General features: G+C 40.5%; 7 protein-coding genes and 1 long non-coding RNA gene across 20 annotated transcripts; 6 read left to right on the forward strand and 2 right to left on the reverse strand.

The window, feature by feature from the left end:
* Positions 1-14,307: 14,307 nt before the first annotated feature.
* On the forward strand, positions 14,308-19,162 carry LOC139609120 (glutamic acid-rich protein). Its single transcript, XM_071463371.1, has 6 exons — positions 14,308-16,722; positions 16,907-17,083; positions 18,296-18,360; positions 18,477-18,540; positions 18,888-18,997; positions 19,084-19,162. The coding sequence occupies exons 1-6, from the start codon at positions 14,308-14,310 to the stop codon at positions 19,160-19,162; spliced, it is 2,910 nt and encodes a 969-aa protein (XP_071319472.1).
* Positions 19,163-21,095: 1,933 nt separating this feature from the next.
* Positions 21,096-56,734, forward strand: LOC139608828 (unconventional myosin-XV-like). 3 transcript variants are annotated; one of them, XM_071462924.1, is made up of 18 exons: positions 21,096-21,783; positions 21,919-22,022; positions 22,153-22,216; positions 23,692-23,805; positions 23,917-24,078; positions 24,152-24,265; positions 24,339-24,397; positions 25,926-26,049; positions 26,127-26,222; positions 27,336-27,467; positions 27,910-28,035; positions 28,117-28,194; positions 28,774-28,922; positions 29,305-29,350; positions 29,455-29,579; positions 30,958-31,072; positions 31,175-31,350; positions 56,294-56,734. In XM_071462924.1, exons 1-18 carry the CDS (start codon positions 21,622-21,624, stop codon positions 56,463-56,465), a joined length of 2,118 nt encoding a protein of 705 aa, XP_071319025.1. In that variant the 5' UTR covers positions 21,096-21,621; the 3' UTR covers positions 56,466-56,734. The 3 variants fall into 3 exon arrangements, with proteins under 3 accessions (XP_071319025.1, XP_071319026.1, XP_071319027.1); XM_071462925.1 differs by having other exon boundaries at positions 21,919-22,216; positions 23,692-23,737; positions 56,294-56,733; XM_071462926.1 differs by lacking the exon at positions 21,096-21,783 and having other exon boundaries at positions 22,007-22,022; positions 23,692-23,737; positions 56,294-56,733.
* A 163-nt stretch (positions 56,735-56,897) lies between these two features.
* On the forward strand, positions 56,898-85,929 carry LOC139608827 (unconventional myosin-XVB-like). 3 transcript variants are annotated; one of them, XM_071462923.1, is made up of 44 exons: positions 56,944-56,990; positions 59,522-59,584; positions 59,704-59,761; positions 59,877-60,001; positions 61,024-61,119; positions 61,207-61,439; positions 62,972-63,141; positions 63,248-63,320; positions 63,426-63,605; positions 63,690-63,799; positions 64,582-64,649; positions 64,907-64,991; positions 65,548-65,580; positions 65,728-65,808; positions 65,964-66,064; positions 66,166-66,459; positions 67,349-67,427; positions 67,606-67,737; positions 67,919-68,072; positions 68,370-68,460; positions 69,446-69,704; positions 69,838-69,953; positions 71,781-71,840; positions 71,990-72,065; positions 72,148-72,266; positions 73,283-73,398; positions 74,153-74,294; positions 74,422-74,533; positions 75,546-75,891; positions 76,006-76,069; positions 76,977-77,049; positions 77,144-77,220; positions 77,327-77,403; positions 78,262-78,392; positions 78,491-78,585; positions 78,688-78,765; positions 78,874-78,970; positions 80,539-80,687; positions 80,799-80,929; positions 81,840-81,973; positions 82,078-82,211; positions 82,824-82,964; positions 84,361-84,457; positions 84,516-85,929. In XM_071462923.1, exons 2-43 carry the CDS (start codon positions 59,582-59,584, stop codon positions 84,439-84,441), a joined length of 4,974 nt encoding a protein of 1,657 aa, XP_071319024.1. In that variant the 5' UTR covers positions 56,944-56,990; positions 59,522-59,581; the 3' UTR covers positions 84,442-84,457; positions 84,516-85,929. The 3 variants fall into 3 exon arrangements, with proteins under 3 accessions (XP_071319022.1, XP_071319024.1, XP_071319023.1); XM_071462921.1 differs by having other exon boundaries at positions 56,898-56,990; positions 84,361-85,929; XM_071462922.1 differs by lacking the exon at positions 56,944-56,990 and adding an exon at positions 59,287-59,415 and having other exon boundaries at positions 84,361-85,929.
* A 3,508-nt stretch (positions 85,930-89,437) lies between these two features.
* Positions 89,438-124,115, forward strand: tmem94 (transmembrane protein 94). 4 transcript variants are annotated; one of them, XM_071462323.1, is made up of 32 exons: positions 89,438-89,562; positions 90,756-91,159; positions 97,823-97,939; positions 98,312-98,439; positions 99,279-99,415; positions 100,134-100,339; positions 101,194-101,345; positions 102,297-102,399; positions 102,515-102,601; positions 102,808-102,924; positions 104,735-104,791; positions 109,161-109,265; positions 110,204-110,377; positions 110,580-110,801; positions 110,918-111,230; positions 111,339-111,512; positions 111,712-111,814; positions 111,979-112,187; positions 112,287-112,468; positions 113,108-113,240; positions 114,401-114,516; positions 114,831-114,930; positions 116,388-116,496; positions 116,895-117,084; positions 117,167-117,244; positions 117,419-117,504; positions 117,608-117,689; positions 118,151-118,311; positions 118,519-118,613; positions 118,717-118,810; positions 119,389-119,559; positions 119,846-124,115. In XM_071462323.1, the coding sequence occupies exons 2-32, from the start codon at positions 91,136-91,138 to the stop codon at positions 119,916-119,918; spliced, it is 4,098 nt and encodes a 1,365-aa protein (XP_071318424.1). In that variant the 5' UTR covers positions 89,438-89,562; positions 90,756-91,135; the 3' UTR covers positions 119,919-124,115. The 4 variants fall into 4 exon arrangements, with proteins under 4 accessions (XP_071318424.1, XP_071318426.1, XP_071318423.1 ...); XM_071462325.1 differs by having other exon boundaries at positions 89,451-89,562; positions 90,766-91,159; XM_071462322.1 differs by lacking the exons at positions 89,438-89,562; positions 90,756-91,159 and adding an exon at positions 95,292-95,613.
* An 869-nt stretch (positions 124,116-124,984) lies between these two features.
* tdrkh (tudor and KH domain containing) lies at positions 124,985-141,755 on the forward strand. 5 transcript variants are annotated; one of them, XM_071462503.1, is made up of 15 exons: positions 124,985-125,211; positions 126,221-126,365; positions 129,687-129,847; positions 129,945-130,036; positions 131,097-131,295; positions 132,283-132,422; positions 133,021-133,357; positions 133,438-133,604; positions 133,693-133,868; positions 135,935-135,999; positions 136,118-136,269; positions 136,373-136,483; positions 139,606-139,660; positions 140,815-140,896; positions 140,999-141,755. In XM_071462503.1, the coding sequence occupies exons 2-14, from the start codon at positions 126,301-126,303 to the stop codon at positions 140,868-140,870; spliced, it is 1,776 nt and encodes a 591-aa protein (XP_071318604.1). In that variant the 5' UTR covers positions 124,985-125,211; positions 126,221-126,300; the 3' UTR covers positions 140,871-140,896; positions 140,999-141,755. The 5 variants fall into 5 exon arrangements, with proteins under 5 accessions (XP_071318604.1, XP_071318605.1, XP_071318608.1 ...); XM_071462504.1 differs by lacking the exon at positions 139,606-139,660; XM_071462505.1 differs by lacking the exon at positions 126,221-126,365 and having other exon boundaries at positions 124,987-125,211.
* Positions 141,756-142,247: 492 nt separating this feature from the next.
* On the forward strand, positions 142,248-155,025 carry mbtd1 (mbt domain containing 1). Of its 2 annotated transcripts, XM_071462501.1 has the most exons (17): positions 142,248-142,414; positions 143,607-143,811; positions 143,953-144,086; positions 144,209-144,323; positions 144,419-144,501; positions 144,584-144,701; positions 145,463-145,597; positions 145,696-145,784; positions 145,887-146,121; positions 147,768-147,823; positions 148,663-148,767; positions 148,892-149,039; positions 149,152-149,234; positions 149,355-149,589; positions 151,115-151,186; positions 152,853-153,008; positions 153,512-155,025. In XM_071462501.1, exons 1-17 carry the CDS (start codon positions 142,394-142,396, stop codon positions 153,628-153,630), a joined length of 2,109 nt encoding a protein of 702 aa, XP_071318602.1. In that variant the 5' UTR covers positions 142,248-142,393; the 3' UTR covers positions 153,631-155,025. The 2 variants fall into 2 exon arrangements, with proteins under 2 accessions (XP_071318602.1, XP_071318603.1); XM_071462502.1 differs by lacking the exon at positions 152,853-153,008.
* A 7,027-nt stretch (positions 155,026-162,052) lies between these two features.
* On the reverse strand, positions 162,053-166,622 carry LOC139608765 (nucleoside diphosphate kinase B-like). The gene is made up of 5 exons (XM_071462827.1): positions 166,510-166,622; positions 164,226-164,358; positions 162,910-163,011; positions 162,619-162,731; positions 162,053-162,498 (listed from the first exon to the last, which is right to left on the reverse strand). The coding sequence occupies exons 2-5, from the start codon at positions 164,352-164,354 to the stop codon at positions 162,384-162,386; spliced, it is 459 nt and encodes a 152-aa protein (XP_071318928.1). The 5' UTR covers positions 164,355-164,358; positions 166,510-166,622; the 3' UTR covers positions 162,053-162,383.
* A 48,551-nt stretch (positions 166,623-215,173) lies between these two features.
* LOC139609188 (uncharacterized) lies at positions 215,174-228,570 on the reverse strand. The gene is made up of 3 exons (XR_011685174.1): positions 218,583-228,570; positions 218,418-218,467; positions 215,174-217,496 (listed from the first exon to the last, which is right to left on the reverse strand). It is a non-coding gene; the product is annotated as an uncharacterized lncRNA (long non-coding RNA).
* Positions 228,571-288,358: the final 59,788 nt, after the last annotated feature.

The raw sequence follows: 288,358 nt of genomic DNA on the forward strand, positions 1-288,358 counted from the left end.
GAGAACTGCTGACAATGAAATTCAGGAACAAGAGAATGCGTTTGAGGAGGCGTTCATGGAGACTAAAATCAGTTTAACTGCACAGTTTCAGAAACTTCAAGACCCTGAATCCAGGCTCGGTTTTTATCACGCTTTTTTCAGCAGAAAATAACTTTTCACAGATATGTTGCTCCTGACCAGAAGGACTTCTGCTGGGTGTTGGAGAATGTAGGTCTGTTTAAAGACCATGAAAGGAATTAACACATGCAGGAGGTCAAAGAAATGTGTTCACAGTTCGACACTGCTTTCTCCATTGTTCGGCATGTGCTCTGAGATTTGTCCACACAGGTGAATTTTTTGACAGCAACTCAAGAATCTGGTGGTGGACACCAGTGATGAGGGATTCCTTGATGTTCAAGATAAAGCTCTTTCAGGCAAGGTTTGTCGAGAGCTGCAATGAATCAGGTATCTGCAGACCACAAGAACTGTAGCTCCTGTGGTCACAGAGGCAGGCTGTGCAGCGGTGGATGAGTTCAAGGAGACCATGAACAGGTTCTTGTGAACCATCAGGAGGAAAGAATGACTGCAGCTCGCAGTAGGAGGAGCTCAAGGATGAATGCCATTTTCAATGCGGCTGTAGACATTGGCAGGTGTTGTTAAAATTTGATCGAACAAAAAAATCCACCATGGATGAGGATGTGCTGGAGGGCTCAGAGGAAGTTTTGCCTTCTTGTCCTGCAGAGGTCACTGAGGTAGTGCACAGCAGTAAGGCAACACAAGTGCCTTGCAACCACCCCCATGTAACAGCCACTTACCTTAGAAACCACCCCAAACACTGTAGAGAACCCGAGCAACCAATCAGAAACCTTTGCTTTTTCAGTGTCCACACATAAAATATTTAAAGTGACATTAGGTCAATTTCCTGAGACACAGGAAGTAGTCTGTTCTTTCCTGACTACATTTTTGGAGAGAGCACTGAGTACAATAATTTCACATTCCCCCTATAAGATATATTCATTACCAGAATGAAGCAACCACCTGACAATGCTTTGACAACCACTTGAATCCCTTCTAGATAAATGAGACAACTGAAAGATGCCTTTTGGCTCTGTCAATTATGAACATTTAAATTTCTTCAGGACTTTCTTTGGGACCAGACCTGTCTCTATATTTGCAAGTATTAGTAGTAGTAATAATATAAGTTGCAGTTGAGATTAGTACAGATACAGACTGATGTAGAGTTGTTGTTGATATGAGTAGATATAAGATAGCAGGCTAACCCCATTAGACTGAATCTGTGGGTCACATGTGCACATTTCTTTCACTTGCAGTTACTGCCAGTTTCTCATCCTTAGAATATTTTGTAAACATTTCAAGATTCATCAGTCTACTGTTCAGTTTCAGGTCTGACCACTTCAATCTTACTTTCAGGAGGGGAGGAGGGGCATCGGGCCCTGAAAGTGAATAAGAGGTCAGTGTTAGGGAGCCAGTCCCAGGTATCAAACATGCACCACTCAAAGACAAGGCACACCACAGCCTCCTCAAAAACTGACAACTCTGCTCTTTATTTGAACTATTCCCATCAGGTCTTGAGTTCTTGTGTAAGACCATGAGAAGCTGTGTTGCACAGTGTGCCTGCCCACAGTGGCAACAGGCCAAGTACTCGTGGCTGTGCCTGCCTTAGGTCGTCCCGAGATTCTGCAGGGGGGATCTTACCCGTCATAGGCGAACCAGTCTTCCATACTTGCCTAGTTTTCTTTGTTTCTCTACTTCTTTAGCCAAATTTCCATCTTCTGTCACCACCATGTCTTGTGGCAACCAGGCCAAGTAATTGTGGCTGTGCCTGCCTTAGGTCGTCCCAAGGTTTTGCAGGGGGATCTTACCCGTCATAGGCGAACCAGTCTTCCATACTTGCCTGTTTTTCTTTAATTTGTTTCTCTAATAAATTTCATCCCCTGTTACACCATATCCTGTGTTCCTGCACATTGTGCAAAAACACAAGTCAAGTCGGCTCACTGTGCATGCTCACAGCGGCATTCAGGTCAAGTATTCGTGGCTGTACCTGTTTTAGGTTGTCCCGAGGTTTTGCAGGGGGATCTTACCCAGTTTTCATTAGTGATGTCACTCTATTTGATTTTTTTCAACTGAGATAAAAGCAAGTCCAGTTTTAAGGAGAACCTGAATGCATCTCACCTGATTTGTGCAGAGTCAACACCTGTGGGACTTTTTTCTCCCTAACTGCCTCATTCATGTTCATGTTCATTTAAACATTTACTATCATACTATGACATTATGTCATGCTGCAACATTACATTAGGTTTTTTTTTTGCTGAGGGGCACTTTAATGTGTCCGACAGCAGCAGAGTAGACTGGGGTCAAACCACTTTTATGATGGTAATGATAAAACATAACAATTTCCAGGTCATGTAACTGCAACAAATTATTTTCAAAGGCGACCAGCTGGAGGGCATCTACTGCCGGCAGCTGTGGTAACTCCAGTATGGTTCTCTAGCAGGATCATCGTTTGATCTTTGGATCTGGATGATGATCTGCTGCAATGTGTTCCAGTTATGTTCGGCAGTCACTGGTTCAATTGTATTATGCACCACCCACTTAGGTTAGGCTAGGTAAGGTTACTATATGTCTGGTTAGGGGTTAGGGTAGGCTATACCATATACACCATTTGACTACCAAGTGGTTGTTTAGTTATTTCTAGGTGGTTGCAATTCTCTTTCTAAAATTTTACTCAGCTTTGTCAGATTTGAAATGTTAAACCATCTCCCTCAGTTATCTGGTCCCTTTTTCTAAGTGCTCTCTGTCTCATTTATTGCGTGACACTTACATTGTTGGTCCCCTGGTGAACACTGGTGACTGTGGGAGGGTTCGCAGTGTGTCCTACCTCAGTGACTCTGTCTGCTCTGGACTTATCTTTTTCCTTCCTCTGTCTCTGAAGTCTTTGCCTCTCCTCTTCATGCACCTTCTGCTGCTCTGTTGCTGTGACGTCAGCAACTGCCTCTTGTCTCCATCTCAGTCTGTTGTAATTAACAATGTCACTGATAATCTGTTTTTTTTAAAAATGTAACCATAACTGACATGTTACATATCTAAACTCATAACCCAGCAGTGTAGCAACAAGTACAGTTAATACAACAGATGCTGGTTTATGACAATTAATCACAAGTAACTCAAAAGAAGCTTTTCCTGTGGCATGAAAAATCTTGTTTTTGTGACAAAAAACTGCACACAGGAATTAAAAAAACATGCAGTCACATCTAGTAAAATACTTATTAAATAATCTTTATTTTTCATGTTATTGGTCAAAGAAACTGCAGAAAGTCACAAATGCAACAATTTCAAACTTTTAATGTAAAATTTCTTTCAGAGGAAGTAAATCTGAACAGTTTTCCACACATGCAACTTAGACAACAAGTGAAGTTTCCTACTTAAAGCTGTGTTGTACAAGAGAAAAAGTACATTGGCATCTCCTGATTACAAACAGAGATGCACATCTTAATATAATGCCTGTTGGATTGTAACTAATGAAAAAAGTGACTCACTTCACAGGAACCCAAGAAAAGTAAATTCTCCTTTTCCACGACATTAAACAGTTTGACCAAAGAGAAATAAGAGAGTGAAAGAAGGAGGTCTTACCTGTCCACAGGCCAAATGTACATAGGACTGTAAAATTCTACTCTCCTGCAGCTGATATGCAAATGAGCCTCTATGATGTCAGAGGACATCACAACATGAGCATTCTATTCCAGCTGTCAGTTCTATTTCCATGAATTCCAGTCATATTATATAGTGAAATGATGTACAGCACATTTCTTAACAAAAGTACAGGTGAAATAAAGTTAAATAAAATATATAACTCAATTTATAACTTATATATAACTATTTACTATATTTTTTAGGGTTTAGTTTATTCAGCATTGTGTTTTCGTTAAACATGACCTTGGAGAGGACATTAGGTTGTGACATTTCTATATGCCACAAACACACTAAAATAATAGAACTGAAAAGTAATCAAAAAGTAGTCAAATGTGATTTTACATTACTTTGATGAAGTCATTAAAACAGTGATATTAAATATTACATTTTTAACAATTACTTATTACCTCTAAAGTAACCCTCCCAACACTGATAATCACATCTAAATACTCACAATATGAAGGGTTGATACGTCCATTATTGTTGTGTTCATTATTAGCAGTATCTATAGAAGACACAATAGCAGTTGCTGCAATAACAATACTGATGATTAATTAGCAGTGTCAAAAAAAAAAAAAAATCTATCAGGAAGGAGAAATGGTTAATGCCACACAGTCATACAAGTATCTGAAGATTTATTAACAAATATTTTAACCTTATGCTCACCACAATAAACTTATGCTACATATGCTACTGACGAGATGACAAAAATTATCTCAAAATAAAACAAAACATCACACGTTCTTAAGTTAAAAAAAAACAAAAAACAGACGCATAAACACATAAAAAGAGACACAAAACGTCACCATCACAACAACTATATACATTATTCTTCATGAAACAACAGACTCATTACTGATGGGCTAGGACAGACTTGTTGTCACAGAGTTACAGTGCATTCAGACCCCTTCCACTTTTCCACATTTTGTTATGTTACAGGTGTGCACTTTTCCACATTTTGTCAATCAGCTGAATTTACCAAAGACTGACTCCAGTCAAGGTGTAGAAACATCTCAAAGATGATGATGGGAAATGGAACCTGAGCTAAAGTTTAACTGTCACAGCAAAGTGTCTGAATACTTGTGTAAATGTGATATTTCAATTTTTCCTTTTTAATGCATCTCCAAAAAAAAAAACATGAAAAATTCTGTTTACTTTATCATGATTGAATTTAGATTGATGAGGGAAAAAATGAATGTAAATGACCAGTGGTGATTCTACAGTTTGATGGGGCCCTCCGCAAAAAAATGCCAGATGACGCTTCCAATCAGCAGTCATCATTTATCACCATTATGTAATAAATACATAATCAATAATCAATACATAAAGCCCTTTTAAGGAGGTTTCCTACCGGGTGACGTTGGCAATTTAGCAATTTTCTAACTAGATTTGGCAACTTTTAAATGAAATGCAAATAAATTCCAGTACTCTATTCATAACACTAATACTTCAGTTACACAGACTGTGCAACAGTCTGCGTGAAACAGTGTTTAATATTAATAATATTTATTGATATTAGAGTTGCATTTAGATGCACATTGAGGGGCTGCTTGACAAAAATAGCTAATTATATAGGTAATTACAGTCAGTTTAGTTTAATTTAATTATCTTTAGATACAAAAATTTTATAATCTTGTATGTATGTGCAGGCTTTACTGAAAATAGTTGGCAACACTGCTCCTAAGATGTCATTGGAAATCATACAGGAAGTGACATGGGGCCCCTTTGTGGAGGTTTTCTACTGAGATGGTCATTTCAAATCGTCCACTAGTGGTTTAAAGGGGATGGAGCCACATTTTGAGACAGCGCTGTGGAGTTAAGTTTGTCAGCCCTCCAGAGCCCCCCTAATAGCCTGGAGCCCCAAGCACTTTCCTGCCTTACCTGTTCACAAGCTGCATCTCTGGCTGCAATGTAATGATGTGAAAAACTGACGGGGGCTCACCACTTTCTGAATGCACTGTATATTGAGAGGTGACTGTTGTGTCAGTGTGAACTAAGATATCTTGTCTCTCAAGATTTAATGCTGTCATGCTCAGGTGTGAGTCTCTTAGCACTGACCCAAAAGTGTTGTGTGTTTTTACTAAATAGTTAACATTGGTCCAAATGAAGTCTTCTTTTTGTTGGAGGTGATGGTGTTGATTTGTCGCATTCTTGATTTTTCTCAGGAGCTCTCCATTGTCTGATCGGGTTGTTCTTCTGTGTGACTTAAGGTATTTGTGTCCTGGAAATAAAAAAAAAAATATATATATTTCAGTTTCATTCAAAGTGTTTATTTACCCAATATTATGTTTAGTCAATATTATGTTATCAGTTTATTCTGAACAGTTTATGAGCAAGTTAGGCAAGTTGGAAGGTGTCAAATCTGACAACATAAAACCAAGTGAATACAGATAAATTAATTTTACGAGTGAACAAGTGAGGAATGACAGTATAATGAGTGTCTTACGTGTCGGTGTCATCGTCTGTAGTTTGAGGCGTCTGACTTATCTGAAGATTGAGTCAGGAGGGAAGGATTTAACAACAGTTATAGGTGGACAAACATTTATTAACTCTTATAGAATCAGACACAGGTATCAAAACAACACAGAGACTGGTTTAAAGAAATACCTTGTCTTATGTTGTTTAATCAAGGGAATGATGACTGCAGCAACACAACCATCAAGGCCACTAACACAATCTAAGTCCAGGCTTTAAGAAAAAGAAAAGAAATTGATGATATGATTCACTCGACAACTATAAAGCAATAACAGATCAAATGAGAACACTGGCCTGAGAACATCTGAGTATGAATATTAACTCCCTGAAGTTTCTATTATCAGATCCAGACCACTCATCAAACCCCGGAAAAGAGACTCACATCAGAATCATAAAATCCTTATCAGTCTATGAATCTTTGGAAGTGTCACTCAGCATCAGCAGACACTTGTTTGAGCCCAGGAATCATGGGAAACACCTCTTTCTGAACAGAGAGCACTCGCGCTGCACATCTAACCTGTGTGCTGTTGTCACAGAAACCTGACAGCACGGTTGTAGTGGTGACAGTGACTGTATGGTTGGTGTTGATGACACTGACAGTGTTGTACTGTGAGAAGGAGAGTTGTGGTTGTGTGACATGCAGTGTTACTGCTGGAGCAGGTCGACCTGTGGCTGAGCAGGACACCACAGTAGAGTCTGTTTCTGTAACATGTTGAGTGGCTTCATGCAGCTCTGCAGAGATATTTAACAAATACCAGTTACTTTGTACAAAAATATGCACTTATTTCTCATTTAAACAGGTTCCACTTGTAATGCAGTCAGATCTCACCATAGATTTGGAGGCAGGTTGTAACACTGAGATCACTGTCAGGGTTGGTTTGAAACAAACAGCGAGAGCAGCCTTCATCCTGCTCCATCACATTCCTGAAAACTATGGAGCAGTTCTGCACTCCATCATCTTTAAACTCCACTTTATCTCTAAAATCAGGACTGACACTGAGACCAAGCTGTTTGTGGTTGGTGGCAATATTCTTCTCCCCGTTGGATAAAACTTTCTCCAACGTGACTTGACTAACATCTCCAGATTTCATGTTTGGGCAGTTGAAACTAGCCTCCTCTCCCACTGCTGCCGCCACAGTCTGCTGTGTTTGTATCACAGCTGTTGGACCTGCATGGAGGGAGTGAAAATACAGTTCAGTTTAAGATCTGAGCTTCTAGCTGTGTGTAAGCAAAAGTATCACTGCACAGCATTGATTTGTAGAAACTACAATTTGATGAAATCTGTCATCACATGGCATCAAGGCCACGTTTTATTACACTGAGCACTCAAAATTAAATTTAAAAAAAATTAAAATTCCATGAAATCTGGACTGGACCTGTATTCTGACCTTCATGATGACTGCATTAAAAACACATGCAGCTTTAACTATTTCATTCTGTTGTTTTTCTCACGATCCAAAGACAAGTGTTGCAGTATTCAAGTCTTACTTGAAGAGAGCCTATGAAATCCTAATTGTGCTCCATCACACCACATACAATTCAATTTATGAAGTTGTGTTGGACATGGTGAGTTAGGGCGACCATTCACATGTGACTCTGGTATCAGAGAAATATATACAAGGTTTAACTGAATTGTAATAGAGGAACTATGAAAGATCACCTGTGGCCCTTTTAAATGAAAAATTTGAGGGAAATGACTTCATTGTTTGGGTGGCTGGAAAAAACATAAATAAAAGAAATAATTCCTGATAATACTGAATGCAGTGTAGTTTGTCCCACATTTGCACCTACAAGTAGCAGCTTATATCTAAATATATGTAAAACAAATGCTTCACCTTCAGTCTTTATTATGTCAGAGTTATCCTGAACTCAAATGTATTTGAGAAAATTTATTTTGTTTTTCCAGCAACTTAAAATCAAAGAATTTATTTGCAAGGGGAAAATGGGTAAAATGATTTCTGTGTGTCTTTGTTATTAATATAATGTATTTCAATTTATCTCCATATGCATATTTTCTGTTGACACCGTGTGTTGGTGTTCTCATGTAACATTTGATGGCCGCTCAAACTGAAGCACTTGTCTTTGGAAAGTGAGACAAATCATGTACTAAAGTCATCACAACAGCTCACCACTTACAAGTTTCTCAATTTGCTTGTATCATAAACCACACAAATACTACCACCAGCTGACTGTCTGAAATGATAACTTTGTCTTCCATCTATTTATCACCTTATTTCTCTCATTTAAACTCTTATGTCTTATGTCATACCACTGTTTGTGGATTTCCCTGTTAACAGGACACCCCTGTGAAAAAATGCTTGCTGTCAAAACAGTTAAAAGCCTTCATATCTTTACAGGTATTTATAGACCTTTGCGTAGCTGTAGGATTATCAACAGTTTCTGGCTCAGGCTACACAGTCATGACCACTAAATGACAAAAGAGGATTTTGTTTTGGGTCCAGTTTGTCATTTATCTTCAGGTTTACATGATGTAACCAGGCAAAGCAATGTCCAACAAACAGATATGAATGAATATCTGCATCTTATGCCCACAGATGAAAGAACATGATCAATACGTTTTCATTTAGGTCCATTGTTAAAAAATACTTCTAATATGTCAGCAAAACATCACCATCAAAACCATACTGTGTGCATTGCTCTTTATGAAACACTGGAATCACTGTCCACTGTAACGTAGTTACACTAACTCTTAGTTTGTTTTTATTTTGGTTTCATGTCACTTCACTAACTCTCCTGTCATTTCAGATCCTGCCTTCCTTCCCTGCCATACAATTTCCCTCACCTGGGTTTCCCCGCCCATCTCCTCCTCACCTGCAGTCCATTTGCTCATTAGTTCCTCAGTATATATACCAGTCCATTTTCATTTGTTCCCTGCCAGATTGTCTTGTGTTCTACATTGCCAAGCTTTCCAGCATTTCCTAGTACTGCCTTCCTGCTCTGACCCCGTTTTGCCTTTCTTGGACTACGGATACCTGCCTGCTCCTTGTCGGATTTGTTTGCCTGATTCTGATCTCCTGGTTTTGACTCTGCCTGTTTTCTTGGACTAGTGAACTGATGTTCCCTTGCTACTCGCCTGCCTCTTTGTCGTGCTTCTGGGTTCTCCTTTGTCGGCTCCAGTGACCGTGACAGTCCACGAACCAGGACAGACTTCTTGTTATTTCCTACAGCACCACCTAGTGAATTGGTTAGGGGGCAGTGTTGTTGTACGCATGTGTTTAGAACAAAATGGGTTTCAGGCTACAGCGGCGGTGTCATGAAAACCTTGGTTGCTAGAAATACAGTCCTGAAAGTCCTGAGACTGCAGCCTTCAGGCCTGCAGAAACATGCACTCCCATTGCACTGCCATTCCCCATCCAACCAGCAGATGCCCTCAGACCAGATAATCCCCCCCCCCTCAGTACTGAAACCAGCCATTTCCACCAGCTTCCTGCCAGATTCATGCCTTTGCTGCCCAGCTTCACCTGCTACCTGATCCTGGGACCCACTGCTTCCTGTTTCCTGTTTCTGCTTGTGCCTGTTACCTGACTCTCTTCCTGGGGTTTTGAGCTTTTGGCCTGTTTACAACCAGCCAATCAGCCTTGTTCACGTAGACTCAGTTGCCTTGACTATCTGAACGCCTGTTCACTCTGTGTTCATTAAAGGCTCCTTCTGGATCTGCCTGCCTGACAGTCTGCCATCTTTTACGGTGTGGTCTGCTGAGGCAGCAGCATCTCCACTGCTGACAGGAGGAGACTGAACAGGCTGATCAGGAAGGTCAGCTCTGTTCTGGGATGCCCCCTGGACTCAGTGGAGGTAGTGGGCGACAGGAGAATGGTGGCGAAGCTATCATCCCTGTTAGAGAACACCTCCCACCCCATGCAGGACACTCTGACAGCACTGAGCAGCTCCTTCAGTGACAGGCTGCTGCACCCACGGTGTGTGAAGGAGAGATACCGCAAGTCTTTCCTTCCAGCTGCTGTCAGACTTTACAACAAACACTGTGCTCAGTAACCACACACACACCAGAAACGGACAACTCACTCCCCACCGTAACAACCTCATGCATTAGCTACTGTTGTTGCAAATATGTAATTTCTTTGTATCAATATATTTAGTACATTATTATATTGTTATTATTTATCGTTCTAAATATTTGTTATTGCAGTTTCTGCAGCTTTCCTGTTCTCTGCCTTGCCACTTTGCTGCTGTAACACTGAATTTCCCCACTGTGGGACTAATAAAGGTGATCTTATCTTAAATTTTTCCATAAGTCATGATCTTTACCTAGTGATATTGTAAGTTAAAAGTTATATTTCTACTCCAGACACAAATGTTTTACTTAGTTTCTCATAATTTGGTGTTACATTATCAAGTCATCTCTAAGTTTGATCCAGCATCATAAATTATTGTTTTACATTAACAGCTTATTACTTAGTACCACTATAATTTTGACTATTTAAATCTCATACTTCACCAAGTTTAACGCATTACTTTAATTATAATTTTGACTCAAATGACTTTTACCTAGTATCTCATAATTGTAAATATAATTTTTAAGGATCAAAATTTTGACTAAATGAGCTTTTTTTTTTTTTTTTTTTTTTTTTTTTTTTTGCAGAAATACTATACTTCTATACTTTTCAGATAAAAGGTCAAGGGAAGACGTTTGTAATGATACCGCAGAAGAGGAAGGGAAAAAAAAAGATGTTCTTTTATGTATGTTGAATCACACTGTTATTTGTTTTTTTATTATTATTTTTTAAGTCATAATTTATTAAATTAGCAATAGCATTATTGTATTGCACCACTGTATACTGCTCACACAGGCCTCTCCCCTCCCATCCATTTTTATTACATGATAAAATAACTGGCCATAGGTACTGTGCTGTACTTTTTTTTTTTTTTTCTTTTAATTATTTTTATGTAAACCATTTCTTTATGCCAGCAATGAATAATGTAATTTAGGAATGTAATTACAAGCTATTGTGGTGAAATATTTTTAATATATACAGTATATATGTGTCCACTGTACCTGTGGGCCAGTTATAACTGTGGTTGGCTGCTATTTAGATCATAAAAGGAAATATTTTGGTACTGTGTCTCAGAATGTTGGGTATTTTAGCAACAGCCTACAATATATTTTTGTAGCGACTCGATTAAGAATCCAATTTTGTTTTTTTGTTTTTTTTTCTTTGTAACTTCACACTACAGTTCCATGTGGATAATTATTACACGTTTTTCCCCTAGAATGAATGTGTCCGTTTGTATTTTCTTAATACACTCACACGTCTTTACTCTGTAACTGATATTTTTCATCATCATGCATCTACAAACAAAAGTGAATGAATGAGTTCAACATTTAGACTTCCAGCCCATCATTTGGCTTGTTTGATTATATTCTAAAACTCAGTGCTGTATTTCAGTTTCTATTTTTTCTGTTTTTTTTTCTTTCTCTAAAAGCTGAACTATAATCTTTGTGTCGTTGTGAACTGCAGCAGCCAGGCCACCTCTGATGAAGTGGATAAAGGAGGGATCAGTTGTCATACATGCACAGCCAAGAGTTTTGATCATCCATTATGGAATGAGGTGCTTTGTCCACTAATTGCCTTGAGCCACGGTCGTGGCTTCACTGCAACCTGAGCTCTCTAAGGAACCTGGCCGAGGCTGGGCCGGCTAACAGAAGCGGCTCTCTCTCAGGAAGACCCTGCAAGATGAGTCATCATCATTTGCAACATGAAGAAGTTAAATGAGCTATAAAACGGTGGCTGGGTTCCCAGGCCTATATAGCTTTTCTGGAGTTTTTGTTTTTATCTAAGGTTACAGCTTCATAACTTAAGAGTCCAGAAAGTTGTGTTGAAGTTATGTAGAAAATTGCCACCAGATACATTCAGTCTGTATTTGTGTATTTGTTGATAATGTATTGATAGCTGATAAAGGCCTAACCTTGAGGAAACTGTAGGAAAAAGATTATAAGTTGAGACTCAGCAGTCAGAAAGTAGCAGCAGGAGTAGTGTCGTCTCTGAATTGGAAGAGAAAACAATGATTACAAAGTGCTGACTTGCTTTTCAGTGTGAGGTGTGATGTGTTCACATGCACATCAGATGAACGGTGTACACAGATGTGATGAGAAGAGGACAATTGGACAAACAAACCTCTTACTTAATGAATATAAAGTTAGATTAAATATTTAATTTCCAGTGCTCTAATCTAAGTAAATTTAGCAAACATATAGTTTTAAGGTACTGTTGGCATACCTGTTTCATGTTTATACTTCTACTTGAAGTATGACATTGTACTTTAGTGCACCATATTTATTTAATACCTGTAGTTTCTTTGCAGATTAACATTTTTCCTTAAAGTATTATATAATGCATTGACCACCCAGCATTGCATTAAGTGTATATTTCTACAAAAAATAAATGCTATAGGACTATGGCATGAAAGACATTTAGGTTAGATACAACTGTTGTGTCAGCTGCATTTCAATCCCTGTATTCTAATATGAAAAAGGTCTTAAATGTACATTGAAATATATTAATTGAAATTCAGTTTTATGGACTGAAACAACACATATGTAGTCTAGAGACTATAGCACAATCACTGCAATGACCAGCTGATGTTTTCAGATCTTTCTGCCTGCACATGGTCATTTTATGCATTTATATTATAAACACTATTACATTGTCCCAACACATTATTGGAACTCTCATATATGAGCCTAAAACATTCAGTATTCATTGTGCTGTACCAGAAATTAAATTAGTCTACAAAATCAACCAAAAGTGGCCACTTAAACAATTCACCTGAAGATTACATTTGGTCCTCCAGAGTAGGTTACATATACATGCTACATATACAAAGGAACATGCTTCAAACACTGTTGATCTGAAGTGGATGTAAGGAGCCTGGAAGTAAAGCTGAAAGACAGCACTTGCACCTCATAGTCGCTGCGTTGTTTCAAATTCTTACTCCTCAAGTGCAGAGCCAAAACAAGAACAAAGGTGTCCCTGTCCACATACTTATGGCCTGCTCTGATACACTGACAATGTAGAAGTGAGGCCAGCCCAGCATTCCAGCACACACTGACAGAATGAGTCTCTCTCCCTCTCTCTCCTCCATCAGCAACTATTGTTGATCACTCCAAGCAGCGCCTCTCACCTTTCCTTCCAGGCATTCACCAGCTGCCCGTACAAACAGCAGCAGAGCTCTATGACCTCCCAGATAAAGCTGAATAATTCAAATGGCACTTTTGTGTTTGTGTGTGCATGCTGGTGCATGCCAGCTCAGCCTTGTCAATGGGTTCAGTGTGTATGCATAAACCACACACAAAACTTTTGTTGGGTCTGTATTGCATTTGTGGCTTCCTGTATGAAGCAGGTGGGTGTGATATGGGTGTGTAACTGCCCCTCAGTTCTCCTCCTGAGCATGTGTGCATGTTTGTATCAGTGACACCAGCTCTTGAGGACAAGCCGGAGCACTTTGCAGCCCCCCCAGCCATGCCAGAGTTCACCTGAGAAGCCTGGTAAGGTATATTACACTGAAATGAGCTCTCACTGCTTTTCCCCCCAGGGCGCACAACTACATTTACGCAGATCTAAAGATAGCCTTTCACTGCCATTTAGATTCAGCCTGTAGATAAAAGCTACCATTTGTTTGTTGCAAAAGGAGAAGGAAAGTCATTTTTATCCAGAGTGGAAAAGATTAACAGCCGCTTTGCATGAATTTTGCTTCCTTGATCTTTTTCGTTGTTTCAATATGTTCATTTATTGTACAGTTTTTCTTGGTGGAGATTCAGCACAGCCTAGCAATGACTGTTAGAAAATAAGATAAACTGTGGCTAAGCTAGGTCTAAAATCAGGGACTTACAGTGTGAAACCTGGTCTAAATGCTGATGGATTGAGCCAGGGACCTGGTTTCAATGAGTTTGACAGACGTGTTAGCTAACCTATAGCCCTTAATTGATTATTTTATTGAGTGGCTAACTTATCTATCAATGTGTGTTGCTGATAGATTTACATTTTATAATGCTTGATGACTAAAATCTGTACAATGTGTTTATATTTTTTGTGTTTCAAGGGGTAAAAAATTGTTAATATGTTTTGTTCATCTGTAGGTAATTTAACCTCTGACGAATTAACCATTATGTCACCGGTCAAGTCCCAAGGTAGAACAAGTGCTACAAAGCAGAGGGCAGAGGCAGTCAAAAAAGGAAATCAACAGAAAAATGTGAGACAGAATGGTTCCAAGGCATCTCAGCCTTGCTCTGAAGTGTCCAATGGGAAACAAAAAGGAAGAGGTGAAGTGAAGAATAATAAAAGGAAAGAAGGAAGCGGCATTTCACAACTGCAATATGAGAAAAATAGTAAGGGGGATGTAAACAAGACCACCAAACTCAAATGTCAACCAAAATCCCCTGCTACAAAACCAGGGAGACTCAGCAACAAGCCCCCAACCAAGCCTAAAAGCAAGAGACATGATAAAGAGACAGAAAGTGAGGAGGAGGAGGAGGAGGAGGAGGAGGAGGAGGAGGAATTGGAGAGTGCTGCAGGAGGTTCAGAGGATGCAACTGAAGAGGAAACTAGTAACAATGAGAATGAGGAGGACTGGGGCAGTTATGAAGAGCCGGCTGAGACACAGGGGAGTACGCAGAGCAGTGAGGAGGAGGCTGAGGCATCAGATACTCAAGGAGATACACAACATACAGCAACCGAGGAATCAGACAAAGAGTCTTCTGGGGAAGCCAAATCCAGAAGTGACTCTGAGGTTGAACCAGTTACATCCATTGCAGAAGAAGAGGAAACTGATAAGGAAGTTGATGAATCTGAGGATGTCATGAGTGAAGGGGATGAAGACAATGAGTTAACCCAGAAGGATAAATCGGAAAAGCCAACAGCTGATAGAGCTTGCAGAGGACACAGACTGACTCCAAGTCCTTCAAAGCCTGCACAAGCGGGAAAACACAAGATGTTTAAAAAGACAAAGGCAGATAAGCAGGCTGAGAAGGCAGAAAAACAGAGGGCCAAAGCGGAAAAGAAAAGGTTAGAAAAGGAAGCCAAACAAAAAGCCAAGGATGAAAAAAAGAACAAAAAGAAGCAACAGAAAGAGGACAAACCTGGTTCTGCAACAGAAGAGATTCAATCACTAAAAGGTCTTTCCCTCAACAAGGCTGACACAGCAAAAGCCAAGACAAAGTCAGAGAACAAAATTAAAAATATCAACAAGACAGATGTTCCTGTAGAAGCTGATCCTGAAGAGGGAGAAGAAGAGGATGAACCAACACTATCCAAAGCCATCAAAGGCCAAAACCGAATAATGCCTCTCAAAGCCAAAGGTAAAGACCTCAAAGCCATTCTGGAGCCTGAAGAGGAGAGGGATGACGGAAGTGTTGTGAAAGGGCAGCCACAGAGTTTGCTTTTGGGGAAGGTCAAGGTTGCATCTCTCCGAAACAAAGCTACAAAGCAAAATAAGATGTTAGCAAAGCCTGAGGAGGAAACATCAGCGAGTGAAGGCATTGATGGCAGGTCCAGCAAACCTAAGGAAGGTTTCACAGCACAAAGAAAAGGTATGGGAACTCTTAACCGAGTGTCTGGTTGGATACAGAAGAAAAAACCGAGGGGGTTAAACTTCAGAAAGAAGCTTTCTGCTTGGACTAAAGCCATTGGCGTCTCCCGCTGGCTCTCTCTTAGGGCCATAAAACAGAAACAAGGCACAAGAAAATCCAAAGGCAATATTCTCAAACACAGGATGGCCATGAGAGTTGCCAGTAAAACCAGCCTGGCCAGTAGGAAAAAAGAAAGCTCTTCTGAGGACAAGATGGCTAAAGAGAAAGTCAGCCTCCAGGAAGAGTCAGGGGAGGGAGGAGAAGAAGCGGGGGAGAAAGAGGTAGAGGCCAAATATGCTGTGGTACTTCCCAGGATGAGCAAACTGGGCAAGGCAAAAACAGTCACAGCATCCCCAGCAGCTCCTGGACCTTCCACTCCAAGTACCACTGAATCACCAGGAGAGCCCACTCCCTCAGAGCCCAAACCCCCAAAACCAGGTGCCAGGCTTGTACTTCCTGTTAAGCCAGATCTCAGCCTCCTGAAGTCCATCAAGAAGCCCTTGCCAGGAGGGTTAACATCAGGCGGGGATGTAGCAGAGAGGGTCCCTGGGTCCAGTGGTACACCGGAAGGATCATTGAACCCTGAGGATAGAGACAGGAGAGCTGCCCTTGACAATAAAAATGGAGTCAGAGTGCTACAAGCTGCAAAAGGGAAACTAGACCCCTCCAAGATCAAACTGACCAAGATGTCCTTGTCAGGAGGAACGATAGGTGGAGGAGTGACGCAGGCCAAAGGACCAGAGACAGAGAGAGAGGTGGCAGTTGGGATACCTGGGTCTACCACTCAGCCCTTTCCAAATGGAGAGGCAAATGCAGTGATGCCAGGTGTTTGGTCCTTGTATGAAGAAGAAGCAGATAGGGAAGTGGCCCAGCTGATGGGTATGGGCGGTATATATACTACCACTCAACCAGAGGTGCACTGGGCTGGGAACCAACGGATGAGTGGAGACCCTCAGGTATGTAAACACTTCATTAAAAATACAAAATACAAGGTATGAAGTGCCTTTCTGTAAGTTATACAAGAAGAGTAACAACAAAGGGAGTCCCTCTGGTGTTTCTAGCTGTGACAAAAAAATATTAAATCAGGGGTCTGCTGATTCTTTTAAAGCCACTCATCTGTCTTTGCTGTGTGTGGGTCAGGACTGGCTGCGTGCTGAGAACTTGTTGCCCCACCAGACGGTGGAGAAGCTAAGCAAATGGACAGTCTATAATAATGGGAGCCAGGTTAGGACTGTTTCTGCCAACAATGGAAAGGGTCCATGGGAATCAGAGGACCCCACCCAGGAGATGTTGGAGAGCCGACTTGTCAGCACACAGGTATTAATACTGCATTATGACAGTCCTGTGAACTCCCTTGTCCTAGACAGTGGAAGACACAACAGACTGACCATATTTATTCACCACAAACAACCAAAGTATTGACAACAGAGACATAATCTTTAGTCAGCTACCAATGCATACACTGACTACTGGGAATTCTGGTTCTTTATTTTCCTCCATATCCCTCTGTTTTTAGTTCTTCGACATTCATGAATTGGAGCCTTAAAGCTTTTGATTATTTGCAAATCTTTGGTGTAAATTGAGATGTTTTCAACTCAAGCACACATCACCTGGACCAAATACGCATCTATTCACATTCACTCACATTTACATTCAACTGCACGGCTTTGTGTTCACATGAACCACTAACAATGATAAAGATGTGACTTTACCCACACTAACAGACTTCAAAGGAGGTTTAATGAGGTCAAAAAAGTGGAAATGGGTAGACAGGTTCTTTAAAGTATTAGTTGTCCAGATAGATACGGATACAGTGTAAAATGGTAGTTACTGTATTTCATCTTAGTCTCACCTCCAAACACCTTGGCCTACTCTAAAAAGTGGACCAATGTGTTTGAAGAGGAGAGATCTTGCGGTACTTCTAAAAATCACCATCTTTATTAATAATTATATATTGAATTTCTTAGCAATTTGCCCAATACTCACCCAGAAAACTTGCTCTGAACCAAAATGACTGACCACCACACACTTTAATCCCAACCCTCAATTCAGAACAGTGAGACTATGGTTGTCTAATGTCTAGGAGCTGGAGTCGGTTCTGCTTCATCACTTACAGCTACTGTGCACACAAAACAATGAGCCATAAAAGACTTCCTGTTGGTTTATTCATCTACTGGGCTGTGCAGATACAATAGAACCTACAACAAGCTGCAGCGTGCTGCTATGAGATTGCAGTATATCGACTATCAGACTGCGCCATCGTTGCAAGTAGATTAGTTACCTGCTGTGGAAAGTTTATGGATAGAGTGGAACATTAGAGAAGTGTAGAAACAAAACACATAATGGGCTCTCGATCAGGTTTTGAGAATCTAATGATATATGCAGTGTTCGCCAGACTAGAAGATGGCTGTAGAGAGAAGGTGAGGGCTGAGGTGTATGAAGGTCTTGGTCCTGAGGAGCGTGGTGGTGGTGGACTTCTTATTTTGACTCGTGTCTCCGGATCTGCTCATGTTACTGCCTTTTTTTTAGGTGGTGATGCCAGGCAGCAAAAGAGCTGTAGAGGTGGATGAGGTGGAAGATCTGTCCCAACTGGAGTGAGTTCACACACACACACACACACACACACACACACACACACACACACACACACACACACACACAGAGAGCACCTACAGTATAATTAACCTGTTTGCCTACTGTATGTTCTCAGAGAAGTATGCGAGAGCTCTGTGCTTCTGAATCTGAAGAAGAGGTTCCACCGTGACTGTATCTATGTAAGTTTCATTACTGACCTCACACATCTGAAGTATTTTAAATTAGGTAACTTAGGTACTCTCCTCTGCTTCACCTCTCCAGTAGCTGGCATCTTTGTTAAAATTGACAAAAAAATTACATATAGCTGGGTATATGCAAAAAAAAATCATACCATGCATGTAGGGTAAGGACAATTTAAAGGTACTTCAAAAAATGAATGCATAGATAACTGGCTAAAATTTACCAAAACAATTCTGGACCCCCAATATCTACAGCACTATCCTTCCCAAATTAGTTTTTTAGATTAGTTTTTTCTTGTCCATAAATAATAATTTTCATTGAATGGCTGTGTCATTTTTTTCCCCAGACTTACATTGGAAACATGCTACTGTCCATTAACCCCTTCAAGCCTCTTAACATCTATAAAGATGAGCTGAGACAGAAATACCAGGGCAAACAGCAGCAGAGAAACCCACCGTGAGCAAACACTTCACTCGCTTCAAAACATCTGTCCCCTTTAAGTGTCCACAGTATGTTTGACTTTCTCTTTTTCTCTGCTTCAGCCATGTATATGCCATAGCTGACACCGCCTTCAACCAGTCTCAGGCCTCCACACAGGAGCAGTGCATCATCATAAGGTAATGACAGGAACACCATTTTATAATATAACTATTATATAACTATAATTTGTCTTCCCTGCGTGCTCTCATTCTCTAGTCTGCTCTGTTCCATCACCTAAACACATATATATTTTAAAGGATAAAGCTTAATAATATACCATATTTTTTATTGCCAACAAATCCTGCAAACAGACTGAAACCAATAATGATATATCTTATTCCTCTGTGCCGTAGTAATAGAAAAACTATAAAAAAAAGCATCAGTGAGCCACACTGTTGGACTGGGTGACATGTTCCTTCATCACCCTGAACACACACACATTTATTATTTTGACTTAATCTCACACAAATACTGTCCAGCTGCCAGAAATATTCACCCTACAAATGTGGATTCATCTGCTGCTGAAAAAAGTGCCCAAAAATGCACAATTTCCTCCAGATTCAGTGATGTCTGATAGAAACTACAGTGATCATCTGTTTTCAGAAATTACTGAGCATTTTTAAAGTTTTATGTTTTCTGAACAAACCAGTGGTCTTGGAGATCAGGTCAGAAAGTACTGACAAATGGTCTGACAAATTGTCACCTTTGGCATTTTAATCTGATTTATTTACAGTAAGAAAAATAAAGGATAACACTTTTATCCTTTAAACCATATGTGCTAAAGACAATATTTGACTTTGTCCAGTAATTTGGTTTATGATCAAATACCTGCAAAACTAATGAAAGTCATATCAGCCTCAGCTATACTGTGTGTGTATGGACCAAATCTGGCCCATATGTAGCATGGTTGTCAGATGCTACTTCCACATCTGGACCAATTCTAGCACACACACTGAAAACAGCAGAGAACAATACCATAATTTGCCCAGATGTGGGAGTATATTGGATTGGATTGGATTGGCTTTATTGTCACTGTAACAGTACAAGTACAATTGCAGCGAAATTACAACAATAAACCCAAACTATACTCCGGGGGGGGGGTACAGTGTGGATTTGATAAAAAAAAACCTCGGCAACATAAGCATATATAAGCACATTTTACAACATATCGACGCAAACAACTTGCTCCAGGGGAGGGGGGAGGGGGGGAGGAGGTGGTTCCAGTACAGACAGGCAGCCAGCCTTAGCTGCTGCCATTGAGGCGCAGCCATCGGACCCCGCCCGCTGCACTGGATGGGAAGAAGCGGCGAAGGCGTGGGATGGGGTTGGGGGTTGGGGTGTGTGTTGCATATGTACATGTGAGGAGTGCCGTGAATGTGTGTGTGTGCATAGGCCTGGAGAGCCGCTTCGTCTAGTTCACAATCAGTGCCTCAGTTCGCAGGGTGTCATCGCGATAACACAGCAAGTTGCCATGGAGACATCCTTGATCGGTTCCTGGACGGAGTCAACAATCCACAGGTGTCCGTGGAGGAAAGGAGGGAGGGGGGGTGTAGAAGCGTCTCACTGCAGCGATCTCGTGGGGGAGTTGTTCCAGCACCGGCCTTGGCCAAGGCGGGGGCCGGAACGCAGATTAGATTATGATTGTTTGGGTTAGGGCGAGCAGTCGTATTTCAATAGACACGGCTTACTCTGTTTGTCCATTCTGGTCATCTCCTCCAAGCTTCTCCAAGATGTGACCCATATTGCGATTTATGACCACAGTCTGAGCGTTAACAGCTCTGTCTATTGCCACAGACAGGGTGTTGACAGCTCCTTCCAAGGTGTTTCCAAGTTGTGGTTCACAATCACAGTCTGAGTGCTTACAGCTTTACTCACTCCATCAATTATGTCGGGCAGCGTGGGGATTTGGACTCCTGTCACCGTCTTCCGAATTTTCAGATACACCAGGGCAATGCCTAATCCAATCAGCAGAAAGCCTGATATCACAGTTCCGAATATATAGAGATCTTCGATGTCCTCAACGGAAAGACTCGCCAGGCACACGACCCTCCACTGCTCCCAGGAGTCCCTCATGTAGCCAGCGGCGTACGTTCCACCAGGGCAGACAGGTTCCCCCGAGCCCGGGCTTCTCGTCGAGAAGATCCTGTCAATTGCGTTGAGAGACCAGTTGACCAATTCCATGATTTTAGATTTAGAGAGCAGTGCGGAGAGAGGCTTCCAAGGTTTAGACAAGACAGGACGAGACGTGAGATGCAAGGCAGGGAAAAAAAGGGAGAGGAGAGAGGGGGAAGATGCGTCCGCCTTTGTTGAGAGCCGGAAGAAGAAGGTTGAGAGCCGGAAGAAGAAGATATGGACCAGACTCAGGCCAAGGAACCAGGCAGTAGCTCAAATGTACACTTTATTTTATTTATTTATAACCCTAGTTATATTTTCTGATAAAAAATCTGTGTCATGGGGCGGTTTGGAGGACTTGGGGTTAAGGTGCCAACCATGGGCCTCAGTATCCCCGGTTAATGATGAGAACAAGATGAGGACATTTCTTGTGAATCATCTCTCTCTCCGCATTTACCTGTCATCGTCCCACTAAACTAAATAAAGGCATGAAATGTCCAGAAAATAATTTGAAAAGGTTTTGTCATGTCTCAGGTAATTTGTATTTCTTGTGTAGTGGCCAGAGTGGTTCAGGAAAGACTGAGGCGACCAAGCTGATCGTTCACTACCTCAGCTCCATGTATGAGGGCAGAAACAACAACCTGCGACAGGTAATTCTCTGTGGCAAAGAAACACCATTATGAAACATCCTTATTAATGTGTTTTATCGCTCCAACACTGCAGGGCATTAGCAGGTGTAAACTGTAGTCCTCCAACCATTTTCTTTCTTTCTGTTACTTGACCAGCCCATGGAGGTCTTTCCCATCCTGGAGAGTTTTGGGAATGCCAAGACCATCCTCAACAACAACTCCAGCCGCTTTGGCAAGTACCTCCACATCCACATTCTCCAGTGAGTCCACTAATGGTACCCTCTGTAGAAATATCTCTTGATGTTTCACCCCCTGGTCCTTTGTTGCTTCCCCTGATGAGACTGGTTTCAGCTGTTTTGTTTGCTGACTCTGTCTTATCTTGGTTGACAGTGGGGTCGTTGTAGGAACCTCATTGTCCAGGTATCTCCTTGAGAAGTCCAGAGTTGTATTTCAGGTGAGAACATTGAGTGAGGTGTGCTGTGTGTTCAAAATAGGCGGAGTCCATATGTTACATTTACTGGAAAAGCAAATTTCATCAGGTTCAAACAGATTACAAGAAACACTTACACCACATTGGCTTTGGTGCCTACATTGTGAATAGGGCTGTTGGGTAATTTGTCACTGTGTAAATTAGCTGTGTGATCAGCTTTTCATGTAATATACCACAGGACTTGGCTTGGAATAAAATGTCTCAAGTTCCTTTTTTGGTTGATTGCTTTTGCTTCTTGGAAAATGAATGGTTTGGAGGCTCAGCTTTCTCAGCTTGATAAAGGACACCTCCACCTATAAAACTGATTAAATGGCTTTCTGTCCTCAGTTTTTAGCCATGCTAACAGAATTACTTGGGGAAGCATTGGGAAATATCTTGGCAAATGTTAAATGGATTGCTGTGACAGTTTGTACAAACATTCATGATGGCTTTAGTGAGCAATTTTTCAATGATCATGTTTGCTACAGATGTTCAAGATCCCCAGAGAATGGATCCTAAAGGCACTGATAATCTCCTGACTTTCAGCCTAGCACCACAGACAGGTCAAATTTTTCAGTCAGCTAATGAAATATCTCTAAATCTACCACATGGATTGGCACAAAATGCAGTACTATCATTTTCTTTTGGTCTCAAGTACAACATAGATTGCCATGACATTTGGCACAGACAGTTTCTCATTGGATCAATTGTGATAACTTTAATGACCACCTCACTTTTCAACTTGTCCAATTCTTTGATTTATGACCTGCAAAAATAATGACATTCTCATCAGCTTCAGTTGTCAAGTTGTCAAGCTTCACTGTTATGTATGCTACGGTGCTAGCTAGCATGCAATTTCCTCCTATTATTATTAATATATTACAGGCTACAGTGTCAGGCACCTTTGTCTACACATCATTTTTTATTTATTTTTAATTTTATTTAGTTGCCTGTGAGCAAACAATGACATGTTATTAATTAATCAGTTCATCAATTTCTCCTCCACTGTGCTTGGGAACATATATTTGATGGGAACAAAACTTTACATGGCTGTGTTCACTACAGTTCTCTAGAGTGTAGCACTTATATATTGCATTTGGTTGTTGCCAAACCACATCATAGCTCATTACTATAAAATTGCCTTCACTAAAATTTTTTCTGACACCCACACCACACATGGCCAAACGGGAAGCGACTGCTCACCCCAAGAGGCGCTGGCTGACATAGAAAATGTATGACTTCTAGTCACTTTGATGTTGTCTCTACTTTCATTCTGATTGTAAAGTCAGTCCTTTAGTTCATTTCTTCATACTCTTTGACTGACATGTGTAAGTAAGAGAACAACACATGGCCACTAATTTGTGCTTCATTAAGTGTGTTTTGTTTGTTTTAGTTTTCATTTCAGAATTTATGAACTGCATTGATGCCTCTGTCTGGTTCTTGTCTCATTTGCTTTGTAGGCCAATGAGGAGAGGAACTACCATGTGTTTTATGAGCTGCTGGCAGGTATGAACGACTGGGACAAACGGGAGCTCTACCTGCAGGGAGCTGAGACCTATTACTACCTAAACCAAGTACATCACACATCAGTGAACACAGAATTGTTTTCATCTCTGGTTTTCACTGAGTTTCTCTCTCACTCATTAGACATTTTACACATTTATTTTCTCTCTGTCCTCCTGTAGGGTGGCGCCTGTGAGTTGAACGGGAAGCAGGACAAAGAGGATTTCCAGCTTTTGGTTCAGTGCTTTGACACCATTGGCCTCCATGCTGACCAGGTCTCCACCGTCTGGGCCATCCTGTCCTCCATTCTGCAGCTTGGCAATATCTGCTTCAGCTCATATGAGGTGTGTGTGTGTTGGAGAGAGAGCATTAGTCATATCAAACACTGGTATCATGCATCCGGTGGTGTTGTTTCAGAGTGAATCCTTTGAGGTGTCCCGCATCTTCAGCGAGACTGAGGCCAGGAGGGTTGGCTCCCTGCTGCAGATTTCCTCTGAGGCCCTGCAGACGGTCATCACTCACAGAGTCACAGTCAGTAGCCTCTCATGCACCAGTCATGCCTTATTGTTCAAATGTTTACACTGATCAGCTCTGTCATCCACAGGAGACGACGTACGACAGGATCTACTGCCCTCTGTCTGTGGAAAGTGCCATAGAATCCAGGTAGGAACATTTCAGGCTGCATGTAAGCACAAACATTACACACATCTCTTCTCTGACTCTTGCTTCCTGCTATCCATTCATTCATCAATCCATTCCCTGCCATTTTTTCTGGGTGTGGTTGTAGTGGGAGCAGGCCATAGGTCCTTCTTCCATGCTATGTACTGTAGCTCTTCCTGGGTGACCCCCAAGGCTTTCCCAGGCTAAATGATAGATCTAATCACTTGAGGGTGTTCTGGGTCTGCCCTATTTTTCTCCTTCCAGCTGGGTGTACCTTAACTATTTCCACAAGGAGGAATTTTGGAGGCATCTCAATCAGATGCTTGAACCACCCCAACTAGTTCCTTTCAAAACAAGTGGTTCTACTCTCTACTCTAAGCTCCTTCCAGATGTCTGAGCTGCTCTGCTTCTTGATTGGCAAACTACCATGACCCCTGCATTACCCCTTCACTGTTCCACTGTTCTGTGTTGCTCCTCCAGCAAGCTTGCATTGTGGCAGCATCATTGGCCTTGTTCAGACTGCCAGCCAAAATCCGATTTTTAGCCCATCCAGATTGGAACTGGATGGCTCTTTTGAAGTCTGAACAGTCACAAATCACATGAAATCCGATTTTTGGAAACCAGATCAAAACCACCTTCGGGAGGTAGTTTCAGATCACATTTGGACAGATGCGTCTCAGTCTGAACAGCTCCAAACACTCAGATCGGTTTTGACTGTCCGTGACGTCACTCTATGCGTTGCTGCACAGAAACTCCGGCAGTGAATGCAGCACGAAGCATTGTTGTGTATAATCCTACCAGCCTCCTGCGGCATTGCAAATGTCTAGTGCGTCTGAGATGTTCTGCACCTCTACTGGACAGTGATAAGGCCAATATACTGAGATGACCTGCCTCCATCATGTTTTTTGTTGTTGTTGTCGCTGTCGCAATTATATGACATCAGATGCTCCGTTACTACAACAACCTGTCAGATCAGTCAATAATGTGGCACAGTCTGAACAGAGCCATATCCGATTTGGACACTTGCTAAAAACAGTGTGGACAGTCAGCCCTAAAAATCGGATTTGAGTAGGAATCTGATTTGAATCAGATTCGCCTGCAGTCTGAACGCGGCCATTAAGTTGTGGCACTTCTGGTGTCACCTATAGCTACCACTGAGCTTCCACAGCAGCTTTCGCTGATTAAGGCATCTGCTAGTGAGAAATTGAAGTGACAGAAGTATATTACATGACTTTTAATCCTTTGTAATGTCTTTTCATTCCATTCACTCCTCCTGACTAGTAAATGCCTGCACATCTAGTTTGCAACATTCTGTTAAATGTCAGGTTTTCCTGATGATATCACACTAAGATTATCAGGGTTAAGACATCATACAACTGTTTTCACAGGTTGAGTAGTCGTACCATAACAACTGAATCAGTGTTGATGTGTAAAATTGTGTTGTGAAAAAGTGTTCTTGAAAGGATCCTGAAACAAATTGTTTTAACTTAAAGGTACGTGTGCCTCCTCTCCTCCTTTCCCTCTCTTGTAGAGATGCCATAGCTAAAGCCTTGTACTCAGTGTTGTTTGACTGGTTGTTGGAGCAGATCAACGACTGGCTGAGTCCCACAGAGATGGACAGCACAGTGGGGATAGTGGACATCTACGGGTTTGAGGTTGGTATCTGGCTTCCTGGATCATCTTATGATGCTGGTTGGATGTGACATCACAGGTCCTCTGTGTCCCTCTGCAGGACCTGGGAGTGAACAGCTTCGAGCAGCTGTGTATCAACTTTGCCAATGAGCAGCTGCAGCACTTTGTCAACAAGGCCGTGATCTCTCAGGAGCAGGTCAGTGGGTTGTAGGTCAGATCCTTGATCAGCTGAACTTCTGGGTGCCACTTTCTAACGAGTCACCCCTTGTAAATGGTTTATAAGTGGTAATTAATGGCTTTATCATCAGTTTTTACAATTACAGCTACAGACTTGATGTAACAATTACAGCTACAGACTTGATTTATTAATGTAATAACCACATCCTGACTCCAGCCCCATAAGACACAGACATAATATCAATTAAAAAGTGAAACTTGTAACTGCAGAACTGATGGGTTATTAATACATTAATTATTAATGACCTCTTAACATTTATAACAGTTGATGGTTCATTGGAAAGTGAGAAGCTCATTTCCCCTAAAAGTAGATGTAACAAGCAGTGACTTGATTTATGACTAACCTTTATTAATCACTTGACTTTTAATGACTCAGCAGCCAAAGCGATTATTCACAAACTGGCAACCCAAAAGCTATCCTTATTAAAGTGATAGTTAGGGTGGGAGCACGCTGAACTGAATCTACTGCAGGTAATACACTGACTATAAATAAGTACCTCACCCAACTCCACGTCAGATAACCTGCACTATCACTTTAAGGACTTATAACTGATCTACAAGGCATTAATAAACTGTTTATTAACAACTACTGAGACTATTAGTTAACACTTTTGAACCCTTTATTGACTGTTAAAAAGTGGTACCATGTTCATAGCTGTGTATTTCTTACGAACAGTCACAATCACAGTGAAACCGAAGTTTCAAGACACATGTCAAGCAAAATAATTCAAAACAAATCATGAATGATTTAGTGAAAATAGCATGAAAACCAAATATTAAAAATCACAGTTTAACATATTGTCGTTTGTTTGTTGATTAAACTCCCCATCAACTCAGCTCCATAGCCCTTGGTCTACACTGAGTATGTCGTATAAACTTAACACTTCAGTGAAAACAGAACGTGCATGTCTTTAATATCAGTGACAGTTTAATATGTTAGCATGCAGTTTTGAAGCCAGTGGTTTTGGTGTCTGTGTTCTCATCACCTCATAGGAAATCTGGCTAAAATAATTCATGCTTTTACACACTATTACTGTGCGTGTGTGTGTGTGTGTGTGTGTGTGTCTTACAGGAGGAGTACAGTGCAGAACAGATCCAGTGGCACGCGATGCCAGTCAAGAACTTCCACTCCTGCTTGGAGCTGATCTCCTCCAGGCCACACGGCATTCTCCGCATACTGGACGACCAGACTTCTCTCCCCCAGGTACACACACAAACACACACAAACACACATCCTTGTACAACCTTGTACACCATCTTTGTGGAGTAATGCATTCTCTAACCTTAACTGTCACATGTGAATGTCTGACCCTAACCTAAACCTAATTCTACACCAAACTCTAAAACCAAGTCTCAACCCTCAAACAGCCATTTAATCTTGTGGGGTCCCCACAAAGCTGTCGGACCCACATGTATAGTGGGCTCCTGGTTTTCAGACCTTTCCCAGGGTATGGGGATCACAGTTTGTAAACACAACACAGTTTATTATTTTTACATTTTGACAACCTCTGTTAAGACGTTGCTAAGCACAGGAAATGCCCCTTGGTTTATATGAGACCATGTTATGATTATTCACTTTGGAAAATACATTTGGTGAAGACAAGGAACTACAAGCAGAGACTTCACATAATTCTGTGTTTTTTCAGGCCACCGACCACACCTTCCTCCAGAAGTGCCACTACCACCACGGGAACAGCCCCCACTATGCCAAGCCCAAGAACCCACTTCCAGTCTTCACTATTTATCACTATGCTGGAGCCGTCACCTATCAGGTATCAGCACAGTAAACCTGTGAAACAGCAACTGGTGCAGGGAAGATGTTTGTATTTGAATAAAACTCTGTATTTTTTCAGGTCCATAATTTCCTGAATAAGAACCACGACCAGTTCAGGACAGAGGTGGTGGAACTTTTTGCCAGGAGTCGCTTAAAGGTGAAACAACTGGAAACCCACACAGGCTGCTGAGGAGGGCTGTTTGCCTCCTGCCTGAATTGTTTCTAACAAGAGATTTTAATCACACGATTACACAAGTTTTGAATCAGCCATTCAAATGTTATAACACCTTTCATGTTAGTGTTTTACAGGCAACCATCAAGCTAATAGAAATAAGGCAGTAAGAAGTGAGAAAGTGATGGTATCAGATATTTACTGTTTTATAAGATAATTTCTTGTAATTAGTACAAACAATTATTTCACAGCTCATGATTAGGGGATAAAAAAAGTTAAAATTAATGAGGTGTGTCTTAGTTTATTTTCTTTTTTTTAATGTATTTATTTCTTTGCTTTGGTGAATGCAGAATCCTTTCATACTCTTTGCCTTGTACAATAAAAATGATTAACAAGCAGCAGAAAATGAAGCATAACAGTGAGAATGATTTATCACTGGTATCATTATTAGTAGAAGGGAAATACCGAATACATATACATATATAAATATGAGATATCAGTTGCTCCAGAAATGTATCTGTGGCTTTCAAAGACACGTTTCCTTCATGTTTGCATGTTCTGTAGATGGTGTCCGAGCTGTTCAGGAAGGTCCAGGACGGTTATATTCAGCAGAGGGAGTTGGGCTGGAGAGGGAAGGGCCTCCGCCAGCAGCCCTCCACTGCTGCCTCACACTTCCTCCAGTCCCTGACTGAGCTCACCACCCGCCTGGAGAGGTACCAACATGCTGACCAGACTGGCCGACACAAAGCAGTTTGGCTCCAGCTGAGTGTCAGTTTCACTGCGTCTGTTTAAAGTCACACAGCTGTGGTTTTGTGGAGATCATGGGTTTAATAAATGAAATGAAACTTCACAAAAGACTTCACAAGCTGAGACACATCATATATGGGTGAATGGCTCAGATGAAGATGTTTCATGGATATGTGGACACTTGTTGGTGTCCACATATCCATACTCACAGCAGACACCTTAAACTTGTAGTGTTTCTAAAGATAATTCAGTTAAATTCACATGCTGCTCAGCTTTTCTTCAGTTTCAGGCAGGTCTAAAGATAAACCTGTTTCCTAATAAGTAACATGTCTGTGTGTTTTTTTCCAGATGCAAAACCACATTTATCCATTGTCTGAAGCCAAACTATGTCAAGGTAACTTCAGTTATTTCTATTTAAATGTCATCTAGTATAATAACACCAGATACCTATTTTAGATTTTCGTTTCCACACACTGCCTCTCTCATGTCTTCTGGCAGCTTCCCGGGATCTTTGATGTGGACTATGTGTCAGCACAGCTGAGGCATGCTGGGACGCTTGAGACCATCCACATCAGGAAAGAGGGTTTTCCCATACGGATTCAATACTCCTACTTCATTGAGAGGTGCTGTACATATACAAAAAATCCCTGCATCATCAATATATTACTTTAGTGTTTAGTGTAATGTTTTTTAAGATGTTCAGCACTGAGTTATGACAATAACTTGATCCAGTGCAAAAAACCTTCTCAATCCAAATTCAGCCCTTGTACTTCACCTTTGTTTGTTTGCATCTTCGCATGGAGAGTTTGTCAGTGAGGGTGACCTTAAACATACACTGATACTTTATCATGGATTTCGATAAAATCATATAGTAGTGAGGTAAAAATGTTAAGGTAAAACTTTTTTTGTCCTATTGTCCATGATCTTTTAGTCAATTTAACTAGATCAAGCTATTAGCACTGTCAGGTCTGTACTGGCAATGTTATAATGCTGAAGTTTAGGAGGCGATGTCCATCATGTAGCCTTGCAAACTAAAATTTTCAAATTACTACGAAATACAAAGTACAGTTGAGTTTAGTGTGAATATATTGGATATATTATGTATTGGACAAATTGAAATGTTGACCTAATGATGGTGCCAGACAGAAAGGTCAGAGGATCATCCAAAGCAAACGTCTGAACCCCATTTTGTGGCAAAACCATCTAAGAGTTACCGTTCAAAACTGAAAATATGAACCACATGATGATGCCTGATAGAAATGTCAGAGAATCGCCAAATTTATTTGGATGCACCATCTGGGCGGCAAGAATGAGACAGCAAAATTTTGTCCCCACCCATGTTGTAGAGTTTGAGATACAGTATGTCACTGGATAAACTTGGATGTGCTGGTGGTCACAATCTGATGGTGGTTCTACAAAGAGTCGCCTAGAGACCAGAAGATCTGGTCTCACAACAGACCATTTATTTCTTGTTGAGATATTTCAACCATATTTCAACCAGCTGACACTGTCATCCCCAGAAGTAGCTAAAGAACAAGTATGGAAAAAAAGAATAATTTTAACATCTGTTGTAACACATTCACATTGTGGGAGTGAGAGACCTGAGTGACATGTTTGATGACTAGCTGTGTCTCTCTCTGTCCATGTTTCATGCATCTCCTGGTCATGCTGCTTTATATAATACAATATCTGAAAACTCAGGCCTAATAGATGTAGTACTTAGTACTTACACCAAAGTCTTCTACTGTGCTGAATGTTACTCATTTGTAAGTCACTTTGGATAAAACTGTGAAATCAGTAAATGCAAATGTAGTAGGTTGAACATGTGCAAGGAAACAGCAGAGTGTGTCCCACAGTTGACTTGAAATTTTATACCTTAATGAAGATTTCCCGCCACAAAAAAAGGAATGACCTGTATCTTGATCCATGCACCAGTTCATTTGTTTTTGGATTTAGGAGCTTCTGTGATGAGTTGTATCTTATTGTGTTGCTGTTTCACAGGTATGGGGTTCTGTTGACCCAGAGGCTGAGTGAGGTGTCGGACAGAGAGCAGACGGTGGCTCTGCTGGACACGGTCGGTGCAGAGGAGGGACACTACCAGCTGGGCCTCACCAAGGTACCTGACCGAACCCATTCATGACACTGATGGGAAGTTTTTATTTTACATGTCAACATGTTTAGATGTGTGTGTGTGTGTGTGTGTGTGTGTGTGTGTTAGGTGTTCCTCAAGGAGCTTCTGTATCAGCAGCTGGAGGAGAAGTGGAGCAGCACTCAGACCTGGGCCGCCATCACCATCCAGAGGAACATCAGGGGCTTCCTGTGTCGCAGGAACTTTAGGTTTTTCAAACAGAAAGCCATCATCATCCAGAGCCACATCCGAGGACATCAGGCCAGGTACAGAGAGCAGGGATCACAACTTACATATGTAAACAAAAGGTATACCCGCAGTAAAATCCACTGAAGTGTCTAAGGTAAAAAAAAAAAAAAAAAAAGTAAAAGATGTGTAGAGCTCAGCTTAGTAAAAACCCAGGAATTGTGGATTTTTTCAGTTTGAGTTGAAGAAAGAAATGGAAAAAGGAAGAAAGAAAATGAAAAAGAGTGGATGACAATGAGAGAAGTGATGAAACAAGGAAAGAAAGATAAGGAGGACAGGATAGAAGGAAAAGACAGAAGGAAAGTATGGAGAAAAGGAGGAACTACACAAGGACAAAAGTAAGATAAGGAAAAAATAAAAAACAGAATGAAGGAAAATAAAGACAGATAAGGACAAGAAGAAAAAAAGAACTCTTAAAACAAAAGGAGAGCAATCTCAAAATGAAGATAGAAATCTTGTTTAAACTCACTGAAGTATCACAGTAGCCGCTTCTGTCTCACTCAGCCTCTGTCTCCATCAGACCATTATGTTTCTGCAGTGACAGGCTGCTGTTTCAGGACTTTCAGGAAGGCAGTGTTAAGACCACATTTCTAGGACCCAGGTTTTTAGCTACAGCACCACCTAGTGGTGAGCATTGATCTTCACACATGTTGAGAACAACATGGCTGCAGACACTGGGCCTGCTGCTTATTTCATCACATTTGTTGGGAATAATTAGCACGTTGGGGATTTACATTTAAATTACAACATAAATGTATTCTGTTAGAAATAGTAATAAAATTACAGATACTAATCAAAATGTTGGAGATTACAAAGGGTTTACATCTGAATATATTCTTCTGGTAAAACAAGATTAGGTCAAAGCCGAGTATATGTCTGGACCATCTATGGTCAAATCCTGATTTTATAACCACAACATCATCTGACAAAATCACCAAACACATCAGTTAAAGACCTGATGCAACAACCAAGTACCTCCTGCTTGCTGTGGTATAATTCGAATACCCTCAAATTCTTATTTTTGTTTAAGGTTACAAGTAAAAAAGTCTTAATCAAGTGTCATATTTTCATTTTATTTACATATTTTAAGTAGAACCTTAATTTGTAAAGTAGCGGGAAACCAGAGCTATCAGATAAATGTGATGGAGTAAAAGCTGAAAGAAACATGGTGTAGAAATACTGAAGTCAAGCAGTAAAGTCTCTGAACTACAGGATCCTACAGGTTGAGACTCCAGTGTTTCATCTGGTGAGTCTCAGCTGAGTGGAGATTTGCACAGTGTGATTGACATATTTTTCAAACTCATAAAAGCATTCATGAAACCTACATGTCCTGCATTGAAGCATCCCCACTAATTATGAATTATTCAAGTATTTCCTTAATTTGTCTACATGCATCAGTTCAAATCTTCTTACATGACAGAACATGAATACAGTTCACATTCATGAATATAAATAATTGCAGTGAAACAATCATCTTGTTTGTGCTTTTTATTTATTTTTATCAACACTGTCACTCATCACAAAGCATCAGTACTAAAGATAACAGGGGCTTGTCTGCTGGAGGGGAGGAGGGTGTCAAGAAACAGGGCTTTTGATGTGAGTTTTTGACCACAGTGGAGGTCCTGGTCCAGGAGATTTGGATACTCAGATGCCAGTCTGATCCGATCAACATGCTGCAGCCTGCAGACTTGATCACAGCACTAGAATACCTGCTTTTCCAGACTTATGAGACAAAGTTAGCAGCTTAAAATAAACAAATAACAATTACAATCTTTGAAAAAATTAAAGTTTAGTTTGGTCAATTCATAAAAAATGAAAAAACGAAGAAAATAGTTCTCAGCGGATTTTTTTTCCTAGAGTAAAGTAATTAGGGGAGAAGAACGACTGACCCTTGAGTTTTGCAATGAGAGGAGGCATTTGAGCAAGCTTACATCAAATAAAATACACAATATCAGAAACATTAGGACCCTGAGTCAGAGCATTTTCCAGGCTGATGTTAGCAGCACTGGAGAGACAAAGTTATAAACATGTTATTACAAATACATGAAGAATGAATAAGAGGAAGGTAGCAGATTTTCTAGCCAGGGGTCAGTGGGGGAGGAGAACTACTGACACTTTAGTTTTGCAATGAGAGGAGGCATTTGAGGAGGCATTTGAGGAGGCGTTTTAGGAGGCTTTTGAGGAGGCATATTAGGAGGCGTTAGAGGAGTCTAACAACAATTAAAATAAACAATATCAGAAAAGTTAGGACCCTGAGTCAGAGCATTTTCCAGGCTGACGTTAGCAGCACTGGAGAGACAAAGTTATAAACATGTTATTACAAATACATTAATGACTAATAAGAAGGAGGCAGGAGATTTTCCAGCCAGGGGTCAAAAGGGGAGGAGAACTACTGACCCTTTAGTTTTGCAACGAGAGGAGGTGTTTGAGGAGGCGTTTGAGGAGGCTTACAAGGAGAAAATACACAATATCAGAAACATTAAGACCCTGAGTGTGGGTATTTTCCAAGCTGATGTTAGGGTCAGTAGGGGAGGAGAACGACTGACCCTTTAGTTTTGCAACGAGAGGAGGCGTTTTAGGAGGCATTTGACGAGGCGTTTGAGGAGGCTAACGACATTTAAAATACACAATATCAGAAACATTAAGACCCTGAGTCAGGGTATTTTCCAGGCTGATATTAGCAGTACTGTAGAGACAAAGTTATAAACATGTTATTACAAATACATTAATGACTAATAAGGAGGAGGCAGGAGATTTTCCAGCCAGGGGTCTGTAGGGGAGGAGAACTACTGACACTTTAGTTTTGCAACGAGAGGAGGCGTTTGAGGAGGCTTACAAAGAGTAAAATACACATTATCAGAAACATTAAGGTCCTGAGTCTGGGTATTTTCCAGGGTTATGTTAGGGTCAGTAGGGGAGGAGAACTACTGACCCTTTAGTTTTTCAATGAGAGTAGATGTTTGAGGAGGCATTTCTAGAAGGCTTTTGAGCAGGTGTTTGAGGAGTCCTTTTGAAGGCATTTGAGGAGGCATTTAAGGAGGCTTACAACATTTAAAATACACAATATAAGAAACATTATGACCCTAAGTCAGGGCATTTTCCAGGCTTATGTTAGCAGCACTGCAAGGACAAAGTTATAAACATGTTACAACAAATACATTAATGACTAACAAGAAGGAGGCAGGAGATTTTCCAGCCAGGGATCAGCAGGAGAGGAGAACAACTGACACTTTCATTCTGCAACGAGAGGAGGCATTTGAGGAGGCTTTTGACGAGGTGTTTGAGGAGGCTTTTGAGGAGGCATTTTAGGAGACGTTTGAGGAGGTGTTTGAGGAGGCATTTGAGGAGGTGTTTTAGGAGGCATTTGAGGAGGCTTTTGAGGAGGCTTACAACAATTAAAATAAACAATATCAGAAACATTAAGACCCTGAGTCAGGGTATTTTCCAGGCTGATGTTAGCAGCACTGTAGATACAAAGTTATAAACATGTTATTACAAATACATCTCATAAGAAGGAGGCAGGAGATTTTCCAGCCAGAGTTCAGTAGGAGAGGAGAACTACTGACACTTTAGTTTTGCAACGAGAGGAGGTGTTTGAGGAGGCGTTTGAGGAGGCGTTTTACGAGGCGTTTTAGAAAGCTTTTCTGAAGGCGTTTTAGGAGGCGTTTTAGGACGCTTTTCAGAAGGCGTTAGAGGAGGCATTTGAGGAGGCTTTTCAGAAGGCGTTAGAGGAGGCATTTTACAAGGCGTTTTAGGAGGCATTTGAGGAGGCGTTTTAGGAGGCATTTGAGGAGGCTTTTGAGGAGGCTTTTGAGGAGGCTTACAACATTTAGAATACTCAATATCAGAAACATGAAGACCCTGAGTCAGGGCATTTTCCAGGCTGATGTGAGCAGCACTGGAGAGACAAAGTTATAAACATGTTATTACAAATACATTAATGACTAATAAGAAGGATTTAGCAGATTTTCCAGCCAGAGGTCAGTTGGAGAGGGGAACTACTGACACTTTAGTTTTGCAACGAGAGGAGGCGTTTGAGGAGGCGTTTGAGGAGGCTTACAACATTTAAAATACACAATATCAGAAACATTAAGACCCTGAGTCAGGGTATTTTCCAGGCTGATGTTAGCAGCACTGGAGAGACAAAGTTATAAACATGTTATTCCAAATACATCTCATAAGAAGGAGGCAGGAGATTTTCCAGCCAGAGTTCAGTAGGAGAGGAGAACTACTGACACTTTAGTTTTGCAACGAGAGGAGGCGTTTTAGGAGGCGTTTTAGGAGGCGTTTTAGGAGGCTTTTCAGAAGGCGTTTGAGGAGGCATTTGAGGAGGATTACAACATTTAAAATACACAATATCGGAAAAATTAAGACCCTGAGTCAGGGTATTTTCCAGGCTGATGTTAACAGCACTGGAAAGACAAAGTTATAAACATGTTATTACAAATACCTTAATGACTAATAAGAAGGAGGCAGGAGAATTTCCAGCCAGGGGTCAGTCAGAGAGGGGAACTACTGACACTTTAGTTTTGCAACGAGAGGAGGCGTTTGAGGAGGCTTACAAAGAGTTAAATACACATTATCAGAAACATTAAGGTCCTGAGTCTGGGTATTTTCCAGGGTTATGTTAGGGTCAGTAGGGGAGGAGAACTACTGACCCTTTAGTTTTTCAATGAGAGTAGATGTTTGAGGAGGCATTTCTAGAAGGCTTTTGAGCAGGTGTTTGAGGAGTCCTTTTGAAGGCATTTGAGGAGGCATTTAAGGAGGCTTACAACATTTAAAATACACAATATAAGAAACATTATGACCCTAAGTCAGGGCATTTTCCAGGCTTATGTTAGCAGCACTGGAAAGACAAAGTTATAAACATGTTACAACAAATACATTAATGACTAATAAGAAGGATGCAGGAGATTTTCCAGCCAGGGATCAGCAGGAGAGGAGAACAACTGACACTTTCATTCTGCAACGAGAGGAGGCATTTGAGGAGGCTTTTGACGAGGTGTTTGAGGAGGCTTTTGAGGAGGCATTTTAGGAGACGTTTGAGGAGGCGTTTGAGGAGGCATTTGAGGAGGTGTTTTAGGAGGCTTTTGAGGAGGTGTTTTAGGAAGTGTGTGAGGAGGCTAACAACATTTAAAATACACAATATCAGAAACATTAAGACCCTGAGTCAGGGTATTTTCCAGGCTGATGTCAGCTGCACTGCAGAGACAAAGTTATAAACATGTTATTACAAATACATGAATGACTAACAAGAAGGAGGCAGGAGATTTTCCAGCCGGGGGTCAGTAGGGGAGGAGAACTACTGACACTTTAGTTTTGCAACGAGAGGAGGTGTTTGAGGAGGCTTTTGAGGAGGCATTTGAGGAGGCATTTGAGGAGGCGTTTGAGGAGGCATTTGAGGAGGTGTTTTAGTAAGTGTTTGAGGACGCTAACAACAATTAAAATACACAATATCAGAAACATTAAGACCCTGAGTCAGGGTATTTTCCAGGCTGATGTTAGCAGCACTGGAGATACAAAGTTATAAACATGTTATTGCAAATACATTAATGACTAATAAGAAGGAGGCAGGAGATTTTGCAGCCAGGGGTCAGTAGGGGAGGAGAACTGCTGACCCTTTAGTTTCCAATGAGAGGAGGCATTTGAGGAGGCGTTTTATGAGGCGTTTTAGAAGGCTTTTGAAGAGGTGTTTTAGGAGGCATTTGAGGAGGCTTTTGAGGAGGCTTACAACAATTAAAATAAACAATATCAGAAACATTAAGACCCTGAGTCAGGGTATTTTCCAGGCTGATATTAGCAGCACTGTAGATACAAAGTTATAAACATGTTATTACAAATACATTAATGACTAATAAGGAGGAGGCAGGAGATTTTCCAGCCAGGGGTCAGTCAGAGAGGAGAACTACTGACGCCTTTATTTTTGCAACAAGAGGAGGTGTTTGAGGAGGCTTTTGATGATTGTTTTACGAGGTGTTTCAGAAGGCATTTTAGGAGGCATTTTAGAAGGTGTTTTAGGAGGTATTTGACGAGGCGTTTTGAGGAGGCGTTTGAGGAGGCATTTGAGGAGGCATTTGAGGAGGCTAACAACAATTAATATACACAATATCAGAAACATTAAGACCCTGAGTCAGGGTATGTTCCAGGCTGATGTTAACAGCACTGGAAAGACAAAGTTATAAACATGTTATTACAAATACCTTAATGACTAATAAGAAGGAGGCAGGAGATTTTCCAGCCAGAGTTCAGTAGGAGAAGAGAACTACTGACACTTTAGTTTTGCAACGAGAGGAGCCGTTTGAGGAGGCGTTTGAGGAGGCGTTTTAGGAGGCATTTGAGGAGGAGTTTGAGGAGGCATTTGAGGAGGCTTACGACATGTAAAATACACAATATCAGAAACATTAAGACCCTGAGTCAGTAGGAGAGGAGAACTACTGACAGTTTAGTTTTGCAACGAGAGGAGCCGTTTGAGGAGGCGTTTGAGGAGGCGTTTTAGGAGGCATTTGAGGAGGAGTTTGAGGAGGCATTTGAGGAGGCTTACGACATGTAAAATACACAATATCAGAAACATTAAGACCCTGAGTCTGGGTATTTTCCAGGCTGATGTTAACAGCACAGGAGAGACAAAGTTATAAACATGTTATTACAAATACATTAATGACTAATAAGGAGGAGGCAGGAGATTTTCCAGCCAGGGGTCAGTCAGAGAGGAGAACTACTGACGCCTTTATTTTTGCAACAAGAGGAGGTGTTTGAGGAGGCTTTTGATGATCGTTTTACGAGGTGTTTCAGAAGGCATTTTAGGAGGCATTTTAGAATGTGTTTTAGGAGGTATTTGACGAGGCGTTTGAGGAGGCGTTTGAGGAGGCATTTGAGGAGGCATTTGAGGAGGCTAACAACAATTAATATACACAATATCAGAAACATTAAGACCCTGAGTCAGGGTATGTTCCAGGCTGATGTTAACAGCACTGGAAAGACAAAGTTATAAACATGTTATTACAAATACCTTAATGACTAATAAGAAGGAGGCAGGAGATTTTCCAGCCAGAGTTCAGTAGGAGAAGAGAACTACTGACACTTTAGTTTTGCAACGAGAGGAGGTGTTTGAGGAGGCGTTTGAGGCGTTTTACGAGGCGTTTTAGAAAGCTGTTCTGAAGGCGTTTTAGGAGGCTTTTCAGAAGGCGTTAGAGGAGGCATTTGAGGAGGCTTTTCAGAAGGCGTTAGAGGAGGCATTTTACAAGGCGTTTTAGGAGGCATTTGAGGAGGCGTTTTAGGAGGCATTTGAAGAGGCTTACAACATTTAGAATACTCAATATCAGAAACATGAAGACCCTGAGTCAGGGCATTTTCCAGGCTGATGTGAGCAGCACTGGAAAGACAAAGTTATAAACATGTTATTACAAATACATTAATGACTAATAAGGAGGAGGCAGGAGATTTTCCAGCCAGGGGTCAGTCGGAGAGGAGAACTACTGACACTTTAGTTTTGCAATGAGAGGAGGCGTTTGAGGAGGCGTTAGAGGAGGTGGTTGAGGAGGCGTTTTAGGAGGCATTTGAGGAGGCTTTTGAGGAGGCATTTGAGGAGGCTTACGACATGTAAAATACATAATATCAGAAACATTAAGACCCTGAGTCAGGGTATTTTCCAGGCTGATGTTAGAAGCACTGGAAAGACAAAGTTATAAACATGTTATTACAAATACATTAATGACTAATAAGGAGGAGGCAGGAGATTTTCCAGCCAGGGGTCAGTCTGAGAGGAGAACTACTGACACTTTAGTTTTGCAACGAGAGGAGGTGTTTGAGGAGGCCTTTTAGAAGGCGTTTTACGAGGCGTTTTAGGAGGCATTTGAGGAGGCATTTTAGGAGGCGTTTGAGGAGGCGTTTGAGGAGGCATTTGAGGAGGCATTTTAGGAGGTGTTTTCGGAGGCTTTTGAGGAGGCGTATTAGGAAGTGTTCGAGGAGGTTAACAACAATTAAAATACTCAATATCAGAAACATTAAGACCCTGAGTCAGGGTATTTTCCAGGCTGATGTCAGCTGCACTGCAGAGACAAAGTTATAAACATGTTATTACAAATACATGAATGACTAACAAGAAGGAGGCAGGAGGATTTTCCAGCCAGGGGTCAGTAGGGGAGGAGAACTACTGACACTTAAGTTTTGCAATGAGAGGAGGCATTTGAGGAAGAGTTTTACGAGGCGTTTCAGAAGGGTTTTCTGAAGGCGTTAGAAGAGGCGTTTGAGGAGGTGTTTGAGGAGGCTTACGACATGTAAAATACACAATATCAGAAACATTAAGACCCTGAGTCAGGGTATTTTCCAGGCTGATGTTAGCAGCACTGGAGATACAAAGTTATAAACATGTTATTACAAATACCTTAATGACTAATAAGAAGGATTTAGCAGATTTTCCAGCCAGAGGTCAGTAGGAGAGGAGAACTACTGACACATTAGTTTTGCAACGAGAGGAGGTGTTTGAGGAGGCATTTGAGGAGACATTTGAGGAGGCGTTTGAGGAGGCATTTGAGGAGGCTTACTGCAATTAAAATACACAATATCAGAAACATTAATTCCCTGAGTCAGGTTATTTTCCAGGCTGATGTCAGCAGCACTGGAGAGACAAAGTTATAAACATGTTATTACAAATACATTAATGACTAATAAGGAGGCGGCAGGAGATTTTCCAGCCAGGGGTCAGTCGGAGAGGAGAACTACTGACACATTAGTTTTGCAACGAGAGGAGGTGTTTGAGGAGGCCTTTTAGAAGGCGTTTTAGGAGGCGTTTGAGGAGGTGTTTGAGGAGGCATTTTAGGAGGCATTTGACGAGGTGTTTGAGGAGGCTTTTGAGGAGGCATTTTAGGAGGCGTTTGAGGAGGTGTTTGAGGAGGCATTTGAGGAGGTGTTTTAGTAAGTGTTTGAGGACGCTAACAACAATTAAAATACACAATATCAGAAACATTAAGACCCTGAGTCAGGGTATTTTCCAGGCTGATGTTAACAGCACTCTAGAGACAATGTTATAAACATGTTATTACAAATACATTAATGACTAATATGGAGGAGGCAGGAGATTTTCCAGCCAGGGGTCAGTCAGAGAGGAGAACTACTGACACTTTAGTTTTGCAACGAGAGGAGGTGTTTGAGGAGGCTTTTGAAGATCGTTTTGCGAGGTGTTTCAGAAGGCGTTTTAGGAGGCATTTTAAAAGGCGTTTTAGGAGGCATTTTAGAAGGCGTTTTAGGAGGCATTTGAGGAGGCGTTTGAGGAGGATTACAACATTTAAAATACACAATATCAGAAACGTTATGACCCTGAGTCAGAGAATTTTCCAGGCTGATGTTAGCAGCACTGGAGATACAAAGTTATAAACATGTTATTGCAAATACATTAATGACTAATAAGAAGGAGGCAGGAGGTTTTGCAGCCAGGGGTCAGTTGGGGAGGAGAACTGCTGACCCTTTAGTTTTGCAACGAGAGGAGCCATTTGAGGAGGCATTTTACGAGGCGTTTTAGAAGGCTTTTCTGAAGGCGTTTTAGGAGGCTTTTGAAGAGGTGTTTTAGGAGGCATTTGAGGAGGCATTTGAGGAGGCTTAAAACAATTAAAATACACAATATCAGAAACATTAAGACCCTGAGTCAGGGTATTTTCCAGGCTGATGTTTGCAGCACTGGAGAGACAAAGTTACAAACATGTTATTACAAATACATGAATGACGAACAAGAAGGAGGCAGGAGATTTTCCAGCCAGGGGTCAGTAGGGGAGGAGAACCACTGACACTTTAGTTTTGCAACGAGAGGAGGTGTTTGAGGAGGCCTTTTAGAAGGCATTTTAGGAGGCGTTTGAGGAGGCATTTGAGGAGGTGTTTGAGGAGGAGTTTTAGGAAGTGTTTGAGGAGGCTAACAACAATTAAAATACACAATATCAGAAACATTAAGACCCTGAGTCAGGGTATTTTCCAAGCTGATGTTAACAGCACTGGAGAGACAAAGTTATAAACATGTTATTACAAATACCTTAGTGACTAATAAGGAAGAGGCAGGAGATTTTCCAGCCAGGGGTCAGTCGGAGAGGAGAACTATTGACATTTAAGTTTTGCAATGAGAGGAAGCGTTTGAGGAGGCTTTTGAAGATCGTTTTATGAGGTTTTTCAGAAGGCGTTTTAGGAAGCATTTTGGAAGGTGTTTTAGGAGGTATTTGACGAGGCATTCGAGGAGGCGTTTGAGGAGGCTTTAGAGGAGGCTAACAACAATTAAAATACACAATATCAGAAACATTAAGACCCTGAGTCAGGGTATTTTCCAAGGTGATGTTAAAAGCACTGGAAAGACAAAGTTATAAACATGTTATTACAAATACCTTAATGACTAATAAGAAGGAGGCAGGAGATTTTCCAGCCAGAGTTCAGTAGGAGAGGAGAACTACTGACACTTTAGTTTTGCAACGAGAGGAACTGTTTGAGGAGGCATTTGAGGAGGCATTTGAGGAGGCATTTGAGGAGGCATTTGAGGAGGCGTGAGAGGAGGCTTTTGAGGAGGCGTTTTAGGAGGCTTTTGACAAGGCATTTGAGGGGGCTTACAACATTTAGAATACTCAATATCAGAAACATGAAGACCCTAAGTCAGGGCATTTTCCAGGCTGATGTGAGCAGCACTGGAAAGACAAATTTATAAACATGTTATTACAAATACCTTAATGACTAATAAGAAGGAGTCAGGAGATTTTCCAGCCAGAGTTCAGTAGGAGAGGAGAACTACTGACACTTTAGTTTTGCAAAGAGAGGAGGTGTTTGAGGAGGCATTTGAGGAGGCATTTGAGGAGGCATTTGAGGAGGATTACAACATTTAAAATACACAATATCAGAAACATTAAGATCCTGAGTCAGAGCATTTTCCAGGCTGACGTTAGCAGCACTGGAAAGACAAAGTTATAAACATTTTATTACAAATACATTAATGACTAATAAGAAGGAGGCAGGAGAATTTCCAGCCAGGGGTCAGTAGGGGAGGAGAACTACTGACACTTTAGTTTTGCAATGAGAGGAGGCGTTTGAGGAGGTTGTTGATGAGGCGTTTTAGGAGGCATTTGAGGAGGCTTATAGCAATTAAAATACAGGATATCAGAAACATTAAGACCCTGAGTCAGGGTATTTTCCAGGCTGATGTTAACAGCACTGGAAAGACAAAGTTATAAACATGTTATTACAAATAACTTAATGACTAATAAGAAGGAGGCAGGAGATTTTCCAGCCAGAGTTCAGTAGGAGAGGAGAACTACTGACACTTTAGTTTTGCAATGAGAGGAGCTGTTTGAGGAGGCGTTTGAGGAGGCGTTTTACGAGGCGTTTTACGAGGCTTTTCTTAAGGCATTTGAGGAGGCTTATAGCAATTAAAATACAGGATATCAGAAACATTAAGACCCTGAGTCAGGGTATTTTCCAGGCTGATGTTAACAGCACTGGAAAGACAAAGTTATAAACATGTTATTACAAATACATTAATGACTAATAAGAAGGAGGCAGGAGATTATTCAGCCAGGGGTCAGTCAGAGAGGAGAACTACTGACACTTTAGTTTTGCAATGAGAGGAAGCGTTAGAGGAGGCGTATGAGGAAGCGTTTCAGGCGGCATTTGAGAAGGTTTACAAGAAGTAATATACTAAATATTTGAAACATTAAAACCCTGAGTGTGGGTATTTTCCAGGCTTATGTTCGGGTCAGTAGGGGAGGAGAACTACTGACCAGTTTTGCAACGAGAGGAGACGTTTGAGGAGGCGTTTTAGTAGGCTTATGAGGAGGCGTTTGAGGAGGCATTTGAGGAGGCTAACAACAATTAAAATACACAATATCAGAAACATTAAGACCCTGAGTCAGGGTATTTTCCAGGCTGATGTTAGCTGCACTGTAGAGACAACGTTATAAACATGTTATTACAAATACATTAATGACTAATAAGGAGGAGGAAGGAGATTTTCCAGCCAGGGGTCAGTAGGAGAGGAGAACTACTGACACTTTAGTTTTGCAACGAGAGGAAGCGTTTGAGGAGGTTTACAAGAAGTAAAATACAAAATATTTGAAACATTAAAACCCTGAGTGTGGGTATTTTCCAGGCTTATGTTCGGGTCAGTAGGGGAGGAGAACTACTGACCTGTTTTGCAACGAGAGGAGACTTTTGAGTAGGCGTTTGAGGAGGTGTTTTCGTAGGCTTATGAGGAGGCGTTTGAGGAGGCATTTGAGGAGGCTTAAAACAATTAAAATACACAATATCAGAAACATTAAGACCCTGAGTCAGGGTATTTTCTAGGCTGATGTTTGCAGCACTGGAGAGACAAAGTTATAAACATGTTATTACAAATACATGAATGACTAACAAGAAGGAGGCAGGAGATTTTCCAGCCAGGGGTCAGTAGGGGAGCAGAACTACTGACACTTTAGTTTTGCAACGAGAGGAGGTGTTTGATGAGGCCTTTTAGAAGGCGTTTTAGGAGGCGTTTTAGGAGGCGTTTTAGGAGGCATTTTAGGAGGCGTTTGAGGAGGAGTTTTAGGAAGTGTTTGAGGAGGCTAACAACAATTAAAATACACAATATCAGAATCATTAAGACCCTGAGTCAGGGTATTTTCCAGGCTGATGTTAGCAGCACTGGAGAGACAAAGTTATAAACATGTTATTACAAATACATTAATGACTAATAAGAAGGAGGCAGGAGATTTTCCAGCCAGGGTTCAGTAGGAGAGGAGAACTACTGACACTTTCATTTTGCAAAGAGAGGAGGTGTTTGAGGAGGCATTTGAGGAGGCATTTGAGGAGGCATTTGAGGAGGCTTACAGCAATTAAAATACACGAGATCAGAAACATTAAGACCCTGAGTCAGGGTATTTTCCAGGCTGATGTTAACAGCACTGGAAAGACAAAATTATAAACTTGTTATTACAAATACCTTAATGACTAATAAGAAGGAGGCAGGAGATTTTCCAGCCAGAGTTCAGTAGTAGAGGAGAACTGCTGACACTTTAGTTTTGCAACGAGAGGAGGCTTTTGAGGTGGCGTTTTAGGAGGCGTTTGAGGAGGTGTTTGAGGAGGCATTTGACGAGGTGTTTGAGGAGGCTTTTGAGGAGGCATTTTAGGAGGCGTTTGAGGAGGTGTTTGAGGAGGAGTTTTAGGAAGTGTTTGAGGAGGCTAACAACAATTACAATACACAATGTCAGAAACATTAAGACCCTGAGTCAGGGTATTTTCCAAGCTGATGTTAACAGCACTGGAGAGACAAAATTATAAACATGTTATTACAAATACCTTAATGACTAATAAGGAAGAGGCAGGAGATTTTCCAGCCAGGGGTCAGTCGGAGAGGAGAACTACTGACATTTAAGTTTTGCAATGAGAGGAAGCGTTTGAGGAGGCTTTTGAAGATCGTTTTATGAGGTGTTTCAGAAGGCGTTTTAGGAGGCATTTTGGAAGGTGTTTTAGGAGGTATTTGACGAGGCATTTGAGGAGGCGTTTGAGGAGGATTACAACATTTAAAATGCACAATATCAGAAACATTAAGATCCTGAGTCAGGGTATTTTCCAGGCTGATGTTAACAGCACTGGAAAGACAAAGTTATAAACATTTTATTACAAATACATTAATGACTAATAAGAAGGAGGCAGGAGAATTTCCAGTCAGGGGTCAGTCAGAGAGTACTGACACTTTAGTTTTTCAACAAGAGGAGGCGTTTGAGGACGTGGTTGAGGAGGCGTTTTAGGAGGCATTTGAGGAGGCATTTGAGGATGCTTACAACATTTAGAAAACTCAATATCAGAAACATGAAGACCCTGAGTCAGGGCATTTTCCAGGCTGATGTGAGCAGCACTAGAAAGACAAAGTTATAAACATGTTATTACAAATACATTAATGACTAATAAGAAGGAGGCAGGAGATTATCCAGCCAGGGGTCAGTCAGGGAGGAGAACTACTGACACTTTAGTTTTGCAATGAGAGGAAGCGTTTCAGGCGGCATTTGAGGAGGTTTACAAGAAGTAAAATACAAAATATTTGAAACATTAAAACCCTGAGTGTGGGTATTTTCCAGGCTTATGTTCGGGTCAGTAGGGGAGGAGAACTACTGACCTGTTTTGCAACGAGAGGAGACATTTGAGGAGGCGTTTTAGTAGGCTTATGAGGAGGCGTTTGAGGAGGCATTTGAGGAGGCTAACAACAATACACAATATCAGAAACATTAAGACCGTAACTCAGGGTATTTTCCAGGCTGATGTTAGCAGCACTGGAGCGACAAAGTTATAAACATGTTATGCAACGAGAGGAGGCATTTGAGGAGGAGTTTGAGGAGGCTTACAAGGAGTAAAATACACAATATCAGAAACATTAAGACCCTGAGTCAGGGCATTTTCCTGGCTGATGTGAGCAGCAATGGAGAGACAAAGTTAAAAACATGTTATTACAAATACATCTCATAAGAAGGAGGCAGGAGATTTTCCAGCCAGAGTTCAGTAGGAGAGGAGAACTACTGACACTTTAGTTTTGCAACGAGAGGAGCTGTTTGAGGAGGCGTTTGAGGAGGCGTTTTAGGAGGCATTTGAGGAGGCGTTTGAGGAGGTGTTTGAGGAGGCATTTGAGGAGGCTTTTGAGGAGGCATTTGAGGAGGCTTACAACATTTAAAATACACAATATCAGAAACATTAAGACCCTGAGTCAGGGTATTTTCCAGGCTGATGTGAGCTGCACTGTAGAGACAACGTTATAAACATGTTATTACAAATACATTAATGACTAATAAGGAGGAGGAAGGAGATTTTCCAGCCAGGGGTCTGTAGGAGAGGAGAACTACTGACACTTCAGTTTTGCAACAAGAGGAGGCGTTTGAGGAGGCATTTGAAGATCGTTTTACGAGGCGTTTCTGAAGGCGTTTGAGGAGGCATTTTATAAGGTGTTTTATGAGGCATTTGAGGAGGATTACAACATTTAAAATACACAATATCAGAAACATTAAGACCCTGAGTCAGAGCATTTTCCAGGCTGATTTTAGCAGCACTGGAAATACAAAGTTATAAACATGTTATTACAAATACATTAATGACTCATAAGAAGGAGGCAGGAGAATTTCCAGCCAGGGGTCATTCAGAGAGGAGAACTACTGACACTTTAGTTTTGCAATGAGGAAGCGTTTGAGGAGCCGTTTGAGGAGGTTTACAAGAAGTATAATACAAAATATTTGAAACATTAAGACCCTGAGTGTGGGTATTTTCCAGGCTTATGTTCAGGTCAGTAGGGGAGGAGAACTACTGAACTGTTTTCCAACGAGAGGAGACGTTTGAGGAGGCGTTTGAGGAGGTGTTTTCGTAGGCTTATGAGGAGGCGTTTGAGGAGGCATTTGAGGAGGCTAACAACAATTAAAATACACAATATCAGAAACATTAAGACCGTAACTCAGGGTATTTTCCAGGCTGATGTTAGCAGCACTGGGGTGACAAAGTTATAAACATGTTATGCAGCGAGAGGAGGCATGTGAGGAGGAGTTTGAGGAGGCTTACAAGGAGTAAAATACACAATATCAGAAACATTAAAACCCTGAGTCTGGGTATTTTCCAGGCTGATGTTAGGGTCAGTAGGGGAGGAGAACTACTGACTCTTTCATTTTGCAATGAGAGGAGACGTTTGTGGAGGCGTTTTAGGAAGTGTTTGAGGAAGCTAACAACAATTAAAATACAAAATTTCAGAAACATTAAGACCCTGAGTCAGGGCATTTTCCTGGCTGATGTTAGCAGCACTGGAGAGACAAAGTTATAAACATGTTATTACAAATACATGTTTTTTGGTCAGTAGGAGAGGAGAACTACTGACCCTTTAGTTTTACAACGAGAGGAGGCATTTGAGGAGGCATTTCAGCAGGCGTTTTACGAGGCGTTTTTGGAGGGATTTGACAAGGCATTTTAGCAGGCATTTGAGGAGGCTAACAACAATTAAAATACACAATATCAGAAGCAGGGAATTTTCCAGTTTGATGTTAGGGTCAGTTGGGGAGGAAAACTACTGAACCGTTAGGGTTAGGGTTAGGGTTAGACGAGACGTTTGAGGTGGCGTTTGAGGAGGCTTATAACATTTAAAATACACAACATAAGAAACATTTATCTTGACCAATAAGAAGGAGGCAGGAGGTTTTCCCATCCAAAGGTCAGTCGGGGAGGAGAACTGCTGACAATGAAATTCAGGAACAAGAGAATGCGTTTGAGGAGGCGTTCATGGAGACTAAAATCAGTTTAACTGCACAGTTTCAGAAACTTCAAGACCCTGAATCCAGGCTCGGTTTTTATCACGCTTTTTTCAGCAGAAAATAACTTTTCACAGATATGTTGCTCCTGACCAGAAGGACTTCTGCTGGGTGTTGGAGAATGTAGGTCTGTTTAAAGACCATGAAAGGAATTAACACATGCAGGAGGTCAAAGAAATGTGTTCACAGTTTGACACTGCTTTCTCCATTGTTCGGCATGTGCTCTGAGATTTGTCCACACAGGTGAATTTTTTGACAGCAACTCAAGAATCTGGTGGTGGACACCAGTGATGAGGGATTCCTTGATGTTCAAGATAAAGCTCTTTCAGGCAAGGTTTGTCGAGAGCTGCAATGAATCAGGTTTCTGCAGACCACAAGAACTGTAGCTCCTGTGGTCACAGAGGCAGGCTGTGCAGCGGTGGATGAGTTCAAGGAGACCATGAACAGGTTCTTGTGAACCGTCAGGAGGAAAGAATGACTGCAACTCGCAGTAGGAGGAGCTCAAGGATGAATGCCATTTTCAATGCGGCTGTAGACATCGGCAGGTGTTGTTAAAATTTGATCGAACAAAAAAATCCACCATGGATGAGGATGTGCTGGAGGGCTCAGAGGAAGTTTTGGCCTCTTGTCCTGCAGAGGTCACTGAGGTAGCGCACAGCAGTAAGGCAACACAAGTGCCTTGCAACCACCCCCATTTAACAGCCACTTACCTTAGAAACCACCCCAAACACTGTAGAGAACCCGAGCAACCAATCAGAAACCTTTGCTTTTTCAGTGTCCACACACAAAATATTTAAAGTGACATTAGGTCAATTTCCTGAGACACAGGAAGTAGTCTGTTCTTTCCTGACTACATTTTTGGAGAGAGCACTGAGTACAATAATTTCACATTCCCCCTATAAGATATATTCATTACCAGAATGAAGCAACCACCTGACAATGCTTTGACAACCACTTGAATCCCTTCTAGATAAATGAGACAACTGAAAGATGCCTTTTGGCTCTGTCAATTATGAACATTTAAATTTCTTCAGGACTTTCTTTGGGACCAGATCTGTCTCTATATTTGCAAGTATTAGTAGTAGTAATAATATAAGTTGCAGTTGAGATTAGTACAGATACAGACTGATGTAGAGTTGTTGTTGATATGAGTAGATATAAGATAGCAGGCTCACCCCATTAGGCTGAATTTGTGGGTCACATGTGCACATTTCTTTCACTTGCAGTTACTGCCAGTTTCTCATCCTTAGAATATTTTGTAAACATTTCAAGATTCATCAGTCTACTGTTCAGTTTCAGGTCTGACCACTTCAATCTTACTTTCAGGAGGGGAGGAGGGGCATCGGGCCCTGAAAGTGAATAAAAGGTCAGTGTTAGGGAGCGAGTCCCAGGTATCAAACATGCACCACTCAAAGACAAGGCACACCACAGCCTCCTCAAAAACTGACAACTCTGCTCTTTATTTGAACTATTCCCATCAGGTCTTGAGTTCTTGTGTAAGACCATGAGAAGCTGTGTTGCACAGTGTGCCTGCCCACAGTGGCAACAGGCCAAGTACTCGTGGCTGTGCCTGCCTTAGGTCGTCCCGAGATTCTGCAGGGGGGATCTTACCCGTCATAGGCGAACCAGTCTTCCATACTTGCCTAGTTTTCTTTGTTTCTCTACTTCTTTAGCCAAATTTCCATCTTCTGTCACCACCATGTCTTGTGGCAACCAGGCCAAGTAATTGTGGCTGTGCCTGCCTTAGGTCGTCCCAAGGTTTTGCAGGGGGATCTTACCCGTCATAGGCGAACCAGTCTTCCATACTTGCCTGTTTTTCTTTAATTTGTTTCTCTAATAAATTTCATCCCCTGTTACACCATATCCTGTGTTCCTGCACATTGTGCAAAAACACAAGTCAAGTCGGCTCACTGTGCATGCTCACAGCGGCATTCAGGTCAAGTATTCGTGGCTGTACCTGTTTTAGGTTGTCCCGAGGTTTTGCAGGGGGATCTTACCCAGTTTTCATTAGTGATGTCACTCTATTTGATTTTTTTCAACTGAGATAAAAGCAAGTCCAGTTTTAAGGAGAACCTGAATGCATCTCACCTGATTTGTGCAGAGTCAACACCTGTGGGACTTTTTTCTCCCTAACTGCCTCATTCATGTTCATGTTCATTTAAACATTTACTATCATACTATGACATTATGTCATGCTGCAACATTACATTAGGTTATTTTTTTGCTGAGGGGCACTTTAATGTGTCCGACAGCAGCAGAGGAGACAGGGGTCAAACCACTAATGTCAGATATTACATTATAAACAATAACCATACACAGTGTGTAATACAGTGTGTAACATACAACACACTGTATTACATGTATTACAATTTACTACAACTTATACGACTTCTACCACTATTATCTTGCAGAGATTTTATTTGTTTTCTGAACTGAAATAACTTTAAAGCCAACAATATCTGGTGTGTTAATCATGTGACTCATAACAATATGTTTTTCTGTCCCTGTAAATGTTAATCCAATAAGCAAATTACACGCTGCCAAATCAAGGATGCAGTGATGAGAAAAATGATAAAACATAACAATTTCCAGGTCATGTAACTGCAACAAATTATTTTCAAAGGCGACCAGCTGGAGGGCATCTACTGCCGGCAGCTGTGGTAACTCCAGTATGGTTCTCTAGCAGGATCATCGTTTGATCTTTGGATCTGGATGATGATCTGCTGCAATGTGTTCCAGTTATGTTCGGCAGTCACTGGTTCAGTTGTATTATGCACCACCCACTTAGGTTAGGCTAGGTAAGGTTACTATATGTCTGGTTAGGGGTTAGGGTAGGCTATACCATATACACCATTTGACTACCAAGTGGTTGTTTAGTTATTTCTAGGTGGTTGCAATTCTCTTTCTAAAATTTTACTCAGCTTTGTCAGATTTGAAATGTTAAACCATCTCCCTCAGTTATCTGGTCCCTTTTTCTAAGTGCTCTCTGTCTCATTTATTGCGTGACACTTACATTGTTGGTCCCCTGGTGAACACTGGTGACTGTGGGAGGGTTCGCAGTGTGTCCTACCTCAGTGACTCTGTCTGCTCTGGACTTATCTTTTTCCTTCCTCTGTCTCTGAAGTCTTTGCCTCTCCTCTTCATGCACCTTCTGCTGCTCTGTTGCTGTGACGTCAGCAACTGCCTCTTGTCTCCATCTCGGTCTGTTGTAATTAACAATGTCACTGATAATCTGTTTTTTTTTTAAATGTAACCGTAACTGACATGTTACATATCTAAACTCATAACCCAGCAGTGTAGCAACAAGTACAGTTAATACAACAGATGCTGGTTTATGACAATTAATCACAAGTAGCTCAAAAGAAGCTTTTCCTGTGGCATGAAAAATCTTGTTTTTGTGACAAAAAACTGCACACAGGAATTAAAAAAACATGTAGTCACATCTAGTAAAATACTTATTAAATAATCTTTATTTTTCATGTTATTGGTCAAAGAAACTGCAGAAAGTCACAAATGCAACAATTTCAAACCTTTAACGTAAAATTTCTTTCAGAGGAAGTAAATCTGAACAGTTTTCCACACATGCAACTTAGACAACAAGTGAAGTTTCCTACTTAAAGCTGTGTTGTACAAGAGAAAAAGTACATTGGCATCTCCTGATTACAAACAGAGATGCACATCTTAATATAATGCCTGTTGGATTGTAACTAATGAAAAAAGTGACTCACTTCACAGGAACCCAAGAAAAGTAAATTCTCCTTTTCCACGACATTAAACAGTTTGATCAAAGAGAAATAAGAGAGTGAAAGAAGGAGGTCTTACCTGTCCACAGGCCAAATGTACATAGGACTGTAAAATTCTACTCTCCTGCAGCTGATATGCAAATGAGCCTCTATGATGTCAGAGGACATCACAACATGAGCATTCTATTCCAGCTGTCAGTTCTATTTCAATGAATTCCAGTCATATTATATAGTGAAATAATGCATAGCACATTTCTTAACAAAAGTACAGGTGAAATAAAGTTAAATAAAATATATAACTCAATTTATAACTTATATATAACTATTTACTATATTTTTTAGGGTTTAGTTTATTCAGCATTGTGTTTTCGTTAAACATGACCTTGGAGAGGACATTAGGTTGTGACATTTCTATATGCCACAAACACACTAAAATAATAGAACTGAAAAGTAATCAAAAAGTAGTCAAATGTGATTTTACATTACTTTGATGAAGTCATTAAAACAGTGATATTAAATATTACATTTTTAACAATTACTTATTACCTCTAAAGTAACCCTCCCAACACTGATAATCACATCTAAATACTCACAATATGAAGGGTTGATACGTCCATTATTGTTGTGTTCATTATTAGCAGTATCTATAGAAGACACAATAGCAGTTGCTGCAATAACAATACTGATGATTAATTAGCAGTGTCAAAAAAAAAAAAAAATCTATCAGGAAGGAGAAATGGTTAATGCCACACAGTCATACAAGTATCTGAAGATTTATTAACAAATATTTTAACCTTATGCTCACCACAATAAACTTATGCTACATATGCTACTGACGAGATGACAAAAATTATCTCAAAATAAAACAAAACATCACACGTTCTTAAGTTAAAAAAAAACAAAAAACAGACGCATAAACACATAAAAAGAGACACAAAACGTCACCATCACAACAACTATATACATTATTCTTCATGAAACAACAGACTCATTACTGATGGGCTAGGACAGACTTGTTGTCACAGAGTTACACTGCATTCAGACCCCTTCCACTTTTCCACATTTTGTTATGTTACAGGTGTGCACTTTTCCACATTTTGTCAATCAGCTGAATTTACCAAAGACTGACTCCAGTCAAGGTGTAGAAACATCTCAAAGATGATGATGGGAAATGGAACCTGAGCTAAAGTTTAACTGTCACAGCAAAGTGTCTGAATACTTGTGTAAATGTGATATTTCAATTTTTCCTTTTTAAGGCGTCTCCAAAAAAAAAAAAACATGAAAAATTCTTTTTACTTTATCATGATTGAATTTAGATTGATGAGGGAAAAAATGAATGTAAATGACCAGTGGTGATTCTACAGTTTGATGGGGCCCTCCGCAAAAAAATGCCAGATGACACTTCCAATCAGCAGTCATCATTTATCACCATTATGTAATAAATACATAATCAATAATCAATACATAAAGCCCTTTTAAGGAGGTTTCCTACCGGGTGACGTTGGCAATTTAGCAATTTTCTAACTAGATTTGGCAACTTTTAAATGAAATGCAAATAAATTCCAGTACTCTATTCATAACACTAATACTTCAGTTACACAGACTGTGCAACAGTCTGTGTGAAACAGTGTTTAATATTAATAATATTTATTGATATTAGAGTTGCATTTAGATGCACATTGAGGGGCTGCTTGACAAAAATAGCTAATTATATAGGTAATTACAGTCAGTTTAGTTTAATTTAATTATCTTTAGATACAAAAATTTTATAATCTTGTATGTATGTGCAGGCTTTACTGAAAATAGTTGGCAACACTGCTCCTAAGATGTCGTTGGAAATCATACAGGAAGTGACATGGGGCCCCTTTGTGGAGGTTTTCTACTGAGATGGTCATTTCAAATCGTCCACTAGTGGTTTAAAGGGGATGGAGCCACATTTTGAGACAGCGCTGTGGAGTTAAGTTTGTCAGCCCTCCAGAGCCCCCCTAATAGCCTGGAGCCCCAAGCACTTTCCTGCCTTACCTGTTCACAAGCTGCATCTCTGGCTGCAATGTAATGATGTGAAAAACTGACGGGGGCTCACCACTTTCTGAATGCACTGTATATTGAGAGGTGACTGTTGTGTCAGTGTGAACTAAGATATCTTGTCTCTCAAGATTTAATGCTGTCATGCTCAGGTGTGAGTCTCTTAGCACTGACCCAAAAGTGTTGTGTGTTTTTACTAAATAGTTAACATTGGTCCAAATGAAGTCTTCTTTTTGTTGGAGGTGATGGTGTTGATTTGTCGCATTCTTGATTTTTCTCAGGAGCTCTCCATTGTCTGATCGGGTTGTTCTTCTGTGTGACTTAAGGTATTTGTGTCCTGGAAATAAATCATCTTTAAACTCCACTTTATCTCTAAAATCAGGACTGACACTGAGACCAAGCTGTTTGTGGTTGGTGGCAATATTCTTCTCCCCATTGGATAAAACTTTCTCCAACATGACTTGACTAACATCTCCAGATTTCATGTTTGGGCAGTTGAAACGAGCCTCTTCTCCCACTGCTGCCGCCACAGTCTGCTGTGTTTGTATCACAGCTGTTGGACCTGCATGGAGGGAGTGAAAATACAGTTCAGTTTAAGATCTGAGCTTCCAGCTGTGTGTAAGCAAAAGTATCACTGCACAGCATTGATTTGTAGAAACTACAATTTGATGAAATCTGTCATCACATGGCATCAAGGCCACGTTTTATTACACTGAGCACTCAAAATAAAATTAAAAAAAAATTAAAATTCCATGAAATCTGGACTGGACCTGTATTCTGACCTTCATGATGACTGCATTAAAAACACATGCAGCTTTAACTATTTCATTCTGTTGTTTTTCTCACGATCCAAAGACAAGTGTTGCAGTATTCAAGTCTTACTTGAAGAGAGCCTATGAAATCCTAATTGTGCTCCATCACACCACATACAATTCAATTTATGAAGTTGTGTTGGACATGGTGAGTTAGGGCGACCATTCACTTGTGACTCTGGTATCAGAGAAATATATACAAGGTTTAACTGAATTGTAATAGAGGAACTATGAAAGATCACCTGTGGCCCTTTTAAATGAAAAATTTGATGGAAATGACTTCATTGTTTGGGTGGCTGGAAAAAACATAAATAAAAGAAATAATTCCTGATAATACTGAATGCAGTGTAGTTTGTCCCACATTTGCACCTACAAGTAGCAGCTTATATCTAAATATATGTAAAACAAATGCTTCACCTTCAGTCTTTATTATGTCAGAGTTATCCTGAACTCAAATGTATTTGAGAAAATTTATTTTGTTTTTCCAGCAACTTAAAATCAAAGAATTTATTTGCAAGGGGAAAATGGGTAAAATGATTTCTATGTGTCTTTGTTATTAATATAATGTATTTCAATTTATCTCCATATGCATATTTTCTGTTGACACCGTGTGTTGGTGTTCTCATGTAACATTTGATGGCCGCTCAAACTGAAGCACTTGTCTTTGGAAAGTGAGACAAATTATGTACTAAAGTCATCACAACAGCTCACCACTTACAAGTTTCTCAATTTGCTTGAATCATAAACCACACAAATACTACCACCAGCTGACTGTCTGAAATGATAACTTTGTTATTAACAGTTAAAAGCCTTCATATCTTTACAGGTATTTATAGACCTTTGCGTAGCTGTAGGATTATCAACAGTTTCTGGCTCAGGCTACACAGTCATGACCACTAAATGACAAAAGAGGATTTTGTTTTGGGTCCAGTTTGTCATTTATCTTCAGGTTTACATGATGTAACCAGGCAAAGCAATGTCCAACAAACAGATATGAATGAATATCTGCATCTTATGCCCACAGATGAAAGAACATGATCAATACGTTTTCATTTAGGTCCATTGTTAAAAAATACTTCTAATATGTCAGCAAAACATCACCATCAAAACCATACTGTGTGCATTGCTCTTTATGAAACGCTGGAATCACTGTCCACGAACCAGGACAGACTTCTTGTTATTTCCTACAGCACCACCTAGTGAATTGGTTAGGGGGCAGTGTTGTTGTACGCATGTGTTTAGAACAAAATGGGTTTCAGGCTACAGCGGCGGTGTCATGAAAACCTTGGTTGCTAGAAATACAGTCCTGAAAGTCCTGAGACTGCAGCCTTCAGGCCTGCAGAAACATGCACTCCCATTGCACTGCCATTCCCCATCCAACCAGCAGATGCCCTCAGACCAGATAATCCCCCCCTCAGTACTGAAACCAGCCATTTCCACCAGCTTCCTGCCAGATTCATGCCTTTGCTGCCCAGCTTCACCTGCTACCTGATCCTGGGACCCACTGCTGCCTGTTTCCTGTTTCTGCTTGTGCCTGTTACCTGACTCTCTTCCTGGGGTTTTGAGCTTTTGGCCTGTTTACAACCAGCCAATCAGCCTTGTTCACGTAGACTCAGTTGCCTTGACTATCTGAACGCCTGTTCACTCTGTGTTCATTAAAGGCTCTTTCTGGATCTGCCTGCCTGACAGTCTGTATTTCCATCATGCACTCTACATGAACTGTGACACTAAAGTCAAACAAAGGCATTAAAATAAGTTATTTTAAAAAAAAACACAAGTCAAAATAAAAAGATATACATTTGATTTTAAAAGACTAAAATCAAGTAGAAACTAAGCTAAACCAAATAAAACAGAATAAAAAAGAGAGGAAGAAACTATAGGTCAGTGCAGGATTTAAATGAATGTAGATCTGAGTCCATAAAACGGTGGAGGTGCAGCAGTGAACGTGTCTTTGATGAAGATGTGAATTAGAGAAGAATGAAAGAAAACCTCAAAGTGAAACAGAATTTTGTGCTGAGATGGAGTCAGATTTCACCTGGAGCCTGAAATGAAGTCAGACAGTAATGATGCACTAACACTGAACGTCTGTGTGCTGCTTCCCCCCTCTTCCTCCAGGAAGTACTACAAGCGTCTGAAGCAGTCCTTCACCCAGTTCTGGGCAGTGATGCTGGTCACTAGAGACACCATCAAGAGACGCCACTGGAGGAAGGTAGATAGTAGGGTGGGGGGGGCTCATATTTATTGTGCTGTAAATCTTTGCTCCAACTGTTTCATGACAGCAGTTTAACATATTTGTAACAAGAAAAGTATGTCCATGCCCTCAGTGATCACACCCTAACCTCCATGTTTGGGTTCAAAGAGTAATTCTTGTCTCCTTTGTTTGACTGTTGTGTTGCCTGTACCATGAAGGCAGCACATGTGTCATGAGTCCCGTATACATAGTTCGCTGTCAGACTCATGACATTTGATTTATTGTACAGACTGGCATTAGTAAAAGGGTTGTCTCGACCAAAATAAAAAATAAAAAAATTCTCAAGCACCTGTCTGTGCATGTAGTTTTGGTTTTATTCATTCAGGTTTTTAGATATTAAACCACCTTATAAAATCACATCCCTTTCTTTTAACGAGCTTCTTATCTTGCATTCGTCACTTGGGCACACACACACACACACACACACACACACACACGCCCTGCTTACACCTCAGCCACTTGGACTTCAACCCCTCTCAGTGAAATCTGAAGCAGCGCTGCATCTCTCATTCCACCCTCTGTAACCTGTCCCTCAGACCTCCAGCTCCACCGCGGAAACAGGTAGGCTGCTTCGCTTCCTTTTCACCTTCTGCGTCAGATCAATGAGAAAAAAAAGAAAAAGAAATGTCTTCAGCCTTTTCAATGATTTGAGTTGAGATGTGGTTTACACCATGAAAACAATGCAAGCACAGAGGGTCATGACAGAGGAAACAACACATACACACCTCTTTCACCTTGTGTTTGATCTACTTTTCTTCTCTAAACTAAACTAAACTAAACTCACAGTTTTCTTCAGTTTTTTGTTAGTTCCTTTTGTTTCACTTGTGTCAGTGTCAGTCTATTTGCTGTTATTGTTTTATGAGGCTTGGACTCTGAACACTGGAGCTATCAGGCGTCTTCTCCCAGGCTGCCTGTGTCAGCTGTTCAGGCCTGGGTACATGAACTTTACCTCAGAATAGTGAGTGTTTACTGAATACACAGGTTCATATTAGAGTTTGACAAACAGAAAGTCGGTGTCGTCACTTCTGATCCAATATAATTACATTTGTTTTAAGGGAACAAATTCATTCTCATTTCTTGTCTGTACCTGAATTAACATTTAGATTTGATTCCACTCGTGTTCAGAGTCTTAAATAAAACTTTATTTTCCAAATAATGTCCTGGAAACTGGCTGATGTGTATCCATAATTTCTTAGAAAGTTTGTGTAGAAAGGATTATGCAGACAGTGTTAAGTTGGTAATATTACCAATTAACTGAGCCAACCAGCTGAACATGAAAATATGTCAAACATGTTTTTCTGTGTGTTGTTGTTGTGTATTATACCTGGGTTTACATGGATGTCTGTGAGGTTCCTGACTAGTATATATACAGCCTATATATACTGTATGTAACAGTTCTGTGGCTTTAGTGGAACTTTAAAAGTGGGAGAAAATGACCCTGATGATGTCATAGTGATGTCATCAGGGTTATCTCAGCTTGGATTTTTTATCTGAGCGTCTCCACCACACCACTTGCCATGTCTCTAGGCAGAAAGGATTCAACATAACATTATGTAACATAGAGTTGCATTATGGGAAGTGTAGTCCAGGGATTTAGGAGCTTAGGGAGTAAAAATCTGAATATTGACCCTTTTTAATATCTCACCTAAGTCCCAGCTCCTCTTCTTTTAGTTGAACATTTCATGTCAGGTGAAAAGTCAGGGATAATAAAAATCAATTGGATTCATCCTCTGGGGAAGATGAATGACTGCACAAAAATGGCATCCTATAGGTGCTGAGATATTTACCTCTGTAGTGGACCAGTGGTTTGCACAGATACCTAGAGCTCTGGGTCCAGATCAACTGGCCTGTGTGGCATTTGCTTGTTTCCTCTGTTTGCTCTGGTTTCCAACCACAGTTCAATAACATTGAGTCTAGGCCAACATGGAAATTCATGAGATGTAGAAGCTTTTGTTTGTTTTACTGGACCAAAATTCTTAACGTGTCAGTGTCATTAGATAAAATAGTCAAGGGATCACCTAAATCAGTAGCATTCATTACCAGGGAATCATGGATATTTGTACCAAACATGTGCTAATTCATCTCGTAGATCTGAAGCTTTTTCTCTGGAGAAGTGAAAAGGGATTACCAAAGTCGTGAGGATACGTCCTGTGGGGATAATCAATAGGGGAAGCAAATTCCTTAACAACCCATACAACAGTTGTTGAGATATTTCACTCTGACCAAGGTTATGATTGGTGCCAATGACTCAGTTCTTCCAGCGGAATATCTTAGGAAATGAACACACGTTGGTTGTAAAGTAAGATGTAATTTAGTGGCGTTGTTGTGATCCAGCGAGTCAGAGGGTGTGTTGATCTGTTTTGATTTGTGACACTTGTTTGATTTGGGAAGGTCAGCCATTATAAATCCTCTCATGTGGAGGGTTGGGCTTGTTGGGCCTGTGTGTTTGCAAAGACCCATTCTCTGAGTTATTTTATAACTTTGTGATTGTTGAACTGAGGCCATGACAAAAGAATAGTGTTTGCTGCAGGAATACTTGAGCACGCCCATGTTTAATCTGTAATGCATAGCATTTATCTGTATCAGTCAGGTCAACACCATAAACAACTGACCATGGAATAGAAATGTACAGATATAAACCAGGAAGGACAGAGACACATGAGGTGGTTCTGATCGTAACTGTAATCATATCTGAGTGTTGCTGATGAGCTGTGTTGACGTGACTCCCCTCAATGAGCTGTAAACCTCCTGATAAAAACCAAACTTTATGGACTTTTGGAACTGTGTGGCCTAGTGTGTGAGGCGGAGCAAAAGCGACTGTGGGTGTTGCAGGAGTATATAAGAAGTGTATCTAAGAATAGGTCTGAGTGAACACACTCCTCAGGGAGGAGAGGATGAGGGAGTGTTGAACGTACTTCATGTACCTGGATAACAAGGGGGATAACTCACCTGAGGAGTTACACAGTGGATCCACAACCAGCCTGAGGTGAAGGATGCTAGATCAAGGACCTCTAGATTATGAAATGAGATCATGCTGAACGGAATACGACCAGCAGTGTGACTGACTGGCTTCATCTCAATTTCAATTTCAGGAATTTCACGAAAGGATCAAAGTAAAAACTGTGACAAAGACAAAGTCCGTGTCTCCAGGAATGGTAAGACATCAAACTCACTGATTTAATACCATATTACAGAGAATCTGGTGTAACATTTCATCTAGTTTCTGCTGTGATAACTGGACTGTAATATTTGCTTTGTGTTGTTTTCCTGTCAGGACGTGGGGATGTTGGAGATCCCTGCTGAGCTGTCAGCCAGACTCCGCAGTGCAGCAGGTCTGCTCCATAAACAGCTAGAGGACTGATTTGATAAAACTGCAGTTTGCACATACTCTGCTGCCACAGTGTTTCCATGCGTTTTTTCACTGTAGTTCCCGTCTCTCTCCACCAGGGGGGCAGCATCCGTCAGGGGTCACAGAGGCTGCACCTCCGCAGGTGAGGGCAGAGCACAAGCTCACCCTGCCTCTGGATATAGACAGATACCCGTTCTCTCGCTATGCCAAGTCTGTATTACAAGTGAGTAAAGCTGCACATACATGCACATATTCACAATCCAGTCCTGGTCTTCTACACTGTAAAATCAGCTCCAGGTGGTTGCCACACAATAATCCATTGTCATATTCAGATATTTGTCGTACAGAAACGCAGTTTTTATGTTGGTCCACTGTTGTGCTTCCTGTTGTATAAGCTAAACTACAGCTTATCACGTCACACAGGTTTCTTCAGGATCAGTGACTCTAACGTCTCGTTCAGATGTGTTAGTATGAGCTTTGTTAAATAAAAGGAGACAGGTAGCATTTCAAAAATAAGAACATAGTAGAGGAAGATGTCTGTGTTAGTAATTGTGAAAAAACTTTGCTCAAAATAATTATGTAGCTGCTTTTAAAGCAAAATTAATTAACTTTTTGTCTGGACAGCAACAGTGTCCTATGATCGTAAATGTTGCTGACTGACTGACTGAGTGATCGTAGTTCTACCATGGTTCAGCTGAATGCTATGTGACCAAGTTGGAGTTTCCCCATTGGCTGCTGCTATTTCGAAATCAGTTGGTGCAAACAGTTTCTATTGGGGCTGTAGACTGTATCATAGACTGTAAATAAAGGTGGATGTAGCCTCTGGGATGTCAACCACAGCTTTCTGAAGAGCAGTTTTTAAGCTTTTGAAATGATTGGAGTCTGCACACAGCAAAAATGTCTGTTTTGTGGAAGGTGTCATGTTTAACCTACTTGTATTTAAACTAATGCATTAATGTCTAAATCTACAGTGTGTCCAATGGAGAGAACTCTTAACTTTTAGCATATAAAAGGTGTTGGTTTTTGCACAAGATTTCACCAATGATCTACCAGAGTTTGTTTGCGTTTTATATTATGAAATGTCTTAAGTTTCCTAAAATTGTTTCTAATAAAGACTCATTGGGAGTTATTCAAAAGAAAAGAAAAGAAAAGAAAAGAAAAGAAGAGAAAATTCACACACACACACCTGAGTGGGTGAAAGAAGATGGATTTTAATTCCTGTCTATCTTCACCTTGTGTCCTCAGGATACATGGTGCCAGCCTCAGGGATACCCCCTCCAGAGACCCCTCACCTCTCTGGAGCCTGAAGATGCCAGAACTGCCCTGGACATTTACAAACTGGTACATGAGAGCAATTAGATCATATCAGATTATGTTAAGAGTTCTTCATTCAGCTGCTTTATTAGTTTGGATCCTTTTTCTCCTCAGATCTTGAGGTTTACAGGTGAGTTGGACCTCGGCAGCTGGAAGGAGCAGATGTTGGGTAACTACATTGTGGAGAAAGGCCAGAGCACGCCCGCCCTGAGGGACGAGATCCTGACCCAGCTAGTCTACCACACATGGGGTCTGCAGGAGCAGGACAGCCTGAGGGGCTGGCTGCTGCTGGCCTGCTGCCTCAGTGCCTTCACCCCCTCACCAACACTGGACAAACCGCTGCTCAAGTAGGTGGAACGGTTTGGTTAGCCCTTTATTACCAACAGGGTTAGTGGAGGGTGTATTATACCTTTAATGACTAATTAACCTTCTGTTGATGATTTAATCCTTGAAATACTTGTTTCTAGTCTACATGTTGCTTTCAGTCAAGTCATCTCAGGGTCTATAGGTCAGATCTGATGCTATGACAGCATCTTTTTTATGCTAACCACAGGGGGGGACCAAAGACACATATAAAAATATTGTAGTGTCTTTAATTAATTTTGTGATCTTTTGTTGCAGTTGTTTTGTATTGATTGCGGTTACTGAAAGTTGTATTGTGTTTTCAGTCACCTTTTTGTAAATGTCCAAGTAGAGAGTAAAAAAAACGTTCCACGTATCACTACCACTACTACTAACGGGAATAGTAACTTCACTTAGATAACACCAGTCAAACACCAAACACATAAATGATTGGTTTTAAATCAAACTTATGTGGTGTTGTAAGTAAGAAAATAAAATTTAATATAAATCAAAACACCTGCATTCATGTCGGTACACTCAAGGGTTTTGCTGCTACAGCCGGACACGCTCTCATATGACAAGTTAATAGCAAACAGATATTGCAGCGTAACCAACACAGTCATTTAAATGCATTATGTGTGTTATAGTTACACAGGCTCACTTTAAAGCTGCACTGAGAAATATTTTTATGCCTCTCCACCAGTGACAGTCAAGGCCGGAGTTCATCCGGCCGTCCCACTCTAGGGAACGTAATATTTCAGAAATGTTTTGAGGCAGTGTCTTCAAATTTGGCGTAAACATTCACATGGACTCAAGGATGAACTGATTAAGTTTTGGATGTTCAAAGGTCAAAGGTCACTGTGACCTCACAAATATTGATATATATATTTATATATTGATATATATATTTATACAAATTTTACATAAATGTGTAATTGGATAAAATGATGAAGTGATGACATTTTATATCCAAAAGGTTAAAGGTCAATTTCACTGTGACATCATAAAAACACCCCTGCTCAATGCTGTAAGGAACAGAAGGAAAGATTGTCACCATATTACCAGACTCCCTGCAACTGTTCTGGTTGGCTGTGTCATACAATCACGAGGTGGTAATCTGTTGGTGTGAGACGTGCTCCCACCTACTGGAAATATTTCGTTTAGTTTAGGTGAGAGGCAGAGCCTGGTAGAGCGTGCAGGAGAAATCATAAAAATGTTGACATCACAGCCACTTGCAAGCTGTGAATTCTCCAGTAAATATTTGACTTTGTTAGGTGAACATAAATCTGACAATAAATGCTAAAGTTGCTTTGCATCCAATTGATGCACAACACACAAGCTATCAACTTTACAAGGCCATACTTTGTTAAATGTGTTTTATTTTTAGCTTGATGTGGAATTGAAATGGCTAAAAACACTGACCAATGCAGCTTTAGATACAATATGTGTCACACCACAAGCCTATAGTTTGATTTACTATCAGCTCTCTAGAAAACCACTTTATGTGTCTAAACATAACTCAGTATTTCTCTTCCAGGTATGTGTCTGACCATGGTCCAGGGGACTACCGCTCACTGTGCCAACACAAGCTGCTGACATCTCTACAGCTCCCCGCTCCCACTGCCCGCGTCTACCCACCCACCCAGCTGGAGTGGACTGCCAGCCAGAGGAAGGGCACCATGCTGCTTGATGTGCACACCTTCAATGGTGAAAGTGAAAACTGAAGCTTTGCCATGAAACTGTTCTGATTTGTCTGCCTGGAGCTCCAGTGTCAAGTATCTGCTTTCATGACATCCTCTGATATTCTTTTCAGATGAGATGCTAACAACTGAAGTGGAGTCATGGACCACGGGGGAGCAGCTGACCTCATGGTTTCTCCATTCCAGGTGCTCATCTAGTTTCAGTCATGCATTGTATTTCCTGTACCTCCCTTATTCTAACTGTGTATCCTCCCTGATTTTCCTGCTCCATGTGCTGTTGGTGTTTCACAGAGGTGTGTTGGAGGGGGCGCAGGGCTGGTCTGTGTCTCTTCTGACTGATGAAGGCTGGTCTGATCTGGCTGGTTCAGATTTTGTCATGGACCTGCTGGCTGGAGTAGAAGCTGAGGCACTGCCTCCACCTGGAACGCCCTCCTCTACGAACTCGGACTATCTGTTCAGCCATGGAGACAGGTAGAGGAGGGAACAAGTGTGTAGTTTTTCTGGGGCCAATCCAGGCTTACCACAGTAAGCATCTCTGTGTCTCTTTCCCTCCAGGATGCTGGCTACAGATGTGGAAGACTTCATCCCACCTGCACCTCCAGTGCAAGCTCCTGGGCTGCCTCCTTTTGAGGGAAGCTCCTGGAGAGGAGATTATCCACAGGAAGGTAGGTGTTATGGCCAATCTGTGGTTTCAGCAACTGCAAGGCATGTGCCAGGCTCTGCATGGCAGTAAGCAGTTCAGAGTTGTGCCCCGCTGACCGAAGGCTTCACCCCATTTTTATACTTTCTGATATACCTCTGGCCCTTTGTTTGAAGCTTCACAAACATTCCTCTACAGATGAAATAACAATCAGGGTACAATAAAAGGCAGGTAGTGATCTCAGGAATTTACAACTGGGTGTGATCTCCTGTGGGGATCAAGATATCATCCTGTCATCTTCCCTATACCCAGGAAGTTATTTACAGTGGGGACATAACAGTAGGATTCACCAGGTCATCCTTTGATCACTATAACAGTACACAACTAAGGCTACAGACTAATTACATCAAGTATAAGATTATCTCATTGTTACTACAAAGCATAGAAAGATTCTGTCACAACTGCATATTTCTACCACAAGATTTGCTTATGTTCACTTGGAGGCTTGTATGATGGAGTTAACAGGGTGCCAAGGTCACGTATGGCAGCCAGAGTTGGCTGCAACCACATCAGCAAATTTGGTGATGCTGATACAAAGATGGTGGTAACAAGTCATTTTAGTTTCTATATTTTAAGTCTACTAATGAATCTATCTAATTTATTCAGCTGAAGGTGACACAGATTCACACAATGTACATAGTAGTCATGATGGTGGGGGCTCACGAGCAGGTAGTTCCAGCCATGGTCAGCTACAGTACACATACAGCACATGCGTTGTTCTAACCTCTTTGCTCCACCTGTTTGCAGGGCGTGGTCGACAGATGGATGCTTACGTTGATGACTTGTTTTACTCTGTGCTTGACCAAGGACCTCAGGTCAGTGATGTCATCAGATTTATTTCATGATGTAAACTTTAACCTGTGATTAGTGTGAAGGTTGTGCTTCCCTATTCGTCAAAACCCGTTCACTGGTCCCTGTTGGATTGTGTGTCCCTGGTTGCATCTGATTACTGACAGTGTGGTGTGACTGGGTTGTGTTTCCTGCTGTCGTTGCAGTAACCGCACTCCTTGTCTCCCACAATGTAATGTGGTCACTCATTCACGTTTGTGTGTTTATATGTGTGCGTGTGCAGGACATGGAAAGAGTAGCCACACTAAACCGTAGGATGAGAGGAGGAGGGGGGATTGGACCTATGCAGCCTGGCATGTACGCAGCTGGTAGGACAACTGGATCTCATCTACACAACACTATCCCTTATTATCACTTCGTGTCCTGTAGAGTTGCCTTGCAAACATTCTCAATGGCTTTTTTTCAACCTGAAAAGTGAAAGTGAAAAACTTTACATTATATTTAAAAAAATCTAAACATTTTTTTTACACATTTTATTTTGTTGTCAAAAACAAAACTCCCTGATTATATCATCAGTAAATCTTGTTATACGCTGCAGGGAGCTACTGAAAATGTGAAATAACTATGAGTAATTTGTTTTCATGTGTTTGTTGCTTGTTTTGTTGTTTTATCCTTGTGAAGCACTTTGTAATCTCTGGTTCTGATAAGTGCTACATCAATAAACTTTATTTTTATTACTATTATTACAGATAATAGATCTTCCCAACCTTTTCAAAAATATTGGTAGCCCATATCTGACTCTGCGACAATACGGAGGCAAAATAATGCCTTCTCAGAGCAGTTTTTATTTTAATAATAATGATTGAACACTTGGGACTGAACTGAAAGTGAAGAGTAAATGTGACCTATAAAACTGTTTTTCAGGTATGCCTATGACAATGCCAACCTATCCTATGGGTAAGTAGATGGTTCATGTGACACCATCAAGAATAAAATTGTGTCTAACCTGTTGGAGAGATTTTCTCAAGTCTTGAATCTGTTTCAGAGGAAACAGGAAAACACTGAGTGATCAGTTGTTTTTTTTACCGTGTCGTGTCCCTCTAGGGATACCAGTTAACCCCCCAATGCCCACCTATGGTCCAGCTCCCATGATGCCAACCATGCCAACCATGCCAACCATGCCAGGTAATCTCCCTACATGACCCTTTCATCAAGTGAATTCAGGACACGCAGAGACAAATCTAAATTTGACATGTTTATTTTGATAACTTTTTACGAGTCATTAATTTAAATGTAGCTGATTTCCACCTGACAACCAGTTTCTAATCATCCCAACACAGCCATGATGATGAGTCCAGCTCCCATGCCTGTTCCTCCTGCCACTGACCCCATGCAGACAGCAGCACAGCAGAGCCTCATCAACCAGCAGGCATTACTTATGGTGAGCAGATGCGCCCTTAGCATACTGTCTCTATAGCATGATGGTAAATTCTTTCATCCTATATTTGCCCCTCGACCCATGTTCACCTTGCCTCTCCTCAGGCGCAGCAGATGACCATGCAGGCGATGAATCTGTCCCAGCAGCAGATTCAGGAGCAGCAGAAGAAGCAGGAGCAGCAGCTGAAGAAGGAGGAGCAGAGAAAGAAGGAGCAGGAGAGAAAGCAGCAGCAGCAGGAGGAGGAGGAGAGGAGGCAGTGGAGACGACAATCCCAGCGGCGCTCCAGGGAACGCTCTCGCTCACCTTCCCCTCACCTTCGAAGTCCGTCACCCCCACCTCCCAAGCCCAAAACACCTGCAACTAAATCCACCTCTACCTACAGGAAGCCTGAGCCAGAAGTATGTAGTTTACATTTTCATAATGTGCTTGTTGACATATCCTTATCTTTTTTTTTTTACTGCTTTCTCTTTTTTACAGTTTCTTCTACAAACTATTTGTGTCTATTTGTGTATCAGATTTATACCCTCCCATCTGGCTGTTGTTTTCTCAGTGTTGTAACCTCTGTTTTTTTTTGTTACCTGTTACTTCTGCAGTGGCCCAGTTTCCTCATGTGGATTATTTATATTTGTGAAGTTGCATGCTGACGATGTTCTATATTCACCAAAAAAAAAAATTCTTAAAGTCAACAAAAAAGACCAAAGCCAGTGTTTTACTTTCTGACTCCACTACCTTTTATGTGGCTCTCAGACCCAAACCCATTGGTTCCCACTGGGGACAGAAATTGTTAAAGAGGCCATTGGAGGACAGTGTGTTTGTTGGGGCCTATTTTCAGCGGTGGATTAATACACATTAAGCACTCTAGTCACTCTTTCCAACAAAAGGATGACACATGTCAGATTGAGGCCTAAACTACAGTGTAAGTGCTCATGATAATGAAGGAACTAGGCTGGGTGATATCCAAATATATATAATATCTTGAGAAAACTGCAAAATAAATGAGTAAATATAAATTTTAAAAATATATAATAAAAAAATACTAATAATGGGGTGGGAAATATTGCGATATTCAATATTATTGAATATCAGCCCTAGGCACATAGGAATAAGATATATCGAGCTTTGGATACACACATCATGTTAGAGATATACATTCATTGTTGGTTTAGCCCTGCACTTTGGATTTGTTCACAATAAAGAAAAATATGCAACCTTATCCTTTAATTTCCTAAATGTCAAACTCTGATGTCATTGGGTGTGTTCGCCTCGGTGTGTCCATTTCTTCCACAGCCACACAGAGAAGTGGACTTACCAGATCCCGATGACCTGCAGTCTTTCGATGAAAAGAGGGAATACTTCCAAAAGATCGGTGGGTTGAGCTGACAAAGAAATCATAGAAATACTGATATTATAAATTGTAAAATATAGAATCACTGATGTTAAAATGCTGTGCATAACACTTTAAATCATCACGCTGACAGTAATTTTCCAGTGGAAGTATTGGCTTCCCTCGTTCCTCACCATCTCTCTCCTCCACTGTCCTGAAGGCGCTCAACCCCACAGAAAAACCAATGCCCCAAAGCCTCGGCAGCGGCCCCCCTCCAGCCCACCCAGACAGCAGCAACGCTCCCCACCATTACCGCGTAAATCACCCCCACCCACAGCAGCCAAACCTGAAGGTAAGAAGATGAAACACAGGGCCAGACAGTATTTTGTGGAATCACTAGATCACTACTCAAGGATACATGAGCCCAAAAGGAAAAAGGAGTGTAGGTCTATCTTTCCAGTCTTCTTGTTTTTTCTTGTGTGAGAAGACATAGAGGAGGTTGGGATATACTTCCTGTTTCTCTTTTCCTACAGTGAGGCGTGCCCAAGACCCTCCCACCAGGGTTGAAGAACCCCCGAAAGCAAAGCCTAGCGAGCCTCGGATTGAACCCACCTCCAACATCCGAGAAATCATCAAACAGTACAACAGCCGACCCCAACCAGAGCCCAAACCCTTTGAGCCTGTCAGGTCAGTGTCAATAATATCCTGCTGGATCCTGCCTGGACCTTCTACACCAGCTGTGTGAATTAAAACTTCTGAATGGGAGTCAACCTCATTTTGTGGTTAAACACTTGGAGGGCAAAATGTTTCATCATCATCATCACAGAGTTTGATGGAGGAGTTGACTTTCCATCTTGGTGCTTTTTTTCTCTTCTTTTCCTGCAGGAAAAGAAGGAGGATTGAGGGGGCATGTTGGCACCTTATAGGCACCCTGTAATGTCTTCTGTAATGTTTGTCATGTACTGTTTCCTATTCTCTTCACAGACAACCTTCAAGGCATTTTGTGAAGAGGAGTGACCCCAAAGAGGAAGCTCTGGCCAAACTCAAAGACAAAGCCCCAGTCCCACAACACAAGGTCAGAGTGTTTCCGGAAATGAACCCACCCTCCTGTTTGATAATCAAAATCATCACTTATATTGCTGAACAAAAATGAGAGTCAAGACCAACATGTATCTACTTTCAAGTTCTTTACCAGTTTTACTTATTTGGATATCAAAATAGTATCTCATCTGGAGAATATAGCAATGATAAATGAGGAACTTATAATGGATTTAGAATTTAAATCTATAGAAAGATGGATGTCTTTACCTTTTACCTTGACGGGGACAATAAATAAATTAAAGATGACCTAAATTCATACATCAATTTCAAAATATCCCTTTAGCACCGCCTGAAGAAATGAATGAAGATATAAATCCGAATTTATTTAGAATAACAAGTGTGGATCAAGAGTTTGCCTGTCTCTGTTACCTCTCCCATTTGATACAGGGGGGTTGAAATGTCCAAATCTTCTCTGGTGCTATGGCAGCACACTTGAGAAGATAATGTTCTGTTTTCTATTGAAGATGCTCCATCATGGATGGATATAGACTCATACTCTGTTCTTCTACCATTACCATTTGTATGTGAATAAGAATTTAGTACCATTACCGCCCAACATGTTGTCACAGTTTAGTCCAACTTGGGGAAATGTTTCATTTAAACCAGACACACAGGATGCTGGATTCCAGCTGTGGGAGAAGACAGGGCTGAGTGAACTCTCAACTTTATAAAGAAGAGGTTCTCATGACTTTTGAGGACATGGAATCTGAAATGGTATTAGCCCCCCTGAGATGCCCATGCTTCACCCGGAGCTCCCAGAGTCCTTTAAAAGTCATTTGGCACTCATTTTGTCACTATGAGCTACTGAGTGTGTATTCAGGGGAAAATGGCAGTTTTATCCATTACATCTACAACACAATAAAGTCTGCAAAAAGTGAAGGGGAATGAGTACTTTCTGAAGCCACTGCATACTGCTGGATACCTCCTCACATGTTCCTGTCCTTGCTTCCTGCCTGCAGAAGAAGTGGGTGCCTCCTCCACCGCCGATGGAGCAGTCTCTTTTCAGGACCCCTCCGTCTTCACCTCCCTCCACCAGGGGTCCCCGCGTCATCTCCAGCAGCATGAGGCAGAAGCAGCGATCCCTGGGAGACCTGTTCGGCTCCCAGCGCTCCCAGCACCCTCCGTCTGCTCCCCCCGACTCCCCACCACCTCCTCCACACACACCATCCGACCTGCAGGACATCCCCGACCCACCGCCCATGGCTGCCCCGTCTCTCAGTGGGTGCTGCTTGCATCATTTTCCAGATATTACGTTTATGAGGATTACAAGGCCTCTTATATGACATCATATTTTAGCTGACAAATGTTACTAACTAGCAAACTCATTCATGTGCTCTTCATCTGCTGTTAGTAACTGAACCTGTGATGCCAGTTGAGGACGGCATTCGGTCCAAGCTCCACCGCTTCTCTGCTGGTGTCCACTTCTCCTACTCCAACATGCCAGGAAAACTGTTCATGCGAAAAGAAGTAAGAAATAAACACACACAGACACACACAGGACATTTGTCAGGAGACCAAAGCTGCACTAATCAATATTTTTATACTAACAATGGATCAGTGTATTATAAAAGGTACCGGTCATAAATCCAAACAGAATTATCTCTAACTCTGCAGTTCCTCTTCGCTCCACAGAGCGCTTTAGCATCTTTCAGCTCGTTGTTTTGCTAAAAGGAGGGAGAGGGAATATTAGACTTACATTCATCAGGTGGCCCAGCTGGTAAAAATACCCCAAATGAGTGCTAATGTTGCTCCATGAGGCCCTGAGTCCCTGAGTCCATGTGTAAATAAACAGCTGTTAATGCAGGATTAATCAGAATCAGAATCAGAATCAGAATCAGAATCAGTTTTATTGCCAAGTATGTTTTCACATACAAGGAATTTTTTCTGGTGATTGGTGCAATTGATCAGCAACAGTGGGGCTCTCTAGCCTTGTTGATGAGGCTAATAGCAGATGGGAAGAAGCTATTTTTGTGACGAGAGGTTTTGGTCCTGAAGGACCGCAGCCTCCTGCCAGAGGGGAGTGACTCAAAGAGTTTGTGTCCAGATTGGGAGGAGTCAGCTACAATCTTCCCTGCACGCCTCAGAGTCCTTGAGGCGTACAGGTCCTGGAGGGACGGAAGATTGCAGCCAATCACCTTCTCAGCAGAGTGGATGATACGCTGCAGTCTGTTATTGTCCCTCTCCGTGGCAGCAATTGTCCCACTGATGTGATATTAGGGACAAAAAAACCTTTGGGCTCTATTTCAACAGGCATGTCCATATCACTTATGCTATTTTAAGTCTGGAAAAAACAGTCACTGCTCCAGGCACATGGTTCAAAAGGGTTGTACCAAGTCTCTTCATTATTCATGGGGGTGTTTTGGGTGCAACATGCAATAGACCAATCAGGGTACGATCTCCCACCCCCATTAAAGGCCAGACATGCTTGCAGACGCACCTGCCTATGCAGGTATATATTACTCTCTTGATAATGTGCCCTTAAAATAATAGTGAAATACTGCACCACCGACTTAAGATCCTCAAGATCAGGTTTTTGTAGGTCAGGTGTGCAATCACTTTCCCATGGCGCGAACAATGCACCTGACTACATCTCATTTAAAAGACCAAACACACCCATGTGAGCACAAGTGTATTTGCTATTTAAACAACAATGGCGCTGAACTGGAAAATGACAACTGTGTCGGTGTGAAACTAGAAAAGTCACTTTCGTTGCACTGCTTTGTGCTGAATGTAGGATAAAAATGACCTGTCCCTAAAAGTGGTGCCCATTTCTCATTTTTGCCATTGGCCCTCAGCCAGTCTGTGCACACAGCAGTAACTATGGATAAAGTACAACACGTGAGGAACAGCAAGTCTCAGAACAAAGAGCATGTATCCAGAAGAAAGAACAAGTAGCCAAGGAGCCTTTAGCTGCAATGTGCTGCTTTTCTGGAGAGTTGATGTGCATCAACAGGACAGTGACAGTGAATTACAACTTCTCTGATGTTGGTTTGTTAACTTTGAACCTCACTGGCTTCTCCAGCAGCAGCCTGACTAACATTCACCTTCATCTTCATCATGGAGATACACCTCTGTGCACAGCAGTTGCTCAGATACATTGCTCTGCTTTTTCTTTTACACTCGTATGTAGTTCCTTTTTACACTGAATTGATTTAAAAAATGTAAGTAATGAATGAATACAACAACTGAACACAGCTTTATTCTCTCTAATACTTCTCAACACATTAGATTTAAACTGGACACCTTCATGAAAACCCACTTCTCTTACCATAACTGTAATTTATTTGTCTTCAGGTGTTTTACCCCAAAGAGATGTTCAACCAGCCCTACATCCTCAACCTGTTGTGCGAACAGGTTAGTGGAGTTACAGCTGTCTGATATGCTGTAGTCTACTGAACAATCCCAGTATAGTCATCTGCAGTACCTTTCTATTCAGTGCTAATTATCTCCTTTCTGCTTCAGAGGCAACAAACTCTAACATTGTCGTTGTGTAATGTCTTAAGATCATGAGGGACACGTACTCCGACAGCTGTGTGAGGATCAGCAGAGAGGAGAGGAGGAAGATGAAGGATCTGCTCGGTAAGGTTCTCACAGATCACCATCAGGCTGCAAGCTGAAGTTCAACACCTCTCATTTTTTTCTGAATATTTTCCCTCTGTAGCAAATTTCAATGTAGGAACGACAATAAGGTCCATCCAGGATGACATCATGAAGAAGAGGATTGTCATGGCCGCTCGAGACAACTGGGAAAACTACTTCAGTCGATTGTTCCCTGTGAAGGTGAGCGACACAAAAGGCATTATGGCAAAGCTGGAAATACTTTTTTTTTTGAGTGAAAAGCATTGCAGTAACTATTGTTTTATTGCAGCTATATTTATAAAGCATTGTTCAAACACAGAGGGAATTTAAAGTGTTTTACATAGGTTAAAAAAAACATTGGAACAAAATTCAGAAACAGCAAAGCAATAGGAATGACACAGAATAAAATTAATGAAATACAGTTGTAGTGTTATAGTTACAGTGAGGGAAATAATAAGGACGCTGTCCCAAATGCAGCAAAGGAGATAAAAGTGCAGAAGGGAAACCAATCAGTCAAAGGCGCAGGAAGAACAGCAGAGTTTTTAATTTAAAAAGTGGCTTTACTTGAGGCACATGTGGTTGGTTGGTTCCATCTGTCTGCAGCATCGGAGCAAAAAGCAGCTTCTCCCAGTTTGGTTCAGAGTTGAGCTTGGACTTCCTGAGGCTTTAAGAAACATATTGGCCTGAGTTTGTTGAGTGATTTATAAATTAGCAGCAGCACTTTAAAATATATCCTATAAATCACTGGAAACTGGTGTAAACATTTAACAAAAGGCGTAATGTGCTTAGTTCTCTTGGTTCTTTGAACTCTTGGTTCAGGCAGTGATGGTGAACTCTGGCATGAGTCCTGGTTTCAGACTTCTTCCAGTTCACAGTTATTGAGGCCACTGTGCTCCTGGCAACACTCAAAGCTTCAGAAATGGTCCTATACCTTTGCCCTGATCTGTACCTCACTACAGTTTTATCCCAGTGGTCTACAGTGAGTTCACCGGACTTCCTGGCTTGATATTTGTATCAACAATTGTGTCATGTTTTCACTTTGTCACTTTATTGATTATTGAGTGCAGATTGGTTGGCAATTTTTCTTTTATCCATTTATTTATAACACAGCCTGTAAAAAGTCTATAAAAAGTTAATTTGCCTGGACAGAAGTAAAGTGACTATTCACCATTTATAAATATTAAAAAACACCTTCCCTCTGTGTGTATCTTATGCAGTCGGACGGTGGGGATGCCCAGGTGTTGGGCGTGTCTCATCGTGGGATTCATCTCTTGAAGGTCGTCAAAGCATCAGGCATCAACACCAAACATCTCCGTCTGCTCAGAGGCTACAGGTAAACGAGCAGCTGACACAACACAACAGAGAGTAAACTAAATCACTTTCTAAAGTGGTTTGAGTCCTCAAGACAGGAAATGAATACATTTTCATTTATGTGTCATACTAAACATTTTTCCCATCCTCAATGGGATATCAAGACATAAAGCTGGGTGGCCAAACCAGAGGAGAAGATACCTCTCAAAGCCAAATCAGAAGAACCCAAGTGCAAGAAACAGCTGACTAAGAAGAGCAACTAAGAATTTCTGTAATCATTTCAAACATCGATCTTCTTTGAAATGAATGAGGGAAATATTTTTTATTTAATGGCTTCCTCCCAAGATTAAGAGCAGGGTTATTCCTGCACATGGGTCATTAAGACATGGACATTATTTACAAAATAAGTTAGCCACAGCTTATCTAACTGCTTTGTTTGTTAATGTCAGAGATCACTTTAATCTAAAAATCCTGCAGCAGCCTCAGCTCTCAGGTGAGCTCTAATGTCACAGACGCACAGACAGGTCACTATGTGAGAGAAATATCTAGTTCTGTAGCTGCTAAGTTCTGCACTAGGTCATTAACTTTGAAAACAGTTAAACAATGATGATGAGAGCAGTGAGATTAAAGTAAAACAGTGACATTGCAGACTTGAAAACCAAAACAATGAGCTGATGGACACTTAAAAGCTCTGAGACAAACTGCAGAGTTGGGAACAAATCACTGTAGCTGATGTCTCTTGTGCAGAATTGTAACTCAGGCCTTCATGAATGTAGTTTTGCAGAGCTGCTGTCAGTCGACCTCAAGGATGCAGACAAAGTGGAGCTGGAACTGAAGAATGAAAACCTGGTGCTGCAGTCTACCAGAGCTCCTCAGATCACTGCCATGATCCAATTATTCCTTCAGGAGCTCATCAAGGTAGTTCCTCTGTCTTTGTCGTCATCATTCATTTTATCATCTGTCCTTTTGGCCATGTGACCCATCACTTCAAGTCCATTTATTACCCTTTTTATTACCCCTGGACATCTTTCTGCCTGCTCTCTAGGATTCAGGCCATGTCGTTGCCCTGAAGAGTTTTGTGACAGATGACAAGAGTTTGCTCAGTTTCAGCAGGGGTGACATCATCAAACTGCTGCCAATGGAAGGACTCCAGACAGGTGAGGTCACCTAACTATAAATGGAGGAATCTCCATCTGTCTGTCTGTCAGTTTTCTCAGCAACTGCTCAGCTGATCAACTTCAAACTTCCACCACATATTTCTGAGGATCCAAGGAAATTCAGTGGGAGCTGTGAATTTTCTTTCAGATAGGTAGTTGTCAAGAAAGCTTCAAACACTGCTTTTCTTTTTTTTGTAATCAACTTTTTATTAGTTTCAAAACATTGAAAATATAGTAAACACACATACATTGAATAGTAAATACACAGAACGCCCGTACCCATCCCTCCCCTCCCCTCAGAACATACAGAACACCCCTCCATCCTTTCCCTCTCTTCCCCTCCTACCCCTCCCCACTGAAAACACAGAACCACCCCCTTGCCCACCCTTCCTCACCTCGACTCCCTCCCCACGGGACACACAGTCATATGTTTTACAAAATCAGAGTCAAAACAATCAAATAGGATGATGTAACATACAGGATTACATAACATACAGAGATACGGATGGTCTTCAAGAGTCATGCCAATAATGTTTTAACGTCTTCTGCAGCTTTTTTCCACATCTCCAGCGTTCGTGGATTAGAATTATTAATGCGAGCTGATGACCACTCCAGGTAGATCACCTCGAGAAGAGCTTGTAGCCAGTGTTTTATTGATAGCTGGTGTGGCGGAAGCATTTTTTTTGCAGCTGTCATACCAGCCAACCAGAGTCTACGTTTTACCTCAGTAATCTTGAGCCTGGAGTCATCATTCAAAAAGAGAAGTGCTGGTTCCAGTGGGAGTTTCCTCCCTATCAGAACAGACACCTTATCCACAAACACTGCTTTTCTAAGTGTTACATGACATGAAGAAAAAGGTGGGATGACACTACAAGGGCAGTGCAGCATCTTGATAATTTACAGCAAGCACATGCCGGGGTTTTGAGAAAGGTGGTTCGTTTTGGTTAGCTTTTGTTCCTTGTTTGGTTTGATCTCCTTATCATCAAAAAACTTTTTATGTGTGTTCCACTAGGCTGGCGTTTTGGCTCCATGGGAGGGCGCTCTGGTCTTTTCCCAGAGGACATCACTCAGCCATCTGCGGCCCCTGACTACCACTGTCTCCTCCTTGACCGAAGAGATGATAGGAGGAAAAGCATGAGGAATGCTACACCTGTCAGTCCACCCAAGGGCTACGTATCTCCAGCTCTGGTCAGCAGAAGCATGGTCAGTGCTAATTCAGAGCGGCCCAGGAGAGAGGCCTTTTCCCAGAGCTCAGGACAGGGATTGGCCCCAGGATCAGTTCCAAGCTCAATCCAGGGCTCAGTCAATGAGCTGGAGGTTGTCTCAGTCATGGCTACGTTTGCCACTAAGTACTTTAGGTATGATAGCAAAATGCTAATTATGTTATGTTATGTTATGATTCAACTGAGCTAGTTTGGGTTCATATAACACAGCATGATTAATTCTGTGCTACTCTGATTTGTTTATTAAAGAGTTGGGGCTACAGGTCTGCCAGCCAGCGGAAGGAACTTCTCAGATGTGGTCCAATACACAGAGGTAAGACAGCATGATCCCCCTGACATCATAGCTGCCAGACTTTAGACCTGATCACTGTGAAATAACTGCTGCCACTGCTGTTGTTTACTCATTTGCTCGTTTTAGGCATTCTTTTTACACATGGTTCAAATCATATTTTTCTGGAGTTCAGACAGTTGTTGCCAGTGTTTTCAAATCAAGTCCCCATATTATTAATAAAGGTTTCCCACAAGGATAGATAACAGGCCCCCAGTATTTACTGTAAACATAAATAATAATTGTTTACCCACTGGACATTGAAATGTACATTTTTATGCTGATGATGCCATCTTGTATTGGATTGGCCTTCTCCATGTTACAGCCTCTTTTTGATGACCTCCAGACCTCTTTTGTTCATAGTTGCTTGTCAGTGGCTTGCTCTAAACTCCAAGAAGAACAAATGCGTACAGTCTTCTACTTATTCTCGAGGGATAGCCACTAGACACAGTACAGCATTATAGGTACTAAGGAATTTGGGCCAACAGCAGATTGTCCTACAAAACTATCATAGAACATCTTTCTCGAAATGTAAAAATTCTGTTTGTTTTTTGTTTTGAATGGAGAAATAAACTCTCTTCTGGCCAAATCCAAAGTACAGTACACATACCCTATATGCTCAAGCTGCTGCCACTATCCTTAAAGCACTGGATATCATTTACCACAGCGTCATGTCTTTCATTAGTACACTGTGAGATATACGGAAAGGTCAGAGGTCATCACTGACATCCAGGAGGCATCAAAACCTGTGTTTTCTTTTCTTTTATAACAACTTGCTATCAAAGTTTCCAAGATATTTAATATCCAAGTTGTCAAAGTGAACAGCCATGTCCATGAGACTTCCTGACTGAATAAAACCTAACTAATCGCATTATGTTTTATTTTAATCCAGGTCGCCATACAGGAGTCCCTCATCCTCTACAATGATCCTGAAATCAATGATTTATCTGTCCAGTGCTTCACGAGTGAGTTCATCCACACTTACCTGCTAACAGTCACTGAGACCACTGTTTTGTTTGTTTCTTCCTCCGTCATCTTTCCAATTATCTGCTCCCCCAGACTTGATGCAGTTTATGGGTGACATGCCAATGAAGAAGAATAACACCCAGTTAGACTGCCTAAGCCATATCTTACTGGTCAGTGCTCCTTCACACAGTATATCTGCACGATGGACTGATTTCAGATAGACTCTGAGACTTTGACTCTTGGGTTTTTAAAGAAGAGTTTCTCTGCTCTGTTCAGCTAGGGAAGGAAAAGGAGCTCCTGAGAGATGAAATCTACTGCCAGGTCATCAAGCAGACCACCAACAACCCAACCAAGTGAGTCTATGGCATTTATTGAATTGTTGGCATCATTTTCAAGTACATGTTAATTTGAAGTAAGAACAGGAAATAGATTAAATCCTCCAGTTCTGCAACTTGTTACTGATATACCAATGCTTGGTTGATTTACTTTTTATATGTTAATAAATGTAATAGGTTTGAAATAAGTCATAAATCCATCTACTTGGATCTGTCTCTGTGCTAATAGAACCCAAAGGCACACCATGCTTTAAAGGTCCCACATTGTATAAAGGTAGATGTCAATGTGTTTTTTTATTATAAAGCAGGTCTAGGTTCTATATTAATACTCTGAAAGTATCAAAGCCTCAGCCCACAGAGAAATGCACACAGCCTGTATTCAGAAACTGAGCCTTAAAATGAGCCATCAGGACTTCTGTAATTTTGTGATGTCACAACAAAGCAGTCACTGCTCTCAGCCATGCCCCAAGCTGAGCCCACCTGGACCCACCATCCAGCATCTCAGGATCTGGTTTCACTGAATGTTTACCTGAAATCTGCTATATTTTTATTGGATCACTTAGAAAACAGTCAACCAATCAGAAGAGAGGCTCTGAGCCTCTGTTGTTATAAGAGCTCCTATTGTTTTAACTATGATAAAGTATCAATGCTTGATACCCAGCCCTAAGCATCAGCAGCCATTGCTTGGAACTGGCTCAGATCTGTGAAATCATAATTTTACATTAATATTTCTTTGTGTGTGTATTCATTCATTTCTTTTCTGTCTAACCTGAACAGGCTCCTGAACAGCAACAAGAGCGCACTCTGAACTATGATCCAAGAAAGGTCTTCTCAGGATTTCATATTTATTTATTGATCATTCTGTCATCTCCACAGATCCAGCTGTACCTTCGGCTGGCGGCTGCTCAGCCTGATGACTGGGTTATTCCCCTACTCAACTACTCTGCAGCCATACATCACACATCACCTACACAACATCTCTCAGGACGACGAGCACCCATACCAAGGTAGGAGACACACAAGACAGTAGATACCCACTGATATCAGCTGCAAATAACACACACACTCCTACAAAAATGTTAATCTCTACACATCTTGCCCTCAGAGCTGGCAAACGTGTGTCAGGATAACCTTCAGCGAACTCTCGCTTTTGGCGGTCGCCGTAGCGTCCCCTCACATGTCGAGATCGAAGCCATTCTTGTAAGTTAATATACACACTAATGCACATGAAAGCAAATCCCTCCTGATGTTTTTCATTATCTGCATGATGATGAGACATGATGATGTTGTGGTTTTCTGCAGGCTGGCAAAGCCTATCGCCGCATTTCTCTCCAGCTGCCAGGAGGCGTAGAGTCCTCCATCAAGATACGCATCTTCAGCGTAAGATTTATTTAAACCTGCTTCCCTTTGAACAAAGCAGCAGTCTCTTGTAATTATTATTAACATATAATTAACATCCCTGTGGTTGTATTTCTTATCTTCCACTAGATCGCTACAGATGTGGTGACAGACTTCTGTAAAGACATGGGCATCTCAGATCTCCTGGAAACCAAAGAGTTCGTCATCCTAGCCACTAGACTCAAAGGTAAACCAGACTGATGCTGTGTGTGATGATGCTGGTGATGACTGGTGTACACCCAATCATTGATGTGTGCATGTGAGTCAGACTTTAATTGTTCAGCCTGTTTATAACAAGCCCTCATCCTGAGTTAAATATACTTTTTGGATCAAACAAACCCAACCCAAACATCCCCAAAACCAAGAGCATCAAGTCGTTGCACCTTGCCTGTTGTGTCCATTGTGTTGGAGGTTTCATTTGTCCTCAGAGCTGGCACGTACATGTCAGGATAACCTTTAACAAACTCTTTCTTTCAGCTGACCCAGTCTTAAGCCACCGCTCCATGATCTTGTTCATTGTCCATGTTTTATAGCTAACAGGCAGCTGATAACTGGAGAAATTTAGCACATTCTCAGGGCCGGCTAATCGTGAGCTTACACACTTTCCTTTCAAATGTGACACAGATAATTTTTGACATAAATCATAAAACATAAACTGTAAACTAATATAGACTGTGTTGCAAAACGGTCGGGTTAGAGTCCAACACTGTAAATCATCCAATTCAAATAATAATGTTTGAATTTACATATGAGTTGATTTAATACTGAAAACAAAAAATAGGCTACATACACTACTCACTACTGGGCTTAGTGGTCACTTGCAGTTTGAGAAACTGATTTAAAATATTAATAGAAACTAATTTAAAACATATTTTCTTCAACAAATTTCTCACAGACCACAAGGGGTCGCTTTCAGGCCACTGGTGGTCCATGGTTCACTGTTTGGCCCTGTTCAGGCCTGGTCTTCAGTGACCTGATTACAGGTGTTCAGCTCTGAGTACATCTGTTCACTTGTGATCAGATCTCACTTCCCTGCTTCATATGCAAATGACCTGGTGTGCAGTGCTGATCAGACCAGGTCCATTGTCGATGTGCCTCTGTGTATGTGTGTGTGTGTGTGTGCGCTTGAGAGTGGGAGAGAGAAAAAGCAGTATGGAGGGGTTGAGTGAATCAATGTGCTGCGTTGATTAGAAATTCATTAGAAAGTATAAAATATTTTCAGTTCATTATGAAACTGTGTTGGGACTAATCAGACTGTATCAGAGGACGTCAGTAGTGTAGTCAAAACGGTCGGGTTAGAGTCCAACACTGTAAATCATCCAATTCAAATAATAATGTTTGAATTTACATATGAGTCCTTCAGTATCAGTAACTTCAGTGCAAGAAAAGAAGTGATACAAATAGAAGCAAGACACGAGCACTGGTTTCCACCTCTGGAGACAGCTCTTGGTTTGCTGCTGAACTCGCAACGTTTCTTAAGCGAAAACGACAAATACCTCCTTTAATTGTTTAAACCTCTGTTAGCATTCTCGATGTTAGTGCTGTGAGTATATGTGTTTTATCATGGAAGTCAATAAAGCAATCCTATAATAAAATGTGGAGATTCAATGCTGTTCCACAATGAATCTCCATGTGTGAAATGTGGACCTTTCAGAACAATTGAGTGAATCTTAAATATACCACATCAGATGAGAGTTGAACAGTATTAGTGACATATGAACAGATCTCCTCACTGCTCTGCTGCTCCTCCATCAGACGGGATGGTGCGTCCCCTCCATCCTGAGGAGTATCTGTTCGACTTCCTGCTGGACGACAGCTCCATCTTCTTGTCTCTGAGGAGAGTGATGTGGAAGAGCCCCCTGTCCTTCACAAGTGACCTCTATGTGGACTTCCACTACCAGCAGGTGACAAGCTCAGTTCACAGCAGCTTTTCTAACCACTGCTCCAGTTCCCATCTAACTGTTGTCTCTATTATCTTTGTGTGTGTGTGTGTGTGTGTGTGTGTGTGTGTGTAGCTCCTGGGTGACTACCTGAGTTGGCGGCTGATGCTTCCTCTTGCTGCAGGTGGTTCCCAGTCACTCCAGCACATAGCAGAGCTGTCAGCTCTGCAGCATCTGGCTCAGGGACTAGAGAACCCCCCCTCACTGTGAGTCACACACACTGATCTCAGTCTCAATAATCTGCATTACTGATCAATGCAGAAATGTTGTATTTTGAAAGAGTAACCCACTGGTTAGCATAGCTTAGCACAGAGTGTAGCAGCAGAGGGAAACAGCTAACCTGGCTCTGTCTAAAGTTAGAGAATACAATCACTAACGCTGAACAGAACCCATTTGTGGTTTGAGGGGACGCTACAGGCTGGTAATACATCTTGACAGTTTATCTATCTGCCAGACTTCTGTGCAGTGTCTCTCACTTTAGATGCGGTTTTGGTTTTGCTGTAAATAACAGGACCAGACCTGAAAACCTTGCTGTGATAAAGAGACTTCAGGAAGCTGCACCCAGTCACTTCCCTTCACTGTTGTATTACCATAGCACATCACTCTTCCCTCTAAAGCCACAAACTTATACAAGTTTGTACATTTCTGTTTGTGTACATATTCAACAAATGAGTGTTAACTAGTGAGCGTCAGAGCTGCTGGTAGGTGTATGTTTAAACTGTGAACAGAGCCCGGCTTCCTGTTTCCCCCTGCATCTGGTCTTCATGCTAAGCTAGGCTAACCATGTCCTGAATCCAGCTCAGAACTTAACACACAGACATGTGATTGACATTGATCTTCTCATCTCACTTTGAAAGGGGAAGGGGAGACCCTGCATGATGGGGATTACAGATATTTATTGAGTTATTTCTAACCTGTCAAAAGCTTTATTTGAATAATCTAAACTACATTATTGTAAGACTTGAACAGTTGTGTGAAGATGATGGTGAATTCTCACTTAAACAAAGAACATTTTTGTTGCATTTTACATTACAACAGTGAATGAATGAGCCACATTAAATCTAAATCTAAGTATGTTTTGAACATTGACACCTGGTGATTGTATTTCTCTGTCAGGCCAGAGGTAAAGGAGTACCTGCCCTCACAGGACAAGATCAGCAGTAAAGCTGAGGAGATCCACTCGTTGTGTCTGCGTCAGATACTCAACATGCAGTCCCTCAGCCCTCTCGACGCCAAAGTACGATTCATCGGTGAGTAGTACCTCTTCACTTTTCATCTCCTCATCTGTCTCCTCTCCTCTCCTCTCCTCTTTACATCATAACTTATGATAACTGTATTTGTCTGAATTTTTCAGATTTCATGAGCACACTGCCTTTGTTTGGCTCCAACACTTACTTGGCCCAGAAGGTCAGCCTGCGTGGCTGCCCCTCCCCCTGCATGGTCAGCATCAGCCCAGAGGGGGTGAAGTTTCTTAACCCTAAAACACAGGTACATTTTGCAGTTACAGCACTTGTTATTGAACCAGGGTCATCAGGTTCGCAATTAACAATTGATATTTTTTGCCATATTCATAATATACAATATATCTCATACATATATATTTTTCATACTCATTAGTAGGAATCATACACTAGGTATTATGATTGTTTAGACCAAATGTAAATGTAAGGGTGTCGTTATGTCTTCTTTAAGTGTGATAAAGTTTTACATTTTCTAAATGCACGGTCTGCAATGCCTTTTAAAAACAATGCCCACCAAAGACTGTTGGGAGATGCCACAATTTACAGATGTCCCCTAAATGCCTCACACCAATGCACCTCTGATTTTCTTCCAGCTAGGTTTGCTATAAATAGAGATGGAGTTAAACAATGTTTTTTTCTTTTCTTCTCATGATGTTTGTTTAATTTCAGGGATTTTTTGTCACTTTTCAGTCAGACACAAGATTCCATCTCGTTAGGTTGGCAAAGCCTGAATCTGAAGCAGCATTTGGTCCAAATTTCTCGACGCAAACAGCAACTGGTTAACATCCTCCAGTAATGACACTGACTGCCGAACTTGCAGTACCAGTCATCTGATCATTCACATTTCTTCCTTCTGCAGGAGCAAGTGTTTCTGATTCCTCTGGCAGATGTGCAGTCCATGCGAACCATCCGCGCCAAGAAACAGAGCAAAGTGCCAGCAGTCGACATCATTTACGGCAATTCAGCTCGTCCCGCAAAAGTCACAGTTCATTTCAAACAGGTATTGACTCACACTGATTACATATTCATATTGTATAAGTACTTCATACAATCTTTCCATCACCCACATGAATTCACACAGGGGATGTAGTGGTAATGAGTCCAGAGAGAAACCCTGTCATCACAGGATGATCCAACATCCGATTCAGTGTCATGGCACAGTCACTGAAAAAAATAAATAAACAAACCATAAAAAATCATATCATATCACATCTTAGCTCTATGTAGCATTTTAGCATCTCTCTGATCATCGTTTGGTTTTGGATCACAGCTGCAGCTTTAAGTTTTGATTCAGTCTCATCTCGGAGCATTTAGCAGCAAAAAAGACAAACATTTTTTTCAGGAGTTGATGGAGACAAAATGAGAGTGAATGTTAGACTTACATTTGCAGCTCCAAATCAGTGCTAATATTGCTAATGTTTGCTGCATGTGCAAACAGAAACATGTTTGCTAACACAACCTTGATGTCAGGTTTTTTTTAACTTACTCCATTGCCCCCAAGTGGCCAAAAAAACTGCTTGCTTGAAACTGCTTGATGATTTTGATTTTGAAAAAGTTATAGAAAATCTGCTGCAGATAATTATGTAGAAGTTATGTTTGAGGTCTCAGGAACTAGATTTCATGCTTTATGTATATTTTGATTGTGTTACTGGTGTTGACAATACAAAGTGCATTTCTTTGTCTGAGTGATTCTTGTCAAACAAACAGATTTGTTGTTGTACAGCCCATAATGAGAGATATCGGTTCTGCACCAGGATCAGTACAATGAAAAAATGTTAAATGATCCGACTGTGAAATCATCTGAACTAAAGGGCAGAGGACAGCACTCATGGGAAGATGGACATGATGTAGATCTACAGACATAATCTGTATTTTATTACAGTAAAGTTTCATTGACGTTTGAGGAAAAAATGCTAAAATATCTGGTCAAATCCAAAATGAAGGACATAGAGGTTGTGCCTATCAAACCTAAGATTGTCCTTGTTCATCTTGAAGCCAAAGATCTTGACTACAGTTGAGATCTGGGATTCTTCTTCTCACCTCTTGGAAATGTTGTTCCCATTTTTCCCACAACTTTCAGATGAAACATAAGAAAAACAGCTGAGACTGAGAAGCTCAGGAAGGTTTGGCATTTTTGCTTTAAATAACGAGGAAAAATTTATCGAATATCCAAATAGTTCCTCAGTAATGTCACTCGTCATTTTTCACCTCTGTCAAATGTTCAGCAAAGAGGAGGGATACCACTTCAAACAAAACTCTAAGGTTAGGTAATCACCAGTTTGCTAAGTTGCTATGAATTCTGGGAAAATATGGAATCCTAAAAGCAATGGTCAAATAAAATAATCCAGGAGGTTTGTGTACACGCGTCAAATTCAATGTGTTCATCTGTCTTTCAGGTAAAGGAGCTGTGCCACATCCTCGCTCTGATAATGGAAGAGTTGATCGGTCCACCAGGTAGCAGCTCCATCTCCAGTTAAATGTAGACACACACACACACACACACACACACACACACACACACACACACACACACACACACACACACACACATGAACACAATGTGAGAGTTTTTGTTAATCACTGTCATCTGTATCTGACTTGACTTATATGTTAAACTGTTTTTGTTAATTTATCTTTTTTTTGGTGTAACTCCTTTAAAAACCTTGTCACTGATATGAACAATAAACATGAACATACAGACATGATGCTACATGATTTTCTCCTCAGTGTTACGTTAAAGAAAGAGGAAATGATGATGTAATATTCTGATAACAGTCAGTTCAGGAATGAGGCTGCAACAAACGTGAATCATTTTGAGAAAGAAAGTTGTCTGTTTTCATTACACTTTTTCTGTTCTAACTTCAAGAATCAACTTTTAAAAATATGCACCACCATGTTCTGCTGGACAAGACCTGCAGAAAAGTCTGACTTGTGTATATGAGTGATGTAAGAAATGGGTGTTGTCTGTAAATGAAAAGAAAACTGAAATAGTATAAATCAGAAGCTCAGTTTTATTTTGGTAGCTCAAAAGTTGAAGTTAACGAGTGTGTGTATATTTCTGTTTATATGTTGATGAGCACATGGAGTTTGTGTGTGGCAGAGGTCAGCAGGGGGGGCTCTCTGCTCAGTTAAATCAATCAGAAACACTAGTTTGTCCAGACTTTCACAATGCGACTGGGGTTTGGGGCCATGGGAGGTTCCAGAGAGTGAAGCTGGTCATAAACACACCATCAGGTTTCTCCTGGACATTCGTAGATTTTCTACTATTCCAATAATCACAGGACACTGTGAAATTCAGTAGAATTACTGTACTGGGTTATGGGATAAGTTAACAGATAAGGTTGATACCAGGCAAATAAATATTTAAATGGGATGTAAAACAAAATGGGTCTTTATACAGTATGTTTAATAACGTGTATGTTTTGCAAACAAGGGCTTGAAAAAGTTAATCTTTATGTTGCAGAAACAAGATTTAGACTAAACCAAAGCTGCAAACTTATTGTGAAAATACATACGATTACAGTAAATGATGTACTTTTTTTTTTAATTCATCAAAGAAAAAGATCATTTTGTTTTGGTGTACTGCCTCTTCTTATGAAATGGATACTCATAGGATTATAGGGAAAAGAAAGCTGAACTTATCCTGTATGTGATTCAGGGGAAAATGAAAATTTGTGTGATTTTGTTTTTTGTTATGCTTTGAACTGAAAAACTCATCATCTTTTCTTTGGTGATGTGCTTGATATGAGATGGTTGTTTCAAATGTAAGGATTACCTGGGAGTTTAGGAAGAGAGTGTTGTATCAGTAATGCATGGGTGATGATGATGATGATGATGATGATGTGATGATAAGTTATGATAAGGCAAGATACAAATACTTAAAATAAAGATACATAATAGTTGATAATAATGTTGTAATACGTACAATTAGATATTTAAATATAATAAAAATAGCTGCAGATAAAGGATATTGTGTGTGTTAATTCATGTACATGGTTAGTTGTCAGTTCTTGGTGTGTGTGGTGTGTATTTGTTGTAGAGCTTGACAGCAGAATGTAGCATCGTAAATCTTCACTTTGTCCTTGAGTTATCTATTTATTTATTATCTGGGTGGCGGTGGAGTCGGAGGACTAATTTATGTGTAATAATCAATCCATACTTCAGATTACGCCAGACTATTAAGGCAGTGGCGCTGATGCAGAGATAGGATGCGTTCAGGTAACTTGAGGTAAAAGTCAGTAATGTCTCATTCAGTGCGAGCCAGACCCAGTCTCTCACTGGCTCCAACATATGAAAGTCCACTATGAGAAACAGTCATCTCTTGAGAATTGGAAACCAGGCCCAGTCAGAGCCAACAGGTATTGATTTATAAACCATGTGAAATTACACTGTCAAGGAAACATGATCCCTGTTTCTACTGACTCAGTACTGACTGCAGGAGCACAGGCTGAAGGTTAGAGGAAAGCAATTTCTCATGTGTGTGTCTGTGTAGGTGTGTGTGACCAACGCAGTCAAAATCAAGTGCAAGACTATGTCTAGCTGAGAGTACAGTTTGGTCCACAGTCACTGAAAATATGATCAAAAACAATTCATTGACCATCAATGTTCATTTTCCACCATGTACACAGTAACAAGTAATTTTAACTCAAGCTCCTCTTACTAGCTTTTTGCGAGCTATAACAGGGTGAATTACATCTGCTGAGGAAGACCATGAGATGTGGCAGAAAGATAGTATGTGGATCTTGAGTCAAGATATGTTTTGTTAAAGTTCATGACAGAATTTAGCTTAAAGAGGCCTTAAAATCCACACAAATTCTGTATAGTTTATAGCGTGTAACCTTTTAACCTGTAGTAATAATATATACTTCTATTTGTTAAAGGTCCCATTGGCTCTTAGCCTCTCTTCTGATTGGCTTTTCTGAATGATTGAATAAAAATATAGCAGATTTCAGGTAAACACTCAGAGAAAACAAATCCTGCAAGGTTGGATGGTGGGTCCAGGTGAGCAGGGCCTGGGGCATGGCTGAAGGCGGTGACTGCTTTGTTGTGACATCACAAAGTTCCAGAAGTCCTGACGGCTGGTTTTAAGGCTCAGTTTCTGAATACAGGCTGTGTGCATTTCTCTGTGGACTGAGGCTTTGATACTTTCACAGTATTAATATAGAACCTAGACCTGCTTTATAATCACAAACACATGGACATCTACCTTTTGACTATATGGCACATTTAATAAAGCAGTTATTAATAGTCATAAGTCATTAATAAAAGTTTTTATAATTAAAAACAATTCTAATAAACCAGTCTAAAATGTTAATAAAGTGTCACAGTTTTCTCACTTTCTCCAAGTCAACAGTCGTCCTCGGTCAGTACTCAGTCGTGTGTTGAGTTGATGAGTAGATGAGCAACAGGTGAATCAGCAGGAGGAACTGGTTGCAGGCACACACACACACACACACACATACACACACATACACACACAGAAAGACATAGAAAGCATAGAAAGACAAACAAAGCACAAACAAGAGACATAGGGTAAGCATAAAACAGCAGAAACACTACGAATTAGGGAGAGATGCTGCTGGAACATAACATACAGAGATCCTATCAGGCAACCTGTGCTACACCTGGAGCCACTGAAGAGGACTGCTGAGCCAGTACATAAACTTCTGTTCATCAAGAAATATTTCTGTACACACTCCTGCAAAAACCCACAGTGTCATTTTTAATTTTCTGGTAATGAACAAACTAAATACAGTAGAAACAGCTTGTTAATCAGTGAGCTTTCGAGATGTGAACTTTGGACAGAGCCAGACTAACTGCTTCCTGCTTCGCCCAGTCTTTATAGGCTAACAGGTTTAGACTCAAGCGCTGTGCTTCACACAAACATGAGATTGATATCTATCTGAACATTTCAGTCTTTCAAAGAAAGTGAATAAGTGTATTTCCCCCAAAATGTTCTATTCCTTTACAGCACACTTCATGGCCAGAGGTATGTGGACAACTAGGTCAGGGTCTGTGCAGGCCAGTTCTTTTATACCAAACAGGAAAAACTGGCTTTGTGCACAGGGAAACTGTCAAAAAAGGAACTTTCCCCAAACTACTGACACAAAGTTGGAAGAAAGCTAATATCTAAAATGTCATTGTTGGCTCTAGCATCAAGATTTCCCCTTAAGGGGCCTGTCCCAAACCATGAATAAGAGACCTAAGCCACAGTCCACATGGATAGAAATCTTACATTTAACCAAAATGCATACATGTTAAATAAATGTGTTTTTGAGCACTCAGTTTAAAGTGTTTGTGTTCATTTCCACCACATTACAGAAGAGTTAGATTGCGAGTCTCATGGGGATTCCACTGGCTGCAGAGATATTTGCATCTTCTAGGGACTCTGTCTTTCTCCAGTATAAACCCTCTGGAGTTGTGCCACATCGTTCAGAAGTCCTGGTCTCACACACACAGACTTAAAAGTTATAGTTTCTTTTATCTGTTTTACTCACAGACTTTTTAGCCTGCTGTCAGAGCTGGATGATGGATTCTGTCAGTCATACATTAACTTATGATCTCTGTCTTTCCTGCCTGCAGTTTTTGTTAGTATCATTGTATATAAGCAGCGGTGCAACAAAGAGTTTGATTTAAGTTAACCTAGCAATATAATAACACAAAAGTACCCCATTACAAATGCAAGTCATGGAATTAAGATTTTATATGAATAAAATAATATCAGACACTACATTTCCCTCTGAAATGTAGTGGTATAAAAGTTTAAAGTAATATAACATGGACATACTCAAGCACAAATACATGGTTCACTGCTGCTGTTTAAAAAAAAGAAAGTAGAGCTGAATAATTAATAATAATTTTCATAAACTTAACTTAAGTGTATTTAAACGAGTTTTTATCTTTTACATAGGCTACAGTCTTGTATTATGTATTTATCATATCATATTTTTCCTATCTCCACTTGTGCAGTTGTGCTCCATTCAAGTGAAATTGGATAATAGTGAGATCGTACAGGTAAAGCCGGAACCACCGTACAGTTCGGCAGCTTTCGGTTGCCTACTTTGGATATAATCACACAAACTCATGTTATAACTCGATCCTCAAAGTTTTGTTTTGTTTGTGTTAAACAATGAAATATTCTGTTTGCTTTAAAACGTTAACTTCATGAAATCTTCATACGAAAAAACAGTTGAGTGAGGCTATGGAGAACGTAAATTAGCTCTAGCTTACTTCATGGTGTGTGACAGCTTCTAACCATAATATGTATTATTATTACCATAATGATAAGTATGGGGTTTTTGTCTAAATATTACTTAGCGTCGTGAATTGGTAACTCCCCCGTAGACTTCTGAGGTTTCCTATTTCAAAATAGAACCATAAACAATCACACAGCGTTGCAACACAGTTTCGCCCACTCCCCTCTCAGCCAATCAGAAGACAGAGTATTCTAAGGCCGTCCAATCACAACACACTATTCCTTCTTCGAGGCAGAACGCTCCCAACATGGCTGCTGCTGTATAGTAAAGGCTCACAATTTGTATACGAGAGAAAAACATACATTTAAAAGGATATCAACAGCGACCTGAAAATAACAAAAGGTGAGTTCGCAGACCAATACTGTACATCGACGGCTTGTGTTGTTATACTACGTGTTGCAACAGTGTAAGTGTTGTTAGGTCGAAGCCTCTGTTATGTTAGCATCTGCCTTTGACATGAAGGGCAGGGGACGTTTAGCCGCGATGCCCGTCACTGCATGGAGCAGACGATATAAACTCTTTATGCTTATTGTCGTCAGCAGCATAAATGTTGTAATTGTCATGAACTGAAATACAGCGTTTTTTAGCGGTGCTGTAATTGAGTCTGACTCCTAAGCATTCGTAATAATAGGTTCAAACCGGGGGATTTGTGAGTGACCAACACAGTCTAAGTGAGGAGCTATTTCCCGGCACACAATGAGCATGTTTCTGAAACTGACAGGTCTGTTCTCACAGATGACAGGGGTGTACTTAATAAAACTAATAATGGCTGTTCCGTGTCAGGGTCCTGGTGTTGCTCATGCTGGCTCACTGTCACGGCTCACTGAGATAGGACAGAACAGAGCCAAACCTTACATTGTTAGTTTCATCTCTGCATTTCCTGTTATGATAAATCGAAATATCTCCTGTATAAAAGGCTTATTATTAGACAGAACTTGGCACAGTCTCAAAATGTGTTTGTGAAATGTGCACGCCATGCAGCCTCTTATTATACGTAATTTGTGGCCAGGTTCTGTATCATTACCTTCTGTCCTGCTTGACATTGCCTACATTACCTCAGTCTGGTCCTGCAGTGGGACTGTTTTTGGGTTTGATCCTCCTCGGATAGGTTTACACTGCAGTCACTGCACCCGCTCACCCTCCAGTCTGTCTGGCTCTTTTCTTCTCTGTTTGGCTGAGCACTGTCAACTCTTTGCCAATGGAGACTGCTGACTCTGGAGTTCAGTGGGTTTTTTTGTGCCAGAGGAACCTGCTTATGTGGTCAGAGTGAGTGGGCCCGGTGTCAGTAGATTCAGGGCCCTGGCTCTGCTTTTCAATTGAGCCATTTGAGCCACAACATGACAGCAGTAAAGTTAACTTAAAACAAGTGGCTTGTACTGGTTTTCTACTAATAAAGCCTGCCAACACACAATTTTATTTAACAACCAATGTCTTAATTAAACTTGACCTCAATTACAATCAAGCATTGCAATGTAGGTCAGTATAGCTGCCATTCCAGTTAGATTTGTGTATTAATGGATTGTTCAATTTGTCAGTTATCCACAGACCTCTACATGGATGCTGTGAAGAGGAGCTGTGTGCTGCACATAAGCAGCAATTAATCCTGCAAACAAAAACCCCACGTCCCAGAGTTCCCTGGTTCTCTCTGCTGGTCCCTGCAGGTGTGAGTGTGCTTCCTGTCACACTGGCAGAAGAGGCGGGGCAGGAGGTGTTGCCAGGTGGGGGACCAGGGCTGCACCTACCTGCTTTCTCCATCTTCCTCCGTTCATATCAGAACCACTTCAGCTGCAGCGTCCACAGGTGGTGGGCTGAGAGTGATCCGGCCAAGAGCCTCAAGCGTGTGGCATCTGACAGGGCTCTGCCAGGTGGCGTTGGCTGGTTGAGGAGCGGAGCATGTTGAGTGGTTGTGGTTGCCATGGAGCCGCAGGATAAGAAGCAGGTGAGTTTAGTTGCTTGGTCTAGCACGTGTCTAACTTACATAAATGTCCCTGAGGTGGAGAGTTGTTTACTGAACACATAGGGTCCCTGGGATTTAGACTTGTGCTAAATGTGTTAGCTTTTTTAGATTTAGTCCTTAGATCAAAAGTCCTTAGTTTCAGTCATATTTATTCAACCTAACCCTTTTTAGCTTTAGTCGATTAAAGGTTTGAACATTTATTTTTCATATTAGCCTTAGAAAAACATCAACATTTAAGTCTTTTTTTAAATCATAAGAAGATTAGTTGACAAAAATGTTGTGAACATTTTTGCCTAGTTTGAGTCAAGAGCAAGAATGAGCATTTTAGTCAGACTTCAGTGAACCGCTTTAAATGAGGTTTTATTCAATTGCTTTTAGGCTAAAAGAAGAAAATACCAATGGAAATAAGCCACGGTATCCAGAAATAAGAAAAGCCTTCACAATTAAATAGAATCCTGTCCAAAACCTATACACTACAATGGATCCCAGGCAGCAGAAAGGTGTTGACTTCATTCTGTAATTTTGTAGGCCTTAGTTGTAGTGTTGTAGTAGACTGTGTTCTACAGTAAGTGTTTATAATAAATTGTTCAGTATTATAAAGGACCTCTCAGACTGATGTCTGAATTGTTTATAGATGATCTTAATGTCTATGCTAGGGCTGAAAGATATACAAAAAAATCTTAGGGTGATTATTCTGGCAGATATGATGATTGCACGATTTCACTTGGATTTTTGCACTTTATTTTCACTGAAAATAATTTCAAAATGATGATGATGTGATTTTTGTTGGGGCTTATACCAAACAAACATTTTCCTTTACATCTGGAGAATATGATTTGTAGGCCGGGGCGTCTCTGTAGCACCACAATGCTTCATTTATGGTCTGTTGTGAGATATTTTACCTGATTTCAATAATATTTTTATTAATTGTTAAGCCCTAGTTTATGCTGATAAACTGATAAATCATTCAAGCAGTGGTAACAGTCCACACTTTCATTTATGATTCTGCACTCAGGTGTACACACACACACACACACACACACACACACACACACACACACACACACACACACACACACACACACACAGTGACTGATTGATTTGACTCCCAAAAGGGAGTTTTAGTTAATCAGACAAGGACGCTGTCTGAAGAATACTGTGATGCAGTGAACAATGCTCATAATGCATAGTCTGGATACTCACTTTAACTTTTTAGGTTGGTTAACGTTTTTTCAAAGCCTTTCTGATTATCTTTGGTAAATGTGGTGTTACTCTAACTGATAGATTGAAGGTCAAAGCTACAAAAATAAAATCAAAGGTGTAAAGAAAACAACACAATTATCCTTTAATAAAAAGCCTACTGTAAAATCTACAAAATCAGATCAATCACGTCAGACTTAGTTCTGAGTCAATGAATAAACTTCTATTTTGCCATCTGCAAAACAAGAGAAGAAAAGTGAGAGATGGGAGAGTTTTTGGTGGTTAGACCCCATTGTGATGTCAACAGATTTAAAAAGGAGAAGGGTCGCAGCAAAACACACTGAAATGACAGCTGACAGCAGGAGAGGAGACAAACGACAATGTGATAGGCTTGTTGAGATATTGGCAAGATTTGATTGGTTGCCAAAAACACCTGAAATCAGCTGTTTACAAGAAGTGGGGTGAGAGAGGGAGAAAACGAGAGAACTATGAATGAAAGATGAATAGAGATGATCTCCATGATTGAACTTACACTGAGCGCCTTCAGTAGTAAAATAAAACTTTAAATACAGCATCACTTGACATATACATTCTCCTTTGTCACATAAGCTCTCATTATCCCTGATCATGTTTGGTTGTTTAAGTTTAGCCATGTGAAGGGTCAAAAGATCAAACTTGTTGAGTTAAAGGTAGATGCGTAAGAGAGACATTTCACAACCAGGCACTGCTGGGTCAACATAACAAGCATAGGAATGGAAATGTGGCTGCCACTGACCTATTGCTCAAAAAGCTCAACCAACCTTTTCTTCTATCTGAGTGTTCCCACCTATGTGCTGTATAGTGTTATATAATCATTAACAGTACAGTCGGAAACATGAAGCCTCCCTCCTTCTCTGAAGTCTCAGAAGAAGACTAGACTCATTTTACATGTTTGAATTACATAACACAGTCTGATTGATGTAGTGAAGGTGTCAGTAGTATGAATTCATATTTGTTTTGATGGCGTGACGGTAATATAATACACCTTGAACGCACAAGTAAGAAACGGCTTGAAGAACCACAATTTAATGTGTCACAAACTCTGCAGCACAAGATTACTGATGCCTTCAGGGTGCTGATGTTGCAGCTGGAATTAAGGTGATACAATGAACAATAACTAACTATTTTTATTACTCACCCACACAGATATCGCCTAAATCAGATTATAGCCCCTATATCCGTCCGTACAAGAAAGTCACAAACGCTGGATCTTCTTCTGGCTCTTTATTATGGTTCTTTCACCACACTTTATCATTCAAATGTCAGTTTGCTCAGCTCAATTAGGAAATCACTGGAATTACTTTTTTTTATACCCTTCATACTTTCCAAACTATTCAACCTTTTCAGATTTTTTTTCTCAGTCTTTATGTTTTTCATGCCTTTTTCAACACTACTAGTTCAAGCTTTCAGAAATGTTCAGCATATTTCACACTGTATGTGTGTTATTCAACTTTTAGATCTCAGTCATACAATATTCAACTTTGTTTGAAGCTTAGTGATGAAGGAGGAGAATGAGAGAAACCTTCAAACCCAGTCATCAAAAAATTTCTCTTCAGATTCTCCTCACTCGCACAATTTTCACTCTTCTTACATCTTTATTTTTTCTTCCAAATGTAGAAAGTGCCCTCTTTTAGCTATGGAAACAAACAGAGAGAGAAATGCCAAGCACATGCCTCAATTGACTCAATGACTCCAGTGTTAGCTGAGACCAAAAAGTGAAACAGGCAAGCTCAAAGATTTAAGTGCTGGTTGATTTGGTGACACCTGTAGTTACTGATGGTAACAGCAAATGCAGTTTAACACAACAGGTCACAGATTTCTGTGGGCGGCAAAACAAACTATTGTCATTTTAATAAAGACGTCAGGGGCACAGTCTGAGTCTGCAAACGGCAGGGCACAGTTAAAGGGCCCATATTGTATAAAGGTAGATGTCCATGTGTTTTTTGATTATAAAGCAGGTCCAGGCTCTATATTAATACTGTGAAAGTATCAAAGCCTCAGTCCACAGAGAAATGAACGCAGCCTGTATTCAGAAACTGAGCCTTAAAACTAGCTGTCAAGACTTCTGGAACTTTGTGATACTGCAGCAGTAGGAAATGTTCAGTTTGCATTAGCATCAACTTAATGCTGTAGTCACCCAGTTCATGAAAATGCAAATATACAGATATTGCAGTACTTTCATCAGTAGGCCATTACCTCATTTGGTGATAGATAGTGACTTAACAGACAGAGGGAAAACATTCTGACAGCAGGTCCCATATTTTACACTTTAACTGTGTTTTATTTGACATGTTCATATCCATAGGACGATGTATTTGTGGTTTTAGGAACCAAAAACCATCTCAATGTAGTTTCACTTCCCCTCTCTCAGGCTTCTCTCTGTAGCTCTTGTAACAACATGTTGGTGAGCCAATCATAAGAGAGACTCTGAGCCTCTCTTCTGATTGGCTGACTGTTTTCTGAGTGATTGAATATAGCATATAGTAAAGCAGACAACTGCTTTGCTGTGACAACGTTACCAAAGTCCTGACGGCTCGTTTGAAGGCTCAGTTTCTGAATACAGGCTGTGTGCTGAGGTTTTGATACTTTCACAATGTTAATATCGAACCTAGATACAATATACAACATGGGACCTTTAAACTCTTTAAACCTAATATTCGGAATTCACATCGGTCATATACTTAGAGGTTAGGTGTGTCGCACAGTCACATATGTGCTAAGCTGGCAAGAATGAAAAATGTCCAACAGGATTAAAACAGGCCTGGTTGGCCTGACATCAAAAGAGCCTCAGCCCCCTGCCCCCCTCCCCCTCCCACGACCCCGAATGAGAATGAACTGAATGAGACTGAGTCCGTGCCAGAGAGACAGCCAGACAGGGTGTTTTTGAATTAAAGTCCAGCTGGCAGCGTGCACTGACGCCAGGCTCTGTTGTCTGCATCACAGTGACGAGGGAACTTGGGTGAGGTTTTGCAGCATCACCACCTCTGCGAGCAGGCAGCCTCTCCAGTTTGTTCATTCACATCTCGGGAACTTGTTTCCGAGATGTAATGACTCTCATCATGTAGCACTGCTGCCATTTCACGTTTTCCTTGTAGCTGTGTAGCAGGAGTGTGAAAGATTTTAGAGAAGAGTAGCAGAGCAGGGCTGTCATGGTGCTGAAGATGAGAGAGGGGATCTATCTCTGGAAGAGGAGCAGTGTAAGTTGTTCTATTGTTTGTTTCTTAGGGTAGTGCAAAGCTTAACAAATGTAGCAGGACTGTTTGTTGCCTGTTTGTTTGAGTGACGTGTCAGTCAGATATACTGTTGTTAATGCAAGTCTTTTCTCATGCTCGTGATTTGTCGGGGAGCATCCAGGGTTAATCCAAACCTCCCGGGGTCGAAGGCCTGGTCTGCTGTTTTGAGACCGTTCATGCTCTGTGTGTCTCTGCTTGCTTACGTCTGTCTGGAGGATTTTTGTTCAGGCATTGTTACTCTGGGGAAATGGGAAGATATTTATAGCTTGGCTGTGTGGGATGTACAGCTTGAAAGCCGAATCCTGTGTGTGTGTGTGTACTTGTACTTGCTACATAGTAAGGACCAAAAAAAGTATTTTACCAACAGAGTGAGGACATTTTGGGAAAGTGAGGACATTTTGGCCGGTCCTCACTTTTTGAGACACCTTCAAATCACATTTTGAGGGTTAAGACTTGGTTTTAGAGTTATGGTTAGAATTAGGTTTAGGTTAAGGTCAGTGTTAGGGTTCGGGTTAGGCACTCAGTTGTGATGGTTAAGGTTAGGGTAAGGGGCTAGGGAATGCATTATGTCAATGAGTGTCCTCACAAAGATGGAAGTACAAGTATGAGTGTGTGAGTGTGTGAGTGAGTTTTCATATTTGTGTGTGTCTTTCAGTGTGTGTATGCGCAGGGTTAGGCCTTTGCACACACACATCCTCACAGTGACATGGAGTGTGGGAAAAGGTTGCTTTCCCATTAACATCAGATATGGCTCTGTTTCCTTTCCCTTTTTATTATAAACAGATTCATTTCCTCTTTAAACATAGATTATGTCTAAATCTGCTCAGTATGAAGAATTTGTTTGACAATTTGACAGTTATTTAAGTTATTTATCAAAGATCAATGCCAAACATCCTCTGGCTGCAGCCTCTCAGTGTGTTGCTGCTTTTCTCTTTTTTATATCATTGTTAGTTGAATATTTTTGGAGACTTCACCTTTGGATTCTCGGAAAATGTGATAAACAAAATATTTAATCAGTTAATTGTACCTGCTCCAACTCTAAAGCCAGGAGAATTAATTAGATGTTTCCTATATAATTTAAGATATATATATTTGTTTTTGTCATACCTTAGTAAATTTAAGTTGTTTGTAATGTGTGTATGCAGGGTGGGGTTTGGTATTTCTGATCAGACTTCACAATAACAAGCGTTAAAAATATGTATGAAGGCTTTCCTGCCTGCGATGAGCTACCTGAGCTGACCCAGTTAAAATATTGTAATTTAGATTGATTTATGTAAGGTGGCATGATGGTCACTGTTGCCTCACAGCAGCACGGCTCTGGTTTTGAAGCTACCCCCTCACTCCCCACCCCCTCAGCAAGAATAAGCAGGTATAACTAAGGGACAGATGGAAATTTATTTAACAAAAAACAATATGTCATGTGTAGTTGGTAGCTAAATCAAAACTGCATCTTCTCCATATGCATTGAGCTTGAGGACAATTAAAATAAATATAATAAAATAAAACAGCACTTGAGGTTTTCAGGTTTTCAGGGGGCAGTAACCTGCCAAAGGGAGTGGTCCTCTGTTCAATCACCATGGCCTCAGAATTAGTGGAGTTAAGTCTCATCCCAACTGTGTCCCTTTTGAGTGAGTCCTCTCTGTGTGTTTTGGAGCTTAGAGTCAACATTAAGGCAGAAATACACTCTGAGATCACCAGATCAAATGTTACCTTCTTCTTGGCTGCACCTTGAATTTTTGTCCATGAAAACTGCAAACAGAACTGGTGACAAGGGACGACCTTGGTGGAGTCCAAACCGCCACAGAGAGCATGCTTGACTTATTTCAGAAAGTAAGCGAGTAACCCTGACAGTGAGTCAGCATACACAATACCAGGACCTTGGATCTACCTCATCTAAATATAATGCTGTCATTTTTTTAAAATTACAATCGTAGCTCTGATTTTCCTGCTGTAATACAAAATACAGTAATCACCTTAGTCATATCAGACTGACTTGTGTTAGTACCCAGCTCATCGTGTATGAAGAACAGTGTATGAAAGTGATTTTTTATAAATCATACAAAGAATCAGATGCAGCAGATTGGCGGTGGTCGTCATGGTGATCTTGTCAGCCGAATTGTTCAGGTTAAGAGTTAACCAGAGTATGAAGGGGTTGCTCTACGTGTTGTTGCAGGAGGATGCTGTGCCCCTGGGCCTGTCGACAGGCCAAGCTCTGGTGAAGCTCCGGGACCAGCTCAGGGACCTGCTGGAGCAGTACCAGAGGGCTGCACACAGAAGAACCTCTGCACAGGTACGCACACACATTTATGCATTAATATTAAAATCAATGATCTTCTGTTTGGTAAATTCACTCCCTAAACCTCAACCTAGAAATAATATCTATAGTAAAGTTTACCCTAAGCGCAAAGTGAGACCTGCAAAAATGACAGCTTTTCAGTATTGTTGCATCCTTGTGAGGTTTGTTTGGTTCTCATAAGGAGAGAAGACAATAAGGAGACGACACACACTGACACAAAGCTACAGTGTTTGTTCTGCATGGCCTTGATCTCATCTACTAATATCAACACATTATTCTTTAAATACATGCATCCTGTTAAACATCTTACGTAATACACTGCATATTATTTTACTTACGCCTTGTTGTTTTTTCATGTTCTCATAGGAACAGTGGGTGAATAGCTTCCTTTACCATGGCAACCGTCACTCCTGCCTCCATTGGCCAGGAGCTGCCCTCACTCTGCTGGTGGTGCTGGGGCTCTTATGTTGCCATGGCAGCCAGCCAAAGGGCAGGTAGGTAGCCTCATTTTGACTGAACCATCCCGTCCTGGAATGTGTATGATACTGTAACTGCAGCATCAATAAAAATTCAAATTCTTATTTGTAGAAAGAAAGATTTAATCAGGGGTTTTAATGTGAGGAGAAATATTAAAAATCAAGATAAGGAGGTGTCTGTGTCTGTCTCAGCCTCAGCCGCACTTTCTCATCTGCTCATCCACTCAACCATGTTATTCTCTGGTAAAAATAATCAACATGTTCATCGTGAGCAGAAGTGAGAAATAGTAATTAATCACCAGCTGCACAAACAACAGCTGTCCTTGCTCTCACTGTGTGCCAAGGCAATCTTACATTTGTATTGACTGTTCTCCTTTCATGCTAGCAAATGTTATTAAACACCTAAACTAACTGACCAGTACTGACAGACCAATTAAAACACTCACTGAAGTTTGGGTGTATTTGCTTTAACTGTAGAAGGGATAATTTCTCAGAGGGCATTCCTCCATTATGATAAAGACTGAATTCCTGTTTTTCTGTTTAAAGGTCCCATATTTTACACTTTCCCAGTGGCTGAGGGCGGTGACTGTTTTTTTTGTGACATCACAAAGTTACAGAAGTCCTGACGGCTGGTTTTAAGGCTCAGTTTCTGAATACAGGCTGTGTGCATTTCTCTGTGGACTGAGGCTTTGATACTTTCACCGTATTAATATAGAACCTAGACCTGCTTTATAATCAAAAAACACATGGACATCTACCTTTAGACTATATGGAACCTTTAATGTATCGTATAAATGTGTAAATAATAAATAATAAATAAATGTATAAATCTGCTGCTCTGTTTCCCACTTCCACAGTTCTGGTATAGAGCTAGTGAACGCTGCAGCCCTCCTCCTCCTCTTCCTGCTGAACCTGCTGCTGGTCGGACGTCAGGAGAGGCTCAAGAGGAGCGAGATGGTCCGGCGCCTCAAGGGCATTATAACACAGCTCAGTGGTGAGTCAGCGTTACAGCATTTTGACTTCCTGTACAAGAAAAGATGTGTTTATCATGTCTGTTCTGCTTCTTTTCTGCACTCAGCTGCTTGTAACTCGTTTTTGGCAGTGGAAAGTTGTGGGAACACTGATGTTATTAGCAATTCAGCTTCACAGGTCCTCAGTATTATGGAATGGGACTTATCCAGTAATCAAAAGCAACAGTTGGCAAGGAAACTGACAATCTGTTCATGCTACTGTTCCAGTTCTCCTTTAGACTGGATTTTGTCCAATAATTATTTTCTTTACTTTTTTTACAGCCTTTACTTTTTTGTGTTTTTTTAATTTCTGATAAGCTGCTTGTTCTGTCTTTATTGCAGACAAATTTTGTTATACTTACAGAAACAGGCATTGTTATTACTGAGCTGAATAAAATTTGGATTTGAGGGTTTGCTTTCTATACTCATCCCCTCATTCCCAACACAGCTTTTTACCATTCCCCATCCAGGTCTGTGCTCCAGGGGGTGTCGTTACACTAACAAAATGGCCTATTTGGAGAAATGGTTAACTGTTAATTTCATTATCAACTTTAGTTATGTCAGTTTAAAAGAGTGGTATCAGGGCACAGTGTGATTAAGGCATTTTTATTGTAACGTAGCTCTGTATACACTGTGACATGTTTGTTTTCACCATATTCATGCATATTAACTACATCCTCACTTTCCCTCCCTGTACTCCAGACTATCTGTCAGGGTGCGTGGGTGATGTGCGGTGGTCTCTGTCACTGTACCCTGACCTGTACACTCCCTCGTCACCGTCGTGGTCCCTCCACTGGACCTACCGCGACTCCCAGCTGGTTAATCTGCCCGTCAGTCTGCTGGTGGAAGGAGACATCATCGCTCTGAGACCAGGCCAAGAGGCGTTTGCATCACTCAGAGGCATTAAAGTGAGTCTGTGTGTAGATACACATACAAGATGCGCATGTACACACCAGTTTTCTTTGATACACCTGTAATAAAAAAATGCAGTGGTTGCATGTTTGTGCATTCATTTAACTTTAGTCACAGCTCCCTCTTCTGGCACAATGTTAAGCAAACAGGCCTCCAGTTATATTGAATGTACTAGGATTTGCTTGTACCCTATTCAGTCTCAATACTGCCTTTTAAAAAAACATCAAATCAGTTTTGTCCTTCATTAGAAATTCACTGGATCAGTTTCTTTATTTTTAAATTTATACCTGAAGCAGTTTTCTTCGGAACTGACTGAGTTGAAGCATGATTTATAAAATTTTAATTCTCTAATAATATTCTCTAATTCTCTAAAAATATCTAATAAATAATTCTCTGTAATAATTTTTAATTTATTAGAGACCTAAAATGTCACTTTAACTGCATCAAGTTAAGTAATGACTCCCTAGAGTCTTGTTATCACTATGAGGTTGACAACCAGCTAACAGAGGCTCCAGGAAGTCACTGCCCCTTATCCCCATAAAACTACAAATGATCATTTTTACACCTCTGTTTTTGCAAAGATTAAACAAATGAGATATAATGTTGTGATCAGTAAAGTTTAGAGGTGCTGGATGGTGAATTTTGTTACCTTCAGACAGAACCAGACTGTTTCTCCCAGTTTTCAGTCTTTGTGCAGAGCTAAGCTAAGCTAACCATCTCCTTGCTGTAGCGTCATATTTAACAGACAGATTAGCGTCACCTGACTTCCTCTCACCTAACACCTATTAAACATATTTTCCAAGATGTCACACTGTGTGTGAGAAGCTCAGTCTTTTTTTTCCCTCCTCAGGATGATGAGCACATTGTGTTGGAGCCTGGAGATTTATTCCCCCCGTTCTCCCCTCCTCCTTCCCCACGGGCCAATGAGAAGAGAGGACCCCAGAACCCCCAGCAACACCGCCTCTTCAGAGTGGTCCGGACTCCAGTACTGGACACAGTCAGGTAACTTGGCCCCTAGGCAAAATACATTACGTACAATTACCACTGGTTTGCCAAGGTACCGATTCGCTTCGCTTCGATATTGATTTCAGTTATAACACCAATGAGATTCTCAGAGAACTAATGCAGTAAATTGTTCCTCTAACCTGGTTCATTATTAAAAATATGTGTTCACATTACGAATGGACCCAGAGCTGTTACACCAGTGCACCTTTTAATTTAACAGTTTATATACATGTCAAGCAACAGGTAGGTAGGTAGTGTGTGTTGCTAATGTACCTCAGTGCCCCAGCCACAGTGTGTGAACAGGTTCACACAGCTTCTTCTATCGGCTTCTTTTTGCACATGTTGCGTATAGCTTTGCTTTTATCCAGCCCTTCACTTTCTTTATAGTTTTAGATCTGAAATGCAGCCAGACATCTGCCTGTGAACCTGTGCCTTCAGTGGAGAAGCATCTGCCATGTTTTTGCCTCTCTCACGTCATGTGACCAGATCTCATTACGCGAGATGGCTGGTCACACGAGACTACAGATGAGAGATTGAGACTGTAAAAGACATATATTAAAATATCTTGGGATAATATGAATCCATATCAGATTATTCAGATGGAATGGAGAATCTTTTTTTTTTTTCAATGCACAGCTAGTTTACACACAGGATTTACAAAGGTAACACAATGAAAACATTTAAGAATTCTCTGTATATTTCATATGTGTAGACATCAGCTGATGTATGCTGATGTACAGTTGTGCAAATAAATCTGATTCATAAAAATACTGCACATAGGTTTCATACAGGTAGAGGATGCTACACAATTACATGAAAAGAAAATGCTCTTGTGTCTGAAACAAATACTTAGATGTTATGAGCTGTTTATGAGGAGGAGAGAAAATGCAGAGAACATGTTCATGTTTTAATCTTTTTGTCCCTTTGTCTTTTTTATCTTTTCAACAGGAACAGTTTGGAGATGGCGCTGTCTCGACCAATCACAGTACTTGACAATGAAAGGTTTACAGTGCAGTCAGTCATCACCAAGCTGGTCTGTCCCGTGGTGCTGGTGAGTAGTTAACATGGAGTTTCTAACCAGTACTTTTTTGGCAGTGTATTTGTAATCACTTGATGTAAGTGTGCCATTTTTTCTTCTGAGGTGTGTTTATGGTCTCTGCCTCTAGGTGGCGTTCCTGCTAGTGAACATGATCCGCTATTTTTGTGATGCACCCAGCCTCACCCCTCCCTGCTACAATTTCTTTCAACTTCAGGTACAAACATTCAAAACAACAACTAATCCTGGTGTACATTAGTGAAGTGTATGAACCTGCCTAAAGGAGAAGCACATAAAATTCAGACTTTTCAAGTATTTATTGCTGTGTATATAACTAACATGCTGAATTAGACATTTATATAGTGTAGTGGTTCTAAATAAAGACAGAGGACATGACAGAGATGTGTGACATCGTATTTGCAGTTGATGGGTGTTCTGCCTATCTTGCCCCTGCTCTTCCCCGTCATGTGGGTGCTGGTGAACGCCTTCGGAGAGGCCAGGGTCCTTGCAGAGTTCAGCCGGGTGTCTCCAGCTGGTCTGGTGAGTGATGAAACACAGTAACGCATAGAGTCACAACTTTGTGTGATGTGCACTGGCAGAAGAGACAGCTTCCGTTACTAACACAGAGGTTTGTGTTCTGTGTTTGAGCTAATATCTACACACACACACACACACGCACACACACTCACTGTAGGGTTAGACTGATATCCTGGTTTGATTCCAAATTAAAAGGTCCAGTCCAGCACCTGTGATGAGCTATTAAATGATGTAATTAATTAGCAGGTGATCACAGGAAACTGTACTTTGAATGACCCACGACATGTCGCTGGTTGTGTTTCCGCAGCATCAGGGCTCAGACTCAGCTGACTGCAGAGGACCACTTGTAGTAACCAGCTTTTATTTTATTAGTGGCAGGTGGAGAATAATTAACTGTCATTGATTACTTTGATTTAAATAATGATGTTAGTTTTCTTTTTTAAATGTTTTGCTATCACTGCTAATGATGCTAAACAAACCGTGTTAATGGAAAACTATATTTGTATCTGATCTATATCAGCATTAAATGGTCAAACAGACTCACTGCTGCTGTATTATAATATAAATACCACTTTGATGGAAAAAGTGGCAACCTTGACTCAGATTGATTAGTAATGAATAACAATGACTAGAGCTGCATTTCTATGATGTGTACTAGTCAAATATTTACAGTGATCACCCTTCACTGACATGAGTCAGTCTGGCAAATTATCAGAATCATAAAGACAGTAAAAAAATGCACAGCTCAAGTGGCCAGTTGACACTGAAACATATTATTTTTGATAAGAATAATATACAATAGACATAATGAAATTCCTCCTTTAGTGTGATTTGGGAGTATTTGGACAGTTCCATATTTATACACAGTCCTAATTTTAAAAATGCTGCAGGAAAGTGATTCTGAGCATATGGATGAAGCAGCTAAGGAATCCTTAGGATAAAGTGTTACTGGAGGGGTACTCCAGAGATTTAATATTACATTTCCCTAAAATTAGGGGATTTGCAAGGTCAAAATCAAAGCAGCAGAAGCTGAGATATCCTGACTTTTAGTCCGTAATATGGGTCAAGTGCTGGATCCTTAAGCTGCCATAATGCAGCCTGTCTTTTGCCAGGTAAACAACAGTGTCTTTTAAACGTCACACCTCCTGAGTCAACCCTAATGACTCTGAGATTACTGTTATGACTGACTGGTCAGAGCATATTGGCACAGAATTTTTCCAATATGTATCTATATAACAGTCATCATCATCACAAAGTAATATGATCAGTCCTCTTGCTTTTGTTAATACTTCTCACACTCTTTATGAGGTTCAGTAAATCAGATATAAACATGTGCACCAAGCTAATTATTTAGAATTATAACATTAATAAAATATATTATATATATATATATATATATATAACATAATTGGGTTAAGAGTTATACTTAAACCAATGTTTATAAATCTGATCAGGACTGATCAGGACAGAGATATTTGGCTTATTATTTATAACAGCCAGCAACAGCGACTGGAAACTGAGAGACAAAACGAGAAAAAAACTGTCGGTCTGCTTAAAGAACAAAACACCAAGAGATAAGTTACAGTCTGAACACGTGTGTTGCTTCTTTTATCCACAGATTCAGTCAAACTTGTATTCCCTGTTTTTCCATGCTGGCTATTGGTACCTTCAATTCAGAACCATATCAGTCTAGCCCTAACACACACACACACACACACACACACACACACACACACACACACACACACACACACAGAGGAGACACAGCAAAGGCCTCCCTCTGTGTTTTAACTAGACTCTTCTCTTGCCCCAGCTTGCTAAGTTCTCTGAGGACACTCTAAGCAGCTACACCGAAGTGGTTTCCTCCCAGGTATAACCTCTCACTATCTCACCCCCCCACCACCACCTCCTCCACTTGCTTGGCTCCCAGCACCTGAACCCACCTGTCTTCACGCACTCGCTGTTCTCGCCCTTTGCAACTCCCTCTGTGAAACCCCGTACGCAACTCTCACCCTCAATCTCCTTTTACATCTTTGGTTTCTTCGCCATGGAAATCGTCATGGACATCTTCTGATTCAGACCACCACTCTGATTCTCCATGTGTCACCATCTTTTTTTTTTTTTCTTTTTCCTTTGGCTTAAATATGAGCACTTTGCTTTGCTTTCTCTCTCACCTCAAGTGATTTTTGACATTTTGTCTCAACAGTCAGTTGTGATTATTTTCTCATCTCATGGCTGCAACTTCTGTTTCCACGATCAGCCACGGTTCCTGGCCAAACCCAATCATTGTCCTCCATTGTTGCTGAAGAAAAACAAAGCAAATTAGCAGTAATCACTAAATTCCCACCAATCTGAAACCTTCAGTGTTTTGTCTCTGGCTTTGGCTTTGCTCCTGATGAATACATAGCCATTGTTAAATATATCCTGAGAGGGACTTTCACATGAATCTGTCCCTGACCTTCCACCTCTGCTTGTCTGCCTGCTCTGCATGACTGGAAATCACCCACAGTCTGGATCTGTGCTGGGAATTCTCTAGAATTTCCTCTCCTTGTGTCCTTTTTAAGATATACTGGCTGAGTGTTTTGGGTTTGAACAGATTTTAGTCTTCAACTCCCCCAGCTGGTGTCTGTTGCACAATTTCACATGTGATGGTAGTCAACGATATGCAAAAACAATCATATTGCAATTATTTTGGTAGCTATTATGATATGAGCCACAATTTCAGTTGGTGTGGTCATTTTTCAGAAAAAAAAATTAAAATGATGATGGTGATGTGATTTTTTTGTTGGGACTTACCAAACAAAAACAGATTACAGCTCCAGTGATTTGGATATTGCACTTGGACATACTAAGATTTTGACCTAGCATGAACTTCATGTATGAAGCCATGATCACGGATAAATGTGTGCATTAGTTACAGGAGCTAGTTAAAGGTCCAGAGCATATTTCCTTACCTTACTAATAATAGTTTTTAGATTTGCTATGTACAGTATGCGATAATAGAACATTAAAACAAAAACGGGGAACAACATTAACATAAGAGTTGCCTGCAGAGTATTATACAGTGCATCCGGAAAGTATTCACAGCGCTTCACTTTTTCCACATTTTGTTATGTTACTTATTCCCAAATGGATTAAATTCATTTTTTACCTCAAAATTCTACACACAATACCCCATAATGACAAAGTGAAAAAAATTTGCTTGAAACTTTTGCATATTAAAAATTAAAAAACAAAAATATAACATGTACATAAGTATTCACAGCCTTTGCTCAATACTTTGTAGAAGCACCTTTGGCAGCAATTACAGCCTCAAGTCTTTTTGAGTATGATGCCACAAGCTTGGCACATCTATTTTTGGGCAGTTTCTCCCATTCTTCTTTGCAGAACCTCTCAAGCTCCATCAGGTTGGATGGGGAGCACAGCCATTTTCAGATCTCTCCAGAGATGTTCAATCGGGTTCAAGTCTGGGCTCTGGCTGGGCCATTCAAGAACATTCACAGGGTTGTCCCGAAGCCACTCCTTTGTTATCTTGGCTGTGTGCTTAGGGTCATTGTCCTGTTGGAAGATGAACCTTCGCCCCAGTTTGAGGTCCAGAGCGCACTGGAGCAGGTTATCATCAAGGATGTCTCTGTACATCGCTGCATTCATCTTTCCCTCGACCCTGACTGGTCTCCCAGTTCCTGCTGCTGAAAAACATCCCCACAGCATGATGCTGCCACCACCATGCTTCACTGTAGGGATGGTACTGGCCAGGTGATGAGCGGTGCCTGGTCTCCTCCAGACATGACGCTTGGCATTCAGGCCAAAGAGTTCAATCTTTGTTTCATCAGACCAGAGAATTTTGTTTCTCATGGTCTGAGAGTCCTTCAGGTGCCTTTTGGCAAACTCCAGGCAGCTGTCATGTGCCTTTTACTGAGGAGTGACTTCCGTCTGGCCGCTCGACCATACAGGCCTGATTGGTGGAGTGCTGCAGAAATGGTTGTCCTTCTGGAAGGTTCTCCTCTCTCCACAGAGCAACACTGGAGCACTGTCAGAGTGACCATCAGGTTCTTGGTCACCTCCCTGACTAAGGCCCTTCTGCCCCGATCGCTCAGATTGGCCGGGCGGCCAGCTCTAGGAAGAGTCCTGGTGGTTCCAAACTTCTTCCATTTACGGATGATGGAGGCCACTGTGCTCATTGGGACCTTCAATGCTGCAGAAATGTTTCTGTACCCTTCCCCAGATCTGTGCCTCGATACAATCCTGTCTCGGAGGTCTACAGACAATTCCTTGGACTTCATGGCTTGGTTTGTGCTCTGACATGCACTGTCAACTATGGGACCTTATATAGACAGGTGTGTGCCTTTCCAAATCATGTCCAATCAACTGAATTTACCACAGGTGGACTCCAATCAAGTTGTAGAAACATCTGAAGGATGATCAGTGGAAACAGGATGCACCTGAGCTCAATTTTGAGTGTTAATGGCAAAGGCTGTGCATACTTATGTACAAGTGATGTTTTTTGTTTTTTATTTTTAATATATTTACAAAAGTCTTAAGCAAACTTTTTTCACTTTGTCATTATGGGGTATTGTGTGTAGAATTTTGAGGTACAAAATGAATTTAATCCATTTTGGAATAAGGCTGTAACATAACAAAATGTGGAAAAAGTGAAGCACTGTGAATACTTTCCGGATGCACTGTATATAGCGTACCTATCACCAGTCAATGGTTTGCTGTAAGTGGACATTTCTACAAAACGTTTTGTTCAGGGTATCAGTGAGTATGTGAGTCAGTGCACTGATCCTGTGTAATTTATCAATAAACTAGTTTCACATCCTGATAATATGTAGTTTTTTCCTGGAAATCAGTTCTTCTTCTCTGCTCTAAAAACAGTAGCCCACACAGTGGGGTTGTGCTGATAGACGATGATTGACTGTTATCAGAGTGATCGCTATTAGCTTATGTCTTCGCCAATGACCAGATTATTATCATTATTATTATTATTATTATTATTATTATTATTATTATTATTATTTGTAGTATTGAATTATTATTACATTTTGTTTCCCTGCCACAGTTTGACATCAGCATCCCCTTAATATAACCAATGCTTGCAACACCTACATGTGCGTGCGCGATCTGACTGTGCATAAGATCACACAACCCTATTTCATGAGAGGTTGTGTTGTGTAGCCACTGGCAGCAACTGTTTTAGCATCACATGTCCATAGAAGACTGTAAAATGCAGGAATTAAAAGATGGATCTCTGGATTTTATGAATCAATAAGGATTATTCAAATAAAGATCGATTTGAATTGATTGAGAATCGATTCCATTTCACAATTATTGAGGCCACCGTACTCCTAGAAAAAGTTTTAGAAATTATTTTATACCTTTGCCCTAATCTATGCCTCACCACAGTTTTATTACACAGGTCAGCAGAGAGATCGTTAGACTTCATGGCTTGGGTTTATGTCCTGACATGCAGTGTGAATTATGGGAGGCTGTATACACAGATGCATACCTTTCTAAACTTTGTCCAGTCAGGTTCTAGACACATCTGAAGGATAATTAAAGTAAACATGAAGCACCTGACCACAATCTGGAGCCAACAAAGAATCTTCAGTTTTTGATTTTTAATAAATTTGCAAAAATGTCTAAAAACTTGTCTAAAAGCATGGGGTCCCAGGACTTTCTGAAATCACTGTATACACATGTTTATTTAGTTGATCAGCCCGGAAGCTCATCTTAGATGTTGTTTTTTAAAAAAAAAAAAAAAAAAAAAAAGAGGGCACAAAGAAGGAAGTCTCACCTAAATGTTCAGGAACGTTTCCCTGAGCTGGTTGTGGTTGTTTGTTCTCTGCTGAACAGTCGACGTGGATCTCAAACACAGAGAATCAAAATGTGCATGGATGTGTTTTGGGTCACTGCTGCAGCTTGCTCTTGGCTTCACTTCACCTCGTGCCACTAGCACTGTAGTTTAGAAGCTTTGTCCTTTTTCTTTATAATTTTACCCAATCACAAAGCTGATTGAGACTCTCGTCTGTTTTAGAGCTGGTCAGAGTCAGCTTCTTCCTTGTTAATTAAAGTCAGATTTTCAAATTGTCCATTTTAATTACTTTTGTAATGTGAATTTTATTCATTCATGTAATGAGACATGTCCATCCTTTTTTAGCATCTAGTAGAAATTCTCTAACTAAATTTACATGTGTGTATGTGTATGTGTGTTTTTGTATGTGTGTTAATTTCTGCAGGAGATGCTACGCTGTGTGTGGAGACACCTTGTTGGCGTCCTGAAGGGAGAGTCTCAGACACTTAGCTACACTTCCAGCCTCTTACACACTCTGGGATCTGTCACCGTGAGTATTAAAGGGTTGAATAATGTGGGGCGTATACATCTAAGGGTTAAGTTTGTTGACCCTTATTACAATTTAAATGTTATTGTGATAGTATATTCATCAAGATGAGCTTGTTACAAGTTCAGTCTGCATAAAGGAAAGTTAACTCCTTAGTAAACTAAATGTAGCTGGATGTCGGTAGAAAATTTACCAATTCAGCTCACATTTAGTAAGATTGCTAGTGTTACCTACTGGTAAATTTGGTATTCGTTAACTTTTCCAATAATTAGACTGACAATTCAATTTTATTTGTATTGCACCTATCATAATATACATCATCTCAAGGCATTTAACAGTTTAAGGTCCTTACTTTATTATAGAGAGAGAGAGAGAGAGAGAGAGACCAGGAACAGCTGTACATACTGTTGATTGTTAATTGTAACAGTAATAGTATTTCTAATAGTAATAGTAATAGTAATAGTAATACACATAGTTAATTGTGTTATAATGGCATAATAGTTGTTATAATAATAATAATAATAATACTAATAATAAACTTTGTTTATGGAGCACTTTTCAAATAAGGGTGAATAGAAGAACAATGAAATAAGTAATAATAATACAATAATACAAAGACGGTAGATAATAAAATATGTAAATTAAAATAGAACCACTTAAAACTGTTGATTGGTAATTGTTATAGTGAAAATAATCCTAGAAACCCTCATTATACCCACATACATGGAAGATAATTTTAGACTTGTTAGTGAGTGTACTATGGAAGCCCCCCTTTTTTTTTTTTTTTTTTTTGCCAGGATAATCTTTCTTTTTAAATCTATATAAACTTGGAGATTGTTTTCACAGATAAAAAAAATCCTAACAAAAAAAATTGCTTTTGCATTTCAGGGCTTCTGCAGTACAAGTATGTGTCTAAGTTGTTCTTTTGTGTGTATATGTAGGTGCTGTGTTGTGTGGACAAACAGGGTATCCTGTCGTGGCCTAACCCCAGTCCAGAGACCGTGCTGTTCTTCAGTGGGCGAGTCGAACCACCTCACAACAGCCAGGATGATCTTAGAGACGACCTGTCTGTCAACTCCTACTGCCGAATGGAGACAGAGGATGACAGAGAAGAGGTGTGTGTTTGTGTGTGTTTTTCAGGCAGTCTGTACCCTCAGCAGCACCCTGACTGTAGAGATGGTTGTGTCTAGTTTGTAGAAAGATTGTTATTTGTTGTTTTTAGTAGAAACTGACTGGGACCAGCTAATGTTCAGGATTTGATCACCTGATACTGCTCAGTGTTGTGTGCTGTCCTGACTGGTGTTGCTTGCTGTACAGGCCCAGGAGGGGCAGGCCCTGCTCTGTCTACCGGCAGAGCCCTCCACGCAGCTGGGGGAGGGGCCCGAGCTGAGCGAAACTTCACACGACACTGTTCGCTCATCTGACACACTTGGGCTCCGGCGCCCCTGCCAGCCGACACACAATCGCACCAAACACCACTCTGGATCCAACGTGAGCTTCAGCCATGACACCGAGGGAGGCGAGGACGACCAGGCGCAGGTAAAAATCTGACCTGAGACTGTTTGAGTCCATGTGATGTGATGTGATGTGATGTGATGTGATGTGTTGTGATGTGTTGTGTTGTGTTGTGATGTGTTGCCTGTCTTGGTCTGCAGGACTTTGCACTGGGCTGCCCAGAGGCAGAGGCTGAGGACTTTGTGTGTGACTACCACCTGGAGATGTTGAGCTTGTCGCAGGACCAGCAGAACCCTACCAGCATCCAGTTCGACGACCTCTCCTGGCAGTGCCACCTGCCCTCCCTCAAGCCGCTGGGCCTCAACATCATGCTGAACCTCTGCAATGCCAGCGTCACCCAGCAGCTCTGCCGCTTCTCCGACCACCTGTCCAACCTGGCCCTGCAGGAGAGCCACGGCACTGTGCTGCCCGTCTACGTACCCTGGGGGCTCTGTGAGCTCTCCAGGCTCATAGGTGAGCTTGCAGTGAAAGTTTTCAGAACCCAAATTAAAATTAAATTATATTAACTAGTTAATTTGTAACTCATCACCTCCTCTCTTGCTTTGTGTGTTTGTGTGTCAGGGTTCACTCCTGGTGCAAGGGAGCTGTTTAAACAGGAGAACCACTTGGCTCTGTACCAGCTGCCGTCTGGAGAGAAGACCAAGGAGTTCACCTCCCGCCACCTACATTACTTCACCAAACGCCAGCCTCCCATGTCCCACCTCATCTCTCTGTTTGTACGAGACTCCTCCTCCAGTGAGTCCACACACACCTCAGTCCACCTGTGTCTTTCTATTGGTCTGGTTTTAATGAAAAGATCAGACTTTTGGACCCCCACTGTATGTACTCAGTGCATTTTGCTGTGTTGCTGCCCAAATGTATGAGGAAATTATTTGTTTTCTGTTCTGAATCCTGCTTATGTCATTCACACAGACCTCTGACCTCTCTGTTGTAGATAACATCCAGATGCTGTCACATGGCTCGGCTGACCTCATCCTGGAGGCCTGCACTGACTTCTGGGATGGGACTGATATTTACCCCCTCTCAGGCTCCGACAGGTGCAGCATCTGTCACACTCATCACTCTCATGTGGCTGTAAATCCACTATAAATGTCATGAAGCTGTTCTATTAGATTGCATTATTTTTAGCTAGGTGTTCCTAATAAACTACCAACTCTTACTGTCACAGCTGTTATTTTTACTTTCCCTTCCTGTGTTACAGAAAGAAGGTTCTGGACTTCTACCAGCGTGCCTGTCTGTCAGGTTACTGCTCAGCCTTCGCCTACAAACCCATGCAAGTGTCACTGTCAAACCAGCTGAACGGGAAGTGTGTGGAGCTGGCTGCCGGCCCTTGCCTCTTCTCTGGAGTGGAGCTGCCCTCCACCACACCCATCAAGTACAACTCCTGTAGGAACAGCTGGAGCTCAGATGGTACGAGTTACTGAAAGAGGAATGGATGGTTAAAGTTGTAATACAGTAACACAACTCTTCTCATTTTCCTTTCATTGTCTTTCCCCGTTGTGTATGCAGAGGGCATAGGTGAGGGGGTGGAGCGTGAGGACTGCGTTCAGGCCCTGAGCGGGCAGATCTTCATGGGGATGGTGTCATCTCAGTTCCAGGCAAGGCTGGACACAGTCCGGCTCATCGATGCTCTGGTCACAGCCTGCATCCGCTTTGTTTACTTTTCTATGGAGGATGAGCTCCGCAGCAAGGTGCGCACGCACACACACACACACACACACACACACACACACACACACACACACACACACACACACACACACACACACATACATACACACACTACTCTTCCTTTTGAACAATAAACAGAGGCCCACCTGTTGCCTCTCTCTGTCTCTGCTGACAACACAATGTTTTTTTCCATCATTCACTTAAGTAAACGTGTATTTCCCAGCATGCAGTTGATTCAAGTCCACACTGGGTGACACAGCAGGCACACCTTCTTATATTTGTTGATGACAGCAGTAAAAATAGAACTACAATAACTGTTGTTTTATGTGCTCTAGTAAAAATGTTCCCATCCTTAAACAAGAACACTCATCACATGGTTTAACAAAAATGTATTGAGTGAGAAACTGACTCTGCGCAACTCTTCAGATGTAGCCTAAAGGAAATGAATTGATAGTAAATTAATAGTTTGTTGTGTGTGTACCAGTACCACATATCAGGGCCATTAAATACATAAAATATAATGTGTAAAGAGAATCCATGAAAAATATATATGCAGTATGATGTAGAAAATCTACCCAAAATCAATAGTACACAGTCGATAAGTGTATGCTATACATGCGAGTGTGTGTTCATGTGGCCCATTTTGTGTGTGTGTGCAGGTGTTTGCGGAGAAGATGGGTTTAGAGACCGGCTGGAACTGCCACATCTCTCTGACTCCAAACGGAGACAGTCCCTGTGATGGAGCTCCATCCAGCCCAGGTCATGGCTCCCTGCACGAAGACCTGAACCAAGGTACCAAACCTGCGTGTGCCCAAACTGAGGGTGTTATTCATTTTATTACATTTACTGTTGGTGTCTGCAGGTTTGATTTGGTCCTTAGGGATTAAATGTTTGAATCTACTTCTTTCATCAGGACATTGTTTTCATAAACATCTGTAGGTCGGAGTGTTAGAAACACGCTGGTTCTTTTGAGATGTTTTTTAATCACAGGTCACATGCTTATCATGTGAAGAGTTCATAAAGCCACATGATTTGTAAATCTGATCTTGTGAAATCACAACATCACCCTGTACTGGAGGCTGATCACACTTTTGAAGTGTACTGTACTTAAGTACAACTTAGAGGTACCTGTACTTTACTTGAGTATTTCCATTTTATTAGTTACTTTACTCTTCTACTCAACTACATTTAACGGAAGATATTGTACTTTTTTCTCCATTACATTTATTTCCCAACTCCAGTTTCTTTGCTGATTCATTTACTTAGAAAATACATTATGACTTTACAAAATAGGTGCATGACAGATTAAACAACACTATAGCATGTAATATATATAATATGATATAATGATAATGAGTCATAATATGGTAAAAGTAGAAGTAAGTACATTCATTCTTTAATGATTATCAGGATGGCACACACACTTGTTATGGAGCATTTTTCATCTGTGGTTTAACTCCTTTTACTTGAGTTAAGAATCTGAATATTTCTGAAAACACTGACTGGTGAGGCAAGAGTTAAGAGCCACAGAAAAATGTGTTGTTTGTTAAGCCTCTATGTTGTTTTACTATGACAAGTATGTTTCCCTCAAGTTCAGATACACTGCATTCAGAAAGTATTCAGGCCCCTTCAGTTTGACACTGGTTTGAGTTCATGTTTTCCCTCCTTAATCTACACTCAGTACCCCATAATGGCAAAGCCAAATAGAAGTTTAGAAATGTTTGCAACTATATTAAAGTAAAAACTGAAATAAAAAGGTGAAGGAGTGAGAAGACTTTCTGAAGGAACTGCAGGTGTCAAACTCATCCTGCTTATATTTAGCGTGAAAAGGGAAAGAAAAAAAACCAAAGGAAACCTGTGAAAGTCTTTTCACAGAGGTGTGATGTGAAGTGTGATGTTTTACTTTTAGAGAGTTTCTCTAACTCAGTTAACTCTCTTCATATGTTTCACAGACTCTCGTGATGAAGCAGAAGGTCCACTTCTGCCGGAGGAGGAGGCCCACTCTGACCTCGCCAGTTTCCAGCCCACAGACAGCGACGTGCCCAGCTTCCTGGAGGACTGCAACAGGGTAACAACACCTTTATCAAAACCAGTGGAGCTACTGCTCGGGTCTCCCTGCACTGGAGAAAGTATCAGTATCTGATTATCACACAACCTGAGATTGATTCGTCTGTCTCATGCTTTCTTAACCAGCAGGACATTTTCTATTGCTTCCATTTCAACTTTTTTGACTGACAGCTCAGTTGTTATTTAAAGTTTGTAAAATGTTATTCCGTCTTTTGATTAGTCTGTGCATTTTCTTTGTCTGTGAATCAGTTGTATGCATGGATCAAATTTAAATTAGTTAACTTTAATGTGATCATATTTGTTTTTTTCTGTCAGGCCAAGCTGCCTCGTGGAATCCACCAGGTCCGTCCTCATCTGAAGAACATTGATAATGTGCCTCTCTTGGTGCCGCTCTTCACTGACTGCACTCCTGAAAGTGAGTATTCTTCATGTTACATGATAAATAATCCTCCTTATGTGTATTTCCACTTTCTTTTTGAAGACTTCAAAAAGAAGTTGTCTTAATCTTCCCCTCAAGAGAGAAATAGATTCTGATGAGGAAGAGAGATGATTAATAATCAGTGAGATTTATTTCAAGGAAAGAACTGATGATCTGTGTCACTGTCTGTGTCCTAGATAAACTCAGTGTTCATTGATTCTTAAGGTCAGTCCACACTGAGAAAGATAATTATAACAATAATGATAACATTAACGATGTGAGCCTCCACACTGATCAATAATAACATTCTGTAAAGTCATGCCAAACTCCAGCTCAGTCAGAGCTCCAAAATGATATTGATATGACCTGTTATGCTGCAGCTATAAGTGTTTCCTATATCATCAATTATGTATGAATAAAAGAGGCAGCCAGAACCAGCAGATACAACATTGATAAAGCACTCCATTTAGCTTTATCATTTTTCTTCTAAAAATATCATAGTTGAGAAGAAGCTGCTGCTGTGCTGCAAAGAAATGATGCTCTGAGAGAGAGATAGAGAGAGAGAGAGAGATGCTGTTTATTTCAATGAATTCACGTTATTGCTGATCAGAGTTGGACAAGAGAATATGATACAAAGATTGTAGAAATAGCCATAAAAACACAACTGAATCAACAAAAGGACAGAGGATAGCCAACTAATAAAAGCTGTCTCTTTTAAAGTTTATCTGGAATTAAACGTTACAAACCTTGACGTGTTTCTCAAGTTGCACCACACATTTTTGAAGGCAGTGACGGAGTTTGGTTGTCGTAAACGCAGCAGAGATTTGAATAAAGAAACAAAGAATCTGAAAACTGAAAAAGTGAACTGTTCAAACGTGTAGAATTTGGCTGTGATTGTTATTTCTCCTGTGATGAACACAGTCTATGGTCTATCACATTTTTCAAAACACAAGTAAAATTGATTCCACTGACTAAAAGCTCTGTTTCAAAGTAACAGATACTTCATAAAAAACAGTGGAGTCAAAAGTACAATATTTGTCTTTGTGTGTATAATGGAGTAAAAGGCAGAAGTTTCCATAAAAATAATACTCTAGTCAAGTACAGATAAAATATAAAATAAACTTAAATACAGTACTCAAGTAAATGTACTTTGTTACTGTCCACCCCTGTTGCAACAAACACCTTCGTATTCCTACTTTAATAAATTAATTAGTTACATGAGTCTGTTATTTTATTTTATGAATGTGATGCCTTGTAAATTCAGATGTATTTTGATTGGTTGTCAGTGTTTCTATTGTTCATCAAATCTGAAAGTGATGCCAACAATATCATTCACCACTGTCGTTACAGTTGTGGATATGGGCGATTTTTGAAACAGTATAATTATAGTTATCTTTATAGTTATGGTTCTTCTGTTCTGTGGACGGCTCTTCACTGTGGTATTTCCTCCACAGCCATGTGTGAGATGATGAAGATCATGCAGGAGAACAGGGAGGTCACATGCTGTCTGGGAAGCTCCGCCAATTTCCGCAACAGCCGCCTGTTCCTACAGAGTGACCTCAGGTATACCCCCGTTAATACAGTGCAACCCTCCTGTTTTTTTAAATGTGCAGATTGATGTTATTGTGATTACCTCCATCCCAAGCAACAACTCAGTGAATAAATACAAATACAGTGAGTTTCTCAGGCTTGTAGCCACAGTCTCACCTGCTCAGGTCTTGCCATTTTTATCCCTTCTTACCAGCTTTGATTTATATCATTTGTTAGAAATTTTGCTTTTTCAGTACAAATGAGATTTAATTTACCTGCATTGTTCTGTGGAGACAGATATCTCTCTATGTTACTAGAGCTAACTGAGAAAATGTTTCTGAGCCTTTAAGTGTCGATTGACTGAGCAATTATTATGTAATCTTCACATTCTCAGTATAATCCTGTGAATTTTCATCCTCCTACCTGCACAGCATCGCTCTGGACCCTCTGTACCCGTCTCAGTGCTCGTGGGAAACGTTTGGCTATGCCACCGGAGGAGGGTTTACTGGAGGTGCTGAGGGGCTGTCTCCTCTGAGGCTCTCTGGACAGCTCAACAGTCTGGGCTGCTCCGTCACCTTCCATCAGGGAGAGAGCGTCAGCTTGGTCAAGCTCATAGAGCAGGTTAATACAAACACACACCCTCATAAAATTAAATATGTTAAAGAGATGTAAAATAATTTGTCTGTGGGTGAATCTGTTCCAGGCACGACACACAACCTATGGCATCCGCAAATGCTTCCTTTTCCTGCTGCAGTGTCAGCTCAGTCTGGTCATCATCCAGGTGAGAGAGGATACTGCACACTCTCAGAACATGTAGATTCTTGCAGAGCATAAACCAATTGTGGTGTACAGCCACAAACTGAAACAAATAAAAAATAAATCTATCAGAACAAAGTTGTTGATTTGACAACATATTGCATGTGTATAAAAAAAAATGTGTCTCTGGTGTTTGTAGTTCTTAGCCTGTCTGGCTCAGCTTCCCCCTCCAATGAACACCACTGACATCCTGTGGCTGTCCTGCTTCAGCTGCCCACTTCTAAGGTACACACACACACACTAAAATGCTTTTAACTATTAATGCTGTGTCATTTCACTGTGTTGTGCAGAATGTCACACTAATGGCTCAGTTGTGTTGTGTTGACAGTGTGTCACTGCTGGGGAAGCCTCCAGACAACTCAGTCATGGCAGTAGCCACAGGGAAGAACCTAGACGCCATTCCAAGAAAGGTGTGATCCTACCTTTTCAAATGTTTCACATCTACTGGATCCAGAAACCTCAGACACTGGATTATTACTGCTAAACATACATATATTCTATGAAACATTGTACTATACTGTACATACTGTATAGTGATGCTGGAAACGTCTTCCAGTCAAATGAAAGAGTAATGATGATGATAAATACCACAGAAAAGAAGCAGTTGCTCTTTTTGCACTTTGTGTATTTACTATGTCTCCATCTGGAGCCACTGATAAAGGATGAATGTTTAGGAATGTATACATTGAATTCTGTAAGCTTTTTATCTCTTTAACACTGTTGATCTGAACGCTCTGCTTATTTTCCACGTCTTGTATGGGCTTAAATTCCACAATTTTTTTTCTTCTGTCCCAAAACAAACAACTTAGAGAAGCTTATTTTCGAGATGTTTCAAAATAAAAATGATGGGCCTGTCGTCCTCTTTGACCAGACCCAGAACTACTTCCTCGGCTGTTTCCTGTTGAAGTTTGGTCTGACAGTGTGTGCCTACCTGTTGGCCTTCGGCTTTACTCTGCACGAGGTCTGTCGGAGTAGCAGTAACCTGACCTTAGCCGACAACACCAGCACCTGCCTTAACATACTCACAGCTAGGTAAGAGAAGCATCATCTCTAACTGTCCCACTCTTCTAATACAACAACTGAACATATCAGAGTTAATTTCAGGATGATATTAATGCAGAAATGATGGACTGTTAGCTCACTGAAAGTCACATCTGATAGGGAACAAATAGTGGAGAAAAGAGATTTCTTGAATGAAGCCTTGATGAATGAAGTCGTCGTTTTTCTGTGTGACTGCAGCTCTTTAGATGAAGCTCCTCGCTGGTTCACTGACCTGTCAAATGGCCTGCTGCTGACTCAGAAGGTCATGGCAGGGTTCCTCGTCTTACACACAGGTAGGGGTTCTCTCTGTCACACCATATGCTGCATAAGCTATGGTGAAGTCCACTCATCATTTTTCCCTTTCTTCTGTTTGTCTTTGTTAATCTCCCTTTCCAGTGGTGATCTCCCTCAGCTATGTCCACCGCTCTCAGCCTCTGTGGAGAAAGAGTCCGTTCAGCAACACCTGGTGGTGTCTCACTGTACCTGTGGTGTAAGTTATCACATCATTTGTATTAGGGCTGAATGATACACAGAAAAAAATGTCATTGGGTTATAGGTCATGATTTTAGTTGGATTGGTCATTTTTTCTTTTAATTGCCACTTCAAAAAATATAAAAATGATGATGATTTTTGTTGGGTCTTTGTTGATGCCAAACAAGCATGTTCCTTTGCATTTGGAGAATATGATTTGTCGGACACATATGTTCTCATATGTTGTGACACATTTTACCTTAAATTAATTACAACTCCTGTGATTTTTGAATTTCCCTTCTTCCTAGCTATGGTACAGAAATGCCCACCTGTCACTAGCTATACTGTGGGTGGGTTTATACTTGATGCAAGGTGTTAAGCCCATTAACCCTTTGCATCAACTTTTTGCACTCCTGCAAACCTTCAACAAATTTGCATCTTAATTTCAATAAGACTGCTGTGTTGATGCAGCAGGAGTGTATCAACTTTCCACAGTTGTAAAATCCTGTATTACTTATTTTTGACCATGTGTTGCTTTAGTTTTTCTGTGTAAGTCAAACACTAAACTGTTAACCCTCTCTCCCTTCTCTCCTCCAGTCTGCTCAGCCAAGTTGTTCAGGCCTTGGTGGATTACCAGCTGTGGCGCGACCGAGCCAGCGTCCTGACCTTTAAATTGGGCGACATACCACTGCATGCCTGGGTGCTCGTCTCTCTGTCCCCGCTGCTGGTGGTGGTGGTCAACGAAGTGGTGAAGCTGCACGAGATTCGGTACGAAGCCAAGCACAAGAGCAGCTGATGCGAAACAGCAAAGGAGACAGTCTTATAATAGTCATGAGTGTTTAGTTAAGCATGGAGAGAGAAGGACAAGAGGATATCACAGTTTTATGTTGCAGGCAAACAGCTGGGATCAGTGTGGGATTATTGAGGATTATTTAGTGATCAGAATCAGTCTTTGATTTTCTCTCATCTTCTTCAGAGCAGGGATGTGTTGTAAGAGCAGGAAACATTCAGCAGATTGTGTCTGAGCTCTGTTTTTCCCCTCTGTCCATCTCAGGGTGCGAGTTCGCTACCAGAAGAGACAGAAGCTGCAGTTTGAAACAAAGCTGGGAATGAACTCTCCGTTCTGATGCCTTCCCTCAGAGGAAGCTGTTGTCAAGGCAACACTGGGAACCAGTCGGTCCATTCTGGAGACCAGGGTCGGGCGGGGTGTGACTACTGCAGTGCTCCCTATTAACACTTCAGCCCAACAACACTGCAACCATCAGGTGGAGCTGCAGATATCAACCAAATTTTACGGTGGGAGCTTCACGACACAAGCTCCTGTCAGTTATCTGAAGGGCAGGGAAAAGAAAATTCCAAAGCATTCATTTCCACTGAATAGAAAAAGAGCCAAAAATAGATTTACTGTCTGGTTTTAGTTTATTTTAAAGGCATGAGGAATGTTTCTGATGAAGTTTATCCTTCCTCACTATCACTTCTATCTCTGAGAGAGCTGTGAATGGTCGCTCTAATCTCCAGGTTCCAAACAATCCACTGAAAACAACCTCACTTTGACACATTGAATTGTGGCATATCATCAGACCAGTCCAGCCGTCATTCAGTTTTACATAATATTAGTGTGTCTGTATTTAACAGGAGAAGACAGGGGGTTGAAAAGAAAGGTTATCCATTGAAGCCTAGAGTGTTTATATTGTATTATCTTAATAATTATGAAATAAATAATCACAAGAAAATTGTGTAAAATAGACAAAAGAAACAATAATTTGTGAACTAATTTTAGAAATTATTAAAACATTTTATAGGGGGTTTTACATATTATAATTTTCATTTCAAAATGTCCTTTTCAAATTTCATATTTCATGACATTGGTGTTGCCCTTAGGCTAGCAAGCTCAACAACAGCTGTCAGATTGCGCCAGTTAGCTCCTGTTAGTAGCGGAACAACAATGCTAAAGTTTTTCTTAATCAACGTAGCTGCTGTAGGTGTAGCTGCTGTGAAGACACACACGACAAAAAAACACAGACTGTTCTTATTTATTTGGTTTAACAAGGCTGCAAATGCCACCTACCTAGCTGGTTGACTAGCAAGGAAGGATTGTGAGCTTTATTTCTTATGAAGTCTTTGTTAGCGCTCTTAGCTAGCTCCTGTTGGTTAGAGCGAACACAGAGAAAGATTGTCAGCCTTTTTACTATGATGCAAAGTAATGATCCAAGCTCACACGGTTTTACTAGTATGTAGCATGAATCTTGTTTAGCTACGGTTTAAAAGCTAAAGAGGTTTAGTTGCTGTGTACTTTTTGTTTACAACAGCTGCTAGCCAGCAGCTTGATTCAGAGTTACTTTAGCACTGTTGCTGCTTTGGCTGACAGGTGCTAACTGGCTAAATCTAGTAGCAGTTGTTTAGCATGCTAGTTTAGGAAGCAGGAGGCGTGTGACTGGCTGAAAGGTGGAGGAGCCGTGAAAAAAAAAACTTTACTCAAAATAAAAAAGACATTGAGAAAAATGTCAGTTTTTAAAAAGGGCATTTCTTTAATGAAATAAAAATCAAATCTAATAAAATAAATTTTTGCAATAGGAATAATAAAATTACACAGTAATGAGATGAGTTTTAATAATGTCTTAAATTATCTCACATACTGTTGGTTCGTGTGATTATTTACTTCATAGTATCTTTTTGTTTATCTAATATTGAACATTTGATATTCAATATTTAATATTGAATATTTATGATTTATAACTTTCTGGATCGCATTTCAGCCCTAGAGTCACGTTTTAATCTCCACTGGTTATGTGCAGGACAATGTTTTCTATTATTTCATTGTGTTGTGTAACAAATGTTCTTTGTTGAGTCTCAGTTTGTGAGCTAAGCCGACGTCAGACCTGCTGTAACACAATAAGGAAGGATTGAATTGGATCGGTCATGTCTTACACACACACATATCCACGTTTAAATGTTCAGTCATCTGAAAAATGTACCAGCATGCTACTCTGAACGCACACAGCCGGTAGTGCAGTCCCTTCCCAAGTGATGGATTTACTGTAAATACAACAATGTCATTCTGGTGTCCGAACACACCAGAATTTTCTGAAAGGTGCTTCATATTATTCAGTTGCCTTCCTCCTCAGCTTGTCTGCCTGTTTCACTCCTGGACAGATTTGTTACCCCAGATTTCATATATTATCTGCTGACCAGCAAACTCCAGAGATTAGGATTTCATTAAGATTTGATCATCTTCACATTTCCCTGTTAATCTGCAGCTGTCTACATGCTTTATTCCCCACTGATTAAGTTATACAGTTAACCCTCAGCAGCAGACGTCTGTATCACTGTTGTGTGTTTTTCAATCAGACCAGACGTTTGTGCGGTGCTGTCGCTATTTCAGATGGATGTGATTTTAATATTACTACTGTACACAAGTGGGTTGGTGGTATTTATTGGTAATGTATTGCTAAATACCAGCTGTTTTTACACATATGGAACAATGAAAGTAATTTTTGTCAATGCCTGATTAACCTTGAGGCAGAAATGAGCCTTGTCAAGTGATCAGTTTCTCAATTTATTTCCAGTAAATTGATTATATCCTGATGTATAACAACAACATTGTGGTATAAAATAATGTATTCCGTCTTTTTTTTTTTTTTTTTTTTTTAATACTTTTATTACGCTGGAATCAAGTGACATTAACATATTACATGTCACAATTTTACCTCAGTTTTTTAAATGTGAGGATTTTCTCCATATCAATCAGCCCTACTTCTAAACAAACCTGCAGTCAATCAAATGACTGATCTGATACAGTGAACCTGGGCTTTTGGGGGACCCTGAAGTTTGAGGTCTGTCCTTCAAGGACTGTTGACCACTTGTAATGCAGCTTATTCTCATGATGACATCAAAATGGCATCTGGGGTTTAGCACCAGGGCAGTATTTACCATTGAGGATACGAATGTCATGTCCTCTGTCTTTTGTTGGGAATTAGGGGAGGTTTAACCAGCCTCTGGGGATTTCACAATGAAAAAAACAACTATTTATGGACATTTTAGAGAAAGATTCCAGAGTTAATATATTTACATTTTTGAGCCAACAACAAATAGATAAAGAATCCAGCATTTCCTCACCAGAATTTTATTTCTTGTAGTGTCGAGGTTTGGAAACAAATCTAAATATCTAAATGCTTGTTGCAACTTAAAATTTGAAGATTAGATTTAAATTCACATTTTTTTTTTTTTAAGTTTTGATTATCCCTGTTGAACCTGTGTGCTCGCTTCTCTGTGTGTGCCTGTTTTAGTTATTCCATGGCTACAAATGCTCTTTAAAGTTACACGTTTAAAGGGGCTTTCAACAAGTTTTCTCTGCCACTAGGCGTGGTTTCTTCCCGGGAGCGGGTGGGGGTGATGCTCGTTTTCCAGGAGCTTCAGCCATCGTTGCGTTTACAATACAAGAAGTTATATTGCGCCCTCTGACGAGTACTTCAGGGCAAGCTATGACGAGACTGTTCGGCCAGGCCGGAGCTAGCTGGTTAGCATGCTAACTTCAGTTAAAGGAAAGAAGTGATAGAAGCTAAACGAGTTAACATTGGTGGTGTTTTCCACCGCGGGAGACAGCTCTTTGTGAGTAAAGGAAGGAAGTTTGATCCTTAACTCGCAATGTTTCTTCTACATTACCAGCTGTTAATGCTAACGTTGGCTTTTTAGTAATAGCAAAAACGTACAACATAGGACCTTTAAAGTGGGGCTGCATGTGAATAGATACAAGTGAAGATGTGCAACAGCACAATCAGATTTCTTTGGTTTTACAGCACTAAAGTACTTGTGATCACTTTCTGGATGGACACAGACTGACATGAAACTACTGAAGATGGTTTGAAGACAAACATTACAATGCAAGAAAACATTTCTGATTTCATTTTTTTGTTTGCCCTGTTTTACACTTTCTTGGTTTATATCATGACAAACATATGGACTATGCTGCATGAATACGATCCACATGAATGCTCTGTCTTAATCTGTGTACATGTTATCTATAGTTCTACTGTTTTGTTCACACCACAGCATGGACTTCACACTGTATTTTACCAGGCCTCTGGTACAACCTGCAGAGTTGATGCTAACGTTTTGACAACATTACCATATGTAGGCAAAGAGCTGATGCTTCGGTCAGTTGATTTGTAGGGTGGGGTATCGGCTGATGGACTATGACATAGTTGTTCACAAGATACATAAATGTATATTTTGTATTTTTTTAAAGTGTCTATGTTCAGGACTTTTGACAAATTTGTTTGTGTATTGATTATGCCATGTTAATAAATATGTTCTTTTATTTATAAGATTGTTGTGTTAAAATATTGTTTTACACAATAAATAAACACAATAAGTAGCAGTACAATGGAAGAAAAATATATGTATCAACTGGACAAAATTCACATTTAATCTATGAGAAAATTTTTTGTTTTGAAGATACACAAAGTTCTGAAAACAGTTATATTCGACCTCCAAACCTCTAAATTCATACTTTTACTCTAAAAAAATTATGGTTTGTACTAAATCAGTGTTTAATCTCAAAATGATTGTCGCTTTCAGTTAATTATATTCAAATAGATACCACCAGTTTTACACATTCATTTCACATTGCTTATTAAGCTATATTCACGGGAACCCAGGTGAAGTGGGCCAAATTGGATCCAAGGGCCTGAGCACAGATAGGTACACAAACAAATTTTAAAACGTTTATTTATTTAATAAGCCCAATCTGTGAAAGAGCCTATGCCTATCCCCACACCATTACACCACCACCAGCCTGGACTGTTTTCTTGCTTTTTTCAATTTTATCCCTCTTTCTTTTCTGCCTAAAAGGAGGAGAACCTCATATCTAAGGGGACTGTCTGGGACTGGGACTGAGGGCGGGATGAGGAGGGGCTGGGGCAGGGTTGGAAGGGATAACGAGAGAGACTTCAAAGAACTTTAAGTTGGAAATACAACATTGTGTTATAAGATGATTTTAAAAGTCAAATAAATATTTAAATAAATTCAGTGGTATTTAAATGTCTTAATTTTTACTAAATATTCAGCAGTGATTCCAAAAAATAAAAAATAAAAACCTTATGTATGCCTATTATGGCGGTGATTTGCTGCCACACAACAGAGCATCACATGCACTGACACTGTCCAATTAGGAAAACCACTTCCGGTTGACCTTTCAAAGTAAATGTCGTTATTTAAGTTGTGTCACGTTTCTTATGTGTCAATTTGAAATATTTAGGACGGTGTCTGTTCAGTGGCAGTAGCTGCATTGCGGTTTCACATTGTGAATTAGACGTATTAACCTTAAACACGGTTTCCGGTGTGCTTAGGGCTTCCGCCGGCGAGCGTGACAGCTTTTACAGACGGGGTCGATTCGAAAGCGGGGAGAGCCAGGAGCAGTCTGTGAGTGTCATACATCATAACATATATTTATTGTTCGTTTTTAAATGACATTAGACCTTGAAAACACACAAAGGACGTACCGTTTGAGTATGCGTGCGAGCTAATGATGTTTGGCCCCTTTCTGAATGTTTGACTTGCTTGCATGCGTCAACTAGCGGCTAGCTAACGTTAGCGTGGCTTGCTCAGAGGAGGCTGTTTTTGCGGTCGTTTTGACAGCTCGCTGGAAACAGTCTGTCCGTTTGAATTGGAGAATGTACAGACTCAAGGTTCTGTCTTGACTAAATAACTGGTCCACAATAATATGCCTTAGAGTGTTGAAAAAAAGTCAAGGTTATCGCGTTGATGATGTTTGTTTGGCGTCAAGAGACGTCACGCCAAACTTCATTTAAAATGTCAACATTTTAAGCTGCTTCGCTTTTGCCTTAAGAATAGCTTCTATGTATAAGGTGACTGAAAACACTGATGACATTTTATGAATCAGTAGGAAAAATGCGACCATTCTGCTCAGTTTTCGTTTCGGCTTAAATACTAACTAACCAGCTATTCCTTCTATTTACCCATATACAACGTTTTATGTAATAACAAACAGTAACCAATTATGACATTTGAATTATTTTATTGAAACGACGTGGTGCTTGGAGGATCCGTTGAATGCCGAAATGACCTAAACACCAGAGCAATAACAGGAAAGTCAGAAGTTATGTTTGTAGGTATTTAGTTTCTTCTTTCAAAAAGAAACACTACGATAAATGGGTTTTTTTTAAAGCCAGGCTCGGTCCTTGCAACATAAACAGTTTATGGATACAGTTGTGCAAAATCAAGGAGTGTGATCAACCACCCTGTTGTTAAACGGTAGGCTTGTGTTGTCAGCCACAGTGAAGACCAGTATTAATCAAGTCTGTGATGATTTCTGATGAAATGTGCATCAAAGTACAATGTGACTGACCAGTTGCTGTCATGTTGTGAATTGAAATGCTGAAACTTTCTCCCCCTTCTGCCTGTCTGTCAGTAGTCTTGAACTTGGATGTACACAAAAAACAGAGCCAGGATCGGAGAGGATTTGTGTCTTACTGTCACGATTCTCCTGAGATGGACGTTGGAGTGTCCAAGTCCCATGTGTTTCTCAACTACAGCCCCAGAGCCCTCCTCTCCCAGTGAGACACGCATCTGCATGGTGGTGCTGCGTGCTCCCCGGTGCTGCGTGGCGCCAATACTCTTCGCTGTTGGCTTACCTCCAGTGCATTCTGTTCTGTGTGTGAGTCATAGTTATAGCAGTGCGATGTTTAAAGCCTCAGAAAGAATTGGATGCAAGTATTCAGTGGGCAATAGAATGGCTGGAGGTCGCCCAAATACAGTAAATAGTATTCAGTGTGTGCAGCGTCTGCTTTCAGTGCATTACATCCTGCTGTCAGGGTCAAGGCAGCTGCAGTTTGGCTTGGTGCATTCATAAGAGGTGCAGTGCTGTGTGTGTGTATGTACCGTATACACTAAATGTTCAAGCATTTAGGGAACTACATTGTGTGTATGTGACTGCTTGTGCACGTTTTTTTGGGCTACAGTTTGGCAAGTGATGTAGTCTGAGTTGGTGAACGGCTACACAGTAAGAATCCGCTGCTTTGGTTCTCAAAGTGGGGTCTGCAGACCTCCATGGGTCCCTGACGAAAATGAGGAACACTTCACTACAAGGTCCATTTAGCGTCTGTTCTGGAGCTTTCAGTCATATTCAATAATTAACTTTGGCTCTCAGCAACATGGACATTAAAACCATTATCAGTGCCCTGAATTCACAGAAATTTGAGTATCTACAATTTTATGACAGTTGAGTGAAATCCATCTGCTGATGAAACTCGGGCGGCATGATTAAAGGCCTCGGAACAGCTGCTAAATGGACTGTTGAGTTAAATTGTTTTCAAGATCAAGAAAAAAAACTTTTTTTTTTTTTGGTCAAACTATCCAACGTCCCAAGATCAAGAATGAACTTCCTATTGTTGCCTTATGCTGTTACTCAATCACACTAAATAAATACCAAGCATCTTCTCATATACAGCTAAATGCAAAAGCTTGGGCCCCTCTGGACAAATTAAATATTTTGTTTTATTTTTCAGTGGAAAGAAGTAAATACAACTCATGCAGCAAATGCACATTAAAATGAAAATCTACAAATGTTAACATAATGTTACTTTTAGTTAATTAACTTTTAAGAAAATTAAACAGTAACATGTGCAAAAGTCTGATAAATTTTCAGACTCTGGAAACCTTGTGGAAACACTGAACAACCAAGGGCTCCTCTGAGCAACTGACTGAGGATCTGAAGCTAATTGATGCCTTAAAAGCAGGAGAGGCTGTAAAAAGCAATCAGAGTGCTTCCAGCTTCGAATTACTACCATCGGGAATGTCATTAAGAAATGGCAATGCAATGGAAGTCAATGCAATATCTGGAAGACACTTTTCAGATAAAACTGCAGGACTGCTGGGCAGAAAGGCAATCGCAAAACCTCTATGAAGGCTTGGGCAATGTCCAAAATGTAATATCACTATACAGTTCATCTCGAATAATGCGATATATGATATTATTTTTTACATTTACATTCACATTTACTAATTTGACAGAAGGACAATTAAAGCTACAGTGCAGTGGGAAACCCTCGTGTAAGTATTAGGTATTACATCTATTTAATAAGTGCTAGGAAATTGCATAAGGAAGTGCATCAATTTTTCACTATATCTTCACTTGCACTGAGAAGCAAGTGAAAATTTTTTGATGCATAACTTAACACACATTATCATGTACATTGTGTTGAGAGTGCATGGAGAAAAAATTACTTAGAGGGAACAAGAATGCGTTTGGTCCTATTTAGATTGGGGTAGTGGTGCAGTCCAGCCTCTTGTGGCCAAAATAAGTATTACAAAAACAAACACTGACAAGAAAAAAAAATCATGTGTAAAGTAAAAAAAAGTTTTAAAATCTCTGGTTTTCACAGATTAAAAAAAAAAATTACTCTTGGGGGGAAAAAAATCACTTGCTTCCATTTTCAGGTTCTCATGTAATATATAATAACTGTATTGTATTTTATTATGTCAGGTATGATGTGCTACTAAACATCAGCTCAAAGTTTTATTTTTCACTTGCCAAGGTGCAGTTTACAGTAAGCAAAGCAGTGAAATGAGGGTTGGACTTAGCAGCAGGGCAAACTGTGCAAAACTGCACAGAAAAAAATATTTATTTTACAAAAATATTGTATATGGTGGGAAATATCATGATATTTGATATTATCGAATATTGGCCCATGTGACTGTAAAAGACCTGCAAGAGGCACAAACAGCGTCTGAATGGAAAAGTCATCAGTAGGAAACTTTTGTCTGTAAAGCAACATCTGGATAAGCCAGAGACATTTTGGAAACAGGTGCTGTGGAAAGATAAAGTTAAAATTGAGCAAACACAAAGGTGTTTTTAGAGGGGTAAAAAGCAGCATCTTTCCAACTGTTATGAAATGGGGGTGAAAAAATAATGCTTTCGTGGGGCACAAGAAACATTGCAGTAATAGGGCCAAGAATGGATTCCACACTAAAGCTCAGCAAAATCTAAATCCAGACGTCCTGCAGTCTTCTTCAGACTTTTACAATGAGCACAATGACTTGTAGCAGACTTCAAAATCCACCATGAACCACTTGAAGAAAGATAATTTGAAGGTTTTGGAACAGCCCCCACAGCCCCCTGCCTTCAATCTCATCATTTAACATCTGCAGATAGACCTTAAACATGGTGTTTGTGCAAGACATTCTAAACATATGTCAGATACTGAAGTGATCTACGAGGAGTGGGTCCACATTCCTAAATCAAGAATAAAAAGTGTTTGCAAGCCGTGATATCTACTGAGATGGGTTACTGCTGACTCAGCAGGATGCCCTAACTTATGCACATTCCTAGATTACTGATTATTTTCCTCAATGTGAAGTTCATGAAATTAAAAAGTAACTTTGCATTAACATTCGAAGAAACACCTGTTGGCTGCGGGGGTTGTATTTCCTTCTCTTCATTTCAAAAATCAACAAAACATGGATTTGCTCGGTAGTGCCCAAACTTTTGCACACCACTGTATGTCAGCGGATCAGAGTCCAGGCAGTTGGGGCTCCACAGAGAAACCTAATTAATAAGTGGTCTGTAATATGAAAATGTTTGAGAACACCTGATCTACAGTTTTTCATTGAGGCTGGCTAACGCTTTAACTATCTGTGCTGCATGATTGTACAGCTGCCGAGCAAGCCGCCAAAACACAGAGGACCGTACACAACACCATTAGGTACATTCTGACCGTCGCGATGGTCATTTTGTTTTTACATTTTTCAAAAGCTATAAAAGATGGCTGACTTCTCCATGGACAGGATTTGATAAACACGACAGAAAGAAAATGTGCAGGACAGTCACAGGCCAGTTGCCACCAGTGGAAGGAGACTTGTGTCATGTCTGTGTTTAGGTGGAGCATCCCGCTGGGGGCACGGCGTGTCATGGACGCAGTGAAGGAGGGTCACAAGAGCACCCTAAGCTCAGGCAAAATGGTGGCTCTGGCTGCGGGGCTCTCTGTCGGGGCCACAGTGGGCTACATCGTCTATCGCCACATAAGCAGCACCAACAGCAGTGAGTACCTGCTTATTGTGAGAAGCCCAATTTATTTATGTATTTTACATTTTTTATGTAAATTTTTTGATGACGGTATTCATGAACACTTTATCAGGTCAGGGGCCCGACACTGAGGTGTCAAAGATGACGCTCCCTGTAGAAGTTTACAGGAACGTATCCAGATACCAGGCCAAGTTTTTGGATGTGGTGAGTTCTTCAGTATCTGATGATGATTTTTCAGCTTTTTAATGAAGTTAAAGTGGTGAACAATATTATAAGAGCTTCTAAAATAGGTACAATTGACACTTAAAGAGATAACTGCATCAGAGTTTATTTGATGTCCTTCATTCTCAGTTTGTCTGCAAAAGTATGGAAGCCCAAAGACTTCAGTATTAAATGAAGAGATATAAATGAATCAACAGTTTGTGAAACAGTTGAAGTCATTATCATTTTTGTAAAAACAGAATTTTATTGGATGTAATTTTCATTTTATTAGAGACATTTAACTTGAAACATCTGTTTTCAATGACATTTTTTCCAATTAGACTTATTTTGTGTCAAGTTTTGTTTCAGCACAGTTGTGTTGTCAATCAGAAAGCTCAACATGCTGTTCTCGATTTAGCCAGTTCGCACCTGTTAGAAGGGAAACATTGTCAGAGTCATTCAGAATCAGCTGTGCAGCTGCTGCTGTAAATAAACACACACACAGAAACTCACATCTTTTATTTATGTAGTTTAATAAGGTCGTGCATGCTGCATCCCCTCTGGGCTATAGTCTGGCATGTGAGGTTGTTTATTACTCCTCATCAACCAAGTAGCCAAGGTAACTCTGAATTAACCTGCTAATGTTGCTGCAAAGTTTTCACACAAATTATGGTTTCATTCATATGTTATTTATATATATTTACTTTGTAATTATTTGTTTATGTAAATTAGCAGATGTTTAGAAGTTTGCTTAAAATGAATGAAATTATTCATTTATTAAAAAATAAAAAAATGGGCAATTTTATATAATTTTATGTGGCTCAACTAATTATTTAATAAACTAGTTTGCCCTGTCAGTTTTGGTTGCACAGCCAAAAATGGTTTTGTAATGTTTCTGACATTCAACACTCTCATTTTCTGCTGCATCAAAAAGGCCCACAAGTGAGTGTGAGGTGATGACTTGGAACTCCTCAGGAATAACATTGGATCATTGTCCGGTTTTAAATATGATTCTTATAAATCCAAACGTCCTGTGAGATCAAACTGTCTCTGTCTGTTTCAGGTGACCCAGAAGTCTGGAGCCCATGTGCAGGTCTTGTCAGATTCGGGGGAGCCTGGATGTAAGGCTGTGTGCTTCCTGCTGCAGGGCTCTAAGGAACAGATCTTGCTGGCTCGCTGCGTCCTGGAGAACCTGGTCACAGACTGTGAACCAGTCACAGAGACTTTGGAGGTTCCTCAGACCGCCTTCGGACGTATAATAGGTAGCTGCTCAGTGTTGATTCCTAGACCTATTTGTTGATGATAATGATCTGGAGCCAATCCCAGCTGAGACTGGCTGAGAGGCAGGGAACACCCTGGACAGGGCTCACATATAGATGCTCACATTCACACTCTCATATTTAATTTAGAGTCACCATTAACTTAACCTGCATGTGTTTGGCTTGAGGGAAACTGGAGTGCTCACACATGAGAATCAGCTAAAGGAGGATTCTGCATTTTTTCTTATTTCAACAAATCCCATAAAAAGTTGAAAACCAAGGATGTGTTGGTCCACCTCCCACTGGTTCCTGCTGGAGATATAAATCTTTAAAAATGTCTCACAAATATAAGTATCATTTTTAAAAATGGCTGAGTAACTTCCTAAAACAGATGGCCTCTGTAGTTTTTTACCAGGAGAACATAGTGCTTTAGTTGGGGACCATTTCCATCTGAAGATTAATCCTGAACTAGTGAGTATTTTAGGCAGCAGGATGATGGTGTGTGTGTGGGAGTGAAAATAAACTACAGTCTGTGTGTGTTTTTTCATGATGCTGAAGGAATGTGAACACGACATCACCCAGTGCTACAGAGTGGCTCACTGATGTGTTTTAATATTATTTGAACAACACTGGTACAGAAGAATCAGATGTATCAAGCTTTGGTTAGCAGGACACATGTATTACTGGTTCGGCTATGCAAACATTCACAGTGCTGGTGGTCTGATAAGTCCTGACTCCAGTTAGCTGTAGTTGATGTTACCTGAGAGGTTCACACACTGTTTCCAGTAACGTGAATGATTGAATGATGTTTTCAGTATGGACAAGAACAACATGATATGTGTGTTATTAGTTAAACAGATTGTGTTTGTTCATTATTGTAGTTGAAGATCTGATCGTATTTTAGGACAAAATATACATAAATGCAGGTAACTGTCGCTGTGTTAAAATGAGGAGACTGTGTGTGTGTGCGCACCTGTGTCTGTGTTGCAGGGCGTGGCGGAGGGAGTCTGAAACTGATCACCACAACCACAGGGGCCAAAGTGGCTTGTTCCAAAGAGAAGACGCATGGTCCCAGGGCAAAGGGTAACGTTACAATCACAGGGACCAGAGAGGAGGTGAAACAGGCCAAGGTGAGTGCAATCTACTGTGTGTGTGTTTGTGGGTGTGTGTGGGTGTACGGGTGTGTGTGGTGGGTCCTCATATTTAGGCATGTCGTTTAGAATCAGTCAGACTTCATTTGTATTGCACTTTTCATACTAAGAATGTTACACAAAGTGCTTTACAGAGTAAAAGCAATAAAAACAACCAACACACACACACACAGAGCAATAAATGACCAAGTAATAAATAAAAATAAGACAACAATAGCAGGAACTGAGGACACGTTATCAAGAGTCTCCTGAAACAGAAAGACTGGAGTGCAAAGATAAAAATGGAGTGATGAACATAAAATGATAAAATACTAAAAGAGAGGAGATTTATTGAAGTGAGTAAAACCCCAAATAAAAGTAGAAATAAAATCAATAACCAGAAATAAAAGTATGCTATTAAAAGGATAACAATCAGAGAGAAAATAAATATAGAGTAAAAGCACATACCAGTAAAACAACTTAAACTGTATAGATAAATACAATTCAATTCAAAGCCAGGCTAAAAAGGTGGATCACTTTCTGCTGTTCCAGAGACTTGGACCACAGTAATAAAAAGATTTCTTTGATCTGTTTGCAGGAGCTGATTCTAGAGAAAGTCAGAGAGGACATGATGGTGAGGACGAAGATCTCACAGTCATCTGCCCTGCGTCAGAAACGTGGCCACACTGTTGTAAACCAGAGGCCGGACAACACAGACCCTGAGGCACCAGTGGGTTTAAACAACAACGGTCCCCATTCCCAGACTGTGAAGAACGGCCTCATTCACTCATGTGGAACCACAGGAGAACCAGAAAATATTTATGACAAGAGGGAGGAGCTAAAAGACAGCAACACAGATAGCAAGGAGGAAGAGGAAGAGGAGGAGGAGGAGAGTCTCTCCACAGACTCACTCTCTGAAGTTTCCAAGTTTGAAAGTTGGTTCACTGTCTCTATAACTCAGACCTTTAATCATCATATCATGCAAAGATTATATTTAATTTCCTGTGTTGTCCAGTTCCCAGTCCAGACCTGAGCTTCCAGCCTGATGAACATCTGGAGGTTTATGTTTCTGCGTCAGAGAACCCAAACCACTTCTGGATCCAGATCCTGGGGGTTCGCTCCCTCCAGCTGGACAAACTGACAGAGGAGATGACCCGCTTCTACAGCAGCGCCGACCACACAGTCAGCACATGTCCTTCTGTCTTAATAAGTGGTATGAAGTGACAAACTGACTTCAGTGTGTAATTGTCCCTATTTTTCTGCTTTCCAGGAGCAGAGGGTGGAGACCATTGTGGTGGGGGACATTGTGGCTGCTCCGTACCAAGACCATGGCACATGGAACAGGGCCAGGGTGCTGGGGGTTCTGGCCTCTGGACTGGTGGACCTTTACTATGTTGACTATGGGGACAACGGGGAACTGCCCAGAGACAGTCTGTGCCGTATGAGGTAAGAGAGAAGATGCACTTTTTTTAATGACACGTTCTTTTTGTGACTCTTAATGTAAAATTTATGTTAAGTCAGATTTTGATAGATGGCTCACATGCTTACATGTACTTTGAAAGAGTTACTGGTAGTTGTTATCATCATCCCTCCTCCTCATACTGGCCATTAAGTGCCACCAACTACAATTCAAGTAAAGGGGGACAAAGTCCACAGTCCTAGTTCTACACTGAAGTACATCCTTTCGTTAATCTGAGGTTAGTGAGTCAAGTTGGCTTTATTTCTAGAGCTCATTAAACACTGCTCCTGTATAAAGGACATTAAAATAAATACATATACTAATATAATTAATAATATATGATAAATACATAAGTAAGTAAAACAAATGTATAAAATGAACTAAAAAAACAAAAGGGAAGATACTAAATATACACAAACATACTAACACAACAAAAACAAGAAAACAACGAAGCAAATACACAATTTTAAAACATTAAAACAGACTAATAGGTTAGTGAGAGAAAAAGACCAGTGAATAAAAATGTGTCTTTAGCTGAGATTTAAACACAGAGATGGAGGGAGCTCATCTGATATCTGAGGAGCAACTGCAAAGGCTCTGTCATCTTTTAGTTTGAGTTGTGATCATGGGAGATAACATACAGCAGGGATGAGCTCTCAGATCTAAGGGGGGTAGGAGGTGAGAGCCAGTGGATAAGGTCTGTGATCTATGGTGGTGGTCATAAGTAATCAGCAAGCTCTTAAATTTAATTCTGAAGTGAATAAGGAGCCAGTGAAGAGAAGCTAAGATTGGGATGATGTGCTCACATTTTAGTGCCAGTCAACATCCTTGCGGCTGCAGTCTGGTCAAAAGGACGTCTGAGCACTGAGATCTAAGAAAACCAGGATTGCATTTTCCCCAGAGTCAACAGTGAGCAGTAGGTCATTAGTCACCTTTTACTATGATGCTTCAGCATATGAGTTACACAAATGAAGCAGTTGTCTTCCAGAATGAGTCTGTCTTAGTACACAGTTATCTCTCTGAGTTCCTTTGAGAGTGTTTCCTCTCTTCTCTTTATTTGAGATTTGCTTTGGTTGGTGACACAACACAGAATGATACACTTTTGTTAATGGGAGTGAATCTTAGTCTCAGTTTGGTCTTTTGAAATGTGCACTTTAGAGCTTTCTGCAGTTCTCACCTCTGTATGTTCAGTTAGAGTGACCTCATTGTAACATCAGGACTGCAAATGTAGTCTAACACACTCTGCATGACTGTTGCCACAGTTTTCCTGTCCCAGACAAATTTCTGAGATAAAGTCCCTCAAGTTGGGACAAAGTCCAAGGCCTGGTCCTGTGATTCAGGCGGTTCAGAGACAAGCCCACCTCTCATTGTGAGCTATCCTAAAGTCTGTGACAGTGTTTGATTTTCTCATTGACAAAACCAGGACACTTCAGAGATGAGTCTGAGATGGGAGAGGAGCAGTATCCAATGAGAGCGCACTAGAGTCTTATTAAAATAGCATGGCGCACAGCCACTAATTATATAATTAATGCAATAGGAACTTTATTTATTTTTTGGTTGCTGAATTGATATACTCACCCTATATCTGGTGTATCTGAGTTTTATGTTGAATAAAGTCTGACACACACTGACTTCTTATGTCTTTTCATTGAGTGTTTTGATCGATCCAGTTTTGGATTTTTCCAAGTGGAATAAGCTTTTACTTATACTCCTTCTGGGATCAGTTGTGTAGTTTGTGCATCAACAGTCTAATGTCTTGTTGTGAGCAGTGCATTTATACTGAGATGTTAAATTTCTTGTTATCTGCACTTGGCTCATGAAAGGTTTAGAGGTTTTTTTTCAAGGCTCCTATCAGCTCACACTTAAAGAGAAGTGTTCTTCTCTCCCACTCATAAAACTGTGTGTTTGTTCTCTACACTTGCAGTTTGGAGTTTGTGCAGGAATAATGGGTTGTGGTGCTGCTGCAGAGTGCCTACCATTGTTGGTGGCATTAGTTAAATACAGCAGAACTATGTTATTAACGGCTTTTGCTTCTGCTGCATTAACATTTCAGGAGCGACTTCCTCAGCTTACCATTCCAAGCTATTGAGTGCAGCTTAGCAGGAGTGAGGCCAAAAGGTAAAGCTGTCAGCTTAATACCTTTATCACACAGACAAGTTCAAAAAAATGTTAATGCATGATTCCGAATTTCAAGAATGTATTTTTTTATTTTGATATTGTCTCCCCTGTACTTCAGGAGAGGCGTGGACTGAGGCAGCCCTGGATGAGTTTGAGCAGCTGACTTACTGTGCCTCCTGGAGACCTCTGCAGGCCAAACTGTGCAGCTACTCCCACTCTGAGGTCTCGTCCTGGCCCAGTGTCAAGCTCTATGTCAACAGTGAGGGGAAGGTCAGATAGCTTTTCATCACTTGTTCATCTGTGTTTGGTTCGTCTCTCATCCTGTCTCCTGTTTTGTTGCACTCATGTACAAAAAAATCACTGCTCATCCTAGACTGTAGATATCGGTGAGGAGCTCATACGACTGGGCCACGCCGTCAGCTTCCAGGAAGTGGTGAACGGAAAGATGGAGGGTGACAATCTTGGCTGTCTGCAGAGGATGCTGGTGAGTCACTGAACACACTGGATTCTTACAGCCCTCATTAACACATTAAAGTGATAGTTGGGCTTATTTGACCTGGGCTTGTGTGAGGCACTTGTCTAGTATTACCTGCAGTAGTTTTGAATCAATGTGCTAGAGAAGCAGCAGCAGCACTACCACAGAAGCTGAGTGATGTCCTGCTGTGGACCAGGACAGCAAAAAACAACATGTCTTTTAGCCACTTTTGAAAATGCCCAGAGAAAAAAGCTAATATCAGTTTTAGTATGTGCCTTATTTTGAATATTTCCTCCACTTGTCGTCAAACGGCCCTTTACTTGACAAATTGAATAAATAAGAATTTCTGTAGGACCTAAAATTAATAATTCAGATACTATCCAACATCAACTTTCATGACAGACAGTAGAGGTAAAACTTAGCTTAGTTTTACAGCATCGTCTTGGAGCTGAGCCATCTCAGTTCGATTTCCTATGTCAGAGCTCTGAGGCAGCACCCCCTGAGATGCAGTTGTTGTTAAGGCTGAGATGGGCTCTTGGAAGTAGGCAAAACTTGAGCTCATTCAGTTTGAGTTAATAACCTGAGGCTGGTTTCAGATGAAGATAAAGAAAGTTTAACAAAGAATAATTAAAAGTTATAATAATATCAGTCTGGATGAGTAAAAGTAAGACTGGAGAAGAGGCTTGGTGAACAGTTACAGGAAAATCTTGACGGATAAAAAGCAAAAGAAGAGCAGACAGACCCCACCGTTAATGATGTTACTACCACAGATGTCAGTTATGGGTAAGAGATATGTCATTTGACCTGACCCAGCCTGAAGTGGTAAAGAGCTGGAGAGACAACAGTTTATCTGAGGGACAAAGGAGAAACTCTCTGGATTAGTACCGAAAGCCACAGTCAGTGGCTCGATGTTTTAAGGAGCTAGAAATGTCAGAGGTACATGGATTAACCGAGATTTGCTTCAGAGTCTCTTCAGCAACCACTGTCAAATGACATGTACATCAGTCCGCCCCTTAGGCTGACTGTGAGGACTGTGTGGTCTGGCAGATGCCTCGTTGTACAGACTCAACAGAGTGAAGGAAATAGATCTGAGAGCAGAAGGAGCGATGTCTGAGGTTGATCCAGCCCTTTTCTATTGGCACTGTAACCTGTCTCCACAACTGCAATACCCCATCTCTGATCTAACTTCCAAGTTGGACATGAAGGGACAGAAAAGTACAAACACATCAGGAAAGCTCGATTCAACACATGCAGCTCATACATGTTGATCCTTTATGAGCTGTGGAACAAGACATTTCTCTGTGAGGAGGAAAAGGATCAGCTGAGGTCCAAAGTAGACCAGATTCTCTGGGTTGCAAGACAGAGTGGGCCAGATGTCATGTTTGATGTGAGTGAGTCAGCTTCAAGCACAAAAAAAGCAACTGTGCAGACGATTCATGAAGCAAAGAGAATAGTCTGCACCTTTTTTTTTTTATTATTATTTTTTTGGGCTTTTTGTGCCTTTATGATAGATCAGTGGAGACTGACAGGAAAGGGGGTAGAGAGAGGGGAATGACATGCAGGAAAGAGTCAGACCAATCGGGAGTCGAACCGATGACTGCCTACTAAGAGTGTCTTGCGCTCACACATGGTACGCGCCCTAACCACTCAACTACCGGGCCGCCCATAGTCTGCAACTTTAAGGTAGCCTCGTTTGGAAATCTTTCAGGTGGAGGCACTCTAGAAAGGCATCTGATGGTTCTAATAGGAGGAGATGGAAACTTCTTGTCTCTTTCCTGGCAGTAAGAGAGAGTGAAGAGGATTGTGTGGGGAACACTTGCTGGTGAAACATTGGCAACATCTGATCGAATTGTTAACACCACTTTTCTGACTACGCTGATCTACAAAACTGATTCTTGGTGATGCTGAACACGCTCCACTAATAGTCTGTGTCACAGACGATGATTCACTGAAGTACACAAAGTCAGTCTCTGGGAAAAAAACTCTGCCTGGGGATAAACAGCATCAAAGAACTTGGCTGTTCACTGAGTGAGGGCCAACGGGAACTTTATTTTTAAAAGTCTGTCTTTGGGTCATAGTGTCTGTTCAGGCGCAGAATGAGAGAGAGGGTGAGGGGATGGGTGTCGGATGTGTAAAATATAGTTTAGTTTGTTGAACACCACATCAGTCTCTGTCTTCTATTCATAAGCGTTTTCACCTCATCTCTTCTTTACCTTGAGATTCACAACTGATAAGGTCATAAAGAAAGTTAGTTAGTTAGTTTTGTTCTCATGTCACAGATTAAAGAACCTCTCCAGGTTAAAAAATGATGGTCACTTCTGTTCAAATGTGGTGAGAAGGTGAGAAGTTCATCCTGAGCTTGTCTGAGGTTTTATTGTGAAAGGTGAGGAGGAAACTTGGTGGGTCCAAGGAGTCTCTGAAAGTTTATTAAAAGCCGTTTATCTCTGAGTGGAATTGGTGATGAAAAGAAGAGGTGTCCTCACTACAGATACAAGAACCCCCACTGACCTGTGGCCAGGACTGAACCAAGAGGGACCACCAGCATCCCATCAGAAGCATCTAAGTCACAAGAGATAAGCACTTAACACAAACTGTTCAACAGCTTAAGATATCTGCTAGTGCAGCCTAGAAACAGGACCAAGTGTTCCAAGTGTTAAAAAAAAAAAAGTTTGCACAGGCGTCACAGCATCTACAACTTGTGTGCTGCTTCATTGTGTCAGGTGTGGTTGGGATAAACTAAAGAATGAAGAAGACAGAATGCAAAGGACCTGAGAGTATGAGTGAACATGTGTCCTCAAGACCAACAGGAATGATGAAAAGGGACTTTTAGCTCCTATTTTAGTTTCTGAGTTTAGTTCCTCTGGTTCTGTAGTTCCTGGAACATTTGGTCTAAGAGGGTTATTTGTTCATGAGACGACAACTCGGCCATCTCCATGACAAATGAGCAAACACTTTTTGCTGGTGAAGGGGTTGAAAGCTCTGGAAAAAGCTCAGTGTGGCCATATCAATAATATCAAAAGGCAGAGGAGACTGGCATCAATGTCAGTTTAATCGCTGGCTGAACAGTTTGAAAATATCCTCCAGTTGCTTGAACAAACACTTGGACAGCTTCGTTTCTTTTCGTCTTACAGGATGACGTGATAGGAGCATCGTCAGAGCTCAGTCTCTCCTGTATCAGCTTGTCAGGTGAGTACAGACACTGAGACTGAGTCTGATGATGAGGAACAGGATCAACTGTAAACAAGTAACAGGTTACTGCCACCACACGTGCTCACAGCAGAAGCAAAGATACTAGAAGGCAGGAGAAATAGCGACCTAAACGGAGCTGGAACAGATGAGAAAACAAAAAGATAAATATAAAATAACAGTTTGTATGATGCTGCATCCCAGGATGCCAGCAAATAAAGTGTTCAGATACACCCAGAAGAGGAAATGGACCTTTTCACCTGAGTGAAACAGAGTTAAACAGAAACGTGGAACCATCACCTTCACAGATGAGGCAGGAACAGGAGAGATTTACCATTAATCTTTCAACATTGTCCTGGTCAGTTGCAGGTGAATATTGAATTAGGACTCCTTTATTCACATTGTTGGATTAGAAGGCACAGATATCTCATGACACATGGGCCAGGAATATTATCATCCAGATGTGTTTCCTCTCAGTCCTGGCACTCAAACAGTCACTCAAACATCCCTCTGAAATATGTGAAAATAAGGTAAATTTTCCACTTGGCTTATAGTGTAAGTTTATATATAGCATTTTTTGTTTGTTATTTTGGGGGGGGGGGGGGGGGGGGTTATGCCTTTATTTGGAATTATTAGTAGAGAGATGACAGAAACCAAGACAGAGAGAGAGAGAAGCAGCAAAGCCCCCAGTGAAAAGCTGAACCTGAAGCAGGGGATGTTGCAGGTCAGGGTTGGTGTCATGGTTTAATATTGCAATTAAAAGTGATGTGAGAACTTTTTTCTTCACATCTAATTGCAGTAAATGGCTGGAAACAAATTTTTTTAACCTTATTTTAAGGGCGCTTTAAAGACTAACAATGTGAGCAAGCATTCAGTCCCAGCTTTTAATACCTGAAAGCTTTTGGTACTTGGTGCTACAGACATATTTTGGTGCGCTACCAAAATTGGTATTATTAGTAGTTCATGACATTTTTTTTGTCAAATTAGAGGGACTGACAAATTATTACTAATCTTGAAGTCAGTACATCATGATTCTCCGTCAGCTTTCTGCACTGTGGTGGATTAAAAAAAACAGACAGTCCAGTTTTTCAGGTTGTTGGTATAATTACTACTGAATGACCAGTAACTGAACCAGTTTTCTTTTTGTACCTCAGAAGTTGCCTCAATCTCAGGAAGCGTCGATGATGTCATAGAGGACGAGCTGCTCTGAGACCAAAGACGTACATAAATATCAAGGTATTGTTTCTTGTCTTGATGACTGAATTAAGTTTAACATTCTGGACTTATGAATCATGATATCTCTAAAAATGATGACCTCACCTCCCTTTTATCCTCCAGCACTGACTGTCCATTCCTCAGCATCAGCTCTGATGAGATGAAGGGGATGTTTCCTTGTCTGACCCGACTCAGCCACATAACTTCTCATTGTGAAGCCTTACCTACCTGACAACTGTGCAACAGTTCTTCCAGCCATATTCACTTTATTGTTGTTACTTCAGCACACACTGAATTCTTTGTTTTGCCTTTATGCTGTTCTGCATCTAATTCAGCTTTGCTTAAATGTGTCATTACTATATTTTGTGTTCAGGAAATGAAGAGAGGAACAAAAAAAGAATGCCAGTATTATTAGTGGAAAGCACTGTGATATGAGTCAGAGGGCAGCTCGTTTGTGGCCAGCAATGTCTATTTTTTTTCTCTACTTGTATGCATATTAACATTTGATGACATGTATTAGGCTCGAGTTATAATATTTGGAAATGACACTTTACAGTATTATTATTGTGGTCCTCAGATTGTGTTCAATATAAAAATGTCGCATCTACTATATCATTAGCTAAGGACAGAAGAAAGTGTTTCTTTGTCTTCAGAGGTATATATATATATAAAGGATTTATTTTATGTCACAAGAATTGTCTGTGTTTTACTTTGAAATGCTTTTTGTGCAGTAAATGTACAGACAGGTGATAAATTAAAGAACAACACTTTGCACATCTGTTTAGTGAAGCAGGTGCCGAGGATCAGATTGAGTGGATCCAAAATAGCAATTGAAAAATTCTGCACACTGTCTGGCTTGCAATAAACAATTTATTTGCTATGTATTGGTGCTGGACTGGGTGCTTTGAGCTGTTCTAGTGGCTGGTGGTAGCCCAACACCTTACCGAGACACTTTCTGTTGGTTTTTCCTTTATTTTATCACCTGTCTGTATGTTTCAAAATAAAATTAGATAGTGGGTGTATTTAAAGAATTAAAGTAATCTCACTCCACGTTGTCAAACAATAACAAAAGTCTGAATTACTCTGTCATAGTGTGCATTTTAGTAAGCTGTATCCAATGCAGAGACAGGTTTGACTTAAATGTCAAGCAGCTATTTATACAATAAATATTCCCTCCGCTTATACTGGTGTTGGTTTGACACGGGAAGCGGTGTGGGGAAGTTTTATTCTATTATTTTGTGTATTACACTTGAAACAGAAGAGGCCATTCATTCATTCCCACAGCGGAGTCCTCTGTTTTGTTTCTGTATCGGTGGGTGACCTCCATTCCGGATTGACCAATCACATGAATGTAGGTTACGCTCGCACATGCGCAAAAACAGAGTAATTTGTTGATACCCTGCTTTGGTAGTATTCATTTAGTCGTTGCTATTTCAAAGCCAAATTTATCCACAGCGTATGTGTCTTTATTTGCATTGGCAGCACAGGTAAATAGAAAGGTATCTATATGAAGGGCTGATGGAAGACACAAGGGATTTGGTGAGTGAATTTGACTCATTTTAGGGCCGCGAGCCTCCCGATCACAGAGGATTTGCTCAGGCTAGCGCTCCTCCTTTGTTGTTATCCGTTTATCGTAGCTAGCTAGTGGTGCAACCAGCGTTAAATATTAGCGAGCTCTCCGAAAACGGGCCAAATAAAATAACCCCACACTTATTTTTATCTACATACGTGTAGTTGTAAGTGTGCAACGCAAATGAAAAGTGGGGTGTGCTTTTGTAAATAAAAACTGGAAAAACAGGTTTCCGCTAGCTAGCTGTGCTAACGCTAGTTAGCATCAGTGGCTATTTCTAATAAGGCCGCCCCGTATTTTAGCTTATATATTAGTTAGCTTCTCTATTTTGCACATATTAAATTTCGCTATGAATGTGTTTGCAGGCTGGTACATTGTTTTTTTCGTCCAGCATTCTTACTGGCTAAACATTAAATATTAGCGCAGCCAGTTAGGATATCACCTGTGATGCTCAAAGGAGGAAGTAAACAGGCTGTGACAACAGTAAATATTTTCAGCACTGTTCCGGATTGTGAACATCTGATGAACAAGATCTATTGAAACGGCAGTATTTATATTTCAGTTTGACTTTTCTTAACATCTTTTCATAGTAATTTCCCTCCAGCTTCCACAGCCAGATTTCCGGGTCAGATACTACAGCAGATTACCATTTAAAGAGACTGAAAAATATCTAAACATTGAGAATGTGCACTGGTACTAGAATTGTTAAATAAATAATACAATGCGATATTGTAAGAGTATACTAGAATATTCCCAAGCTGAAACAATGAAGTAATTAATGAACTGAAAATTTATTAATTATAATAATTTAAAAAACATAATAATTTTAAAGTCAAAATGATCAGAAAAAGTCACTAGTCCATTGTTCTCAAATGCAACTATATAGCGTGTCGTCTTTCTTTTCTTTTTTTTTACTGAACATCTATGAGCTTTGGCCTTCACTGTCCATGGTCTTCACACACAACAACACATTTAAAGATGCAACATTGAATCCTGGGAACCTGATGATGATGTATTTTCTGATTTTATATAATTGAACAAGTAATTAACTACTTAAGAAAATGATAATAGTAATAATTGTTAAGGAAGATAACTGTCAGTTGCAGCACTAAAAGCATTTAATTAACTCAGATGTCTTTTGCCACTATCTCAATGGTGAAGGCTGAACGCACCCCACGTTCAGAGCGTAAGCGGAGAGACTCGTTCGGGATGTTTGATGGCTACGACAGCTGTAGTGAGGAGTCCACCAGCAGCTCCAGTTCAGAGGACAGTGAGGATGAGGTGGTGCCCTCCATCCCTGCTAGCCTGCCCATCATCAAGAACAATGGCCAAGTTTACACCTACCCCGACGGCAAGGCTGGAATGGGTCAGTGCATGGAAATATGTTTGGATCTTATAGTTTTTGTGGATCTCTGGAATATAATCCTGTGTGTAAGAAAAAAAAAAAAAAAGAATTTGCCAGCAAGTAGTAGTCATGTGCATCTGTTTTGTGGACTCTTCTTCACAGCGACCTGTGAGATGTGTGGGATGGTCGGAGTACGGGATGCTTTTTATTCTAAGACCAAGCGTTTCTGCAGTGTGTCGTGTTCTAGGAGTTATTCCTCAAATTCCAAAAAAGCTAGCATCTTGGCAAGACTCCAGGTAAATGCATTATAAGCCTGCTATAAAACATTTATTTACAATGAATTTAATTATAATATATATATATATATATATATATACAATAATTACACAAATGTTGATTTCTGCTTTCATTTTAAAAGGGCAAGCCACCAACGAAAAAGGCTAAAGTCTTACAGAAACAACCTCTTATGGCAAAATTGGCAGCTTACGCCCAGTACCAAGCAAGTCAACAAAACCAGGCAAAATCAAAAGCTGGTATGTTATCAAAGAGCAGTCATGATGGTTAATGGGCCAACAGTGCAGCTATGATGAGATACACTCCATCTTTACACTGTTCTTGTTTCTGTCAGTGGTCCCTGCAGAGATCTTCGACTGGGGTCGGTATATCTGTAGCAATAACACAGTTGGAGCTCCAGTCAGCTGTTTCAAGCATGTAAGTACAATACTTACAGTTGCTCAAAACTATTTTGTTGCTTTCTTAACTGTGTAACTTCACTGCTTCCTCTGTGCTTCAGGCCCCTATGGGGTTATGCTGGGGGGACATAGAAGAGGGTGTTAGGATTGAAGTGCTCAACTCTGACACCAACCTCTCCACCAAGGTGTACTGGATCGCAGAAATCATTAAGCTAGCAGGTGAGACCATTTCTACAACCAGTCAAAGGACAAATCCACCTTTAAATTTATATCAGGAACTGTTACTTTTCTGTGTTTTTTTTCATTCATGTGCATAACTGAGTGGAATAGCTGATATGGTTGAAATAAGCATCACACTATTAACAAGAGTATTTTTACGATTAAATATAAAATATATTGCAAATATGATCAAACTCATAATACAAAAAATCTCTTTGAGGTTCAATACAGTGATCTGTGTTTCACTGTAAACTCTAAACATTGTCTAAAACAAATCCCATATTCACTCATTCTGTTCTTAGAATCATTAAAGAGTAGATTTAATTGTGATAAGTGGAGGATTGTGGGAAAATGTGTCCACACGGAAGCATGTGAAGTGTATACAGTACTGAAGTCTCGTTTTAGTGGAAGGGTCTTATATTTTTAACATTTGCCATCCTTGTTTTCTGAATGTGAAACTACACAAAAATACAGTAATATGTAGCTTTTGCTTTATTTTCTGCCATTGACAAAAAACACTTCTTTGTTTGTTCTTGACCATTCAAACATATATTATAGTCTTCATCCGCAGACATTATTGCCATGAACTCTAGATATGTAAACTGCACTCTTAAGACTTCAAGTTCACACTGGGTGCACATGTTCATTCTCATGACACCTACAGTTTCATGACTTCATGTGTTGTGAAAGTCTAGAACAAGATGTGAAGTGTTTCCAGTTTCAGGAACTGAAACTCAACCGTGTCTTGTAACGTCCTGCAGGGTTCAAGGCTCTCCTGCGGTATGAGGGTTTTGACAACGACACCAGTAAGGACTTCTGGTGTAATCTCTGTATCCCTGAGGTGCACCCAGTGGGATGGTGCGCATCTAGTGGCAAACCCCTTGTACCTCCGAAAAGTGAGCCTTGTGTCAAACTTTTTCACCGTCTTGTTCTGTTGTTCTTGGATGAGTTTGTGGTAATTGTTGCTGTTATTTTTGTAATTTCTCATTTACAGGCATACAGCATAAATATTCTAACTGGAAAACCTTTCTTGTAAAACGTCTCACTGGAGCTAAAACACTGCCACCTGACTTTAATGCCAAGGTGAGACACACTAATGCCTTTGGACTTCAAACTCTTATCAAAAGCAACAACAGTGACTGGTTTTGTTCCTTTGTTTAATCTACGTATCATTTTTCACCATAGGTACACGAGAACATGCAGTTCCCCTTTAAGAAGCTGATGCGGGTAGAGGTGGTGGATAAGAACTACCTGTGCCGGACACGGGTTGCGCTGGTGGAGCAGGTGATCGGAGGTCGCCTCAGGCTGGTCTATGAGGAGAGCCAGGACGGGTCGGATGACTTCTGGTGCCACATGTTCAGCCCTCTCATCCACAACATAGGCTGGTCGCGAAGCATTGGACACCGCTTCAAACGATCCGGTAAGTGGTGCATTAAAAACCTCACAAGAAAGATTTCAGGTGTTGAATATTAAAATCCAGATGATGAGTATTTGGACAGTTGCACATTTCTTTTGTCCTTCAGGCTCTGAGCTTCAGCACATCTCATTTGTAATGAAATAATGGATCCTACATTAAGTCTCCACTTTAATTTTAGTAGGTTTATATCAGTCTAGAAGTAAATGTGTAGAAGAACAAGTAGTTGTTTTACAGTTTCAAGCTACGTCTTCTGTTTTGCACTTGACCAGACACCATCCAGCTATATACTAAGTGTTGACCTAGTATCGTTAACGCAGTGCTAAATGGTTAGGGGTTCAAAAGTAACTGGACAGATACACATGAAGTAAAAAAAAAATTCAAATTTAATGTTTCCGGTTCTGTATCCTGCTGGGGATGCTCTCCCAGGTCTTCCCTGCAGCCACTCTCAGCTCTTGCTTGAGCTCAGGTGCTTGACTCGGCCAGTCAAGGGTTTCTCTCTTCACCCTGAAAAGCTTGTGTTGCCAGACATGTGTCCTAGACATCCTGCTGAGTGATTAAATGTTGTCCAATGAGTTTTGAAACATCCTGTTGCTTCTGTCAGCAGTGAAATCAGCAGTGAATGATGGTGTACCAGCTGCATTGGCAGTCATAACACAACCACCACCATGTTTGACAGATGAGGTGGTACATTATGGATCAAGAGCTATTCCTTTTTCTTCTCTACCCATCCCTCTTTCCGTCACTTTGATGGTGGCAGATTTTTGTTCCATCTCTTCATAGAACTTTGTTCCAGAACTCTGCTGCTGCATTTTTGTATCTTTTTACAAACTGCAGCCTGGTCTCTCTGTTTTTGAAGCTTACCAGGAGGTTTATCTTTTGCTAAATCCTCTGAGGTTGTGTTTGCAAAGTCTTCTCTTGATCCTTGACAAGATTTTGCTTCACTTGCTGTGCAGTCATAAGGAAGGTTTTTCTTCACTATGCAAATGATTGTCCTGTATGACATTTTCATGTCAGGTCATACACTTTTTTAGAAAGTACTTGACTACTTTATATCTCTGTGATAGAGTTTTGCTTTTTTGGGCTTCATGATTATCTACCTCGTCTGCTTGGTCACCTGCTTACTCCTCATATTGATGGAAATCTCTTTAAAAATCATCAAATAAAAATCGGTGCATAAAATGAGTACAATGCCCCTAAAAATATCACATCTGATGATTTGACTGTACAAAGACTGGACATTAGTGCAGTTTCACAGTCTGCACTGATTATCATTTAAGTGCTGTTACTTGAGGGCACACTGTGTCACAGATAAACAGGGGAAACCAAATGACTACAGTTTTAAATAATCCTGTAGTTCAATTGCAAAATTCAGATATTAAGTTAGATGTGGTCACACAAGTTTATAAAATGCTGCTGTATCTGTTGATGGATGTGACTCCATGCTCTGAGAGAATCAAATTATTATTTTATTTTCTTATTCAGTCTATGTAACCCGAAGCCCAGCTCATCATCATCCTCAGCTCCAACTGTCAGTGGATTTAACCTTCCTTTGAAATCATTTAATGCTCATGGAACTGGTTTTTTATGTGAATATTGCTGAAATATCTCAGGCATGATGATTGATTTTGATCTGTTGATATATTTTGCAGATATTACAAAGAAAACTGAGGGACAAGTTGATGCTCCTGCTCAATTCTTCCAGAAGGTAACACAAAGTGGAACATTTCTATTTTACTACTGTCTCCGTTTCTTTATTAAAGGGTTCTACAGCTGTGGTTTGAACTCAAAGGGAAGTGTTTCATTACCAGTCCCTGCAGACCTGCTGCTTGTTGCTTTTCTTTGTCAGGTACAGGGAAGGCCTCCAGGTATGAGGCAAATAATGGGCATGAAGATCTAAATCTTAAAAGCAACTTTTTATTGTGAAATTTTAATCTGTATTGAGTTCTTTATGTTGAAATTTAAATGCCACTGAATGTATAATGCAGTTAATTTTGTCATCTATCAAATGTTAGTTTTAGTCTCATTTACACAACCTCATCTTGATTATTTTTATTAAAATTTCATTCGACAAAAACTGCACCTTTTAATCTTAGTCAAAGAAAACCATAAACATTTTAATGTAGTTTTAGTTTATACAGAAACATTTGACATTTTATTCTTTTTAGTTGACAACATTTAGTGAGCACTTAAGTCGGGATCATATATGAACATTTTAGTCAAACTTCAGCAAACTGAAGTTTGACTAAAGTTTGTCTGTGTAATGTTCATGGGCATAGAGGAAAATTATATGGATTGTTTACATAGTGAAATATCCCTGTTTAATTTTCAACATTAAGTATTCAGTAGTGATTAAATGTCACAGTTTTCAGTAGCTTTTAAGATTCAGATCTTTACAGCTGTTATTTGCCTCCATAGGATGAGCTTTTAGATGTCATGTTGAGTGACAACTGACACATGTATATGACTTTTTCCAATGGATATCAAATCTGCCCAACCTGGCTTTAAAAATAAGATTTTTTTTTTCTGTCTGGATGTGCATATCAGGTGAAAGATGTGGACCAGAGTGGGGACTGGTTCAGAGACGGGATGAAGTTAGAAGCCATTGACCCCCTCAACCTCTCAGCTATATGTGTAGCCACTGTAAGAAAGGTCAGTGTGTGTCTTCACTTCACATCAATGTCAGGAAAAAAACTTAGAAGGATTAGTTGGTTTTATTTTTTTAAAAATTCACTCAGCTGCTCCAGACTAACCTCAGACACTCTCTGCTGCTCAGGTGTTGGCAGATGGGTACCTCATGATCGGGATTGACGGTTCAGAGGCAGTGGACGGATCAGACTGGTTCTGCTACCACGGCACCTCCCCCTCCATCTTTCCTGTCGGATTCTGTGAAATCAACAACATTGAACTCACGCCCCCCAGAGGTACAACACTCATATCTTTGTTTATTTGAGTCCTTCACAAATGTAAATGGGATACCATTTCCAGGCAATGGTTTGTTAATGTTCTGGTCTCAATGCTGATTTTCTTTCTCAGGGTACACAAAACTACCATTTAAATGGTTCGACTACCTCAGAGAAACAGGATCAATAGCTGCTCCTGTCAAGCTATTTAACAAGGTAGGCTTCGTTATGGTTTCTCCACTGTATTTGTGATGACAATAAAACAGGATTCAGGATTTATGTTTATTCTCTTTGTATATAATGAGTGAGATTCTTTTTCCCCCCTCACATCTTCAGGAGGTTCCCAATCACGGTTTCCGACAAGGTATGAAGCTGGAGGCTGTTGACCTGATGGAGCCGCGGCTGGTGTGTGTTGCCACGGTGACGAGGATTGTGCACCGGCTACTGAGGATCCACTTTGACGGCTGGGAGGACGAATACGACCAGTGGGTGGACTGCGAGTCACCTGACCTCTACCCTGTGGGCTGGTGTCAGCTGACAGGTTACCAGCTCCAGCCCCCTGCTTCACAGAGTAAGAACATACTCCATCTCAACTCCATAACCACTGAGGCCTTATGTTTAACTGTCTGACCCTCATCCATGATGTCTGAAAATGTCTCAGATGTATTTGCCTGGTCAGTACAGTTCGGTTTGGATGGTGTGAAAGCTGTCAGTCAAACCCTGGTGTGGACTAAACAAACTAAAAAATAAGGAAGGGCAAACCAGTCATTTCAATTTGCCAGATGCACATTTAATGAAGATGTCACACCTTCTGTATTAGATCAGACTTGGCAGATAGCTGATATTAAAGGACACAGATTGGGATCAGAGCCAGAAAAACTAATCCAGGATATATGTCGTTAGAACTGTGGTGAGTTGTGCCCGTTTACAACTCTGTACTTTGGCAAATCATTAAAGCCATTAAAAGGGTTGTAACAGTAATCCCAAAGTAATCTTGCCATGATATTGCGGTACAGGCTTTTTGACTCTACTTGTTAGTCATTACCCACATCATGTAGTTTAGTTTCCTTGTAATGACACTGCTTCTAATCAGTTATTTCTTTATGATCCCTTTGTGATATCAAGGGACATAAATATTCACATAACAACCATTAAATGATCATTGAATGATCTGTTTTCTGTTAGCAGAATTTGATTCCCCACAGGGGACATAGGATGACAGTTGTCAAAACTGTCTAATCTATGAGTTAAGTCAGTCTTTCTCCAGGTCCACATTTCATCATGATGACACACACACACACACACACACACACACACAGACGAACACTCTGCCGCAACAATACCAGCCTCGCACTGTTACTGACTGGTGACTGGTATTAAATATGGTTTGTAGCCGGTTAAAAACTAACACACTTCTTGTTTTTGTGTTCACGTATTCTTGTGTATTGCATACTGCATCTTTATCACTTAATGACACACTTATATAATGACACTTACCAAAGTTTTGACTGGTACTGTACTTCATCAGTTACATTTATTCATCATACATTGTCTATTTAATTTTTTCTTAAATCAATAATGTTTTTTTTCCTCCTCCCAGCTAATTAATTATGAATAGGGACCCATCATTTCATCTTTTTTCAGTCTGATACCTCAGCTGAGGATATCTGCTGATATTGTGTGAAATCTGACAGTTTATTCAAAATTTTACAGTACAACATTAAACTAATTAAGTGGATAATTACTTTTCTATAATCTTCACAAGGCTTCATGAGGATTGCTGTGGCACTAAAAAATGAGAGATGTGGCCATCATTCATTCATTCATAAAGTATAACTGATGAGAGAAACACAAAATTTTGTAATGACACTGACAGAGAAACTATTTATTTTGGACTGGTCATGTCATTGTCGAATCTGAGCTGCTTTATAAGGACAGTATCAGTGCAAATATCTTGTGTTAGTTTTTATACAATCCATATGCTATATTTATGATGACTATTTGTTTTCTTTGTTAGTACCTCACTTTTAAACTTCACTATACCTCTCTGTCCACAAGTGTCCAATAATGTCTGATGTCTTACGGTTGTCTCTCAGGTAGCAGAGACATGCCTCAGTCTGTGCCCAAGCAGAAGAAAAAGGCCCAGCAGTACAAAGGCCAAAAGAAAAGTGAGTAATACTTCCTGCCCTGTTGATAACTTTCTCTCCACTCCTTCCTTCGTCTTCTCCTTTTCCTGTTACTCTTACTGTCACTGGCTGCACTTGTGGTGGTTACTCTGCTGCTCTGTTGCTGGTCACCTGTTCGGTGTCAGGAATTTTCATTGGACCTCATGTGTCACATTGCAGGATGCTTGAAAAGATAAAAGCAGTGCCTGTCTTTTAAGTGGGATAGTTTTTTAGACACTTGGACTAAGTAGTGGTTGAGATTTTGTTTTATTGTTTCAGATGCTTCAGGTATTTGAGAACAAAAGGCCTGGTGTTGCACCCCTGTTTAGGTCCAGCGTTTCAGATCACAAAAGCAGATGCTAAGTCTAAATTGTACAACACTTTTGAGGCAGTTTTATATTGAAGTCTATGGCCACCAATATTCAAGTGAAATTCTATAATTACATTAATTTTACATTTGTATGCACATGATGCATGACAAAATATAAACAAAAATTGTAACAATCCATTTTGCATGTTTAAAGTTTGAATCTACATAATTAAAACTGCACCCCTGAGCACAGCATTTCTATAATGATAATAACTCTGCGTGTGAAATGGACATTTATTTTTCTGAATGACAGTGTGCAACCTAAACCTAAAATTAATATTTATAATTTGAATGTGCTGTGTGTCAATTTTTGCTAATATCTAATGGTCAATTTCATAACTGATATTTTAAAAACTGGACTTTTACTTTTGAATATTATTTATGTATGTGATTTAGCTTGCCTCTTAAAAAAAAAAAAGCCTTTGTGCATAGAAGGATTAGTCACCCATTATGAAATAATGATGAAAAGGCCACGTGGGAGATAATTCAGTTCAGTTTACACAATTTGAAAATGAAAAGTCAGTTTTCAATTTTGTTTTTATTATGGTAGTGTAACACTGTAAAACATATGCTGGAAATTAATTGTTGAGGGGTTTTTTTAAAATGAATTTTATACATAAAAATTACAATTACATTTTTCTCTCTTTTTTTTTTTTTTAAACAGAAAACAACAGCAAAATAGAGCTTAGCACAACATTGGTCTACACAATCAGTATTAATAATAACACTGGTTAAAAATATATATAGTGATAGAAAAAATAAATAAGTAAGTAATATTGATAATAATGAAAACACATTGATACAGCACAATTCAATATTATAAACAGGGTACAACAAGTGGGGTCCATAATTAGTCAAGGATAAGACTTTAAAGTGTTGCGGCCACTGTAGAGGCAAAATATGGGGTCCATATCTTCATAAACATGTGAAACAATACGAGTTTTAATTTTGTCATACATCATTTTCATTCAAATGAAAATGTAATTTTATTAAATGATTTATTTTAAATATCGGCAACCACAGTCTTCCATACGACTGCCACAGTTTCTGTAGCTCTGCTCTTGGTAGCTAACGGGGCATCTGCTTACCTGGGTCTAGCAGTCTGAGTACAGCTTACCAGGGGCTTATTCAGATGGGCATATTGAGTATCAGCAGAAAATTTCAACTTAAGCTCTAACCTTTTTGACTTTCTCCTTCCTAACACATAATCTGATCATTGAGACCACGCTCCAGATGAATTGAACCCCTCTGTGTGTAATAAGCCCCTGGTAGCTTACCTGAGTCTGACTTGGTGTTTAGAGAGGAAGATTCCGGTTGGTCGACGGCCCTTCAGTCAGGCAGGCAGGAGGAGGAGCAGCTTCTCGGGGGACGAAGAGCAGAGTCCGCCCCCTTACCCTGCCCAGGGGCCCGCACGGCCCCGGCCCCGAACCCACCTCCATCAAACCCACAAATCAGGTAACGTTCCACTACAAGATCGTAACCAGCACAACACTGGGCCCTCTGAGGCTTGACGGCGTTTTAACAGGAGACAGTCCTCTGACAGGCTTCGCTGTGCAGCTGGATGCTGCCGATGCTGCATGTTCTACTGTCAACTCAACCTTTGTTTATATATGTTCATTGTCATTGTTCTCACATGAATTTTTCCTCCTGTCAGTAAAGTTCTGGAGTGAAACTGCTCGTTTAATTTCCTTCATTTAATTTGCAGGAGTTCATTTTTTCATTACTAGTGTTTTGTCTTCACTATGAAGCAATCACCTATGAAGCAATGAGGCATGTTTGTTTCATCATGACATGTTTTTTGAAGGTTGTCCTCCTGATGCTTGTCATGCATGTGGAGTTAACATTAACACCTGGAACAAAGACAAGGGCTCCGTCTGTATTTCACTCAAAGTGCATGAACACAAGTGGCTCATCTGTGCTGCTGCTCTCTCTCTTATCTGTCTCTGTCCCATCTGTAGAGTCTCTCCTGCGAATGAAGGAGGAGCCAGCAGAGGTGGACGAGTTTACCTTCTCACAGGGCACCTCCGACCAGGAAAGCAACGGCTCAGGCAGCTACTACATCAAACAGGAGCCCTGAGATCACATGGTCAGGAAAGAGCAGGACAAACCGGGACTGGACACATCTCTGGAAAACCTCAGCAAGGATCAGGAATGTGGAGAGTCATAACTAGCCTCGAATCACACTCGTAGACCAACACCATGGGCCTTCTATGGAGTCAGTACAGGAGATGGTGATGAAGAGGAGAAGGGGGGCGATTTCATGCTTCTGAAACTCCTGAAAGGAACCTTCCTCTGGACAGTCTTCTAACCTTGTAGCTGTGTGTGCATGTAATCACCCATGCAACCTGAGAAAAAGGTTGGAAAGCACCTGGGTCACAGATATTTGGGCATTTTCTTTCGTACCATCCTTGGGTGACGCAACATCGGCTTTCTCTCCTCTCCTGTCTGAAACATCCAACCAGACCAGATATATTTGGATGGATTAAAAAAAAACAACCCTTTTCCACAGAAATGGGGGGGGTCAACAAAAGCCCGTCCTGCCTTTGCCACAATCTGGGCCACGCACAGAGACCTGCAGAAACTGTGAGAACCATTTATTGAGCCAGGTCTTTTACACACACACACACACACACACACACACACGTCAAGAGTCACCCACTGAACGGCCTGAGGAGATGAGAGAGGCTGGCAGAAAGAGGAGCAGAGTTGTGTATATTTTGATTATTTTCATATTGCCAGGTGGACTTTTACTTTGTTGAAAGTACTTGAAGTTTTTCTCTTTTATTTTCCTTTTTTTTTTGTAATAATGATCGTTTTTGTCTTTATGTACTTATTTTGCATTTACATTTTCAGTGGCTGTGTGGGAAACGTAATGTGCATTGTTTTACAGAGGTGATTATATTTATATAGTATGTGAAGACCTATTCAAATAGAATTAACAGATTATAGATAAAGGATTGTGATTGAAGAGAGATCCTAGTACTATGCTGCTCAGCATTACAGGTATTGTGCTCCCCTCAATATTGGCAAGAAGATTTCCACAGCTGCATTAATTTCTGATTCAAACATTACAGAACCTAAATCTGATTAATAATCAATAATATCAGCCTGCAGGTTTCATCAAAGTCACCAAATGATATATAGGCAATGTAAAACAACAACTGGGGATGCAACTACAATATTGGCATTATAATTTTTTTTTTTTGTTGATTAATCCTTTGGAAAACCAGAGGTCCAGCCTTATACTTACATTTGAGAAACTGGAAACTGTGACAATTATGGCATTTTGAAAGTATTAATAAGTTATTGAAATTTTTGTTGATTACTTTTCTAGATAATCTTATTATATCTAGATCTACAATTCAAATAAAAGCTGCACCTTTAACATTTAGGAGTAATTTATGAAATTAATTTTTTTTTTTTTTCCTTTTTCTTTCAGTTTTGCTTATTACGTTGATTGGATGGAAAATTTAAATGTGCTTTAAATAAATTTAATTTACGGTAAATTTAATGTTACCGCTTTAGAGAATAATATATGTTATGCAGTTGTTTAAGGCACTCATCCTTCGTTTTTTATTAGGTTTTACGTACAGAAATCCTCTTGCACATTCCATTGGGCTTTCATTAAAAATGTCCAGTCTGTAGATGTTGATATATTTTAGCTACATAAAGTGGGTGTTGTGGGGAAAATCTGTCGTTTATTATAACCAGTTTTATATCCACACCTTGAGCTATATCATCCCCTCATATCTGTGACCTTTACACTTTTCCTTCTCGGTCAGCTTGTAAATGTCGGCAGCTTTGGTAGCTTAATGTGGAGTTTTAGGGACCTATCACAGTAACAGAAATCCCTCAGTGCCACTAACTGTGTATTAGTAACTGCTTTTTTAGCAGTGCTAATGAGCCTCGATTCTCGCTGTATTTAAAAGAAATGTGTTATTTGTCATTTTGGATATTTAGAGGTCTTTGTGCTGTAATGTTGAACAGAAATGATGGAGCTGTGGAGATGAAAAGCTTTTTCCACTTTAAAAAGAATCACCTCAGTTTTAAAGAATACTAACAACTTTGCATAGTTGGACTGTATATGAGCAGCAGGGTATGTTGTATAAAAGAGAAACCTTACTGGTATGATAGGGTTATTCCCACTGTCCAACCCTACAAGATGTACTTTGACTTTTACAGTTTGGATGTAGCCTGGCAGGGAGGAACCTCAGTCTTATCTGAGGCAGACAACACAACTGACCAATGTGTAAGCCCAACCATACAGCACATTAAAATGCTGTGCATGCTGGGTGGATGTATCCCTCTCTTACTGTCAAAGGTTGCACTACAGCAGTGATTTATGTTGCAGATAAAGGTGTTTCTGTTGTGTTTTGGACCATGTCTGTGGACATCAAACACTCAGAGTTCTACCTGGAACTCCTCATTTATATGGAGTCTTGGGTATGCCACCAAAATAATTATAAACTTATTCAGTGTTAAATTGTAATCAATTAATAAATTGCTAAATTTTACAAAAACAATTAGTTTATTTAAATAAAAAATATATATATTCTGTGTATAAATTGTGAGGTAATAATTGAGTATTAGAATTTGGCCAATAAGAGTTCCTATTTAGTCTGTGTAGGTCTGTCTGGCAAAAAAATGGCAGAGTCCTCCCAACACTTTGCCTAGTGTAACAACTAGAATAACAAAAAGTAAAATTGAAAATCCTTCCAAAAAAAATATTTTGTGATTCAATTTTAAAATGTAATAACTGAAACATAAAATATGATTATTTATTGGCATATTTAATTATATATATTTTGGCAACATTTAAATGTAATTGAAGTAATCCATGTATAGCTTTTCAAAATTTATTAATTAAATATGATTAAACACTGTGGCACGCTCTAGACTCCATACTCTCAGCATTTGTAGCATCAAACCTTGGTTTCTGTCATTGAAAACATGAGGTTGGGCTGTCAGGTTAAGAGAACAGCAGGAAAATCTGCCTTGTTTAAACAGTCACATCATCACACAATTTTGTTGTCCAAATGCGAAAAACAATATTTTATTTGGGTAATATGCAAAACATTCGTGTTTTTTTTGTTTTGTTTTTTTCTCTTATTTTTTCTTTTTAATTGCCTAGGTTGTTCTCATGTCAGAGCCATATGTATGCAAGCTAGTGTATGATTCACCTGAGCCACAGAATAACAGGTTTGTCTTTAATAATGAAACATGAACAATGCACTGCTTTTCCAATAGTCTCTGAGGGCAGCATTCACTTAAGATGACAGAATCTAAAAGTGGCATAAAGACAAAGATTCTGTACACACACACACACACACACACATATATATATACATATATAGGATACATACATACATATATATATATATATATATATATATATATATATATATATATATATATATATATATATATTAATGACTATGACTATGATGGTATGGAGTAACAAATCCTGATCAGTCAGATAACCATGCTTGCCCATGGAAATGACAAGAAGACTTCTCTTTCATTCTTCTAAGAGCTAGATTTTTGCAGCTGTTTATCTACTACCTCCTGATGCTAGCCACATTTAGCTATAAATGTGTGAAATAGACTGTGGCAGTTTGTTAGCATATGCAAATGAAAATGATTACCTAAACACGATCCACTTGAAGACTAGACACCAAACATGGAAGAATTTTATCACAGCACATGAGGTAGTCTTCTAATTTGAATGATATGCAATAGTAATAGATCCAATATTATTTTGCTATGTTGAATAAAATTTATGGCACCCACAAATGTTATGATCACTACATTAATATAATTAACATATGAGATAATTTAACAATATGGTATTGTATAACTGTCGTTTTTGAGAGCATGGATTCATATACAGAAAACTCATTGTATGGCCAAAGGAGGTATTGAAATGAAGAGCAGATTTAAACTTCTCAGTGACGGTAAAATATCCATAATTTCTCTTCCTACCAGTAAGGTTCATGATTCAATTCTCAGGAAGTTTGTTTTTCTTTTTGGTTGCAAAGGTTGTAACTACAGGTCTGAATCAGCTGGGTTTGAAAATGTTTGAAAATGTCTTCATTATGTGCATCTGTGCTATGGAAGCAAATAAGTACCATAATAACAAGAATCTTTTAAGCAACTGAAAGTTGTGAAATTCAACCACAATTTAATACTTACTGTAGAAATGTAGGTACCACTGTATTTGTAGTATTGAAATGTTTTACTCAGGAAAAACAGCTGACTGAATTTGTGCTTTATAAATTGGGAGTGGTGCAATTAACAACTAATTTAAATTGTCTTGTTGATCAGTTGTTTTACTGTATGTCTGTTAGGATTCAGATAGAAAATTCATGTGTTTAGTTTTTGAAAAACTATATTCATATTAGATTAATTTGAATATATTTCAAGAATATAGTTTTTTCTTGAATCATGCAAATGATCTTGAACAAAATTTTTATCTTGTGCACACAAATTCTTATCTTAAACAAGTTACATTTTTTAATAGTTATTCTTATTATCTAAAACAAGATTATTTGTCTCACAAGTAAATATCTTTTCCACCACAAGATCAAAAAATCTTTCTGGACTTCATTGCATTATGATCTTTACAAAACAGCCAAAAGCTGATGTAAAAGTGTAAAAGTCAAGTTGCTGAAATTAGTGTAGTGAAATTCAGACGTCAAAGTGCAAAATGAACAATTCTAACTATATTTTTATTCTAACTACAATTCTATCTATATTTGCTTCACTTATTTTAGACAGATTTGAGCCCACAAAGGGCCAAAAAAGCACATTTTACAAATTGTGTGCGAAAGATTTAAAGAAAAAAAAGATTTTAGTACTTGTAAGAGATACTTTGTGCAACTTGAATACAGTTTTTTGAATATTTGACTTTTTTTTATTTTTTGAATTTGTGACAAAAACATTTTGAAATGACACCATTGAATACAAGAATTCAAAGCAGGGAATTCAAATAGATGATTTCCAGAGTTAAATATTTCAGTACTGTAAATTCAGTGGCATTTAAATTTTGTGTGGTTAAATGTCATAGAAATGTATTCAGTTATTTTTTAACATTTTTATTATTATGGTGCTTGTTTGCTTCTATAATATTGAAACAACAAAGGTCTTATCTCAATTACCATTTCATGTATTTTTCTCCATGTTTTGTTTCAGTCTTCTTGTTAAATTCTATATTTTAGTGATGACAAAAATCTAATGGATAATGCTTTTTGCCTTTTTGGTTCAATCTGCTTTTTTGTAGCTTCTTGTTTTCCTTTTTCTCTTAACAGGATGTGAGAATTATTTCTACCAATTTCTACTTTAATTTGTCTCCTCATCAGATTAAATACAGAGTTCAGCCGAAACGCTGATCTTCTAAGACCAAATGAGCAATAAAAGACATTGTCTCACAATCATTTGAAGCAGACAAGTTTCAAGTTAGGATCTGTCATAGGAGACATTTTCCACTGATGTTGGAGGGCAGAATGAAGCATTAACATACTTCTTGACAAAACTACATTAATAACTTAGTACAAAAAATAAAAAAGACTGTTCTATAGACTAACTGCTGCTACCCTTCCCCAGATTCTCCTTAAATAATCAAATGCACAATCAGTACTGTTTTGGATCTGTTTCTCACTTTCCCTTGTAGATATAAAACTTTCTTGTTTCACATCGATCCCCAAATCTATAAATGGAACATGTTTGACCTCTATCCATGGGTACCTGTGTATTTGAAGTGTTTTGTCATCAGTAGCTGGAGATGGAAGCAATTTTGGATTGGTTTGATTTGGGATTGGGTGCACTGATCAACTGAATGCATGTACAACAGAACGCATTGTACCGATGTTGTGCTGAGCTTGTTTTTTTGGGGGTTTTTTTGTGACCGTCATTGGTTGGTCTTCAGTCTGTCTGTGTTTTTTCCCTCCTCCACTGTAAACAGGACGGTTTGGAAGCCCATTTCCACCAAGATGTTAGGAATGATAGAAATGAAAATGAAATTGTGTTGCAGAATTTTCACAATTTAGTATCACAGTTTTGACCTAGTATTGTATATGGCATACTAGCATAATTTTACATCAAAATTTTGATGTAATATGTCATATATAATTTCAAATCCCAACTCAGTACAAGGATTTTTACTCATTATCTCATATGTCTGGCTTATTAAGTCAAAACTTTGATGTCATAGTTTTGTTTCTTAAATTTTGGTTCAGCAATTCCTAATTTTGACATAGTTCATAATTGACTTAAATTTTAACTTGCATAATTCATAACTCATAATTTTGACTTACCGTGAGTAATTACATTTAACTTTAAACCAGTTTTATTTTACATTTTTTCCCTGGCGGTGATGAGCTTCCATACCGGACAGTGGGGCTGCAGAGTTCTTCCTGCTCCTGAACTGGTTCTGCCAGACATGGGCAGTGATGGGGAGCAGGCTGGAGTCAGATATTTGTTTTTTTGTTTTTGTTTTTTGTTGGATACTAACACGGGTCTTTTGTATGTGATAGTCCCCCCTAATTATATTAAACCATTATATTGTGGTGCTATATATATTTGATAAAAATGACTTAATGTATTGGAATTACTATTGTCTGAAAATACTTGTGAATTGAGAGGGTTATGGTGCAAAATTTATTTTGGATACAAATGAAAAAAAAAAAAAATCTATGTTAATAGTTATAAATCTATTGATATTAACACTGACCCTTGAGGTACATTATTAGATTGCAGTTTAAAGTTTGTACATCTTTTTGATAGTGTATACTAGTTTCCTTTCATATGGTAAATTTGTGCTGTGATCAAGCTTTGATAGACTTTGTAAATAAAGCCAAATGTTTGGATCATTATATTGGTTGTAATGGATGGCTTCTTTGTTTACAAGCGTTGCAAACTGTTTTCGCATGGCTGTGAAAGTTTATCTGGTGATTTTTGTAAGATCTGACTTTTACACTGAATAAAAAGGCTTATGACTACACACACTGTGGAATCCCTTTGTCAGAGTTGCACTTCCCTTCTCATTTCCCAGTCTGAGCGGTCCTAAATCAGTTCCAGCAACATCACGCACAAAGTAAGCTTTAGTTAGCTCCTCACCCTCTGTACTTGACATTTTGAATAGGGGACATACAATTTTGTGTTTTTGGCTTTATTTAACTGGTAATCCAGAAATCTATAATAGGTTTAGTCCACTGTGAAACTCAACAACTTTTGTGGCTTGCTTAATTCACTGTAATATTAAACTTTAATCAGTGCTACATTATTGTGGAATTGTGAAGCAGTTAAAGTGTAAATGTGAAATACCTGCACTGTCTTACATTCAGTGGCAGAAGAAATACTCATTATTGTTTAAAGTAAAAGTACTCCATTACAAGTAAAAGTCCTGCATTTAAAATCCCATTTCACTAAAAATAACAGAGGTAAAACTAGTAGTTCTGCAGTAAAATGTTCCCTGTGACCGATATATTGTATAATTCTATCAGATTATTAAATTGTTGCATCAGTGTGTGAGCAGCACTTTACTGTTGTAGCTGCTAATGGTGGAGCTCATTTCTAACTGCTTTACATACATCAGCAAGTTTTGTCAAGTGGTTTCACAAAGTAAACCTGACTGATGAGCTGTGACATGAAGTGGATTTTTAATTCAATTCCAGTTTAGAAACAAGTACAATATTTCACTCTGAACCACAGTGAAGTAACACAGCATAGAAATACTCAAGTAATGTACAAGTACCTCAAACATGTAACTTGGTTATTTTCCACCGTGGCTCTCCTCATTTTGATCCAACTACTGTGGCAAATACATTTTCACTCTGTTGATGACTGGAACGGTAGATAAATAAATGCAAACTGCAGTAAAGCCACTGTGTCATTTGTCTGGTCTGATTTGTGTCACTTCATGGGTCCTTGAAGTGGAAAAGTCTGAGAACCACTGTTACATAAAACTATTACCACAATTGTGTTTCTGATAGTGTGGAATATTCAAGCTTGTTCCCTTTTTGTTAGGTTGTCAATTTTGTGTTTGCCTTTAAGTGACGGCAGCGCAAACAGGAGTCGAAACACACTGATGGATAAATGGTTGGAACAGTGACTGAATTTCAGTCTCCAGTAACACATTCTGTTCATTTACACTGTTGCAGCTGGCAGTTTATTGCTTAATGTGGTAGAAGCACAACATCAAACCAAGTTCTTATTCTATTTCTGTTTATTTCCCTCAGTGCAACACTCACATGTTAATATGTACATGGGTAGTGTGAGTTTTAGTGCTGTTCATGCTGCCTGAGAGGAGATCACCTCCTAGTTCTAGTTTACCAGGAATTTTCTCCAGGTGCCCATACGAACATAGAAACAGGTTTTCCTTGCTGTTATTCCTGTTATTACTGACCATTGAGATAAACTCTGCATGGAAACAGAGAAAAACAATAAGACCTGACTAACATGGAAAGATTTAATATGACAAAAACAGGCTTCAATCTGACCACTGAGTTGTATTGTGTGCATTTTATTGGAAAGCAGATCACCATTAAACAAAAACAGTCAAAGACGAGTTTCTAGTCATCAACTGTACATGGAGGAATGTTTCTAACTGGTACGAGCTCAGGAATGAATACGGACTAGACGTGGACCTCCGCAGAGACCAGATCCCAGTACAGTATGAAGATGAGTACAAGGGGGGGTGGGGGTGGAATGTGACGACCACGGGACATGAAGAACCTGACGTCAGTTCTTCTCCCCTCTAGGCTATGGGCAAAAATGGGAAGTGTCAGGCAAAAGGTTTGAGTGGTCTCCAACCAGCGAGAGGACTGCTGCAGCTCAGTAGAGCCAGCTGAAGGCACAGCTAGTGTAGCTGACCAGCTCCTCTTGTTTGAACCACAGGGAGATCTCCTTGTTGGCACTCTCCACCGAGTCGCTGCCGTGGATGATGTTCCTGTGGCGAAGGAAAACAGGACGAATGACAAAAAGATCCAAATATTCAAACAAGTTAAGATTCCCTGTCTGCTGTTTGCATCCTGTGTGGGAAGTTGAGGGTGTCGAATACAGGACTCACTTGCTAACATCGATGCAGAAGTCTCCTCTGATGGTTCCAGGCTTGGACTCGGCGGGGTTGGTCTCACCCAGCATCACCCTGCCTGTCTTCACCACACCCTTGCCTTCCCACACCTGGAAGACACAAGACAGGGATGAGGAGATGAAGCCGGCTGCAGCGAGGAAACGTTTGTGTAACTGCTGACAAACTGTGGCAGCCAGGCAGCAGATCGTGTTTCAGGCTGCAGGGTTTTTGATTCAACAGGCACACCACACAATCTTATACAATCTGTTGTGTGTTGCGTCTTCTCACCATGGCAACCACTGGACCAGAGCTCATGTAGTTGATGAGGGTAGGGAAGAATGGTCTGTCCTTCAGGTCGACGTAGTGCTGCTTGAGGTGGTCCTCAGAGGCCTGCAGCAGGGAGACAACACGTCAGTTCATCTGCATCAGTCTTCACACGTCAACTCACTGCACCGGCCTCTAGATGGTGCTGGACTCAGGGGGTGAACTCATGACAAACTGCAGCGAAGCCAGTTCCCATTAACAACAATGTCATGGCATTTCAATAAAATGTTTTCACTGACGATTAAAGCAAAAAGCTCCAGGAGGCCGTGGGTTTACAGTCATTTTAAACATCTTCAGGCTGAGTGTACGAAGACACCAACAAACACAGACCTGGCATCGAGCTCAGGACGCACCAATCAGATCTGCCAGCAGCACAGACACTGATCTCATTAAGCAGATTGAGCGTCAGCCAAATGGACCAGTTCACATTAAATACAGACTCTCTTTTTAAATAAATAAATAAATAAATAAATATATATATAAAAACAAGGCACCACATCAGATCAGCTCTCAGCAGCTACTCTGGTGTCACTTTGTATCTTGACTGTGCCTTTCCTGAACAAGACCGCCCACCCCCCTCCTGGATGAACTTCCTGTTCACTCACAGCTCACGGCAGTCTTACAACACTCAAGTCACACAAGTTGCAGAACCAGTAATCCTGTAAGCAGATATCTCAACCAATCAGAACAGTGTGATGCTGGAGAAGAGAAAAGCAAATATCCAACTACTGCTGAATCATCAATACAGCAAATTCAGTCTCCAAGTAGAAGACGTGGAGACCAGAATGTCTTTTCGCTTACTTCAGATGGACATTTGCCTTTAAAAGTTTTCAGCAGAATGAAGCTGAAAATACAACGTGCATCTCCAAGTCAGTAAATCATGCCCACTTCTGACTAATCATAGTTAATCAGTCTTTTTTTTTTTTTTTTTTTTTTTTAAACACATTAATACCCAGATGAGATTATTTTTACATAAATTCTTGCATAACGTAGGTTTATAAATGACCCACACCCGTACAGTAAAGTCGAGCAGCGTCCCACTGTCCCAGATCAGATGTTAGAGGATCAGGAGCCCTGGATCCTTCGTGCTAATTGGTCAGTGCCAAACGTCAGGAATAGACGGAGGAGGCTAATCAGCTCACCGGAGGTCTTAACTGTCACTCAGATCATGTACACTTATACTGCAGCGGTAAAGATAACACCAACGACCATTATGAAAGCAGCGCATTTCAAACCCTTTGCCCAACAAGTGGCAAATAACAAATCAGCCGTTTACTTACATGAAGCATCTTCAGGCCGACGAGTTTGAAGCCTTTCATCTCAAACCTCTTGATGATCTCTCCGATGATGCCCCTCTGCACGCCATCGGGCTTGATGGCAATAAAGGTGCGTTCCTTCAGCTCGGCCATGACTCTGAGAACAAGGCATAAAAACAGAAAAAGAGTTGAAGACAAAGTAACCAAGTGAAGTCTGCAGCAGGAGAAACCTAGAGAGTCACTCACACCACCGGTTTGGTTATGGCACAGTCAGCGCTGGTGCTGGGGCCGGCTGCCGAGGGCCCCGACCCCATTGCACAGAGAACGCATAGACAACGCAGCCAAGGCTGTTGTGGAGCCAACAGTGTGACTACGTGAACAGCACTTCTGTGACTTTGCCTGTTGGCCCCACCCATACAGCAAAGACCTTTATCCCTGCACTGTTTCTATTGAGCGCAGGACAGAGGCTTACCTGCCACTGTGTCAGTAAATGCAACTGTAACCTAGAGAGTTTACAGTAGAAATAACAGGTAAAATATGTGGTTTGCCACTGACTGAAGAAATTAAAAACAAAATTATATAAAAGTTGACATTTGCAGTTTGTCACATTAACACATGAGATTTTACTCTTTTTCTTGTCATGGTGGGTTTTGGACTGTTCAGACTAAACAGGAAGTTGAATCTTCTTGAGCTCTGGTCAATTATATTATTTAATGGACTTAACTGAGAACACACTGTGGTGAGTGAGGAAACTTCCTAGGAAAATAGAAAAATATAGGCCCATATCAAATCTTGACTTATAAATAAAGTAGTATTTGCTGATGGAACTAATAATTATGGAAAAAATAAACTGGTCATGTCATCATGTTTCTGTGCATCTATCTACATACATTGTTAACCTAGAGCCAATGAATTAACAGTCACTTTTGTTCAAATATTGTTACTAATGTTTGGGCTCATCTCCAGTTCGTGTCTCACTCTGAGGCTCCTCATGTGATTCCCTCTCAGGAATAAAAAAAAGCACCAAGCCAACGTAAAAAAAAAAATTTACCCCAAAGACCTGCAGTCTAATATGGACATAATCCTTAGAGAATAACACGCTTCAAGAAACCTCCTGCTAACAGGCACCATCACTTCTAAAGATTATATAATAGACAATACTAGAGCCAACACCCCTGCCTGTCCATTGTTAGAATCAAAATCCAAAATTTGCCATTTTCCCCTGCTACTGCAAACAGAGCGGCAACTACTGCAGAACTTCTGCTGCAGACCAACACACCACGAATGTGCCAACCTCAATGACCTGGCACTGCAAGAACTGTCTACAGTGCGCCTTGGCTTGGGAGAAAGACATGTAATGCATAATAATAATAATAATAATAATAATAATAATAATAATAATAATAATAATAATAATGCAATACGCATTTTAAAGTTCCATATTATACATTTTTTTCCAGAAAAAAAAAAAAAAAAAAAAAAAAAAAAAAAAAAAAAAAACTTGTCCATTCAGTCTCCACTGAGCCTGTGACAGTTTTACTCCCTCATTCTCCTTTGAAGTCAAAATAAAACTGCACATACAATCAACACTACATCATCCAGACGTGTTAATGTAGAACGACCTTACAGTGCTGAGGTAAGGCCCAGCTGCTGAAGCTGCTGAAGCTGCTGAGAGGTCGCTGGGCTGGAGAACGTGTGACGACACGCCACGTAAGGAGGACGCAGACTTGGGCTCTGCGGGCTCTGCGGCTCCATGGTGGATGGCGTCTGGTCTGCTGGCGGCTGCGCTTGATCTCCGGCGTTAAGCCCTGACACACACATCTGCGCTTGTTTGCTGCTCCTTACCAGACACCTCAACACTAGAAACCGCTTTAAGTGCGGAAGCAGGCAATTCATTTAGCGCGGAACATGCAGGTGTGCCGGGAACTGCCAGGCCGGGCCCGGGCCTTCGCTGACAGCCACATGGTCTTTGTTCCCGGTGCTGCGGAAAAAACCACTTCCATGGCCGCCTCTCGGGGCAGCGCCGGGGAGACCGGCTCCCGGCTCCCGGCTCCCGGCTCGCACACCGCGGCGGAACACCACCGCAGCTTTTCAGCGGAGGCTTGAAGTGAATGTCACAGAGTTTAACTGTGCTGAAACCAGGCTACACTGAAGCTCCGGGAAAAAGCGGCCAGCACAAAATAAAACAGTGAACTGGCTTCAAACCGGTCCGTGTTAACAACGGTGTAAACCGGGGGGGGCGGAGGAGGGGGGTCTGTGTAAATACGGAGGATAAAAGCTACGATAAAGAAAAGTAAGTTTCCATTACCTTGCTCCGGTTCCGGTGGTAGTAAGCGGCTGCTCCGGTTAACGTAGAAGAAGACCTAGCGAGCGTGCGCAGCCGCGTTTTATCTGTGAGGGCGGAGACAGGCCAACGGCAAGTCACCAGGGCCAAAAGTAGAGGAGAGCGGTTTGCGCACTAGTCACATGACGGGACATAAGGCGGGATATATACTGTGTGTGTGTGTGAGTATGTTTTTAGTGCTTTATTTTATTTGTGCTTTTTTTTATTGATATCCAACATACACAAACATACTCAAAAAAGAGAAAGAGTCTAATTAGAGGTGTTAAAAATATTATACAGATGAACAAACCATGAAATCCAACCATATAGGCAGTACAATCTTTTTGTGCTTTATTAAACCATAAAACGTATGCAGGATGTTTTCTTAGTTTATTTTGTTCTTTGTTTTGTTTTGTTTTGTCTTGTGCCATCTTATTTACAACTGATTACTTTAATGAACCTCTGTAATTCATTAATTAATCAATTGGCTGTAACAGCCTAATTAAATATGGACAAAGTAATTTACAGATAAACTAAGATTTACCATGCAGAGCAGCAACAACTGAAGGTAGAGAAATTTACAAATTTAAATCCTTTCAATCTGTTAAAACAAACCAAGATAATAACTAAACCACAGATTTTGTGTTGGTGATGTGGGGATAAAAGTGATTCAAACATATCAATATGCTAAATAAGATTACTTTTTTGCAGTTTGTGAATAGCTTGGATTCCTAAGGTCTCTCCACAGATGTTCTATGGGGTATAAATCTGGGCTGACCAACTTGACCAACTTAACTCAATATCTTTTCCAAATAACCCTCAAGTAACTCAACCTGCAGCCAGTGTTCACCTGTTACAAATAAGCCTGTGCCGCAAGTTTCCAGTCGATTGTTACTTGTTAAGTAGCGTTGTGATAGTGGGAAAGTGGCATCAGAACGAAGCAAAAAGGGACTTTCTCAGCATCACATTACATTACATTTACATTACATAAAAATGCATGCACACACTGTAAATACAGTTTATACCGTCCCATATCTTCAGGCCAGTAACCTACAAACAGAAGCTTTTAAGAGGAATTAGAGCTTAAAATCTGCAGCTTATGTCTGTTATGGTATGAGCTACACACAAGTCATGAAGTCACTAGGCATCGCATTAATGGAAATGATCTTAATACACCATGTGGTATTGAGGCCATCGAGAAGCGTATCTCTTACCTAAAGCACTAGCATTACCTTCTCACTCACTGTACCCACCTAGATTAATGGAGTTTTCTGAGCCTGACTTCCTAGCAGTAAGAAAATATTACATATGTCAGCCTATACCAAACCTCTGAGATTGAATCTGCTTTGAAACATTGAGTTTTCACACTACTTCCTTGGCTGGCTGCCACTGGCTTTAATGAATGCTGAGGCAGCAGCAGTGAGTGAGAGCCAGAGATAAAGTGTGTCTTCCTCACTGGGAATGTTCGTGGCTCTGCTGCCTGTGATTAACTCTGATTATTAGATGGGTGGGAAACAAAATGTGGAGTTTCACAAAGCCTCTGGTTAGCATCACTCTGGCTGCAGGAAGAACTCCTTCAGAGAGATATACAGCACATGCACATGCCTACTAGCTGACCAGTTTCTTCAGATGATCTCTCTCTCTCTCTCTCTCCCTCTTTCACACACACACACACACACACACACTGGATTGGAAAATTCAATCAAAGCCACATGCAGTTCATTGATGTTTCACTGATGCCTGAAATCACTCAGAAGATTTCAAGGGAATGTTGGCAACACTGATAATGTCATATATATAAGTTTCCTTTCCTTTCCTTTCCTTTCCTTTCCTTTCCTTTCCTTTCCTTTCCTTTCCTCTGCTGTTCCCTTTTTTCTCCCCTCATCTCCTCTCCTGTTTCTTTTTCTTTCCTTTCCTGTTCTCCATTCATCTCCTCTCATCTCCTCTCCTCTCCTCGTGTTTCTCTTATTCCTTTCCTCTTCTCCTTTTATCTCCTCATCTGTTACCTGTTTTTTTTTATTTCTCTCCTCGTCTCTTTCCTTTCCTGTTTCCTCTCCTTTTCTTTCACCTCCTGTTTCCTCTACTGCTTCCTTCCATTTCCCCTCCCATTTCCTCTCCTCCCCTCTCCTCTCCAGTCATCCACCTCCTCCTTCCTGCACCTCCTGCAGCGGGTGCTCCCAGGAAACAAATGGAGACTTAATCCCTCGGCCTAATCTCCTGTGCTCTACTCCCAGTCCTATTTTTACCAGGGTTTAAGGCCAGGATTAAACCATCTCTCTCTCTCTGCCTATAAATGTGCTCTTTGGCAGGATGAAACTGTTGACTGTTAAGTACTGTCCCCAGCACTCCGGGAGCTTGTTAGCCATGTGCATGTGTGTGTTTTGTTTTTAGAGTGTTGTGCTGTCTTGAAGGCTCCCCTGGGGTGAACGAGCATGGCACACTAAGAACATGGCATAATTGGCATTGCATCAGTGTTTTGAGATGTGCTCCTTTTTCTGGAGGGGCACATTGTCCACAGAAAATGTGAAGCACAAAATGGTTTGAGCTTTAATGGATTGTAATACAAAGTCATTATTTTGCTTTTAGCTGCAGCTCCTCCAGCCTGTGAGAGTGTGAGGCTGTTTCACAGAAGTGCACAGGAGGTAAAATGATGTTGACAAAAATTTCTCGCAGGCAAAAAAGGTTTTTATTGCCTCAGATTGCTTCTTCAAAGAGCCAAATGAGGGTTTTCAGGTGTCATATTGTAGGTTTTTTGTGGCGGGCAGCCAATGTTCCTCTAAATCCTCTTCTCCCTGAAGGTGGGTGTATGTATGAGGCTGTACACATGCATGAACACACACACACACACACACACCTGCCAGCACCTAAACACACATCTCCACACCTGCCAGCCTTATCTGTCACTGCACAACTGGAGGTGCAGAGTTAACACCAGAGTTCACTGAAGTGTAATTCTGCTGGATGCACTTTTATGAAGCCTGTAGATCTCTGCAGCATCCTGCAGCCCAGAGGGAATTATTACACAGCTGAGAATCATCACTGTAGTAAAACGTGCAGTGCTTCAGGATTTCATACATATGATGAGTCCATACAGTGCTAGCCTCTCTTCTGTTTTCTGAATAAATTAATACAACCATATCAGATTTCAGGTAAACAATCAGAGAAACCAAATCCTGCAAGGTTGGATGGTGAGTCCAGGAGAGCGGGGTTTGGGGCATGGTTGAGGGCGGTGACTTTTTTGTTGTGACATCACAAAGTCACAGAAGTCCTGATGGCTGGTTTTAAGGCTCAGTTTCTGAATACAGGCTGTGTGCATTTCTCTGTGGACTGAGGCTTTGATACTTTCACAGTATTAAAATATAACCTAGACCTGCTTTATAATCAGAAAACACATGGACATCTACCATTTATACTGTATGGGAAAGAAATGCTGAACCACCTTTCTCAATGCATATTTTTTTATCAGATGAAATAGGGTTTGGGTTTTTGTTGTGCTCAAACTGTTTTTCATCTCCATCACACACACACAAACAGAAATATGTTGCTGCAGGTTTTCTCCAAAACCGGACGCTGTCGAGCTTAATAAGTCTATTACTTTTCACACACCTGCACTCATGATTCAAAGCTTCAAACTGCTGCTCCTGGAACGTGCCTGTGAACATGCAGACAGCAGTTGAATAATTGATGCTGTGTGTGTGTCCGGTGAAGGCCCCCGAGTAAAACCATCTCTGATTGTCAGAGCTCCTTTTCAGGATGAAAAGCTCTGAACTTTAATGCAGTCCAGTCTCTGCAACACAGAGGCAATCATGCACATCCACAATGTCATAGACTGTGGGAGCTACAGCAAGAGTCAGTCACCGTTAGTGTCATGGCAGCTCTTGATTTTCAGCCACACTAAAAAGGGATGGCCACTTTGGACTGGCCTGAAATATCTCAACAATTATCCAAAGCTTAAGAGATTTGTAAGATGCTCATAAAATGCTGCGAAATGTGAGAGTGGCAGACTCAAGATAATAATAAAAGGCTAATGTGCAATATTGACAATAAGAAAAAAAAAAAACTGTAAACATGGTAAAAGACATGATGAGACAAAAACAACCAGTCCTCCAACCTGAACAACCATTCAGGTCATTTTTTCAACCCTCTGACATGACCCATAGTGAGCGTCTCCTGAAATCTACCTACCTACGTTGCCATGGTTACTATAATATTAATGATGGCTTGGTAAGGTTTAGTAAAAAACGGTGATTTGGGTTGAAATAAGTACTTCCTCAACATTAGATTACCTGTTGTCATGGTTACAGTAATAATAACATAGTTAACTTTGTGGAATGGTCATGGATAATAGAAACAAAATTAAACAGCTACTTTCACATGGGAATCGAACACCACTCTCCTGTGTCATATTCCTGTGTTTTGTTGACCCATCCATCCACCACAACCTCCTCCTGACATCACCACACTTTCCCTTTGCTCCTGTCATAATTACCATGGCCACAAGATGTCGCCCAGCCACAAAACCCAGTGGCCACCTCTGAGGCCGAAACATGAAGCCAACATGAAAATGCTAAAAACTGCAGTTCTTCAAATAGCCACTTGAGGCTGGCTCCAAAAGCATTAATCCCATAGACTCCCATGTTAAAATGTCCAACTTTACAGCAGAAATAAACAAGTTTACAGCCTGGTACAAAAAACTGTTTTGGTCTCTTTAGCTAATTTCTTCTTTCATGAAAACTCTAGAGGGGTGAATTTTTATGTAACTCACCTGTTTAAATTCTACTAAGGCTTAAAGTCCTGCATAATTGAGGGCATGCCACTTTGAGTGACATGTGAGTGAGCTTATGCTTGCCACAAAGCAAAATGTGCTGAAGTCTGAACTCCACACACACTCCACTCTTTGCCCATTTTTAGATTAGCTGGGAGTTCGGCGGAGTCAGGTACTGTCAAGATGGTGATGTTGGAGCAGCTCACTCTGAGTTTCACTCTTCAGAAACCTATGGGTGATGTCACGGAGGCTACGTCCATCTTTATTTACAGTCTATGAACAAAACCTATCTACAGGTCAGATGACCTCTGGGAATCTTGATGAATCACAGTATCTTTAGTTTCAGTAACATTTGTCCAATACTTTGGTTTATGACCAAATGACTGCAAAGCTAATGACACTCGCACTGACCTCAGCCAAAATGTTAGCATTCTAAAGCACTATACTATACGCTATACAATAAACATAGCATATTAACATTGACATTGTAATTAATCTACAGTAGGCCCGTATGCTAATGTTAGCATTTAGCTGTAAGCCTAAGAATGGCCTCACAGCATGGCTGATCTACTCTCAGTCTTCTCAAAGTCACTTAATTTATGCAGTTCAGTTTTATGCATTAGTCCTAGACATCAAAGTCAAAGACTCATCTATATTTAACAACGCACTACTTGACCTCTGCTCGATTAATTATAATGTTGTTAAATATTATCACCTTATCAAGTGGTCACCTTATAAGTGGGAGTCGTTGTAATTATGAATAATTTCTTCCAGGCAAAGAAGCCCAAAGCTCCTGATGATGATAATAATGTCAACATGCTCCCTTGATCTGCACCATGACTCTCTGTGTGATCATTGTGGGATTCTGTGTCTGAAAGATTATGGGACCATCCTTATAATCCTGGTATTAACTCCAGATGAAAAAAAATCTATATATTATCGTTAATGCCTCTTAAAGTGTTTGAAAACTTGCCTCTGCAACCAGCATCAAAACACCAAATAAGGGAATAGCTTTAGGGAGGATGTTTCTATTGTCACATGAAATGTGTTGATATAATAACAATAATTATTAATAATAACCTACTGGTTACACTGACAGCAGGTCCTTTTCCCAAACTCTCTGTTCACTGAATGACTTCTTCATTTCTTTCAGTCATGTTGAATTGTTCACTTGTGTCTTTTACAGTGCGACATTTAACAAAAGATGACAACATTTCCAATTCAAAGGAAAATGAAAAACAAAATGACATTTTCTATTTCTTCAAGAGCTCTCTCACACACACACACACGCGCACACACACACAGGACAAATTCAACTTTCTTCTTTCAAAGCAGCATACCAACTGATATAATCTAAAGAGACATATACCTGTTACTCTAATAGACTCCAATCTCACATATTGTGTGTGTGTGTGTGGTGTGTGTGTGTGTGTGTGTGTGTATGTGTGTGTATATATATAGGCTCACCAACCTGTTGCTACTAGAGCTCCAGAGAAAAGCCTGAGAGAGGAGGTATAAAAACATTGAGATGGTTTTTGGTTCGTAAAACAACAAACTTATCTTCTTATGGATGTCAGCACTTGAATAAAAGACTAGAACAGTCTAAAAATTTAATTAAATTAAAAAAGAGTTTGAACACCCATCTATCAGAATGCTCTTTAATTTCAATCATAGAAAGATCCCATTTGGAATTAATGTGGATAATGTGGAGTGGGTGCCACACCCAGTCACAGCCAGCACCACAGCACATCAACTCAAAGGAACCAAACCCTGTGTTGTAGTTCCAGTCATCCACCACAGGGGGGCAGTGTGGCAGCACAGCAGAGCGCTCCTGAGCCAGACCCCCCCTCCCCTGATAAGGAGAAAAGCTCAGGCAATGAGGAGCTTTCAGCACATTCACTGCCTTGTGCTATGCTAACGAATTGTTGCAGCGACAGATCCACCCTGAAATGAATTTTTGTCACACTTCCTTTGAAAGTGAATTGACATTCAGGGAGGCTGCAGCCTGAGCGTTGTGAGGCCCGGGATGATAGCCACCCTCTGCCTGAGCCTCTGATGTGCTGTTGCAGGTGGATTTCTGGCAACAGCTCCTGATAGCATGAAATAAAAATACCCCTTTTTTCTCTTTTTCCTCCCAATCACATCATGCTCTCCCTGAGCAATTTGCATTGATGTACAAAACACAGCCATGTGTAAGGAAGAGGAAGAAGATGACAGGTGCACTACACTAGGATTTACTGTAATAGGTAGACACTGTGAGCGTGGCCTCGTCGTTTCAGCTTCACAGACGTATTTATTGCTGCAATTTTGCCCTTGACTCCACTAATCTCTTCAGGCGAAGGCTGTAAACATTGTCTGAGCACGTGTGTGTGTTTTAGGCACGGAGCACTTCTGAACGAAGTACTGAGCACAGACCTTGGGGGGGGGGGGGGGGGGGCACCATCGTAACAATTACAATTGAAATGAAAAATGGCCACAAAGAAATGCAAAATGACTGGAAAGACAGGCACAATGACTAAAGGTCGATAAAATAAAAACCATAAAGAAAAACAAAACGACCAAAAAGACACACAAAAGGAATGTAAAGAAATTCAAAATGACTACAAAGCAATGCAAAATAATTACAAAACAACTACAGAGACACAAAAAAAACCAAAATGACTGTGAACAGAAGCAAAATTGCCACATAATGATTCATGTGCATGACTACAAAGAGACTCAAAACAGCCACAAAGATACACAACTTTGTAGGAGCAGTAGGGGCCTTTTACAGGGCTGTGCCTTGGGGGCCCATTGTCTCATAATCGACGTCATGATAATGGTTTCAGGTGGTGCCAGGTGGGGCTCCTGGTTATTAGCTGTGAAGCAAGGTGGTGGTGGTGGTGGTAGGGGGAGGGCAGGGTGACTGATGCCAGCATCTCAGTTTGGCATCTCAAGCTTCCTGGCAACATCTTTATAATGTTGTGACACTCAGCTTGTGCTGTCAACACCCCGCCCCACCCCCCCACCCCCCTCTTTCCTGCCCCTTTTGGCAGGTATCAATGAAACTAATGGTGTGGGGTCTTTTACAGTCAGCCCTCCATCACTCTGCTGCTCCACAGAAGGAGATTGGATATAGGTTGAGCAGCAGTTTATATTTTTTCCTGCCGCGCGTGTGTGTGTCAGTTTGCCTAAGTGCAGTTATTTTTCTGTCCCATCTGAATGATGTGTGGCATGGCAGTCAGAAATCAATGCTCTGCTATTAGCAACATCACTTGTTTTTTCTGCAGGACAGAATGACAATGCAATTACTGACCAAACACCCTCTTCTTACTTTTGTTCTTATGGACTCAGTTCACCCAAATTATGATGACATATTCTCACTTACCTCTATTTCTTAGAGGCTGAGTCATATGCAGATAAGTTTGGTCTGATTGCAGGTTTTGAGATATCCACTTTATTTTTCTTAGTTTTATTTTTTTCTTTGGGACCTGGGGGAAAGGATATCCTGCATGTCCTTCATGTGTCCAAAGACAATTCTTGGATTTTTAAAAAGCTAGATACCACTAGAAATAAGTAATTTGGAAAAACTTAGTCTTTAAAGCTACATTGTTTGACCACTTGGAGACAGCAGAACCATAGACTGTAAATAAAGATGGACATGGCCTCCTTGATGTCACCCACAGGTTTCTGGAGAGTTCTCAAGATGAGAGTGGGCTGTTCCCCCACTGCCATCTCAGCAGTGCCTGACTCCGCCTAACTCTGAGCTAATCCAAATATGGGCAAAGAGGTGGGGCATGTGTGGAGCTGAGACTTGTGGTGCTTGTCAGTTTGTGGCAAGAATACGGTCACCCACCTGCCACTCAAAGTGGCCACGCCCTCAATTATACATAACTTTAAACCTTGTAAACCATGTAAACAGGTGAGTTATATAAAAACTCAGCCCATACAATTGTCATGAAGGAGGGATTTAGCTCTAGAGACCAAAACTGTTTTTTGTACCAGGCTGTAAACATGTTTATTTCTGCTGTAAAGTTGGACATTTTGACATGGGAGTCTATGGGGACTGACTCTAGTGGTCATTAGAGGAACTGCAGGTTTGAGCTCTTCAGTTTTGTTTTTGCAGCACCAGAGGTTGATGCTTTAGCAGAACAAGCTGAAAACAGTCACTTATTTTCTCATTTAGCAACAGAGCACAGAACATTACTGTCACAGTTCATTCAGTCATTCATTTCTTCTCTGCATTTATCAAGACTCACTAACCCTCATGTCATTTCCAACCCTGTCACTCTCACCTGCCCTGCAGTAACCCCGACCTTTCCAGCCACCCAACTCCTCCCCACCCACTCACCTGTTCCTTGTTCCCTTTTTCTCTACCAGATTGTCTAGTCCAGCCTTACTTATCTGTTTTTGCCTTCTTGTTTTGTCTGTCATTGATTCCGATCCCTGGCTTCTCCAGTGTGTGTGACGAAACATCTTTGGTCACACTGAACCCCAAATTTGCCCTCCATGATGGAAAGTCTGTGTGTGAGTGTGTGTGTGTTATAGAAACACCATGTGTAGAAAAAGCGCTGTGTGAATGTGTGTGTGTGTGTGTGTGAATGGGTGGAAGACCTGTAGTGTGAAGCACTTTGAGTGGATGTCAAGACTAGAAAATGCTGTATAAGTGCAGTCCATTTACATCTTTACTCTTTTTTACTCTGGATTTTTAGCAGCTCCTGATGAAAAAAACATGGCACTTAAAATGTTCCACTGCGTTCCCCAGGTGTTTCTAACTTTGTCTGTTTACCTTTTTGTTTCTAACAGGTAGTATGCAGTGGATTTATCAGAACTTTTTCTGATACTGCTGAAGACAAGCTTGATGAGTAAAAACACTCAAGGCTACAAAACCAAAACAAAGAGCTGAAAGACACCACTGAGCTACAGTGCTGTAGATCTGCAACTTACTTACTTACTAACTTACAAAAACATAAGGATAAAAAGTATTTATCAAAATTGATTTAATTTAAAAATGCTCTTAAATGTCTTTTAAACTGGTAGAGTGTCAATTCTTGATGTACGCAGTGCAGAAACAGAGCCGAGCTGTTCTCTGTCTGATAATAATAATTATGATAACAAATTATACTGAAGCAGTGCAATTAATAATAGAGCAGTTTTAGCCTGTTATTTGCATTTGAAAGGATGTTACACCACTTTTTCTTTAGTTTGACATTTATTAGTGCTGCAAACAAACAAATAAATCTGGCACTGACTTTATTTGAAATCACTGTCTATAGTAAATGTGGTACTACATTCTCCTCATTCTCTGCTGCACCTCATCTACCAGCAGTGGAAATATCTTGCAGTAGAATTTTGTTTTCATTTCAGACAATTTTACATTATTTCAGCCCTGTTTATATATTTTCAACCACTGGACATATATTAGATTTCACATTTTCATTATTCCTGGAGATTTAAAGATATAATACAAAAATAATAATAATAAAAAAGGTAATAACATATATGCAGAATAACACACCATTGAATAAACTGTGCATGAAGATTTCTAAATACATTTTTAATTTAAAATTCTTTTAAATGGACAATATAGCAGATGAAGGGTCAATCTATAGATATAGATATCTGAGCATTCTTAAGAACATAGACTGTAAATAAAGATGGACGTAGCCTCCATGACATCATCCACAGATTTCTTAAGAGCAGTTTTGAAGCTCAGAGTGAGCTGCTTAGCTGTTGCCATCTTGGCAGTGCCTGACTCCACCTGACTTCTGGTTAATCCAAAAGTGGGCAAAGAGGTGGGGCATGTGTGAAGCTGAGGCTTTATTCCGTGCTGATTTAGCAACTGTGGCCAACATATGCTCATGTTAGCATCATTAGCACAGCTAGGCATCTGGGTGTCTTGCTTGAAGGCTAACTCAAGGCTACTTGGTTAATTAGCTAGTTAACAAGCTGAGCTAACACGCCAGGTAGCGCGAGTGCAGACGCCAACACCTGCTAATTAATGCTAACACATAAATAAAATAATACTAGAATTTCACACACATCAACAAAAAGGAGCACAGACTTCCTCATGTTCTGTTAGTCAAACTGCAGTTTTTGGCTCTTCAGCATTGCCCCAGAGGTTGTTGCTTGATTTTCACCTACAGCCTTGTCACTGTCTCTGGAATTTAGAATTAATTAGACATGATGTTTTCTTTACATGACTTTTCCATCTTCCATCTTCAGCTTTAATAATTGCTCAGCATCAAGATCACTAGGACCACTTCCCTTGACAATTAGAGATTACAGCCCATTACAGCCTATGACTGTTACGTGACTATAGGCTGTGTGAGTAGAGCAGGTGGCAGAGCCTCTGATCTTCTTTTGCACATCCCTTGATATTACTTTCCCTGGTGCTGTCCTCAATTCATAAAAAAGTGGGTGTGTAACCAGAGAAATCCATTTGCCTGTCTGTGATTGACCTCCCAGAATGAAAAGGTCTGTCCCAGACAACTGTAAACTTTGATCGCCCTCTTGGTGTGTACTAACTTTGTGTCTGACTGTATAGTGAATAATGCAATTGTAATAATTAAATGTCCGGGAAGACCTCTGTCTTTTGTTGTCCAGGTAGCAGAAGCACTGAGTGAACACTGCACAACCAGCACTAATAGCAACTTGTGCAGGGCTGTGTGCCATTTTCACACCTATAATCATAAAAGCTAAATGGCTGTGTAGTTGTGAAAGCTTTATTTATACATGCTGCATACTGTACCTCAACTGTGCATATGCAACTGCACATTAACACCCCGCCATGCAATCGCCAGCTAGAACCCAACAATTTGTCAAGGACAGCAGAGGTTTCACCCATGCATTTCTACTCCACAAACCCTGCCTTTGTCTTCATTAGGTGGCCCTGACAAGCTCCTACCATGCCTCAAAGTGGGCTATTACCAGCTCCCAGCACACCACGGGGCTCCATGCTGGGCACAAATAGCTTAATCCAGTTTAGAAGCTGCGCTGTACGACACAAGAGGCCAGAAGGTGGCTCAAGAGTTTAGTAGAATAGATGGTAAAATGAAGTTGTTAAGTTGTCTCATAAATGCCTTTTATATGTACCTATCCACATATCAGCTACTCCCTGTCCCCTTGTAACCACGTAAGATGTTCTCTGGTACCAGTAATATGCGGAGGCTGGCCAATTTGGTAGCTATCTTGTCAGGAAGCGAGAAAGAGAAGGAGAGAGGAGGGAGTGAGTGGCTGTATAAAGAGGTTTCTCCAGCAGCGCATTCAGATCACAAGGACAAATGCTGCAGGAAGTAAGTCATTTTCAACGAGAGTCACTGACACAGAGCTGCACACACGTCTCTGACGCAGAGCTTCATCACAGCATGCAGGACTACAAAATTGCTGATTTAAAAGAATCCTTTTCATGCTTTATGTAGAGGAGCATTTACTGTGGTGCTTTCAGCGCTCAGTTCATGTACATAACACAGTAAAGTGCAACTTAAATGTATTGGTGCAGTCCAACATCTTAAAAATTTTACAAACAGGCAATGACTTGTACATAGCATATAAACTAGCTTAAAACTAGTTTAGCACAAAAATGAGGCAACTACAAAACATTGCCTGACATTAAAGCTGGCAAAACACTGTGATGATTGTGTGTGCTTTTCCTTTCAAGTGGCCTCTTGTGGCTGTGGAAATATTGTGTGAAAGGTGTGATTTTGACACTGGGGATCAATTTTAGCACCCTGTTCCCCACTGACAATCAACCTGCTCATTTTCAGGTTCATATTTTTATGTCTATTACAACATCTTCATTCTGTCCCTCTATCTGAAACACTCGCACAAGTGCACACTGTCAGCGGCTCTGCAAGATGTCTCTCAAGAGAAGTGGGATTTCTGAGGGAAGAAGAGGGTGGTGTGGTGGGACAGATGGGACAGAAGTAGACTGGATGGAGGATGACCCTGCTGACTTCACTGCCTGGAAAACATAACACTAGGTGTACAGTCTGATGATGATCTCTCACTGCTTCAGGATGTTTCCCTGAGGAAGACGCCAAAGTTGGTTGAGAGAGGAAGGGAAAGGAGCCTGGCCAGAGCCTTTGTGCTGGAGTTCTTCCAACCAAGATGGACGGTACAGGCCTTAATCGACTGTGCTGCTGATGGGCTGTGTGCCTTGAAGCAGTATGGCCAGCACTGCCTGAAGAGCTGCCTGAGATGCAGTACCATGAATTCCTCCACCAAGCAGTCGAACCCTCTGGACTGTTTGACTCAAGCTTTGGAGAGAAAAATGGGGCAGCATTATTTTGTCCTGAGAAGAAGGTGGAGCTGGGGCACTCACTACTACACCTGGCCTATGGGCTCTTGACACTGATAAATTGAGAAAGCCTTCAATTTCAAAGTGTACTGATGTTAAAGAACAATTCAGATCCCTCACATTCACTCACTGCCACATGTGCCATAAACTAAAGTCCTTTTGCAGAGTTGAAAAAAACAGTTGTATATTCCTGTCTTCACAATATTAAGAAGACCTGTGTGTCTATAAAGGGCTGTTTTTAGTCCATTTTCAAACTCCAAACTACATAAAGAAGCAATGAAACAGCCCCTCACCAGCACGTGAACTCAGACACATCTCAGAGACGTCCAGGTCATGGCTTCAGGCTGCCACCAGAGGGTGTAGTAGTGCTACAAATGACAATTCTCAGCATACTGGCTCCAACAGAGGCCCACTGGCAAACTTGTACAGCATCACAATGGATCATGGGAACTGTGGTCCATTTTTAGGAGGTGTTCTCTGTTGTTCAGAGGCAATGGGTCAAAAAGCATCCATCCTATGCCCTAGAAATCTGTTGTCTTCTGGAGAAACACACTAAACATCTGGTGATGCACATTGTGAATCACTACAGTCTAATGGTGTGAATATGGTCTTGTTCCTATTGGCCCTGTGTTCAGTGAAACCCCCCCCCCCCCCCCCCCCCCCCCCTCCCCTTTTTTTTTGCACTGACCAAGCAATGGCGTCTGCAGAATCTAGTTTTGTGCATGAATACTGACTGAACATGAGAGATGTGCACAACCAGCTGTTTGGCAGTTTTGCTAATCCTGTTAAAGGGAACAACATTGTTCCTCTCAGTGTATCTGCATGTGATGCTGTGTTACCATACTAATGTGTTGTACTGAGTTTACCAACTGAAAGGGAAATGGAGGTTGTGTATGTACCCAATGTTCCTTGAGGGGGAGAGAGGAGACCCAAAACAAGTCCCTCACTGCCTTTAGATAAAAGAGGAGAGACTGTGCAGAGTCTTTTGTAGTCTATGAGAAGGCGGGGATTCCCCTCCCTGCTACAGTCCTCGTTGGTCTTAACATGTGTTTTGAGAGATGTTCTTCATGTTCTTCAGGGCTCATTAGGATGCAATCCCCATACTAGCATGTTGTACCTTGTTTCTCTACCTCGGGGAACACTGGTTACCTGCATGACCTCCAGGTTTCCTTCACATTTTCCTCAGATAAATAATTCTATTGCAACAAGATACAGAGGAAATTTGTTTGTGGTAATGTTACAGTATGTAATGTAAAACATCAGAATATGGGGGTGAAAAGTTCAATATATAACAGAAGCTGTAAAAATATCAAGTGATTATCTTCTGCTTATGTACTTTAAAACTGTTCTTTAACCACAGGATCTGCAGCTACAGTGACAACTGTTAGCTGTGTCCATATTTCACAGAGCAACTTGAATACTTCCTTGAATAGATTTTTACTGAGACAATTATTGTCATATTTAAGTTTTAAAGGTCCCATATTTTACACTTTTCCTGTGTTTTATTATGACATCCATAAGAAGATATATTTGTGGTTTTAAGAACCGAAAACCATCTCAGTGTCGTTTTACATCTCCGCTCTCAGGCCTCTCTATGGAGCTCTCATAACAACAGGTTGCTGAGCCAATCAGAAGAGAGACTCTGAGCCTCTCTTCTGATTGGCTTACTGTTGTCTGAGTGATTGAATAAAAATATAGCAGATTTCAGGTAAACACTCAGAGAAACCAAATCCTGCAAGGTTGGATGGTGGGTCCAGGTGGGAGGGTCTTGGGGCATGGCTGAGAACCATGATTGCTTTGTTGTGACATCACAATGTTCCAGAAGTCCTGACGGCTGGTTTTAAGACTCAGTTTCTGAATACAGGCTGTGTGCATTCCTCTGAGGCTTTGATACTTTCACAGTATTAATATAGAACCTAGACCTGCTTTATAATAAAAAAAAACACATGGTCATACACCTTTACACAATATAGGACCTTTAAAATGTTTGTCAAAGCTTCAGATTATTTGATTCAAAATACTACAGATAGAACTGCATGTGTATTTTGATTCTGTAATAAGAATTGACTGTCAAACAGAAATATCTTGCTTACAGAGTATTTACCACCTGCTACATGCATGAAATTGCTGCTTTAACAGTCTAATTATATAAAAACCTTTACATAACAACTATGTTAATATATTTCTCTAATACCACAGAAACTCCCCAAAAAACTCCCTTAGAAATAAATATTATTTTATTAAAGAATGTCTCCCCTAAAAATTCACTTTTTTTGGATTGTCATATATTCACAGAAACATTAAGGCTTGGACTCCAAAGCTAAGCTCCATAAGTGAATAATTCATTTTTTAATTATTTTGAGTCACAAGTTGTGAGAAAAAAAAAATCACTGAGTGGGATGTATAAAGTGTTTTATAGAAGCATAAATCTATAATTGGTGATAAATTATTACACACACCTAGTGGTTCCTCTTTCACCCCCTGCTTGACATCATCTGGTGCAAGATGACATGGTCTACTGGTGCACAGTGAACTGAGTCTTCTATTTTAACATTGACAAAAAAAAAAAAATCTTCTTGGACTTTTTAATCCAGTGAGGTGGCGGACTGCACTTAACATCCTGATGAGGCAATTGTTTAGTGAGAAACCACAGAGAAGAGCTGCACCAAGCATAACACCATTGGCTCGGAGAAGAGGCTCCAACCATAGGCTCCAACACATCCAGACGCTCTTTCAGGAGGTCAAATTCTCCTGGTGACAGACAGTTCCTTGTGTCCTGGGGCCTTGAGAAGACTGTAGAGTCTGTGGTTTTTCAAATGACTGATGTTGCTAAGGGGAAATTGCGGTTGGCACCATATTCTGCCTCAAAAAAATTCTTTCAACCCACTAGGGCGGTCGCTGTAAGTCTCGGGGGCCCTAAGCAAGATGAGTTTGGGCGCCCCGCCTCACAATGGATAGACAGTGAAGTATATTCATAGAACCAGCCACCATATGCAATAACTATAACCCTTAGGCATTCTCTTTGTACCTATATCAACATAATGGGCCATACTTCTTTTACTGCTACTTTGTTCTGCTTTGTTTTTATCTGAATGGTTACTGATATTATTTACCAATACAGCTTTATCACTTCTAAATTTCAACCATATGTGTATTATGCATCCATTTATATCTTAACAGTCATTAAATAAATCAGAATCAGAATCAGAATCAGTTTTATTGCCAAGTATGTTTTCACATACAAGGAATTTTTTCTGGTGATTGGTGCAATTGAGGATCAGGGGGATCAGCAACAGTGGGGCTCTCTAGCCTTGTTGATAAGGCTAATAGCAGATGGGAAGAAGCTATTTTTGTGGCGAGAGGTTTTGGTCCTGAAGGACCGCAGCCTCCTGCCAGAGGGGAGTGTCACAAAAAGTTTGTGTCCGGGGTGGGAGGAGTCAGCTACAATCTTCCTTGTACGCCTCAAAGTCCTTGAGGCATGCAGGTCCTGGAGGGACGGAAGATTGCAGCCAATCACCTTTTCCGCAGAGTGGATGATACGCTGCAGTCTGTTATTGTTTATTATATTAAAGGGTGTTTTGATCCTTTGTCAATGTTTCAGAGAGCAGAGAGAGCTTTTTCTTCAGGTTCATTATTCATTTACAGTGAAAATAGATTCACAATCACAATATTATGTTATCTAAAGCAGGAGAACACAACAGGCATAATTGTTTCTATGAATGTTACTGAAAGTGAAGGATACAACCTTATTGAATGGTAGGTGTCATTATAAGCATTTAAACCACAAATTAATACTGTCTGCAAACCACACAAACCACAACATTACACCACAACTCTGCATGAGTGTGTTAGTCATAAAACAAGAAAACATGCTGATTTGCAAATTTCAACTGCAAAAAACAAAGAACCCATGACTTATTTAGAAAAAGTCATGAAATTTCAGGCTTAAATGAATGTCATTTTTTAATTGTCAAAATGGGTCATATTTTTTCCCCTCGTCAGTCTATTTATGTCTTCTCCTCTGTGTCTTCTGTAATTTCTGCTGCCTGTTTTATTTTGATACTCACCTCTTGTCCCATTTCAGGTCCCTTCACTTCCTGTCCTCCTCTGTTTCCTTCCCTGCCCTAACGTGTTGCACCTGGGCCTCATTGTCTCCCCGGCCCCAGAGCATTTGGTCTCAGTCTCCCCTTCCCTCTGTGCCAATTCGCCTCGTGATAGCGTTCCAGCCTTGTGTTCTCTTGTGGAAGTTTCTTAGCTACTACTGTACTGTTGCCCAGTTGGACTGATTTCCGTATACCAAACTTTTTGCCTTGAGAAAAGACTGTTTATTGAGCCACAGAGTGTCTTTGAGTCCTCCATTTGAGTCCTTCCCTGTGTTCAGTTGTTAGAAAATCTGAGTATGTAGCCTTGCTGTTGCACGCACATGTAAATATTCTGTGAAATATTAATATAACCTTGTGCTTTTTTCCCTCATCAACCTTCTTTTTTCTTCTTTTCTGCACCTGATGGGTTCATTCTCTTTACTCACAGTCCAACTGTCCCCCACCCCCCATGCGCAGGCTATGTAATGTATGGATATCATTGTTGGCAGGGTAGGATCAAACAAACATGATGAACGTGGGTTGTACCTACAGTATGATACAGGACGGTCAGTAACAAGCATTACATTAGCAACAACAACATTAGCCATCTGGGTTCACTCACCAGGAAAGCAACGCCAATGCTGACTCCCCAGCCCCGGCCTGTCTCATCACTCTCTGATAGCGACTCACTGTAGCCTCCAATCTGCCTTGAAGACATAGGGCTGCTTAGATATATTATAACCTCCTGTATTATAAAAACAATGATGGCCAAAGCTCTTGTCAAGCAACAATCACCACCTCCTCCTTTTATGGAGTTGTATTGCTAAGAAAACATTCAGACAAAAAGTGAAGCACAGCAGTTTGTGTTAATTTACCCCAAACATTTAACTGTACAGGTGCTAAGCTAGCTAGCAGTGGCCTCACTGAATGTGTGTATGGTGTCGTACCCCTGTGTTTTTTCTGTCTAAACACACACTAAAGAATCAAGCATCTCTTCTAGTTATACTACAGTTTCACACAAGCTGTGATGGGACTGATGGGCTGTTGGGGTATTTGGTGACATGCTCCATGCTGCTTGTGCTGTGACTAGTCTTTGCTGTATTAACTTCCTCTCTGGCAAAGTCCGACCTTTAGTGTTTCTTCCTCTCTCTCCCTCGCCCTACTCTACAAGCCGCCTTCTTGTCTCAGTCGCTTTATCTCAACCTGTGAGCTTCTCCACTTCCAGTCTGGATAGATAACAACATCGCAACTCACCCTCTTCTTTGACAAATAGCGATGATCAGGGGAGATTTTTGCATCTAATGTATCTCGCATTGTGCTGTCAGAGTGAATCATCTGACTGAGATAACCCGGGCTGTGCAAAAACATCAGTACACATGAGAGATAGGTTTTGTGTTTGGCTTTGCGAGAGATCAGGTGTGACTGTCAGAAAGTGATAGAAAAAGGAGATAGGTGCAGCAAGAGAGATATCTGTCTCTAGGTAGAGGATAGTGAGGACTGCCACGCTCTGAGCTGTTCACATGAAGTAGACTAGATAATGACTGATACAGAAAACTCAGGCATGTATCCAGAACAACAGAGGGGCAGTCTATTTGGCTCTGCATCCCCTGGAACCTGGATTTCTTTGTATAGAACAGCAAGGCAGAAACACACTCTCATAAAGGATGATGTTGTGCAGGCGGTTGATGTCCTCCTGGTATAATACTCTCACTCCTAGGATTTATTTCTGTAGTGAAAAACATGCATTGCAGTGCAAACAGAATTAACAGATCTATTTGTTTGTTACAGCTTCTTCTTGTGAGTTTAAAAAAATATACAAATCTGTCAGTAATAAAAATAACTGCTAATTGAAATCATAAAACAAACTATAATATGCTATCATCCTATTAAAAAAAAAAATCCCATTTTTGTGATACTGTTTTTGCATTAACAGCTGTTTACTTACCAGTCTAGAAGAATTGTTGTGTTCCTCTACTCTGCAACAGCTGTGTCCAGAGGTGGAAAGCAAAACCATTGTTAACTATTGTCTCTATCATTTCTTTTCTTCTGCTGAAGTTAGCATGGCAATCAGCTAGCCCGGCCCATGTTGTCGCTGTCTGATAATGACTCACTGCAGCCTCCAATCTGTCCTGAAGACGTAGCGCTGCTGAGAAGGCCAAATGAAACCACATCCGTCGGCAGAGATAAACCTACAAAAAACCTCTTTAAGAAGCAAAACAATGAGCTGAAAGGCACTAAAATTCTCTGAGGAACTGCATAGTTTGGTAAAAAATCTCTCTGCCACTACAAGCAACATCTTTCATATTTTCAATTTTCAACTCAATTAAACTTTATTTGTATAGTGCCACATCATAATGTACATTATCTGAAGGTATTTTACAGGGTGAGGTCGATGACCTGAGACATCAACAAAATAAAATGTGATAAGTGCATCTACAATCAAAGAGTCCAGCATATGAATCAATCTGTACTTCTTGTAGACACTGTCACTGTCCAACTTGTATGGAGCTGTCCAGTGTGCCTGAACATAAGTGGTTTCATAATTTTAGTCAACACATGAAGAAGCATTGAATCTTAATCTTAATCTCAATTTAATGCAAAAAAAAAAAAAAAAAAAAGAAATGTCAAATTTGCGAGATTAAAGATTTTTACTTGACACGTGGACAATATATGAAATATGAACATATGATGCTTTATAGCAGTGGTTCCCAACCTGTGGGCTGGGGCCCACTGATGGGGCGTGAAGTTATTGCAAATGGGCCGACAAATCATTTGCAAAACAGTACAATTTTGGTGAACAGATGTAATTATGAAAAACAAAACAAAAACAATATATATATATATATATATATATATATATATATATATGTACTGTATGTGTGTGTGTGTGTGTGTTTAAATGTTTTAAAATTAAATGATTTTTAAAAGCATTAAAATGTTTAAAAACTACTTAATAAAATAAAAAGTGGTCTGAGAACATATAATTTGTCTGCTGTATTGGAAACTTTATACCTTTTAAGATTTGCATGACACAGTTGCTTCTGTCCATCAAATCCTGACAGAAACCCAAAGAATGTACAATCCAGCTGAGTAATAGCTGGCACATTTTCAAGAAAAGTTTTACTTTATTTTTTAAAGTTTTACAACCTGTATATTTTGTAGACTCTCTGATATTATTGGCCAATAATTCAACTTGTGGACTTTATATGGAAATGATTATCCTACATGCTCTTCTAAGACAAATCACTGACTAACCCTTCTTCAAAAATCATTATTTCTGTGGTGTCTTTTGTTTTGCTATGTAATTTTGTTCTATTTAGTGTGGACCACTTCTTTTATTCCTGCAGTGTTCCTACAGGTAATAATGGTTGCTCAATAGCAATTTTATAGGGACATTATTATATTTTATGACAGTTTTAAAAATCCTATTACACCTCTATGATTTCAATGACAATGGCTGCAGAATAGTTTGGGTAAAACAAGGCTCCTAAGATAAAAACACAGCCCAGGTGAAAATCAAACACCACAGCAATGCTCCTGTAATAATCCAGTGCTGCCTCAGTTTTCATTGAAATGTATCATAAACCTGCTGCTGTGCTTCTTTGGTTAGTTAGCAGACACTTTCAGTTTCTCTCCCTTCACTTCAGAAATGTGTTTGGTGACAGTGTTGAAGTCAACCAGTGGCTCGAAACTGTCAAAAACTGACTTCTGCAAAAATCAGATCTGTTTGTTCAACCACGCTGATGCAGTTTTCACAGGCTTATAATGAGCTATATAATGAGCTGCATGACCTTGAAGTACCGGATATGTCTGTGTGTGTGTGTTTGTGTGTGTGTGGTAAAAGTGATGGTGGTGGAGGATGAGGTTGACAGGTTGAGTGATTCCGTGCTGTCAACACTCTGTGCTGTAGAAAGAGATGTAGCGGAGGATAAACCAGACAAACTCACACATTCCTTGTGACTGTGAGAGCAGAACTGATTAATGCTTTAAGGTTGACATCTATACTAATAATATCAACTCCCACTGTACTGATAGTGAAGAGTATCATGCTGTAATGTGAGGGAGAGAATCACACACCTTTACTTTCTGAGTACATCATTCAACAGTGTTGTACATCAGAGACAAGTCGCACTTGTCGTGTTTCTCAGAGCTCTGACATCAAAACATTTGATCGTCGATAGACTACATAGAATCACATTTACAAATTAATATCTGATTTATATAATTTTACCATGTGACTGCATCATTTTCAGTTCACACTTTCACATTGACCTTTTAAAGGAAGAAATACTTTCTAAAGGAAGAGGGAGACACAGTATGAGCACTATTTACATTTGCCACAACTGATAATACAACAAATTTTACATTGCAAAAACTACATGTGGGGAAAAATGTTGGAAATATGTTAAAGATTACTTTTTTTAATGTTTGTAAAATTGTGTCATAATTATCAAACAAATTTGTGCGTTATGACCTAAACTGTGTTCTGTGAGGTCACTGTGCCGTTGATTTTTGACCTTTGACCACCGAAATCTGATCAGCTCACCTTTAAATGAATGTTTGTGCCAGATTTGAAGAAGTTTCCTCACAGTGTTACTGAGATATATTGTTCATGAGAATGAACATTATTATATATGTATTATATATATATATTATGATATTATGATATGTACATTATTGTACTGTAATAAATCTGTTAACCCTATAGGTGGTGTTGTCGTCCTTTTCAATTGAAATTTCCTCTATCTACCTAAATGTAATCAGTGTTTTTAACATTTGGTTAAAAACACATTTGTTGCATATCAGTATTTATATTGATCTTCAGTTTCCACACAACATAGAAATGAACAATATATGTTCTGAATTGTTGTAGAGTAAATGTAAATTTTCTCTGTAAGTGGAACGGGGGCTGTTTTCAGCCATGATGTCAAGAGTGAAAGAGAGATCCAAAAAGGACCAGAGAACATTTACCTGAAAGCCTGGTTCACTGTGTGGTGGCTGTTTATTGGAAGTATTTTGTTCAGGTGGGAACAATGCTGTTTAAACCTAATTACTACACAGAGATGATAAAAGCTCTGTCATGATTTCACAAAGCTCTTCCTCTTTGAGGGACGGACAACTGACTGAAAATCTCTTCCAGTGACACCTCTACCCTGCTGAGGTCCCCCACCAGGTACCGGAGCCTGGTATTTTTGATGTTTTGTGTGGTGTTGGCTGCAGTTATGCCTGTTGGTGTTAATAACTGTTTTGCATTTTGTTTCAAATACTTTTATTTTCTGCAGCTGAACCCCGCTTGAAAAGTCGCTAAATGATGCTTGATGACATCATGTGTAATTACCATGTATGTGACCTCATCACGTCCTATTCAGTCTAGTCTCAGCTGGTTTCAGCTCTTTATCTGTTTCGCTCCCTCTTCTCTCTGTGCTCACATATACAGTATTTTAATACAGATGGATTCACAGCGAAGCTGTTCTTATTTACATGTATTTCTGTTTCTGTTGTCATGACGACGGAACACGTTTGAAACAGTGAATGAAATTTGGCCCATGAAGGCAGCATGTTAACCAGCAGTCACCTCCAAGCTGCAGCTCTGCTGCTGAAGTCCTGGTTTCAGTGCACAAGCACAGCTCATAGTCAGACACAGACTACACTCACACTCATTTGTACACACCTGTACTCAGAGCTGTCCATTTGTGTTCGGATCACTCAGGACGGACGTTAATATTAGGTCTTAACAAGGCCTATGTGGGCTGCCGTGTGGACTGAATGTGCTGCTCCGCCTCTCTGTCACTCACTGAGCAGAGCAGACTCACAGAGAGGGCGACTCTCTTCTATAGGAAGTAGCAAAGCTTTCTCCCTAATTCGCTAAATCTAGCACCAGAGTTGCTAAGTTGGCAACACTGCTCAAAACACTGGAAACACTTGATCCTCCTAGCATTAACCTTACTCCCCCACATGCCACCTATGTCCAACATGAATTCTCAGAGCATTTAATTACATGTTAATACTGTACCATGTAAAACAAGGCACAATGAGCATTCCTTATCCCAGTGCAGCAAAAAGCCAAAGATTTTCTTTCTTCATCAACAAGATTCTGCCTTCTACTAGTGTTGCTTACTGGTTACTGAGTGTTGATTATAACTCTTAGGCTGTGTCCCACTTCTTCACTTTGTCCTACCTTTAAGTCTGTTATATGTTCATACTGGGAAGTGACAAAAGTAGACTCCATGTAGATTAATGTAGATTAAAAAAATATGCTTGAGTTTTGAGTGTGCTGTTGATGATAGCATCACACAGGGGACATGAATTAGCTTATTGACAGCAGTATGTTGATATAAGAAACACAGGATATCAAATTAAAATCCTGTCATCTAATCTTAATTGAGTTAAAAACACTGCCCTGGTCAGTGTGGCTGACCTAATAATTTGCGTGACACATTCGTCCTGGACGTGTGTGTGGTGTTTATTTTATATCCCGGCTCATGGCTGACTTTATTGTTTTATTCACCTTTGTGTAATTATGTTGTGTGGATTTGGTGATAGATCTGTGATCCACACGAGCAGGCTGCTGCAGTCAATTTACTTTAAATGCCAATCAGAAGAGAGACTCTGAGCCTCTCCTCTGATTGTCTGACTGTTTTCTGAGTGATCAAATAAAAATATAGCAAATTTCAGGTAAACACTCAGAAAAACCAAATTCTGCAAGGTTGAATGGTGGGTCCAGGTGGGTGGGGCTTCGGGCATGTCTGAGTGACTGCTTTGTTGTGACATCACAATGTTACAGAAGTCCTGACGGCTCGTTTTAAGCCTCAGTTTCTGAGCCTTAAAACTAGCATGTAGTGTATTTTAACCAACCAAAGTGGTATAACCATAAAATGTGTAACTAGCTATTAGAAGGCATGTAATAAACTAAGATGTATACCTTGGGTGTGGTGACAGGACACATGGTGTGAGTATGTTAAGACGTGGACGACACCAGAGACAGGTGTTAAGTGAATGAGCATAAATCAGATCACACTGTAACAGAAAACCTACCTAAGCAGCGTAAATCTACCAAAAACATCCAATGGGAAGTCCATCGGTGTGTCAAACTAATGCACTTGACCCAATGCCAACTTAGGAAAATGGGGCTGATTTGGAAACTGCAAGAAAAGAACCAGGAGATAAAGGTGGAAAAATTCCCTAATAAAGGAAAAAAAGGGGATGCCCTGAGGAGGAGGAGTCCCACAACAGGTGGAGGCTCCTCAGGCACATAAAGAGATGTTTGTTTGCCTGTGTTCATGAGCCAGCTTTGGTTTGCTGTATTGCACATAAAGGTCAGTAAATCATAAGACCCATACTGTGCTGTGCATTGTGTCTGTATGCTTCTTGATTTCAGTGTTTACTGACATCTCATAGTAAAAGTAATATTGTAATAGAACTAAAGTGTTGTTGAGGAAGACCTGAAGATCCACTGGCCTTGTCTGAAGAGTTCTGCTGTGACACAGGCTGTGTGCATTTCTCTGTAGACTGTGCACTTGCAGTTGATACTTTCACATTATCAATGTAGAACCTAGACCTGCATTGCAATCAAAAAACATAAGGACATATACCTTTGTACTATGTGGGACCTTTAATAGAATAAATGATGAAGACCAGGCTTAAAGGCAAAATACTGTTAATACAGTCAAGTTAACAACAACGAGAGTCCAGAGCACAAACAGCACAAAGGTAAACACACTGAGATGTGATCAGTCTGTTGAGTGGCTGGGGAAAAGGTGCTGGTATATACAGAGGAGGAAAAGAGGAACAGGTGTGCAGGTAGGTGGAGAAGTTCCAGTGACGGGGAGTCAGGAGGAAAAGGCCATCTGGTGGGCAGGTGGAGTATGACACTTCTCAGTGATCCTGTCTGTGCATTTGGTTCAGAGATGTCTCGCTCTCATAATTTCTGCAGTAATATTCAGCCAGACGCAGCTATAGTTTATTGAAGCCTCTCGCTCTAACTCACTGTGATCTGACTGTGAAATATACCAGCCCTAGATCTTTAATGAAATGTTTTATATTGTATGTTGTTTTTCTTTGTCATATGCTTTTAATCAAGCTGATATTTTTGTATATATGATCAATTACAGAGGATGTAGTCATAAAGATAGTTTTGACCCCAGCTACCAACTTCTGGTGGTGTGGTGAAGTTCCCAGCAGGAACAGGTGATGACAGCCCTGGACAGAGTATATATATATAAATATATATATACATATATATACAACAGATCAACATGCATTCCCTCTACTTTCTAAATAAGTGAACTGGAGGTGGGATATCAAGCAGAGAATATGATAACAGTATGGTGTGTATGAGGATAGAGAGGAATGGAGAATGAAAGCATTTATTATGTGACAGTGGGAGCAGCAGCATCCAGGCACCTCATTGGAGTGCAGGAGATCCCGTATACCAGGCAGGTAATGATACGCGCAACTCTACGATCGCCTGGCACTCGGCTGGTGAAGAGGGCCTTGCATGATCACACAGTAAACGAAATGAAAGTGCGCAGGAGTAGTTAGTATTCATGGCAGTCTATGTCCTTGTAACGGCGTGGAATTTTGGTTTTATCTCATTGGAGGATCTCATCCATTATTTAGGATGCAGGCACAAACCAACAGACGCTCCTCAATAATTCCTGGGGAGCTCGACTGCCTCTGCTGCTCATTCTCTCTCTCACATACACTCTCTCTCCCCTCCTCTTCCCTCTTTTACTTATTTTTTTATGACTGTTTTCTACTTCCTCAGCTGCTCGCTCTCTAATATTCCTCAACAAGCATGTGTTTGGTTGACCTCAACAGGCTTTGGCACGCGCAGCAGTGGGTATACAGTACACACATAAATACTTAAAGCCTGAGAGGTGCTAGCAGAAAGTCCGTGATGGAATCAGACACGAGTGTTAAGCTGCCTCAGATGAATATGTGATGCGGAAGCCTGAGCGGATCCCCGTCATGATGTTGGCATGCAGCTGCAGAGCATGCAGAGGGGGACTGGTGCTACACTCAGAGACTGACCCCCTGTTGACTTGCACACACACAGCCTCCAAAACTCCCATGTGGCCACCTGCAGCCCCCGCTGCACATTGAAATTCTGCCGAGTTCCCAAGCCTTTCATGGTGACACGCAGATGAAGATTACCCGTGATCCAAATGTTAATCAATGGATTTATGAGATAAGACGTTACATTGTTGTATTATTTACATTTAATGCAAGAGCCTGAGCACTTGCAGGAGTTGAACAACAGGTGGCAGTGTTGGCTTGGGGAGAGAGAGAGAGAGAGAGAGAGAGAGAGAGAGAGAGAGAGAGAGAAACAGAGAGAGAGGAGAGAGAGAGAGGGAGAGAGAGAGAGATCCTTGGTTCACAGAAGGCATATACCTGATTTATGATAGCTGAAGACACTCCTGGAAATAAACATATGCGTCGAGTGGCCAAAAGGATTGAGTTTGGAGTCAAAACCTGAAAAATATATGGCTCCTTGGAAGTGGAATCACCGGGGCTGGTCTTTGTCTTTGTCTTAGAGGTGAGGTATATACTGTATACACAACAGTTCCACACCCTGTTTGTTCGCCCTTTACCTCATTAACTGGAGAACAATTAGTGAGGCAGCCAAGGGAGAGAGCTTCATACAGTAAGAGGCAACCAAAACAAAGCCGAGCACAATGTTTACTTTCCCCTTTTTCCTCCGTTTTTTAAAGGGAGTTTGGAATGTGCACTATCTTGTTGCCAAAGCAGGAGACTTAAAGGAAACGGCAGGAGAGGAGATTTAGAGTGCTGTTTTTTTTTTTTTTTTCCAAACCAAAGTGTTGTCTGCCCTTGAATGAGCTCAGATGTACTTTGAGATTTTATTGTGATGCAGAGAGGAGGAAGGTCAAATAAAAAATAAAGTCTTTCTGGAAAACTAATTCGCAGCCTTTCTCTTTCTTCTCTCCACGTTAATGGATTTCGGCCTCAAGTTCACCTTTCATTTCCATGCCAGGGCCTCTATCTGTGTGATGAGTACACATAGGTTGATGTGATGTGACATTTCCAGACAATCAATAATTTAGTGTGCTGTACGCGTTTGTGTCTCTGACTTAAAGATGTAGTAAACCAGGTCACTCTGCTGAATGTAAATACTCTCACAGCTCCTATATTTCTGTCTTGAAATGCAGCATGATAGAACAGGGCTGTGTATCCTGCCTCAAAAATGAGAGATGTACATGTAACTATGGATCTATGAATTGTGGGTAATTAGTATATGCCATCTTTGGCAGTGAAGAAGACTGAAAAAGCCACAAGGTAACACTGACTTCCTGTTCAGATTTGTTGTCTGTATACTTATTCTTTGATCAGACTGTATCTGACTTAAAACACATTTTAATTCGGTTTCAAACAAGAACTGAATAAGTGGAGAACATATCCCATATGCAAATGTAATATATGTTGAATTTCTATATATGAAATACACAGTATGTGTATATTTGTACATATAAAATAAAACATAAAGATTTAATATCAAACCTATTAGAAATTGGAACAATTTCACACATTGACATATATATCCAGCCCATACAAATATGTATGTTTATGTTTGTATACTTATATTGCAGATATAGGTTATATAAATACATATCTACCTCAAATCCCATCATTATATGTTTATATTATATACAGTAGGGTCCAAAAGTCTGAGACCATGTTACCAGAATGGGACAGACATTTTTAAAATTAATAAGAAATTTAAAAGTAAAACATATATAAGCAAATATAATTTTTTTATGTATGATATTTTACTAAAAATATATAAATTAATGCTATATTGATAACATATGATCCTGACATGGACCATATAAAAATGTATCATATATATATTTTGGATATACAGTATGTGCATATACAGGAGGATGTATAAAAGTGATAATACTACATCACAGGTGACATGGAAACATCACTCCTGGTACAGGAACATATATATTAGAGCATTAATAATAATGATGAACTTTATTTACATATCACTTGGGTGGTGACTTAAATGGATCTTCAGAAGGGTGCCTCAAGGTACCAAAATCTCCATCTTCCACTCTGATGTTATTTATGCAAATATATGGAGGGAAGCGCTGATGCTAAACTTGCCTGCATTTCCATGTTGCACATAGATTATTGATTATTGATCTCTGTTAATATTACAACAACTCCACTCAAAGACCATGGTGCTGTGTTACTCCAAATCTATTTTACTATTCATACATTTACAGGCTCTGTTTAAACTGTGTTTTAAAACATGATTTAGCGATTGCAAAGGTCCAAACCTTGATAAAAATGTTTCTGGAACAAGGCTTTTTTTCCAAGTTATTTTTTTGGCATTTTGCCTTTATTGATAGAACAGTGAAGAGTGACAGAGAGGAGGGGAATGACATGCAGTATTCCCGGCCAGGAGTCGAACTGGTGCCCACATGGTCTGTGCCTTAACCATTCGGCTATCGGGTCGCCCCTCTGGAACAAGGCTTTAATTGATAAATGCTTTTTCAGAAATGACAAGTTTTAAAATTAGATTTTTGAGTGTGTAAATCTAGAAGAATTTAAGTCAAAGTCAGTTTCTAACATTTATAATGGAATGTTGACTAGTGATCCCATAGTAAGATACAGACAATGACAATAAAACACAATAAAAAACACATTTAGACATTAGATACAGAATAGGTGCAATACTTACAATAAAAACAAATACTGGGAAAAGTCTAAGCTAGAAAAGTCTTTAAATGAGGTTCAAAATATGAACTGAATCAAATTATGGTTATCTGTTCCAAAGTTTAGCGGACATGCAGCTCAAAATTAGTGACTGCACGGACTTTACACGTAACAAGTGTGCCGACTGAGCATGCAAATTTTGTTTTGACTGTTTCGGCACAGTCCAGTTTTGGAGAGAGGTTGTAAGATTCAGCATTACCCAAAATTATATGATTCTTATTTGAAACAATACAAAGAGCCAAATGGCATTGAACTCCTGACCCTATTCTCCTGTTCTCGTTGAGTGGTCACACATTTTTCTTTTTGCCTTCCTCTTGTTCTCTTCTATGTTTCATAGCAGAGAACATAGAGGTGCTTTACCGCCACCAACTGGAATGGAGTGTGGATCGGGAAATGTGCATGCGTGGAATGCCAGACCAAGGCAGACCACAACTGTAGTATGAATGGAGCCAAGTGTGCGTCCATAGGACTGGGGAGGAGTCTGCAGCTGCCTTTAGAAGTTGAGATGAAATTACTTTCATTTTGATGCTTGGTTGAAACTTTTGCATCAGAAGATGAAAATGCAGTCGGGTGCTGTAGCGTCTTCCCTCAGTGGCCCTTTGGTTTGCACTCATTTATATTCTGGAGTCACAAATAAATGAAACACAGGAGTCATTTTAATGACTCTGCCACGATGCCATCACACCCATCTGAAATCTAGAAAGCAAAGGGAGACTGAGCGTGGTTGGTGAGTCGGAGCTCTCAGTATTCTCCTTCCCGCTGTTCTTAAAGGTCAAATTCTTCCTGAACATACTGTGGTCACTCTGGGTCCAACCCGTCATGATTTTACAGCATCTACTGCACAAAGTAAGACCAACTGAACCACATTACTGCGCCTCTAATTTACACTGTAAGCTACTGTGGAAGCCAGAAGCGATGCTCTGAGTGATTCCAAATCAAATACCCACTCAAAAGTTACGGTGCTAATGCACACTGACACTGATATAAACAGACTCTATAACAATCCCTGTTGGTTGCTGACTGGCTTTCAAGCGCCGCTGTTGTTGTGAGATAATCACAGTGGTCATAAATTGTTTAGGAGGGGGAAGAGAAGTTAAACTATTATTAGTATTATCACGGAGAAGAAGATGTGGGACTAAAGTGAGTTCCCCTGGGGAAAACAAACAGAGCAAAACAAGGAGCGTATGCATAGTTTATGACTGTAAACACAAGATGGGGCTGGAGTAGCTGTTGTTCTTGGCTTCACCCAATTTTATCACAACATGTTTGGATTTGTCTGCGACTTAAAAATGCAAAGACACAACTTTTGGAATCATGGTTATTCATCATCATCCTCATTTTCATCAACTCACTATTGTTATCATTTTTATCATTGCCATTCATCACCATCTTCATCACTGCCATCATCATCATCTTCATCATCATCATGATGGTGCCGCGGATGGCTGCCTCGGTGTGTTGGTGCGCACTTTTTTGCCTTATTTTCTTTGTAAATTCAGTTTTCTGCTTTGGTTTCCAGAGCTCTTTCACCAAGGAAAAGCTCATTAACATCAGAGAAACAACTCCAGAGGATTTTTTCCACCTTTCTCGACTCACCTGTGGAATTATTGGACATTTTGGTCAGAGGTGCACTGACCGTCGCTCTCACAGTGAAACGCCAGAGGAGAGGAAAACGTGCCGCTGCGCTTGCGCGTCTCCGCCGGCACGGACTTCGCACACCGCTCCCAGGTATCTTTCTCTCCAACGTGCGTTCACTGCCCAACAAGCTGGATGAACTTCAGCTACTGATGCAGAAGAACAGAGACTTTTCTTCATCTTCCGTTCTGTGCTTCACGGAGACGTGGCTGTGTGGATCGATTCCGGACTCTGAGCTGGAGCTGGCCGGCTTCCAACTCTTCAGAGCGGATCGCGACACAGAGCTGTCCGGCAAAACCAAAGGTGGAGGAATGTGTTTTTATGCTAACACTGGCTGGTGCAAAGACGTGACAGTGATCCTGCAGCACTGTTCTCCTGACCTGGAGACTTCCATCATAAACTGCAGGCCCTTCTACTCCCCCCGTGAGTTCACTTCATTCATCCTGGTCAGTGTTTACATCCCACCACAGGCCACAGCAGATACTGTGTGTGGAGCGGACCAACCCGGACTCCTTAGTTATTGTCCTTGGTGACTTTAACAAAGGTAACCTCAGCCACGAACTGCCCAAATACAGACAGTTTGTTAATTGCCCGACCAGAGAGGGGAACACTCTGGACCACTGTTACACCACAATCAGTGGTGCTTATCACGCCGTCCCCCGGGCTGCACTGGGCCACTCTCACCATGTCATGGTCCACCTGATTCCCACATACAGGCAGAAACTAAAACTGTGTAAACCTGTCATGAGGACATTGAAGCAGTGGAGCAGTGAAGCCATAGAGGATCTGCGGGCATGTTTGGACTGCACTAACTGGGAAGTGTTCAGGACTGCTTCCAACAGTCTGGATGAGTTCACAGAGGCTGTGACATCATACATCAGCTTCTGTGAGGACTGCTGTATCCCATCACGCACCAGGGTGAGTTATAACAATGACAAACACTGGTTCACAGCTAAGCTCAGTCAGCTCAGGAGGCAAAAGGAGGAAGCTTTCAGGAGTGGGGACAGGGACAAGTTTAAAGAGTCCAAGTACAGGTTTAGCAAGGCGGTGAGAGAAGCTAAACGACTGTACTCTGAGAAACTTCAGCTCCAGTTCTCAGCCAACGACTCTGCTTCTGTCTGGAAAGGGCTCAGACAGATCACTAACTACAAACCTAAACCCCCCCACTCAATTAACGACTTCCGTCTGGCCAATGATCTGAATGAGTTCTACTGCCGCTTTGAAAGACAATGGGACACGCCTGACACTAACCTCCACATCAGAGCCACATCAGAACCCCCCTCCTCCCCTACCAAAGGAACGTCTTTCTCTATCCTGGAGAGAGATGTCAACAGGCTTTTTAAGAAGCAGAACCCCCGCAAAGCAGCCGGTCCTGACTCTGTCTCTCCATCATCCCTGAAGCACTGTGCTGATCAGCTGTCTCCGGTGTTCACGGACATCTTCAACACCTCACTGGAGACCTGCCATGTGCCAGCCTGCTTCAAATCCTCCACCATCATCCCTGTCCCCAAAAAACCAAGGCCCACAGGTCTAAATGACTACAGACCCATTGCCCTGACCTCTGTGGTCATGAAATCATTTGAGCGCCTTGTCCTGTCCCACCTCAAATCCATCACTGACCCACTCCTGGACCCCCTGCAGTTCGCCTACAGAGCCAACAGGTCTGTAGATGACGCCGTCAACATGGCTCTCCACTTCATCCTCCAGCACCTGGACTCCTCAGGGACCTATGCCAGGATCCTGTTTGTGGACTTCAACTCTGCCTTCAACACCATCATCCCGGCTCTGCTGCAGGACAAGCTCTCCCAGCTGAGCGTGCCTGACTCCACCTGCAGGTGGATCACCGACTTCCTGTCTGACAGGAGGCAGCACGTGAAGCTAGGAAAGCATGTGTCTGACTCCCAGACCATCAGCACTGGATCCCCACAAGGCTGCGTTCTTTCTCCTCTGCTCTTCTCCCTGTACACCAACACCTGCACCTCCAGCCATCAGTCTGTCAAGCTCCTGAAGTTTGCAGACGACACCACTCTCATTGGACTCATCTCTGATGGCGATGAGTCTGCCTACAGGTGGGAGACTGACCGTCTGGTGACCTGGTGCAGGCAGAACCACCTAGAGCTAAACGCTCTGAAGACAGTGGAAATGATAGTGGACTTCAGGAAGAGCCCAGCCCCACCCACCCCCATCACCCTGTGCGACTCCCCCGTGGCTACCGTGGAGCATTTCTGCTTCTTGGGAACCACCATCACAGAGGATCTCAAATGGGAGCTGAACATCAGCTCCCTGATCAAAAAAGCTCAGCAGAGGATGTATTTCCTGAGGCAGTTGAAGAAGTTCAAACTGCCAAGGACTATGATGGTGAACTTCTACACCTCCATCACTGAGTCCATCCTCACCTCCTCCATCACCATCTGGTACGCTGCTGCCACGGAGAGGGACAATAACAGACTGCAGCGTATCATCCACTCTGCGGAGAAGGTGATTGGCTGCAATCTACCATCCCTCCAGGACCTGTACGCCTCAAGGACTCTGAGGCGTGCAGGGAAGATTGTAGCTGACTCCTCCCACCCTGGACACAAACTCTTTGAGTCACTCCCCTCTGGCAGGAGGCTGCGGTCCTTCAGGACCAAAACCTCTCGCCACAAAAATAGCTTTTTCCCATCTGCTATCAGCCTTACCAACAAGGCTAGAGAGCCCCACTGTTGCTGATCCCCCTGATCCTCAATTGCACCAATCACCAGAAAAAATTCCTTGTATGTGAAAACATACTTGGCAATAAAACTGATTCTGATTCTGATTCTGATCCTGATCATCATCATCACCATCATCATCAAATATTTTCATTAATCTTTCAACATGGTTGTCATCTTTATCATCATTCTTTACTATCATCATTCATCTTCATCTTCATGTTGATCATCACCATCATCATTACATCATCACCATCACATCATTTTCATTATCATTTTATTGATAATTGATGATGATGATGACCATCATCATCATCATCATCATCATCATCAGTTATTTTCATTAACCCTCCAACATTTGTCAACATCTTTATCACCGTCATTCATCTTCATCATCACCCTTCAACATTGTTATCATGTCATTTATCATCATTTATCTTCATCACCATCATCATTAATCATCATCCTCGTCCACTTCGTGAGAACATCGATGATGACGATGGTAGATGATGTTGATGATGCTTCTCTATCTTGTTTTTTAAACACCACCTGCATTTATTTTCATCTTCATCAATATTGTCCATTTTCATGGCCAACTCCATCATAATTGGTTATTATTATCATCATCATCAATAATCACTATCATTCACCTTCATCATTGCCATCATCTTTGGCAACGTCATCATCGTCTTTATAATTCACCATCATTTTCAATATCACCTTCAATAACCCTTGTTATCATCATTCATCTTCAACATCATCACCATCATTGCTCTTCATCATCATCATAATCATGAAGATCCTCATCATCATCCTTACTTTAATTTTTTTGTATCATCATTTACAACATTATTGACATGAATTATTTCCATCAACCCTTCAACATTGTTATCATCTTTCATCATCATTTATCATCATCATTAATCTTCATCATGCCCTTACACATTGTTTATATTCAGCACCATGATTGTTAATCATCATTATCACCATCATCGTCGTCATTCGTCAATTACCTTCATCAATTATTGCCATCATCATCATCCTCTTTGTAGCAATGACAACAGTGATTGATGATGAGTATGATGATGATGATGATCATCATCATCCTTTATTTCAATCATTATTTTTTTTATGACTTCATAATCAATTTCATCATCATCTTCATTATTATTACTATTATTATTATATTTTCACTACCACCTCCATCAGATCATCAGCATCATTAATCATCATCATCATTCACCTTCATCACTGCCATCATCTTTGTTAGTGCCATTATCTTCATTATCATTGTTTATCTTCATCATCACCATTTTGGGATGGGGTTCACATTTTACTCCACTTCCATTCATTAACGTTGGGGTCGAAATGGATTAAAAAACCAGCTGTTGTGACCGATCCCTATCACCATCACTGTCACCACCACCACCATCATCATCATCATCATCTTCACTTCTTTCTCTGTTAGCTTCCCCTGTGTCTTCGGCTCCACCCACTGATTCTACCTCAGGCATTAAGACTTTCAGTCTCCAGTTCAGTCCAACGGCTGTTTTGTAGAATCAAAACCCTGGTGTGCTTTCCCCTCCTCTGCTGTCAGTGTGTGTACTTTATAAAAAGCATAACTCACCTGTTGTGTCACAGACCTGAACCCCTGCACACCTGGTATGTGTGTTTATGTGTGTGTGTGTGTGTGTGTGTGTGAGAGAGAGAGTTTTGGGATGTGGATCAGGTAGTGGGGATGGCGAGGCTGTGGATCCAGGCACTGTGTTTGGAGTCTGTCATGAATAAGTGATGATATGGTAATAGAGGATACTGCTCCCTGGGACTTGGTGGTATTACAATGCAATAAAAGAAAATCAGGTCAAGCCCCCGTTGCCTCTGTTATGCTACACTCTGGTCTGAATGAGTGAGAGGGTACTACAGCTGGGGGAAAGGAAGAGCCCCAACACAAACAAAAAATACTTAGCAGGCAAAATCTCTGCCTTTGTGATGCAGGTTCTGATGGATTTACACTCAACATGCCAGTATTTTAACATAATGGCTTTAGTTTGGGGCATGCTAGAGGCACTTATTTCAGAGAGTGTAGTCATCCACATTTTTTATCAAAATAACTTTGAATGTCAAAGTAAAAGCTTAACCACTCATAGCCTCCCTCTCTCTCCCTCCCTCCCTATTCTAAAGCCTTCCAACCTGGCCTTACCCCTCCTCCCTTATTTAAATTCATTTGACCTAACACAATCCTGAGGGATCAGTTTGAACGTCAACTTTTTTTTTTGTCTTAACTTTTTTGTAAATATTGTTTTCTTCACAGTCTGTGGTTTTGCCTCTGCTGGAGCTCAGTGTTCAGTGAGGCGGAGGACATCAGTAGTGAGCTACAAATAGTTTTGTAATATTAATTGTTTTCCTAGAAGATAGAAGTTGATGATAAGGTAAGTTGAAGGTAAATGACTGTTGTTTTTGAGATGCTAATTCCCATAACTGAGAATATCCAACATTCTCTCAAATTCCTGAAGAAGATTATGATGAGTATTTATATGCTTAAATTCATTTCTCTATTAAATTTATGTATCAAATCTAGTTCTAAATCTAACATGGAAGACCTTCAGTGATCTCAAGGCCATCGGTGGTCTCCGATGGAAACTAAAAAAGACACTGCAGACCAACACAGATGTAAACAGGCTGCCCACAGCTGAATTTAAAGGCTGTGAAAGAGAATTACTAGAATTACTGCCTTGTGGTTGTATGCTTCCAACAACCAGCCAAGTTGCAGGAAACATGGTCACAATCTCCTCTTCCTGAGTTACAACACTGCATAATGTCCAGAGATGTTTTTGCAGAACATTATGATGTCAGAGTGAAGATGGCCTTTGACCATTTTGATACAAAATGTCATCACTTCATTTTATCCTTATAGAGTTAAAATTTGTCATAATTAGTGTATGAACTCTTGTGTCTTATGGCCAAAAATGTGTTTTGTGAGGTCACAGTGGCCTTGACCTTTGACCTTTGACCACCAAACTCTAATCAATCTTCTTGAGATATCACATTCAACATGCTAAAATCCTTGAGTCCAAATGAATGTTTGCGTCAAATTTGAAGACGTGCCCTCGAAGCATTACTGAGATATTATGTTAACGAGAATGGGACGGATGGACAACCTAAAAACATACTGCCTGCGGGGTAACACAAGTCAAGATCCAAACCAGGTGGAGAAGCAACAGAAAGCCGAGGTCAATCCTGACTGTCCTGCAAAGAAAGTCTCGAGGAGGAAAGGTAAGCACTTTTGAGGGAGGTGAAGAAGAAGAACCAGCAGTTGTTTAGAGTTGTTTAAAAAGTGGAGAGGACCTTTGCCGATAGAAGACAGGAAGTCACCCCGGACATTCCTGCCCTCCATTGCAGAAACAGGGGGCCAGTCTGTGAGAGTGAGGTAATGTAGTATTGATCCTGCCTTTGTGCTTTAGTTTGTATCAAAGAAAACCCCCAGATAAAAATTTGCTTTGCTTACCTGAGTGGTTGAACTTCTGTTTCTGCTGCAGAGATGCAGGAGTGAACTCCGGGGTACAGTACAGTACTCTATAAAACCTACAGGTGTTGTGTTTTCTTTTAACATCAGTAGAAATCTGTTTCTGGAGTGATGCAAGAAAAAAGGGATTAGAGGATTTTTGAACAGACTCAAATTGTCATAACAACCTACATTCAGCCTTGTTTGGTAGTTTACACATGCTGTACATTTCAACATATGTATTTACTCACCACCTAAAGACATTCAGGCAAGAGCAAGCTGATGAAGTATGTTTAATATTTGAAATTGATGTGGGATCATGTCTTTCACTCTATAGGAAGACTCACAAGATCTTGTGTTTCAGGTAAATTCAGATTTCACCCGGATCACCGCTCTTCCTCAAGATTCACATCCCAACTGGATCCCTACTCGAGGCAGCTAATAAGGGTGTTGAAGAAGAAGGGGTGAGCAGCCTCGTCAGGGCAGCCACACAAAGGGATATGTAGGTGTTAAATCAGCACTGGCCCCAGTGAATTAAAGGGATAGTTCAGGTTATTTGACGTGGGGTTGTGTGGGGTAGTCATGCACAGTGTGTTACCTGCAGTAGATTCAGATCAGGGAGCAGCCAGTTAAGAGTTTGTTTTAGACACTTTTAAAAGACACCCACTGAAACAATCCAAGATCCGTTTAAACATTTGCATCATTTAGAATATTTTTGTGCTTTATCTTCCCATCAAAACAGAACTTTCCTTTGTTACTACATTTTTTTTCAACTGCTTAACTATTCCTACGCACATGTGAGCCTACAGGGCTCACGCTGCAGCCTCAGGTTAGCTGAGTGAGTCAGAGAGAGCTAAACCTCACTTTGTTTTGACGGGGCCACAGCAACCCTCTGCACAAACACATAGTAAAGTTTGCAGATGACACTGCTGTGGTTGGCTTGTTGCACAAGGGTGGGGAGTCTGGCTTCAGGGAGGAAGTCTGCAGATTGTCAGAGTGGTGTACCACTAACAACCTGGCCCTCAACATCTCCAAAACAAAGGAGATGATAGTCAGATTCAAGAAACAGAGGAGACATAGCTGAGAGATAGGCTCCCTTCAAATTTCTAGGTACACACATGGACCCTAAACGTCACTGCTCCGGTGAAGAAAGCACTGAAAACAGCAAACCTGTCCCAGCAGCTGCTTCTGTCTTTCTGTCACTGCAGCAGTGAAAGTATTCTCACCTATGGCATGCTGCTGTGGTTTGCCAGCTTCACTGCTGCAGACAGGAAAGCTCTTCAAAGAGTCATAAAATTGGCACAACAAATCACAGGCACTCAGGTGCCACCACTCGAGGACATTTACAGAACCCGCTGTCTTCATCGCGCCTCAAACAACATAAGAGACTCATCGCACCCTGGTTTCAGCCTTCTGCCCTCTGGAAGGCGCTACAGACTCTTCACAACTTACACGTTCAGATTCTTGACAAGTTTTCTCTAATGGCACTCTTGCCATTAGAGAACTTTAACTGCTGAATAATCAGGCTATAATAAGCACATAACCCAAGTGGTACACACAATATCTGAAGCGTGTGCAGTATCATCATGTGCAATATTACCTATGTGCGACATAACTGAGGACATGTACTTATTCTGCTTTCACACCCTGCATTCTTATACTATTTATTGTTGGTTTTTAATCACATTGTTTGTTGAGACAGTAGACTGTTGTAGACTGTGCAATGATAATAAAGGCAGTGAAACTGAAACACTGCACTTCTTTGTTTACTGTCACACTTTAATATTAACTACTGCTTTCATAAATAATGCCACGAATAGTTTTGTACATCAATGAACATCATGCAAAGTGCAGTAAACTTAAAAAAAAAACTAAATCAGATCAGTGTTTGCTGTGACTCTGCTTTGCTTTACAACAGCACCAGTTCCCCTAGGCACACTTGGACACAGTGTCCCAGGTGTTTGGCAGGTTGTTCCTACATCTTGGAGAAGCTGCCACAGTTCTTCTGTGGGTTTAGACTGTGTCACTGTCGTCTGTCTCCTCATAAAATTTCAGACTAACTCTATGATGTTGAGATCATGGCGCTGTGGGGACCAGACCACCTGTTGCAGGACTCCTCGTTCCTCTTGTCTCTGAAGACAGTTCCTTATGACTGACCGTGTGTTTGGGCTTGTTGTCCTGCTGCAGAGTAAATCTGGGACCAATCAGAGGCCTCCCTGATGGTACTGCACGATGGATAAGAACCTGCATATCTAAACCTTTGCACAGGATTGTACAAACTATGTGGTGGTGATTACAACTCAGCTCATTTTGGGGAAAGGGATACAACAATGAACTAGATGTAATTGGTAAAGCAAAGTTATTTATTTGTAAGGAGGTGGATGAGGAGGTGGATTGATTTACATGTTGTGCTGAATTCATTTGGCCAGTGCTGACAATGCAAGTTCAAATCCTCCAGTGTGTCAATTCAGGCTGAAATAATTATCTCATTATAACTGGATTAGTCAGTTGGTCAAAGTAAATTACAAATATATTGATGATAATATTTTAGTATTTTTCAAACACAAAAGCCAAATAATAGTTCAAGCTCCTGAAATATAAAGATTTATTATTGTAGACTATCTGTTGTTTTTGTAGAACTTGAATATTTTTTTGTATGTTTTGATTGTACAAGATAAGAATTTTGAAGACAACCTATAAGCCTCTGGTGACTGGTAATTTTTCAGTTTTTTTGAAGACTGAATGATTCAGGTTTGGGAGACCTGAAATGAATTTCCAGTTCATCAAAGTACCTGAAATATTTTTCAGGAGGATAAAGACAGGAATGCTGAACCAGGCTCGAATGGTTGATTTAGCTCCTTTCACAATTTGAAGATTTGATGCAGAATCCATCTGATGAGTCATCCTCGCTTGGTGAGGAGGGCTAAGACCACATGGCCTCGGCCTCTGCACTGGCTCGTGTTCACCTCAGAAAAGGACAGTAAGCCTTCTCCTCTTCCTCCTCCTGCTTTGCACATAGCTAGTCATTAAGCAGCGTCTCAGACAGGATCCAGTGTTGCTTTAAGGCAGTTGTTCATCAGGGGAACTGTGTGTGTTTAAGTATGAGAGAGAGAAATATTTTATGTGACTCACCTGCTCTGGAGGAACTTCTGCTGGAGCTTGATTCTGTTTCCAAAAAATATTTTTATCCACAGTCTATTTACAACTGGGTTGGTTGGTGGCTGATATTTATCTGTGTTGGTTTGTGACCCATCTGGGTCCTGCACAAACACACACATTTGCTGGGAGCTTGCCACGGCAGTGATTCTTCCAAGTATCTGGCACATGAACCTGGAAATAATGACCCTCTTTGCCATTTTTCTTCTCTTTTTTGAATTTTACCCACATTTCTTTATAGCTTAAAAGGAGGAGAACCTCATAATGTACTCTGAGGGGACCAGGGTTGGGTGGAGGGGGGCAGACTCCCCTATTGTTTTGTATTATTTTTTAACAATTTCACACAACCCCGAAAAATAACATGTATGTTAAACTATAGGCCTGTAGTCACAATATTATGAATGAAATAAGCTTTATTTGGAAGCAATTTGAGATGTGACTGACTTTAGCCAACTAATTACATTAGTTGTGCGCTGTTAGATGGATCCCCTGCTCCAGTAGGGAGAGCTGAAGTGCAGAGGTGAACCTATCCACCCCCCCCCTCTGGGAGCCCACTCCCCACACAGTGACATGATATGGTTGACTCGTGATTGACAGATGGTTGACTCGTTATATGTTTTTTTTTGACTATATCACCCATTTCCATATCCACCACTGCTTCTAGGCGTCCCCTGGTAACCACGGTAACCCTGTGTTTAATGTCACATTGCTATGAACTTTGGGTAGGCAAAGCCCTCATGGACTTGATGGTTTTACACTGGGACAGCACTAAACACTCATGGATGTGGAATACACCTCAAAGTTGGTGAGTCTGTGAGGGTGGAAACTGGGATTGGCCCAGAGACTTCTGGGAAGAGACTGATGGGACAGTTAAAAACTCAGGCTCTGATTGGTTGACCTTTCAACTAAACCTGTCAAAATGAGTTTGATGAGAAGTGGGCTATTATGTTCTCCTATTTCATCTTATCACTTTGCAGAGTGCGCACAAGTGTTAAGTGCTGTTGTTATCTACCAAATAAGCCACTGGGGGAGGTTCTTGTTGAGCAGCAGAATGAATGACCTTTGAGTTGATGAGGGTAGTTTGAAATAATGAACTGTTACAATGTCTGGAGACACAAGGCAGAGATTCAAATGCAAAACTCAGGCAGAATCAGGTTTCCATAAATTCTGAGTCTTTACTAGCGGAAGGCTACAGATGAGCAGTCAGACAGGAAAATGAATCCAAAAAGGGCTCAGCAGAGGTAGGATAAAAAAACTGAAAATGAGTTACAGAAAAAGTCAAACGAAAGACTTCTGGACACAAGGAAAGGCTGGAGCGGTTGTCATGAGCAGCACTAACTCTAGGAGACAGTAAGACAGGTCCAACACATCAGAGCGGGGCAAACACTAGCCGTGTTTCCATTAACCTGCTGAATGCGCAATTTTAATTGCAAACTAAAAAATAATTAATGGAAACATGTGAATTCCAAAAAAACTTTCAAATGTCACAAAGAAATGTATGCGCTTGCCTGAGGTGGTTTTTCTGACTATTCAACAAAGCAATATTTGAAATAAGTGAAATGGAAAAAAAAAGTTTTTTTGCATTTAAGTCACATGACATCCAAAAACATTACAGACTATAATCTCCCAAAAATCCCTGATACATGACCGCTGCCTGATATAAGCGGTTTGCCTTTCTGTCATTATGTGCAGAAATTCCTTCTATTTTGCACAAAACTGCAATGGAAACAGTCCCCATACTCAAATGTAACACTTGTGAATGTATTCAATTTCGATATATGAAATATATGCACATATAAACTAAAAATAAAGATTTTACATGAAACTGAAACTATTTCATATATTGACATATATGTCTAGCCCATACAAATATGTAAGTCTATGTATGTATGTATGCTTATATTATAGACATATGTTACATAAATATATATCCATCCCAAAGTCTGTCAATATATGTTGATATTACATACAGCAGATTCCAAAAATCTGAGACCACTTTCCCAGAATGGCAAGTCAGAAATTAATAAGAAAAACATATCTAAGCATATAGAATTTGATGTGTTCTTTTAATAAATGCTTGCAATATGTTGTACCAAATAAAAATGAATTATAGATATTCTAATATACAGTATGTACATATACACATTTTATATGGGTACTTAATATGTTGTAAACTTATATTTCAATCCAGAGGATATAGCAGGCATCATGCTTGATATAGAGGCATATACATGACATATATTACATTTCTGTATGGGTCTTCACAGAGGTGGGAAACATATGAGGGCAGGAAGTGGGGATCTGGAACAAGAGAGAAAAGTGAACAAACTATCAATTCCAGGTCTTGCCTTATATTGCTGAGTGACCTTGAGCAAACCTCTCAGCCCCCAGTCTGCTCCAGGAATACGCACAAGCCAGAAAATGAAAAGAGAACACGTCCTGAAGTGATGACTATAATTCTAATAATACAGTATTATAATTATAATTATACTATCGAATCTAATTTGAACTTTAAGTATTCAAAAGCAGCCTAACATTTCATGTGATTCTAAATCCCCATCACTGCTTTGGGAGTGTTGCACATTAATACATACAAGCAGAATACTCAACAGACTTCAGTGGTTCAGGGTGTAAACAGTGTAATGAAGAGAGATGTGATGCACAAAGATACAGCTTGAAAGAAAAGGAGGGAGCATTGAGAACGCCCCAGGATGAGCACATCACACGCAAATGACCAGTTATGAAAGAAGCAAGACCAATTAGATTAGGAAGAGAATATAAGCATACACGGATATAGGTTGAGAGGAAGGAGGTTGGGGGTGGGCGGGTGTTAGCAAGGAGCTGCAGAGGAGGACCAGCAAGTAGCAGCAACCATGCCCAGAGTGAATGAAAAGCTCCTTGGAAGGAAGAAAAGAGAGACAGACACAAAAGAGGGGAGTTAAAAGTACTGTGGGCAACAAAAAAGTACTAAAAGGGAAGAATAAAAAGAGAGAGGGAGGAGAGGAAATGGGAAGGGCCGATGAGCTGCACCGACTGCCAATGTAGCAGGAAGAGAGTCAATGGGGGCACAATAACCCAAAGTGAACCGAAGATCTTAGATAACTCCTCAGGAAACCAGCTTAGCGGTGAAATTGATGTGATCAGGCTTGTGCTTGAACCAACGCGTGCTGTGTCTGGAATGCCTAAGGATACGTCTGTACTTATAATTAATGATACTTCAGAGGACTGGAGACAGGGCGAGGGGGACTTAAATCAAAACTCACGTCGCTGATGTACTTCTAAGCGATCACAGGCTACACACTCTAAATAATGAAGGACAGCTCCGCATCTCTGTGGGTTCAGGCTCGGAGAAGTCAAACAGTACAAAGTTAACTCCCCCCCTTCCCATGTAAGATCCTTTTCCTTTGGGCTCTGTTCACAGTTCTACATGTGGACAAGGAAATAATGATGTGGTGGTTTTAATGTGGCAGTTTTGCATGTGGAAGCTGAAGTTAGAGGAGCCAAGCTGCATTAATCGATATGTTTTATTAACAAGGGATCCAATGATTATGTCTAATGTGACTGTAAAACTACAAAACTGATCCAACCCTAACCCTGATAATCCACCACCTGCCCAGCACCAAACAGCAGACAGACAAAGTTAGCAATTAGCTGGTGAACACAACGGAGGATTCAGCAGCTAAGGACTCAGTATCTCCTGATATGAGAGCTCAAAGGAGACCACTCCTCATGGTGGTCAGTGTGTAAACAGGAAATTATAGCTAACTTGGCCGTAATATGTTATTGCTGGTGTTCTGGTTGATCTCATCATGGAGCTTTACTTTTTGACTTCTCTGTTTCGCTCAGTAGCAATTCTCCAACACAATACCGTGACTGGGCGGCACTGTGGTGCAGCGGCTAGCACTGGTGAGCTGGGGTCTTTTTGTGTGGAGTGTGCATGTTCTCCTCGTGCCTGTGTGGGTTTCCTCTGGGCACTCCGGCTTCCTCCCACAGTCCAAGCACATGCAGGCTAATTGGCAACTTCAAATCGTCCGTAGGTGTGAACTGAGTGTGAATAGTTGTTTGTCTCTATATGTCAGACCTGGGGAAATACTGGTGACCTGACTAAGGTGTACCTGCCCTCGCCCATTAGCTCCAGCCCCCCTGTGACCCTGAAAGAATAAGCGGTATGTAATGAATGAATGAATGAATGAATGAATATGCTGTGGCTCAAACTGACACTAGTGAAACCATCTTCTTGCCAGAACTCCTCATTATCATATTCACTGTCTGACATTTTCATGTGACAGGGTCTCTACTTTGAGCAGTTACTTCTTTGTGAACTACTTTTGCTTGCTAACTAGTATACCAACTAACTAGTAGACCTGGAAAAACAGGTCTGATCATCCAATGATGAAGTTCGACATAGAAGAATGTTGCGTTTATATGCTGTGGTGAAACTAAACCATTCAGCACACGTTCACCTGTGTGAATGATTTGTTGTTGTTGTTGCCTGTTGTGTTCACAGTTTATGGATGTAATGCTGTGTGGCAGCTGAATGGTGAAGCTCCTCAGACCTCCACCTCAGCACCGATCACTCAACCATATTAGCACCATTATTACTCTAAAATGAAATCACTTTAACCCACTGGTTGAGACTGGTTGAGATGTACACGTGTAGTATATGATTACATCGTTTTTAAGACATGTGACCAATAAAATACATTGTGATTTGCTGAAATTTGTTTCAGGACAGCAAAATGCATTATGGGAAATGTATTTCATTTGTTTCATTCAGTGGTTTTAGCTCACAAAAAAGTTTTTTAAAGTCGTGGTACAGACAGTGACTAATGACCTGAGTGAGGGGAGCGATACTGAGGCAGATTAAAACAGTAACCTGGATAGACGATTCAAACACTGACTTCATCCTGCAAAGCTGCCAACCAACTAGTCAAGGCCAAGGGTGAGACATGTCGGAGGATGGGGGGGATCGCTGAGCCAGCATCACTGCTAGCTGGAGGTAAAGATTCACCTGATGCAACGCTGTCACTCAGATCTTTATTTCTCAGCCTTTAGAACAGATAGAGACATGAAATAAAAATGTTTGAGACCTTAAACCTGTAGCTATTATTGTAAATCATCTTTACCCTAATGTTCATCAACATATTTCACCTTTCAAATATTTTTTACTTCCAGTTTCTATCTGCTTCAGAAGCTGAGAAATAAAGGTTTTAGTAAAAGTCAAGTTTTTTAGAAACCCTCAGGGTTCAGGAGGATGTTTAAACAGTGTTAAGGTTTTAGAAAGTTTTTTTTCGAGGGCGGCTTAGGTCTGAATAGGTTAAAGAAAGTGAGTTTCATAATGACGTAGTACTGAGCAAGTTTCAAGCCTCTGCAAGTTGATTTTGATAGCACACCAAAATGAACTGAAACCACTGGGCTGGAAGATAAGAAAAATGTATTTAAAAATGACAGTGTCTCTTGTATTGATTAGGAAATGGTTGTGAGTGATGTAAGTTGAAAGCACATAGGATTTGCTGCGCTGATTGTGTAAAACCACTGGTCCTTACGGTTTCCTCTAAGGGCCAAAGTGAAAGTTACCTTCCACTCAGAACTAAATCAATCCATGTGAAAATCATTTCTCAGCCCACTTTCTTTACTTTAGCACTGTATCAAAGTAAAGTGGTTTCAGAAAATCTTCAGGCCCCTTCACTATTTTCAGACCAGTTTTGCTCATCAATCTACACTCAGTAACCTATGATGACAATGAAAATAAAAATTAAAAAATCAGAAGTATAGAAGTATTCACACCCTCTAACTTGCGGTCAGATGCATCCTCAGTGGCAGTGACAGGGAGGCTGGTCAGAATTGAAGTAAGGAAAGAGCGAATGAAAGAGCAAATCCTTGAAAAATGACCTGAGACTGGGCCGACGGGTCACTTTTCAGCTGCTGACTGTCCTTGAGTGGTTCAACCAGAGCCCAGACTTAAACCCCATAGAACATCTGCGGAGCGACCTGAAGATGGCCATACACAGACACTTCCCATTAAATGTGACGGAGCTTCAGAGGATCTGCCAGGAAGACTGAGATAAACTGCCTGAATCCAACTCGTAGAGTCTCAGAATCACAGCTTTTACAGAGAACTGAATAAAGGGTCTTATTTTTTTTTTTTTAAATGAGAGATTGCAGTTTTTGATTTCAATTAATTAAATTAAATTAATTAGATTGGATTAATTTCTAAAAGCATTTGTCATTATTAGTTATCAAAGTTAGATTCATGGACCAAAAAGTCAATTTTTATCCAAGAATCAGAATTCTCTCTGAAGCCACTGTAAGTGAGGAAGACATTAGTTGTAGGTCACATAGATCAGGGCATAAAAGGGATGAGAAGACAGCAAGCCAACATCAGTATCTGTACAAGAAGCTGGTGTGTTTGGTATAGAGAGAGAGAGATAGAGAGAGGAAAAGGACTGTAATTGTTTTTCAATTATCCACCATATAGATTCACAGCATGTGTCTCCATTTAATGCTCTTTTATTAGGCAGCCTATCAGAGGAGAGCCCGTCTGCAGGCCTAATCTGCAACCAAGATGGGACCATTACAGCTCATTGCCAGCCTCTCTCTCCTCCTCCTCCCTCTCTCCCTCCATCTTTTATCCCTTCGTTCATCCCTTTCTTCTCCCTCTTTGTCCTGTCATATATCCGATTTCATGCTGTAAAGATCTGACAGGCAATTAGTTGAGGATTTGACCAATTAAGAGGATAAAGATGGGGTTGAACCTCTTTGTGCCGAGATGTTTCGTCCCAGTGTAGGCCGAAATGTCAAGTTACAGAGCTGCAACCTTTGTCTTGGGGTGATAAAAGTGAAATTGGATTCATTGGCAAGGAGCTGGCTCCAAGCCAAGTACGGGCAAACTTCCACACTTCACTGGGTGTGTTGACTGTTATAATGTTTGCATGCAGTTGCAGCGATTTTGCTCTAATGTTCAGCTGCAGATGCTTGCTGAGGTAAAAATGCAGTACTGTTGACACTGGATCATTCACAGGAAACAGAGCAGCACACTCCTGTAGAGTCCTTCTCTACAACATCAGGTAGATTTGACCCCTTCCTCTTCCTCACAAGGGAGGCAGCCCAGGTGTCTGTTTGTGTCTTGAAACTGAAAACCAAGTGTACCTGTGAAGACCCCTACATCCAGGTGCTTCTCATCTCTCACCGGGACGATAACAGGAGGTCCAGAGCGCCATTGTCAAACTATGCCTGCCTTTTGGGAAACTTGAGAAATTTTTCCAAAGCCACTCTGTTCACCCGACTTGCTCCTTGTCACAGTTCATAACTAGTATATATAGGGCAGGTGGATGGAACCCAAAATATTGATACCGTCAATGCTGCGTCTCGTTATGGAGGATCAATTCTAGCGTCAATAGGATTGATACCAGTTTCACTTTCTCTCTTCTATGTTGGACTCATTTCAGAGTAGTACTGTCATAATACTGTTCCATTGCGTGAAAACAAGTAAGTGCACCCACTCTTTGCTACTGCTCTTGTCATGTCAAACACACTCAAACATGAACCTCTGGCAACTACTTTTTGGCATTCTGGCATTCAATTCTGGCACATAAAAGCAACAAAGGAGCACGTCGGTGGCTCAGCTGGTGGAGTGCATATCATTTAGGCTCAGACCTCACCACAGTGGCTCAGGTTTGAATCCAGCCAGTGTCGTTTGTTGCATCTCATCCCTTCTCTCTCCCCGAGCTTTCCTGTCTCTCTCACTCTCCCTATCGTATTAAAAAAGGCCAAAAAAAAAACAGAGAGCAGTGGTGCCTGCACTAAAGAGGAACACTGACATCCATTTAGCAAATTTTTACAAAGTGCTGCATGAATGAACAAAGCTACTTTTTGTTCTGCTTCACTTCCTACATACATACTTCAGCTGGGAATCAAACCCAGGCCTCACAGGTAGCAGGTGTAAATTCTGCCATCCTTAAAATGACTGCAAACCTTTGGCAAATAATTTAGTGATCTTTAAACTGTATTGAGATTTAGCCTGATCATAAATCATGACACTGCTCTACCCTACATGAAAAACCAGAAGCTGCTTTTATTAATAAAAAAGTATTGGTATTGATATGTATCATATGCCCTGTATTACTTGGTATCGTACCAACTAGTACAAGAACCTTGTACCGGAAAGACTATGACTTTATTAACACACCTCTGTGTCCTGGGGGAGAACGACTCAGCTGTGCACACTTTATGTTCAGTGGCAGCATTCTGTGCCAGTACAGGAAATAGTGTGATAAAGCAACAGGAGGTGAAGATGTAGAGCTCAGGGTGGTGTGCGAGGCCTGGGTTAATGTTTAATGTCTTTAATGTCAAACCAAGAGCCAGTGGTGGATTTTGTGTTTAACTATAATCATGATGGTCCGAGTTGTCTGAAGTCAGTGTTTTTTTCGTGTTGACGTCACATAAACGTTTTAGTCTTGGCTCATGTAAATCGTGACGTTCAATGACATGAACACAACTTCTCCAGCACCAAACAGGAAGCAGCAAAACGAATTGTTGGCGAGCCTGGAGGCATGTGGTTTAAGGCCAGCATTGAATACATAAGGGAGGAAAAGACAATTGGACACAAGGAAAATAATTTCAAAATAAAACAGGAAATCATAAAAAGAAAATCCACACATTAATTTTAGGTTAATTTTAGGGGCAGATCATCATAATCATGGTTGAGTTATTAACTTTATATAATAATAATAATAATAATAATGATAATAATAACAGTAACCCAAATAAACTGTTTTTCCTCCTCCTCCTCAGGAGCATGATGGGAAATAATCTTAAAGGAATCTGTCTTCCAAAGAGTGACCCTTCAACATACCCAGTCTTTACAAAATTTTAAAGTGTGAGACTAAAATCTCCTCTGACTAATGACACGTTCTCTTTGGATGTGAGAGAGTGTTAGACTTTAGTCTTCTGTTGTTTGTTCTATTGTTACTACTAATAAATTACCACGTGGGAAGCAGCATTGTATCAGTGTTTTGATTCGTCAATAAAATAAGTAATCATGGCTTGGCAGCCTTAACGTTTATGCATACAAGTAGTTGATTTTTATTTGGACATTTCTTTTTGATATTTTGATGAAACATTCAGCAACTGCAGAAGTTTAGCACAGTTGTTTAATATAAGCATTTTGATGTTCAGATTACCCCCTTAGCATCACTGTGAGCATGTTAGCACAATCTCACTTAAAAGCTGACACCTACTGCTAATCAGAATTTTTACAGACAAGGATCATGACACTTTGAGCCTTTGTTATTGTCATTTAGTCCCTTCAAAGCACTTTCTCATACAGCGATTCCTGTGTAGTTGAGTTCTTCTGAGTCACTCACGCCTCTTTAGATACACCAGCTATGAGTGCACTCATTCGTCGGAACAACAGTTATCTGGGGGGCAGGTTGAAGAGTAAACAGTTTTCCAACTCTCTCTCTCTCTCTCTTTAAACACTGTCTTGACAGAGCTCTGTCCTCTATCACTCGAGTCTGCGACAGTTGTGTTTGAGCAGAGAGGTAGTTATTCCTCCTGAACACACACACTTGGACTGATGGCGGCATTTATTAGACTGACAACGGCATTAGGTTGCTCATGTCCTTGTGGACTTTACTGAGGCTGGTTACACCCATGTGTGTTAGCTAAGAGGCGCGACTCAACCAGACTGCCAGATAGGCTGATGCACATACACACAGACACACACAATAGCACGGTGCTGTAAGCTTCATAAAGCCTCCCTGTGGTGCCTGTCACCAGAGGAGTGACAGGCTGACCCGCCTGGATGCTCATGCAGCGGATAGCAATGGAAAGGTAATGACGTACATCTCAGCAGGTAGAAGCATGGACACACATATCAAGCTTTGTTATCCCCTCCCCTGCCTGCACCTTACTGTAATGATATGCATATTTTTTGGGGGGGTAACAGTTTTCATTGCATGCATGTCTTTTAATGTATGTGTGATTATTTCTTTCCCAGAGCACTGCAACCCTGACAGCAACAGAGCACTCTCAGCAACAGTACTGTCCTCATACATAATAAATACCATGGACCAAGGTGTATGCAGTAATTGCATTTGGTTTATATGCATATTTGAGGTTGTGCACACTAGTTTGCTCCGAGCCATGTTAATGAATATGTTGCGTGGGCTGTGGTGATATTGTTTATTTATAATTTCACATTAGCGCAGTGTAACTGTGGGCTATTTAGAGGCACGGGAATGTAGAATAAATTCTTATAACCTTTTAGAAACGTATAGTGTGCAGTTAAAGTTTACAGAACATTTTCCTTGATCTAATAAAGAGAAGAAGGGGAATCAGCAGGTAGGAAGGAAAACACCCAGATAAACAACAGCACAAAGGTGTTGAATTTAAAGCAGATGCACTCTTACTTGGCACTGTAACCTCTCCATTAGAATTATCTGCAAATCTGTGCAGAGTAATCAGGGAGACTTATTGATACTTTGCCAACAAACATATATAAGTGACGGCAGGCTAAATTAGCTTTTTCTGGGTTTGCCATTCACAGGCCTGCCTCCACCTGCATGTCATGCTCTGTGCTGGACAGTGTTAACTTTGGCAGCATTTTCGATTTAGTTTTTTCCATACAACACACTAATTTTATACAGTATACAGTATATACTACATCATTATGCTTTTGCTTTAGCTGTTAATGTTTTAAGTACCACCACCACCACCCACAATTTATTTTACATGTTATTTAGGCTGCTCCTCCTTTGTGCATTACATAGTGGAACTGTAGCATCCATTAACAACACACTTAAAAATCTCCTGTAATTAGTATGCATTCTATCTGCTTTGAGTATACTTTATTATACTGGACATAAGATCAGCTAGCACTCTGATGATGCCTTACTGCCAGCAAGCTAAAGGCTCGTGACAAAGCTAACATGCTGGTGGTTAGCGGGTATGACGTTTACCATGTTCACCATCTTAGTTTCGTGTGTTAGGTTGTGTGTCCATGTAGCATTTTTTATCTAAGCACCACTGTCTTTTTCAGTTGTTACAATGAGGAGAGTGTATGCTGTTGTCGTCTCTGCAGCTCCTTCTCAGGCAACCAATCAGATAAGGTGGGACCCTGGTAACCAAGAAAACTGAGGTGAAGCTTGTTTTATTTTGGAGCTTTACATCTTGGATAAAAACTACAACAAAGACAGTAAAGCCAAACTGTGGGAGCAGATTGGCCGGGCACTGATTGGCGGTTATATCTTGTCAAGATATTGTTGCCACAGAAACAAACTCCATGTGTAGCACCTGTTTGACAAACCATTGGAGTCGCTCCTCAGTTCCCTGCCAGCGCCCTGTGATGTAATGCTAACCCTTACTGACATTACATCACATTGCTTGCATACTAACAAGTACAGCTGAGGCTGATGGGAATGCCAGTGTTTTCGCGGGTATTTGGTCATAAACCAAAGTACTGGGCAAAGTGAAATTTTGAATGGATTGTTGAAATTTCACTCAAAAACAAACAAACAAACAAACAAACAAAAAATAGGATTCCCACTTCACGGTTCCGTGACTCAGACTAGTTTCAGATTACATCCCTGTTTATCCAGAGTCATATAAAATATTTACCATTTGTATGAAATTTTTGTCATAATTGCTATGAAGTCTTGAGATGTGGCTAAAAAGTGTTTTGTGAGGTCACACTGACCTTAACCTTTGACCTCTGACCACCAAAATCTAATCAGTTCATCTTTGAGTCAAAGTGAATGTTCGTACCAAATTTGAGGAAATTGCCTCAAGGCATTATGGAGATGTTACATTCACAAGGCCAATATCATGTTTTGTGAGGTCATTATGACACTGACCTTTGACCTTTAACTACCAAACTCTAATCAGTTTGTCCTTGCATCCAAGTTCCTTCAAGGAGTTACTGAGATATCACACTGAAATGCTGTGTCCTCCAGAATGAGACCAACATACATACGTATGGACAACCCGAAAACAATATTCCTCTGGCCCAGGCTGTCCCGGAGGCATAAAAAACACCTACCTCGTGGTGGTCAGAGGTTCATCAACATTCTTAGGATGCATCCTCTGGAGCTGTGAATGTATGCACAAAATAAATTGGAAAAAAAAAAAGAATTTAAAAAGGAGATATCTCTAAGTTTTTCAATTGCTACATAGCTAACGTTAGCATTAACAGCTGTTTACTCACCAGTCTAGAAGAAAAGCTGCCAGTTCAGCATCAGACTTAATCCCTTTACTCACGTACAGCTGTCTCCAGAGGTGCAAAGAAACACCAATGTTAACTCTTGTTTCTATCACTTCTTTTCTTCCACTTAAGGTAGCACACTAACCAGCTGGCCCCAGCCTGTTTTATCACTTTCAGATAGTGACTCACTGTAACCACCAGTCTGCCCTTAAGATGTAGCGCTGCTCAGTGTATTAAAACAATAGAAATAAACTCTGCTGAACCAAACTGATGGACCGACCAACTGACTGACAGCCTGACATCCAGATTTAGATCTTCCACAGCTGAAATATTCATATATACATATATTAAGTTATATTTTTCCTTCTGAGGACAAGTAACGTTAGCAAACATCATTAGCAAAGACATGATGTTACTGACAGGCAAGATGCTGCTTATTAGCGCTGTCAAGCAGCTGAAAGAACTTCTGAAGAAGAAATAGTTCTGGGCTGAGATGCCAGACTGTCAGTTTGTCATCATTTCACTCCACAGAATGCTACCTACTTTTACCCAAGACTGATAGGGAATATATGCAACATGTAAACCTAACTGAGTGTTTTACAGATAAAAATATAACCTAATGGTAGCAGACACCTTCTTGGAGATGCAGAAAATAGAAAGCGAAGAGACAAAAATCAACACATATCAGAAGGAATTCAAAGTGTTAGGACTTTTCTTAATGCATGATTGAAAAGGCAGTGGCTCCTAGCCAGGTAAGATTTTCTGGTTCATGAACTGATTCTTGCAGCAGCAGCTCTGGCGTCAAACATCACACTTTCTAATGGGAAATTCTAATGAGGTACAGGTATTTAGAATACATCAATGCCAGAATGTGGAGCAATCCCTCATTAGATTGGGAACGGTAATGAAAAAAAAAAAAAAAGAAATTATTTTTACACTGCTAACATTAAATCACAAGAATCAGCCCCCAAACACTTTTTAATGGCAACCCCTTTTTTCCATGAATATTAATTATTCACAGCTATCTATGCATAGCCTAGTGTGAATATTTCTTTTTCACAACATCTGATGTGCTTTTAATGAGCTCATTTCAACTAGAGACCGTCTTTGCGATGGGATCACATCAGCCGCGACGCCAGTTAACATGTTGACGGTTCGACCCATGGGTCGGAGCAAACCCAGCTTTGAACCTGGGTTTAATTGACAAAATCATTGACAAAATCTGTCCATTGAGAAACAGACAGACCTATAAAAACCTGCCAAAACATAAAAACAATACCAGTCATGTTACTTACACACAGAGTTGCAGAACTTCATGTAATTAAACTAGTAGTTGAACTACATTTTGCAGTAGCTTGCTTGTAGTTCAACTACATTCATATGAGCACAGTGATTCAAGTAGTTAATTTTTTTTTAAGTAAAGGAATGATTTTTTTATTTTTATTTTACCATTGCTTCTTCTCTTTCATAGTGGCGTTATTATGTGTGACCTCTGAACAAGAGGGAAGTTTTTGCAATTAAGTCAATTAAGCGGCATTTTTTTTGCCAGCATGTGACTATTTTGTTTTATATCTTGTTAGAATTTTATATCACATGTACATTGTCAATATCATCATTTTGGTTGGACCACAACACAGGGCCAACCATATATTAGCGAATGTCCCTGACTAACTGACTGATAATATTTCCACCACTGGCCAGTCGAATGCTTTCTCACTGAGTTGGCCTTTGCTCTTACGGAATGATTTGGCACAAACAGTCTCTATTGGGGGGGTTTACAGCCTGCAGTGTTGCCAGTGGTAACTGCTGAGCTAACAATATTATCAGCTCTGAATACTATTAAACACATAGAAACATCAGTAACTGCAAATTAGACAATATACTTAGTACAGCACGGCCCTTTTAAAAAATAAAGGGTTCCTGTCCAGGGGACTTTTCATTTGAAACTGTTACAGGAAGCGTTGAGTTTGTATTAACATGGAGTGCAGTAACTAACACGACAGATGAGAGTGACTCAGAACGAGGCTTTGCACTAAATGACAGTAGTTGAAAACTGTTGTGGATCCCAGACAGAGGCTGTGTGCTGTGTGAGAGACAAAATAAGAAACATATTCTGTCCCTTTTAACTTTTTCTCTGTCTGATCATTTTACAAGTAAATATAGTTAGAAACACAGCACAGTCTTTTTCTTCAACAGATGTGTTTGGTGATGTTGTCAGATGATGTCGTGGCTATAAAAATCAGGATTTTAGCAGCAGCAGAGCAGCAGCTTCAAACTTAACATGTAGTCGTAATGGGCCATGATTCAGTCACTTACAGATAATTTGTTGTGTTATCTGACAACAGAGACATAAAAACATGTAAATGAGAACAGCTTTATCGTGAATTCAGCTGTATTCAGATCAGGGAGTAGGAGAGAATAGGACATGATGAAGGTATTTACAGGTTTCAACTATGTCTTCAGTTTTGCACATTGACCATGTGCAGTCCAACCATATTCTAGGTTTCACCTAGTCTTGTTCGAAGAAGTGCCTCATTTTAAAAAACAGCTGCATATTTATGGTGATATCTCTAAATCCTGACCCTCAGACCACATTTACCACCTCAACCTTTAGAAAAAGTTCTTTAAACTATATTTTCAAATGCAGCTAGAATTGGTATAGGGTGTGTGCTCAAAATATTACTACTGAAAAGGGTTTTTTGATCATTTCTAACTTACAAAGGCACTACTCATAGACTCCTGTTCAGCTCCATCAAACTTCATCAAATATCCTTGTGACAGTTACTCTTATCAATCTGAAGCCATAATCCATCACTGCAGAGTCTGGGGTGTTATTTTTCTTAAAAGGAATTGCTTTCTTGTTTCAGAAAAAATATCTGTGAAAGCATTAGAGTGAAAAACTCTGAATATAGAAGTTAACAGCTTTCAGTTCATATGCAAATGTTTTTTTTCTGTCTCTTTTTAATAGGGCAACACCACAGTTTCCTTCATCTCTTAGCAAAGACCCATATAATCACACACATACTGAGGGTTGGGGTTTGGTAACATTTGATCAACTTAAATCCAGCCCTGAATCATTTATAGAATTAAGATTTTCAAATCCCTGTCTGAATCTGGTTTTAGGGTTTTGCTTCTAATATCGGTTTTTAGTTAAGGAGGCAGAAACACTACAGTTTTCAGTGGCAGCCTGATTTGTGATCACAACCTGTTGATACAACCTGAAAATGAGATGAGCTGCAAAAAAATGTAGCATTCATTAATTATGTATCTGGCAAAACAGAATAACAACTGTAGCCTAGTTATTTTTTGCACACATTGCTCCAGATTCTCAGCGTCCTGACTCAGGGCTGAGCTGATCACTTTGGATTCAGACTGATGAGATCAGCATTTGACTAGAAAACACAGTGTTGGTCTTGTTGAACTGCAAAAGCACACAGTCCACATGGTGTTTCTCTGCAGAGGCACTACTTGTAAACAGGGAAGACAGGCAAGTGCTTGGGGCCCCAGGCTGTAAGGGGGCCCTGGGGGGAGGGGGTAAACTCAACAACAATTTCTCAAAATGTGACTCCCTCCCCTTTAAACAACCAATGGACTGTTTGAAATCTCAGCAGCTGTGTTGCCAACTATTTTCAGTAAAGCTGCACATGCATACATGATTTTTTTTAAATTCTAAAGATGATTAAAGGAGCTATTTGTAAGTTTTGCTTTTGCTACATAGCCAACATTAGCATTAACAGTGGTTTACTTACCAGTCTAGGCAAGAGCTTCAGCCATTGTTGCATTTACAATGCAAGAGTTTATAATGCGGCCTCTCAGAAGCACCACTTCTTCAGGGCAGACTGGAGGCTAAAGTGACTCGCTGTCGAAAAGTGGCAGAAAGCTGCTAGCTGGTTAGCATGCTAACTTCAGAGGATAAAATAGAAGCCAAACAATTGGCTCCATCACTGGAGACAGCTTTTGGTGAGTAAAGGAATGAAGTTTGATGCTGAACTTATAGCGTTTCTTCTGGACTGGTAAGTAAACAGATGTTAATGCTAACATTAGCTATGTAGCAATAGCAAAATTTACAAATAGCTCTTTTAAGTTAAAATAAACTGACAGTAACTATCTGAACTTATAATGTGGATACATAATTGTGATGAATGCTGATTGGAGGGGCCCCCTGACATATTTGCACAGGGCCCCAACGGACTCTAGAGTTGCCACTGTTTCTCAGTGTCATTATCATTATCATTGTCACTATCATTAGCATTAATGGTGGATAGCTGATATACTGCATTGCCCTAAATATTAGACAACACCTGTGTGTAGAGGAAGATTTTTAAGGTAAGAAAAACTTGAGAAGTCCTCTCGTGGTGTGTGTCGCTGCTGTGTGCTACATGAAAACACTGTGTTGCTGTGGTTCCACCAGCAGAATGTCATTGCATCAAGCTAGTGCTAGCAAAAGACTCTACTCCAGTCCTCTTCAGGTGAATATCTCTGCACTACTGCTGGGCTCCTCAACAAGTCTGGGCCACTGACACCTTTGACAGCACCTCTCAACATTAGATATGTCTGAGTATATTTCAGCTGACTATTGATACTTCCCTATACACACAAACTAATGAGCAAGGATCAGCTGGTATCAGTTGTGTCTCAAATTGGCTAACATAAATCTGCACTATATATGTACATATTGATGTTCAGCAGGTAACCAATCTGCCATCATCTGCCATTTCTGCTACCTGGGAAAAGTTACTGATAGCTACCGGGTAAAACAAAAGCACTATCCTCTTACTGTTTTGGTTGCCTGACAGCAGATGCACTTTCTTTGTATTTTCCCAGGAGGTTTTATACCTGGCAAGAAGTGACAGTTAGTGGTGTCAGGTGTCGGTTTACAAAACAGGAATGAATCAGCTGGACGCCTTCTTCGATTATTGCAAGGTTAAATAACAATGTACAGTTCATTTTCTTTCAAAGTTTCCTAAAAGTATTAGGTATGAATCTGGTTAGGATGTCTGCTTGATTTTGGCTGTTCCAGCCGCATGGTCCAGCCTGAGCTCCTCTTGACCTCTGATTCATATTCCGCAAATTTAAACCAGCTAATTTCCTACAAACACATACTAGTAAAGAATCATCATAAGTTACTGGGTATGTCCCGTTTAGTCTAGTTCAAGTGGCAACAACTTATGACACTAAAACACAGCTTGTGAGTGTCATGTTTGCAGTAGTGTATGTAAATAAGAATTAAGATGTGCTGGTGAGAAGTTGTCTATGACAGTGGATGTAAGTGACACACTGTGTCATATGTAAATACCAAAAATCAACAGCTATCAAAACGTGGTCACAGTAAAATTAATGATATATGTGTTTTAACTAATTCGTATTGGTTTGTTAGCAGTTGCTGAGAAAACCAGTCAGCCTCACCTATCAGCTTCTACCAGGTCTGCTTTTATTGCCCGAGCTGAGCTGGCTGCTTCCTGGCCAATTCTGGCTCTCCATCATCCTCAGATGTCAGAGTCTGTCATGGCGGAGGTGTAACACTCTGCTAAAGCTGGCTGCAGTGATACAGAGAACACAGCATCCTCATGAATAAAACAAGGGAATAAGCTTGGAAATTGGAGAAGTGTTCCTTTAATTAAAACAAAGACTTCTGTCTCATTGTCTCTATTGCAATAGATAGCTGCTATTTGTGTTTGAGTGTGTGTGTGTGTGTGTGTGTGTGTGTGTGTGCGTGTATGTGGAAAACAGTGAAAGAGGCAGAGAAAGGCTCATAAATTGCATTTTCTAATTAAGGCTTTATGTTGTTGACTTTCAGGGAATCGCTGCTTTCACGGATGATTACATAGCTAAACGCCTCTGCCTTATTTATAAATTAATTTGTCGACCAGAGATGTAAATTTGACTTTTTCCTTTTCCTGTACAGTTTTGTAGATAAATACCAGCAGCACTGTCAAAGCTTAATAAGCTTACAAACGTATTACTGCTGCTGCTTTCCCCTGTGACAACAGCGGTGAATACACAAACTTCACATGGTCTCTTCGCTCACATTGAGAATATTCATTTTCTGTACAACTGCCTGAATTATATCTAAGAGGGCAGGAAGAAAAAGGAAATTTAAATTATTTATTTGTTCCAGTATTAGTAAGTATTTTGGGGGGAATTAGTGGCAGGCAGATAATACAGCTTTACTGACCCAAACTCAAGCTGTTAGGTATTTATTAACATTATAAACGACAGAGAGATCCAGTCCAATATTTGCTCTCTGTAAAGGTGACTTGAATGCTATACAACTGAAGTTTATTGTTATTATTATTATTATTATTATTATTATTATTATTAAGGTTAAGGAAGTCCAAACAATCATCTGGACACAATCAAATACCACCTTTATTTATTCAAAAAGCCATGGCTGATTTTCTGTACTTGCAAGTCATGAAAAGAGCTATTTATAAGTTTTGCTGTTGTTACTTAGCTAACGTTAGCATTAACAGCTGTTTATTTACTGGTCTAGAGGAAACGTTGCGAGTTCAGGATCAAACTTCATTCCCTACTCACCAAGAGTTGTCTCTGTTAACTCTTGTCTCTATCAAGCCTTTTCTTCTACTGAAGTTAGCATGCTAACCAGCTAGCTTGTCTCGTCACTTTCCCATAGCAACTCACTGTAGCATCCAATTTGCACTGAAGATGTAGCGTGGATGAGGGTATATTATAACCTCTTGAATTATAAAGACGACGATGGCCGACGCTCCTGTCAGAGGTGAGTGAAACGTGCAGTACGTTAACCTTCCTAACCTAACTGCAAGCTCAACTCCAAACAAAAGACACTAAAGTTGCCCATAATGCAGAACTGGTAAACAATGATAACTTTTAAACATCCCCAGTCCCATTTAAAGTATCAATAAAATGAGACACACTGAACTCAAATGACTGGCCTCATACTCAGGGGTTGTGGTTAATTTTTTTTTTCCATCTTCCTTGACCTTTTTCACTCCTGCTCTGTGATTTAGTGATAACTGAGTTGCTGGAGCAGTTTTTCTCAGCGGCTCCCTGTTTCAGAATTGGTTTTATTACCAAGTATGTTTCCACATACAAGGAATTTGTGCTGGTGGTTTGTAACAGTAACATAAATAGACTTAGGGTAAAATAAGAGTAGAATTTACAAGTTAAAAATTAAAATAAGATTAAAATAAAATTAAGATAAAAAATATACAACAAAGATGTGGGATATTTACAATAATGATAAAGACATGGGGAATGTAGTGCAAAAATATAGACAATGTAAAAAAAAAATTAAAAATGTCACAAAACAAAAATTGTTTCTTTTGTGCATATGCACATGCATGCTCACATGCAAATGGGTGAAGTGATACACATTTGTGCTATTCCAATGATTTATAGGTGGTAGTTATGCTCCAAGTCATGTAGCAGTGCTGGTGTATTGCTGCCTTTGCAGGGAAGAAGAAAACTGCAAGCAAATAAACATGAATAAACAACACTGGATCTAGGACGCCTATAAAAAAAAAAAAACAAACAAAAAACTCAACTCGACTTTGCAAATGTTTTTATAAGGAAGGGAATACACTCAATGTGTTTGTTAGGGCTCAAGGACACACACAGAGTAGGTAACACTGAATGTAAACAACTTCTGGACCACAGAGGCCTAGGACCCTGGTGGTCGACTATTCCTTCAAAACGAATGACGGAGCAGGTCATTTGCCATTGCCTCCCAAAATTAGCTACATGAGTGTTTCTGATTGTTGGTTTGGTTAAGTTTAGCCACAAAAACTGCTTGGTCATGGTTGGGCAAAAATCATGGTTTGGGTAAAAACAAAAAATGAAAATCCGGTTAAAAGAAAACATTGAAACATTTCTTGTAGTAAACAGGAAACAGCTTTCTACCCCTTCAAAATCAAAAGCTTCCTCCCACAGTCCAGAGACATGCACGCTAGGTTAATTCCCCGCAACCCTGTACGGATAAGCGGTTAAGATGATGGATGGATGGATTCGACAAACTACTGTTGTCGTTTTCCATATGACGACACTTGGATGCATAAGTTTAGAGCTAGTCTTAAACTACATATTCACCTTTTCTGTACAAACATAAGTACCACCACTTTTCCAAGTTATCAACCACATATGGTGTCACCCTTGTCCTCTATTGGACACATCCCTTACCTCTCTACCAGCCAAGGACAACAACTGTCCTAATATACCCAACTCATCTTTGTAGAAACACCATTGGCAGATATGTATGTGTTTGCATATGATTGGTTGTTTTTTCTGTGTTATCCTATTTCAAAGTTGCTTTAATATGTTTTGTGATGACCATGATGAAGGTCACATGCCAAAATGTGTGTTCTGAATATTACAAGTGCTGCTGGAGTTTTCACCTCTTTACACTAATGGATGTTCAGCTGGCACCAGAGAGTAAGACTGGAAATAAAGATGGACAGAGCCTCCGGGATGTCACTGATTGAGCTTCAAAAACACTCTTTAGAAAACAAAGTGGGCTGCTCCATGGTTGCCATCTTGGCAGTGCCTGACTCCGCCTAACCACTGGTTCATCCAAATATGGGCAAAGAGGTGGAGCATGTGGAGCCAAGATTTTGGAGCATTGCAGTTTGTGGCAAGCATGTATATTATGTGTAACTTTACGCCTTGATAAAATTTAAACAGGTGAATTATATAAAGATTCACCCCCTGTACAGTTGTCATAAAAGAGGATATTAGCTATAGACTAAAACTGTTTTCTGTACCAGGCTGTAAACATGTTTATTTCTACTGTAAAGTTGGACATTTTAACATGGGAGTCTAAGGGGACTGACTCACTGTTTGAGCCAGATTCTAGTGGTCATTAGAGGAACTGCTGGCTTCATCTTTCAGCCGCAGAGGTTGCTGCTTGCACCGAACCCATACTTTATGCATAATTCTTGCTTTGAAGAATGCAGAGCTACATGCTTCTAACTCAGCTTGTTTGCTTTATTGATTGTGTTACTCCTCTAAGCTCCAAATGTGTATTTTTGTATTATCATATTAATATAATGAGTGATGTAAAGAATTCTGTGTGGCTAATCGTATCAATTTCTTCATCATGTGGGAATTGAATAAAAGCAAGACATCTGAGCTTATAAATCAAACCGTCCCAGTGAATTCTGATGAACCTCCACACTCTTGTGATTTTAACGAACACTTGTGGATTGTGCCAGTCACTGGAAATACAAAACAGAAGAAGGCCCTTGACTGCTTGCAAATACTGCAAGTATTGGGGTATTGAGTCTGGTTTTGGAGGGCCCTGAAGAGAGGCCTGAGGTCCCAGGTCCCTCCCTGCACATTTAGGATAGTATGGGTCAGTTCAACTCTACAGGTGAGATTATTTGAGCCTCCAGAGCAGATCTGTGCCTTAGCAATGTTTGCACTATTTTAGTGTTAAATTGCAACTCTAAATGCCACTGTATCTCCGACAGCATGTAGCTATAAGTAACTAGTGAGCTTGCATGACATTTGCCCTAGTTAATAAAAATTGCTCTCTCATTTCCCTGTGTATATTTGTTTTAGTTTAACCAAGATGCGCTCCACAAGCTCCAAGTGCTCCCTGAGTCAACATGGGTGATTGTTGAGGGGTTTAAACAATCCTCCAAACAATTTGTTGCCTGGGATGAATTAATCTAATGAATTGCCTTGAGTCAATTAGACTGTAGGCTGCATTTCTTTTGTATGGTGTGCTAAATGCGCACCTTGTGAGGCACTACCATTAACCCCCCCCGAGTGATTAGGGATGAAGCAGGGAATAAATAAAACTTAAAGGTCCCTCTTCGCCCTCTGCCCTCAACCTGTGTAATATTCATGGTGTTTGTGTGCATGTGAGTGCAGCTGTTAAGGTGATATATGTTAATATGTGGTGCACCAAGGCTGGGACTGCCTGGATGATCCCAGTTAGTGGCAATATTGCTGCAGTCGGGCTGAGTGATGGTCATTAGCAGTCGATAACGCACAGTCACTGACACATGCACACCCGAGCCGAGCCCTTTAAGCAAATGAACATCACTCACTTGTGCGTGATGTATATAGAGCAGATTCATAGTTCTATCCACACTGACAGGTCTATTTGTCTGAGTCATTTACATTCACTCTCCTGACCTTTCAGGCTTCTCTCAGGCAAGGATCATAACAGATGAGGGAGATAGGACCTTCGCAGCACAATTACCAGTCTTAACAGACAGCTCAGCAGGTGACTGGGCAATAGCTGCAGATTAGCTGAACCACTCCGTCCATTTATCCACATTTATCCCAGAAGAAGAAAGGTTAGTCTAACCAGGACACAGGAAGGAAACAACTCAGCTGGGAGAAGTGTTCTGTGCAAATCCACGTTCTCCATGATTAAGTTAAATGCCACATGTGACCTGAATCTTTTCCTCCTTTTCAGTGTGTGTGTGTGTGTGTGTGTGTGTGTGTGAGATGAGATATGGAGGTTAGACAGGAGATCAGAGTGGAGGAGGATCTGTACATCGAGAAACACCTGCATGTTACTACAGACTGAATCACAGAGGATAGTTGTACAAAATGGACATGGTGCGAGTGCTCAGATTACAGGGGGAGGAGGATTATTCTTCTTGTGTTGTTTTCATAGTCATACAGATTCTTGTTGGAGTATTATGTTAAAACTGTACCCAATAGCCTATCACTTTTCAACAATAGCCTGTCCTCAGTGATGAAATATCCAAGACTCTGACGCATGCACAGCAAGCGGGATGAACTCATTCAGACGCCAATACTCAAAGAAATTGTCAGAAATTCTGGGTAGTTGTGTCCCTGGTGTTTGAAAAATTATTATCTTTAATGATTTATCGATGTAGGTTTAAGGTTATGATTTACCTCTTTGTGGAAACCACTTTCAACCCTCTGATACAACCTGTGAGTGCCTTGGTTGCTATGGTTACAGTCAATGTTGTGTAAGTTCACATGGTGGGAGAGGAGTGTCATTTCAATACAATTTTCATTACTGATGTGGCTGTTTATTCAGACCGGGCAGTGAGAATTTTTTCTGTGTGAATCTGCACTGATGTGGTGTAAAAAAGTTCATATGAACTGACCTCAGCTGCACCAGTAGCTGCTGTTTGTGTTGTCAGAACCAGACACGAAGTTCTTCTTCTGGTGCTTTTTTTTGGTGGCTGGCAAACAGCTATTTGGTTCATTACAGCCACCTTCTGGTGTGTGAGTGTCGTTCACTCATTCAGTTCATTAAGTTCATTGTTCACCAACAAATGAAGGCATTCAATGAATGGCGCTCATCTGGTTACAGTAATAAACACACAGACTGTACCGACAGCAATGTACTGGAGGTTGATCACATAGTTATATTATATATCATAGTTACAATAATAAATGTTCATTGCTTGGATACGTTTAGACACTAAAACTACTTGATGATTTCAGTTAAAATAAGTACTTTCTAAACATTAGACAGTCTTTGTTGTCAACAACAACAACAACAACAACAACAACATAGTTAAGGATGTCAATTGGTCATTGATAATAGAAACTGCTACTTTCACATGGGAATCGATCACCAGTCTCTTGTGTGAAATTCCTGTTTTGTTGACACATCCATCCACCCCAGCCTCCTGATGTGGACTTTGTTGCTCTATAAAACTGTGACACTGTGCTTTTCCCTTTGCTCCTGTCATCATTACTACAGCCACAAGATGTCACCTTACAACAAAATGTAACTGTGGGTCATTATAACCTGCTGCACAGACTTTTTTTTTTTTTTTTTTAACAGGAAGACAGTCTCACTGGAGCCCAGGCCTCTCAGCAGCCTTAATTTGTGAGGTTACGGTGGGAACCATTTGTGTATATCTAGCCAAAGACTCTTCTCTCCCAGTGAGTTGATTTAATCCTCCAAAGCAGCTCTGTTACGAACGTTTGCACAAATTTTAAACTGCCACCTTTACTTGGCCACTGTATTTCTATTTACTAGGATAATAGAATATATCTAAGTTGGGTTGCAGTTATAGAGCTTTACGAGTCTTATCAACCACTCAAAGTGCTTCACAATGGATGCCACATTTACTCATTCACACACAGTCATACAGCGCTTACTTACAGTGCATCCGGAAAGTATTCATAGTGCTTCACTTTTTCTGCATTTTGTTATGTTACAGCCTTATTCCAAAATGGGTTATATTCATTTTGTACCTCAACGTTCTACACACAATACCCCATAATGACAAAGTGAAAAAAGTTTGCTTGAAATTTTTGCAAATATATTAAAAATGAAAAACAAAAAACATCACATGTACATAAGTATGCACAGCCTTTGCCATGACACTCAAAATTGAGCTCAGGTGCTTCCTGTTTCCACTGATCATGCTTCAGATGTTTCTACAACTTGACAGGAGTCAAACTGGAGTAAATTCATTTGATTGGACATGATTTGGGAAGGCACACACCAGTCTATATAAGGTCCCATAGTTGACAGTGCATGTCAGAGCACAAACCAAGCCATGAAGTCCAAGGAATTGTCTGTAGACCTCCAAGACAGGATTGTATCGAGGCACAGATCTGGGGAAGGGCACAGAAACATTTCTGCAGCATTGAAGGTCTCAATGAGCACAGTGGCCTCCATCATCCGTAAATGGAAGAAGTTTGGAACCACCAGGACTCTTCCTAGAGCTGGCCGCCCGGCCAATCTGAGCGATCGGGGCAGAAGGGCCTCAGTCAGGGAGGTGACCAAGAACCCAATGGTCACTCTGACAGTGCTCCAGTGTTGCTCTGTGGAGAGAGGAGAACCTTCCAGAAGGACAACCATTTCTGCAGCACTCCACCAATCAGGCCTGTATGGTAGAGCGGCCAGACGGAAGTCACTCCTCAGTAAAAGGCACATGACAGCTGCCTGGAGTTTGCCAAAAGGCACCTGAAGGACTCTCAGACCATGAGAAACAAAATTCTCTGGTCTGATGAAACAAAGATTGAACTCTTTGGCCTGAATGCCAAGCGTCATGTCTGGAGGAAACCAGGCACCGCTCATCACCTGGCCAGTACCATCCCTACAGTGAAGCATGGTGGTGGCAGCATCATGATGTGGGGATGTTTTTCAGCAGCAGGAACTGGGAAACTAGTCAGAGACATCCTTGATGATAACCTGCTCCAGACGCTCTGGACGTCAGACTGGGGCAAAGGTTCATCGTCCAACAGGACAACGACCCTAAGCACACAGCCAAGATAACAAATTCTGTGAATGTTCTTGAGTGGCTCAGCCAGAGCCCAGACTTGAACCCGATTGAACATCTCTGGAGAGATCTGAAAATGGCTGTGCACCAACGCTCCCCATCTAACCTGATGGAGCTTGAGAGGTTCTGCAAAGAAGAATGGGAGAACCTGCCCAAAAATAGATGTGCCAAGCTTGTGGCATCATACTCAAAAAGACTTGAGGCTGTAATTGCTGCCAAAGGTGCTTCAACAAAGTATTGAGCAAAGGCTGTGAATACTTATGTACAGGTTATATTTTTGTTTTTTAATTTTAATATATTTGCAAAAAATTCAAGCAAACTTTTTTCACTTTGTCATTATGGGGTATTGTGTGTAGAATTTTGTGGTAAAAAATGCATTTAATCCATTTTGGAATAAGACTGTAACATAACAAAATGCAGAAAAAGTGAAGCACTATGAATACTTTCCGGATGCACTGTAAGTAAGCGCTGTATGACTGTGTGTGAATGAGTAAATGTGGCATCCATTGTGAAGCACTTTGAGTGGTTGATAAGACTCGTAAAGCTCTATAACTGCAACCCAACTTAGATATATTCTATTATCCTAGTAAATAGAAATACAGTGGCCAAGTAAAGGTGGCAGTTTAAAATTTGCTAAAAATAAAGCTAAAATTCTGTGTCCCCTCCTCCATGATGAAATAGCCAAGACTCTGAAATATACAGTTGGACAATGGAAGTAAATATTCCTCTGATTACATGACTCAGAGCTGGAGCTCTCCTATAGAATGAAACTCTTCTGGTTAAATCATCTAGATGAACAAACGAAGCGAAGCCTGTGACCTGGTTCAGGAGGCCAAACTCTGCCATGCTCACATGACCTACTCTTGTCCCGGCAACACATATCAATCATACCCTTTTAATCATGCAGGTGTACAAAGCTGCTGCTGCTCAACTCTTTTTGCTTCATGCAAATATTAACGTGCAACGGAAAGATGTGACACTGCTCGTTCCTGCTGCTGCTGACAGCATTTCAAAAACACCTCACTGCCACCTAAACCTTATCATCAATCAATCAAAATTTATTTGTGTAGTACAGTGGTCCTCAACCTGCATTGAAAGAGGGGCAGCAATCATTCGCAAAACAGTATAATTTAGGGAAAAATTTATTTTTTTTATATATTAAAAGCCACTGTGGTGACTGATGAGCTTCCTACATGTTTTTTCTGCTTTCAGTTCAGTCCTGAATATTTGATTGTTATCATTAAAATAAAAAGTGCTCTGAGAAGCCATTATTTGGTCTCCATGTTTTTATGGGGTCGGTTGTGGGCTGCCAACCTCTGACATATTCAAATAGGCCATGAGTGGGCAAAGACGTGCTGGTATAGCAAATTTCATACAAAGTAATCTCAATTCCCTTTGCACACAGCACATGTGAACCAGAATAAAAATAAAATAATTCATTTTTATATATTTAAATATATACAGTACATACACACACCCACTCATACAAACATACCCAGACATAATATATGTGCAACGCACCCACTCTTGTACACCGTATCATATGAATTTAAAAGCAATTCACTGCCACGTTTGCCTAATTATGTCACTTCAGGGGGTTTAAGAAGTGAATCAGCCTTGCGTTCTCTGCTATTGCTGCCCAGTGCTCCAGGGCTCTGTTTGGCAGGAAATAAAAGCACACTCTGCCAGGTACAAGACGTGAACAAGACATTTCACGGGATGGCAAGAACGTCCAAATCATACAGTTTTAGCAAAAAAAAAAAAAGACGACTGGTATATATACTGTGAAGTGAGAAGAGCTCACTTTGGCAGAAGTTTTAGAGATCACATCAGTGGAAATTAGAGAAATGTCTCCCAAACAATAAGCATTAGCAAATGTGTGTACGACAATACATTCATACAATAATAATCTATCATGGGCCTGTAGCTTCCACCCTTACATAATGATTTTAGCAGATATCAATTTACCATGTTAATCTGTTTAGTTTAACATGTTAATTTGTTGACATCTGCTAATTACTACCAAACTAAACCAAAACAGATTTTTCTAAAGATCAGAACTGTCAACCTTACGACTGCACTACAAGGAAAGGTCCGGAGCTCAGTAAAAAACAGTAAGATTCATTCTTTAGGGACCATGAATATCTGTACACACTTTAATGGTGATCCATCCAATAGTTGTCATTTCCCTCCACACCCAGGGTCGATGCTAGCTAGCTAATGGTTAACATCAAGTTGCTTTGCGTTCTGTTTGAACACACCTTTAGGTAAAGTGGAGGGGCCGCAAACCTAATATGAATATGGCCTGCACTGTGAGGAGATATTGGAAAATGTCAATGTATGTGTGGATGGAGAGGATGATTTCCCCCTGTGTGTGTGTGTGTGTGTGTCTTCTCCCTTAAGTGAGTAATAATAATGGTGAAAAAAGTCACTAAGCCCAGCTCTGACTGATATGACAGTACCAACATAGGAAGGCCAGTCGCCATGTTACCTATTCATCAAAATGATGAAGTCTGCAAACACAAATGTTTTCCTGTATATTATTTTCTTTCCATCACATTCAGACTCGGCCACAGATTGCCTGGGGCAAATTTGTATTTTGATAAGGATGGTGAGAAATTCAATTTTGTGTGTGCATGTGTGTGTGTGTATCTATGCAGTGGAAACAGAGGGGAGTTATTGTAAGTGGTGTGTATTCACTCTATTGCAAGTTCTTGATATGGGCTTTTGGAGCTAATCCCAGCATTGATCCTGCCAACACAATGCGAGCCATTTTCTTAATGTCACCTCCAGTGCACTGTACAGAATCAACAATTAGATAATGCTCTTTCATTTTAGCTGTTTCCATGGTTCTGTTCTTTCAACACCATCACTTAAAGATTATAACAGATGTTTTTTTTGGTTATTGTAGAGATATTTCACACGTGTTTACGTGGACTTATGCCAACTTAAGCTTGAATGGTTTTCTTATGGCATTGTGAAGCACTTGGTGTGGTCTTGCCTCTTAACATGATGGGAAGTATACTGCTTATTCCTGTTCTTCCTGAGAGTTACACAAAGCTAAATTAATTGCTTGCTGGTTGTAGCTTCACATTTGATGTACAGAGATGTTCTTATCTAAAGAAACAACCTGGATTCCCTTCAAAATTAGAAGGGCACTCAGAGAGTACAGACATCCACCAAAGCCAAGGTCAAACACCAGGCTCTAATTCATACTAAATGATCCGGATCTGCCCCAAAATTTCATGGGTTCTTTCCATGCCCATGCCCCATCCCACCACTACATTCAGTGCAAATTGGTTCAGTACTTTTTTGTGATCCTGCTGACAGACACAAGTGAAAACATAATCTTTAGTGGTGTAAGTAATAAGAAAAGAGGGAAGAGCAGAGGTATCACACAGCTTCAGCTTTAGGTAAAGAATTGGCCACAAATCATTTCACCAATACCTGCAATTTAAATCAGTCATTGGAAATAAAGTAAATCTCAAACAAAATAATCTTTAATCAACATCTGAAGAAATTGCACTGGTAAGACAAAATCCTACCCATCTGGACAAATGAGTAGCAGTCCAGTTGTGAGCACAGCCACCTCACAACAAAAAGGTCCTGTTTAAGAACCTGCCAACTGGCTGAGGCCTTATCCCATCCACTTCCTGCTACTTTTACACAGTTTGGTCTCAGTGACAGCAGATTAAAGCAGGTCGTCAAGATGTCCCTCTCCACAGCAACATTTTTCAGCTCCTCCCAGGGGTCTGAAGGTGTTCCCAGGCCAGAGGAGATATATAAACTGTGTCCCAATTCAGGGGCCGCATTCTTTGGAGGCTGCATTTTAAGACCCATGGTGTCATGCCTAAGCTGTCACATTTCAAAGGCTCCTTTAAACACATCCTTCTTTTCCTGGACAACAGGTGGATCCTTCATGGTCCAACACTGTCCAGAGATTAATTGCATGCCAGTAATGAAAGCAAACAACACTGACAGAGAGCCTGGGCATTACACTTTTAGATGTAAGCACTGGGTTTCAGCTCAGTTCAACACTTAATGGTACAACTGTTAAAACCACAGGCCTTAAAACCTCAAGTTTCTGTTGAAAAAAGTCAAGGTTAAAAGGCGACAGGAACCGCTATACTCTCTCCAGCTTGTTGGGACCTCCCTGGAGCCTCTAATGGAAGGTACCCAGGGGGCATCCCAATCACAACCACTTCAAATGAATCTTACAGACAAATGAACAGTGGCTTTACTCCAAACTTCCTCTGGTTACTTGTGCTCTTTCAGCTGCTTATAATTGCAATCTCATTTTTTCAGTCACTACCCAAAGCTCATGACCATCAAGTTGGAATATAGATAGACTGGTAAATCAATATACAATATATCTGATAGATAATGTTGTATTTGCATGTTTTCTACAAAGAGCACCTTGGAGGGAGGGTGGAGGGGGAAGGGATTTGTGATGTGTGATGAAGAGATGCTATTGAGTTATGTTACAGGAAATGAAAGACTCAGTTCTTCAAGAATTTAATATAAAGGTAGGTATGACCTCCGGACCCTCCTCTTGATCTTTCAAGAGAAATGTGGCGGAGGCAGGGAGGAGGGAGAGCAGTGGGGCAAATAGCAACATCCTGGGTGCATTGTGGGTTAATAATGGGGTTTACGGGAAAGACTGGACAATTTTTTTGCATGTAACATCTTTAACCCTTTTGGGTCTGACTGACATCAGCGATTGCACAAACCATGTGTGATCCTGAGAAACAGTCTTGTTGAGCTGCAGCTCACCACCTGCGCCGCGCCTACTCAGAGAATTTCACAGAACAGCGTCTGAAGGATCATGTCTTCTTCTCTTTTGAGCACAGAAGCTAAACATGCTCCGTTTGATTCCAGTGATGTACTGGCTAGAGAGCTGTTGGGTTGAGCAGAATGACCTTGAAGTGTTGAGCCTAGCCCAAGCCAATCCAGTCTTTTAACCTTAGTTCATGCTGAGCCCATGGGCTTATCGGCAATACAAACATGCTTGGCGCTTGGTGGTTCTTTGTTAAGATTTTATTCTCTCTCCTCCACTATATGATCTAAAATTGATGCCAAAGCCCCAGTGGCCTTTCTGGTGGATGCTGAGAGACTTTGAAGTGGGAGAAGTTTGACAAAACACCCTGAGGCGAGTGTTTCACAGGGCTATGGGGGAGGCAGCTTCTCCCCGCGTTACACCAACATGGAGGGGGCAACACAGCTTTCACACGGGAAGAGCATTGGCAAAACTTTCTGGAGGACAAAATGATGGACCTGTTAGCACTTTAAGCTTTTGTATGTGTGTCTGTGTGTGTGTGCTTAAAAAGGCTGCTGCCAAATTAAAGAAAAATACATATTTTCTACCTTTTCAAACCCATTTCTTGATACAACCAATTTATCTCCATTTTATTTACAATCATTTTTTTGCTACCATGTTACTTTCTGCTTTACTACATGTTAAAGCGTCAAAAGTAAATTATTACTGGTGGTTAAATAAAAACTTTGACAACTATACTGGAACTCACACCCCTGTGAAAAGCGTCAATGTGTAGATCCACTCGTGCAATAGCTTAAAGCAAATATAGCTTGTCTATAAACTGTCAGGAGAGGAAAACTACGCCACGGGACATGTAATCTATTTGTCACAGACAGTAACACCAGTGGTTATTGTCTTCAGAATGAAAGAGAAGGACAATTGAGAAAGAAAATTACTCCTGCACAGCAAGACATGGATATTTTGGGCACTTTCTGGAGATGTATCAGTTTAAAAGATTACAGGGAGGAATATTAGGAGAGGAAACAGACGCCATCAGACAGACAACGGTTGTTTTATAGTTTTATAGAAATCTAATTGTGCTGTGCATGCACGATTCTTTTTAGGGGTTTGAGCATTCGAAGGACAAAATTGCTTTGTAGCTGGGATACCTGTGCTGAGCGAGATAAAGAAAACGTATTTTAGTTTTTTATGAACTAACTGATGTTTAGTAAACCTATTATTCAATCACAGAAATTGTTTGTTTCTGAGTGTGTGTAGACTTGGCAGAAAAATAAAACTGAAACATTATCAGTGCAGAGAGCGAGAGTTTGCATGAGCACAACCACTAATTAGTTACAAGCTAACAAAACAACATAAATAATTAACTACACTTATGTTCTTGTACGTCTTCTAGTTGCTGATTTTGGTCACAATGAACATCCCAATAACTCCTTGACTGAGACTTCTCTAACCATCTTAATACTCTCTGCTCACCTGTCAACCTGGAGCAAGCAGGTGGTGGGCTGGGCACAAGGCCTGATCCATAATTTGTCAATGACTAAACATAGATGTGCTGTTGTCAGTTTTCCTTTTTTTTAATTCTGTTATGTGGGAAAACCATGTTAAACTGAATATTAATCATAACATAGAGTATTTTTACATAGTTCACAACATATCTGGAGAGGAACTTTAAACCATCATAATGAGGACATTTCTGCATTGTAAGGACATTCTGGGGGCAATATGCACTATGTTAATTTGGGTCTGTACAAGTACAGGAATACAAATGTGTGTGTACGAGCAATGAGAAAAACATTTAAGAGCAAATTAACACAGTGTTTTAGCTAGAACATGCCTTTTCAAAACCCCTTCACACACTGCAGGCTAAAGGCATCACAACTTATTGAGTAAAAGGGCCACACATATAGTATCCCATTTTTCGATTAATATTTTCTTAAATGTTGTAAACACACATAAGTCATGACTACTCTAGAAGTTTTCACCTGTTATTTCAATTGTTGCCCACTGAGACTGCATATACAGTTTCAGTATGCTGAAGTATTCACTGGTGGTGAAGAAGTACACGAAGCTGCTGATACAAAAGTCCCTAACATTAGATATTAGCACCAACACAGAATTATAACTGATGGCTGCCAGGGAGAAGCGTTCTGACTGGGTGTGAACATGCAGAGAGCGACGTGAGCAATTTCCTTTTGTTCCCTTTCAGAGAAAAATAAAAATTGCCATTGTCCAAATAAATAATTGCTACCAGCAAACTGCTAAGGATAGTGTTTCTTTTACATTCCAGTTGTTGAGGTTAGTCATTTAGAAATAATTGCTTGTTTGTGCATTTAGTCTGATTAGACGTGTGGACCCCTAAAGGCAATGACCTGCTGTAATGTCTTCAGCAAATTGTATTTTTTTGTCCCATTTTCAGCACCAACAACCACAAGTTGCTCTGCAGGCTTCAGTGGAGAGACCATGTTGAATAGAAGCAGGTTGTTGTTCTATTAATTATATAATGTACACCTTGATGCCCGGAATGAAATTTGGTTCCTGTGGTTTCAGTTTAACATATCCCCCCATCCTTCTTTGGAGGTTCTTCACAGCTCATTTACATATGTTTATATTATTAATTATGTTTTTCCTCCTCTCTGTGGAGCTATAAACCCTGCGCTGCTGGGTTGAAATAAGTACATCCTCAACATTAGATCTTTGTTGTTATGGTTACAAAATCGTCAATTTTGTCGTAATGAAAACAGCTCAATCTGCTACTTTCACATGGGAATCGAACACCACTCTCCTGTGTTATATTCCTGTGTTTTGTTGACCTATTCATTCCACCCCAAACTCCTCCTGACGTGGACTTTGTAAACTACGTCACCGCACTTTTCCCTTTGCTCCTGTCATCATTACTATGGCCACTAGACGTCACCTAGCAACAAAACATAACCATGGGTCATGATAACCTGCTGCACAGACGAGCTATGGGCTCATTTTTTACAGGACGGTCTCAGTCCAACAGTGAGTCTTGTAATTTTGATGTTAGCTGAAGACAAGAGAAACAAACTGGGCTCCTGCGTGTTCTTGGAGGACCAAGTGATCAATGTTATGACAAAGTTTAAAAGGAACTTCCTGATTTATTCAACAGGGGAGAGATTTAAAAAGGCCATTAAAAGGCAACGTAGATATAGGTTTTAGTATGCAGCCTACAGTGCTCCTCTCTGCAGTGTCCACGAGGCCACTTTAATGACATCCTGAGGGACTCCATGTGACAGGTAGATGGCCCAGCCTAGTTGCCTAAGTATCCTAGAACCTTTCCCTCCATTCCTGTTCCTCTGAAAATGCTTTTGACAATGGGACATGAATATGCACTTACAGGTATCCCTTAGATCCTCGGTCATACTATCAAGAAGCTCCTTGTTTATCAAAGTTTTCTTGAGTTTTGTGGTCATTTCAAGGTTCAGCGACATGTCATCAAAGCATTGCACCGACACAGAAAGTGATCCTTTTGAAAATGTTAACGACTGTCTGTCATGATAAAGATCAATAAATCAAGCTTTCACAGCAGCTTTAGCCTTCACACCAACTCCTTCCTTCTAACTAATTCATCACATCGTTACACAGAGAGAAATTAATTTATTAAACATCATTTAACATTGTACACAACATGCAAATATCTGCTCCTCTCCTGGGTTTTATCCAGTCTACAGTATGCCAGTGAAAGATGGTGAACTGGTGGATGAAGAGCCTTGCTGCACAGCGGATTATAAATGTTGCATCATGTTACATTGCTCTGCATGGTGACATTTGTGTCTGCAGAACAATCTCCAGTGAATAATAGTCACACTCATGACAGAACATTAAAAACCTTTCTGCAACATCTTAAGGAAAATGCCCAAATTAGCAATTCAGAAATATTCAGAAATACACATGTGGTAAAGTTGGGTAGAGATAGTAAATGTGAGATGTCTTTTACTTCAAGTCAGTCTTAAAGTTTTTCAGTATTTAACCACAATAACCATTCTCAAACCTCACCCATGTGCTTGGCGTTGCTTTAAACAAAGGCAACATGTTAACAGTGAACATTTTACAGAAAATTTGACAAAAAACAAGAAAACAAACAGAATCTTAGTTTAAACCTGTAATAACTGCCATCAGGCAGCAGAAACAAGCTGTGAACACAACACTAAGTTGAAATGGTGAACTAGTAAAAGTTGCTTTTGCATTTGGCAACATTGTCATTCTTTGCATAAGCTTTCAGAAGATGTATTAAAAAAGTTTTTTTAGTTTCATTTCTTGCATTTTTTTAAGGAGTTGAGCTTTTCTTTTTCAGTCAAACCTCCTCCGACCCAACCATCCCCAGCGCTCAATCATTGCCATTTATCATAATATATAGAATCACAGAGATAACTTTTAAAAGCCAAGAAAAAAAAAACAATATTAGTCTATGTTTTACAACTTAAACAGTGTGTCATAACGCAGCATAACTCAAAGCAGATTCGTTTATGAATGCCATTCAACCCTATATTTTTTTTTTATTATAGAGAAAGTGAAAAAACAAGGTAGAGTAAAGGTATACAGTAGGAAAAAAAAGAATAAATATAATAAATTACAAAATAGATACAAAATTAAATTAGAGCACATGCTTGTACAAGCTCCCCAGTGGTTTCATTACCGTGGCTAAGTGAAAGATGTTCTGATTTCAGGTGGTGCCATAAAGCTTAAGTCTAACCATCGGCAGCCATCTTGGAAAAGCCCATGGAGCAGTTATTTTGGTTTCCCTTATAACGTCCCTGGTAAAACTAAGTGGCAATTTCCATGGCTGAAAAGTGAACCCAACACTGAGGAGCAAAAAACTGCAGTTCCTTGAATGGCCAGTCTGGCTCCAGCAGTGAGTCGGTCCCCAGAGACTCCCATGTTAAAATGTACAACAACTTTGGTCTCTAGAGCTAATTTCCTCTTCATGACGACTTTAGGCGGGGTAAGTTTTTATATAACTCACCAGTTCAAATTTTATTAAGTGAGGCAATCTGTGCTCCTGTTTTTTGAGGTGAGTGAAGGTGAGTAGTATTATTTTATTTATGTGTTTGCAATAATTAGCAGGTATCAGTGTCTGCACTCACCCTACCTGGCTTGCTAGCTTAGCTCATTAACAAGCTAATCAGCCAGGAAATGAATGAGCCTTAGGTTAGCCTTTGAGCAAGATGCCCAGCTGTGCTAATGGTAGCACGTAGCTGGAAGATGTGCTGTAGTCTAACTGAATACTGGTGGACCAATCAAAAGTTTTATTTTCCCGCAGACCCACCTGGGTTAATATGTATCTGTTTGTGCCACTGTTGCATGATGGATGAGGTCAGCTTTGGGTTGTGATGGAGAAAGAGTTCACACACACACTGAGCTGGAGGTTACACAGCAGAGAGGAGGGGAAGAGGAGACTTCAGTTCTGCATGGCCGACTCCTGTGGCAGCTCCCTCTCCTCTGGGTGCAGGCACCTCTTCACCCTGCCCCCCCCCACCCCGTATCCTCTGCCTCACCACAGTCATGTTGCGATGCAGCCGTCTTGGCCCTGCAGAGCACCGCTGGACATCAGTGGAGTCACTCCGCTGCCCCGCCACACTGAAGGCTCAGCTCACACTAAAGAAATAGAGTTTTAAGTTTTAAGCAGTCTTTCACTTCCTCTCTCTGAACAGCACCCCCTGCAGACATTTCTTATCAAGTCTGACCTGTTGGCTCACATTTAAATATAGTACAGATGAAGCTAGAGGCTGTTACTGTTCTTGGTAATGTTTTAATTTGGTATGACCATATATCAAAAGTCTGACAATGATTCAACACCATTGCATTCATGTGAATTGCTGTTCAGAGTAAACGTTATTTCTTTCCAGCTGCACTGGCCGTCTTAAAATCTCTCTCACTGTCAACAACAGCAGTGTCCATTTACCCAGAAAAAGAAGTGTGGAAACATATACAGTGATCAGCTGCTGATATGGATCAAAAAGCTTGGGACAGAATCATTCCTATACAAATGCTGTTTAGATATTTCACTTAGAGTAAACAAGTAGTCTACATTTTGTAGTGCTCATTTTGGGTTATTTCATACATGACAATATATGGAAATATAAAAATGAAAACTGCCTGTTACTGCAAGCTGTCATATTCTGAAGCTCTCTAACTTTGACTGCACATGACTGTGTGTGTCTGTGTGTGTGGAGATATTTACAGTGTAATTATCATCCCTGCTCTCTCACAGCAGTTGTGACGTGAAGGTGTCACAGTGCAGTTTACACTGTTTTATCCTGGACAGCGTTGCTATTTACTGATTTACTTTATATGTAATAAATACACAAATGTCAGCAGGATGGTGATCTGCATGAGAAATAAAGAGAAAGGAAAACAATTTGGTCGCAATAATCATCTGCTTATAGTGATCAATATTTGACCCGGACAGACCTGTCCAACTGTAGAGTCTCCAACGTGTTTCTCATATTAATTTCTTTGCTTGCTGGGAAATACCAGGGCCAGGATCAGCCAAATCAATACATATTGATATTGATTTTTCATTTCTTTTTAATTATCATGAGGATAAATATGTCATGATTTATTAAGTTAATGTTTTATTAATAGGCTATTTCTGCATATATGTCAATTAACCCCATCCAAGAATCGACATCTTATCGTGGTGGAGGGGTTTGTGTGTCTCAGTGATGCGCACGTGCACACCACAGCAGTTGAGGCAACTATTCCAGCACTAAGAAGAGCGCTCATGTTCCCAGGATGTGACCTAATGTGATTGCTCTATTTAGTTGTTCTTCATGCTCCTCAAAACAAGACTCTGAATTGATTTTACTGATTAATCCATTACTCCTACTGTACAGTGCAGAATGACATGACCTGAACACACAGCACCACAACTCTGCAGATTTTAACAGTTAATTAGTGCAGTGGCATCAATCAACGATATTCAGTTATAATTCTACTGTATTTCAAATTGTAAATGGTCACATATCATATCTTAAAAGGTGACACAGAAATTTGCTTCACAATGCATTTCAATTATAAAAACATCTGAATTTAAATGAAAAGTTGGAAAAGAGGCTGTGATGCAGAGGATTAATGAGCTCCAGTAATCTGACAACTCTGGGTTATAGCCAGCCCATTTGATGGGTGTGGAGGTGTGTGTGGTCATTCTGTAGCAGCCTGGTGTTGTTTCCACATCATTTAATGAAGGTGAATATGGTGAACAGCTGTGGACAACGTGCATTCACTTCATCATGGGTTATCGAGTGTAGACTGCTGTGTGAAAATGGAAATTTTATCCATTAAAAATTAACTTGGCCGGGTGCAGTCACTTCCTGTCACTGGTGCAGTCACTTTCTTTTAGTTGCCGCTGACTAAAAAATGTGTGTGACTGCAATGAAGTTTATAAGAAATTCAGTACAATATGGTGCAGTGTTGTGGCAGTTCAGCCTGAGTCCACAAACAAACTGACCAATCAAATCAGCGGTAGACCAGCAACGCTGAGGTAAAATAACTGGCTTACCAACCACAATAAGCAGTTTTTATTGGTGGGAAGCCAGTTAGGGATCATGTTCTTGTCACTACTGACTAGTACATCAGTCTGGACCAGTTTGTCTCCAACTGCTGGGTCACAGTTGAAAAGGTGGCTGCAGGTGGGTTGGAAGAAGAGTTCATTTATTTTGAAAGGCAATTTCCCTCAACAGACGAACAACATGGTCACATGTCTGAACAAAGTCTGATCTAGTTGTTGATGCTAGATGATCAATGTATTTGGTTTTCAAACCACTGTTGTTGGGTTTCACTTTGTGAAATGGAATTCAAGCAGTGTTGGGCCTGTTACTCAAAGTAATAAGTTACTTTTTTACTTATTTCTCCTTTAACAATAATCATTACTTATTACTTCGTATCACATTTAGGGTGATATCATAGCTTCCTGTTTTGTTACTTCAGCCCTCCTAAATTAAAAAGCCTCCTCAGTGAGCAAGACGGGGTCAAAGTGTTGTACTTCATGTGAACGTTTTTGATGTTTGAGAACTGGTTCAGAGTCTCAACCTCAGATCCCCTCGACCTCAAGTAGTCCATTACTTAATTTTCTGCCAAGCAGCTGTCCTCGGACTCTAATGCATAAAAGTCCATTTCATCATGGCTGACTGATGAAGTGGACACATGGCGCTCCTCTGTCAGAAGCTCTCTCCTCCCTCACCTCTCGGCCATTGGAGTTTGAACTTCAGACAAAAAGCAGCTGCAAGAAGAGCATCTTTGCGATCCAGGACATCAGCAGAGTGACGTCATCGTGAGAGTTACTTATCAGACAAACAAATCATGTTCTGGAAATGCAAAGCTCATAGTAGTAACGGTAACATTACCAGTGTTTTAGAAACTCGTTACTGGGGAAAGCAATAATATTACAGTAATTCGTTACTGAGTAACTGGCTACAGCCCAACACTGAATTGAAGTTATCCTATGATATTAAGGAAGCTTATGTTTGAGTTATGACTTTGGAGAAATGCAGAGCCTGAGACTATAGGACCAGTAGAAAGCCACCTATTATACACTGTCTTTTGTCAATGTCTGCTAAGATTTAGTAGTTAAAGCAACACTGTGCGGATTTTCTACCCCGTTTCCATGTATCTGCATGTTTTCACATCTACCGACATACTCTGAATATACTCGGACTGGAGGCTCTGGCAGACAAAGTCAAGACCTTCATCTAGACCATCTTCCCACTGCATGTGCACAGAGAACACTTGACACTTTACAACAAACATCACTTTTCATTGTGACTTTGTCGAGGTTAAACTTGTTAAAAGTATTACTTACATATTATTCACACAAATTGCTACTTTTTTTTTCTCTCTCTCTAACGTGAGATGAGTGACATTCCCCACTCACCGCCCACTCTGCACTATTTCAGTACATAATGATATGATTGATGCCGTGTGCAGAGCAGAGAATGGTAATGGAGCGCCAGTCAGTCAGACCTGAACTAAACTAGGACGTAGTGGGCAGCCACTGGCTTTTAAGTTTGTCTGATTTTGATTAAACAATGGATACTTAAGATATGATCAGCTGACCACTCAGACATGTCCCTCAGAGTTCAGTGTAGCTGGGGTCTGATTAATTAACTGGGGCTATTAAAGCCACTGTATGTAGAAGTCTTTGTCATTATAGCATCTTTCAAGTTATTATTAAAGTTGTTGGTGGAAAAGTGAAATAAAACCACTCCAATTCTACATCTATAGATTTGAACTGTATCAATAAATACACAGGAAGTAAGTTCTCTCAATCAAAACAACAAAAGATGGCGTTTGGTGAAATAGCATGGGACCATGGGAGTCGTTGTCTTCACCACCTCTGCCGTCAGCTTCTCCAAGGTTGGATTTGTTCAGGAGGTTTATACCTGGAGCTGAATTATGCACAGGGGTCTCCTCCTCTTCAGAAGAGACCAGGTGATTATAACCAGTAAAAACTCTGAATAAAACAGTTTCACATTAAAGTCAGTGTTAAGTCGACACAGGATGTCAGAGAACTGATGGAAGCTGAGACTGCTGCTAAGCTGTGTTTCCATTTTTTCTCCGATAACTTATGATCCAGACACTCAGGAGGTTTTTACCAGCAGAATTTATCCAGAGGTCTCCTCTTCTCTGTAACAAACAAAGCAGGGGATTAAAAAAAGAAAAGAAATCAGTGAGGCACCACCGCTCTCCGGCAGACACAGGATGTCTTGGGGTGTGAGCTGCCAAACATTTACTTGGCTTTTTCCTCTGAAAACTTAAGATCCAGACGTTTTTGTCAAAACTCCATCCTCCAGTTAAAACTGTGTATCTTAAAACGAGGCTTCAAATTGGATAAAAATAATATTTGAGCTTCTGGCAGGCACACAGACACAAAGCAAACAGACCATTACCATGATTAATGATTCATTTCTTTTTATTAGAATTGAAACATCTGGGATGATGTAGAGTACACAAGTAAAGTATAAACATGTAAAGTACACAACTCAACATGTCTACATTTTAATGTGGAAAAGTTACATATTATAACTTTAAGGTCAGTTCGTTCCATTTAAGTTTTCCAGTTTTTTATAATTTTTCTAGAAAATTGTTTTATTCAATTTACTTTTACCCAGAAACAGGATGACAATTTCAGACTAAATTACATTTACTATTTTTAATCTGGCCACATGTTCTCTGACATTTCAGCATTTCAATTAGCACTAATTTTAAAGCAATAAAGTATTTTTATCCATCTTTTGCCTAAGTTACAATAGATGTTGCCCAAATAATCTAAACAAAGTGACCTAAAGTGTATGTAGATTGCAATGATTGTGCTCTTATTAGGTTTATAAACCTACTCTACCATGGCAGCAGCTGTGGTCACATTTAGTCATTGCTTTTTTGAGTCAAAAGTAATGTCAGTCTGTTCTAAAGTGTTTCATAAACTGTTGTGTGTTATTACAGCAGAAAAAAAATGGAGGGGCGTGTCAGTGTTTGACAGCAGCTGACAGGCTACCACAGTGCCGGTATTACACCGTAGAGAAGCAGAGACAAGGTAAACCCTACATGTCGTGGGTGCTGTAACCGTGTGCTGTCAGTGGTGTTGAAGAGTGAAGACCACACCATCATCTACTGACCTGACATCTGCAGGTACAGTGCGTTTACATGATGTTCAACATGAGCAGCTAGTGAACTTGCCAGCTTACAAACTGAAGGACACAGTTCTAAAAAAATGAAAATTGGGGACATTTCCAGTTTGTTGGTCAATACAACATTAAAATATCCAATATTTTTATCTATGAAATAAACAGGAGAACAGTTCTGGTGTCTTGTATTTTGACCATGGTAACAGTTGGTGTGAAAAAAGTGGGTCAGTCTTCATCCTCTTAACAGTTAAAAACTGACTTAATAAGACTTATTTTTCTTTTCCTCCAGTCTTTCTCATCTATGTTTCCTCATTTCCTTCTCTGTACCTTTCCACTTAATTTTTCACTCTTCACTTACTTTCTCCCTCCACTCATTAATAATAAATAGTGCACTATTAGATAAAATGGTTCGGTTAACAAACTCCCATTGCTTGTCCCATTTTTGTACTTTGTTGGTAGAATAAATTGGCAGCACTGTAATCATTTCTTTACCTTTCCTCCTCTATCGTCTATTACGTCCAAGGAGACTGTATGCCCAAAAATCAGCAACCTGTCACCTTGTAGAACATTTCTGAAGTCCCGGTTTGAAAAGATGTTTGTGGTGATGCTGTGGATTCACTCGACACTTGCTAGTTTCAGGTCAAGCACTTTTCTCTAAAACTAGCTGAGCAAGTGGCTGCTTGTAGAAGAGTGACACATCTGTCTGTCTATATGTCTGTCTGCTGCCGTCCAGAAAGGACGTTCAACAAACTCCGAGTCTATCCCTGAACTCTGAGTTGACTTACTCCGAGTTGGGAAACTCTGGCTATCCGGTTCCAGAACAGCTGATTTGAATCTTATCAATAAACTCTGGGTATGTTCACCTTGAGTTGAGTGTGTGCACAACCACTATAAAAAGCCATCATCAGTGGAGCCCCAATACCTTGAGGTCCTCCTGCAGGCCTGTGAAGAATTTAACCACATATTTCGCCAAAAAAAACATAACACAACAGCTAAGGAGAGAGGTGGCATGGGAGAAAATCGCTGCCCGAGTCAATGCGTAAATGTGAACGCACTACTTAATTGATTTAACATTTAACCGCATTAACAATCGTAGCATACAGGTGAAAAAGTGGTGGGTTGAATAAAATCTGATTTTCATTTAGGTGCAGTCCATCTGGGGAAAAGCAAACTTGGAAGTAGCTAAAAATGAAATATAAAAACATTGTTCAGAAAGGTAAGACATAGTTTGCTTGGCCATGATTGTTCCTCACTTTGATCTTATTAATAATTGACATTGGCTATTAAAGTAAATATTCATTCAGAGGTTATTTCAGTAGTAATTTAAACCCCCAACAGAATACTGTTCCAACACATGTCCTCTCGCCTAATATCCTGCTTAGTAGATTAACATTTCACACAATTTTAAAACATTTTTATTGAACACAGTTTTATTTATTTTAAACATATTAGAGTCATATACCATGTTAACTCTGCACGTAAAACTGAAGAATTTAAATGTCAATTTAATTATTTAATTGTTAATTGTTGGAACAATATTACAAATCCTAACTTATACTTTTGTACTTGTATGGAATAAAGCAGACCAAATCAAATGTGAATTATTTGTCTTAATTTTTTCGTCGTGTGGTGTAATTGTGGTGATGTCCCTCCATCCTGGACATCTGCAGGGCGGATAGGAGGGTCATCCTCAGGGTCATTAATCTGTATGGCAGAGTGCTGCTCTCCTCTATTAGTGGCATTATCAGACACAAATGCATTCGTGCACAGTGATGTCACACGCCCTCTCTGGGGTCACCCTGAGCTTACACAGGCACTGGAACTGGGATTTGAGCATGCCAATGATCATCTCAACCTGGGCTCTAGTCCTGCAGTGGGCCACATTAAAACATTGTTGGGGCCCTGGCTCAGGGTCAGGGGTCAACAGAGAGGGCTGGCAGGGATATCCTCTGTCCCCCAGTAGGTAGCCATCAAACTCTCCTGTAATTATAGTGGATACATTTGGGAGTGTTGAACAGGGAAACGAGGAATGATATTTGTACAGAGCTTCAGGTCCCTTACCATGTGCAAATCTGTTGCTCAGGCTACACTCTTGATAGACCTGGGAATCGTGTACAAAGCCAGGCCACTTGGCTTCCACATTCGAAATGATGGGCTGCATCATGTATCATCTTGACAGTGCTGAAAATGACATGCGAGTTGCTGTCAAGGACAGTTGACAGCCGCGGGCCGGAAGAATGAGGGAATAATGAGTGAATATGTGAGAAGAGGTGTGCTCTAATCAGGATTATATACAGCATATGCATGCAAGAGGATAGGTCTTCCTGATTGAATTTATGCTAGAGCTTCATTTAATGAGGCCACTGATCACATTCTGAGGTCACAGCAGAATGTCTATCATAACTTAATCTAATATAAAATATGACTTCAACTGGATGATTTCTTCGTCACTCACCTGCAATCCTGTGAATCTTTGATGTTTCTCAGAGGTTTGTACACAGGGAACACTGGGTAACAGGCATTTGAGTGTAAGGGTGACCTTTCTAACAGCTGGCCAATGTGTTCTGCGTTGCCAATGTTGTAAAGAAAGCTTCCATTAGCATAAAAATGTAGCGCGACGTACAAAATTTGTGTGAACGCACGTCCGTGGTGTGTGTAAGATTGGATATGTATGGCCGGAGAATGTTACTGAGATAAATGATTAATTGTGATGAAAATCGATATCATTCTAACAAAAAGTCATCAGGGAATGAGAGCACATGCAATCTAGGTTGGAAAATCCTCTCCCAACGTAAGGCCACAGAATTAATTCTGCCTCGATATCTATTGGATTGTGTAAAAATGGGCAACCCATGTCGGACACCTTGCTTCAGGTAGGAAGAAACAGGTAGAAACTCAGGGTTTCTTATAGAAAATCTGCCAGCGAGCAGGTTATGTTCACAGAGTCAGTTACCATGGTGATAGACTCAAGAGTTTCACTTACCTCTCTTTCTGGAACAGATAACACAGAGTTTCTCTCAACTCAGGGTTAACTTACTCAGAGTTTGCTACATAACCTGCTTTCTGGAACACCCCCCAGGCCTTCATCTCTGACCTGTTGTTAATTCACAGTTAAATACGAGGACATTACTGGGGGTGTCTGGTCACTGTGTGCAAACTGGTAGTCCGTGTTTTCCAAGGTGAAGGTGAAGGACAGCTCGTGTTTGTGCTCGTGAGTTAGAAAAGAAAAAGACTACTCCACTTATGACATAATGCTGATGTTCCTGCTTTATGCAAGAGTTGAGTTGTGAGTGGTGTTTGTGTATGTGTGTGTTGTGTCCTCAGCCCCTCCCCTTTTTCCAGCAGGTGAATCAGCACAGCTGTACCTGGTTTGACAACCAGAGCTGGAGTATAAGGAGGTTTGAGGAGGCCTGGTCAAATGGCAACGTGAAGACTCTGCGTGTGTGTGTGTATGTGTCCGAGCGAGTGATGATAGTTCTAAGATTATTGTTATCGGCCAGTGGAGTGTATACACGACGTAGTGTCTGCGTGTTGCTCCCTGTGGCTGGGAGGGTGTTTTCCATTTTCTGTTTGTTCTTCCTGATTGTTGCTTTTTCTTTCCCAACGTTTTATCGGGAGGCTAGTGTGAGGTCCGAGTAAGCTGTCTTTTGTGTGTGTGTGCTTTAGTCTCTGGTGGCTACCGCGGTAACTAGACAGTAGGTGAGTGTCCAGCTGGGCTGCTTGAGTCCTTCCAACGGTCACTCTTTTGTTATTTTGCCTTTCCTGTTTTTGGGGTAATCCTGGGCGGGGAAGAACATCTCAGACAGGGGCAGGCAATTCAGGGCTCCGATCGCTGAAGTTCAGCCATTAAATTGCCTCAAGCACGGCATGCTCCAGAAGATAGGTAGGTGAAGTGTGTGTGAGGCAGGTACTGAGGGAGTGGTTCTGTTGTCATGTTTGCCACCTGTACTGAGACTGCTATTGGTAGTGCAGTGTTGTTTGGCTTAGCTCGGCAGAGCATACGGCTCCGTTTTTGTATCACCCGGTGAGTGTGGCAACTTTTGTCTTGAATGAGTTTGTGGCCAATCCCACAGAGTCATCTTGATAAGCTGAGGAAAAGCGACTTGTGCAAGGTTGTGGAGTTTTATCGAGTTGCTGTGACCGGTTTCGTGAGGAAGGGGATCTGTGGACTCTCCGGGATTGGAGGCTGCAGTATTTCCGGGCGAGGTTCGCCCTGACCCTCCGGTGGAAGAGACAACTGAGCAGCATCCTGTTGGCTTCTTTGTCAGTTGAAGATAGCTTAGTCTGTGGTTAAAGGTGCAATTTTGCGAGCATATGAGTTGGTGCCGGAAGCATATAGACAGCGTTTTAGGGGTCTTAAGAGAACATCTTATTAGACCTATGCCGACTTCGCTAGAGAAAAGGCGATCATTTTCGATCAGTGGTGCTCAGCATGCAAGGTGGAAGACATTACATTGGTTAGCTAAGCACCGTGGTGAAGGGAGTTGGTATGAGTGTTGTACCTGCACGTCTTTATCATGTTCATGTTCAGTCCCAGCTGTGTTCCGGTTTCTTCCCAGTGGCCGTCCGTCCTAGTTTTCCCCTTGCTGGTGTGGATTTCATTATGGGAAATGACATCAAGGGCGGGAAAGTGTACCCTGAGGTAGTTCCCATCCCCAAGTGGTCCCCTCTTCCACTGGAGGGAGCTTCAGATGTGATACTGCCCCTGGGTTGTGGTACACTTAGCCAGGCTGTGGTTTTTCTGGTTGTCCTGGTACTGGGCACACTAGTACAGTGATGGAAAACACACAAAAAAAAAACTTACTACTGCTGTCTGGACTGGCTGTTTCCACAGTGGTCCAGTATGGCCTGTGTGTGGAAGTGGATGAAAGATTGAAGTGGATTATGCAACCCTGTCGGGTGCCTCCTGATATCAGTACTGTAATGGGAGTCATATGCCTGGTTGTGAAAGGTGTTTCGGCAAAACCTTTTCTGTGGTAGTTGCACCACTCACCAGTCTATGTGGCCCCACCTTCCCGTTTGTGTGGACTAGAGAGTGCCAATGTAGTTTTGAGGCTGCTCAATCCCTCCTGTACAGTGCTCTGGTGTTGGATACTTCTAACTTTTCTCTGCCTTTTCAACCAGAAGCTGACGTGTCTCTGGAGGTGGTGTTGTTGCCAGAGGGAGCTGGGATGTGCCCCACTGGATTTGCCATACCCCCGAGTATGAGACAGGGACTTGTGGGTGGTGTAGCACATAATTTAATTTCCTTGATTGTTGACCACATTGTGGTACAGTTATGGTTTGTATACCAAACCGTGGTTTGGTCTTATGGGGGGGAGTGGTGTTTGTGTATGTGTGTGTTGTGTCCTCTGCCCCTCCAGTGCCAGTGGGTCTTGGCCAGTGGGTCTTGGCCAGTGGGTCAGTTGGCAGCGGGAATGCTGTGTGTGCGAGCGAGTGGTGACAGCGCTACTATTATTGTTATCGGCCAGTGGGCCGGTTTTCTAAGTATATACACTAGGTAGTGTCTGCGTGTTGCTCCCTGTGGCTGGGAGGGTGTTTTCTGTTTGTTGTTACTGATTGTTGCTTTTTCTTTCCCAGGTTTTACCGGCTCCACCCATTTTCCCGGAGCTTGTTTCATGTTACTGTGAAAGGATTTTGGTTACCTTATTTAATTTAAAATAAATTACCTTGTTTGCAACCTTACCATTGTTTCCTGGTTATTTCTTCTCCCCGGTTTATTGAACACTGTTACTCCCCACTCCCCTGGACCACTGGGGGATGTAACAATATAAATTTCTCCTTTTTGTTTTGACTTTAAAATTAAAATTATGAAAATTTAGGCAGAAAAATTGTGGTTAAACACAGGCTCAGGCCGATAGACAGGGCTGGAAAGTTTGGCTGAACACTCAGAGACAATCTGGCAAATAAAGAGCAAAACGGGCTGGTACATATACAGAGGGAACTAATAAGGGAAGTGGACACTGTGTGCTAAGCAAGGTTAAACATATCAACTATTTTTGTTCGGGCCTGGAAGCACCCTATAGGGTGGTCGACACACATACAACACCGAAAGAATGCTAATGTTGCTGTGTGTCTGCTGGATGTCAAGATCACGACTCTCTCTCATGACATTCATTCAATATAAATGTTCATTGCACTAATTTATCGATAAAGAGGGAAACACAACAAAATAACATGATGGTGCCTGATATAGGACCAGCACACCAGCCTCAATGCTTTCATGAGTCTGACACTGAACACAAACTGAATAATAATCAACCTCAGCAGAGGCGCACTGTCAGGAGAGGCAAAGTGTGAGTTAGATTGCTCATCAGGTTCTCGCCACCATCATCTTTTTGATCCATTTTTGTCATTTTTATTCATGCTCACACAACTTTTCTCTCACACTCACTCATCATTTGCTCTCATTCCTTCCCACTTCCTGTCACTGGATTCATTTTCCTTACTGCATCACGTGGTGTAACGATGTCTGTCATGGGAGAAAGTAGGAGGGCTTGTTTTGATACAGCTGATGTCCCTAATGAAAATGAACCAGAGTCTAGATCGCATTTTTAATACAACTCATGCAGTCCTGTTGGCTGTGTAAAAAGGCAGCCGCTAAGACGTTAGCCAGATCAAATTTACAATGATGATAATTGTGTCAATATTTCGTCTACAACTTAAGGATAGATAGATAGATAGATAGATAGATAGATAGATAGATAGATATTTAGTCATAAAGAAGATTAAAATGGAGATTGTAACTTGTCTTCATCACTACACAATTCTTCTCCCTCTCCACCATCATGTCCAATGTTGCTGATTAGAGTAGCTTAGATTCAAAGTATCACTGCCAAATTGGATGAGTCATTACCTGTCAAGCCTCAGTTATGTAGCCTCAGGTGTTTCTTGAGTCAAGGACTTAGTGGAATAGCAGCTCGGTACATTCAGTGCCAGCAATTGGGCGAAATCTCCTCTTCCTCATCTTTTGTAGACAGATAACACAGTGTAGCCACAGGGTGCATGTTGATATGTGGTGTGTGTTTGCAGAATGCTGGTGAGAGAAATGAAAGGATGGGTTCAGGGGGAAAAAAACTGTGTTTTGTATTTTCTCTCTTTTTTTTCTGTTTCTTTGACATCAGGTTGTTGCTGATGTAACTGAGCAGAAAAGACCTCATGTATGTAAAGAGAGCAAAGCGAGAGCACTTTACTCTGCATGGAATATTTATGCTTGACTGATGTGCTGATGCACTTGTTCATGGCTGGAAATTGTATTAACAAAAAGACTTTGTTTCCAGGTAAAGAGACATTTAGGCTATTTGGGATGCAGCTCCAGCCCTCCTCCTCCTTGGATGTCTGTGTGCAGCAGTCCTGCTTTCAACACCACTGACAGCCTGAGGACACAGAGCAGCTCTGTGGAAAATGAACTCATGCCACTTAGCTGCTGTAGAGAAAAAAACAAAAAAAAAACCCCAAACTACACCTACAAGCAGAGGTCTGAAGTGTTCGGGTTTGCTAACGTTGCACTTCAATGTGCATAAAACAACCCCTGGCTTTAAAACATAATAACATATATAATAGATGCAGGAGACAAGAGGAAGGGAAGAGGTGCAGGAGTAAATGTTAACATGCTGATGTTAAGCAGGAAATATTTACTGTGTTTGACATCTTAGCTTGGGCTGTTCATAAGCTAACTAATTAACATAAAGTACAGCTGAAGCCGATGGACGATTGAGTGGGTAAAAGTTGATTTAGGTGGGACTTTCCTTCTACGAAAGGTTAGACGATGTAAATGTAATTCATGTACATATATTGAATTTCCATATATGAAATACATGTACATATGAAGACAAAACATACATGTACATATATGTAAAAATTATAATCAATCAATCCAACTTTATTTGTATAGCATTTTTCATACTGGTTAGTGCAGGTCAAAGTGATGTCATTAGGACTCTTATTGAAGATCTGAAAACAGAAGATCTTTTCCAGACTCACAATACCAACACACTGAAAACAGATCAACGGAGAAAGACTGTGTTCAAGAATCAGTTTCAGTATATTGAACCAGTGCCTATATGTCTGGGACAAAATGAAGCAGGGAAAGAGTGCTTTGCTCAATACATCCCCATAAAACAAACACTTGAAGCCCTTTTTCAGTGCAAATCTGTAAGAGAACAATACAATCAAGTACACACCCAAGTCCACACTAAGGATTTTTTCAAGCTGTATGGGATGGGGACAACATTACTGAGAAATCACTTCAAGCAAAGAGGTCTTCTTTGGGCTTGATTCTTTATCAGGATGCATTTGAAACCCACTTGGGTCAGGAAAAAAGAAACACAAAATACTGGCAGTGTATCTCACACTGGCAGACCTATTACCACACCACAGGTCAAGTATTGATCAGATGCAACTAGCTCTTCTCTGCAGAGAACAAGATTTCAAGTATTTTGGTCAGGATTTGGTCCTGGGTCGTCTGGTAAAAGATCTGAAAGAACAATGGTATAATGTTCCCTGATGGACAGGTCTATAAAGGAGTACTGCATGCTATTGTGGGTGACAACTTGGGGTCACACAGCATTGGAGGTTTTCTTGAGAATTTCAGCCTGAGTGTTAATTTCTGCAGATACTGTGAAATTGACAGAAACACATTTCAGGCAGGTCCTCTTTGCAGGGCCACTACTCGCACAGTACAGTCATACAGAGTGCATGTTCAGAGACTTGCACAGGGTTTAGTCCACAGTGGAGGTTTAAAATTTGACTCCTTGTTTAATGAGCTGTCCTTCTTCCACGTGTGTCAGCCTGGATTGCCTCCATGTATTGGCCATGATTTGTTTGAAGGCATTGTAGCCTCTGATCTTGTTTCTCTTATTTGTGCACCAGCCATTTCAGCTGGCCAAATAGCATACCTGAGAGTGCTTATTGATGAATATTTGTACTTCAGAAAGCAAGCATTTCCTGATAAACCACTGAAGCCAAAGCATCATGATGTCAGCCACTATCCAGAGCTCATAATCCACTTTGGACCACTTATTCGTTTGTGGACATTGAGATTTGAGAGCAAACACAGTTACTTTAAAAACTTGTGCTTAACTCTTGCAGAGAGGCATCAGCTCCTTCAGGCATATCTTATGGCTGGAGATCTCTTCCCACCAACTGTTGTTGTGGAAAAGGCGGCTGCATTTTTTCCAAACGACTACAATAATACCACCAGGTAATCGGTATCAAATTCTGATTTTGGCCCTGAAAATAGGGGTTTATGGTTTCACACCAATTCAGGGATGTTACTGTTGTGTTAAGCAGTACAATCTGGTTGATTATTTCCCATTACCAGCACATTTTGTGTGACATGCCAATAATTGTTCCACACCATTCTTTCCTCTCCATAGAGAGCAATGAAAACCTTGGAGGAGGAGCTGAACAGTTCTTTACTGTTATTTAACAGGAAAACTTGTTACAGTGTACTTTTTCTTGTAAAAGTTTACATCTGTTTATATAAGTGAAGGTTTGTTGTACATTTAATGTAAGACTGCGCTGGAGACTACCTGTCCTGATGTCCACAGTGTATCTAAAACAAACTCTTTCACAAGGTCCCAGATGTTATACTAAATGCTTCCCCTCTTTATATTTTGATGTAGACTTTGAAAAACTCACAACCATCTGACCAAAAAGTGTCCATTTATTTTTTAACTGTCTTAACATTTGATGTGTGAAAAGATCTCAGGGACGAGCAGTGGTTGATGGTGCTGTTATTCACTGTGGTGAATTATGCCACATTCATGTCCTAATGTTTAAATCATGCTTACAAGCAGCCAAGTGGGAAAAACCCCTTCGCGTCAGCCTCTGGCTGGTAATTCAGAGTCTGTGATACTGGGAGTTTCTGACACAGACGGTATCTTCCACTTGATGAAAAAAACATCTGGACAAACATGTTGAGAGAATGTCTGTACATGCACCGCCGCTGGCAGTTACATTAACAGAAAATGCCATATTAACACGAAAGGCCCTTTTACCATGGATAAAAAACAGTGAACACCTGCTATCATCTGCAGTAGTCACAGGTATCTATTGGCCCCAGCTCCAGTCAGCAGTGATGTATACATGACACCTAGGTGAACATGCTAATGTTGGCCCCAGATCAGCCAGACCCTGTAAACAGACCTGACACGGTGCTGTTAAACCAGAAACACCTCTACTACACCTTCTGCTGGGAGTGAGCTGCACTCTGCTGGGTTTCTCTCAACCTCACTCTGTAAAGTGGCTTGAGGTAATGTTATGATTTGGTGCTATACAAATAAAAAAGAATTTAATTCAATTTTGACCCTTTTTATCAGAGGAACTACTGTCTTCTATCACAGTTTATTATTAGAACTGGTTTTATTACTGTGGTTTCATCACCTTGTCTCACATTCAACATGTGATCCTAAGCACGTTTTGTATAGGTTTGTATGTAACTGAGCAGATCTGCATTGTAACATTGTTGTGTTTTGTGATGCAGTGGCTTGGAGCCCAATATAAGTTTCCCCTGTGGAACAATAAAGTTTACCCTACCCAACAAATTAAAATCAGACTGAAAAAAAAAAATTGCAAAACTAAGATTTCGATTTACAACTTAATCCAAGTTCTTGCTGGTAATTTACAACCGAACTATGTACTAAAAGTAAACTATTCTGTGACAAACTCATTAAAAGTTACCTGTAACACTCAACTAAACCTTAAAATCAAAAACTTCCCTGTCTGTAGCACTCAGTCTCAAACCCACTGTTTCCCACTGAAGATATAAACTCTAAAAACTGTTTCCCTTTTAGAGATGCTAAAATAGCTGACAACATGTACATATTTTATACAAATGTAATAAATGGACATTAGAAAATGACTATACTACAACACACACACACACACACACACACACACACACACACACACACACACACACACACACACACACACATATATATACACACACACATACACAAACATATACTATATTACAACTATTAGAAAATGCAACAATTTCACATATTGACTTGTATGTTTAGCCCATACAAATATGTATGTTTATGTATGTGTATGTATATGTACACATATATGACATGTATTCTGTAAATATATATCCATCCCAAAGCCTGTCAATATATGTTGATGTTTATATAGTAGGGTCCAAAAGTCTCAGACCACTTTCCCACAATGGGAAGATAGACATGTTTAAAATTAAGAAGAATGTATATAAGCATATAGAATTTTTTTAAATGTGTGATGTTTTAATAAACATAGTATGTATACATTAAATATATATCAATAATATATATGTTTGCAACATGTTATACCATATAAAAATTCATCTTATCAATATATTTCTGTACAGTCCATATACAACAATTACTATGGGTAGTTCATATGTGTTATAAACTTATATAGTCATACATCAAACATCCTCTGGATATATGAATATATAAGTGATAATATATTAATTATATACATATATGGGATGATAATATATCCCCTGATAGGAGACATATATGTCATATATCACATTTCTGTTTGGATAGTTTTAAACAAACAAGAGGAAATTGTGCATCTCCTATTTTCAGCAGTGGAATACTGTTTTTTTGGACAACAATGGAGCTCTTTGGCACAGAGGAATAAGATATATCAGACTCTGGATACATGCACATAAGTAGGACGCATTCATTGTTGTTTGGGGTCTTTTCATGGGATTTGATGACTAAAATAAGATATAGGAAGTCTTTACCTTTAAGCCACAATGCTTAAAGGCCTTGTGTATCAGTAAAACATGCTTCTCAAGTGCCTAAATAAAGAACATAATCTCTCACGTCAGTGGAAGACAGGAATGCAATGCATAGGCAGGAAGAATACTGTAGACGTCATGTGTTTGATGACACAATCAATAATGTGTCTAAAGAGCCAACCAAAATAGATTTTAACACCCATTTAGATGAATGAATCACTTCCTCTATTCAAGGTGCTGCCTGCAGACATGAGATCAAACACGGTTGTGTTCTTTGAGTCAGCAGACACAGATTTTCACTAATTTAAGATTGGTGGTGGTGGTGATGGTGGAGGGGGCTTCAGCTCTGCTGCAGTGAGAGATGTCGGAAAAAAAAGGTAGTGCAGTTGTGCGTGTTGTGTTGTGAGGTGTGTGTCTCCACAGTCAGCTAGTATTAACTGGTGCTGAGAACCTGCTGCTCCCCGGCGCCGCTCCCAACTCACCCAGTGTCATGTGGAGGAGCTGCTCACCACTGCTCGCCCATATTGACTTTTGACTCGGCGGGTTTTATATTCCTGCTGAAATCAGCGCAGTCTCTAAAGAGAGCCCCTGGCGCCCCACCGCACCCCTTTGTTTTCAGTGCAAATGAAATATTGATGAGAGGCCCTGGCCCGGTTTTTTTTTTTTTCATTTATTCCTTCACTCACGCCTGCTCTGGCTCTTTCGCTCAGTCTTGCTGTTTTGCCTTTATTCTCTTGGTCCCTCTATACAATCTTTGAGCAGATGGTGGAGAAAAGGACAGTGTGTTGTCTGTTTTGTGTGGACTTGTGTGTGAAAAAGCAGACCAGCCAAAGGTTTGCAAGACAGAGTTTTTCAGAATAAATATGGCATTTAACATGATGTACTCATTTGACTTGTTTTTTGATTTGCTATTGCTCATAAATTTGGCTTAATGTTTTGCTGATTTGCTTTGAGTAATTACCTCCAACAGGGAGGAAGGAAGTGTTTTCCTTTAATGAATGAGAGGCAGAGCAGGATGAATAGTATTTGATGGATTAACACTTGGATTAGGAAACCTCCGGTTAATCCAGACAGTGGATAACACTAAAGATGTTAATAGTGTAGGTGAATTGTAAAATATAATCTTATTTATAGAGCATGGAGGTTTAATGGTGTGTGCTCTGGGAGATCTACATGTGGGTTAAAGTTGCACTGAGCAGCATTTTAATGTAAAAATAGACATAGAGAAGAGAAACCAGGCTGCACTGACAAAGATCAGAGAGGTTCCCCCTTTTTATTTTGGGGGATCATGCAATATATGAAAAAAATAAATAAATAAAATTCAATGCACCAAAAATGGAAATTTGTTCCTCTCAATATTTGTTGAGTCTCAAATATACCTCCAGCTAAAAGAAAGCAAATCTTCTCCCTTGAATATTTCAGTGTTAAACTGAATCCAAATCCCAGCGGCTGGTTTTTGGCTGTTCCTCTGCGTTTATGAGAAAAATCAAAGATAAACAAAATAAACACGAGGTACACACATCAGTTCAACCACAGGAGAGAGAGAGAGGGAGAGAGAGAGAGAGAGAGAGAGATGGATGGAGCCGGCTCCAGCAAAGTGGAACAGGTGGAGGTGGAGATCGTGTTACCATGGATGGTTGTACTGAGGTAAATGCAGCTAAACACTCACTTAAAGTTATAATATGTAGCTTTTTTCACATTAAAATGTCTAAAAATGACTAGACCTATGTTATATATTTTTGAGATATGTACTTACATTATCCTAAATGTTTCCAGCAATTCTCAAACTAGAGAAATAGTGATTTTAATCATGGTAACCATCCGTTTTATTTAGTTGCCTGTCAATGACGTCATATCTCTATGTGCGGTTGCTTGCCAGAAGCTCAAAATTGACTTAAGGCACATTTTAAGATAATTTTTTTTTTACTCTCTGGTCTTTTTTTGAACTATATATTTTAAACAGATGAAGGATTTTAGTCATCGCACGCCTGGATCTTAAGTTATAAGAGAACACAGGCAGAAAAATGGCAGCTTTGGTCCCATCCACGCTGAGATGCTTTGTGTCCATCGGTTTTTAAAGTGAAACTTTATTTGTGATTTCTTTTAGCCCCCTGGTCTGTTTGTCATGGAGAGGAGGGCACTTCTGCTGTTCGCCTGCTGGTAAAAACCAGTAAAGAGTGACAGAGAGAAGGGGAATGACATGCAGTCCCGGTCGTGTCTTGCCTGTTTGGTGGATTAGCTGCTACGTGGTGTGTGTCCTAACCACTCAGCTATTAGAACAGATTTGATCCCCAGGTCCATTTGTCATGGAGAGGAAGACTTCTCTGTGGATAATTCAGCTGCCTGTAAAAACATCCTGAACATCTGGTTCATAAGTTATCAAAGACTCTGGGGTGAGAAGTTTGAGTTTCCAGCCATTTTAAAGTAACACCACATTATTCTGTGTTTCTACCAGTGTTAATCCTGTGGTCCATTTGTTATGGAGGGGAGGACCTCTGTCTCATTCAGGTTCAGCTTTCATGAAAACAAACAACAGCCCACCCACTATTCCTTTGTGTTATAGCTTGTGTTTATTAATTATTTGCCTAATGCTCTCATTCTGATTTGTACTGATCAGGATTTAATTAAAATGAAAGTATAGAGTATTTTGTCAAACACCAATTCCCGAGGTCAAGAATTAAGTTTCAAGCTGCTTGCCTATGACTCAGCAACAGCCTTGACAATGGCACATTGATACACATACAGACCAATCAGCGTTGAATTCAGGCACATGGTGAAATGTTTATGTTATGAGACACTGTTGTATTTGATGAGGTGTCTGTATTTGACGTCCTGGGAGTGTGAATGGGTTGCTGTTTTTTGGCTAGGCCAGCCTTAATCGTGAATGTCTGTAACTGACTGACTGAGTGATAGAGTCGAGTGATTATAGTTCTGCCATTGGTCAGCTGAATGCCATGTGACTAAATTGGTGTTTTCCCACTGGCCATTGCTTTTTTAGGGTGAATTGGTGCAGCGTTGCATTTACAGCCTGCAGTGCTGCTGACTTTAAGTGATAGTTCGGGTTATTTGACGTGGGTTGTGTGTGGTAGTTATGCATAGTCAGTATGTTACCTGCAGTAGATTTGGATCAGCGCTCTACTAGCTAAGAGAGGCAGCAAGGGGCCAGCAGAAACGTGATCAAGACACTTTTTGAACTCACTAAAACAATCCAATATCTGTTCAAATGTATGTTTCATTTAGAATATTTTCTGCACATTATCTTCCCATCCAAACAGAACTTTACTTTTGGCATTACATTTTCTCAACTGCTGAACTACCATATTCCTGTGCACAAGCACACCTGTGGCACACACTGTATTAGCTCGCAGCTGCAGCTCAGCTCTTACTCATACTGAATCAGAAAGAGCTGAACCTCACTTTGATTTCACAGCTAATTAGATGATCGTCTTTACCAGAAATGCCATAAAAATACTGTGCACAAAAACTTCTGTATTTGCTTTTAGGTTTTCCTTCAGAAGTCTACTTGTAATCCATGAGTCAGACAGGAAAAAAACAGCAGCATTATCAGTGTTTGCTACCTCTTTATAATCTAGCAGGTGTCTCAGGTGGTAATGAATTCTTCTCCAGTATCGCCCCATGTACACCATTATTCTTATGCCCTAGACCATGGCATACTAATTAACATTTATAAAATACAATTTGTTTTCAGAGAGTGTTAGAGCAGAGAGAGTGAAAGGAAGGAGAATGAAAGGGGGGGGGGGGGGGGGGGGGGGGTTCATGATTTGATGGAACAAGTTGACAGGAATTGCAAAAGAGTTGTGGGCCAAATTAGAAAAGGCAACACACTGCAGGATATAAACAGAGACAATTAAACAGAATACACAAGTAAGATGAAGAGAGTGGCACATGACTCGAGCAGCCATGAAAAGGGGAGGGCTGGAGTCAGGACCCTGAAAACACACGTCAAACAGCGCTGGTTTGGTGTGTCAGTGTTTGAGTGCATGCTTATGAATTACTATACATCTTATTATTATCTCAGTTGTGAATTGTACTGAATTGTGTTTTGATTGTGAGTATCAATGTCCTGTGATTGTTTCAAGTTATTTCAGGAGGATTTTATACATTCTCAGGATTTCGCTAATGTGATGCACCAGATGGTTTGTTAATCAGAACCATATGGTAAAGCTTCATTGGTAACTGCTTGGTGAAGGGCAGGCACTTTCCAAAAAAAAATACTTGGCAGGTGATTGGATGAACCATCTGTCTATCACCGTCTATCATGGCCAAACTTCAACCAATCATATTCTGCATCCTCATTTTTTTTCACTGCCAGTGGAGCCAGTTGGTAAATCAAACTTTTATCGAAGCCAGATGAGTAAAGAGTGAAAACATCTTTTCCATCCAGAAAAGTCTTCAGTGCCATTCTTTGCTCTTCTTTCAATAAAGAAATACTCTCCAGTTCTGCCATAGCAGCTAAGACATGTCTGCAACTGCCTGTAGTTTCTGATTGGTCCAAACCAAACCTCCAGGGCTGAGAAATGAAGCCAACACAAAAGTGCTAAAAAACTGCAGTTCCTCAACTGACCACTAGAGTCTGGCTCCAGCAGTGAGTCACTCCCCATAGACTCCCATGTTAAAATGTCCAACTTTACAGCAGAAATAAACACGTTTACAGCCTGGTACAAAAAACTGTTTTGGTCTCTGTAGCTAATTTCCTCCTTCATGACAACTGTACACGGGGGAATTTTTATATAACTAACCTGTTTAAATGTTATTAAGGCTTAAAGTTTAGCATAATAGAGGGTATGCCTCTTTAAGTGACAGGTGGGTTAGCGTATGCTTGCCACGAACAGCCATGCAACAAAGTCTCAGCTCCACCTTGCTCCAACCTTTTTGGATCAGCTGGGTATGAGGAGGAGTCACAGAGGCTACATCCATCTTTATTCATAGTCAACGGTCCAAACCACTGTGGTTCAGCTACAAGCCAATAATTAGGAGCCTGGCAGGATGGGCTGCCACTTAAGGATTTTCCATACTGAATTCTGTAGTAAACAACAAATGAGATGTAGAAACTGGCACAATATACCAATTAAAGCAGTTCACAAATTGCTCATTGAACACTTTAATAGAAATGAGTAAGGTATAGAACTTATATATATAGAACAAAAACATGAGACATTGTTTGGCAGCTCAAAAAATAACGATAAAAATAACACTAAAGTCATATAATATGTATTTCAATCTTTGTAGAACTACATCAGAGTTGTTCATGTGGGTGGTGGTGTAATAGCACAGCAGTTCACTGGGTGACGGATCCTTTACTTTGGTTTTCTACAAAACTTTCCTGACTTGTATAAAAGTTAGTTTTCTATTTGTATACCCTTGAAAACAAGAGTCTCCATCTGCCTTCAACCAGACTCTGGTCAAGGTTGTTTGGGGTCTGAAAGTAAAAAGAGTGATCAATCCAATCTGTCAGACTGTTCCTATTCTTTACATCAACAGTTTCATTTTCTGCCATCTGGTTCCCTCCTCAGACTCCCATTAGCCAAAACAAACAGGTTCAAGCACTTTTTTATACCCTCTGCCATCTTCCTCCTAAATTCTAAGAGGAAAAGGTAGATGTTTTTTTAAACTTATTCTATTATGTTTTTATTAATTTATTATCCTTGGTGTTGTATTTATGTGCCCTGTGTTTTTATATATTTATACTGTATATCCCACTGCTGCATACCCAGTTGCACCACTGGGGACAAATAAAGTGACTGATTGAACCACAACCAACATTTGGTCATAGTTTTAGCATGAATTCAAAAGCTAAACTATTAAATCCAGCTGCTGATTGTGAGCTGTTTAGGAAATTATCTTACAATGAGCGTTCCTATATATTTATGCAAATGTGGTAACCATGCTGAGGTGTGCATCAGCACATGAGTGAGACAGTTTCTTACCTCCTTGTATCCTCTCGTGTACTCTGGCAGTTCATTGAGACCATTAAAAAGTATATCACAATTGCAAACCCATAGTATTCCCCCAGTAATATTGCTGTACAAGAAACTTCTTTGACATCTTGTCTTTACCTACTATATTTTAACACAAGTGAACATGAATATACACATAAGAGGCATAAAAGTGCAGCCAGACTTGCTGTCAGTCAGCACAATTTGACTTCTACATGTGGATACTGATGATGCAGGATGATGAAGCAAAGTACAACTGTGAAAACACCCTAATCTCAACCACAGCACAAAACTGTTAAGATATTGTAGAAAGTGAGAATGTTAAAACAATAGCACTTAACTTTTAAAAATGTTGGTATTGAATTAGTCAGTATTGACATTCTAGTCTGGCAATAGGGTTGTGATGACGTGGTCATACTTAAGTAATTCTAATTACCAGATTGCAACTTCTAAGTACGATTCATGACAATATCTAAGCCTGTGCTGTGTCTTAATTTGCATACTTCAATATTCACACTTGCTCTTTTGAATGCACACATGCATGAATGCATGAATGCCTTCACATTGACAAGTACAGCAACATGCAGTGCACTATAAGGACCCGGATGATGTGCACAAAACCGTGGAAGGAGTACACGTTGATGGCACCGATTGTGGCTTAATTTCCATGTCACATGACACAGGGGGCACAAACAGGAAAGTACCATGTTCAATTGAGTCAAGTGTGCAAAGCAGCAACCAGACATAGATGTCTCACGGCAGTGAGTCAAGTTGGGTGGTGTCATTCAAGTTGTCATTCAAGTAATAACACAATTGGATTCAATAGTGCTGTGTTTTTTACATCCATCTGAACAACTCTGCACTCATCCAACCATCTTAAATTGTATAATGACTCGTAAACACGACAATGTCTTCCTTTAGACCATCCAATGCATTTGACGTGAACAAGATACCAGTCTGAAAAACAGTTTAGGCCTTTGACTTTATCAGAAGAATTTATGTAACTGAACAAACAACAACACCTGGTATTTATTAGCTGTTGTTTCAAGCAAAACCAAAAGCTTCAAACTGCAAATATGCCTTCGAGTAACTCTACTCTTACTGCATATGCATGAGAGATATTTTATATCACAAAAAAGTCATTACAAGTATAATATAATAAAGACAACTATGTAATTAAATGGAAATGAAATGCAAATGAATTCTGCAGATGTATTTCCTTATTCTTCAGCCAACAATTGATCTCATGTATACGATTTTACTTCGTACAGCCATCCTTTTGTTTACATAACTGGCCGGAGGAGCACAAGCTTCCACATAAATCATAGTGATAGCTTGATGACCTTCCTGAAGTTTGGCTTATCTACCAGGCTGGAAAACCACGCTTTTAGTTTTTACTAAGACGGTCTTGTATTGCACACTAAGCCGATTATCAATACTAAGCAACAGAACTTCTGGCTGCTGTATTGTTCTCCAGCTTCAAAAAAGTAGAGATGAGACTCGATTGCAAAAACAAATATTTAGAGCCATAAGAAGTGACTAGGATCAAACAAACACAATCAGGGTCTTGTTATTGAATAATCGATGGGAACAAGTCTGATTGTGATACATGCTGTGGAAAATCAGTCATCAGATGACAAAAAGCTTTTACAGCCACTCACTTGGAAACACTCACCCACTCAGGAGTAATTAGTGCTTTATGAAGCACACTTGATCTGCCAACTTATTGATGCTGTGAAACTTAGTAACACTCCTAAGAAACTGGTGTGTCTGTTTGTGTGTGTGTGTGTGTGTGTGTGTGTGTGTGTGTATGTTTGTGTTACAGTTTGGTCTCTCATCTCATGAGCCTGTGAAATGTCACATACTTAATATATGTTTATTCTGAGAGTGTAATTTTTGAAGTGAGATATTTTTTCTGCAGATCAGATGAAAACGTTTGACATGACTTTTAAGTTCACTGGATGGTGGGAAAGAATGGTCCCAGTAAACCACTGAGAAAAAACAATGACCTCATAAAGCACAAATGTCTGTATATGTGTATGTATATGTGTACATGCAAGTTGGAACAATAGTGTTTATCTGGTGACATAGGACGTAACTGTGACAGTCTGATTATGTAATTGTACATACTGTTTTATTGTAATGTGATTTAAAATTGAGGACCTATTTTTTTCATGTAAATAGGTCCTCGTATTTTTTTCCATACGTCCAACTTATTGGATTATAAGCTTTCTTTTGAGACTGTCCTTTAAAAAACAAGCCCACAGGTCATCTGCACAAGCAACTTATTATGACCCACAGTTAGGTGTTATTGTTGGGTGACTTCTAGTGGCGACAGTAATTATAACAGTAGAAAATGAGGAAGTTAGGTGACGCAGTATATTAAGTCCACGTTAGGAAAAGGATGGTTCAACAAAATACAAGACTTTAACACAGGATGCCATTGTTCATTTCCAGTGTGAAACTGACAGACAACATATTTTTTTTATATATTTATTTTCATTCATAACTGTTCCATAACCACACTGCATATCTGAAGGATGAAAAGCTATTATCTATCCTTGCGTTATTGTTTAAATTGAAAGACTTGAATCTTTTTAAGGGCTCTGGCATGCTGCGCGCTGTGACCCCGATCTCAGTGGTGTGTTCGGGATGTGTGGAACAAACTCACACAAATCTTGCGCTCATCTGTGGAGGAGATGTGATTCCTCTGTGACACCATGGTGGACACTGTTGACAGAGCTTCACCAAGAACACAGAGGAGGGCTGCTGTCGAAGAAGAAAACAGGAAAAGCTGACTGTGATGGTTCGTGGTTGAAACTTTTACAGTGTCCGTACAGTGAGAATGTCACTGATTTTTTTTTTTGTTTTAATCAACTGTAATCATACAATTTTGAAAAACCTGTTTTCAGAGGTGCTGAGATATCATATAAAAATACATGACATAAATTTCTGGCCACAGGCACAGTAGGAACACACACATAGGTGATTCAGTCATTCAGAAATGTCATGTAGTTTGACTATAAAAGTGTAAAAACTATGGAGTGATAGTTTTTTTTCAAAGCATATTGATCCTCATCATTTATCACATCACATTAGGTCAAAGCTCAAAGTAGCAACATCGCTTGTGTTATTAAAAATGATTTATAACGTAGTTAAAAGTAGAGTAAAGTTAGATATATTTCACCTGCAATCATTCTTCTGCATGATGAATTATTTTACTTTTGATACCAGAAGTACATTTTGTTCTATACAATATTTTTCCACTTTTCTTTTTATACTATTATGTTGCTTTTACTTGGGTGAAAACCTCTTCCACCAATGCATTTTATATTGTTTATTCATCATCTACAAGAACATGAACTGGTAGTTCTGAACTGTAAATATTTGTTGGCAGCAACTGGGTGCATCTTCCTGAGGTGTTGTCACAGGGACCAGATTTAATACTGCCATACCTGAACAGAGATCAAAACCAAAATCTAGCCCCCTTTGCTATAGCCAGAAATGCTGCATAGACTTGCTGGGCAGATGTATAAACTGCTGTTTGTCAGCCTCAGCATTTAACTCCACCCAAAAAACTTCCCATCTCATTTTGCAAATGATAGTCTACAACAATGACGAGATCGGGCTCATGTGATCTACATGAATCAGATATGTCTGATCAGTACATGTGTAGCCTCGCTGAAATGTCGTTAAAACTAATATAAACTGACAGAAACATTAATTTCTCTCAGGTTTTTTTTTTTATGTCCACGCCCACTGACAGGTTTTATAGCAGGACACACTTATGTCCACTCCCCTGCACTGCCTGCCCATTGAGTTATGAGTCAGCCACCTCAGAATACTCGTCTGCTCAGAGATTTACGCATGCCTACAGGACATCAGGCCTGCATTATTACTGGGTAATCAATGGACTGTGTGGAAACGCTGTTGCTCTCCAAGCGAGGCCTGTAGCTTACGTTTATGAGGCAATGCTTGCAGATGATAGATGGGTTTTAGATTGCACTTTGATGATTTCAAACCAGCTTCTAGATTCTTAGTGAGTAAAACTCTGAGGAAAAAAAAAATCTTAAAGAGACAGTCCACCACAAAATGAAATGTTTTCTGTTCATTGCTTTACATTGTGATCAACTATAGGCTACAGAAATTTGTAGGACCATTAAACACACCAAATTATAGGCTCTAAGAAAATATGATGTTTTCATTGGCCCATAGATACATGATTTCAAATAAAATATACTGTGAATATACTGTATAACTCAGCAAATATAGGATTTGCTAAATTATATGCAAAATATCACAAGTATTTGGAAAAAGTGTCTTTAGAATGAATATAAAAATAATTATTTCTACAAACTTGGAATCTGCTTTGTTCACATTTGTTAATCTAAATCCCTATCTAAATCCTCAAAATATAATTAAAGGGTGTCTCCATACTTTCTCAAATATATGCCACTGAGCCTTTATTGTGTAGGTTATCCTTTTCAATGGAGCACTTGATAGTGTCTGTGTTATCCATTGAGTAGTGCTTGGTCTGTCAGTGTTTTTACATAACCATTCAACACATTTTGCCTGTTGCAAGCTGAGGTCTATAAGAGCTTGTTATTTTCATTATAATCATGTTTCTCCAGATAAAAGCCCTGTTGCCTCACAGCAAGAAGGTTTGGGGTTCGAACCCAGGGCCTCCCATAGTCCAAAGACATTAGATTACCGTATTTTCCGCACTATAGGGCGCACTGGATTATAAGGCGCACTGTCAATGAATGGTCTATTTTCGAACTTTTTTCATATATAAAGCGCACCGGACTATAAGGCGCATTAAGCGAAACAAAACAGTCAGATAAGTCAAACTTTATTAAACGCGTTCACAATAACTCCCAACCTTGTTCAGTTGTAACACGTAAAAAAAACACAGTCTGATACCGCTAACTCAAACGTTAGCGTATTCACAATAACTCCTTATAGGTCCTTATACACACACACTGTAATATTATGGTGAAGCACAGCATGTATTACTCCGCGACGCTCCTGACTACGATAGCCGTAATGCTGCAAGCGGTGCGGCTTTGCAGTTTACCAAAGTCGTACTAGAACATTTTGACAGAGCGCCGTGAGCGCCATGTACCACACAAAATCGCTTCGAGGTCAGTAAGCACAACCAGAATTAATCCATATATAAGGCGCTCCGGATTATAAGGTGCACTGTCATTTTTTGAGAAAATTAAAGGCTTTTAAGTGCGCCTTATAGTCCGGAAAATACGGCAATTAGTGACTCTAAATTTCCCATAGGTGAATGTGAGTGTGAATGGTTGTTTGTCTCTATATGTCATCCCTGTGATAGACTGGCGACATGTCCAGGGTGTACCCCGCCTTAGCCCAATGTCAGCTGGGATTGCACGACCCTGCATGGATAAACGGTATAGATAAGCCTGCCAGAAAAAGTTTAGGGTCCAGTAAGTGTCTAATAGGATAAAATGATAACATGAAGACATTCTGTATATGTCTACAGTATCTATTTTGAACACGAGTGGGCCTCTTAGCTCATTTGTTAGCTTGCCAGCTACAGCCTTGATAAGATTTCGCTAAGACTACTATCTGGAAATGCTGACATAAAAAGTTTTCACAGCATGATGAGTGGTCAAAAACTCCACAGGATATTTAAGGCTTACTCAACTATAAATCAGTGTGTCATAGATTAGCGTAGGGTTCTCACAAGAAGCGATACTTCCGGTGCCAATTCGCTACCAACATGCAAAAAATACATTGATACCTGCTTTTTTCTGGTACCGTCAGAACCGAATATTCAACTTTTCCCTTGGCAAGCCGTGTCGATTCTTGGCGGAACTGACGGGGGCAGTATACGTGTGTGAGCAACACAGAGCAGTCAGCGGCGCTGAGATAACAATAACAATGGCTTCAGCAGGTGGGAGTGGAAGCACAACACGTCGGCTCAGTGACAAAACAGGTACGAAGAGTCGCGAGTGGAAATATTTTGCATTCGAGGCGGATGAATACGGAGCAATTCTAGACACAAACAAGCCGACAAGCAAACAGTGCCTGGTGTTAGAGGTTTTAGTTATGTGAGATCAGGCTCCACACCACTGTTGTTTAGTTATTTATTTGCATATTTATAAGAAGAAGAATATTGTTTGTTTTATATACTTGAAGGCTCTCTGCCACTGCTGCTCTTTTTTGAATGTAAATAGTTATTTATTTGTTATTTATTACCATAAAGCACAGTATTGCTTGTTTTTATAGTGGTGTTAAATACTTGACAGTTCAAAGCAGTTTTCAATAAATTAGTGAATTTAAAAATACATGGGTTCTGTTTTTTTGTTTTTTTTTAATCATGGTATCGAATTAGTATCGAGAATTGTGGAAAATCACAGGTATTGGTATCGACTACTGAAATTCTGGTATTGTAACAACCCTAGATTAGCGTTAAAAACTCTTTCCATGTTTAGGTGGTTTAGCATGTATATCTCTATTGAGCAAACAAGCTTGTTAGTCTGCTCTGCACTGTGCTATATGATAAACATCTTAATGTCTTTGCTAGAAAGTTATTTATTGTCAGAAGTAATGTTTCATAAAAAAGTCATGAAAACTGACAGTGGAACTAATTTTTATTTTAGCTTTTATGGAGTGATACTGCCCAAATGCTAATAGTATCTGTGGTTACTTAGTTCCTGACATGATGTGACTGATGTGTATTGGACCAATAGAAGATCAGCCAAACCAGACCACACTGATTCCCCGCCCCCCTAGAACATGTTTTCAATTACCATAAAGACCAAGCACAGACATGCAAAGAAGCACAAACCAAAAATAAGAAATGCAAACCAAAAGTGTTGCTCTTTGACACATTTTTGAACACTAAAGGTTGCAGTATGACGTTGCAAGATGATTTGCCATCCCTGCATTTCTTTTTGTCTTTATTATCCATTTCCTCTCATCACTATAATTCTGTCAGCAAAGTCAGCATCCTTGTCCCATTTCCATCTCTTTTCTACAGCTGTCCATTTTCAGTTCTATCACCTCCCTCCACACTCAACCCATATCTCTCTTGTGAGGGGATGTGCCCTCTTTTCTTATTTTATTTCTTCCTCCTCTCTCACTCCATCCCTCGCTTACTTTATCTGGGCGTCACTGTGTCACAATGTATTTGGAGCTAAATGATTCATTAAAGAACTGGAGGGCAACCAAAGAGACTGGTGCCATGGCAGGGTCAGAGTGTGTATATGTGCACATTCTCAACAAAATGTGTAGAATCATTTGTGCGCTTGGTTATGTGTGTGTTTATGCATGTGAGAGCCCGTACAAGAGGGAGTATAGCAGGCTGAAAGAAAGAGATTACATGGAAACCCAAGGGGAGTCCAACACAGAGCCCTGCAGCTCTCCTTACAGCCCAGAGAATGTTAATTTGTGTATCGCAGAGAAGGGTATATCAGGAGTTGTTAAATAGTGATTTTCATTCTGACCTGATACAGTCAATAATGCTTGTGTTAAAACATAATTCGTCTGCTGTTACTTTAACTCAGCATTTCCGCCCAAAGCGATTTGAGTTCATTCATGTTGGAAAACATCTTCAGTGCTAAGTGATGCCACTCATGTTTTTCTGTGTGTGTGTGTGTGTGTGTGTGTGTGTGTCGCTTACACTCTCACCCACCACCACCGTCACCATCCTGTCCAATTAACGGGTCTATTCTGCAAAGCTGACAGGTCACAGCAAGCCCCAGCTGCAGTGACGAGTGATTCTGCTGAACACACACATACACACATACACACACACACACACGCACACACATACACACATACACACGTTTGTCTGTCTATACTTGTGAGGACCCTCATTCAAATTGACCAGATCTAAACTCGGCTGAACAGCCAGGGGAGATTTGGGAGCGACTTGTTAGACACTGGCCTCTACCCACATCTTCAAAAAACCAAACGAGGGGGTATCATTTGTGGATGATTTCTCAGGTGGACTCTGCACATTTGGAGAATCTATGACAAGAAGGAGTGAAGATGGTCTGCAGGCTGGTACAACAAACGTGTCCCTGAGTGCATGCTGTGATTGTGTTAATCATACCTTTTCTCAGGCACCGTCTTACTACTTCATCAGGCACTTCTGCTGTCAGTTCAACATGCTGAATCAGCCTAATGGCTGACTAGTCCACCACTGCCCAGCCAGCTCTTACTGATTTTTTCTGTGTCCTAAACCAAACTTTATCAACCACTGTGTCAGCTGACAGCATATACGAAGACATGGATCTGACACCACACTGTGTAAGGTCAAATGTGGACTTCTTTTCCTCTGATGGAGTCTTTCTATTTCTTGTGGGTGTCAGGTGGTTGACAGGAAGTATACCATAATGAGCAGCTAATATGGAAACACACTTGCCTGACATACAGCGAGTGATCAAACAGGAGCTGAGTGTGTGGTACAAATCCAGATACACTGATGGTCAGGTGTAAAGATAAAGAACACAAAAGCTCTTTTTTGGACTGCACCATGACTAGAAGTGGCTCACATTCATCTCAAAGTGTGGAAATATTTTATGACCTTGGTTATCACGAGTTCTTCAGTTTCTCTGACAAGGGCTGTTTCCTGTTGTGTTTTGGTCATTGCTGTTTTTCAAGTCAGGAAAAAGACTGGAACTGGCTAAACTGGAAACCAGGCTCATATATTCACTCTTGGGTGGGTCTGCCCCCACCCCTAATGATATCTTGTAAAAAAAAAAAAAAAAAACACAAGAAAGAAACACCTGTAAAACATAAAATACAAAATAAACAAAATATCTGAAACATAAATACAATAATATAATTATGTATTATTAAAAAACTCCTGAAGCATAAAATAGAATATGGCATATTATTATAAAATACAAATTAAACATAAAATAAAGAATACAATTCTATATTGCAAAGAAAAAAAACACCCGGAACATAAAATACAATGGTATAGTTATACTATTAAAAAAATTGCCCCACCGTGATAATATTGTATATCATTATGTTTGGGCTAAACCGTATCAAAATATTAAATTTAAAGAAAGCTAATGAGCACATTTCTCCAAATGTCAAAATATTCCTTATGGTTGGTTCCATTTACACAACCACAATACTTGATAATGGTCAGGGAAAGATTGTAACCTGAGATCACAGAAACACACACTGACAGTATGACACAGGTTGAAAATCTGAAACACTGACACTCATAAAAATGATCAAGATGAATATACTGAAAAAAACAAGCCTCATTCCCAAAATACCTATCCATCTTCATGAATCCATCACTGCAGAGCTGGTAAAGTGAGCAGGACAGATCTAAATAAAAGAGTCACGGCACAGTGTTTCACAAAGTGGCTGCCGCTGTGTTTGACAGACACGATGACAGGTTCGGGCAGTCAGTCTGTCTTTTAGCAGGCCTGGTGTGAGTGTCCAATCCCATAAACTCCTGCCCTTTGTACAAACACAAAGAGAGAGTGAGAATGACAGAAACACATTCACATTCAACATATTCCATTTCACAGTCTGCTGGACTCTGGCAATCTCCCCAATCTGTGCAGCTCATACTCTGTCTCTTCCCCCCTGCCCCCCCCCCCCCCCCCCCCCCCCCCCAAAAAAAAAAAAAAAAACTATTTTAGAGTGATATCTATGAATGTATTACACAGCAGTCAAACACCCTGGGACAGAATCAGGGAGAGGGTCAGGATTTTTGTTCAGGCTTTGCTGGTTGCTGGCCCATCTGGGGTCCACTGCAAAAACATTCATCCTAGAGTCCTAGAGAAATTCCAGTTTCATAGAACCCAGGTCTTATTTTTTTGTAGTTTTCACCATTATTCTAATCAGTAATCAAAATGCTATACACACCAAGCTAAAGGTTCTGTAAAAAATAGTCCCTGCCACTCGATGTCGCACTAGAGCAGCAACATCTCAGACCAAGATAAACGCTTCGTCGGCCACCTCCCCCTCCTTTAGTTAGCAAGGTGCTACGAAGCCCAGTGGAAGCGGTCACTAATCACACAAAAAGCACAGCTGATAAAAGTTACCCTGCAAGGAGCCCATGAAAAACAATCCAGCTACAACCATTAGCCCGTGCTAGCATTGCCCTGATATGCTCCCCAGCAAAGCAGTCGGTTAGCCAGCTAGCGAGGGCAAAATTTACTGAGCACATTTAAATTACTGGTAACAGCAAGTTATCTCACGCTATCATGCTACCGTAGCTGGTCAACAATGAAAACAGACGGAACATTATGACACATCAAGTTGCTGACACATGGAGGAGAAGAAAAGCAGTTCTGAGTCCTGCCCTTTGGCAGCTCCTGGGTTCTCCATCTCGGTAAAGACAGACCAGTGTTGGCTCCGCGGTCAGACTGGGAAAGAGATTCAGCCTTGGACTCATTCACTGGGACCATCCGCATAAATGACAGACACACTGAGAGGACTGGTCAACAGAAACACTATTTTTTCATTCTCCAGATTTTCATTAATTAATGTATTTTTACTGAAAAAAAAAAAAACTTGGAAAATTTGCCTGGAAAAAAAATCACCTTCTTTCAAAGATGAAAAAACAGCTTAGAAAAAAAAAAAAAAAACAGGGAAAAAAAAGTCAAAAGAAAACTCACTTGCCCTTCAGGGCTTCCATACTGAAGAGCTTATAAGAAAGTCGATTTTTAACTTTTAACTTAACTAATGCGAGGTCTGAGCCTCGTTTTGAATATTACAGTCACCATGCTGTTCTTGACAATTACCTAAAAGTACCGACTACAGTGAATTAATTACCTTTAAGTACAGACAGTTACCATGTAATTATGTTGCTGTTTTTCCCGCCTCCCATTTGTGAATACATCTACTGAACAAAGTTCAGCGGCATGTTTATTTGCACTCCCTAGCCCTCTCTTTTCGACAATTAACTGTTGTTTTCCTGCATTATCACCTTATGCAAATGAGGTTTGTTGGTAGAACAGCAGGTTCTCTCTGCCTGGCTGCACCTCGCACCCGTCATGGTGTTATATCACAGTGTCTCACAGAGGCCCTGGGAGCGCCTCCCTCTCTGCAGGCGGTGAGTGTGTTTGGGTTATAGCAGAGGACATCAATAGTTAGATCACACATCAGATAAAGGAAGAACATTCTTTCACATAGAGTATGTACGCACTGCATTTATCCACACATACACTGTCCAGATGTGTTTTTGCACCATAAAGAGTTATTTTTGATTTCAGAGTTCTAAACTCTAAAAATTCAGTTTATTTCTTGCCCAGACAATAGAAGTTCAGAGCACTTCCAAGGTTTGAATGGACAAGAAACAAATTATTCGAATCATTACTGTAAAGACGAGAAACTGCGTTAAACAGTCAAAGATAGAGGCTTGTACTGTAGTTAGCTACAAGTGCTGGAAGTTAATTACAGTATGATTCTCCTGGGTGCACTTTCAGTAAAAGGAACAGATTTACATTTTGCAAAATGCCCCTATTTGCTTTCTTTTCGAGAGTTACATGAGAGAAACAACGTCGTAAATATGGAGTTAGATTAGCTTAAAGATTGGTCTAGAAACTGGAAGCAACTGGCCTACACAAACCAAAGTGTAAAAAAGACAGTTTGTGGATTGGCTGTGAGTGCTGGAGACATTTTCTGGTGAGCAAAAGCCCGGTGCAGTAACTTCCCAGAGTTCGGTCTTCATGGTGAAGGATGCCAAGCAGCCAGTGGAGAGGCTGCACAGTAGCACTGGGCGGATGGATGAACTGTTGCTGCTAAATAGATTCCAGTTTTTACATTACTGTTAACATGTGTTTATAAAATGATCAAACATGTCATTTTTGTAGTGTAAATATTGAGGATATGATGCATTTATTTCATTTTGTTCTCATGTTACAGCTTTATGGGTGGAAATCAAGAGAGAGCTGCATTGTGTATGTGTGCACAAACAATAATACTCGCCAATTTCAGAAGCGTAAATTGTTACAATATTGGCTTGAAAAAAAATATTTTTGGTCTATTATTACTGGGGTGTGCGAGCTATATAAGTTATATTCTTTTAAAGGGCCTCTGATATATTGTAAATGTGTTGAAAAAAGGGATGAGACTGTTGAAAAAAGTTTTAGGCAAAGCATTAGAAGCTTATTAGATTATCATCTCTGCCTGAGGCTAACTGCCTGAGGCTAGGCTAGCTGCTATTACCATGACACGCCTGAATCTTCAATTGAACTGTTGCATTCTGGGTAATGTAGGAGCCAGGTTATGACAGGTGGGAGCAATGCTCAGCCTCACAGGTTTTTGCTTCCAGATCCAGAGCCAGTTTCAGATCCTCAATATCTGCTCCAGCCTGTATTAGACTTATTGTATCTCTGCTCGGAGCCCAGGTGACAGTGGAGGCCTCCGCTCCTGTGTTCACCTGGTACCTCCACATGTGCCCCACCAGTCTGAGGCCTTGGTTCAGTAACCCCCCCCCCCAACAACAAAACGTTTTTTTTTTTTTTTTTTGGCGAACTCCAATCCATGTTGTACTTTGTGCCACGTACAAACAAAACTGCCAAGCAAAAGGCAAAAAAGGTTTGGAGGCCAAGCACAGAACAGGTGTTTCTGTCAGACTGCTGGTCAGTCAGAATGAGCCACCTCTAGGTTCACGCAGAAATATCCTTTTAGAAACAAAAAACTCACTCTAACACCAACAAACCACAACCAAACAGGAACCAGAGCAGAGAACACGGGTTAGGAAGAGTGGAACAAAACAGATGATATCTGCAGTTCTGCTCCATTGACTTCTATCTTTTTTTGGGTGGGAGTGGTCGCAGTGTGCTTTGTTGCACCTGTATCCAACTTTTTTTTCCTAATTGCAACTAGAAATGGCTCTAAAATTGCCACTGGTCTGAATCATACCTCTCACTCCCTCTCCTCCTCAGGAATAGCAACTAAAACTCACAGGTTTCACAGTATTTAGAGCCATCTGCCTTTTCTGGCAAAAACACGATTTCCCAGGAAGAAAACTGAAAAGACTAAAAACAGTATCCAAGAGACTTCTTGTGGGTCTATGCAGAGAAACACTGAGGATGCCACTGAGAGAAAAGTTTAGCATCCCTGTCTGTTTTAGTTACACAAGATGAACCCTGACGTTTGTCCATCACAAACACAGATGCTGCACTCAGGTGTAGCTCAGGTGTTTGAGTCGAGTGACATCACAGTTGAGGTTTGGCTGGATAGCGACGGCACAGTTTCATATTTCCTGTTACGAGTGAGAGATAAAGGAAGAGAGTTAAAGAAGACGAAATATCCACAGAGCCACAGAGAGAGAGAGAGAGAGAGGGATGAAAATCAATGGCTCTTTAAAGCATAATTCTTTCCTCTTGCTGCAGAATAGTATCCCATAATGTCTCTCCCCTTTTTTGGAACAATTTTCTACTCTAGACATCCTTAGACAGTCATTGGGTGACATGGTCTTCTCTTGGCTTTAAGTGAACTTTAACTGTTTTTTTTTTTATCTTCCATAAAGGAGCTGCCATTTGAAGCATTTACAGTCCTCTCTCTCTTTTTTATGTCTTTGTCAGCCGCTCTGTTTGGTACCTCCGACTGTTGAATCACAGCTTTGTGTGTGTGTGATATTTCTATGTTTGGATTCTCAGTGGGTGAGAGCAGCCGTGGACCAGGTGGAAACCCTTCATGTTTTTATATTTTTATATTAACAATAGATCAAATAGGTTTGTGTAATGCTCGCAGCAGTGATCGCACAGAGAATTATCACCCAACCCTGCAGTTACTCTCAGGTCGACTGAACGTTTAAGCTTCATTTAGCTCTTTGTTTTGGTTTTACAGCCTAAATCCTCAGTGCAGCCCAGTATACCGAGGAATTAACGTCCATATTGGACAATTCTGCACCTCATGATTTATGTCCACCTGCAAAATTCAGTGCCACTGCAGGAAACACTGTACTGTTCCCTTTATTAGGGGAGGCATTGGCTTGATTCCAGTGTTTAGCAGAATCATCCAGTATTGATGTTCTTGGTGCCAATAAGCGGCTGCAGCTCTGCTACACAATGAATCAGTGAGTACTGTTTTAATCTGAACTCCACCTGACTGTAAAACACTTAACTTAAGAGTTTATTGGAAATGACTTGCATATGAACATGAAAGTTATGAGTAAACCTGGCACAAAATAAATGTGTCACATGACCTTTGTCAAACTGATAGAAGACAACAAGATAATTTGTGTTTTTTGAGCATTTAATTCTATATTAATATGACATTATGAACATATGTATGTTATGTTATGTTTAGTAAACAAAGACAACATTATATGTCATAGTCTAATCATTTTATGTACAAACATTGTCATACTGTATATTATAATTTTAAAGTCATATGAACATAATTTTTTTCATTATTCAGCTGAATCTCAGTTTGCTCACTCGACTCAAAGATTTATTGAAAGAGTCATCACACAAAACTTTTCCAGGACAGTAACATGAACATTATGAGTTCACCTGAAACTAAATGAATATGTCACATGAACCTCATCAAACCATCCTGCACATGAATTGGTATTTATGACCACATTTACTGATGATATGAACACACGTTTTTTTTTTAGAGTGAGCCAAGTTAGATGCAGTGAAGTGAGAATGCAAAATAAGAGGAGACACAGAATCTAACATAAATAAAACAAAACAGCCAACTTCACTGAGCTTGAATTCAGTATTATCATAAGTTTTGCTGTTTACACAACAAAAAGAATTTGACAATTCATGAATGGAAATAAGCATTGAAATAAGCATGGAAATAATTGGGTTCAGTGTTTCCTTCAGCAGTGTTTAATATTGTATACTCGTTAATTATTGTGAGGCATTAGCATAAAACAAGCCTCTGGTTTGCCATGTGCCATAAATGTAGGCAACGTGGAGGACGGGGAGGCATGAGTCAAGTCTCTATAGATGAGGAGGACAGCCTGTGGCAGCTGTGTTTGCAGCTGGATGATGTCACTAGCTGTGTCGGCAGAGGGAGGGTCAGGGTCAAAGAGGAAGCAGACTTTATTGTATAACATGTTAGCACAGCATTTTCTATTTCTATATAAATCAAGTGCCAACCCACAGCGACATCACTCATTGGTTTGTGAGCTGCTGTGTTGAAGCCTCCAGTTTGTAATTTGTCCGTCACCATCTTGGTTTTTTGGAACCAGAAGAAACCATATTTGGAGAAGAAGGTGGAGCTGAGGAGGAGTGAGGGGTGGATCTGACCTGCTCTGTACTCTATCCTGATTGGTACTGTCTGTCAATCACAGGGTAGCCCCGCCCTAATACATCCCCTGCTTTATGGTCTATTTTCCTCTAAATGGACCATCATTTTAAAAATGAACATCACGTTGTGTTGAAGACTTGAAACTAGAGACTGAGACCATAAACTCATCAGGAAAACATTTAATGAGGTAATAAATCAGTGAGAAGTAGAGACATTTTCACATAGACTTCAATACAATCAGATTTTTTTTACAACCAGTGGAGTCGCCCCCTGATGATCATTAGATAGAATGCTGCTTTAAAGCTTTTCAGCACTGGCTTCACTCTTCAGACCTGGAGTCTACGTCCATTTTTATTTACAGACTATGATATAGATATCAAAAAATGTGACTGCAGGTGTTCAGGCATCTTTGGGAGCTATGTAATAATGTAATGTTGTAATGTAATGGTAATAAGATAAATTAATGTAATGATGTAACTACTTACATCTGCTGTTGTAGAATTGGAAAAGTAGTGTAATTACTTCTCAGTGAATAAAAAGTAATTCGTTTTTGTTTTCTGGAAATCCTGCCCAACTCTGCTGATACAGCTGTGCAGCATGGCCCCACCACTTACTGCCTCTGTAGGTGTTACCCTATACTAACAGGGTGCTCCTGCTGTCTCCATCTCGTCTCAGACACCACCCATTAGCTTTAAACCATCATCTAAATAACCCAAACTCCCCGTGTCTTCCATCAGTCCACATCGCAGTAATGCCAGGTGCTCCTCTGAAACGCCACCGGGGTGCAATTATTCCTTCAGCCACTGCACCTGTTATGACGTCTGAAATTACCTCCATGCAGCGTGGCACTCGCCATTTTCCTCCATCTAGTGAATTTCCTGAGATTTGAGAGGATTTTTTTTTTTTCTCCCTAAATGGAGATGCAGTCACACCTTGTTTTCAGAGTTTCCCATTTTTAGCTTCAGTCGTCCCATGATGGAATTTGGCAGATCACCTTGTTAGCACGGCACACACCTGGGTGTCAAGCTGTCTCAGCACTTACACTGTTAGACACACACCAGTTTGTTGCCTTGATATGAAGGAATGTGTTGATCCACTCTGCTGTGGAGTGCATTGTGTGTCATGGTCATTGTGTTATCCTGAACATGTCTTTATAGCTCTGTCATCTGAGACATGATGAAAAACACAAAAAATCCAAAGCTGAATCTTGTCTGTCTCTGTGTGATTTCTGGTTATTTTGTGATATGAGTTGTTAACATTGAGCAGCTCACTGGTGGCCCCCCAGGAGGCAAGCACAGTGTAATGCAGAGTGAGGTGTACTGAGAAAGTTGAAATGAAAGAAAAAGTACTATTTTCCCATGTAAAAAGCAGAAAGAAGCGAAGAAAAAGACCACTGCCTCGACTGTCGGTTTCAAACATTGTGTAAAGTACCGGTGTGAGCTCTGCTCAGGTCTGGACGCTGGCTCAGGTTTTTGAGTGAATGAAATGCCATTTCAGTTTGCAGTGAAAGTGAAATAATAATCCATGTGATGAAGGAGGTCGTTTTGGAGCAGAGAGTGGCCAGAATGCTGACGAATGAACGGCTGCTGCTATCGCTGCGGTGCCGGGTTTTGTGCCTTGTCAGGGATGAGAAATACATACGATGAACCCATGGCTCATTAGTCTGCACACACACAGACGTGGATAGCTAACTGAAGGGGCCTAGAAAAGCACAGGCACAGGGGCCCAAGGAATCAGGGAGCCCCAGGCTGTAAAATTATCGATGTTTTTAATGTTGAGTATCTGCCAACCAATTCAAATCTAATATTTATTTTGTTTATTTTTCTTACTTTGTTACTGAGGCTACAGTGCCATTGCATTCATACAGTACAGTTAGAAAAGTAATTGTACATACTGACAGAATATTTCCTGCATCTCAGGCTTTCTTTGATGGGTTTGGAGGAAGAGATGTGTCTTATGGAGGATGAGGCACACCAACTTAAACTAGATTTACCTGGGACCAGCTTTTATACTGTACTACCCAACAGGTCAACTGCAAGATCACTTTGTATATTAGACTGACACATTAGGTTCGAGTGAGACTGGGCAAAATTTGAGAAAAGATTATCAGATATAAACTGAATAAGGTAAAAAATGACAGTAAATTGTTTTAAAATTAGTGCTAATTGAACTGGCATCCAGATTAAAATAGTAAATGTAAATTAGACATGTCATGCTGTCTCTGGGTGAAGGTAAAATGTATCAAAGCAATTACTAGACAAATAAAAAGGGTCAAATTAAATCAAACGACCTCAACACAACTGACACACACACACACACAGACACACACACACACTCAGTTACAAACATTTACCTGCATGCAGATGAGAAAGGCAACCCGAGTGGCCCACAACCCCAACAGTACCAGCCTGAGTAACTCCACAGCCACATGATTAAAAGGACACAGCTGAGAATCAAAAAACAAACTGGTATTTACATTACCCAGTCTTTAGGTGCACAACTGTAGTTGAAAAATTTGATTGCGCTGCCCTATAACTACTAGAACCTATAATATATGATCAAATATGGCACATCTAAGGTATAAGTGTGCAGTATTTGTATTATAAATACAGCAAACAACTCAACAAACCAGCCACAAAAAGACACAAAATGCTGAATGTAAACAATCAACTGCAAAGATCGGCAAAATGCTGCAGGAGCCTGTTATCTCAGAACTCCTGACTGGGCCTAAAGTGTCAGAAAAGGTCTTGGATGGATGGATGGATTTTATTACCAGCTTGTTGTCACAGGCTCAGGTGGAGGAAGAGGATTCGGCTGCTGGAGGCTCTGACTGTGATCCGTGACATGAAGCTTTCAATGGAGACGATACCATTACAGGAAAATGGAGAAGGGGGGTTTTAACTGAAGGCGAGGAGGCGGGAGATGTGAAGGAAAAAAGTGACACCAAAGGTGAATTGGATGCCAGTAGGTGTCCTCATTCAACAGTGAGAGAAATCAGCCTACAACTGCCATTACATGAAAAACACCATGGAGCCGTACGTCCTAATCCTTTACAAACCCATTATTCCAGGTGCAGTTACAACAAGATCTTTCTTACCACATGTTGTAGCCCAGCTTTAATCTGATGGATATAATTATTATATCTGATTACACACAGTATTTGTTGTACTTCATAATACACTGTTTGTTGCTTAGAGTCAACTTGAAATCATGTTTTTCATTTTGAACTAACTCAGAGGTGCAAACTGTACTCAAGTAAAAGAACTCTCCCTTTATAATAAGAAGTTGAAAAAAGGAAGAAGAAAAATAGCATCTTGTTACCTCACTTTAAAGGCACAGTCTGTAACTTCTGCCGTTTGGGGAATCAAAACAATGACAAATGATGGTGTTGGGTGGCGTCATGAAATAGCGTGGGATCATGGGAATCAGCTTCCGCTTCTGCTGGTTTGGATTTCTTCAGTGTCAGTGGTTCAGGAGCTGAATTCTCCACAGAGGTCTCCTCCTCTTCGCAGCAAACAGACTGGGGGGAGTAAAACCAGTAGAAACACTGAATGAAGCAGTTTCATGTTAAAAATCAGCTGATTAGAACCAGTGCAAACACTGAATAAAGTGGTTTCATATTTAAAGTCGGTGTTTCGCCGACACTGTGCAGCTGACAGGAGACGTCAGGGCTGGGAGCTGCGACTGCTGCTAACCTTTGTTTTGATTGTTTCTTTTTATAACTTCCAGGAATAATAATAAACTTTAATTATAGAGCACTTTTCACACAAGAAATAAAGCTCAAAGTGCTTTACATAAAAAAATGAGACAATAGACAATAGACATACAGTAGATGATGAAATATATAAATGAAAATAAAAACTGAAACCAGCAATAATAGTGAAATATCAGAGAATTAAAAATGTTCACAGAGCCCAAATCTCTTATAGCATAAACCTGCTCTGTCAATTTTCATGTGTGTAAAATTGTGTGTATTTAGGAGCCTGGCAGTAGATTGAAGCTGTGAAGGATTATAAAACGACATTGAATCTCCAATATAAGCTGGTTCCAAACCAATAAAAGCTTCATAAATAGTAAAAGGACTTTAAAATCTATTCTAATAGTCCCTGGGAGCCAGTGGGGTGTCGCTAAAACCAGGGTCATGTGCTCGCTTCCTTGTTTTAGTTAAAAGTCTCGCAGCACAGATTCTGAATAAACTGAAGTCTTTCAATTGACTGCTTTGGAAACCAGTAAAAAGAGCATTGCAATAGTCTAATCTATTTTAAGATAAAAGCATGAATAAGTTTTTGAGTGTTTTTATGAACCAGACGCTCAGGAGGTTTTAACCAGCTGCAAAATTATTGGCAGAGGTCTTCTCCTCTCCTAAATAAATGGGTGGGGATGTAAAACCAGTAGAAGCTTATGTTCCACGTAAACCTGACTCAGTACCCCTCCCTTCAAATAAAATGTCAAATTTATTTAATAGTATTGATACAACTTGTACTTAGGGGCCGATGGGCTCGAGCACAGTAATATTTTTACCCCACGGTGTTCTACAAATTATGAAAATAAATGTGAATGATGATGTTGTGGCCTGATATGTATGAGCTCTAATGTCTGTCCACCATGCAAAATAAAACCAACACCTTGAATAAACTGTTTTTTCTTTTTTTTTCTCTCCTTTCACTCATTCAGCTTTCTGTTATGATAAAGGGAGAGTCTAATGAAAAATAATGAGGTCTTTGGAGAGATAATGTTCCATTTGTAATAAATATAAATACCCAGTGTATTCTGTGTTTCTCCAAACAGAGATATGTTGGCCCTTGCTACAAGATAATTATGATGGGGGAAAATTAAGGCCTGTTAGACAGGGTTGTTATCCTCTGCGTGAGGCAGATCACACCTTTATGAGCCGTTACATGGTGCACATGAAAGCAATCTTTTCAGTATAACAATTTTATTGTAATGATACAGTTCACATTGACAGGCTCAAATTGAAAATAAATTTGGGGTAAAACAAATAACATTAATATAGGGACCTCTCTCCCTCTCCCTTCCCAAAAAAATAAAAAAATAAAAAAAAATATCAGAATACATACATACATACATATTTACAACCTTTTAATAAAAAGAAAATGACATAAGCCTCCCTCTTTTTCTGCCTCTGTACCCCTCCAATAATTTTCATATAGTCCCTAAGTGATCAACCTCAGAAGATTCAACTGGAAAAGACAATGATACTCCCCTTTTACCTCCGGTGCTTTTGTTAGACAGCGAACAGTATGGAAACTGAATTACAGTACACACTTACAGAAATGATCATTTCAACATGAGGGACTCAGACCAGTGTCGTACTTGTGAGTCTTGTGTCAGGGCTGCGAAGGACAGAGAACAAAGAGTTACCTTCTGTATATATAGAAAACACCATATAGATATGGATGGATGGATGGAGAGAGCGAGAGCGAGAGCGAGAGAGAGAGAGAGCAGTGGGCAGATCAATACCGACAGCAGGTAATGACTCCTGTGATTCTGGTGGACCTTTGGGGGTCGACCCGACACCTCCTCTCAGACCCACCGTGGCCTTTGCAGCCCCTCCATTCATTACCTCTGCTAGAAATGGAGGGTGATATAAGAGAGGAGAGGAGGGTGGAGGAATCAGAGTGGGTGGTGGCTGAGATTTCTTTCTTTTTCTGTGCGGAGGCAGTGAAGAAAGGTCTCAGCATCATTACTGAACACACACACACACACACACACACACACACACAGTCCTCTATGCTTGGTGAATGCTGAGGTAAAGAGGAACACAATAAGGTCATGACACCTGGTGGAGGTTTCACAAGCTAAGAGATATTTTCATTTTCATTTTTCTCCTGGTGAAGTACCATGTTGAGGCGCTTTACTTCAGTATTTCCATTTCATGCTACTTTAAACTGTAACAACTCTGAGGAAGACATTACTTCAAAGGTTTAGATTTTACATACAAATCATATGATGAGCTTATTAAATAAAATACATTACAGAAAAAAAAAAAAATGTATGAATTAGTTAAAACTAGCTCAACCTACACATAATATTTAAAGTATAATTCTCCGGGGTATTGTCAGCGTATATCGTATATCATATAAACCAGGCTTTACAAAACCAAGTAATGATTGTGACTTCACTTCTCTGTATCAATCCATTATTACAATCACTTGTCAATATTTATCATCACTGTGAACAATCCCTTCCCATTAACACCCTGCCCCTAAGAGTCCGGTGTTACCAGGTCGTTTTAACAGAGGCTTCTCTCCACAGTGAAATATCTGAACAACACCAGCTGTATCTCTTCTTTTTTTTTGTCCTCTTTTCAGTTGGCAACAACAGCAAAACCACAGTGAGGACAGACAGCTGGACAAAACTCATGGTGGTGATGTCATCGGTTAAAATCGGCGGAAATACAGGTTAAAGACAACAGCCGTGTGATCGGCTTCAGTGACATTTCAAATGCATGATCACAGAGAAAATTACAGCCCACAGAGAGTTGTTGGTGACAGTAACAGCTGGTTACAGAAGAGCTGTTGTCTGTTGACCAGCTCAGTGTGTTGTAATACATCTTATTGGTACTAAATACTTTTTTTTTTTCTTGTAATGTCCTTTCTTGTTCTACACGTCCTTTAAATTTTTACGCATCTCTGAACCTCTTGACTTTACTACTGTGAAGAAATCTTTGACCACATTTTGGGTTAAACTTTCACTTCATCCTTTCCAAAAATCATCCAGAGAGCAGAAGATCTCCTCCCCGCTGGCATGCTGTGTTCGCCTCAGATGGGAGGCGACACGGCTACAGAGGTGTGGTGAAAAGGTCTCCCTGCTGTGGTACTGAAATACCCAGCAGAGTTCATATGTAAGGAAAACAATGGCAGTCTCTGAGCCCACTGAAGCCTGTTGCTCCTCTGACAGGATGTGTGCTCACTGAGTAAAGATGTGATGTGAGACTTATCCCAGCTGGAGCCCCGGGAGCCACGGCCCCTGCAACTATGATCCCAATAATCACAAGGTCAGGGTGCTTTTTCACATCATTATCACTCCTCTGTCATCCCCCCGCACCCTCCTTTTCTCTCTTTCCATCTTCCAGAGGAAGTCCTGGCTGCTGCCAAGTAGGTGATGGAGGGGGACAAGGGGGGAGGCTGATGTCATTATGCCGCTACAGTAAACTTTAGTGATGGTCTGGCAGGCTCAAACACGCAGAGGTTACCTCAGTGATTTGTCATGTCTGAGCTGGGAAAAACTTGTGTGTGTGACCTCCTCAGGGAGACCTGGGGCAGTGGAAAGTGAAGGTTCTTGGGTTTGTTAGCGGAAGAAGAGTCTGGAGCCAAAAGGCAGTCAGATTGTACTGAGACCACAAAGCTAGAGCTTTATCAGAGGTGAAGTGAAAGTGAAAGTCATGGCAAACCTGAAGAGGCCTGTGGTGAAACACAGATGCAGCTGCTATGTAATAACCATAAAGAATATTTACATCATCCTTCTGATGTGTATTGACTCACTTTTGGGGAGCACTTTAAACACTTCCAAAGTGAATTGCAAGTGACAACACTAAAGCTTCAATGCAGTAGAAGACCTTGGTGAAAGTGTGAAAGTACTCAGCACTACACCATTACAGTACTATTACTTCTTAGTCTTTATAGCATGGACACTGAAAATTCAGGACTCTGATTAGTAGAAACATGTGGATGAATTTTTAGTAACTGCACAGTTTTATAAAACTGCTGGCCATGCCTTCCTTCCTGTTTAGATAGATGTTGCCATAGACTGTAAATAAAGATGGATGTAACCTCTGTGATGTCATCCACAGGTTTCTGAGGTTTTAAAGCCTGACTCCCCCTAACTCCTGGCTAATCCAAAAATGGGCAAAGACATGGGACATGTGTAGAGCCAAGACTTGGGGTGAGTTATAAAAATTTTAGCTCTAGAGACCAAAACTGTTTTTTGTACCAGGCTTTAAACATGTTTATTTCTGCTGTACAGTTGGACATTTTAACATGGGAGTCTATGGGGACTGACTCACTGTTAAATATGATGATACCTTCAAAGTTTGTAATTTTATGGCTGTGACGGCAGAGACAAAACCACCCGATGTGTTATCCCTCACACTCGTACAACTGGTATGAACTGTTATGTACCGAATCTAACTGCAGCGCTGTGAGATTTGAATTTACAACAAGACAGTCTTTGCTGACCAGATGCTGGCAGCCTGCTCACCCACTA

Source organism: Trachinotus anak, unplaced genomic scaffold (assembly GCF_046630095.1).
Source record: "Trachinotus anak isolate AG129_WGS33_773 ecotype Australia unplaced genomic scaffold, CSIRO_AGI_Tana_v1 ptg000025l, whole genome shotgun sequence".
In the NCBI taxonomy this organism is placed as follows: Eukaryota; Metazoa; Chordata; class Actinopteri; order Carangiformes; family Carangidae; genus Trachinotus; species Trachinotus anak.

Coding starts and splice junctions, on each gene's coding strand:
- LOC139609120 (XM_071463371.1), top strand. CDS start 14,308: ATGTCACCGGTCAAGTCCCAAGGTAGAACAAGTGCTACAAAGCAGAGG. Junction 17,084..18,295: donor GCCGACTTGTCAGCACACAG/GTATTAATACTG, acceptor CCTTTTTTTTAG/GTGGTGATGCCAGGCAGCAA. Junction 18,998..19,083: donor CAGCAGCAGAGAAACCCACC/GTGAGCAAACAC, acceptor TCTCTGCTTCAG/CCATGTATATGCCATAGCTG.
- LOC139608828 (XM_071462924.1), top strand. CDS start 21,622: ATGAAATGTCCAGAAAATAATTTGAAAAGGTTTTGTCATGTCTCAGGT. Junction 31,073..31,174: donor ACCAGCTGGGCCTCACCAAG/GTACCTGACCGA, acceptor TGTGTGTGTTAG/GTGTTCCTCAAGGAGCTTCT. Junction 31,351..56,293: donor ATCCGAGGACATCAGGCCAG/GTACAGAGAGCA, acceptor CTCTTCCTCCAG/GAAGTACTACAAGCGTCTGA.
- LOC139608827 (XM_071462921.1), top strand. Junction 67,428..67,605: donor GGAATACTTCCAAAAGATCG/GTGGGTTGAGCT, acceptor ACTGTCCTGAAG/GCGCTCAACCCCACAGAAAA. Junction 81,974..82,077: donor CGCCAAAGTACGATTCATCG/GTGAGTAGTACC, acceptor TGAATTTTTCAG/ATTTCATGAGCACACTGCCT.
- tmem94 (XM_071462322.1), top strand. CDS start 95,566: ATGGTGCTGAAGATGAGAGAGGGGATCTATCTCTGGAAGAGGAGCAGT. Junction 95,614..97,822: donor ATCTCTGGAAGAGGAGCAGT/GTAAGTTGTTCT, acceptor GTGTTGTTGCAG/GAGGATGCTGTGCCCCTGGG. Junction 112,469..113,107: donor AGGATGAGCTCCGCAGCAAG/GTGCGCACGCAC, acceptor GTGTGTGTGCAG/GTGTTTGCGGAGAAGATGGG.
- tdrkh (XM_071462503.1), top strand. CDS start 126,301: ATGGACGTTGGAGTGTCCAAGTCCCATGTGTTTCTCAACTACAGCCCC. Junction 131,296..132,282: donor CGCCTTCGGACGTATAATAG/GTAGCTGCTCAG, acceptor TCTGTGTTGCAG/GGCGTGGCGGAGGGAGTCTG. Junction 136,000..136,117: donor AGCAGGAGTGAGGCCAAAAG/GTAAAGCTGTCA, acceptor CCTGTACTTCAG/GAGAGGCGTGGACTGAGGCA.
- mbtd1 (XM_071462501.1), top strand. CDS start 142,394: ATGGAAGACACAAGGGATTTG. Junction 148,768..148,891: donor GTGTAGCCACTGTAAGAAAG/GTCAGTGTGTGT, acceptor TCTGCTGCTCAG/GTGTTGGCAGATGGGTACCT. Junction 149,235..149,354: donor CTGTCAAGCTATTTAACAAG/GTAGGCTTCGTT, acceptor TCACATCTTCAG/GAGGTTCCCAATCACGGTTT.
- LOC139608765 (XM_071462827.1), bottom strand. CDS start 164,354: ATGGCCGAGCTGAAGGAACGCACCTTTATTGCCATCAAGCCCGATGGC. Junction 163,012..164,225: donor TCGGCCTGAAGATGCTTCAT/GTAAGTAAACGG, acceptor TCCCTGCTGCAG/GCCTCTGAGGACCACCTCAA. Junction 162,732..162,909: donor CTGGTCCAGTGGTTGCCATG/GTGAGAAGACGC, acceptor TGTGTCTTCCAG/GTGTGGGAAGGCAAGGGTGT.